Below are 288,358 nucleotides of genomic sequence, written 5' to 3'. Positions count from 1 at the left end.
CAGGGTAAGTATGGTTTCTTGGAGAACCAAAACATTGCAGCCCTAAGTTGTGCAGACCAGTAGTACCACAGTAGGTTTGGAAGTTGCGCGCTCATGACAACAGTAGGCCCCCGGTGAGAGCACAGGCACAGAGGCAGGGCAGACACTTTCACTACAGGAATCATCAGGATAATGCACTTCTCTGTTTGACCAAATCATGGTTTTAGCAGCCCCCCCCCAAAAAAAAAAAATATGTTTTGAGTGGGATGACAATGCAGAATGTGCTCGTTCTACGTTTAAAGGGACCCTTTCATTTTTTTTGGCCTGTCTAACTGATGACAGAGCCCCCTCCAGCCTTCTGCGGTATCCCCTTCATGGGCTCCTTAGGGAAGGAGGCCCGGAGAAAGTTGGGTTGGGGATAGGGGTATGGAGGGAGGGATTCAGGGAGGAAGGAGGGGAGTGGTGTCTGATCAAATGGCCCTGCTGCAGCCTGTTGCATGGATGTGGCCCAGACCAGACGCTCTGTTCTGTGCACGAAGGAGACCCACATACTCATAAGCGTGTGTGTGCGCGGGCACAAAAGGGGCTGTGTAGGAATGAGCCAAACAGTGGCAGAGAGAAGAGACGCAACACAAAGGGCGGGACAAAAGATGCAGCAGGCAGCAGGAGAGTACCGCGATGTGACGTGGGGGGGAGACGGGGGAGAGGGCCAGTGGGTCAGGGGGGAAGAGGGAGGGAGGTTTGATGCTCCATATGGGCGCTCCCCTCGCCTTCCTCGCCCTCTCTGTGCAAACAGGCAGATGTCACATGGGCCGGCCCCGCCCCTATGGGCCAGCGGGTCACGACACACACAGAGGCATGGTGGGGTAAATAACAGAGCAGGAGGAAACAGGAGAGAGAGGCTGGGGCCCAGCCCAGCTGCCTGCCTGCCAGAACAGCAACACCACAATACACACACACATGGTTATAGTCATACACACACAAATGCTCATTTAAATACACACACACATACTCATACACACAGGCTGGCACGCATACACACATAATCACACATATATGCTCATACGAACAGACATACTGATAGACACATACACACACACAACCGTATACATGCACACAAACAAATGCACATATCCATGCATGAAATACACACACACACACACAGAATAAGCACAACCACTATCATCCTCAAATGCATCCACTAACGTTCCCTGATGTCACTAGAGCATAACCCCGCTTCCAACTTTTTCTGTCAATCGCTGATCATTATTTGACTTCCTTCTCGCTATATCTCTCCCTCAACTTGTCAACTATGTACCTAAAATAATGCTCGGCACAACAACAGAATGTAAACTAAATGTAGAGCTCCCTCAGCCATATGGTGTGTTGAAGAAGGGGGTAGTGTGTGTGTGTGTGCACGCGCGCGCTTGCTTGCCGCGTGTGTGTACGTTTGTGTGCGCACGCACACACACAAAGGCTTGAGACAGGTGTCACTTAGTAGGCTTGAGTAGGGTTACTTTACACACTGCAGTGACAGCTCTCCCCTTAACACCAGAGTATAAAACGGATTTGAATGAGAAAGGGGAGGACAGGGGGAGAGGCACGGGGAGGGAAGTGGGGCGGAGGGGGGGGCATGGGGGAGGGGGACTCCCCTTGTGTAACAGGTCTGCTGCTCGGAGCCTCCAGCATGTTATGGAGATGGAGGAGAAGAAGGGTCACCCCTCTGTTCTGTTCACTCTCACTCTCTCCATCCCTTTGCTGCAGCTCTGCTCTCCTCCTTCTCTCCCATCCCTTCCCTTGCCCGGGCCGTCCCTCTGCTCATTTGCATAGCAGCTGCAGAGTGCAGGGTGGGGACAGGGCAGGTTTGGGAATGGGAGGGGGTCGCTGGGGGGGGCAGGGAGTTTAGACGGGGCTCCAGTCAATGGCACGGCGTCTGGGTCTTGAATAGAGCTGAACCAAGACCCAGCAGCCCAGACAAAAGAGGAGGGGAGAGAAGAATGAATGAGTGAATGGGGGCGGCTTGTCACTGCGCTATGGAAAAGCACAGAATGGAGTGATAGAATGAAAGTAAAAGTTCAAAAAAGGAGCAGAGGGCAAGGAATGAACCGGCCTGGCCACCTCTCTCTCTCTCTCTCTCTCTCTCTCTCTCTCTCTCTCTCTCTCTCTCTCTCTCTCTCTCTCTCTCTCTCTCTCTCTCTCTCTCTCTCTCTCTCTCTCTCTCTCTCTCTTAGGAAGTGAGCAGAGCAGTCTTTGTGGTAGTCGAGTGTTTAGCAACAGCCACGTTATTGTTTTATTCTGGGAGAAAGGTGCCGAGGTCAGCGCCTTTTTAAAACGCACTGATAAACCCCCCTGTCAATCCATGTGCAGACGTGGTGATTTTACTCAAAGACAGCTTCACAGTACGTATCCAATCACATGTTAAATGCAATAGGAAACCCTTTGCAACTAGTAGAGAGGAAGTAGTTGAACTCAATCCACAGGTTTGTATTCGGATGACTCTTTAGCTGTTTCTGCACAATCCTCAAGACATTGGTGGAATGTGCCTGCATAAACTGCACATATGATCCTATTGACAATAGCAAAGAATGATCAACAGTTGGTGGTTTGTTAACCATAATCATGTGTGACTTGTATGGCTATGGTAATTTGCTACAGTAGTTGTAATAGATGGATCATTTAATATGGTACTATATCCTAATATAGTTTCTCTCTATAGGTCACAAAGCCCTCATCAGCCTTTAATACTTGGAAACACCACATACTCGATGTGATAAAGGGTTTCTCATGTTGCCTACCAACCTACCTTCTTAAAATAATTTAACATCTCTGCCTGCCCACTTCCAATTGTGTCATAAAAACAGTCCTTCAATTGATGAGGAAGTGATTTGAATTTAAAATCCAGACATTTAATAGCCTTTGACAGAAATAGCTTCTCCTTTCCATCTTATAGAAGTTATTGAAAATAGTTTTTACAACTATTGAATTGGTATTTCAATCTTCTCCATAAAAGCCCAATCTGGCCCTCATACCATCATGGCCACCTAATCAGCCCCAGCTTCCAATTGGCTCATTCATCCCCCCTTCCCCCTCTCCCTTGTAACTATTCCCCAGGTTGTTGCTGTAAATGAGAATGTGTTCTCAGTCAACTTACCTGGTAAAAATACAGGTTAAATAAAGAATATAAAACTGACTTCCTTCAATTTTAATTGACCCCAACCCTGCATAAAAAAAACCATTTAGGCCTATTTGCTGTGTGTTCGGAAGTAGACGCCTGAGGAACAGTTCTCAGAGAGCGCAAGATCACAACAAAAGTGGACATTCGGGATTTGCATTCATGGGTTTGTCTGTAGATAATGCAATCCTCTGGAGGTGCTGGCTGTAGGAACAATTCAGTTCAGTTCCCCATGTTCGTTCACCTCTGCTGAAGTATGAGAGAGCCTGACAACGGTGCTGCTAACACATTCACCACCCACCCAAAGCAAACACAAAACATGGATTGAGCAAATTAAACCACCGGCTGCATGAGATCTCTGGCAGATAGGTTTGAGTGTGTGTAATTTCACACCCAGCTTCTTTCAGGCAAGACGAACACACTGAAACACACACATCGGCACAAAAAAAGTAATTTTCTCTCTCTTCCTAGCTTCAGTCTCAGCTCTCCTACTCGCTATCTCTCTTTTTTCTCACTCTCTCATTCTCTTTTTATTGGGTGGACTCGGCTAAAATCATTTCCAAATCCCTGCTCTGATGTGCGACGGGCAGGGCAGGCACATGAAGAATCTATTAGCGGGCCTCTGCTCTGCTGTGTAGCTGCTCTGCTCTGGGACAGTGGCCAACTCAGCCGGCGGACAATAGGAATTCAACTCAACAAAAACATCCTGCAGAAGTGAGGGCGAGCGAAAGAGACGAATAGAAGGACGGGGGGGGAGCAACGCAGATAGAGAGTGTAAGAGAGAGAGAGGGAGAAGGGGGGTGCAAGCAGGAGAGAAAGAGCGAGAGGAAGGGAGAGACAGAGGGGAAGGCAGAATAGAAGGACAAGCAGCCACTATGTGGTCTCGAGCCAACAGCAGGGGTGAGTTTGGTCCTTTAACGCAAAGCATGAGTAATCCGGGTTTATGTCACATGTATCAAGAGCTACACACCGTGCACGCAGACAGAGTACCAGATCATTTAAAAGCAATAGGCAGATATGAGTCTAGAGGCATCAGACCAAGTCTAAGAGCAACCGTTGCTTATCACACCTCTATAACTATGCACTGTACTAGTATAAAACTCAAGGAAACGTGTACGCATTCGTTTACAGAGGACATGCACGACTATGTTGTTGCCCTCTAATGTTGTATGAGCATAGCAGACAGCATTTTCTGAGACTTCAAAAATGGTACGCATTTCAACTTTGTATAAACGAGCACCCTTAGTAAGCCCGTAAACAGGTTTATGTATGTATATGCAAAGTATGGGTAGTGGAGTAAAGCTACAGCGGAAAGGAGACACACAGAAAGGGAGGGAGAACGACAGAAAAACAGACAGCGTGCACAGGGGTTTAACAGAAAGCAGAAGATGGATGGTGTTGCAGAGCTACTGAGCTGAGCTAGGGACCTGCCCCAGTCTACACACACACACACACAGAGAGAGTAACATAAAGCTTGCACAAACACACACACTGGGGAGGGAACCCTGCCTTCTCTTAAACCAGAACTACCCACAATCCTGTGCATAGCTCTTTTATCCAGAATGTGAAAAGAAGGAGGCCGACTGAATGACAAAAGGAGAGAATGGGGATCCGGGCGAGGCTGGGTCTGAGAGGGAGAGGGAGGGGGGTGGAGTAGGGAAAAATAAACATATGCATAGACACAACAGAGAGTTTAATGATTTCTTTACTGGCTTGTACACAAACGTACAAAAATATTACAGCACTCATTTCCTCACCACACATCATCATGATCACAGTGTTGCAAATGTTCAAAAAGAAAATACAAACAAATACAAAAAAAAATGTCATAACACTCAAAATCAAACACGATGGAGCAACTGCATCACTCAAGAAACTCACGACATTGGTTTTTGTGTCGCTCGGGAAAAAAAGCTAAACAAAAACAGAACCCCCCCCCGAAAAAATATGTCAGCACTTTATCTCATTCATTTACGCCTATCCAGGCATCCACTCTTGGGCCATAAATGTTATGGCACTGTTGAGTAGAGCATCTATACACCGTGCAATTTCTTTATGTAACAATGATCTTACCATCAAATGTATTTTACCACTTTCATAACAACAGGAGGAGGACAGCACTTCAAAAAAGAAAGTGCACCAAGATATTTTTTCAGTGTATATATACATACATACACATATATATATATATATATATATACCCGATCACAGAGATACAAACAACCTTTGCAAAAACAATATTTCACAAAGTTAACAAACAAAAGACATTACAACCTGGAGCCTTTTTTATACAATAGTATTTTGTTGTGTTCCTTTTTTTCTATTCAGAAAAAAAATGAAATGTTGACTTGATAAAAAGCCAAATCAACGACAGTCATCAGTGCAATATTAAACAAATATATATATATAAAAAAAAACAATCAAGTTTAAGACCAGCGATGCATATGTTTTTGTTCCGCTAATACCAATCTATCCCTTGATGTTTCTTTCTATTGCTCTAGTTTGTTTATCCAGGTATATGGAAGGACAGTCCTTATTCCCTGATGTCCCTCTACTCATGGTAGGCAGAGCAGACCAAGGTCGCAACACAATGCCACACACAGGAGGAGAGGAGCAGGCCTCACACACACAGGCCTGGGCAGGGGGACAGCTCAGCTCGCTCAGGACACAACCGTCAGATGTATGCAACACACACACACACAGACTCACACACATGAACACGTGCACATGCATACATACACGTGCACATGTACACTCTCACACAAGGCTTCTCATTAAATGACTGTGATGCTATTGGGCTTTATATATCTTTCACTCACTGTTGGCCATTGAGTAAAATAAAAAATAAACACAAATTAAAAAGTAACATACAAGCAGCATAGAAACAAATATTAGGGTGACTTGACTTTCAAAATGCAGCAGGCAGTTTTTTAAACCAATTGTTTTTGATATCCTGCAATAGTCATGTTGATTAATAATAGGTTTATACTCCTGCTCAGTAGTAACTCATTCTAAGCCTCAGCTCCTGCAGTTACCCGGACAAGCACCAGGGGGGGGGGGTTAAAAAGCTCCGCATTTTGTGCAATAAAACTCCCTGTATTTATAAGTTATGCAATAGAATTCAATTTTTGTGACTAAATAGAAACTTTAAAATGAATGACGATATAATCCGTTCACCGATTTAAAAAAAAAAAAAAAAAACATTTGCAATGTGTTTGCAACCATGCCTTTACAGAAAGGCAAACCCCTTTGCTTGTCACATTACCATTTGGTAGTAGTGTGGGAAATACATTGTCCCCGTTGAAGATGAGAAAGAAACTGTAAATAGTAACTATTGCTTTGCAGAACAAATACCATAGTTGTCCCCTGGCCTAAATCTGTGGTTTGAATAACATTGCCTTGGGGCCTACTGCCAAAGTATCCGTTACTTGAATGTCTGTGTGAGTATGCTCATTATGTTGGCCTAGACAAGGTTGGGGATAGGCTACAGGAATCTTTGAGTGACTTCCTATATTGGAGTGTTGTGGAGTGAGCAAGAGTCCGATGATTTTGAATACTTTACAGTCGAGGTAGCTGGTAAAGAAAACCAAACGTGAAGTCCATCAGAGAAAATAATAGTCTCTCCAGCGCAGACAAATTTAGGCTAATTGGGACATGATGGGATCTCAACACGGGACAGTTTATACTACGATACGAGAGTCCGAAGCAGCTTTATAGGTCACCCTAAATATTTTAAAACGTAATAGATTTGATTTGAGAGAGAGAGAGAGAGGAGAAGAAAAAAAAAGAACCACAACATATTCAAAATGCATCTTCTCAATGTACCTTCATAAATAGAACCCAGCCTGTATTCACAGTGATGACCAGGGTGTTGTTCGTTAAAATACTGAAAGGAGATAAAGTGAATTCCAAATGCGACTTTCCTGACGTTTTGATACAAAGCGAAAGCAGCGGTTTAATAGTACATTAACCATTGACACTGGTCGCACTGGCTTGAAAATACGTTGATGCCAGCCAAGCAGCCTGTTTGATGAAGGCAGAGCGCATTTAGCTACTTTATATATATATATATATATATATAGATATATAGATATATAAAGAAACAAAGTAAAGCTAGTAAAGCTAGTACTTAACAACATTAGGTACATTGCTGTTACAATGAATACACATCTGGAAAAGCAAATTGGATATATCATAATGCCGCACTTTGAAATAGATAAAATCCTTTAATTTAAAAAAGAAATATAAAAGCCAAATAGATGATGGCATTCATTCCCCGTGCTCACCTCTTCTTCCCTTTCTTATAGGCTATTCCAGCATGCAGCCACAGCATCAAGTGCCATCTTTTAGTATATCAAATCATTTAAAAGGGTCCTAACAAGTGAACAGCGTAGCTACAGGTCGACACCTCAAAAACAAAGCCCAATAAAGAAGCGTTTCAATGAAACAGCGGCAACAAAGATGGAACGTCCATCGCCGCGTAAAACTAGGCTGCTATCTTGCCTCGGGACCCAAACACCGGCTTAGTTATTTTTATGTGTCCCAATCTATAATACACATTCAAGAAAAAAAGCTTTAGTACCAACCCACCAAAATGGCGTTAATTTTTTTCAAGATTCATGCTGAAGCAGATACAAGAACCATGTGGTGTTTGACTCACGAGTCAGAGAGACCCGGATTTGGTTTTGATGAAAGGTAATTTACTGTGTGTTTTTAGGCTGTAATTTGGAACAACTATGTACAGATCGAAACGCAAGTTTACAAAAGCCTGGCTTTCCGTGTGTTTACCTGACAGCAGTGTAGCAGATCACCGTGCGCCAGAAGAGTACTTTGCCTTAGTGATGAGGTATAGGACTATGTCTTGGTGTCCTCCAAAAGCGGCAATGTGTAAGGCACTCCACCCTTCCCTGTTCGCCAATCGAATATCGGCTCCGAATTTCACCAGCAGTTTTACAAGTTCGAGATTCCCGTCGATGACTGACTGATGCAACGCTGTCTGTCCTTCGGGCCCGAAGGAGTTGACATTGAATTCGCAGTTTGTCATGTTCTGGAGCAACGAGTGAAGTTCCTTTGTGTTGCCTTGCTTCACCGCCTCTTGGAATACTCTCTGAGGCGCTGAGCAAGTTGATACATCCCCCTGACTCATTGTGAAACCGGGATAGGTATAGCTCCTGTGTGGTTCTATGTGATAATCACTGTATGGGTCTCTGGTGTGGGAATAGTGCCCAGATACTGGATTACCACCAGTTATGAGGCTCTTAAAAAATGTAAAAATCGTATGCTATAGATAAGATAATACGAACACAATATATCCCAAACAGGACATAGACAAAATAACACACTTGGTGTGCAAAAGGTTGTCAATGGTTGCGAAATCCAAAATCCCGTCGCAGTGTGTAGCCTAGTCTCCTCTTGCCTTCGTTTCCCTCCCTTGTAATAGCAGCACCAGGTAGTATAGGCTATATTGCAGAGATGGAACAGAGCGACAGTTGAAACCTTTCTTCTGTTGGTATACTGGAAGATATACGGTATCAGTATCTCCAAACGCGGTGAATTTACCCTGCAGGATCCTGGAGTCGCGGCAGTTCGTATGGCAAGGGTAGCTGTGTGAGACAGGTACGATCCACATAAGTACACTGAACAGGGCTATATACTCCCTAACGTTTACATTCCAACATCGACATCAAAAACACGTTTTATGCACACTTTACACATAAGGTTCAGATACAAAATCCAATAATTGATGTTGTAGATTAAATATAATATATTTCGGTACTTGCCTGTGAGAATTGGACGGATCCTGGCGGCCGACGTAGTATGAAATTCCCCCGCGTGCCCCGTGTTGCGTGTACTTCGTGCGGTCCCAGTGAGTCTCTGCTCCACAGTGCGCACGATGGGGATATTTTACGCGTCGTTTATTTGCATAACAATGGTACACAATAGAATCAACTCTTGTGAAATGTGCGGAAACCGAGGGAGGTAATAGGCTACTGGGTCCGTTTGGGGAGGGTCTAGAAGCGGTGAAACCGTAGAGCAAGGCGTGGTCTCTTGGAACCAAATGTTCCGTAGAAATAAAATCAAGCGGAATCTAGAAAATTGTCTCTCTTTTCTTTTTACTCACTCAAGAGAGAAACACTCACAAGAGAGACGTGACTCAAACGGGGAGTATGGTGTTGACATCGTGAAAAAATGCGGAGAAACAACATGCAGAGAAAAGCAATATAATGCTGTAGTTGTTTGAGCATCAGATCGAAAGTATAACCCGGCTCTTGCGCATAGAGTCATAATACACGTTCCAAAAACGTATTATTATCGATGAACGACTAGTTAAACCACAGACAATCCGATTAAAAAAAGCAGAAATACTACTGAACTGTGAAGGACCTGTTACGCGTCGCCTCTTTGATGTTTTGTCGTTGTGTTAATTCAGGCTCAGGTTTTAAAAGTTACGAACTAGCGACGCCGAGGTGTAGTTTGCTACTGTGTCAAAACGACGCCTTACTTTCTCTGAAACACTGACAACAACAAAAAACAGCAAAAGTCGTAAGGGATTACGATACAATCAAATGTTGTGCCAATAGATCTGTTCATGGAATATTGTACACATAAAATAGATATGATAGGCTTCCAGTAGTCACTACTATAAAGTACTAAAAACCCAAACTTTGTTAGTTTTATCTCAAACAATCAGATAATGTATACTGTAGGCATACCGTATCTGATATGAAAGAGGGTGACAAAAAAAACGCATTGGCCTACATTAGGACATACACGCATGGCCATATTAATTGTCAATAACAAACTTCAAATTGGACAGAGAAAAACAAATGTCCACTTAAACTTCTAAAAAAAAAAAATGAGACCGGATCACAAGTCTAGTCTCTAACCCCCATCCATAAAATCAAGCCAATGGATACATCTGTGGCTGTTACGAGCCGTCGAAAATAGCAACGCGGATTTTCCAATTGTTTTATAGTGACAAGAAGCAATGGAACTTAACAAATAACAAAAGCCTGTGCGACTTCCTTTTGCAAGTGAAGGTGACATTGCGCATAGAATGACATGTAGTTCCACAACAGCAGCATAGCTACCGTGGGAACCGGACGGCTGCAATTCTGTGCGTTGTTCTCGCGCCTTGCTCTTCTCACACGACTCTGGCGTGGAAACCACACCGTTATAGCTTCACGAGCCTGGGAGTCCTACACATATAGACCGATTCGTGATACTCTAACCACCCTGTCTTTTCAAAGTGAAGCAGTTTCAGTTTGTCCACAGGTCCCCACGAACTCAACTGTACATTTGGTGCATGTACCCACTGTGATGACTCATTATGTTGTGTTCAGTTAAAGGGGCCTATATCTGATACACAGGCATAATTTCTCACTACCAGACTCGCTCAAGGAACATGTATATAGTCTACAAACAATTTTAAAAAACTCATAACTTTATTGGCTATGTTAGTAATTCAGGGAAGGTGGGGCAGAGCGTTATATCTACCATTGCTTTGATTGGACTGATCATGTCAACATCATACTTTCAACATTTTAGCTAGCCAAGCAGTCATAATCACGAATCACGTTAACAATCTACTGGCAAATCCTTTTCAATACATGTCATATGAAGATAAATTATAGATAAAAGGTATCGGTGCTCATCGGCCACTGGACAAACATTACACAACAAATTGGAAATCGCTAATGCAACAATACGTGGTTTGGTGGGAATCAGTGACTAACTGCAAGTGTGCCTGTTATTCGGGTCTCTTTTACAAGCTTAAAAGCATAAACATTCACACGCAAAACCATGGGCCAGAAAAGGTTGAATACATTGGCCATGCTGTCAATCCAGCATGACTTCTGCTGCTTTCAAAACAACTGGAAACTCGGAACTGTTGAAATCTCAGACTTCAGTGAGTTCAAGTCAACTGGGAACTCAGAAAAAAAAACTATCTCCGACTGAGAAAATACGATTTGAACGGTCATCCAACTCAGAATTCCAAGTCGGGAACTCAGGCCTCTTTCTAGAGCTATGACCTGTAGACCACTGACGTCATGATTTACCCATGTTTTTTCCAGAGTTCCCAGTTGTCTTGAAAGCACCAAAAATCCAGAGAATACCAGACTCTGATGACAAAATTCATGACAAAAACGTTGTTTAAGTGAGCATAGCACAACAATGAGTCCAAAAATGTATTGTGTTCTGCTGCATAAATTATGTAATATGCCAGGAAGATATGTATATTGTAGCTAAGAAAGTAACACTAAGTGTATGTTGTGTAGTAAGCTGTTAGTAGCCCATGTGCCTCACCTAAATAATTTGGTCCCTTTCCCCCTCATAATTTAGCCTACTGTTCTGACTTGGTAGTGCACATGTAGCCTATAACCTGTTTTAGAGAAATGTAATCATTGAATATTGTAAGAGCATTCATTGTCTGCTTATATGCCCCCTTTATTTATGCTATGGTTCTGACTTGGTGTACAGGGAAAATACTGTAAGAATGGCCTATGTTCTGAATTTTGTCGCTGTACATTTCAAAAGTGCTGAACAAATAGTTATATTGACTACGTCCGTCTTAACTCGCTGATTAATATCTTAATCAAAATTACGGATTGCCTCTTATCCGCTCATCGTCCCCTTATGCCGTTGTTTGTACATATGAATTGTGAGTAGAAACCACATTTGTTTAAGCAAGGCAGCAATATCAGCTATGTTTTTTTAAAAGGCAGTAAATGAGGCTGAATGAACGGTGCCCCTAACAGTGGGCACCGTTTGTCACCATTATCGTGCAATTCATGTAATGTTTAGTGTTGTGTAGTGTAGTGTCTTTGATTGCATGCATCTAAAACATTTTTGGGGAGTTTGCCCTACCAAGATTTACATGCTAAAATCATCACTGGATGTTCTCATAATAACGATTAAGCTGACAATTCACATAACAGAAAAACCCTAGATGAATTGTTGAATCATTCAACATATGTGGTGTTTACAAGTGTGTGTTACTTGTCACACTGCACACATTTCCATTTACTTGTACCATAGCTGAGAGAAGCAGAGTGCATTTTGGTAGCACACATCACTAAGGTGCAGCCCTTAAAGGTTAAAGGCCTTCCCACACTGTATGTCAGATTCAGTCTTTTACGATTATTACATGTCACACTACGCAATGTTACCAAAATAAAATATTGATATAAACCTGGCCAGATTGTACAACTTTCTTCAGATCTGTCGTCACATTCTGCGATTGGCTTGCGAGGCTACGTCAGCCGACATTAGCTACGTAAACTGCAGCTGTGTATTTGATCTGCCGGATAGCAGTGCAATCCTGCCAGTTGAGTTCGGAAAGACTGAATGTATGCAACAATTTCTGAGATTTTACTGAGTTTACAGTTCATATAAGGAAATCTGGTGTGACCACCATTTGCCTCATGGAGCGTAATATCTCCTTCACGTAGAGTTGATCATGCTGTTGATTGTGGCCTGTGGAATGTTGTTCCTCTTCAATGGCTGTGTGAAGTTTCTGGATATTGGCGGGAACTGGAACAAGCTGTCGTACACGTCGATCCAGAGCATCCCAAACATGCTCAATGGATGACATGTCTGGTGAATATGCAGGCCATGGAAGAACTGGGACATTTGCAGCTTCCAGGAATTGTGTAAAGATCCTTGCGACATGGGCCGTGCATTATCATGCTGAAACACGAGATGATAGTGGCGTGTTCTAATGGACCTCAGGATCTCATCACAGTATCTCTGTGCATTCAAATTGCCATCAATAAATGTAATTGTGTTCATTGTCCGTAGCTTATGCCTACCCATACCATAACCCCACCGCCCCATGAGGAACTCTGTTCACAGGGTTGACATCAGCAAACCGCTCGTCCACCCAACGCCATACATGTGGTGTGCAGTAGTGAGGCCTGTTGGACATATTGCCAAATTCTATAAAACAATGTTGGAGGCAGCTTATGGTAGAGAAATTAACAATAAATTCTATGGCAACAGCTCTGGTGGACATTCCTGCTGTCACATGCCAAGTGCACTTTCTCTCAAAACTCCAGACATCTGTAGCATTGTGTTGTGTGACAAAATTGCACATTTTAGAGTGGCCTTTTATTATCCCCAGCACAAGGTGCACCTGTGTAATGATCATGCTGTTTGATCACCTTCTTGATACGCCAAACCTGTCAGATGGATGGATTTTCTTGGCAAAGGAGAAATACTCACAAACAGGGATGTAAACAAATTTGTGTACAACATTTGAGAGTATACGTTTTTTGTGTGTATGGAACATTTCTGGGATCTTTTATTTCAGCTCATGAAACATGGGACCAACATTTCACATGTTGCATTTATATTTTTGTTCAGTGTATATTGGAAATTGTTTTCATATGTAAGATTTATACCGTGGGGCAAAAAAGAATTTAGTCAGCCACCAATTGTGCATGTTCTCCCACTTAAAAAGATGAGAGAGGACTGTAATTTTCATCATAGGCACACTTCAACTATGACAGATAAAATGAGAATAAAAATCAAGGAAATTACATTGTAGGATTTTTTTATGAATTTATTTGCAAATTATGGTGGAAAATAAGTATTTGGTCAATAACAAAAGTTTATCTCAATACTTTGTTATATACCCTTTGTTGGCAATAACAGAGGTCAAACGTTTTCTGTATGTTTTCACAAGGTTTTCACACACTGTTGCTGGTATTTTGGCCGATTCCTCCATGCAGATCTCCTCTCGAGCAGTGATGTTTTGGGGCTGTTGCTGGGCAACACAGACTTTCAACTCCCTCCAAAGATTTTCTAATGGGTTGAGATCTGGAGACTGGCTAGGCCACTCCATGACCTTGAAATGCTTCTTACGAAGCCACTCCTTCGTTTCCCGGGCGGTGTGTTTGGGATCATTGTCATGCTGAAAGACCCAGCCACGTTTCATCTTCAATGCCCTTGCTGAAGGAAGGAGGTTTTCACTCAAAATCTCACGATACATGGCCCCATTCATTCTTTCCTTTACACAGATCAGTTGTCCTGGTCCCTTTGCAGAAAAACAGCCCCAAAGCATGATGTCTCCACCCCCATGCTTCACAGTGGGTATGGTGTTCTTTGGATGCAACTCAGCATTCTTTGTCCTCCAAATACGATGAGTTGAGTTTTTACCAAAAAGTTATATTTTGGTTTCATCTGACCATATGACATTCTCCCAATCTTCTTCTGGATCATCCAAATGCTCTCTAGCAAACTTCAGATGGGCCTGGACATGTACTGGCTTAAGCAGGGGGACACGTCTGGCACTGCAGGATTTGAGTCCCTGGCGGCGTAGTGTGTTACTTATGATAGGCTTTGTTACTTTGGCCCCAGCTTTCTGCAGGACATTCACTAGGTCCCCCCGTGTGGTTCTGGGATTTTTGCTCACCGTTCTTGTGATCATTTTGACTCCACGGGGTGAGATCTTGCGTGGAACCCCAGATCGAGGGAGATTATCAGTGGTCTTGTTGTCACGATCGTCGTAAGAAGCGGACCAAAGCGCAGCGTGGTGTGAATGCATCATTAAATAGATTTTTTTTAAACACGAAGTAAACTGTACAAAAACAATAAACAAATAACGACCGTGAAGCTATCATAACAACTGTGCTGACACAAGCAACTAATATAGACAATCACCCACAAATAAACAGTGAAACCCAGGCTACCTAAGTATGATTCTCAATCAGAGACAACTAATGACACCTGCCTCTGATTGAGAACCATACTAGGCCGAAACATAGAAATCCCCAAATCATAGAGAAACAAACAGACTGCCCACCCCAACTCACGCCCTGACCATACTAATTAACGACAAAACAAAGGAAATAAAAGGTGACAGTACCCCCCCCAATAGAACGTGACAGTACCCCCCCCAAAGGTGCGGACTCCGGCCGCAAAACCTGAACCTATAGGGGAGGGTCTGGGTGGGCGTCTGTCCGCGGTGGTGGCTCTGGCGCGGGACGTGGACCCCATTCAACACAGTCTTTCTCCGCCTCATTGTCCGCCTCCGTGGCATCCTAAACACGGCGACCCTCACCGCTGACCTCGGACTGGGGACCCTAGAAATGGGTCCCGAATGGATGGGAGATTCCGGCAGCGCCGGACAGGCGGGGGATTCCGGCAGCGCCAGGGTGAAGGATGACTCCGGCAGCGCCGGACAGGCGTGAGACTCCAGCAGCGCCGGACAGGCGGAGGCTCCGGCAGTTCCGGGAGAGGAGGGAGGCTCTGGCGCCTCTGGACTGAGGGGCTCTGGTGCCTCTGGACTGAGGGGCTCTGGCGCCTCTGGACTGAGGGGCGGAAGCTCTGGCATCGCTGGACGGAGGAGCTCTGTAGGGATGAGACGGAGAGACAGCCTGGTGCGTACCGGGGCTGCCACGGAGGTGCTGTTTGGTGGACAGGTGGATTTTGTCTGTCATAGTTGACAAAAAGTGGACCTATTTGATGAAAATTACAAGGATTTTTCCCCCTCATTTTGTCTGTCATCTTTTTAAGTGGTAGAACTTGCACAATTGGTGGCTGATGAAATACTTTTTTGCTCCGCTGTATGTCTGAACAGAATCATATAGGCTTCCCAAAAATAACCCGATCATTGTGATAGAATGTTTATTTAGATTGGAAATGTTGTGCATTTATCAAAATCCAGTCAGATGTGTCATGTTAATAAGATTATTAGGGAACTAGTTTTTCTTGCAAAGCATGTAAATGTTTAAATCAAACTATTATATTAATCTGACTATTCATGAAAATAATCTTATTGTGTGCGATCTAAGTGCTGGCTGTGTTCCTGTTGGTCTGTCACCGCGATCGACTCGTAACACCAGCAACACTACTCGATAAATGCTAATCATTTCGGACACTGCCAAAACTTAGTCGGAGCCTACGACCATATTTTTTATTTAATTTAATTTATTTAACTAAGCAAGTCAGTTAAGAACAAATTCTTATTTTCAATGAAGGCCTAGTGGGTTAACTGCCTTATTCAGGGGCAGAAGGACAGATTTTTACCTTGTCAGCTCAGGGATTTGATCTTGCAACCTTTCGGTTACAAGTCACTAGGCTACCTGCCGTACTTAGTGGTACTTAATCGACAGACCTCGACGCTGTCAAACATGAACGAGCCAAGACATCCGACAATTTTCCCACAAAGTAAACATTTTGTCTGGGACAGCACAATCGTGGCATAAGATGACTAATCTGGTACAGTCTGTGCAGGCCTTTAGTTCTTGTTGAGACAGAACCAGGGGCACAAGTTTGGTTTTAGAAGTGGGGGGGGACATATTTAAAAAAAAAATATTATCATATACATTTTTAGGGAGTAGATCAGCTTTAATATTGCAGAAAGATTGTGGCTTCCATGAATGTAATTGTCTGCCTTATTTACAACCCCCCCATATATTTTATGGTAATATATATACACCTAAGACAGCGCTACAGAGAGACAAGACGGACAGCTGATCGTCCTCGCAGTGGCAGACCAGTGTAACAACACCTGCATAAGATTGGTACAGCTGAACATCACACCTGTGGGACAGGTACAGAGTGGCAACAACAACTGCCCGTGTTACATCAGGAACGCACAATCTCTCCATCAGTGCTCACACTGTCAGCAATAGGCTGAGAGAGGCTGGACTGAGGGCTTGTAGGCCTGTTGTAAGGCAGTTCCTCACCAGACATCACCGGCACAAACCCACCTTCGCTGGACCAGACTGGCAAAAAGTGCTCTTCACTCAAGAGTCACGGTTTTGTCTCACCAGGGGTGATTGTCGGATTCGCGTTTATCGAGGCCTGTACTCTAGAGTGGGATCGATTTGGAAATGGAAGGTCCGTCACGGTCTGGGGCGGTGTGTCACAGCATCATCGGACTAAGCTTGTTGTCAATGCAGGCAATCTCAATGCTGTGCATTACAGGGAAGACTGTAATGTGGTACCCTTACTGCAGGCTCATCCTGACATGACCCTCCAGCATGACAATGCCACCAGCCATACTGCTCTTCTGTGCGTGATTTCCTGCAAGACAGGAATGTCAGTGTTCTCATGGCCAGCGAAGAGCCCGGATCTCAATCCCCTGTCTGGGACCTGTTGGATGGGAGGGTGAGGGCTAGGGCCATTCCCCCCAGAAATGTCCGGGAACTGGCAGGTGCCTTGGTGGAGGAGTGGGGTAACAGCTCAGAACTGGCAAATCTGGTGCAGTCCATGAGGAGGAGATGCACTGCAGTACTTAATGCAGCTGGTGGCCACACCAGATACTGACTGTTACTTTTGACCCTCCCTTTGTTATTTTGACCCTCCCAGGGACTTATTATTCCATTTCTGTTAGTCACATGTCTGTGGAACTTGTTCAGTTTACAGTCTCAGTTGTTGAATCTTGTTATGTTTATACAAATATTTACACATGTTAAGTTTGCTGAAAATAAACGCAGTTGACAGTGAGAGAACGTTTATTTTTTTGCTGAGTTTATATACATTTTACAATAATTATCTTTTGTTTGTTTTTAGTCCCACCCTTCAGCTCTACTCAACCCCTCCCATCTATCTCTGAACTGTCACGCCCTGGCCATAGAGAGGCTTTTTATTCTCTATTTTGGTTAGGCCAGGGTGTGACTAGGGTGGGCATTCTATGTCCTTTTTTCTATGTTTTGTATTTCTATGTCTTGGCCTGGTATGGTTCTCAATCAGGGACAGCTGTCTATCGTTGTCTCTGATTGAGAACCATACTTAGGTACCCTTTTCCCCCACCTGTTTTGTGGGAAGTTAACTTTGTCTTTGTTCAGTGCACATAGCCCAAAGCTTCACGGTTTGGTTTATGTTCTTCATTTGTCGGCATCATTTTGAATAAAGAAAAAATGTACACTTACCATGCTGCACCTTGGTCCAGTCCTTCAGCCAGCCATGACATGAACACCATCCAGGTTTCTTGCTGTGATGTTTCAAAAAACATCTGAACCTTTCTATTTTCAGAGATTCTAAATAGTGTAAATAAAAAATATTTTGTTTTGCTGAGAGTATTATTAATTATTGATCGATTAACTATAACATTTTAAATCACCCAGCAGTTATATTTACATAGGGGGACATAACTTGGAAGGGGGCTTGGGGGTCCTCACATTTTTGGGGGAATATTAAGCATGTTTCCTTCAATTCTACAAAATCGAATATAGGGCCCTTCTAGCCAACTCTATTTAGAACAGCAAAAAGTAAGCAAAAATGCCCATAGTCATCAAGTTCGGTAAGATATTATTTAATATGTTTCAGTGTTTTATAAGACTGAACTAGGTACATAATATGGTGCATTTGGAAAGTATTCAGACCCCTTGACTTTTTCCACACTTTCTTACATTACAGTCTTATTCTAAAATGTATTAAACTGTTTTTTTCCTCATCAATCTATACACAATACCCTATAATCAGAAAGCAAAAACTGTTTTTTAGACATTTTTGCTAATTTATGAAAAAACCCGGAAATATCACATTTACATAAATATTCAGACCCTTTACTCAGTACTTATTTGAAGTACCTTTGGCAGCGATTACAGACTTGAGATCCTGTTAAGATCTGTCAGGTTGGATGGGTGGTCAATGTAAATAGTCCACGTGGCCATTTGATTAATTGTTCAGCAGTCCTACGGCTTTGCGGTTGAAGCTGTTAAGAAGCCTTTTGGTCCTAGACTCCGTTACCATTTGCCGTGCGGTAGCAGAGAGAACAGTTTATGACCTGGGTGACTGGAGTCTGACAATTGTTTGGGCCTTCCTCTGACACAGCTGCACAGAAATTGTCAGGTTTCTCCAGAGATGTTCGATCAGGTTCAAGTCCGGGCTCTGGCTGGGCCACTCAAGGACATTCAGAGACTTGTCCTGAAGACACTCCAGCGTTGTCTTGGCTGTGTGTTTAGGGTCGTTGTCCTGTTGGAAGGTGAACTTTCGCCCCAGTCTGAGGTCCTGAGCACTCTGGGGCAGGTTTTCATCAAGGAACTCTATGTACTTTGCTCCATTCATCTTTCCCTCAATCTTGACTAGTTTCCCAGTCTCTGCCGCTGAAAAACATCCCCACAGCATGATGCTGCCACCACCGTGCTTCACCGTAAGGATGGTGCCAGGTTTCATCCGGACGTGACACTTGGCATTCAGGCCAAAGAGTTCAATCTTGGTTTCATCAGACCAGAGAATGTTGTTTCCCATGGTCTGAGAGTCTTTAAGGGCCTTTTGGCAAAGTCGAAGCAGGCTGTCGTGTGCCTTTTACTGAGGAGTGGCTTCCGTCTGGCCACTCTACCATAAAGGCCTGATTGGTGGAGTGCTGCAGAGATGGTTGTCCTTCTGGAAGGCTCTCCCATCTCCACAGAGGAACTCAAGACCTTTGTCAGAGTGACCATCAGGTTCTTGGTCACCTCCCTGACCAAGACCCTTCTCCCTCACTTGCTAATTTAGACTGGGCGGCCAGCTATAGGAAGAGTCTTGGTGGTTCCAAACTTCTACCATTTAAGAATGATGAAGGCCACTGTGTTCTTGGGGACCTTCAATGCTGCAGAAATATTTTGGTACCCTTCCCCAGATGTGTACCTCGACACAATCCTGTCTTGGAGCTCTATGGACAAGTTCTTCGAATGCATGGCTTGATTTTTGCTCTGACATGCATTGTCCACTGTGGGACAAGTCTCTGAATGCATTTATTAGCCACTATAAATGCTAAATGACACAGTTTCTTCTGATAACAGTCTCCAGTGTCAACATTTCCAAGCAAACAAAAACATCTGTAGACACGCCGAGATAAAATAACAAGGCCACAACTCATGCAAATATGTCCCTTTCTGTGTTTTACACCTCCAGCAGAATAATACCATTTCTAAGTGCATGATTTTTAGTTTCAATGGCATATAGTACGTTCTATGGATGGTCTTAAACTGCAGTCATTTATGTCTGAGATTATATGAACATGACTGGGATTTCTAACCTATCTGTTATATCCATTCATCATCATCAATCACGTCTCCCAGGACTTCCTCACATTTTTGTTTTACCAGTCATCGGGAAAAGCCTCTACCAACCCTTGATACAGTTTGGAAATCAAATGTGGAGGTTTGTCAGACTGCCTTTAAATAGCATCTGTCTTTGGTCCAGTGTTTGCTGGACAGAGAGAATAAAGTGTTGTATCTGCAAAAATTCACCTCACCTCTGTCACGGACTGGTCTTCCCTGGCCGCCTGACCCTGCTGAGACCCCTGTCACCATCTGTTCCTCCTAAAAATGCGGCATGACAAAGAATTACCTTGGTGTACATTTATACATTATATTATCCAAGAATAGAATCAATGGTTCAACAATTGAAATGACCATTATTCCCAGATCCCAGACTGTAGCTTTAAGCTTAAACTGATGTTCTATATCTACTGTCAATTCAAGATGGAAATTTGTATCATTCACTGAATATACTGCCAAATTCTCCTGTGCTCCGTAGACTGGTCTTCCCTGGCTGTCTGACCCTGATGGGAATTTTCCCACTCCTTAAAACTCTTTTCAAACTACATCTAGTATATTGGCTAATATAGCCCAGTAATACAATGTAAGGGCCATGTGAGAATCTCTGGTAATTTAACCTATTTCTTAAGGTATTTTTGAGCATTTTATATTGCCTATAGGGCACAAAATTGCTGAGACCATGGCTGGCAAATGAGCTAAAATGAGCTAAAATAACATTGCAGGACTGCGGTTGGGTTTGGGACCAGTTCTTGCGGTAGCAGGTGAGAGTCGAAGAGAAACACAGCGGATGCGGGCGGGAGCGGGCTGAAGAAATTGGTCTTGCGCAGACCTCTACTGTGCACCATGACCGTGAAGATTGTAACATTAGAGCTGTTTTTTACTGACTGCGTTAGTGTGAAAAGTAGGCAATTAGCTAGCAAAACTGACAGATCAATGCAGTTACATTGCCATACTGACTAATACAACTCACACTGCACTGAAAAAACGTCAGAATATCAATATCAGTGGCCGATGGCTCCATCATTTGATTCAACCGAAGGGATTTCCACCCTGTAGCACTCACGTCAGTAGCCACGAAGTGCTTTGAAAGGCTGGCCATGGCTCACATCAACCCCATCATGCCGGAAACCCTAGACCCACTCCAATTCGCATACCGGCCCAACAGATCCACAGATGACGCAATCTCAAACGCACTCCACACTGCCCTTTCCCACCTGGACAAAAGGAACACCTATGTGAGAATGCGGTTCATTAACTACAGCTCAACACCATAGTGCCCACAAAGCTAATTACTAAGTTAAGGACCCTGGGACTCAACACCTCCCTCTGCAACTGGATCCTGGATTTCCTGACAGTCCGCCCCAAGATGGTAATGGTAGGCAACAACACATCTGCCACGCTGATCCTCAACACTGGGGCCCCTCAGGAGTGCGTTCTTAGTCCCCTCCTGTACTCCCTGTTCACCCACGACAGCTTGGCCAAGCTTGACACCCAACACCATAATTAAGTGTGCTGAAGTCACAACAGTGTCCTGATCACCGACAATGATAAGATTGGGAGGAGGTCAGAGACCTGGCATTGTGGTGCCAGGACAACAACCTCTCCCTCAATGTGGGCAAGACAAAGGAGCTGATCATGGCCTATAGGAAAAGGAAGCCCGAGAAGGCCCTCATTAAGATTGACCGGGCTGAAGTTGAGAGTTTCAAGTTCCTTGGTGTCCACATCACCAATGAAATATCATGGTCCAAACACCTCAAAAACAGTTGTAAAGAAGGCAAGGGTCCCCAGATCCTCAAAAACTTCAACAGCTGCATCGAGAGCATCCTGAGAGGTTGCATCACCACCTGGTATGGCAACTGCTCAGCATCTGACTGTAAGGCGCTACAGAGGGTAGTGCGTACAGCCCAGTACACCACTGGGGCCAAGCTTCCTGACATCCAGGACCTATATAAACTCAGCAAAAAAAGAAATGTCCTCTCACTGTCAACTACTTTTATTTTCATCAAACTTAACATGCGTAAATATTTGTATGAACATAACAAGACATAAACTGAAGAACTGAGACATAAACTGAAGAAGTTCCAAAGACTTGTGACTAACAGAAATGGACTAATGTGTCCCTGAACAAAGGGGGGGTCAAAATCAAAAGTAACAGTCCGTATCTGGTGTGGCCACCAGCTGCATTAAGTACTGCAGTGCATCTCCTCCTTATGGACTGCACCCCACTCTTCCACCAAGGCACCTGCAAGTTCCCGGACATTTCTGGGGGCAATGGCCCTAGCCCTCACCCTTCGATCCAACAGGTCCCAGACGTGCTCAATGGGATTGAGATCCGGGCTCTTCGCTGGCTATGGCAGAACACTGACATTCCTGTCTTGCAGGAAAGCATGCACAGAACGAGCAGTTTGTCTGATGGCATTGTCATGTCAGGATGACCTCCAAATCGATCCTTCTCCAGAGTACAGGCCTCGGTGTAATGCTCATTCCTTCAACGATAAACACAAATCTGACCATGACCCCTGGTGAGACAAAACCGCGACTCGTCAGTGAAGAGCACTTTTTGCCAGTCCTGTCTGGTTCAGCAACGATGGGTTTGTGCCCATAGGCGACGTTATTGCCGGTGTTATCTGGTGAGGACCTGTCTTACAACAAGCCTACAAGCCCTCAGTTCAGCCTCTCTCAGCCTAATGCGGACAGTCTGAGCACTGATGGAGGGATGTGGCGTTCCTGGTGTAACTAGGGCAGTTGTTGTTGCCATCCTGTACCTGTCCCGAAGGTGTGATGTTCGGATGTACCAATCCTGTGCAGGTGTTGTTACACTGCGAGGACGATCAGCTGTCCATCCTGTCTCCTTTCTAGCACTGTCTTAGGTGTCTCACAGTACAGACATTGCAATTTATTGCCCTGGCCACATTTGCAGTCCTCATGCCTCCTTGCAGAATTACTAAGTCACATTCACGCAGATGAGCAGGGACCTGGGCATCTTTCTTTTGGTGTTTTTCAGAGTCAGTGGAAAGACCTCATTCTAAGTTTTCATAACTGTGACCTTAATTGCCTACCATTTGTAATCTGTTAGTGTCTAAATGACCGTTCCACAGGTGCATGTTCATTAATTGTTTATGGTTTACTGAACAAGCATGGGAAACAGTGTTTAAACCCTTTACACTGAAGATCTGTGGAGTTGTTTGGAGTTGTGTGGATTTTTCTGAATTATCTTTGAAAGACAGGGTCCTGAAAAAGGGCTGTTTCTTTTTTTGCTGAATTTAGTATGTATAAGATAGAAGTAGAAGCCTAAGATTTGTTGTCCATTCGTTTACTCCAATTAGGAGAAAGATGGTAGGGTTAGGGGAAAATAATAAAGGAAAATATATTTGAAAAAATATAGATATTTACCATAAAATATATGGGGGGGTTGGAAATAATGCAGACAATTACATTGATGGAAGCCACAATCTTTCTGTAATATTAAAGCTGATCTACTCCCTAAAAAAATATAATTATATATATAATAATATATATTTTTAAATATGTCCCCCCCACTTCTAAAACTAAACTTGTGCCCCTGGTTCTGTCTCAATACAAACTACAGGCCTGCACAGACTGTACCAGTTTAGTCATTTTGCTGTCCCAGACAAAATGTTTACTTTGTGGGAAAATTGTCGGACGTCTTGGCTCGTTCATGTTTGACAGCGTCGAGGTCTGTCGATTAAGTACCACTAAATACTGCAGGTAGCCTAGTGACTAGTAACCGAAAGGTTGCAAGATCAAATCCCCGAGCTGACAAGGTAAAAATCTGTCCTTCTGCACCTGAACAAGGCAGTTAACTCACTGTTCCTAGGCCGTCATTGAAAATAAGAATTTGTTCTTAACTGACTTGCCTAGTTAAATAAAGGTAAAAATAAATACAAAAAAAATAAAAAGTATGGTCGTAGGCTCCAACTAAGTTCTGTCAGTGTCTGAAATGATGAGCATTTATTGAGTAGTGTGGCTGGTGTTACGAGTCGATCGCGGTGACAGACCAATAGGAACACGGCCAGCACTGAGATTGTGCACAATAAGATGATATTCATGAATAGTCAGATTAATATAATAGTTTGATTTAAACATTTACATGCTTTGCAAGAAAAACTAGTTCGCTAATAATCTTGTTAACATGACACATCTGATGGGATTTTGATAAATGCACAACATTTCCAATTTATAGAAACATTCTATCACAGTGAATTCTCTTTGAAAGACAGTGTGCTGAAAAAGTGTTTTTTGTTGTTGCTGAATTTACTTGGCAGTGTCAGAGGAAGGCCCAAAAAATTGTCAAAGACTCCAGTCACCCAAGTCATAGACTGTTCTCTCTGCTACCACACGGCAAGTGGTACCAGAGCGGACTATTTACATTGCCTCCCCCTCTGTTTTTACACTGCTGTTACTCTTTGTTTATTATCTATGCATAGTCACTTTACAAATTACCTTGAGTGACCTGTACCCCTGCACATTGACTCGGTACAGGTACTCCCTGTATATAGCCTTGTTATTGTTATGTCATTTTACTTTAGTTTATTTAGTAAATATTTTCTTAACTCTATTTCTTGAACTGCATTGTTGGTTACGGGCTTGTAAGTAAGTATTTTACAGTAAGGTCTACACCTGTTGTATTCGGCGCAGGTGACAAAAATAAAAGCTAATGGAAGCCAACTTTTGGACAGCTCTCTCTCTCTCTAACGGTACATTAACTGGCAAAAGATTGCCAAGTTCATTTACTTCTGAAACGGGACAACACAAAGGCTACATGACATTTCCATACGAACAACTGATGTCAGACATTAATAATAGCCACCTCATTTCGCTATCTGACAGATAACTAGAGGCTAGAGCTGACCTGGCTGTGGTAGCTACTCGCTAGCGTAGCTTTTTCATTCACCTCAGGCGAGAGGGGATTAAACATTAGCTAACCTTGCATGTCAGTTACAATACTAGCTCAGCACTGCGAATAAACACTAGTTTCGTTTTTTTCTGTTAAGTTAAACAGCAGTTACCTTGCCAGCTACATCAGTCAACTAAAGAGTAGTCAGTTGCTGTTCTGCTACCCTTTACAACTCGGTGAAAGAGCACAACCCTACACACTGAACTATGCTCAACTCTCCCATGCTGGTCCAGCCAGCATTCCTGAAGCTTTGCCTTCACACAGCCTGTCAGCCCGCTCTGTGTTGTGTCAGCAAGGTCCTAAATCCAGTCAAAGAAACACTCCAAACAGCCTACCCAACCACTCGGAGGTGTCCACATAGTCCCAAAGCACACTGTGCTGCGTGTTGTATCACATTCCAATGCTAAAACTGGGGAGGAATTAAATGCAATTTTAGAATGAAAGTGGTGAAAGTTGAGCCCCTGGACAGAACGAATATCAAAATCAAATGCAGGCAATAATGATAACTTTGACCTTAGTACTCCTAGTTTTGGAAAATGTATTACATACATTACTTTGCAGTGTCTGTGGCATGTAGGCCTATTTTAGCTATATTTAATGGCATGATACCAAATAGGCAGGCACCTTTAGACAATACTAAACCATTGCCCATGGTCATAAAGCTCCCCAAACTAGCCAGGAGAGATCCTAAACACCGCGGGAACATCTGTCTGTTAATCAGAAAGTGGTGTCTGGCCAGGTGGAAAACGTTTGCAAAGAACCCTGCAGGAGCCTTTCCCTGGCCAAGCTCTCCCAAACTGTGGCATTTGCTCTCCTCTTACTTGGCATGTCTAGGGCGCAGTTGAAGTCTGGAAAATGTTAAAACGCTATTTTCTTTCGATGAAGCCAACTAAAGCACTCAAACAGTAATATTGGATTAAAAAAGTAAGGTATTGTTTTTATCACGCCTTAAAAACGAGTAGTCTCATTGTTTGCCCACCATACTCTCTAAAACACTTTGACAAATAACTATTTGTTTTATTCAGAGTCAAACGTTATCTACTGGAATGAAATCTATTCAATCGATTTTTTAACACACACCACCATTCCAAAGTTATTAGTAGCATTTCCCCCAACATAAACCCGTGAGCAATCCGTGCGTAAAGTAGAATCAGGGGTCTCCAGAGGATGATCAATAAACAACAAAGTGAGAAGAATGTGTCAATGTTGTCGGGGATTGTAGCGCACCTCTAATCTCCCATATTGGAGGCCCTCCGTCATTTCTAGAGGGTTTCGAGTCAGAGCAACCAAAACAACAAAAGCAGCCTAGTGACCATTCCTACTTCTCAGACTTCTAAAAGGGCAGCGTCTGAACGGTCTATAATAAGATGGGGGGATAAATAAAAATGTTTTTCTATTGCTGATAAACATTTTTTTTTCATTCTTTCTCTACGACAGATAAGAAAACACAAAAGCGTGAGCTGCTATGTGTACAAACTGAAGCCAGCCAGCCAGGCAGGCCGTTGTGTTGGGTTTTGGCGCCCTGGCCAGGGAGAATAGACAGGACGGGAGGAGCCCCTAGCCTCTACTGACTCACGTTCACAGGGATTCTGTGGAGCGGGCTGTGACGTTTCAACCGAGGGAGGGGCTTCGGGAATCCAATTCATTACAGCACCACGTGTTCAAGGAGCGTGGGAAAGAGGCGAGCTTTTCTTCCCAGCCAAGAAAGAGCCAGGATCAAATAACAGTGCAGCAAAAGCTCTGCGAGCAGGCAGCTACTATACGCAGCGCGGCCAGGGTTTGACAGAATCCTGCAACCCTACAGATAGCCTACTGCCAGGCGGGGCAGATGATTCCAAGAGGGCTGGAGAGCGCACGCCACCATAACAATATAATACTGTAGTGGGGCTAAATGCTTCAATTCTGTTTATATACTTTTCTATTGTGTTATTGACTGTACGTTTGTTTATCCCATGTGTAACTATGTGTTGTTTGCGTCGCACTGCTTTGCTTTATCTTGGCCAGGTCGCAGTTGTAAATGAGAACTTGTTCTCAACTGGTCTACCTGGTTAAATAAAGGTTAAATACATTTTCAAAAATACGAACCTACTATTCAGGGTTCATTGAAACATTCTTTAAAACATGTCAAAGTTTTTTTTAAATAGACAGACTAAATGGGACAGACCTCACAGTCAATTCGGTAAAACCATGAGAACGCGCCATGCATGCACTGTTTTAGATTATATTCCGATCCAAACACCAGCTTTCTCTACAAAAGAACAAACCCCGATTTGACCTAAATGCTCTCTTTCAATGAGTCTACTTTCTCTCCACTGAATGAGGCTCAGCCAGACATACTGATCACATTTTTTTTGGGGGGGGCAAGTTGCCAATGAACAATTATTGCTACTGTGAAGTAGAGGAAATCGCCTTCTAAAATGTAACGAATAAACTATTGGCCAAACTGTTGCCCGCTTGTAGTGCATTGCATTAACTCCTCTTTCTCCCGTGCAAATTTAGTCTAATTCATTATGAGGCAACATATTGGTTGCACTATTATTGCATTGCATCTTCAAATGAGGGATTTTAGCATCACCTGCAATGGTCATAGCCAGACAGATACAATAAAGTCAAAACGTTTAATTTGGCTCTATACTCCAGCATTTTGGATTTGAAAAAACATGGGTTATATGATGCAACAGTACAGAATGTCACCTTTTATTTTAGGGTATTTTCATACATATCTGTTTTACCGTAGAAATTAAAACACTTAATGTAGCCTATATAGTCCCCAAATTCGAAGGCGTCATAAGTACTATGCTTTTTGTAACCTTTTATTTAACTAGGCTAGTCAGTTAAGAACAACTACTTACAATGAACGACACATGTTTACCTTGTCAGGTCGGGGATTCGCGTCCTTTCTGTTACTTGCCCAACGCGCTAACCGCTCGACTACCCAAGGCCGTTCAGTTCTAGTAAAGTAGTCAAAAGTTTTGTATTTTGGTCTCATATTCCTATCACGGAATGACTACAACAAGCTTGTGACAAACTTGTTGGATGCATTTGCAGTTGGTTTTGGTTGTGTTGTGTCCAATGTGTCCAATATAAATAAAATGTAAATAATGAATTGTGTCATTTTGGAGTCACTTTTTGGAGACACACATGAATGTGGATGCTACCATGATTATGTAAAGCATGAATGATCTTGAATAATGATCCATAACTGAGTTACAAAATCATGCCCCCAAAATCATGCTTACCTCTCACCATTACCAATAACAGCTGAGGTATATAAAAAAAATGGGGGTGGGGGGCATTCTAACGGGAGTATTGTTGTGTTGCAGTGGGGACACTAATGTGTGCAACACTCGTTCCTACATGCAACTACAGTGCCCAGCATCTGCATTGATGATGAGATGTTGACCTTTAACAAACAATGGTTAAGCAACTGAAATGGTTTAACTGTTCAATCTGTGTCGTCTAAGATAAGAGACAGAACATGTATGAAACAGGCATGGTATTTTCGCCTCTAACTTTCTCACTCATCATTATTCATGATACATTCAGGATTGTCTGTAATCATGGCAGTATCCACATGAATGCATAATTGTTCAGACACATATTTGATTCTTACTTACAATAAAAGTGACTCCAAAATGACAATTCATTATTTACCATTCATTTATATTCAACACAACACCATTTGAAACACAAGCAAATCAAACTGCAAATGCCATCCAACAAGTTTGTCGAGTCACGAGCTTAATGGAGTCCATTGTGTGCTGGGGACATGGGACCAAAATACTAAACTTTTGACTACTTTAATACACTATAACACCGTCAAATGGTGGCATGCATAAAGCGCTTTCATTTATGAATGGTTCAACATTCTGTACCGTTGCCTCAAATAAAACATTTGATCTCAAATCCAAAATGCTGGAATATAGAGCCAAATTAAACATTTTTGCTTCACTGCCCACATAAATATGTAGGGGAGTGTAGATCTCTATAGTGGCACCGTCATCGATTAACAGCTGGTTTACAGAAAAGCACATTTTTACTTTGCAGAAGTCAAAACAAGACTATTATGTATCATAACATTAGTCAACGGAAGCAACAAAAGCCTATATTATCTTGACGCTTGGTTATATAAATTGTGTGAGTTGAGTTCTGTGTTCATTTGTTTAGCATGGAGGGATAAAGCAGCTCACACCGCTGTTCACCAGGGACTGTAAGAGAAAAAGGGGCCAGGGGAGGGTTTGGGTTACCAGGTGACCTTGCCCCGGGGCTTGTGGGAAGAAGGAAAGACCCCCGAGCAGTCAGTCACATTGCACCACCAGTCACAGAGGTGGCACCATCACTATCCAAGTATGAGAAATGCCTCCAGTCGTCTTGGTCGAGCGATTTTGCATCATAGATTAGCCATTAGTCAAACTCCTCCTGTTGAAATGAACAATAAGATAACAGAAATGGCGAAAAACGTTGCGCAAAAAGGAAGAAAAGTAAAGCTACCTAAAACGTTCTTGTGATTTTTTTTGCTGCACTTCATCTCGTTGGTTGTAGCGCTGTCCAATAAAACACAGGTGAAAGAAAGCATTACAATATCATCAACGGTGCAAAATGATAAAGGGTGGGAATTGCCAGGGGCCTCACGATACGATATTATCACGATACTTAGGTGCCAATACGATATGTATTGCCATTCTCACGATTCTATATGTATTGCGATTCAATACCGCGATTTATAGCGATTTCATGTTCCAAACGTGTTGCTCCCTATACATCTGCTGCAGAGAGACAAGAGAGAGCAGGAGAAAACAAGTTTTGATCAGACAGGGAAATGAAAGTGCTGAAAACATGTTGGCTTACTGTTTAAAAAGAAGATGGAGAACAAGCTATTGGATGAAAACTACCAGAGTTTTGGCACAAGTGCAGCCAACTGGTGCTTGCTAACACGACCTCCAGTAGCAAATTGATACTTGGAATCAGAGATCGGCCCCCTGAGTGTGCGCAGCAGTCTAAGGCACTGCATCTCAGTGCAAGAGGCATCACTAGAGTACCTGGTTCAAATCCAGGCTGAATCACATCCAGATGTGATTGCTAGTCGCTTAGGGTGGTGCACAATTGGCCTGGGGTAGGCCGTCATTGTAAATAAGAATTTGTTCTTAACTGACCTGCCTAGTTCAATAAAATGTATTTTTTTAAATGTACAAATAGATCAATATAATACCATCCAAAAATAATATTGTGATATGTAGCTGTAGGGACTTCTCCCATCCATCACTACAAAATCATATGGAGCACCATCATCAGTGATGATGAAAGTTCTCTTTTTTTATAAAACAACCTATTTGACATAGTCCACAATAAAATGCAACATTGTATGCATGAAGGCCACATAATGCAGAACAGTATGACCCCCCCCCCCCCTTGTCACTTAATGGAAAAGTAGTTCAAATCAAATGTGGTTTAAGATGACGTGAAGAACATAATGATATTTCTTTAAACATACACCAGGTAATAAAAAAAACTTCCTCAGACAGTAGACCACACTCTTAACCTGACCCATCCCTATGTAAGAAGTATTTCAACTCATAATAGCATATGGCTTAAAAACGTTCATTATTTCCAGTGTAATAACATAATAAATACTCTGTAGAGCATTGGGACATACGAAACAGTCCAACAGAATATTATTATTTTTGGGGGGGGAAATGGAAAAGCAACAAATTAGGTGTGAAGACAGTAATCAGCAGAGTCGGCCTATTTCAGTCAGTGGCCATTTTGACTCCTACAAGATGGACGGAGAGAGAGGTCAGGGGTCAGAGGTGACAGGTCAAGCCTTGTTCGATGATGGAGTAGTATCCTCGGTATCCTCAGTGATATACAGCACGTCTTGGAACTCTGACACGACCCTGCTGAACGTGGGACCATTCCCAGAAGACCTTGCCACAGCCAGTGCAGATAAAGAAGAAGGGCAACCTCGGTAGCAGGCCAGGGGCCACGGTGTAGAGCTGTAACGCTCCTGAGTGGCGCAGCGGTCTAAAGCACTGCATCTCAGTGCAAGAGGTGTCACTACAGTCCCTGGTTCGTATCCAGGCTGTATCACATCTGGTTGTGATTGGGAGGCCCATAGGGCAGTGCACAATTGACCCAGCATTGGCTGGGGTAGACCGTCATTGTAAATAAGAATTTGTTCTTAACTGACTTGCCTGGTTAAATAAAATTAATTTAAAAAACACAGCTCCCCAAGTGAAGGTGAGTGTGGAAGGTGGAGGGGTCCATGTCTGAATGTGTGGGCCCCTGTGGCCAGGAAGGGGACTGGGGTGGTAGACAGGTTGGGGGGGGAGGGTTGTCCCAGGTCTCACCTTCTGGTGGAACAGGAGCCTGCTGCTACTGTTGTAGAAACCCTGCAGAGAGGGATAGAAAACTCAGCAACTCCATTTACTTTCAAAATGAACATCTCTGACATTTGAAACCAGAAGGTGTCTGAGGAAGGGACAGGGAATGTACTTCTCTCCTTCAGCATGCGTGTCATGTCTCTCTAGGTAGCTTCAGGTCACTGTTACCTTGAAAACTGAAGAACACACCAAATGTAATATTTACCTGCTGTCTTAACATCTGCATGGTTTTCACAAGAGACATGAATGAATGGAGCATGGCACTGGCTACACACATGTACTGAATAGATGGGTCTGTGTCAACTGTAAGTTACCTTTGAATAAAAGTGACAGCTATCTGAAGAAGAGAGAGACAGTATAAACCTTCCCAAGCTAAGGCATTTCATGTGATGTTGTAAAGACCATCGGGCATTTCCGCAGCATCCACACAACAGACACACCCAGTCACCACCACCTCCTCTCACTCGCACACGCGCACACACACACACACACACACACACACACACACAAAAAACAGTGACTATTTACTCAGCTCAAAGTTTCCCATGGTCGAGCAAGTCAAAACCTGCACCGGTAACTCTCCCAGCTTATGCAAGTACTCACACACTCCTTTCTTTCTTTCCATCGACGTTTGTTACACAGACAGACACACACACACACACCGTCCTCTCACACACACAGACAGAGAGACGCACAGACACAACGTTCTCACCACACACACGGACAGAGATACGCACAGACACAAGGTTCTCACACAAATACAGTACAGACAGTACACACCCTCCTCACCACCAGGGTTGGGGAGTAACGGTTTACATGTAAGGGATTACAAAAAAAAGGTTTCAAAAAAAGGTAACTGTAATCAAAATATATTGTAATCAGATTACAGATACTTTAGATAAAACGAGATAAAACGAGATGATTACTTTAAGTTTAAGTTTGTTCCACCTGAGTGAGTCAGAGACCACTATGACCATAAATCAGAGACCACTATGATGACACACCAAATGTGTTTGATGGATCGCAGGAAAAGAGCAAGAATGGACTTTTGTAGACTACAGTCCAAGCTCTGTCTTCCAATGGTGCGACTGCTGTCGGCATCCAAAGATGATCCAACTTGAATAAATGTTTGGAGGTAAGGATGACAGCAGTGGTGTCGTCTACGGCGATACGGGATATCACTTATGATTGATATCTACATAGCGCATTGATGTGAATCACACTGCTGGTCTCTCATTTAGCTATTTGTGCCTTGTGGATTGTGGTTGATGTGGATGACTGTTCGCAAATATAAATGTATATTTCAACCCAATAATTGAATTCAAGAAGTTTAAGCTGTTTATCAATCATTGTTTTTGAAACCAGTGGACAGCCAGTGAAACATTTTGAATGCTTAGCAGCACAGGGAAATGGTCAAATTCACACACTTATCAAGAGAACATCCCTGGTCATCCCTACTGCCTCTGACTTAGCGGACTCGCTAAAGACAAATGTTTTATTTGTGAATGATGTCTGAGTGTTGTATTGTACCCTTGGCTAACCATCAATAAAAAATTAAATAAAAATTGTGCGGTCTGGTTTGCTTAATATAAGGAATTTGAAATGATTTATACTTGTACTTTGATATTTAAGTACATTTTAGCAATTCCATTTACTTTTGATACTTAAGTATATTTAAAACCAAATACTTTTAGACTTTTGCTCAAGTAGTATTTTACTGGGTGACACTTTTACATGAGTCATTTTCTATTAAGGTATCTTAACTTTTACTCAAGTATGATATTTTAGTACTTTTTCCACCACTGTAAATTATATATATTAATGTAAAGATACAATTTAATCATATTATTATATGTGTTCGTAAGTGATGGGTTAGAAGAAGCCTAAATAATCAACCCATAAAGTAAAATGTAACATCCATGTATGGCCAGCTATGTAAACTTGAACATTGATTTATCCTGCAATAGATGTAGTTCAATTGGTAACATACATTTTTGTCTTCTTCTAATGTCTCTTAAGGGGGAAATTAGCTAACAGTAACTGAATGTAATCAGATTTGGTTACTGAGTTTGGGTAATACAAAAATTACATTTTGGACAGGTAACTAGTAACTGTAACAGATTACATTTAGTAAGTAACCTACCCAACCCTGCTGACCACTCACACACTCTCTCTCTCTCTTTGCCACACACACACACACACACACACACACACACACACACACACACACACACACACACACACACACACACACACACACACACACACACACACACACACACACACACACACACACACACACACACACACACACACGACAAAATCCACTCCTCAAGCCCAAAAATGTATAACATGAAATGACACCTTGATTTTAAAATATGACTTTTTATTTTGTTATACTGCATCTTCTTTCTAAAAGTATATGAATAGCATATGAATCATTGTTCAAAACAGTAGAGGCATTGTCTTGTCTAGAGAGAGAAAATTATATAAACTATGTAAAAAAGGGGGTGACACTCTAGACCCAAACTGTTACAGACCTATATCCATCCTGCCCTGCCTTACTAAAGTCTTCGAAAGCCAAATTAATCAACAGATCACTGACCATTTCGAATCCCAACGTACCTCCTCCGCTGTGCAATCCGGTTTCCGAGCCGGTCATGGGTGTACCTCAGCCACGCTCAAGGTACGAAACGATATCATAATCAATATTGATAATAGACAGTACTGTGCAGCAGTCTTCATTGACCTGGCCAAGGCTTTCGACTCGGTCAATCACCATATTCTTATCGGCAGACTCAACAGCCTTGGTTTCTCAAATGACTGCCTCGCCTGGTTCACCAACTACTTTCTCAGACAAAGTTCAGTGTGTCAAATCGGAGGGCCTCTAGTCCTGACCTCTGGCAGTCTCTACCACGGGGTTCAATTCTCGGGCTGACTCTTTTCTCTGTATATATCAACAAAGTCACTCTTGGTGATTCCCTGATCCACCACTACGCAGACGACACCATTCTGTACACATCTGGCCCTTCTTTGGACACTGTGCTAACAAACCTCCAAACGAGCTTCAATGCCATACAATACTCCTTCCGTGGCCTCCAACTGCTCTTAAATGCTAGTAAAACTAAATGCATCCTTTTCAACCGTTCGCTGCCCGAACCCGCCCGCCCGACTAGCATCACTACTCTGGACGGATCTGAATTAGAATATGTGGACAACTACAAATACCTAGGTGTCTGGCTGCGACTGTAAACTCTCCTTCCAGACTCATATTAAATATCTCCAATCCAAAATTAAATCTAGAATCGGCTTCCTATTTCGCAACAAAGCCTCCTTCACTCACGCCGCCAAACAGACCCTCGTAAAACTGACTATCCTACTGATCCTCAACTTCGGCGATGTCATTTACAAAATAGCCTCCAACATTCTGCTCAGCAAATTGGATGCAGTCTATCACAGTGCCATCTGTTTTGTCACCAAAGCCCCATATACCACCCACCACTGTGACCTGTATGCTCTCGTCGGCTGGCCCTCGCTACATATTCGGCACCAGACCCACTGGCTCCAGGTCATCTATAAGTCTTTGCTAGGTAAAGTTCCACCTTATCTCAGCTCACTGGTCACAATAACAACACCCACACGTAGCACGCGCTCCAGCAGGTTTATCTCACTGGTCATCCCCAAAGCCAACACCTAATTTGGCCGCCTTTTCTTCCAGTTCTCTGCTGCCAATGACTGGAACGAATTGCAACAATCTCTGAAGTTGGAGACTTATATCTCCCTCACTAACTTTAAGCATCAGCTATCTGAGCAGATTACCGATCGCTGCAGCTGTACACAGCCCATTTGTAAATAGCCCATATAATCTACCTACCTCATCCCCATATTGTTTTTATGGTATTTCTTCTATAGTATTTCTACTTGCACATCGTCATCTGCACATCTATTACTCCAGTGTTAATTTACTAAACTGTTATTACTTCGCTACTATGGCCTATTTATTACCTTACATCCTCAGGCCATTTGCATACACTGTACAGTATATAGACTTTTCTATTGTGTTATTGACTGTACGTTTGTTTATTCCATGTGTAACTGTGTTGTTGTTTGTGTCGCACTGCTTTGCTTTATGTTGGCCAGGTTGCAGTTGTAAATGAGAACTTGTTCTCAACTGGCCTTCCTGGTTAAAAACAGATGAATTTAAAAATATATAAAAGTAAAAAATACTAACTACTTAAAAATAATGAAAGTAAGCAAAATTAAATGTAGATTGGTATAAGTTATCCATACATAGACACAACATTTACAATGTGCAAAGATTTTTACGAGTGTAAGAGATTTGTAAGCTATCTCTTTCCACTCTTTTTACAGTGTCCCGGTATCTCACACTTTGGGACAATGCCAAAGAGAATTCTCCTTGTCGTGACAACAAAGGCTATCAGAATGTGATACTGTTTTTCAAAGGAGAAGATGTGTCGGAAAAAAAAGAGAGAAAAGAGGGGGATAGTGAGTGAAGTGAGAGAGGTAAGGAGGGGGTGGGGGGAGAAACTTTCCCCCCGATTGAGGAACACACACACACACACACACACACACACACACACACACACACACACACACACACACACACACACACACACAGGCTCAGTCCCACTCTCCTCTCCTCTCCTGGTCGCTCCCATGGGAAAATCCTGGACTGCACACAGGAGGTGGGACTGGCTGGCTGTTGGGTCACATGACCTGAGCCACTAGCCAATAGAGCGCCAGTGACCCAGGCCGCTAGCCAATGGAGCGTTAGTGATTTGATTCAATCTGCAGCGAGCAGAATGGAGTGAGTCAGGTAAAGATCTGCTAGGGAGGGAGGGAGGTGTAACAGCGTGGGAACTGGGGGGGTTAGAGAAAGAGAGCGAGACACTCTCCAGGACAAGCTCTCTCTCTCTCTCTCTCTCTCTCTCTCTGCTACCTAACCTCTCTGCTATGTGGTAGTTGGTATGCTAGGATCTATGGCCAACACATAGATACAGATGAAAGGGGGGAAAAAAGCACATCATATGTTCGCTTCATTGAAACTAAAATAATAGAAATGGACAGTGGTAATACATGTAGGTGGGTTGTGGTGGACAAACCACACCACATTATCTGTGCCTGAAATGATGAAATGAACCACAGTAAACATTGTACCGTCCTCCAGGTAATTGATGTGTGTGTCGATTTGTATAGTGTAATTGTTGTTAATTGATTTGTTCGCGCAGGTGCTCATCTGCGAAAGAGACTGTGGTCTCAGCATGATTCTCTGCTTAAATAAAGGTTCAATGAAATAAAAAATATGGGTTTTGCTGCACATGACATGAAAATCAACCATGTTTATGCAAGCAATGTGTAAATTGAAATGGGAAACAAACAAAACCTTTGAAACCATAAAAGATTCAGCTCTAGTTCTCCCAGTTACAACTACGACAATCACTTCTTTAGGGGGGTAATGAGTACATTTAGCTGCTTTGCAGTAGAAAGCTCATTGGGTTTGAACTCTCCACTTTCACATCACAGGGACCTGCCTGCAGCTCTTTAATTAGTGCATCTGCCTGGGTTAATGTCTAGGCCTGACCTGCGAACTCCGTGAGCCTGAACTTGGAACAGCTAGGAGCCTGTCCTGACTAGATATCTAGGCATTTGATCAACCTCTGACTAACGTCACAGACAGTCAGACAGGCAGGCAGGTCGGCGTGTCCTCTGACTAACGTCACAGACAGTCAGACAGGCAGGCAGGTCGGCGTGTCCTCTGACTAACGTCACAGACAGTCAGACAGGCAGGCAGGTCGGCGTGTCCTCTGACTAACGTCACAGACAGTCAGACAGGCAGGCAGGTCGGCATGTCAGTCATATACGTTTTTTTCCCTTTCTGTTTTCCACCAACATACAGCAATGTGAAGAGAATCTATGTAATTAAAGGTTAAGTTGATAATGTTTGGTTATGTTGAGTATGTAGCCTAGATAATGTCAGGTTGCGGATGCCTGTTGATTGCTAGTAGGGTTTCTTCAAACGTGTTTTTCCTTTTCCGTTTTCCTCCAACTGCGTGAAGTCAGAAAATGTTGGGTTATGTGTTAGATCATGTTAAGTTGCGTACCTAGATAATGTTGGGTTATGCTGGGTTATGTAGAAGATAATGCTGGGTGATATAGCCTAGATAATGTCGGGTTGTGCTGTTGGGTTGTGCTGCGTTTCTTCTTGGCAGGGATGTGATCAGAACAAGACAGGAAATCAGGAAAATCTGGATTTTGGCTCGTGGAATGGTCAGTTTCAAATATATATCAACGGAGGATGTCAGAAAAACAGGAATTCCTTGTAAATCAAGAAGAATCACCTCTCTGTTCTTGTCAGGGCAGCACTGCGCTAAGGCCACTAGCTTATGTTAGTTAGGTGGTTGGAGATAGAATGTAGAAGGCCGGCCTCAGAGAGAGTTACATTTTGTCAGTAAAGAATAAATAAATAGAGCAGCTCGTCAATCTAACTAACATAAACGGTCCCCATCGAAATATGTCTCTTTGAGATGGAGGTTTTTCTCTATGGGCTGCGTCTTAATCTACTGCATCCGCCCTTATCAGCCTTCTGCATCTGTGGTTGAAAGTGGCAGAGCTACACCAGACCCAGGTGAGATCCCGAAAATCGAACTTCTCATGAAAACATCTGTAGCGTCCGAACGGTTTGGCCTACGAAAACATGATCAGGCACGATGGCGTTCCCTGTTTTTTTAGTTTTTTTTAAATCTTCGACCCCCCTCAAGCCCCACGGGAACTCATCTGAAGTTGATTCCGCCACTGTGCCTCTGTCTGTAGCCTCTGAACCAGGTTACAAACTAATGTGGAGAGGGGAGACTCTTACGAACACGATGGTGGGTTTTTTCTACGACGCCCCACAAGTGTCACGGGGGACTCACCCGAAGGTAACCCGGTACCGCTTTGTTTTTTAATGAATGGAAGTAGTGTTGTGCACCCCCAAAAAAGGGGGTTAAATATGTGTAAATATATATATATATATATATATTACCAAGATGTCTTATATGTCCTATAGGACAGACACTTCAAAATCTTATGCCTTATGACTTATTTTTTGACTGCCTGTTTTGACATGTATGAATGTGTTATTTAATGTGTTTCTATGTTGCTATAGCAGTAAAGGCCAAATTCAATGTTTTACCAAATTTGTATATTTTGTATATTGTATATTTTTCTGATAACTACAGGAGTCCTACAATTCCAAATCAAATAGCTAAATGATCTATAGTATGAGCATCTTAAAAGAATGATCAGGTTGGAGTTAATGTGCAAGGAAAAGGGCCAGTCAACTAGGCAACAGAACAATTGATTGAGAGGAATATTTTTTTGTCCGTGGCTTAGCCCTCGGCTCCCGGCCAATAGGGGCTTTATTTGTTTGTGGTTCGGGAACAGCCAGGGGACGGACGGACGGACGGGCGGACACACACACACACACACACCCATTGATTGTGTTGAGAACTCTCTTCAATTACTGGCCAATGAGAGAGGATAATAGTCTCCGCACTAGATAGTCACAAATGCATGTTCCCTTCGCACTATGAGTTCATTCCGTTTTCCCTTTCACCTCTCTTTCATTCTGTCCTCTCTTCCCTTCTTTCTTTCGTTCCGTGGCCAAGGCCAGACATGTGAGGCTAACTAACTCCAAATAGCTCCGGAAAAGATGTTGAAAAGGTCCTTGGACAAAGGTACATTGGAGTAAGGAGTTTTTAAGAGGATAAAAAAAACAGTGACTCCAACAATAAACATATCAAGAAATGGATTCAACAGCTAGTTTGTGAGTGTGCATGAACCAGAAGCAACTGTTTTTGGAATATAGACTGAGGGACAAATAGTAGCTATAGATGGAAACATGCTGCAACAGGAACCTAGCATACTAGATGAGGCTTATTACTGTGTTATTAATGTGCAATTAGTGTGTTATTACTGTGTTTATGACCAACACAGATACTGCTGTAATGACCAATAGAACCACATCTCATCAAACACACTCCCATCTCCACACAGTCCAGAGACCTGTATTCATAAAGCGTCAGAGCAGAAGTTCTGATCTAGGATCAGTTCCCATTCATTATGATCTAAGAGACCAAAACTCTCTTAGAGAGAGACACACACACACACACACACACACACACACACACACACACACACACACACACACACACACACACACACACACACACACACACACACACACACAGCCACAGGGGTTTATTCAGTGAGGTAAACGTTTTCACAATGTCGCAGATAGAAATGGAATGAATAGAGCCAACAGGACTCCTTGCTATTCTATACCACGACAGACAACCATATCCTAACCGTTCCACAAAGCTTCCGTTCCCAAAAGCTACTCTCCGTCATGGGAGCGCCACCGGATTCCGTTGTGCAACCCCGCTACCGCAGCCGCATATTTCACACCTTCCTTTTCACACAAGCACACACAAGCATGCACGGAATGTTATTGTAATGCTCCGTGATTCATCCCCAACTGTAAATATTGACAGTGGCTGCCTCTCTGCCTGTTCAGCCCCCCTGAGGAACCTCTCCCTGAGAAAGATGTGGGCCAGGACTGGGAAGGAGAAGGGAAGGGCACATGGGTTGTTCAAGGAGAAGGGCAGGCAGGGCAGGGCAAGCCAGTTGGGAGACTGAGGCAAGGTGATGTGGAACGGGGATGGGGAAGGAGAATGGTGCGTGGGTGGCACCAAGATGGTGTGCTGCCAGGGCTGGGAAACTGGGGTGATGTGCTGGGCATTGCTGGGTAGGGTTAGGGAGACTGGGACAGAGGTAAAAAGGCAGGGATGGGTGAAAGGACAGGACTATATGTGTGGAGACACAGGCTACAGGTAGGGTTCCAGTTACAGTCCACTGCACCTTTTCTCTGAACACATGATCGGTTCTGGAACTTTCTCTCCAAGCATTGCCACTGACAGCCAAGCATCCTTAATTACCTGTGATGTGGCTGCTCTCTCTGTGTTCTTGTCTAGCGCCAGCCTGTATGTGGAATGTAGCTGGAGCTGTGCCAAGCCTGTGGACGCAGGACAAAGCATGTATGTTGCTGTAGCGGTGCCAGCTAACATTCCCCCGTCAGTCTCACCAGTGATCTCCATAACCCCATAACAAATTCCAAGAGAGCGCGAGACACTTTTTTTCTGGTACACTATATAAACCAACTTCTGCGTCAACTTCTGAACTAAGCTGGTTCAGTCTTCTTGCCAGCACAATACATTCATTGGATGTCAATTCATGATTTTAGGAAAACGATAGTTTTCCAATTAGGATTGTCTAAGCGATTTATGAACAGAATTTCAACATACACAAATGGACTTATTTTGAAATGGTTTTGGTGCCAAACATTTAGCTTTTTAGTCCTCCAGATGTTACTTCCGTCATTTAGGCGTTGGTTGCCAACATCGATTTGTCACAGATTTTTACATTTCGATCTCACGCCTCCTCACGGACAACAGTGTACGTGTCTTTCACACAACGCTTGGCTGACACTAGGTGTTTACTGTGCATGAAACCACAGAAGTGCATGATTGAGTTGATGGATAATAAACACAAATAGGACTTTCTTACCCTAGGATAAAATGTATCCATGGAAAAAGTTGTTGGAACACGCAGGCTGAGATAATAACAATACCTCTATCAGTGTGTGAAATCAATGGATGATACATGACCACTGACAGAGGTAATCATGTGGTCCAGACTAGTCTATAGATAGGACATCTAGCTGGGTTAATAATGTGTGTTTAACCTGAGAACACGTACACACCCACGCTGGGGCAGAAAAATGGGAAATGAATAGTTCAAACACACACACACACACACACACACACAAACGTGCGCACATACAGGGTGGGGGAGATAAAGGGAAATTAAAGAGCTGGCAGGATGGCAGGGTTAAGTGGTAATGATGCAGGATAAGGCATCCGTGTGTGTGTGTGTGTGTGTGTGTGTGTGTGTGTGTGTGTGTGTGTGTGTGTGTGTGTGTGTGTGTGTGTGTGTGTGTGTGTGTGTGTGTGTGTGTGTGTGTGTGTGTGTGTGTGAGAGAGAGAGAGAGAGAGAGAGAGAGAGACGCAGAGGGACATCAAAGCTCTCTTTCAGAGTGTCAGTGTCAACAAGAGACGCGGCGGCCTGAGGAGGTAGAACACTGTGGAGGAAGACAAGAAAGAAAGAAAGAAAGAAAGAAAGAAAGAAAGAAAGAAAGAAAGAAAGAAAGAAAGAAAGAAAGAAAGAAAGAAAGAAAAAAAGAAAGAAAAAAAGAAAGAAAAAAAAAAAAAAGAAAGAGGGTTTCAAAAAGGAAGGCGGGAACAAAAGCACAAGGAAAGAGGAGAATGGGGGGGTTAAGAAAAGCAGAGAGGAGGGGGAGGGGTTAAGGAGTTGGGGTGGTATGGAAGGAGTAGGGGGAGGAGGGGGGTCACCTCTGCTGCTCTGCTGGTGTGAAAGCAATGAGGTTAAGCCCAAAGAAAGAGCAGAGAGAGTTCCTGTGTCATAGACCCCACTCCCTCCCTCCCCCGACCGGCCCCAGCTAAATTCCCCAGGGCCAGCGGCAGTCCCTTTCATTCTCCTGTGACACAGTAATTATAAGTGTGGGAACTGAATCTGTCCCTTTTTCAGTGCCCCCTCACCCCCTAACCAGCTTTCCCCCCTCCTCTTCCGCCTCGCTCCACCCCACCTCAGACCTCTATCGCAGAGACAGTGCACCCCCCCCCCACCTCCCCAGTGGTCTCCTCACAGTCCAACAACTCACTGATATTCATGGGAGCTGCACCCCCACTTGCCCCACACCCTCCCCTCTTCCATCCCTCCCCCCTCCCTCTCTCCAGCGACAGAGCAGAGGCCGCTACGCTATCTCTCTCACAGCAGCCAGCGCAACACTGCCGTCTCTCCCGCTCTCTGTCACCACCCCCCACCTTGCTTCCAGTCCTCGCTCCTCATCTCCATCCATCCCCCCAACCCTCCTCTTCCCCTCCTACTCCCTTCGCTTGCTATCTTCACGCTGATGACCATGGAAACAACACTGTGGGAACCGGCCACAAGTTCACAAAAATAGACTGGGGACGATGAAGGAAAATGAAGGGAAGAGAAAACAAAGAAAAAAAATCTATCCAGGGGGAGGGGCTTATCTATCAATGAATCAATCAAATGTATTTATAAAGCCCTTTTTACATCAGCAGATGTCAAAGTGCTATACAGACACCCGGCCTGAAACCCCAAACAGCAAGCAATGCAGATGTAGAAGCACGGTGGCTAGGAAAGGCAGGAACCTAGGAAGAAACTTAGAGAGGAACCAGGCTCTGAGGGGTGGCCAGACCTCTTCTGGCTGTGCCGGGTGGAGATTATAAGAATACATGGCCATTTAAGGCCAGATTGTTCTTCAAAATGTTCAAACGTTCATAGATGACCAGCAGGGTCAAATAAGAATCAGTGGTTGTAGAGGGTGCAACAGGTCAGTACCTCAGGTGTAAATGTCAGTGGGCTTTTCATAGCCGAGCATTCAGAGGTCAAGTCAGCAGGTGCGGTAGAGAGAGAGTGAAAAGCAGCAGGTCCGGGACAAGGTAGCACATCCGGTGAACAGGTCAGGGTTCCCTAGCCGCATGCAGAACAGTTGAAACTGGAGCAGCAGCACGACGATGTAGACTGGGGACAGCCAGGAGTCATCAGGCCAGGTAGTCCTGAGGCATGATCCTAGGGCTCAGGTCCTCCGGGAGGGGAGTGAGAGAGAGAAAGAATTAGAGGGAGCATACTTAAATTCACACAGGACACCAGATAAGACAGGAGCATTATACCAGATATAACAGACTGACCCGGCACATAGACTATTGATACTGGAGGCTGAGACAGGAGTGGGTCAGGGGACACTGTGGCCCCAACCGACAATAACCCCGGACAAGGCCAATCAGGCAGGATATAACCCTGCCCACTTTGCCAAAGCACAGCCCCCACACCACTAGAGGGATATCATCAGACCACCAAATTACTACCCTGAGACAAGGCTGAGTATAGCCCACGAAGATCTCCTCCACTGTACGAGCCCGAGGGGGGCGCAAAATAGGACAGGAAGATCACGTCTGTGTCTCAAACCACTCAAATGACGCACCCCTCCTAGGGACGGCATGGAAGCGCACTAGTAAGCCAGTGACTCAACCTCCATAATAGGCTCAGAGGCAGAGAATCCTAGTGGAGTGAGGGGAGACGGCCAGGCAGAGACAGCAAGTGACTTGCCGTTCACTACACTCAATCATAGGACCTACTGTGACCGAGTCTGCGTCTCTCACATGGATAGGCAGACCATTCCATGAAAATGGAGCTCTATAGGAGAAAGCCCTGCCTCCAGCTGTTTGCTTCGAAATTCTAGGGTCAATAGAGGGACAGGTACACAGGTGTCCAATCACCTCGACCCTCATCTCGCCCCAACAGACACTGTAAACTCTCACATCAATTGAGCTAGCGCTTCAATTCCAATCAGTCGAATCCTTATCACCCCGGTGATCGCGCAGACACACTGCCTCTGGGAAGCAGCGGAAGACCAAGAGGCCTGGTCCGGGGCTGTCCTACCTCATTAGAATTGGGATGGGAATCATGGGGTCCCCCAGTCCCACACCACAGTAGCAGCGCACTATAGAGTAGCTAGCTAGCCTCTGGTAGCCCCCACACTACATACATACCAGTGGACTATATAAATGAACTAGCTTGGGAAGCAGAGGTCAGGCCTGTCTATTCCCATTACAATGGAGATGAATGGGGTCCCTTAGTCCCACACCACAGTAGCTAGCTGTGGCCTATGCATAAGCTATAGCTTCTGATAAAGTTCATTCAGGTAGCAATAACAACAAGCACGACTTATATAGTCTCTGTGGGCGTTAGGCGGTATAGTGGCACAACACCAGATTTGTGGGTTGAATTCATGCATGGGCCATACTGAACGAGACAGCTCTGGATAACACTGTCTGTTAAATGACCATATTTACACATACCGTACTGCCACTGCCAGGCCCTCAATCCACCCCCATCGACCCCACACGTGTGCTGGAGGTGCGGGACTCCTCCTTTGTCTTTCTCCTACGCCACAAGAGTTAAGCCGCTGACGTAGCCTACAGTTTCTGTTCCTGTGAGAAAACCGCTTTTGTTGTGAGGAGAGGAGGGGGGGAAACGATGAAGACGCAAGCAGCGCATCATCTTTTCTTTTTTACACTGACCGACCCAACCGGGCCTGGCTGACTATTTTTTCCATTCCATTTTTATACAGTCCGTGTCTTTCAGTACTGGTCCGGGTCTCTCTCTCTCTCTCCCAGCCCCAGCAGCCCTTTCCCAGGCCAAACTCTTTTAACCTCCTGGGCCTTCTACCTCGGGCCATCCCCTGGGGGTGTCTCGTTTCGACCCTTCCCACCCCGGACTGCCCAGCACTCCCAAAGCAAACAGACTCCCAACCCTGATAACATCACGCAGGCAGCATTTGCAGGCTGGATGGAAGGTCTGAGTGGACGAAAGGAGGAAACGCTGCCAGGCTCAGGCTGAAGCTGACCTCCAGTCCAGCACACATACGAGCACGCGGACAAACACACGCTCGCACGTTAGCCTGCACAAGCAGAAGCACATTCATACACATGGACACACACATACACACACACCCACATAGAGGCCCGCACACACATGGACCAACAATATATCACAGTGATGACTTACAAAAAGTCACACACAAGGGAACACACAGCCAAACGTATTTACACAAACAGCAATATGTCAAAAACACAATATTTCTAGTCATTCTGACACACGCACACACACACACACACACACACACACACACACACACACACACACACACACACACACACACACACACACACACACACACACACACACACACACACACACACACGTGCTGGTTCACACACTCCAGAGTCGGTCTGTGCTGGGGGTCTCCTCAGGGATCAGCCTGGAGTCTAAACCCTGGTGCTGCTTGCGCAACTAACATTCCCCTGCACTGTGTGTGTGTGTGTGTGTGTGTGTGTGTGTGTGTGTGTGTGTGTGTGTGTGTGTGTGTGTGTGTGTGTGTGTGTGTGTGTGTGTGTGTGTGATGTGTGTGTGTGTGTGTGTGTGTGTGTGTGTGTGTGTGTGTGTGTGTGTGTGTGTGTGTGTGTGTGTGTGTGTACGTGTGTACGTGTGTATGAATGTGCTTCTGCTTGTGCAGGCTAACGTGCGAGCGTGTGTTTGTCCGCGTGCTCGTATGTCTGCGTGCTGGACTGGAGGTCAGCTTCAGCCTGAGCCTGGCAGCGTTTCCTCCTTTTGTCCACTCAGACCTTCCATCCATGTGACCTTCCATGTGTGTCCATGTGTGTCTGTGTGTCTGTGTGTCTGTGTGTGTGTGTCTGTGTGTGTGTCTGTGTGTGTGTCTGTGTGTGTGTGAGACATCCACATCTTCTCTTAATGCCCCTCTTACACTATGACCTAAGAGCAACTTCTTCAAATGCCTGTGTCATGTTTATACAAGATATATTACCATAGACCATGGAGCTCAAGATCAGAGCACAGGGGACAAGAGCGGGAGACCTAACACATTCACACAGTTCAGAAAAACATGCTATATAGGGGGGGGGGGGTATCTGCAAGAACACCAGAGTGGTAGCTAGCAATAATAAACCATCAAGAATGAAAAACAGAGCCTACATTGTCTGGGATGTAAGGTTGAAAGAGCAGTTCAGCCATTTCACTTCTCATGGTGTGAACTAGTAGAGCAAAATGACCAGACACACTAGTTTAGATGCATCTTTAACATTGAGTCAAGGAGACTAAACATGTCTACGCAAGGTCGCACACACACACACACTGACACACCTCTACGGAAAAGTCCCACTTCTACAACTCCGTAACGGGAAAGTGTCTTTCTAGGCACAATGCATCTGGTATCACTTCTGCTAAGAGGGAAAAGCAGTGCAGCATGATTCACTGACCAGAGACAGACGATCACGTTTCACCATCACCAGGGAAACCATGTGGCCATGACCACTGAGACCGAGCGGGACAAAATTCTTCCTAGTTTCTACAATTAAAAAGAACACACACACTATGGCTGGGCGATATGGCCAGGATATCATATCAGGATATTTTAAACAAATAAATACAGTATGGCAGTATTTGACGGGTATTTTCTGTTTCTGATTATTGCATGATCACATAAATTGTCAACAAATATATTCGGATTTGAATGTGATTTGAATGGGCTTTCTCCATTCTGATGGTTTGGTACTCAACCAAACTAGAACAAAACTGACAGTGAAGTAGTCCAATGTGTAGAACGTTTCATTTCATTCAGCCCTGCATCAAAATATGGTATTGTACACACACACACGCACGCACACACACACTGCTCTGCTCTACCTCAATTACCTTGTACCCCTGCTTATCGACTCTGTACTGTTACCCAGTGTTGGAAAAAGTACTCAATTGTCATACTTGAGTAAAAGTGAAAATAACTTAATAGAAAATGACTGGAGATAAAGTGAAAGTCACCCAGTAATGTACTTAAGTATCAAAAGTCAAAGTGAAAGTATGAATCACTTCTTATTCCTTATATCAAGCCAACCAGACGGCTCAATGCTCTTGTCTTTAAAATGTATGTATAGCCAAGGGCACACTCCAACACTCAGACAACAATCATTCACAAATAAAACATGTGTCTTTCGTGAGTCATCCAGATCAGAGGCAGTAGGGATGACCAGAGATGTTCTCTTGATAAGTGTGTGAATTGGACCATTTCCCTGTGCTGCTAAGCATTCAGAATGTAAGGATGTCAGGGAAAATGTATGGAGTAAAAAGTACATAGTGTAGTAGTGGTAGTAAAAGTCACAGTTGTCAAAGTTGTAAAGTAAAGTACAGATACTCAAAAAAACGAGTACCTTAAAGTATTCTTACTCTTAGTGTACAAAACATTATGAACACCTGCTTTTTCCAAGACATAGACTGACCAGGTGAATCCAGATGAAAGTTACAGCACGACACATTATTGATGTTACTTGTTCAATCCACTTCAAACGGTTTCCTGTGTGTAGCAAGAACGGTCCACCACGCAAAGGACATCAGGCCAACTTGACACAACTGTGGGAAGTATTGTAGTCAACATGGGCCAGCATCGCTGTGGAACGCTTTCGGCATCTTGTGGAGTCCATGCCCGCACAAATCGAGGCTGTCCTGAGGGCAAAAGGGGGTGCAACTCAATATCAGAAAGGTGTTCCTAATGTTTTGTACACTCAATGTATATAGCCAAGTTATCATTATCGTTATATAGCCATGTTATCATATAAATGGCAGCAGTCTTTATCGTCCTGTGTGATTCAGTCGGTAAGACCATGTTGCTGGCAACGCCATGGTTGTGGGTTAGATTCCGGCAGGGATCATATACTGTACATACACAGAAAAATGGATGGATACAGTGTAAGTGGCATATTATTATTATTACTATAACAATAGTAAAGAATGCCAGGCATCTCTAAAGGCTTGGTTGGTGGATTTTGCAGGATGTTAAACTGTGCGTTTGGTCATTGTGTGTCATACACACGCACACAGTCAGACACACTCAGTCGCACAACTAGCTAGCATAGACGACATTACTGTCTGAGTGGAAGTGATCATGGTGTTCCCTCTGCACACACACACACACTGCTCTGCTCTCCCTGTGTGGCGGGCGCAAAAAAGCGGACCCTCTCGCGCCCCTCATCAACCCCCATCCCTCTCTCCCCTCCCCTCCAGAGCGGTTTCTACACCGGAGAACATAAACAGCTCTGTCTGCCCAGGGCCAGTTCTCATGACATCACCACACATAAGGAATGCTCTCTCTCTCTCTCTCTCTGCTCTGCTCTGCTCTGTCAAAACCCTCAACCACCAGTTGAGGAGAAAAGCAAGAAGAGCCAGGTCTAGGAAGAAGAGCCAGGTCTAGGAAGAAGAGCCAGTTCTAGGAAGAAGAGCCAGTTCTAGGAAGAAGAGCCAGGTCTAGGAAGAAGAGCCAGGTCTAGGAAGAAGAGCCAGGACTAGGAAGAAGAGCCAGGTCTAGGAAGAAGAGCCAGGTCTAGCTCTCTCGCCCTCTCTCTCATATTTTCTCCCTCTCTGTCTCTCTCCATGTCACCCATTCTTGTGTGTGGTCTCTCTTTCTGTCCTTCTGACCAGTTTAAAGGTGGAAGAAGAGCCAGGTCTAGTTCTCTATCCCTCATATTCTCTCCTTCATGTTCTCTCTCTAACCCACTCTTGCACTCCTCCTTATTTTTCACCATCTGTCCATTTCCCATCTAATCCATGCATTCTTGTTTGCTATGTGTCTCCCTCTCTCTCAATCTCTACTGGCCTCGTACTGGCCCCTCAGTGAGACCTTTGCCATTTTGAAATTGTTAGACCATACAACATCCCGTCTAGTGAATACACTACAATGTGACTACAACACAGAACACTAGGAACACACACACACAGAACAGTAAATCAGAACACACAGTGTAGATTAGAGAGGAGGGACCAGTCTAAAAATGAATCCTCAACCGGTGGAACACTGAAAATAAGATAAAAGATGTGTGCGTGTGTGGGGGGGACTTTAGTATGGGGGAAATTACGTACAACCTCATTGTATTGGTGTTTGGAATAAAAGCCCCATTGAGTGTGTCCCCCTTCCTCATCTCTCTCTCTCTCTCTCTCTCTCTCTCTCTCTCTCTCTCAATTCAATTCGCTTTATTGGCATGACGTAACAATGTACATATTGCCAAAGCTTATTTTGGACGTTTACAATATGAAAATCTCTCTCTCGCTCTCTCTCTCATATATCGGAGAAAACAGGGGCAGGAAGCAGCTTGGCTCCCAGACAATGGAACACATCAAACCAGCCAGCCCAGGCCCTTTCGCAGGCAGGCTGGCAGTCACACACACACACACATAAATGCCAGCCAGCCAATCAAAACACATCGTACAAAAGCACGAACAGAGCAAGACAAACAGGACATTCCAGCAGCCGGGTGCTCGGGGATTCCTCGCCACGGCTAATCTGAATCGGAGGGACAGAGGGAGACAGAGAGAGAGAAGGAGCTGGAGGATCCAGTTTGGGGAGGATGGAGGGTAGGGGAGAGGGTGAGGAGGGGTGTGAACAGGAAGCGGCATCCAGATTATTAACTCTAAAATGATCCCCCGGAACTTTAATGAAGTGACCTTGAGCAAGCCACCCCTCGGGGTCCGTCCTCACAGAAAACAGACAAGATAGGGTTCCTTTCAGCCCAGAGGCTTGCCGACAGACAGCTCATCTTATGGCTCATCCAGGGATATCAACATCAGCCTACTGTCTTATAGGATAGACAGTCATGAGAATCTACTTGAATCGTGGGACAGCGGAGACCCTGATGATAAGCTGCACAGGTTCAATAACTTTAGCTTGTCGCTCTAAGGGGTTTTCCACACTCCTTTGCCACACACACTAGAAGCAGGGACACATAGATTATCGGTAGACACAAACTCTCTCTCTCTCACACACACCTCTTGATTTTCCCACTGACTCACACACGAGGTCTTTCACACACTCACACAAACACACCGTCCAGACACACTCTCTGTCCTTCTCTCTCTTGACTTTCACACACTCTCTCTGTCTCTCACTCTCTCTCGCTCGCTCTCTCTCTCGATCGACTTTCACACACACCAGCCAGAGACACATCAATCATCTGTGGTGCCCCAGGCTTTTCTCAGTTCCCAGACAGCCTGTCAGTCATTGTGTGTGTGTGTTTGTGCATGTGTGTTGTGGCTTCGCTCCAAGCCGGTCTGTAACAGGAGACATGGACCCTTCGCCACACACAGTGGGAAATATTTAGGATGGTTTCCCTCGGAATGTCTTGGCGTGTCTGAGGAATGTCTCTCCCCCTCTAACAACCCCCCCTCCCCCCACTGACCGCAGAGACAGAACACTGATCCTAGCCCTGTTTTTCCACACCAGACAGATTCTGAGAAAACAGAAGTGCAGATAGGACTACCGCCTCAGCATTAATAAAGACGGAACTCTGAGAAACACACACACAGAGGATAAATTCCTGGAAATTGTCACACTGTGAAAAAGTGTGTGTGTGTGTGTCCAGACTCTGACACACAGAAACAGACACCCACCTAGAGAAGGGTAACTTAAAACGTGTCTCCCTCTCTCACATTCTTCTTTTTTTACACTTTTTTTCTCAGCCTGTTGCCACCCCTTTGTAGATCAAAGCTCATAGCACAGAGTTCTCCAATCGCCATTCATTCCCTTTCTCCCTTTCTCTCTCTCTCTCTCTCTCTCTCTTCCTTCCTCTCCCCTCTCCCTATCTCTCTTCCCCCCCTCTCTCTCTCTCTCTTCTCACTCTCACGGTGTTCCAGTTCCTGCCGCTCTTGTTTTCACTTCCCCACTCTCACTCTATGGCTCGTGGGAACCTCAGTTCTGCAACGCTGTGCGTTCTGTCTAGGACTGGGGCTAGGCAGGCGAGCTGATGTTTATCTCACTGACCATCTTCACCGCGGCTTGCATCCCAAAGGGCACCCTTTCCCCTACATAGTGCACTACTTTTGACCACAGCACATAGGAATCTGATCAAAAGTAGTGCACTATGAGGGGAATCGGGTGGTACTTGTGCGGCAGCCCGTTTCACCGCGCCAACAAACAAAAAAGGGCCGGGGCAGACATCAGATGCATGCACTCAAATTAATTGTGCTTTGAAAATATAGATTGGGATGGGCATGGCAGGGCCAGAGTGCCGCATTCTAAATGGCACCCTATCCCCTGTAGGCCCTGGTCAAAAGTAGTGCACTATAAAAGGGAATAGGGTCCCATTTGGGACACACTCAGAGCAGTGGTGGAAAGGGAGTTAGGGAGTGGCGGACTGTGAACCTAACTCTACCACCTATCCCCTCCATGGAATTCAGGGAGCGGAAAGATATCAGAGATGAAATGATATGGGCACGTCAAGGTTAAATTCTATGCATATCTGAAATGATAAATAGGTCACTGTATAGCTCACCAGAGCAGAAGTGAAACCTGAACGCCATACAGTATGGATATTACTCATTTAGGGTAAGAACTGTACAGCTCAACCCATGCCTGAAAGAGAGTCCTCAGTCCTCTTTGATGTTACTGAAGGAATCACAGATGATTTCCATGACTAACCCACCTTGGGAAACTTAGTTATCGTTGTGGTCTGGCACAGATATATACAGAGACCAAAGGCAGGCAGACTGAAACAATTATCTGATCTAAGCTAACATTGCCTTCCCATCACTGCATTCATCTCACAGAAACTGTTACAGATAGCCATCCCTTTTCCCCCATGTAATAGCTGTCACATTGGTTGTTTCACAAACTGCTGCAGTCAGAGTTGAGAAGGCAATGATCTCTGGGTTTGTAAGACTGTGGTAAAGGTCAGCTTTAAAATGGAATCCAATCTAGAGTATACTGGTATCACTGGTATTTGAATCTCTCTCTCTCTCTCTCTCTCTCTCTCTCTCTCTCTCTCTCTCTCTCTCTCTCTCACACACACACACACACACACACACACACACACACACACACACACACACACACACACACACACACACACACACACACACACACACACACACACACACACACACTCCAACTCTTTCTCACACACAAAATAAAGTAGACCAGCGTTTCTTAAAGTATGGGTCGCAACCCAGAGTGGACCTGTTAATGGTGGGTTGCGACGTAAATGTGTAATTCATTCATTAATTACTGGAATTGATTTGGCCAAGTGCAACTGCACTCTCGGTTCACTGCACTCTCTGCTTATCAGCGGTCTCTGCTCAGTTTGGCAGCAGTGCGAGTGGGAGATGCCCGTGTGCTTCGCTGTTTGCCGGATATTTTTATCTGCAGTTTTCTTGAAGACCACTCCGCGACACACACGATGCAGCGCTGTCGTTCAAGCCATTGACTTGTTATTCCCACTCGCCATCAATCACCGCTGTCACGAAACGGACTCATGCTAGCCACAAGTTCTAACTGAGCTCAATCGTCATGAAACGCAAATACGGTGATTACTTTTTGTCTCTTTCATACAAACTTTGAGAAATAACGAGGAGCGTCCACAATGTGTTTTGTGCAGGGAAGTACGGGGAGGTAATGAGTCTCTCAAAACGAACAAATAAAAAAAACGACACATCCTGACCAAACATTCACAGCATGATGGTAAACCCAGGGAGTTCTTTGAGAACAGGGCAGAATGCTTCAGGAAACAGTGCTTCGACAGTGGAAAAGTCAGTCAGATAGCAAGGCATTGTTGTCGTTTATAACAGGTGATGATAAGCAGAAATAAGGGAGTACTGACTAACTCTCATCGTAGTAGATGTGAGTTTCTCTTTCAAACAATCCCCTGGCCTTGAAACGTTACACAGCTAATAGCTAACGTTAGCCAAAGCAAGTTAACTAACAACCCTAAGAAACAGTACAGATCAGACCTACTGTACATTTTAATGTAGAAATTATTGTTGAAAACAGGTCTAGGTTGGAACGGTTGCTGTTACAAGTAATATTTTTTATTCTGAACTGGAATAAACTGATTGAAGCAAGATGCTTTCTGAGACAAACACTCACACAGTTATGGGTTGCTCATCTGCAGCAGGAAGCGGTCTCCTGCCTGACTGAGAAAGCAGTAGATGTTCTGATCCAGTTTGGCGCCACATACCGTGGAGCAAAAAAGTATTTAGTCAGCCACCAATTGTGAAGGTTCTCCCACTTAAAAAGGTGAGAGAGGCCTGTACATTTTTATCACAGGTACACTTCAACTATGACAGACAATATGAGAATAGAAATTCCAGAAAATCACATTGTAGGATATTTAATGAATTTATTTGCAAATTATGGTGGAAAATAAGAATTTGGTCACCTACAAACAAGCACGATTTCCGGCTCTCACAGACCTGTAACTTCTTCTTTAAGAGGCTCCTCTGTCCTCCACTCGTTACCTGTATTAATGGCACCTGTTTGAACTTGTTATCAGTATAAATGACACCTGTGCACAACCTCAAACAGTCACACTCCAAACTCCACTATGGCCAAGACCAAAGAGCTGTCAAAGGACACCAGAAACAAAATTGTAGACCTGCACCAGGCTGGGAAGATTATTAGGAAATGGAAGACATACAAGACCACTCATAATCTCCCTCGATCTGGGGCTCCACGCAAGATGTCACCCAGTGGGGTCAAAAAGATCACAAGAACGGTGAGCAAAAATCCCAGAACCACACTGGGGGACCTAGTGAATTACCTGCAGAGTGCTGGGACCAAAGTAACAAAGCCTATCATCAGTAAGTAACACACTACGCTGCCAGGGACTCAAATCCTGCAGTGCCAGACGTGTCCCCCTGCTTAAGCCAGTAATTGTCCAGGCCTGTCTGAAGGTTGCTAGAGAGCATTTGGATGATCCAGAAGAAGATTGGGAGAATGTCATATGGTCAGATGAAACCAAAATAGAACTTTTTGGAAAAAATTCAACTCGTTGTGTTTGGAGGACAAAGAATGCTGAGTTGCATCCAAAGACCACCATACCTACTGTGAAGCATGGGAGTGGAAACATTATGCTTTGGGGCTGTTTTTCTGCAAAGGGACCAGTACGACTGATCCGTGTAAAGGAAAGAAGGAATGGGGCCATGTATTGTGAGATTTTGAGTGAAAACCTCCTTCCATTAGCATGGGCATTGAAGATGAAACGTGGCTGGGTCTTTCAGCATGACAATGATCCCAAACACACCGCCCGGGCAACGAAGGAGTGGCGTTGTAAGAAGCATTTCAAGGTCCTGGAGTGGCCTAGCCAGTCTCCAGATCTCAACCCCATAGAAAATCTTTGGAGGGGGTTGAAAGTCCGTGTTGCCCAGCAACAGCCCCAAAACATCACTGCTCTAGAGGAGATCTGCATGGAGGAATGGGCTAAAATACCAGCAACAGTGTGTGAAAACCTTGTGAAGACTTACAGAAAACGTTTGACCTCTGTCATTGCCAACAAAGGGTATGTAACAAAGTATTCAGATAAACTTTTGTTATTGACCAAATACTTATTTTCCACCATAATTTGCAAATAAATTCATTAAAAATCCTACAATGTGATTTTCTGTATTTTTTTCCCTCATTTTGTCTGTCATAGTTGAAGTGTACCTATGATGAAAATTACAGGCCTCTCTCATCTTTTTAAGTAGGAGAACTTGCACAATTGGTGGCTGACTAAATACTTTTTTGCCCACTGTACCTATGCAATTCAGGGTCCTCAAGTACAGAAACAGTGTCAATGCTGAGCATAAACTCAGTACTGTCAAGAACTGAGCTAAGAATAGACATGCTTGTTGAAAACTTCAACCAGCCACACACCTCTCATTAGGACTACCTGGTTAAATAAAGGTGAAATAAATAAATAAATCAAATAAAAGTACTGTGTGTATGTGGGTGTGCTAGGTGATCAACTAGTTTATTCCAGTTCAGAATAGAACATGTATTTTAAGAGTGTCACGACTTCTTCCGAAGTCGGTTCCTCTCCTTGTTTGGGCAGTGTTCGGTGGTCGGCGTCACCAGTCTTCTAGCCATCGCCTATCCATTTTTCATTTTCCATTTGTTTTGTCTTGTTTTCCCACACACCTGGTTTTCATTCCCTCAGTACATAACTGTCTGTTCCCCCCCATGTCTTTGTGCAGAATTGTTTGTTTGGTATGTGCTTGTGCACACTGCTGTCTGGTGTGTGACGGGTTTCGTACTCATACGTTGTTATTCTGGATGCCGGTGGTTTTGTTTATTAAACTGCTCCGGTTATTATTACCCAGTTCTTCTCTCCTGTGTATGACTTCTCTGCCAACAGTTACGCACCCCTGACAGAATTCCGCACCCAATCTATGGAGTCAGCAGGTGCCCCTGGTATGGCGGTCGAGGAGCGCGTCCAGGAACACACAGTGATGCTCCACCATCTCGGCGCCGCCATGGACCGCGTCGTCCAAGTTATGGACCGCTGGGAGAGACGGGGAGTTCCTCCGGCACCTTCACCAGCAAAACAGGGGCCTCCACTACTCGCTCCCCCTGCACCCGGTTCCAGTGGGATAAGCCTCGCCCTCAGGGGAGTACGATGGGACAGCTGCTCGCTACCAGGGTTCCTGCTTCAGTTGGAATTATACCTGGCCACCATCCACCCAGCTCCTTCGGGCCATGAAAGGGTGTCCGCCCTCGTCTCATGCATCTCGAGGAAAGCCCTGGAGTGGGCCAACGCCGTGTGGGTGGAAGGAGATGCGGTGCTGGACCACTTTGAGGAGTTCACCCGTCATTTCCGGGCAGTCTTCGGCCACTCGCCTGAGGGAAGAGCAGTGGGTGAACGTCTTTTCCACCTGCGGCAGGGGACGAGGAGAGCACGGGAGTTCGCTTTGGACTTTCGGACCCTGGCCGCCGGAGCGGGATGGAATGACATAGTTTAGGGATCCCCATCATTCCTGTGGCTATGCCCTTCCCAGTTCACACTTTAGACAGCCGACCATCAGGGTCAGGGTTAATTAGGGAGGCCACCGCTCCTCTGGGCATGGTGAAGCAGGGGGGTCACACGGAGAGAATCAGTCTCTTTCTCATTGACTCTCCTGCGTTTTCCGTGGTGCTCGGCCTACCCTGGTTAGCTTTTCATGACCCGTTTCATGGCAACGGAGGGCTCTCACGGGGCGGTCGCGAGAGTGTTCGGGGAGGTGTTTAGGGGTTTCCGTAGTTCCTACTACGGTGGAAAGTCCAGACCAGGTCTCCACCGTGCGCATTCCCCCTGAATATGCCGATGTGGCTCTCACCTTCTCCAAAAAGAAGACGACTCAATGACCACCCCATCGACGGGGCGATTGTGCAATAAATCTCCTGGTAGACGCCGCACTTCCCAGGAGTCACGTGTATCCTTTGTCACAGGCGGAGACGGCGGCTATGGAAACATATGTCTCAGAATCCCTGCGTCAGGGATACATTCGGTCCTCCACATCACCTGCCTCCTCAAGTTTATTTTTTGTGAAGAAGAAGGAGGGAGGTCTGCGCCCGTGTATTGACTATCGAGCCCTAAATCAGACTATCGAGCCCTAAATCTGTGAGCTACAGTTACCCACTACCTCTTATTGCCACGGTGATTGAATCAATACATGGAGCGCGCTTCTTCACCAAACTAGATCTCAGGAATGCTTACAACCTTGTTGGTATCCGGGAGGGAGAAGAGTGGAAGACGGCGTTCAGTACGACCTCGGGGCATTATGAGTACCTTGTCATGCCGTACGGGTTGATGAATGCTCCATCAGTCTTCCAGGCCTTTGTAGATGAGATTTTCAGGGACCTACAGGGTGTAGTGGTGTACATTGATGACATTCTGATATAAACCACTACACGCGCAGAGCATGTGTTCCTGGTGCGCAAGGTGCTTGACCTGTACGCCAAGGCTGAGAAATGCCTGTTCTTCCAACAGTCAGTCTCCTTCCTAGGGTACCGCATTTCCACCTCAGGGGTGGAGATGGAGAGTGACCACATCTCAGCCGTGCGTAATTGGCCGACTCCCACCACTGTAAAGGAGGTGCAGCGGTTTCTAGGGTTTGCCAATTACTACCGGAGGTTTATCCGGGGTTTTGGTCAGGTAGCGGCTCCCATTACCTCACTGCTGCAGGGGGGACCGATACATTTGCAGTGGTCGGCTGAGGCGGACAGGGCTTTTGGTCACCTGAGGGCTCTGTTTACCTCGGCTCCTGTGCTGGCCCATCCGGATCCCTCTTTGGCATTCATAATGAAGGTGGAAGAGTCCGAGGCTGGGATAGGAGCCGTGCTCTCACATCGCTCGGGTACGCCACCGAAGCTCTGCCCCTGTGCCTTCTTCTCGAGGAAGCTCAGCCCGGCGGAGTGTAACTATGACGTGGGGGACCGGGAGCTGTTGGCTGTCGTCAAGGCTTTGAAGGCCTGGAGACATTGGCTTGAGGGGGCTAAACACCCTTTTCTCATCTGCACTGACCACCGCAATCTGGAGTACATCCGGGCGGCGAGGAGACTGAACCCTCGCCAGGCAAGGTGGGCCATGTTTTTCACCCGTTTTGTTTTCACCCTTTATTACAGAGCAGGTTCCCAGAACGTGAAGGCAGACGCACTGTCCCGGCTGTATGACACAGAGGAGCGGCCTGTGGATCCCACCCCCATACTCCCGGCCTCCTGCCTGTTTGTTGTAAGTGCACATTGTTGTCTGGTGCACGACGGGTTTCGTACCCATTTGTTGTTATTCTGGATGCCGGTGATTTTGAATATTAAACTGCTCCGGTTATTACCCAGTTCTGCTCTCCTGCGTCTGACTTCTCTGCCAGCAGTTGCGCACCCCTTACAAAGAGCAACAGTTACAACCTAGACTTTCTATCAACAATCATTGCTACAGTAAGATGTACAGTAGGCCAGATATATTTTTATCTGTACTGTTACTGAGTGTTGCACGTGTGTGTTCTGTTATAGATCGGTGTGATGTGATCCATCCGTTCATTCCAGTTCAGAATTAAATTTTTCAGAATGAAATTATTTATTGTATTTTAACAGAAACAGTTCCAACCTAGACAGGTACAGTTGAAATCAGAAGTTTACATACACTTATGTTGGAGTCATTAAAACTAGTTTTTCAATCACTCCACAAATTTCTTGTTAACAAAATATAATTTTGGCAAGTCGGTTAGGACATCTACTTTGTGCATGACACAAGTAATTTGTCCAACAATTGTTTACAGACAGATTAATTCACTTAAAATTCACTGTATCACAATTCCAGTGGGTCAGAAGTTTACATACCCTAAGTTGACTGTGCCTTTAAACAGCTTGGAAAATTCCAGAAAATGATGTCATGGCTTTAGAAGCTTCTGATAGGCTAAATGACATCATTTGAGTCAATTGGAGGTGTACCTGTGGATGTATTTCAAGGCCGACCTTCAATCTCAGTGCCTGTTTGCTTGACATCATGGGAAAACCAAAAGAAATCAGCCAAGACCTCAGAAAAAAAATTGTAGACCTCCACAAGTCTGGTTCATACTTGGGAGCAATTTCCAAATGCCTGAAGGTACCATGTTCATCTTTACCAACATAGTATGCAAGTATAAACACCACGCAGCCATCGTACTGCTCAGGAAGGAGACACGTTCTGTCTCCTAGAGATGAACATACTTTGGTGAGAAAAGTGCAAATCAATCCCAGAACAACAGCAAAGGTCCTTGTGAAGATGCTGCAGGAAACTGGTACAAAAGTATCTATATCCACAGTAAACAAGTCCTATATCAACATAACCTGAAAGGCCGCTCAGCAAGGAAGAAGCCACTGCTACAAAACCGCCATAAAAAGCCAGACTACGGTTTGCAACTGCACATGGGGTCAAAGATCGTATTTTTTTGAGAAATGTCCTCTGGTCTGATGAAACAAAAATAGAACTGTTTGGTCATAATGACCATCATTATGTTTGGAGGAAAAAGGGGAAGGCTTGCAAGCCGAAGAACACCATCCCAACCGTGAAGCAGTTTTAATGTATTTGGCTAAGGTGTATGTAAACCTTCGACTTCAACTGTATGTAAGAGTGTTTTTAATGGGGAAAAATAAACATGAAAATATATTTATGGGTATTCCATTGTTATTTTTATGTTGTCTATATTGCATTTTTTTAGGCATAAGGGCAGTGAAATGTACCGATATTTACTTATAGTTGCATATTTTCCTAAGCTTGGGTCCCAGGCTGAAAAAGTTTAAGAACCCCTGAAGTGGATACTCACCTTTTCTCTCTCTTTCTCACACACACTCAGACACCCAACGTGAAACAGCCAAAAGAGAGTGGGACGGAGAAAGAGATATAGAAGGAGCAAGACAGACAAAGAAAAAGGAGATTACTGAGATAACAGTCTTTTCTCAGGCTGTGGGTCGGCAGTGGAGGGGTTAATCATTGGCCGTGTGTATCAATGGGCCACACAGGGGGTTTAGAGGGGGTTCAGCACCAGGAATGTCCTCAAGTGTCTCCCAGAGAGAGAGAGAGGCTTTCAGGGGGAAGGGGTCTGGAGGGGGTCTGAGTTGAAACGGCTGGTCAAGAAAGACACCCATCCACTGTGTGTGTGTGTGTGTGTGTGCGCGCGCGCACGCACGCACGCGTGTGTGTGTGGAACAGGGGAGCGGGAAGACAGGGCTCAGTAGGGTTTTGGTGGGGGGGGGTTGAGTTGAGCTGGGCCTGGTCAAGAGAAAGACACCCATCCACAGCTAATCAAAGGACTTTACAATCAGATAACAAAGGGGTTAACTTCGCCTGGGTGGGCTTCCAACACACCACCAGCCCCAGGGATGCAGCGAGAGCTCTCACAAATACCCACCCTTCCCAATATCAGCCCCTCTACCCCTTTGTATCACGCATTCCTTCACATGACTTGACCTCAATCATCTTAACTTCACTCATTGTTTCACCCCATGACAGTATATATGGCATTTCACCACTGTTTTATGTAGTTGAACTCTATCTATTTATCAAGACAATAAACTGAACTTAGTTTATGACAGTGGTTTTGCTATGCAGCTTCTTAGGGGTTAAATTGGGAAAATGGTATCAGATCTGTTTCCAAAATGTATTGCTTTTTTTCATGATAGCAGGAATCTGACCACAAAACAACTCTCAAACTAAACTAAGGTCCTCTCCCTTCCCAAACTCGCCAGATACCATATAAGGGGAACAAGCAGTGTGGTCAAAGACAGAACCATTTGTGACAAACAGTCTCTGCCTGGGACAAATGGTGGATGGAGGTATGGGGGGGGGGGTATTTGTGCAGTAGTCAGTAAGTGCCCACCACCAGCTCAGAAAGCACAGGTGGTTACAGACAAGTTGACACATTTGAGAGGGAAGGATGAAATCTGTTCTGTAGTCTGACTGACTGACTGAACCCCATTGGCGTAGTTTTCGGAGCCATCAGAGCTAAAGGCTCGGACACACCAACAGCGTTTGCCGGCCGAGAGTACTTAGCACCTCTGAACAGAGTGTGGGCCGTAGTTTAGGAAACCGAGTGCAAACCGATATTTTATGTAGAATCTTTATTTTGTAAAGTGGATTCCCCCACGCTTAATACACATAAAGTAGAAAACAACAACAATTGATCAACAACTACTACATTTCCAAAGTAAATGTAATCATTATGGATCTGGCCCCATAGAACAGTTAAGGACTCCCGAGTGGCGCAGCGGTCTAAGGCACTGCTATTCAGTGCAAGAGGCGTCACTACAGTCCCTGGTTCAAATCCAGCTCTTCCATTTCATCCTCTCTTTGCTCTATTGGCATATTTCACCTCCTTGCTCTGCTCTGCTCTACATCCATCTCCCCCATCCTCCTCTTGGCCTCTTCTCCTCTCTGTGGCTGGGCTGTCTGTCCTGTCGGTTCCCAGCAGTCTCCTCCTGTTTACAGCACACAGTAAATATCCCATTGTTCCAGTGATTACCACAGTAGGCACATCAAACATTATGATTCACAGGATACTGGTCTCCAGCGCAACTATATCTCTCTGCTACTTCCTGACACACTCAGCTTCATTCCACCATTCCAGGCCATTACATTTGTATTAAAGATACTGTACTGGACATCCCCTTTAAGGACAAATGACTGACAGATCATTCTGCTAACACCTCATCCCTAAGAACATGCCTGACTAACAGCCATGTGTTATTCATTGTATACCATGTTTAAAAAATATATAATTCATGACTAATACATTAAACATAACTACACTGAAATTACCATGAGCTTTCATGCGTTATTCCATACATATCCCCCGAGCAACCAATGTTCTTTTCTGAGAGAGATTCACACTCTTCATTTTCACAACCTTCATTTAACCCTTAAAACGCTTTGGAATCGGCCTATATGGCTAGGACTACTTGAAATGTTTCTTACAGAAGAAATATTAAAAGCACATGCATAACCATGGTAGAAAGCGAACAGTTTGGAGAGGATGGGAAAATGATTACACCAAAGGTGAAGACCAAACTACAGTTCACCTGACACGAGACTGAATCCAAACATTACACTGTTGGTTTTCTGTACATTTGACCCGTACCATACTTTGACACGTTTGTTGATAACGAAATCAAAATACTCTGGAGACCTTCAGTAACATGATCAGGATATTCCTGGAGAATGTGTGAAACATAAGACAAACAAAAAAAGATTACAAGGGTTTGAGTGAAAGGAATAACTAAGTGGCCACACACCTCTCCAAAGTGTGCAAAGTAATTGTTATGCACCTTTATGACTCAAAGAACAGTCTTCAACTATAATGTGCTTTTTTTTAAACTCTCCTAGCTGTGCCTTTGAGGAGCGAGAGCAAGCACACTTGTAGTGTTTTTGCTTGGAACGCAACCCTGCATCCACGTCCTCACACAACGACTGTTGTTGTTCACGCAATCCAAAACCGGCCCATTATACACCGCAATCTGGGTCAGGTGGGCATCACTTGAAAGCATGCTCTATTGCCAATAGGACTAGATAAGTCATAAAATACAATATTACAGAAGCAGGTGAGAATTTTGGTGAGCAAAGTGCGTGGGAATGCAGAGAAGTGTCTTCTCAATAGACAAACGACAAACCCTGTTCAGAACCCAGGGTATGACGCCATGTCATCTTGCAACGGTATACCAATCATACTGATCACAAACGTTGACACTGTGTATGGCATGAGTTTTAGGACATGGAAATAGGAAGTGCTCACTTGGACTCACGGGTGTTGGGCTTGCTTGTATTTATTGTCATCCTCAACGTCTCATTTCTCTAAAACTCCTAGCCTTCTTAATTTACAGCATGGAGGGGTGGGGGCAACTTTGTGTCGCGTGAGGTGCTCCAGTTCAGAGCGGCTGTCGGTGAAAACCCTTAAGGCGCTGTGAAGCGCAGAGACAGAGCTCTGACGTCATGTATGGCATGTTACTGTGTGTGTGTGTGTGTGTGTGTGTGTGTGTGTGTGTGTGTGTGTGTGTGTGTGTGTGTGTGTGTGTGTGTGTGTGTGTGTGTGTGTGTGTGTGTGTGTGTGTGTGTGTGTGTGTGTGTGTGTGTGTGTGTGTGTGTGTGTGTCTGTGTCTGTGTCTGTGTGCTTGCGTGCGTGCGTGCGTGCATAATTATTCCTGTGTGGACATTTTGTTGGTCCCCACAAGGTAAAATGCTATTTCTAGGGGGTTTAGGGTTAAGGTTATAATTAGTGCTAGAGTTAGGTTTAGGGTTAGGAGCTAGGGTTAGGGTTAGGGTTAGGTTTTTGGGTTAAGGTTAGGGTTAGGGTAAGAGTACAGGTTAGAGTTAGGGAAAATAGGATTTTGAAATGGACTGAATTGTGTGTCCCCACAAGGTTAACTGTACAAGACTGTGTGTGTGTATGTGTATGTGTGTTTGTGTGTGTGTGTTGGAGTGTCAGTGTAGTATGTGAGTGTGTGGGTAGAGTCTAGTGGGTGTGCATAGAGCGGTCTAAGACTGTGTGTGGTCTAAGACACTGCATTGCAGTGTTAGCTGAGCCACTAGAGATTCTGGGTTCGAGTCCAGGCTATGTCGCAGCCGGCCGCGACCGGGAAACCCATGGGGCGGCACACAATTGGCCCAGCGTCGTCCGGGTAATGGGAGGGTTTGGCCTGGAATGGATGTCCTTGTCACATCGCGCACTAGCGACTCCTGTGGCGGGCCGGGCGCATTGCATGCTGACACAGTCGCCAGGTGTATGGTGTTTCCTCCGATACATTGGTGCGGCTGGCTTCTGGGTTAAGTGGGCATTGTGTCAAGAAGCAGTACAGCTTGGTTGGGTCGTGTTTCGGAGGACACACAGCTCTCGACCTTCGCCTCTCCCAAGTCCGTACGGGAGTTGCAGTGATGGGACAAGACTGTAACTACCAATTGGATATCACGAAATTGGGGGTAAAAAGTACCAAAAATTATAAAAATAAAAGAAGGGGTGCAACTCAGTATTAGGAAGGTGTTCTTAATGTTTTGTACACACAGTGTATGTCTCTATGTGTGTGTCTGTGTGCCTCTATACTTCTATCCCTCTTGTGCAGCCACCCTGTGGTCGTCAGAATTCTGCAGTAGCAGCACGTTGACCCCAAGACAGTGCAGGTAGCGCCCGAGACCCTGCAGCATGTTGTCACACACCACACGCAGCTGCCATGGGGGGACATGGGATCCCTGGCTCTCCTCCCCAAGCTGGGGTCTCTTATTTCAGCCTAGGCTTGGCGTTGGACCTTGGGGTGAGGATGGGGCCACTGAGTCCTCCTGACACCCCTGATAACATGGAGAAAGAAAGAGACCATATTAAACCTGACAAGAAACTCCCAGGTTGCCGTCTAACAGGTACAAAAGACATTCGGTAACACTTCACATGAAAGGTACCTATATAAGGACTTCATAACACAGTCATAAGCCAAAGACTCATATTCCTTTGATCCATGTTGTAGAATAAGACTATTGAAGCCCTTGGTTGCAGGAACTTGTCATGAATTGTGTTGTAATTTAATTGTATTTGAAGCACCAAAGTGTACATTTCCCTAGGCCTTCCGATCAAGGGAGTATTCAATTTGTAGACAAAAAAACTGCAGCCATGACAATCCTGGCTCACCCTTAACAAAAACAAAACAGTGGTGTCAAGTAGTAGTTAACCTCTGACCCTCGGAGACTGGCCTGCTTCTTCTCTTCTTTCTCCTCTTCTTTACTCTTCTCCATCTGAAGCGATGAGATGGAGCGGAGGTCTTGTGGCAGCCCAAAGCATGCTGGATACTGGGAGAGGGCTGAGTAGACGTCCCATAAGCATCGACAGCTACAGAGAGACAGAGAAAAGAGAAAGAGATAGAGAGAAGAGGGTCAGAGAGAGGAGAGAGAGAGGGGGTGGGTGAAAGAGAAAGTGAAATAAACAATAGTAAACAGTAAAAAAAAATAGTAAATGAACAGTAAACAATAAGCTCACACAAGTTTCAGAGGAATAGAAACATTTTAAATGTCATATTATGGCTATGGCTTTTGTTTGACAATTATTATTTTTTTAAATCCACAGGGCCGTGGGAAGATGCAGGGATGCAGCTTGAGCCCCACCCTCTTCAACATCTATATCAACGGGCAAGTGCACGAGAACAGTCTGCAGCACTCTGCCTCACCCTACTAGAATCTGAAGTCTACTGTTTGCTGATGATCTGGTGCTTCTGTCCCCAAGCAAGGAGGGCCTAGTGCACAGATTCTGTCAGACGTGGGCCCTTACTGTAAATCTCAGTAAGGTAAAATAATGGTGTTCCAAAAACGGTCCAGTTGCCAGGACAACAAATACAAATTCCATCTAGACACTGTTGCCCTGGAGCACACAAAGAACTATACCTACCTCAGCCAAAATATCAGCACCACAGGTCATTTCTAAAAAGCTGTGAACAATCTCAGACAATTATTAGTATTTTAATGTATTGTTTTACCTTCATTTAACTAGACATAGCAAGATGGGCTTTCTACGCCATCAAAAGGAATATAAAATTTGACATCCCAATTAGGACTGGCTAAAAATACTTGAATCAATTCTATATCCCATTGCCCTTCATGGTTGTGAGGTCTGGGGTCCGCTTACCAACCAAGAATTCACAAAATGGGACAAACACCAAATCGAGAATGCATGCAGATTTCTGCAAAAATATCCTCCATGTACAACGTAAAACATCTAATAATGCATGCAGAGCAGAATTAGGCCGATTACCACTAATAATCCAAATCCAGAAAAAAGCTGTTAAACTCTGCAACCACCTAAATAGAAACGATTCCCAAACCTTCTGTAACATAGCCATCTGGGGCTGGTACTGGTACTGGGGCTCTGTTAACATACGCAAACAGACCCCACTTGGCCCCAGCACAGCAACAGCAACACAATTAGACTCAACCAAATCATGAGAAAACAAAAAGACAATTACTTGACACATTGGAGATAAATGACAAAAAACAGAGCAAACTGGAATGCTATTTGGCCCAAAATAGAGAGTAGAAAGGTGACAGAATACCTGATCACTGTAACTGCCCCAAAATGAAGAAAAACTTTGACTATGTACAGACTAATTGAGCATAGCCTTAGGCAGAGGTTGCCGTAGGCAGACCTAACTCTCAAGAGAAGACAGGCTATGTGCACACTTGCCATAAAATGAGGTGGAAACTGAGCTGTACTTCCTAACCTTCTGCCAAATGTATGACCATATCAGAGACACATATTTCCCTCAGATGACAGACCCACATAGAATTTGAAAACTCATATCTACTGGGTGAAATACCACAGCGTGCCATCACAGCAGCATGATTTGTGACCTGTTGCCACAAGAAAAAGGCAACCAGTGAAGAACAAATACCATTGTAAATGCAACCCATATTTCTGTTTATTTCCGAGTGTAATGTTTACTGTTTATTTTTTATTGTTTATTTTACTTTTGTTCATGATCTACTTCACTTGCTTAGGCAATGTAAACATGTGTTGCCATGCCAATAAAGGCATTTGAATTTAATTGAATTGAGAGAGAGAGAGAGAGAGAGAGAGAGAGAGAGAGAGAGAGAGAGAGAGAGAGAGAGAGAGAGAGAGAGAGAGAGAGAGAGAGAGACACTTACTGGCCAAGCCACACGACTAACAACATTGGACACTCTATCCCATCCTGGAATATCTGGGGCCTGAAGTCATCTGCATTTGGCCTAAAGAGCAGGAACCTGGACTTCAAAGAAATTATCACGTTTTAGGAGGATACTCAGATGCAGACATTGCCGAAGTAACAGAAGTTTGTTACTAGAACAGGCGGCATGCAAAACTACCGGTCAAGGGCAGGCAGAGGTCAGTAATCCAGATCAGAGTCCATAAGGTACAGAACGGCAAGCAATCTTGGGGTCAGGGCAGGCAGAAAAAACTGGGAAAACTAGAAAACAGGAAAGAGAAAAATAAAAAGACTGGAGCAAGGGGGAAAATGCTGGTAGGCTTGACAAACAAAATGAACTGGCAACAGACAAACTATAACGACACAAGGTGAGACCCAAATGCAGACACAGAAGGCAGATGGTTCGAGTCTCTGATATTTATTGAACAACGAGGGGCAGGCAAGAGGTAGGTCTGGGACAGGCAAGAGTTCATAACCAGGTCAGAGTCCAAACGATACAGGGCGGCAGGCAGTCTCGGGGTCAGGCAGGCGGGCTCAGTGTCAGGGAAGGCAAAAGGTCAGAAGCAGGAGGATAAAAAAAGAGAGACTAGGTCAAAACCGGAGCTTGGAAAACCGCTAGTTGACTTGGCAAGACAAGGCAAACTGGCAACAGACAAACAGAGAACACAGGTATAAATACCCTGAGGGTAATGGGGAAGATGGGCAACACCTGGAGGGAGGTGGAGACAATCACAAAGACAGGTGTATGTATTTCTGATTCTGTTTCGATCAGGGTGTTACATAAATCAGAAATACATACATCGTCATTCTACAACAAACATGGTACAGAGGAGATGGACCCACTGGTTGTCCTATAGCTTACAGAGAGCTGGTAGTCCCATCTACCAAACTACCTGGTGTGAAACAGTGAAGGGACTCAAGGGGTATGCTAATTTGGTATAGAGGCAGACCTAACTCACTCTATTAAATTGATCAAAACAGGAACATTTTACATTTGGCTAGAAATTCAAAAGGAAATGATGTCAACAGAGAAAAATGTCCTCCTGTTTGCTACCTATATCCCCCCACTAGAATCCCCATACTTTCATGAAGACAGCTTCTCCTGGAGGGGGACATCAATCATTTCCAGGTCCAGAGACATGTACTAGTCTGTGGCAACTTAAATGCCAGAATTGGACAAGAACCTGACACCTTCAGCACACAGGGGGACAAACACCTATCTGGAGGTGACAGCATTCCCTCCCCCATATCCCCCCTAGGCACAACTACCACTAAATAATCAACAAAAACGTGTCACAACTCCTGCAGCTCTTTTGCACGCTGGGTATGTACATAGTCAATGGTAGGCTTCGAGGGGACTCCTATGGTAGGTACACTTGTAGCTCATCTCTTGGTAGTAGTACTGTAGACTACTATATCACTGACCTCAACCCAGAGTCTCTCAGTGCATTCACAGTCAGCCCACTGACACCCCTATCAGATCACAGGAAAATCACAGTATACTTGAACAGAGCAATACTTAATCATACTTAATCAGGAACTGAATAATATTAAGAAATGCTATAGATGGAAGGAAAGTAGTGTGGAAACCTACTAAAAAACAATTGGGCAACAACATATACAATCCCTTTTAGACAACTTCCTGGACAAAACTTTCCACTGTAACAGTGAAGGTATAAACTTGGCAGTAGAAAACCTAAAAGTATATTTGACTTCTCAGCTACCCTATCAAATCAAAAAATGTCAAACAGAAAACCAAAGAAAATGAACAACAGTGACAAATGGTTTGATGAAGAATGCAAAAACCTAAGAAAGAAATTGAGAAACCTATCCAACCAAAAACATAGACACCCAGAAAACCTGAGCCTTCACTATGGTGAATCACTAAAACAGTACAGAAATACACTACGGAAAAAGAAGGAACAGCACATCAGAAATCAGCTCAATGTAACTGAAGAATCCATAGACTCTAACCACTTCTGGGAAAATCGGAAAACACTCATGAAGACAACAACACGAGGAGTTATCTATCCAAAACGGAGATGTATGGATAAACCACTTCTCCAATATTTTTGGCTCTATAACAAAGAACAAACAGCAAAAACATAAACATGATCAAATACAAATCTTAGAATCAACTATTAAAGACTACCAGAACCCACTGGATTCTCCAATTACATTAAATTAACTACCATGACAAAATACAAACCTCAATGAAATGATAAAATATATAGACCACAAATTCCAACTGGCTATACTCTTTAACATCATCCTTGGTGCTGGCATCTTCCCCAATTTTTGGAACCAAGGTGTGACAATTGTGCAAGTTCTCCTACTTAAAAAGATGAGAGAGGCCTGTAATTTTCATCATAGGTACACTTCAACTATGACAGACAAATGAGGGAAAAAAATCCAGAAAATTACATTGTAGGATTTTTAATGAATTTATTTGCAAATTATGGTGGAAAATAAGTATTTGGTCAATAACAAAGGTTTACCTCAATACTTTATTATATACCCTTTGTTGACAATGACAGAGGTCAAACGTTTTCTGTAAGTCTTCACAAGGTTTTCACACACTGTTGCCCCATTCCTTCTTTCCTTTACACATATCAGTCGTCCTGGTCCCTTTGCAGAAAAACAGCCCCATGCTTCACAGTAGGTATGATGTTCTTTGGATGCAACTCAGCATTCTTTGTCCTCCAAACACGACGAGTTGAGTTTTTACCAAAAAGTTCTATTTTGGTTTCATCCGACCATATGACATTCTCCCAATCTTCTTCTGGATCATCCAAATGCTCTCTAGCAAACTTCAGACGGGCCTGGACATGTACTGGCTTAAGCAGGGGGACACTTCTGGCACTGCAGGATTTGAGTCACTGGCGGCGTAGTGTGTTACTGATGATAGGCTTTGTTACTTTGGCCCCAGCTCTCTGCAGGACATTCACTAGGTCCCCCCGTGTGGTTCTGGGATTTTTGCTCACCGTTCTTGTGATCCTTTTGACCCCACGGCGTGAGATCTTGCGTGGAGCCCCAGATCGAGGGAGGTTATCAGTGGTCTTGTATGTCTTCCATTTCCTAATAATTGCTCCCACAGTTGATTTCTTCAAACCAATCTGCTTACCTATTGCAGATTCAGTCTTCCCAGCCTGGTGCAGGTCTAGAATTGTGTTTCTGGTGTCCTTTGACAGCTCTTTGGTCTTGGCCATAGTGGAGTTTGGAGTGTGACTGTTTGAGGTTGTGGACAGGTGTCTTTTATACTGATAACAAGTTCAAACAGGTGCCATTAATACAGGTAACGAGTGGAGGACAGAGGAGCCTCTTAAAGAAGAAGTTACAGGTCTGTGAGAGCCAGAAATCTTGCTTATTTGTAGTTGACCAAATACTTATGTTCCACCATAATTTGCAAATAAATTCATTAAAAATCCTACAATGTGATTTTCTGGATTTTTTTCTAATTTTGCCTGTCATAGTTGAAGTGTACCTATTATGAAAATTACAAGCCTCTCTCATCTTTTTATGTGGGAGAACTTGCACAATTGGTGGATGACTAAATACTTTTTTGCCCCACTGTACTTCGCCCACTGGCCGGTCCTGGCAATAGGACCGCAGAAATCTACCCACATCCTGGTTCACTCTCTCCACCTGCCCATTACTCTCAGGGTGAAAACCCGAGGTAAGGCTGACCGAGACCCCCAAACTTTCCATGAACGCCTTTCACACCCTGGACATGAACTGGGGACCCCGATCAGAGACTATGTCCTCAGGCACCCTGTAGTGCCGGAAGACGTGAGTAAACAGGGCCTCCTCAGTCTGTAGGGCCGTAGAGAGACCGGGCAAAGGGAGCAGACGTCAGGACTTAGAAAACCGATCCACAACGTCCAGGATCATGGTGTTGCCCTGTGACGGAGGCAGATCGGTCAGGAAGTCAACCGACAGGTGTGACGAAGGCCGCTGAAGGGGTTGTAACTTCCCTCTGGGCAGGTGCCCAGGAGCCTTGCACTGAGCGCACACCTAGCAGGAGGACACATAACCCCTCATCTCCTTGGCCAAAGTGGACCACCAGTACTTCCCATTAAGACATCGCACCGTCCTACCGATGCCCGGATGACCAGAGGAGGGGGACTTGTGAGCCCACCAGATCAGCATGTCCCGAACCTCCAGCGGAACGTACACCCATCCCACTGGACACTGTGGTGGAGTAGGCTCTACACGTGATGCCCACTCGATGTCTGAGTCCACCTCCCACCTCACTGGTGCCACCAGACAAGAGGCCAGAATGATGGAAGTTGATCGATGGACCGCTCCTCCATATCATACAGTCGGGACAGTGATTCTGCCTTAGTGTTCTGGGAACCTGGTCTATAGGAGATAGTAAACCTAAATCGGGTGAAAAACATAGCCCACCTTGCCTGGTTCAGTCTCCTCGCCCCCCATATGTACTCCAGATTACGGTGGTCAGTCCAGATGAGAAAAGGGTGTTGAGCCCCCTCAGCCAATGCCTCCACACCTTCAGAGCTCTGACGACAACCAACAACTCCAGATCCCCCACGTCATAGTTTCGCTCCGCTGGGCTGAGCTTCCTCGAAAAGAAAGTACATGGGCGGAGCTTCGGTGGCGTACCCAAGCGCTGTGAGAGCACGGCTCCAATCCCAGCCTCGGACGCATCCACCTCCACTATGAATGGAGTCGGCCAATTACGCATGACTGCAATGCAGTCACACTCCATCACCTACCCTGGTGTGGAAATGTGATACCCAAAGAAGGATACGGCCTGTTTAAAGAACAAGCATTTCTCAGCCTTGACGTACAGGTCATGCTCCAACAGTCACCCAACAAAAGAAACACATGCACGGCGTGTGTAGCGGAATAGACCAGAATGTCATTGATATAAACCACCACACCCTGCTCGTGCAGGTCCCTGAGAATCTCGTCTACAAAAGATTGGAAGACTGCTGGAGCATTCTTCAACCTGTACGGCATGACGAGGTACTCATAATGGCCGGATGTGGTACTAAACGCTGTCTTCCACTCATCTCCCTCCCAGATACGCACCAAGTTATGTGCTCCTGAGATCCAGTTTTGGGGGAAAGCATGCCCCGTGAAATGACTGAATCGCCGTGGCAATGAGAGGTAGCCGGTAACTGTACCCCACCGTGATGGAATAGACCTCTATAGTCAATGCACGGATGCAGACCTCCCTCCTTCTTCTTCACAAAAAGAAACTCGAGGAGGCAGGTGATATGGAGGGCCGAATGTACCCCTGCCCCAGAGATTCACAGACATATGTCTCCATAGCCACCGTCTCCTCCTGTGACAGGGGATACACGTGAGTCCTGGGAAGTGCAGCCTCTACCAGGAGATTTATCTCACAATCGCCTCGTTGATGAGGTGGTAATTGGGTCGCCTTCTTTTTACAGAAGGCGATAGCCAAATCGGCATATTCTAAGGGAATGCGCACGGTGGAAATTTGGTCTGGACTTTCCACCGTCGTTGCGCCATTGGAAATCCCTACACACTTGCCTGAGCACTCCTCTGACCCCCCCTTTAGAGCCCTGTTGCCACAAAATCTTGGGGTTGTGACGGGCCAACCAGGGGATCCCCAGCACCACCGGAAACGCAGGAGAATCAATGAGGAAGAGACTAATTCTCTCCTCATGACCCTCCTGCGTTAACCATGCCCATTGGAGCCGTGGCCTCCCTGACTAGACCTGACCCTAATGGTCGGCTATCTAAGGCATGCACTGGGAAGGGTTTATCAATCTGAACAAGGGGGATCCCTAAATTATGTGCAAAACCGAGGTCAATAAAATTCCCTGCTGCGCCTGAATCGAGGGTGAAGTCCTGTGCGCTCCTCTTCTCCTGCCTTAGATGGAACAGCCGTTCATCCGCCGCTCTGCCCTCAGATGGGTGGTCGAACACAGCCCGAAAGCGGCAGGTGAACTCTGGGTAGTGGTCCCTCGCCTAGTCTGGATCGTTCCATACCATGTTGGCCCACTCCAGGGCTTTGCATGAGAGGCAGGAGACGAGGGCGTTCACGCTCTCACTTCCCAAAGGAGCCGGGTGAAAGGTTGCCAGGTATAACTCCATCTGGAGTAAGAACCCCTGGCACCCGGCCGCCGTCCCATCGTACTCCCTTGGGAGTGCGAGTCGAATACCACTGGGACCAGGCAATGAAGGAGAGGGTTGTGGTACTGGTTGTGAGTGTGGCTGGTGGAGGTGTAGGAAGGCCACCTCTCTCTCATCTTTCCATCGTCGCCATCACCTGATCCATCGCGGTCCCCAGCCGGTGTAACACTGGTGTTGAACGCGCAAAGGATCGGTGATGGCTGGTAGGCCGGCAACGCCAACCGCCGCCCAAACAGGGAGAGGAACTACCTTCGGTGGAAGTCATGACACAAGGTCTGATCATCCCAATCCACAAAAGTGGAGACAAATTTGACCGCAATAACTACCGTGGGATATGGGTCAACCGCAACCTTGGGAAAATCCTCTGCATTATCATTAACAGCAGACTTGTACATTTCCTCAGTGACAACAATGTACTGAGCAAATGTCACATTGGCTTTTTACCAAATGACTGTATGACAGACCACATATTCACCCTCCACACCCTAATAGACAAACAAACAAACCAAAAAAAAGGTAAAGTCTTCTCATGCTTTATTGATTTCAAAAAAGCTTTCGGCTCAATTTGGCAAGAGTGTCTGCAATACAAATTGATGGAATGTGGTGTTAGGGGAAAAACATATGACATAATTCAAATCCATGTACACAAACAACAAGTCTGCAGTTAAAATGGGCAAAAAACACACATTTCTTTCCACAGGGCCATGGAGTGAGACAGGGATGCAGCTTAAGCCTCACTAGAACAGTCTGCAGCACCTGGCCACACCTTACTAGAATTTGAAGTCAAATGTCTACTGTTTGCTGATGATCTGGTGCTTCTGTCCCCAACCAAGGAAGGCCTACAGCAGCACCTAGATATTCTGCACAGATTCTGTCAGACGTGGGCCCTGACAGTAAATCTCAGTAAGACAAAAATAATGGTGTTCCAAATAAGGTCCAGTTGCCAGGACCACAAATACAATTCCATCTAGACACCATTGCCCTAGAGCACACAAAAAAACATACATACCTCGGCCTAAACATCAGCGCCACAGGTAACTTCCACAAAGCTGTGAATGAGCTGAGAGACAAGGCAAGATGGGCCTTTTATGCCATCAAAAGGAATATAAAATTCAACTTCCCAATGAGGATCTGTCTAAAAATACTTGAATCAGACATAGAGCCCATTGCCCTTTATGATTGTGAGGTCTGTGGTCCGCTCATCAACCAAGAATTCACAAAATGGAACAAAAACCAAATCGAGATTCTGCATGCAGAATTTTCCTAAAATATCCTCCATGTACAACGTAAAACACCAAATAATGCATGCAGAGTAGAATTAGGCCGATACCCGCTAATTATTAGAATCTAGAAAAGAGACGTTCAATTCTACAACCACCTAAAAGGAAGCGATTCCCAAAACTTCCACAACAAAGCCATCACCTACAGAGAGATGAACCTGGAGAGAGAGTCCCCTAAGCAAGCTGGTCCTTCACAAACACAAACAGACCCCACAGAGCCCCATTAACACAATTAGACCCAACCAAATCATGACAAAACAAAAAGATAATTACTTGACACATTGGAAAGAATTTACAAAAAAAATGAGCAAACTGGAATGCTATTTGGCCCCACACATAGAGTACACAGTGACAGAATACTTGACCACTGTGACTGATCCAATCTTAACGAAAGCTTTGACTATGTACAGACTCAGTGAGCATAGCCTTGCTACTGAGAAAGGCCGCCGTAGGCAGACCTGGCTCTCAAGAGAAGACAGGCTATGCGCACACTGCCCACAAAATGAGGTGGAAACTAAGCTGCACTTCCTAACCTCCTGCCAAATGTATGACCATATTAGAAACACATATTATCCTCAAATTACACAGATACACTAAGAATTCGAAAACAGACCCAATTTTGATAAACTCCCACATCTACTAGGTGAAATACCACCGTGTTGCCATCACAGAAACAAGATGTGTGACCTGTTGCCACAAGAAAAGGGCAACCACTGAAGAACAAACACCATTGTAAATACAACCCATATTTATGTTTATTTATTTTCCCTTTTGTACTTTAACTAATTGCACATAATATGAAATGTGTAATGTCTTTATTCTTTTGGAACTTTGTGAGTGTAATTTTTACTGTTCATTTTTACTGTTTAATTCAGTTTTGTTTATTATCTAGTTTACTCGCTATTGCAATGTTAACATATGTTTCCCATGCCAATAAAGCCCTTCAATTGAATGAAATTGAGAGAGGGGAGAAAAGAAAGAGGGCTAGAAGGAAGGCGTGAGAGAAAAACACTGTGAAAAAATACAAGATTCAGAGATAAGACAGACAAAGATAAGACAGAGAACATCAAAAGAGAGAGACAGAGAGATAAAGGGACAGACGATACTATCTCTTTAGAGACAGACAACGTTTCAGTGTCCACACTAGGATACGGCTGAAGAATGAGGTCATATACTGTATCGGGCATGTATTCTAAGAAGTATGATAGCAATAATGGTCATTAGAACAAGGCTTAAGTTCACTTTATTGGCCTTTGCAGGAATTATTCTCACATTCTCCAGCACTGAGAGAATGCTAAAGAAGATGACAAAAGGCTGCTCACCTGCGGGGCTGGCTGTACTGGAGCAGTCGTCTCTCCCAGTTGGTGTGTGTGTGTGTGTGTGTGTGTGTGCCTACGTGTGTACCTGCGTAGCAAAGCTGTGTGTGTGTGTGTGTGTGTGCCTGCATAGCAAAACTAGTGTGTGTGTATGTGCGTGTGCCATGTGTGTGTGCCTGCCTGCATGTGTGCGTGTGTGTGTGTGTCTATACAATGCATTCTGAAAGTATTCAGACCCCTTCCCTTTTTCCACATTTTGTTACATTACAACCATGTTCTAAAATGTATTAAATGCAATGTTTGCTCATCAAAAAACACATAATACTCCATAATGACAAAGTGAAAACAGGTTTTTAGAAATGTTTGCAACTTTATAAAAATAAAAATAGAAATACCTTATTTACATAAGTATTCAAACCCTTTGCTATGAGAAACGACATTAAAATCAAATCAAATCAAATGTATTTATAAAGCCCTTCTTACATCACCTGATATAAGACATTGAGCTCAGGTACAGCCTGTTTCTACTCATCATCTTCGAGATGTTTCGACAACTTGATTGGATTCCACCTGTGGTAAATTCAATTCATTGGACATGATTTGGAAAGGAACACACCTGTCTATATAAGGTCCCACAGTTGACAGTGCATGTCAAAGAAAAAAACAAGTCATGAGGTTGAAGGAATAGTCCGTAGAGCTCTAAGACATGATTGTGTCGAGGGAGAGATCTGTGGAAGGGCACGAAACAATGTCTGCAGCATTGTTCCCACAAACACAGTGGCCTCCATCATTCTTAAATGGTAGAAGTTTGGAACCACAGAGACTCTTCCTAGAGCTGGCAGCCCGAACAAACTGAGCAATCAGGGGAGAAGAGCCTTGGTCAGGGAGGTGACCAGGAACCAGATGGACACTCAGACAGAGCTGCAGAGTTCCTCTGAGGAGATGGGTGATCCTTCCAGAAGGACAATCATCTCTGCAGCACCCCACCAATCGGGCCTTTATGGTAGAGTTGCCAGATGGAAGCCACTCCTCAGTAAAAGGCACATGACAGCCCGCCAAAACGCACAGAAAGGACTCTCAGACCATGAGAAACTCGATTCTCTGGTCTGATGAAACCAAGATTGAACTCTTTGCCCTGAATAACAAGTGTCACGTCTGGAGGAAAACCTGGCACCATCCCTACGGTAAAGCATGGTGGTGGCAGCATCATGCTGTGGGGATGTTTTTCATTGGCAGGGACTGGGAGACATGTCAGGATCGAGTGAAAGATGAATGGAGCAAAGTACAGAGAGATCCTTGATGAAAACCTGCTCCAGAGCGGACCTCAAACTGGGGCGAAGGTTCACCTTCCAACAGGACAACGACTCTAAGCACACATCCAAGACAACAAAGGAGTGGCTTCGGGACAAGTCTCTGTATGTCCTTGAGTGGCCCAGCCAGAGCCCGGACTTGAACCTGATCAGACATCTCTGGATAGACCTGAAAATAGCTGTGCAGTGGCGATCCCCATCCAACCTGACAGAGCTTGAGAGGATCTTCAGAGAAGAATGGGAGAAACTCCCCAAGTACAGGTGTGCCAAGCTTGTAGTGTCACACCCAAGAAAAGTCAAGGTAGTAATCCCTGCCAAAATGTCAAAAAGACTGTTTTTGCTTTGTCATTATGGGGTATTGTATGTCGCTTGATGAGGATGAAAAAAATGGCTCACTGGAGAGACGCTATCCGAAGCGGTGCAGCCAACGGGTTTCTCCATGCATCGCGCCGACAGAAACAAACACCTTTCTGGTAAGAAGAGGGGTGGGGGTGTATGCCTTATGGCCAACGAGGTATGGTGCGATGAAAGAAACATACAGGAACTCAAATCCTTCTGTTCACCTGATTTAGAATTCCTCACAATCAAATGTAGACCGCATTATCTACCAAGAGAATTCTCTTCGATTATAATCACAGCCGTATATATCCACCCCCAAGCAGACACATCGATGGCTCTGAACAAACTTTATTTAACTCTTTGCAAACTGGAAACCATTTATCCGGAGGCTGCATTCATTGTTGCTGGGGATTTTAACAAGGCTAATCTGAAAACAAGACTCCCTAAATTTTATCAGCATATCGATTGCACAACCAGGGGTGGAAAAACCTTGGATCACTGTTACTCTAACTTCCGCGACGCATATAAGGCCCTGCCCCGCCCCCCTTTCGGAAAAGCTGACCACGACTCCATTTTGCTGATACCTGCCTACAGACAAAAACTTAAAAAAGAAGCTCCCACGCTGAGGTCTGTCCAACGCTGGTCCGACCAAGCTGACTCCACACTCCAAGACTGCTTCCATCACGTGGACTGGGACATGTTTCGTATTGCGTCAGATAACAACATTGACGAATACGCTGATTCGGTGTGCGAGTTCATTAGAACGTGCGTTGAAGATGTCGTTCCCATAGCAACGATTAAAACATTCCCTAACCAGAAACCGTGGATTGATGGCAGCATTCGCGTGAAACTGAAAGCGCGAACCACTGCTTTCAATCGGGGCAAGGTGTCTGGTAACATGACTGAATACAAACAGTGCAGCTATTCCCTCCGTAAGGCTATCAAACAAGCTAAGCGTCAGTACAGAGACAAAGTAGAATCTCAATTCAACGGCTCAGACACAAGAGGCATGTGGCAGGGTCTACAGTCAATCACGGACTACAGGAAGAAATCCAGCCCAGTCACGGACCAGGATGTCTTGCTCCCAGGCAGACTAAATAACTTTTTTGCCCGCTTTGAGGACAGTACAGTGCCACTGACATGGCCTGCAACGGAAACATGCGGTCTCTCCTTCACTGCAGCCGAGGTGAGTAAAACATTTAAACGTGTTAACCCTCGCAAGGCTGCAGGCCCAGACGGCATCCCCAGCCGCGCCCTCAGAGCATGCGCAGACCAGCTGGCTGGTATGTTTACGGACATATTCAATCAATCCCTATACCAGTCTGCTGTTCCCACATGCTTCAAGAGGGCCACCATTGTTCCTGTTCACAAGAAAGCTAAGGTAACTGAGCTAAACGACTACCGCCCCGTAGCACTCACTTCCGTCATCATGAAGTGCTTTGAGAGACTAGTCAAGGACCGTATCACCTCCACCCTACCTGACACCCTAGACCCACTCCAATTTGCTTACCGCCCAAATAGGTCCACAGACGATGCAATCTCAACCACACTGCCCTAACCCATCTGGACAAGAGGAATACCTATGTGAGAATGCTGTTCATCGACTAGAGCTCGGCATTCAACCCCATAGTACCTTCCAAGCTCGTCATCAAGCTCGAGACCCTGGGTCTCGACCCCGCCCTGTGCAACTGGGTACTGGACTTCCTGACGGGCCGCCCCAGGTGGTGAGGGTAGGTAACAACATCTCCTCCCCGCTGATCCTCAACACTGGGGCCCCACAAGGGTGCGTTCTGAGCCCTCTCCTGTACTCCCTGTTCACCCACGACTGCGTGGCCACGCACGCCTCCAACTCAATCATCAAGTTTCCGGACGACACAACAGTGGTAGGCTTGATTACCAACAACGACGAGACGGCCTACAGGGAGGAGGTGAGGGCCCTCGGAGTGTGGTGTCAGGAAAATAACCTCACACTCAACGTCAACAAAACTAAGGAGATAATTGTGGACTTCAGGAAACAGCAGACGGAACACCCCCCTATCCACATCGATGGAACAGTAGTGGAGAGAGTAGCAAGTTTTAAGTTCCTCGGCATACACATCACAGACAAACTGAATTGGTCCACTCACACAGACAGCATCGTGAAGAAGGCGCAGCAGCGCCTCTTCAACCTCAGGAGGCTGAATAAATTCGGCTTGTCACCAAAAGCACTCACAAACTTCTACAGATGCACAATCGAGAGCATCCTGGCGGGCTGTATCACCGCCTGGTACGGCAACTGCTCCGCCCTCACCTGTAAGGCTCTCCAGAGGGTAGTGAGGTCTGCACAACACATCACCGGGGGCAAACTACCTGCCCTCCAGGACACCTACACCACCCGATGTTACAGGAAGGCCATAAAGATCATCAAGGACATCAACCACCCTAGCCACTGCCTGTTCACCCCGCTATCATCCAGAAGGCGAGGTCAGTACAGGTGCATCAAAGCTGGGACCGAGAGACTGAAAAACAGCTTCTATCTCAAGGCCATCAGACTGTTAAACAGCCATCACTAACATTGAGTGGCTGCTGCCAAAACACTGACACTGACTCAACTCCAGCCACTTTAACAATGGGAATTGATGGGAAATGATGTAAATATATCACTAGCCACTTTAAACAATGCTACCTTATATAATGTTACTTACCCTACATTATTCATCTCATATGCATACGTATATACTGTACTCTATATCATCGACTGCATCCTTATGTAATACATGTATCACTAGCCACTTTAACTATGCCACTTTGTTTACATACTCATCTCATATGTATATACTGTACTCAATACCATCTACTGTATCTTGCCTATGCTGCTCTGTACCATCACTCATTCATATATCCTTATGTACAAATTCTTTATCCCCTTACACTGTGTATAAGACAGTAGTTTAGGAATTGTTAGTTAGATTACTTGTTGGTTATTACTGCATTGTCGGAACTAGAAGCACAAGCATTTCGCTACACTCGCATTAACATCTGCTAACCATGTGTATGTGACAAATAAAATTTGATTTGATTTGATTTGAAAACAATTAAATCCATTTTAGAATAAGGCTGTAACGTAACAAAAGGTGGAAAAAGTCAAGGGGTCTGAATACCTTCCGAATGCACTGTACCTAGATTTCCCTGCTGACCAGGTGGGCGTGTGCTACGGCCGTCTGGGAGAGAGGAGAGGAAGAGCTGGGATCCTATGGGAGGTTCATTGCTCTGTTCAGAGGAGTCTTCGATTTTCAACCGGGGGGGTTGAGCACCTACTCCAACCATGGCAGGAGGACCAGACTGCTGCAGAGTACGGCCTCACCTTTCGTACAGTGGCAGCATCCAGAGGATAGAATGAGCCGGCACTCCGCACCTTATTCAGAAGAGAATTGCGCGAAGAGGCCCAGACGAAGTTGACTTGCAAAGACGACACCCTCTCATTGGACGCACTCATCGCGGTACCCATCCATCTGGATAACCTCCTTCGGGAGCGTCAGCACTCCCATCAACTCTCTCCCTCATTCGTCGACCAATCTGAGTCCGAGTCTGAACCCATGGAGGTAGGGTCCACACGCCTCCCGTGCCTGAGCGTCGCCTTCCGAGACAGCTGGGGCTCTGTCCCTATTGTGGTCAAGAGTGGCACCAGCTTCAACTGTGTCAGCTACGTCCCAACATGGGAGCCACCAGAGCAGAGGAACGGCCCCGTGATCATCCGTTTCCTGGGGTAGGTGTGAGTATTCCATCATCACTCTCCATCAAACCCTTTTTAGTACCATTTTCACTAGCTGGCTGTCCCTCGTGTTGTTTCTACAGCTCTAGTGGACTCTGGTGCCGTGGGGAATTTTATTGACCAGGCCCTTGCCTCCTCCCTGAACATAAGATCATACCCGCTCTCCTCTCCGTTTCCGGTTCAAGCGCTGGATAACCAACCACGGGGATCTGGAACAATGACACACATCACAGCACCACTCCCCATCACCGTGGCACCCCAGCACCAAGAACCTTTTCTCATCATCCAGGCACCCGTACACAAAGTCGTCCTTGGCCTCACGTGGCTCCCACTCCACGACCCCACCATTTCCTGGTCAAGGATGGAAATCACGGCCTGGGCACCCGGATGTCAGAAGACCTGCTTTCCCTTACCCTGTGGTTCCACGTTGGTTGAGAGTCGTGTGGTTGGCCTCCATGTCTTTATTAAATGTTTTTTTTTTAAATAACATGTTTTTGACGATTTTTGAAACACGCATTGCCGTCTCCATGCTGTCTGCGCCTATACCGTGGGTCTCCCATCCTCCTCTATTTTTCAAGTCACCAGCCTCCACTGACACACACACAGGGCCTGACTGTGAAGTTGATATAATTGCATCTCGTTCTCACCGCCTCCAACTCTTTTCTGGTCCAGAGGACAGCGTTGTTCTTTCAGTGCCGTGGGGTCAGCACCTGTAGGTCACACAGGTGATATGGGGTTACACGGACCAGTACTGACCTCTCACCCCAACCTGTCAACGGCTATGCGGTTACCAGCCTAATCCTTCACCCAATGCTAGAAAAATCCACCCATCCTATTGTGTTTCTCACTTCCCCCCCCCCCATTTTCACACACACTAGATACACCTCAATCCTGATGCATGGCAAACTGAACAAATAACATACACACACATTAGCCTATTCCTCACTAACTACTCCTTCACAACGTGTGTCACTAAACCTTAAAGTTTGTATCACTGCTAAGAATAGCTGGGTTATCATTAACTCAAAAGAGTGAGATAGGATTAACAGCAGTTGTTGAGGGTTACTGACTGATGTTTGGACTAGTTCTGCTTAGCTTTTGGTTTGATTTAAAGCCCTAATACCCACTGAGAAGACAGGGCACATTTTTGGAAGGCTGGGGTGAGTTTAAAAAAAGGCCTGTTAACAAAAGGGAGACAAAGGGAGGTATAGGCCGGGTATGTTCCTAAACATTCCCAAATGCTCCTGCCTATCTCACTCTCTCTCTCTTTCATGCTGTGTGGGCTCTGACTCCCCCCTCCACCCCACCCCCCCATCTCCCTCCTTCCCAGGCTGAGTATTCCTATTCCCCTCTCCCCACTGCTATCTGTTTGTCTCGGATATCCCCAGGAAAGGGCAACGCGGTGGTCATGGTGTAAAACATCCAGCCTTCCTGACGGACAGCCTGGGGAAGCAGACCAAAGGGTTTCTCTCTTCCATCTCTCGCCACACTTTAACTCTCAGGTCCTCACAGATTGGAGCTGACTAATGCATGCCTAACAGCAGAGAGACAGAGCGGTGTGTATTGTAACAGCTCAGAACAGGTCTGTGAAGCACGGGTATGAATTGCACTAAGGAAAGACACTTTTCACTGACTCCCCAGAGAAAAGCACAGCACAATGCATGGCGGTAGAGAATTGCATACTTCACAGAAATCTTCTTTCTATGTTGCTATTCTACCAGTTATACCCCCCCCCCAACCATTCATCCCAATCCCACAGAAAAACAATAAGGGGGGGCTAAGGAATGTGGAACATGTAGCTTCTGAATTACGTGGGTGAGCTACTGAGTGACAGGTAAGCAGAAGACTCCACCTGGGAGTGAGTGAGTTTGTTTGTGTGTAGAGGTCGACCGATTAATTAGGGCCGATTTCAAGTTTTCATAATCTGCATTTTTGGACAACGATTGTGGCCGATTACATTGCACTCCACAAAGAGCCTGCGTGGCAGGCTGACTACCTGTTACGCGAGTGCAGCAAGAAGCCAAGGTAAGTTGCTAGCTAGCATTAAACTTATCTTGTGAAAAACAATCAATCTTAACATAATCACTAGTTAACTACACATGGTTGATGATATTACTAGTTTATCTAGCTTGTCCTGCTTTGCATATAATCGATGCAGTGCCTGTTAATTTCTCATCGAATCACAGCCTACTTCGCCAAACGGGTGATAACAAACGCATTCGTGAAAAAAGCACTGTCGTTGCACCAATGTGTACCTAACCATAAACATCAATGCCTTTCTTTAAAATCAATACACAAGTATATATTTTTAAACCTGCATATTTAGTTAATATTGCCTGCTAACATGAATTTCTTTTAACTCTGGAAATTGTGTCAAATCTCTTGCATTCCGTGCAAGCAATCAGGGTATATGCAGCAGTTTGGGCCGCGTGGCTCGTTGCAAACTGTGTGAAGACCATTTATTCCTAACAAAGACTGCCATTAATTTCCCAGAATTGTACATAATTATGACATAACATTGAAGGTTGTGCAATGTAAACAGCAATATTTACACTTAGGGATGCCACCCGCTAGATAAAATATGGAAAGGTTCCGTATTTCACTGAAAGAATAAACATTTGTTTTTGAAATGATAGTTTCCAGATTTAACCATATTAATGATCTACGGCTGATATTTCTGTGTGTTATTATGTTATAATTAAGTCTATGATTTGATATTTGATAGAGCAGTCTGACTGAGCTGTGGTAGGCAGCCGCAGGCTCGTAAGCATTCATTCCAACAGTACTTTCGTGGGTTTGCCAGCAGCTCTTCGCTGTGCTTCAAGCATTGAGCTGTTTATGACTGCAAGCCTATCAACTCCCGAGATTAGGCTGGTGTAACCGATGTGAAATGGCTAGCTTGTTAGCGGGGTGCGCGCTAATAGCGTTTCAATCGGTGACGTCACTCGCTCTGAGACCGTGAAGTAGTTGTTCCCCTTGCTCTGCAAAGCCTGCAGCTGTAACGATGCTTCGAGGGTGGCTGTTGTGTTCCTGGTTCGAGCCCAGATAGGTGCGAGGAGAGGGAGTTCAAAGAGTTCAATCTTGGTTTCATCAGACCAGAAAATCTTGTTTCTCATGGTCTGAGAGTCCTTTAGGTGCCTTTGAGCAAACTCCAAGCGGGCTGTCATCTGCATTTTACTAAGGAGTGGCTTCCGTCTGGCCATTCTACCATAAAGGCCCGATTGGTTGAGTGCTGCAGAGATGGGAGAACCTTCCAGAAGGACAACCATCTCCACATAGGAACTCTGGAGCTCTGTCAGAGTGACCATCGGGTTCTTGGTCACTTCGCTGACCAAGGCCCTTCTCCCCCATTTGCTCAGTTTGGCCGGGCGGCCAGCTCTAGGAAGAGTCTTTGTGGTTCCAAACTTCTTCCATTTAAGAATGATGGACGCAACTGGGTTCTTGGAGACCTTCAAAGCTGTAGAAATGTTTTTGGTACCCTTCCCCAGATCTGTGCCTCGACACAATCCTTTCTCTGAGCTCTACAGACAATTTCTTTGACCTTGTGGCTTGGTTTTTGCTCTGACATACACTGTCAACCATGGGACCTTATATAGACAGGTGTTTGCCTTTCCAAATCATGTCCAGTCCAATTGAATTGACCACAGGTGAATTCCAATCAAGTTGTAGAAACATCTCAAGGATGATCAATGGAAACAGGATGCACCTGAGCTCCATTTAGAGTTTCATAGCAAAGGGTCTGTATATCTATATAAACAAGGTATTTCTGTTTTTTATTTTTAATACATTGTTCGAAAATTTCTAACAACCTGTTTTTGCTTTGTCATTATGGGGTATTGTGTGTAGATTGATGAGGGGAAAAGGCTGTATAGTAACAAAATGTGGAAAAAGTGAAGGGATCTGAATACTTTTCGAAAGCACTGTACATGACTGTGTATAAAACTAAAATACTGACACTCATAAAACCCCAAACTTTTATTTATTAACTTAACTCTCATCTTACATATTTCATAATTTCACTCTTGAGCAAGTTATTAACCGGCGCTTAAGCCTGAAGGTCTAACTCTCTCTCACGCATACACACACTCACACACCCTCCCTGTGGGAACAGCAGCCCAAGAAAGGGCAGGCTGCCAGCTGGCTATGAGACATGCTTTTGAGGCTGAGGATGTTTTTTTTAGGTTTGGAGTCTGGACTGTTTCTCTCCCTTTCTCTCCCTGGTCCCTGTGGGAGGTTCTTGGCTCTCACTGCTCACTTCTACAGCAGTGGGAGATTCTGCAGGGCGCTCTGCTGTACTCTGCTACCACCTATTGGCAACCATTGAGCAGTACAGCATGGTGAGGTCCTCCTAGGTGAGGTAATAAAGTGTATAATAATGCAGTGCCTTCAGAAAGTATTCATACTCCTTGACTTATTTTTTATTTATTTTTTTATTTCACCTTTATTTAACCAGGTAGGCTAGTTGAGAACAGGTTCTCATTTGCAACTGCGACCTGGCCAAGATAAAGCATAGCAGTGTGAACAGACAACACAGAGTTACACATGGAGTAAACAATAAACAAGTCAATAACACAGTAGAAAAAAAAGAGTCTATTTACATTGTGTGCAAAAGACATGAGGAGGTAGGCGAATAATTACAATTTTGCAGATTAACACTGGAGTGATAAATGATCAGATGGTCATGTACAGGTAGAGATACTGGTGTGCAAAAGAGCAGAAAAGTAAATAAGTAAAACAGTATGGGGATGAGGTAGGTAAAAGTGGGAGGGCTATTTAACGATAGACTATGTACAGCTGCTGCAATCGGTTAGCTGCTCAGATAGCAGATGTTTGAAGTTGGTGAGGGAGATAAAAGTCTCCAACTTCAGCGATTTTTGCAATTTGTTCCAGTCACATGCAGCAGAGAATTGGAACGAAAGGTGGCCAAATGAGCTGTTGGCTTTAGGGATGATCAGTGAGATACACCTGCTGGAGCGCGTGCTACGGGTGGGTGTTGCCATCGTGACCAGTGAACTGAGAGGCGGAGCTTTACCTAGCGAATATGTAGCGAGGGCCAGCCGACTAGAGCATACAGGTCGCAGTGGTGGGTGGTATAAGGTGCTTTAGTGACAAAACGGATGGCACTGTGATAAACTGCATCCAGTTTGCTGAGTAGAGTGTTGGAAGCTATTTTGTAGATGACGTCGCCGAACTCGAGGATCGGTAGGATAGTCAGTTTTACTAGGGTAGGTTTGGCGGTGTGAGTGAAGGAGGCTTTGTTGCGGAATAGGAGGCTTTGTAGGAGGCTTTGTTGCGGACTTACTCCACATGTTCTTGTGTTACAGCCTGAATTCAAAATTGATTACATTTTTTTTTCTCACTCATCTACACACAATACCCCATAATGAAAAAGTGAAAACATTTACATTTTTGCCAATAAAAAATAAATACAAATGAAATACAGAACTATATCTAATTTACATAAGTTTTCACACCCTGAGGAAATACTTTATACCACCTTTGGCGGTGATTACAGCATTGAGTCATCTTGGGTATGTCTTTGCACTTTGCAGTTTTGCACATCTGGATTTGGGGATTTTCTCCCATTCTTCCTTGCAGATTTTTTCAAACTCTGTTAAATTAGATGGGGAGCGGTGGTGAACCGCAATCTTCAAGTCTTTCCAACAATTTTCAATGGAATTAAAGTCTGGGCCACTCAATGACTTTCACATTCTTGTTCTGAAGCCATTCCAGCGTTGCTTTTGGCTGTATGCTTGTGGTCATTGTCCTGTTGGAACTTAAATTTATGTCCAAGTCTACGGCCTTTTGAACTCAGAAGCAAGATCTCGTCGAGGATTTGCCTGTATTTGGCTCCATTCATTGTTCCCTCTGTCCCCGACCAACCCTATTCATTGACGCTAACTGCTATAGCGCCTTTGACGAAAGTATGTTCTTTGCGGTGAGCTTTTGGTTAAGAGCTCTGGCACTCGGTCTGAAAGTTAACATACATCGGATATCAGCGAGAAATAATAATACATTTTAAAAAAGGTTAAATTGACACACATCTCGTTAGGGTTTAGTGTCCCCACACGCCATGTCGCCATAGTTACAGCGCTTGTTTGCGAATTACAAGAGGCGACAAGAGGCGACCTGTGCTAATTAAATATCTAGCGTACTCCAAACACTTGTGTGTAAACCTAACCCCAGAGAGGAAGAGAGAGGTCCGACTCTGGGAAAATCTGTCTCCCTCCAGCAGGTGGCATTTTTTCGTTTTGCCCACCAAGCAGGTTTTATGGAGGTCGATGAGTGTCTCGAATTTGGTCAACAAAAACATGAATAGCTTATTTGCTACGTGAGGTTTATTTGATTTGAATAGAATTTTCGTAATGCTTAAGTTGTTACCACTGTATTGATATTAGTAGGACCTGTGACATCCCGGCAACATTGAGAAAAATCACTTTATTTATGAGTTGTCTCTAGCAGCATAGCATTTGTCAACAACCTTTATCAAATATTTAAAAAACGATTGTTAATAATGAGATGTATCCACCAATCAAAAGAAAGGATTTGCGGGTGCTAGATAACATGCCGTTCCGCTTTGTGGACACTTTGTACAAAATAATAAAATGCAATACTACAGGATATTTCTTAGCTCTTTATTAGCTAGCTATAACTGGCATGTTCACGTATCGCCAACCAGGATCAAACTGACCATGACCTAACCATTTGGGTGGTCTTAACCAATCATAGCACAGTATGATATAGCGGTAAAATGCATCCAATTTACAATTCAGTATGTTTACACATATGAATATTACATGGACAATGACTCCCATTGTTAGGTTGGAGAGACATGTATCTTGTCAGTATATTCATAATCTTTGGTAACTCAGGAAGTGTAGCGGAAGTGTAGTTTCGTCGGATGGAGGCCCCCTTAACTGTATGGATCTGTGCAAAACTGCTACAGTATCTTTTTTTATTTTAATGATTTTTTTCTCGCTGATGAATGTTTCGAAAGCAATGATTATTGACATTTCTCAATGTTAAAACACAGCGTTGGGATTGTGGTTCACATGAAGTAGTCATGGGCAAAGCTAATGGCTGAAACTGTACGAAGGTAGAATGCCACCTAGAGTTTGAGAGCTATCCCCGAACATGTCTAGATAGATAGCCCAGCCCGCTGCTAACTAGCTACTAGGTAGCGTTTATAGTCTTTATTTCATGTGTGAATGTTAGATCTGCCATGTTTTTACATGGGTTGAATGTTAACCGAAATCAACAGGTGTCATATGTTATCTTACAATGTTTTAAAGGTTTCATTAATGGAAAGCGAAACAATGGACTTGTTCTATATTTTTGAAAGCTTATTGTAACGAAACATTCCAGGTTAAGGGTCTGCACGGAGGGCATTGCGTCCTGCCTAAGAACAGTCCTTAGCGGTGGTACAGTATATTCGAAGGGTTTTAAGACTAGACCACAGCCTGTCGTTTCCAATGGGAACAAATGAGTGATGGTGGGCAGAGCCAAGCCCGAGCAAGCGAGACTCTATTTCCGCGTTGCATATTTCCGTTAGGGAACGGCATCTCCTTTGCGCTCCTTATAAACAAAAAACATTTTTGCAAAGGGAAAAGTCTACAAAACTTAGTCCACACTGTTCATAACATACTATAGATCGTGCATTGTTTCCCAATAACGCACATTATTTTTGCACTGTAGCACTCAATGGCTATAGTTCATTCTTACATATTCTATGTTGGAGCTGCTTTTACATTTACATTTAAGTCATTTAGCAGACGCTCTTATCCAGAGCGACTTACACATTTTTTGAACGCAAAAGTCAAATTGAAAACATTATTGGCATTGTTGAATTCGATTTTCATAACGGCAAGCGAGGACTGATTATGGTTTGGTTCGTTTAACTAGCAAGTCTGTTTGTTTGGTTACCACGGCAACTACTGTAGCTATCTAGTAAACTTGCCAGCTACTTCGGTGGATGTTTAACACATTTTTATAGCAGCAAATGTGTTAATGTATAGCCATGGTATAAAATGGATAATCAACTCGGCGCTCTATGCATTCACTGAAAAATAATGCAATTCCGTGGAAGGTCAGTTCCACTCCAGTAGCACATCATGGAACAAATCTCCCACGCTGTTCATTGTTTCCCATGGAACGCATAGCCCCCTCGTTGATTATCCCTTACACAATGTATAGTAATCGTGGTCATCAACTACACATTTTAACAACACCAAAAACAGATTTACCACGTGATCAAAGTTCCACAACACGTGGTACTTGAATAAAAAAACATGGAGGATGAAGTTGATTGAAGAGGCTGCTGTATTTTTGTGTTCTGATTTACCCAAATATCACAGCTGTTAGTTTGGCTAGATCATTGCCTGTCTTGGGAAGAATTTAGGCAGTATATTTTCTCTAGTGTGACAGGTTCTAGAACTCAGTGGCGGTGTTTTGGAGCAGCAGCAGCAGCAGCAGCGATGGAGGGGTTCGGGACTATAACCTTCCCCATGTTAGCAGACGAAGAAGAGAGCTGCAGTGCCTCTGCTGTACCAAGTAACGGTAGCTTTTACAGCACTCCACTGCAGGTATTGTGGGGCTACAGGCCAATACACTTTACCAATTGATTCGTACTAGACGGGTAGCATCGGAGCTAACGTTACGTCAGTCATCCAGGAAAAAAAGCCTCAGCACGCTAGTTTAGGCACCCCACTTCTCAATAGCTGCTAGCTATTCGACACCCTTGCCGAATGATCTCTGATAATACTAGCTGCAGTATGCTGTTGGCTAGTTAACAATTCCATTTCATTACATAAAGTCAAAAATGGAAACGAGTGTGAGTTGGTATTGAGTCCACCTGTAATGACTGATCTTACAGTACTGTGTTGGGTTAGCTAGCTCTGTCGTTTTGGACCAGTGCAACTAACGTTAGCTGCCTAGCTTGCCTAGTAAATCAGACCGTGTGTGATAGCTAACGTTATCTCTGTAGATTTCCATTCTGGGATTTGAAAGAGGCCACTAGCTAGCTCTAGCTGAGTCTGCTAGCTCAGCAAAACGACACAGCCAGTTTTCGCCACTGTAATGTAGATGCTTACCAATATTGCACAGCGAATTGGTGCATAGAACACTAGTTAACGTTACACCATATACTTCTCAAATCTAATTTTATTGGTCACATACACATGTTTAGCAGATGGTAGTAGTACTTGCTGTATTGTTGCTTTAGCCAGTCAAGCAGTAACTAGCTACTTAGCTATCTCAGGTACCATGAATGATATGTAACTAGTATGTGTGTCACCTCTTGCCGGAAGTATCCATACAGTATTGTCTTGACAGCTGTAGCTAGTGGGGTGGTACATGTTGTTGTTATTGTTATAGCGTGTTATGCAAAGCTACACAACCTGTGTTTTTACATGTCCGTTTGCACATCCATTGTACACACATTACCCTAACTGAGTTACTGCATTGCATCATCAAGGAGGATGAGATTTCAGCTGCAATGGAGGACAGGCAGTATTGGGAGCCCGGACCCACTTTTCATTCCGACCAGAGCCCGTTTACATAAAGCATCTCTGACTAGGACTGCTGCTCAAGGTTCAGTTTTGCCTTTAAAATCACAACGAATAAGATTACAGGGGGGGCCATATCTCATATACGCACTCTTACTCTGAGACACTTTTTGAATACAGGCCCTGATGATTGTAGCTTTAATATTCGCTGCAGAATGTAATGTAACATATTTTCTGATATCAGTCATAATAAGCTATTTTGTTTTTCTCCTCTGTGACCATGGTGGTGTAGAGTTCATGCCATCTCTGTCCCAGAGCCAGCAGCAGAATATAATATAAAGATAATTGATTGATATCAAATTTAGTTATAAATCCCTTCTTACATCAGCTGATGTCACAAAGTGCTATGCAGAAACCTAGCCAAAACCCCCAAACAGTGTAGATGTAGAAGCACGGTGGCTAGGAAAAACTCCATAGAAAGGCAGGAACCTAGGAAGAAACGTAGAGAGGAACCAGGCTCTGAGGGGTAGCCAGTCCTCTTCTGGCTGTCCCGGGTGGAGATTATAACAGTACATGGCCAAGATGTTCAAACGTTCATAAATTACCTGCAGGGTCAAATAATAATAATCACAGTGGTTGTAGAGGGTGCAACAGATCAGCACCTCGGGAGTAAATGTCAGTTTGCTTTTCATAGCCGAGCATTCAGAGTTAGACAGCGGGTGAGGTAGAGAGAGAGAGTCGAAAACAGCAGGTCCGGGACAAGGTAGCACGTCCTGTGAACAGGTCAAGGTTCCATAGCCGCAGGCAGAACAGTTGAAACTGGAGCAGCAGAACTACCACTTGGACTGGGGACCGCAAGGAGTCATCAGGCCACGTAGTCCTAAGACATGGTCCCAGGGCTCAGGTCCTCCAGTAGGGGAGAGGGAGAGAGAGAATTAGAGGGAGCATACTTAAATTCACACAGGACACCGGATAAGACAGGAGAAATACTCCAGATATAACAGACTGATCCTAGCCCCCCGACACAAACTATCGCAGCATAAATACTGGAGGCTGAGACAGGAAGTGTCGGGAGACACTGTGGCCCCGTCCGACGATACCCCCAAACACGGCCAACCAGGCAGGATATAACCCCACCCACTTTGCCAAGGCACAGCCCCCACACCACTAGAGGAATATCATCTGACCACCAAATTACTACCCTGAGCCAAGGTTGAGTATAGCCCATGAAGATTTCTTCCACTGTATGAATCCAAGGGGGGTGCCAACCCGGACAGGACGATCACATCAGTGACTCAACCCTCCTAGGGACGGCATGGAAGAGCACCAGTACGTACGCCAGTGACTCAGCCCCCGTAATAGGGTCAGAGGCAGAGAATCCCAGTGGAGAGAGGGGAACTGGCCAGGCAGAGACAGCAAGGGTGGTGGTTTGCCGTTCCAGTGCCTTTCCGTTCACCTTCACACCCCTGGGCCAGACTACAATCAATCATGTGACCTACTGAAGAGATGAGTCTTCAGTAAAGACTTAAAGGTCGAGACAGAGTCTGCGTCTCTCAAATGGATAGGCAGACCATTCCATGAAAATGGAGCTCAAGAGGAGAAAGCTCTCCCTCCAGCTGTTTGCTTAGAAATTCTAGAGACAATAAGGAGGCCTGCGTCTTGTGACCGTAGCGTACGTATATATGACAGGAACAAATCGGAGAGATGGGTAGGAGCAAGCCCATGTAATGCTTTGTAGATTAGCAGTAAAACCCTGAAATCAGCCCTAGCCTTAACAGGAAGCCAGTGTAGAGAGGCTAGCACCAGAGTAATATGATCATATTTTTTGGGTTCTAATCAAGATATCAGTTGTTAATGAACTCTTCTCCCCTCTGTGACCCCAGGGTGCAGCTGCATGTCCATGGCATCTCTGCCAGCATCAGTGGGTTAAGGCCTCCATCAGTTGTTCATAACAAACAAACTCTTTTTCCTCTCTGTGACCAGGGTGTTTTCGTTAAAGAGTGCATGGCCTCTGCATCAGAAGACCGTATGGCGTCCCTGTGCCAGAGTCAGCAGCAGTGTGTGAAGGCCTCCATCGTGTCCAGCTGGCAGCTGGTGGAGGCTCAGGACCAGCTGTGTGGGCTGGAGCTGCACGGCTCTGAGAGTGTTGAGCAGGAGCATGCCCGCGCCATTGCCAGCCAATCAGAGCTGTCCCAGACGGAACAAGAGTGGCGCCGGAAGGAGAACATGCTGGGAGGCAGCAGGAGCCCTGTGCTCAGTGCTGACAGCAGCCAGGATGTGTTTGACAAGGTAACTATGGAAACCTACACACACTCATTGAAACACAAATCAAATCCAATTTTATTTGTCACATACACATGGTTAGCAGATGTTAATGCGAGCGTAGCGAAATGCTTGTGCTTCTAGTTCCGACAATGCAGTAATAACCAACGAGTAATCTAACCTAACAATTTCACAACAACTACCTTATACACACAAGTGTGAAGGAATGAATAAGAATATGTACATACAAATATATGAATAAGTGATGGTACAGGACGGCATAGGCAAGATGCAGTAGATGGTATCGAGTACAGTATATACATATGAGATGAGTAATGTAGGGTATGTAAACATTATATTAATTGGCATTGTTTAAAGTGGCTAGTGATACATTTTTGACATCAATTTCTCCATTATTAAAATGGCTGGAGTTGAGTCAGTATGTTGGCAGCAGCCACTCAATGTTAGTGATGGCTGTTTAACAGTCTGATGGCCTTGAGATAGAAGCTGTTTTTCAGTCTCTCGGTCCCCGCTTTGATGCACCAGTACTGACCTCGCCTTCTGGATGATAGCATGTTGAACAGGCAGTGGCTCGGGTGGTTGTTGTCCTTGATAATCTTTTTGGCCTTCCTGTGACATCGGGTGGTATAGGTGTCCTGGAGGGCAGGTAGTTTGCCCCCGGTGATGCGTTGTGCAGACCTCACTACCCTCTGGAGAGCCTTATGGTTATGGGTGGAGCAGTTGCTGTACCAGGAGGTTATACAGCCCGACAGGATGCTCTCGATTGTGCATCTATAAAAGTTTGAGTGTTTTTGGTGACCAGCTGAATTTCTTCAGCCTCCTGAGGTTGAAGAGGAGCTGCTGCGCCTTCTTCACCACGCTGTCTGTGTGGTTGGACCATTTTAGTTTGTAGGTAATGTGTATTCCGAGGAACTTAACTTTCCACCCTCTCCACTACTGTCCCGTTGATGTGGATAGGTGGCTTCTCCCTCTGCTGTTTCCTGAAGTCCACGATCATCTCCTTTGTTTTGTTGACATTGAGTGTGAGGTTATTTTCCTGACACCACACTCCGAGGGCCCTCACCACCTCCCTGTAGGCCGTCTCGTCGTTGTTGGTAATCAAGCCTACCACTGTAGTGTCGTCTGCAAACTTGATGATTGAGTTGGAGGCGTGCATGACCACGCAGTCGTAGGTGAACAGGGAGTAGAGGAGAGGGCTCAGAACGCACCCTTGTGGGGCCCCATTGTTGAGGATCAGCGGGGTGGAGATGTTGTTACCTACCCTCACCACCTGGGGGCGGCCCGTCAGGAAGTCCAGTACCTAGTTGCACAGGGCGGGGTTGAGACCCAGGTCTCAAGCTTGATGACGAGTTTGGAGGGTACTATGGTGTTAAATGCTGAGCTGTAGTCAATGAACAGCATTCTCACATAGGTATTCCTCTTGTCCAGATGGGTTTGGGCAGTGTGGTTGCGATTGCGTTGTCTGTGGACCTATTGGGGCGGTAAAAGCAAATTGGAGTGGGTCTAGGATGTCCGGTAGGGTGGAGGTGATATGGTCCTTGACTAGTCTCTCAAAGCACTTCATGATGACGGAAGTGAGTCATTTAGCTCAGTTAACTTAGCTTTCTTGGGAACAGGAACATTGGTGGCCCTCTTGAAGCATGTGGGAACAGCAGACTGGGATAAGGATTGATTGAATATGTCCGTAAACACACTAGCCAGCTGGTCTGCGCATGCTCTGATTACGTGGCTGGGGATGCCGTCTGGGCCTACAGCCTTGCAAGGGTTAACACGTTTAAATGTTTTACTCACGTCGGCTGCAGCGAAGGAGAGTCCGCAAGTTTTGGTAGCGGGCCGTGTCAGTGGCACAGTATTGTCCTCAAAGCGAGCAAAGAAATTGTTTAGTCTGTCTGGGAGCAAGACATCCTGGTCCGCGACGGGGCTGGTTTTCTTTTTGTAGTCCGTGATTGACTGTAGACCCTGCCACATACCTCTTGTGTCTGAGCCGTTGAATTGCGACTACTTTGTCTCTATACTGACACTTAGCTTGTTTGATTGCCTTGTGGAGGGAATAGTTACACTGTTTGTATTCGGTCATGTTTCCGGTCACCTTGCCCTGATTAAAAGCGGTGGTTCGCGCTTTCACAAGATAAAAATACCAAGTTAGATGTCCCTGACAATAATAAAAGGGATGCGAACTTGCTACTTCTCGGCGACATTCTCTGTTTTGATCTCAAAATAGGTCATCCGTGTGAATCGTGTAGATCCGGCTTGAAGGTCTGAGTGTTGAGGGCACCACACTTTTCTGGCTACAATCATACACTACATGACCAAAAGCATGTGGAAATATGTTTGTTGACCATCTCATTCCAAAATCATGGGCATTAATATAGAGTTGGTTCCCTCTTTGCTGCTATAACAGTCTCCACTCTTCTGGGAAGGCTTTCTACTAGATGTTGGAACATTGATGTGGGGACTTGCTTCCATTCAGCCATGAGCATTAGTGAGGTCAGGCACGGATGTTGAGCGATTCGGCCTGGCTCGCAATCGGCGTTCCAATACATCCCAAAGATGTTCGATGGGATTGAGGTCAGGGCTCTGTGCAGACCAGTCAAGTTCTTCCACACCAATCTCGACAAATCATTTTTGTATGGACCTTGCTTTGTGCATGGGGGCATAGTCATGCTGAAACAGGAAAGGGCCTTCTCCAAACTATTGTCACAAAGTTGGAAGCACAGAATCATCTGGAATATTATTGTATGCTGTAGCATTAAGATTTCCCTTCACTGGAACTAAGGGGACTAGCCTTAACCATGAAAAACAGCCCCAGACCATTATTTCTCCTCCACATAGTAAACTATGTTTACTATGCATTCGGGCAGGTAGTGTTCTCCTGGCATCCGCCAAAGCTACATTCGTCCGTCGGACTGCCAGATGGTGAAATGTGATTCATCACTCCAAAGAACGTGTTTCCACCTCTCCAGACGATGCTTGGCATTGCACATGGTGATCTTAGGCATGTGTACAGCTGCTCGGCCATGGAAACCCATTTCATGAAGCTCCAGAGAAAAAGTTAATGTGCTGACGTTGCTTCCAGAGGCAGTTTGGAACTGTTGCAACCGAGGACAGATGATGTTTATGCGCTATGTGCTTCAGCATTCTGCAGTCCCGTTCTGTGAGCTTGTGTGGCCTACCACTAGGCGGCTGAGCCGTTGTCGCTCCTAGACGTTTCCACTTCACAATAACAGCACTTACAGTTGACCGGGGAAGATTTTGCAGGGCAGAAATTTGACAAACTGATTTTTTTTGTCCAGGTGGCATCCTATGATGGTGCCACGTTGAAAGTCACAGAGGTCTTCAGTAAGGTCATTCTACTGCCAATGTTTGTCTATGGAGATTGCATGGGGGTGTGCTTGATTTATACACCTGTCAGAAACGGGTGTGGCTGAAATAGCAGAATCCACTCATTTGAATGGGTGTCCACAAACTTTTGTGTATATAGTGTATCTCACAAACATTTTCCTCAATGGCCACAACTCAGACTCAGCTGCAATTATACATGGTGTCCCCCAGGGCCCTGTGCTGGGTCCCTTACTCTTCATCATCTACATCCTCCTCCTTAATCATATCAACTTCAACCTTGACTTCCACTGCTATGTCAAACCACCTCTGACCCACATTGAATCCTGCCTCCCTGCAATACAAACATGGATGCTACAAAACAAAACAGTGATAAAACGTAACTCCTCCTCATAGGCACCAAATCCACCCTCACCAAAGCTGGCAACCTCACCATTGACAACACCACTGTATGTCCCCCCTCCATGCACGCAACCTTGGCGTCATCCTGGACTCCTCCCTGTCCTTTGACCACCACATAAGACACTGTCAAATCCTCATTCTTCCACCGCCGCAATATTGACAAAGTCAGGTCTTCCCTATCCCGTCCGGCCGCGGAAACCCTCATACATGAATTAATCTCCTCCCATCTTGACTACTGCATCACGCTCCTCTTCGGCATCAACTCAAGCTCCCTCCATAAGCTCCAAATGGTTCAAAACTCTGAAGCCTCTCCTCACCCACATTAAGTTCTGGCAGCACATCACCCCTGTCCTCTGTTAACTCCACTGGCTCCCTGTCTCCCAGTGCATTGATTACAAGATCCTCTTTCTGACCTACAAAGCCCTTCACCACCCCACCCTTACCTCAGACCTTCTCCCCTACCAACCCACACGTGCACTCTGTTCCACCACAGCAGGCCACCTTGTCATCCCCAGTCGAATTTAGAGCTTAGGCGACAGGGCCTTCTCCAGGGTTGCTCTGGAACTCCCTCCCTCCAGCCATCTGTGATTGAGTCCATCACTATCTTTCAGTCCCTCCTAAAGCCTCACCTCTTTGTCAAGGCCTACCCTTAAGCCTTTGACAAGGCCTACCCTTAAGCCCAAAAATACTAAATAGCCGTTTGGCTTAGAATACTGACACAACTGCGAATGCAAACAAAACAGAACAGTGGTAGAAAGTAGGCCTAGTAAACAAAATATCAGATTGATGAAGGCATGACGCAATCTATATATAAGATGGTTACATTAACAGTAAACAAACAGGCAAATGGAGATCCAAATAACAAACCCAGCCTACTACAGTGAGATGCTGTCTCGCCAAACAAATAGGCCTATAGGCTCGCTTCAAACAAGGAGAACCATGCCGCTCATGAGTACAGCAACACGTTGTGATATGGCCCACTACACTTCTGTGGATCAAATTCGACCGACTTAATCAACTAACCAATGCCAGCCTACACCAAACACATTTCCAGACTATCGAGTTTGTCCAAATATGTATTTATGTACTTGTTATTCTCTGAAAATATGCAACAATTATTTTCTTTGGTTCTTTTGGACCCTCGCAGGTTTGCATCCATGATAAAGCGACCTACCTGATTAGTACACATGTAATCTTTCTCCACGTACTGCGAGGGGAATCTCAATTGTATCTCCTTGATTTCTTGTGTGCTCTCTTCTTGACACCGTAGGTTCTGAATAGGATGTGAGGAATAGAGTGTTACGGACTCAAGTGTTTCTCTTTTTTTAAATTCCCCCCTATAGAGTATTATTAATTCAAGAAGTAAAAACGTTGAATTGGAGGATCATGACCAGAGCAAAACCTTTGTTCAGAAGTATGAACAGGAATTTAGATATTTCGGTGAGTGAAATGTTTAATCTACAGCTTGTCATAGTTCAGAATTGAGTTATGCAGATCCCATGCATTGCTGGTGTTGTCCCTCTAGTGGGGCTGGGGGAGGAAGTGGTATTGGTCCAATGGTCTATTGTGATTGGTCAGGCATGTTGCGGAGGTGGGATGACAGCCAGCGGTTCCTGTCTGACCTGCCTCACCTCGTCTGTGGGGAGACTGCCAACTACCTGATCCTCTGGTGCTTCAGACTACAGGCTGAAGAGGTCAGAACAATCACACACGCACACTGTCCAGTTCTGTGTACAATAGTTGATACAATATATGTTATCTAACAGCCAATATCACCCTTGTGTTTCCTGTTCAGAGTTGATGCATAAACGTTTTTTTGTTTTTTTTACAATTAGCATTTATTTTCAGCGTAAGATTTGTATAAATGCCTTGAAATTGTATGAGGGTTTATCAATAAGGCCCACCAGAGGGCGCTATTCCGTATGTATTCGCAGTGAGTTAAGCAGGAAGTCCTGCCTCAAACGCCCCCATTAGTGGAGTGGATCAGGCCCGGAGTTCCGGCTGCCCTCTATTTGTTCTGCCATCTTAATTTCTGCTGTCTAAGTAGGAATGTCTAGCGCCATTATCGAGGTGTTTTCACCCCACCTCGACAGCTACTCACTGTAATAATGTCAGGAAACTTGGTTGAACTCACTGTCTGCATACGGTCAGTTGTTCCTAATGTCTAATAACCATTCCCTTCTTTTGTCCTCAAGCTCACACGCAGAGTATCTGGATAAGAACTCCATATTTTAATATCAACCACAGTGTTTCAGTTGGTCACTGGGGCATGTGCCTTTCACTCCACTCCCCATAGTGCTATGGGCCTCGGTCAAAAGTAGTGCACTGTTTAAGGGAATAGGGTGTCAAGAGTCTGGCGAAAGTCCTCATCTCCCCCTACCCCCATCCCTTGTGCTCAAGGGCATATCAACAGATTTTTCACCGAGTCAACTCGTGGATTTGAACCCGCAACCTTTCGGTTTCTGGCCTAACACTGTTAACAAGCTAGACTACCCTGCCGCCCAATGTTAGAGGTCGTTGTAACAGTGAAAGGTTCCATCCTGTCCACTTTCCCCTGCCAGAAAGAGGCCTTTAAAAAATATTTTTACAGTTCAGGTTTACAAACATTTACTTTATAGCATATCCTACACACACTGTATTTATGTTATACAGATGAATTCGCTTTTTTTCCTTCTTGTTTTTATTCAACCACAGAAAGAGGCGTTGATGGAGCAGGTAGCTCACCAGGCTGTTGTTATGCAGTTTATCCTGGAGATGGCCAGCACCTCCCAGCAGGACCCCAGAGGCTGCTTCCGTCACTTCTTCCACAAAGCCAAAGTAAGCCTCTATCTATCCCGGGCACTGTTTTTTGATAGTGATTGGAACGTGGGCACACGGGTGTTTTTTAACAATGTGCCGTAAAAAAATAACGGCCAAAGAAGTCGCAGCGTTTTCCCAAAAGACCACGCAGTACACTCGTTACGACGTGAAACCGAACTGTGTCGTTACAGGAGCTTTTCTGTGCTGAAAATTATTATAGAATATCGGCGTAAGAGTTTGCTGTAGCTATTAAATGGCTATTCAAAGTAATCTTTAAATGTAAAAATAATAATAATTACACTAGTTTTCCAAAACAAGAGAAGAAATGTTCTGTAGCTTATTATGTATTTGTTTGTATTATATGTTTGCCTTGTGTTTATGTACTTTTTTTGTTTTCTTGTGCTATTTTGTATGCAATGTTTATGTAAATTCAGCATTTCTTCAGTTTGTGTGAATTGTGAGCAAGTTAAGCTTTGTCAAATGCGTGAGCTTTTAGATAATAGTAGCCTATAGGCATAATAGATACGAATATTGATGTAGCCTAATGGCTTAATACTAGGTAGGTATATCGATTGCGCATACAGTACCAGTCATAAGTGTGGACAACTACTCATTCAAGGGTTTTACTTTATTACTATAATTTACATTGTAAAATAAAAGTGAAGACATCCAAACTATTAAATAACACATGGAATCATATAGTAACCCAAAAAATTGTTGAACAATTCAGAATATATTTTAGATTCTTCAAAGTAGCCAGCATTTGCATTAATGACAGCTTTGCACACGCTTGGCATTCTCTCAACCAGCTTCACCTGGAATGCTTTTCCAACAGTCTTGAAGGAGTTGCCACATATGCGGAGCACGTGTTGGCTGCGTTTCTTTCATTCTGCAGTTCAACTCATCCAAAACCATCTCAATTGGGTTGAGGTCAGGTGATTGTGGAGGCCAGGTCATCTGATGCAGCGCTCCATCACTCTCCTTGGTCAAGTAGCCCTTACACAGCCTGGAGGTGTGTAATTTGCCTCCACCCTATGGCAAAATGTGTAGAATTGCAGGAAATTAACTTTTAAAGCACAAGACTGTTCTCTTCGCTGTCACAACCCAGCTAAAATATTTAGCTTAGGAACACCTGCTCTTTCCATGACAGACCGACCAGGTGACAGCTATGATTCCTTATTGATGTCACCTGTTAAATCGACTGAAAATCAGTGTAGATGAAGAGGAGGAGATGGTTTTGGGGAAACGGCTTGTAAATCAGCCTTGGTCTGTCTGCTGAGTCACTGTCGAGTCATTATACCACAAAGTAATTTTAAGAAAAATGGTTAACCCACCGTGTAACCAGTTGTCATTGATAAGCTAGGTTAAGGAATTATTAAACTTTTTGTATTGTAATTTAATGACCAAACTTGTTTTTCATTGTTTTTTGTTATTTATGTAACTAACATGTATAAAAAAAAAAAATGCTGGAGGAAGGAAGGTGTACGGACAGTGATGTAATGTGGTCAGATGACCACTAGAGTGACAGGAGTCAAGACAAAGATTCCTACAACACAACAAGGCAATGATATACAGCTACATGATTTCATGCCAACACACTATTGCATTCATAGGAAAACATTGTAAGCATTTCTGTATGATTTCCAGTATAACATGTTGATGTGATTGTAGTTCCTTCTGTAAACAGTGGTTTCATGCCAAAATATGTCGCATTTCTCATCTGTAAACATTTATCTATAACTGACACTTTTAATATATGCCATTTTAGAAGACATTTGTTGCATCCGTTATGATTCCAAGTTCATCTTGTCAACAGAGGATGATCAAGTGAATATACTTTAATGCTGTTGCCATTTCTTTCTACGTAAGGCAGGACAAGAGGGGTACTTGGATGTATTCCATACTGAGCTAGAGGCCTTTAAGCAGAGAGTAAAAGAGCACACTGTCAAGTGCAAAGGAGAGACACTCCCTAACTTTACAGAGCACCAGAGCAGCACAGCACGCTGTCGCCCGGACCCCGGAGAAGTTCTAGAATCCTTACCCCCTGTAAGTATTCCAAATGACATCATTTACATGTGTGGAAAGTTTGAGATTTTTTTTAGTAGACCTTAATTCAAATGTTTTTTTGAAGCTATACATTCTGATATATGTATGGTACTATATGAATGATTCTATTCCTATCATTCTGTAACAGGAACTGAAGTCAGGGTTCCAACTGCAAGACATGCAGATTCTCCAGAATGTTCTCAGCTCCATGAATCCACAGGTATTGGCTACACTTCTCACTACAGTTTCAGATCTGTTTATTAAGCCACACTATTTGTTGATTTACAACAACAAAAAATATCCTATGTAAACATTGAGATAACCAATGGAAATATCCCAAGATACCGTAACTCAAATTCATGCTCAAGTTCAAGCTGTGTGAAACCAAAGGTAAATTAACAGCCAGTGTGTTGCTCTAGAACATAATTACCTTCTGGAGAGTGAGAGAGCGCGGGGGAGGGAGTGCAAGTTAAAGAATGAGATCACCCGCAACTGGCCACCTAAAGTCTGACTTCCTGCCAAATCCTAACAGACGGAGGGGAAATCAACAAATGTCCTCTCCTCCACAAATTATACTTGGTTAGCAGCAAGGGCTTAGTTGGAAGTCTAGATGTGGGCCAATTTCACTCCTGTTACATAAGCATTATAATCTGCTTGAGCATCAGTGTGTTAACCCCTGGATGCATCCTAAATGGCACCCTTTTCCCTATGTAGTGCACTATAGGGGAATAGGGTGTTATTTGTACATTCACTCAGAGCAGACGGGTCTACTCTCCAAACCCCCCCCTCCCCCACACACACATGCTCACTAAACACTGGGCCTGTATTCAGAGTCTCAGAGTAGGAGTGCTGCTGATATAGGATCAGTTTAGCCTCTTAGATCATAATGCATGAGATTATATGGGCAGAGGGTTGGACCTGGTACTAGAGCAGCACTTCTATTCTGAGATGCTTGTTAAATACGGGCCCTGGAGAGTTGTTCACTGGAGTTGGACATGGCAGACTCCTTTTTTAGATTGAGTGGTGCTGAAAGGTGTTACTACAGGGAACTTGGCGATAGGGAGTTATCAGTGTTCGCTATCAGATGCCCCACAGAGCAGGTGGGTTAGGGTCGCAAACTACACTTCCCAGGGAGCAACGCTTTTGGAACAGTCAACTTTTAGCACCAACCCATAGAAATGAACTCGTCATATTATATAAGTGTGTCTGCTTTCTTCTTTAGACGAGTTATGCCTACCTGTACTGCAATAATTTGCATGATTTGTTTTTGAATTCTCTCGGGAGTTGGAAGTTGCCCTTTACGTTCGGTCTCTGTTTGTACCTCCAGGTGGCAGAGTACCATGTGAAGCGCTGTCTGGAGGCTGGCTTGTGGACCAACCGAGAAGGGAGATGGTCCAAGGAGGACGCTACTTTAGAAACAGACGATCTGCGCATGATGGAGACATAACGAATGTGGCGCAAGCGCCCTCCACCTCCCCATCATTTCCCCATCAGTTCATGACACTCAATAGAAATATTACAAAATGGAGGGGAAAAGGCCTGTTCCTGGACTCGTGGTTCTGCAGTGGACGTCTCCGACATGCTATGACACCTAGCGTATGTGGTCCAAACTCTTCTAGAAACTTTCCTTGAAACTCCCGTGTGTCCAGTTTGTCATCATTAGGCCAAACATTGATACTACCACGGTGTAGCTATGGTGACATAACGATGCAAAGTGATCAGTTGACTGCTGTGCCGAATTCTTGTTTTTGTTACTGCTCGTCACTCCACATCAACCAACCCTCCAAAAAAATGTGTCCGTCTGTCTATGTCCATCACAGAAGAATAAGCTTGTCAAACATATGTGTTTGGCTGCTAAACCTGCTCACAGACTTGATTGTGGAATAGAAAGAAATGGTAACTTTCTGGCTGACGTTGCGTGATTAACATCCTGTGTTAGGTTCTGCTTCGATGCTCTGTTTGAAATAGAACAGTTTTAAAACAACTGTGTTCAGGGGGAAATGCTTTTCATACTTTAGGCCGACCAGACATATTAGGTACTTAGACTTTTGCAGAGCGTCCGAGGTCAACATTAAATGGAAAGCTGTTAAGCAACTATCACAATTTATTTTTATTATATTAGTTTATTTTACATTTTTAAACAGTTTGCCTGAATACTGTCTCTTCCAGCAAGTGAGACTTGATAATAAATAATACACTTGTTATGAAATAGAAGTTTAAGGTTCATAAAAGTATACACATTTACTAAAGTATTTATTCCTTTGACTGATCATCAAAGTACAGATAATGTGCTACAAAAATACTGCATGTAATATGCTGGTAAGACATTCAGCATACATTTGTCAGTATAGATTAATCAGATTACAAATATAAACTCCCAAGGCATGGCTAAAGTCAGAGAAAATATACAAATATCGTAATTAAAACTATGCATCGGTTAATTGCAGCTTTTTTTGAGAATATGTTATCACTCCCATGATAACTTATGAGCCTGGCATCCAAATAGATTGTAAGACGTTTCACTTCACAGGAGTGCAACGTTCACTCTGGTCTAACCAGGCTAACAACTTAAAATGACCGCTATTCTAAACTACTGCATTTCTGGTGACACGTGTTTCACTGAAATCATTGGCACTGTCTTTTTATCATTCATTAATTGCATAGTGATTCACTTTTTTTTGTTTTTATAATTTAAAAGACACTATATATTGTCATGTCAACAATGGGCACTTGGCCCTAAAGATGAATTCAAGGCAACTTCACCTAATATAATGGCACTTTTCCATTTACCCCATTATAGTTGTCCTGTACACCGACAGACCAAGGACTGGTATGAATTGGATACAAAACCACATCACCTGGGAACAAGCTACAATACAGGTCTGTTTGTGCTGTTCTGCCAACTGTTTGGCATGGCTATTGAAGTTGGCCAGAGCACAAACAGATCTGGGACCCGGCTACATATGGAATGAACATAGATAGAATGTGACATCCATATATGTTGTAGTAGTAAATAACATGGTCTTCTATAGGCACTGACATACTGTTACATTTTGGACCAAAGAGTTGAGTCCCATTAAAGTTGTGGTAAACTGATCCATAATTTTCCTGGGAGTGTATTCTATGCTTTCCCAACAACCTTTTTAATTTTGTAGGGAGAGTTTTTTGGACAGGAGGGCCTGAATGTGAGGCCAGATCTTGTTGGTTTCCGTTCCTGAGAATGTCTCCAACGCCCCTTTACTCCTGTTGTCAGAAACAGTCATTAGTACCTCATGACAGACATGAAAGTTATCACACAAACATAAGCAGTGAACCAGGTCATGTTCAGTAGGTAAAAAAAACGTTTTGAAATGGGGAGGTACTACTACATTTTTCTCCAATGAGAACAAATTTCCTCTAAATGTTTTGCTGCCGTATGCTCTACTGAATGTAACCCAGTTCTTAACTACATAATACTTTCAGATCATTCACTGTTTAACAAAAGGGACAGGCAGTACTGTACAGTGTAATGCATGCACGGTCTGGTCTCATTTCTGAACCTGAATCCTTTGTTACAGTCCCAAGATATTTCAGTTCTCAGACTGGACTCTGTAGTAGGGTTTATTCATCTTTATCAATTTACCAGTGACGTAGAGCCCCAACATCTATGTTATCAATAACTTGGACGCTATAACATCCTATGTACACAGGGAGCTCTGCCTACTGTTTTTGCTTTTTTAATTGGCCAGTGAAATATGTAGATGTGATTTTCATCTTGACCGCCACACAATGTACTTAAATTCTAATTTCTATCTAATTGAGATGAATGTCAGTTTGTTATGTCAGTTTGTTATGCCACCTTATGTCCCAGCTTTGAAAGGGCAGATATATACTATTATGACGAGAAGGGCCACTACAACGTTATTATACAGTTACAGCTTATATCATTTAACTAATATAACGGTATATCAAATGTGTTGTAGTAGACTGATATGTTTGGGACAGAAATCAAATGTGTGTATGTATGTATATATATATATATATATATCTCAGCAAAAAAAAGGAACTTCCCTTTTTCAGGACCCTGTCTTTCAAAGATATTTGGTAAAAATCCAAACTCCACAGATCTTCATTGTACAGGGTTTAAATACTGTTTCCTATGCTTGTTCAGTGAGCCATAAACAAATAATGAACATGCACCTCTGGAATTGTCACTAAGACACTAACAGCTTACAGACGGTTGGCAATTAAGGTCACAGTTATGACACCAAAGAGGCCTTTCTACTGACTCTGAAAAACACCAAAAGAAAGATGGCCAGGGTCCCTGCTCATCTGCGAGAACGTGCCTTAGGCATGCTGCAAGGAGGCATGAAGACTGCAGTTGTGGCCAGGGCAATACATTTCAATTTCCGTACTGAGACGCCTAAGCCAGTGCTACAGGGAGACAGGACGAACAGCTGATTGTCCTCTCAGTGGCAGACCACGTGAAACAACACCTGCACAAGATCGGTATATCACACCTGCGGGACTGGTACAGGATGGCAACAACTGCCCAAGTTACACCAGGAAAGCACAATCCCTCCATCAGTGCTCAAACTGTCCACAATAGGTTGAGAGAGGCTGGACTGAGGGCTTGTAGGACTGCTGTAAGGCAGGTCCTCACCAGACATCACCGGCAACGTCGCCTGTAGGCACAAACCCACCGTCACTGGACCAGACTGGACTGGCAAAAAGTGCTCTTCACCGAAGAGTCGCGGTTTTGTCTCACCAGGGGTGATGGTCGGATTCGTGTTTATTGTCGAAGGAATGGAGAGTTACACCGAGGCCTTTACTTTGGAGGTGGAGGTTCCTCCATGGTCTGGGGTGGTGTGTCACAGCATCATCGGACTGAGCTTGGTGTCATTGCAGGAAATCTCAACGCTGTGCGTTACAGGGAAGACATCCTCCTCCCTCATGGGGTACCCTTCCTGTAGGCTCATCTTGACATGACCCTCCAGCATGACAATGCCACAAGCCATACTGCTTGTTCTGTGCGTGATTTCCTGCAAGACAGGAATGTCAGTGTTCTGCCATGGCCAGCGATGAGCCCGGATCTCAATCCCATTGAGCACGTCTGGGACCTGTTGGATCGGAGGGTGAGGGCTCGGGCCATTCCCCCCCAGAAATGTCCGGGAACTTGCAGGTGCCTTGGTAGAAGAGTGGGGCAGAAAGAAAGTACTGACAAATCTGGTGCAGTCCATGAGGAGGAGATTCACTGCAGTACTTAATGCAGCTGATACACCAGATATTGACTGTTACTTCTGATTTTGCCCCCCCCTTTTTTTTTTTTCAGGGACACATTATTCAATTTCTGTTAGTCACGTCTGTGGAACTTGTTCAGTTTATGCCTCAGTTGCTGAATCTTGTTATGTTCAAACAAATATTTACACGTTAAGTTTGCTGAAAATAAACACAGTTGACAATGAGAGGACATTTCTTTTTTTGCTGAGTATATATGGCTCAGCTTTTCGACGCCACCTGTAGTACTCCAGCACAGGTCGTGTCTGGTTCTCGTATGCCTTTAGCCTCCTGGTGACGGTCTCTGGTGTGTCATCATCTCTCTGAATCAGAGGCTCTCCGGTGACGTCATCAAGGCCCTGTAGGCAAACCAAAACAGTCCATGAGTGTGTATAGAAGAGGTATATTGGACGATTTAATAGCACAACATAATGCAGTGAAGGTCTGTATTTTAAAAAAGTTTAAATTATTAACTTTAGAGGCGACAAGTGCAGGACAAACGATTCAGCTGTTAAGCCATTGTCAATGTGTCCAACATACTGCCATAGTATGTAAATTGTAAACACCACAGCGCAAGCCTGTATTGCCTATTATGAAACATGCAGGGAGGGGGAAAACCTGTATGCCTATAGTTAGTAGCAAAACATGACCTATGATGACCTTGCTTTACCTTGAGCTCTAAAAGAAATTACCACAAACTTTCAACTCCTCGTGTGACCATGACGACAGAAAAACACTCAAAACAAGTGATCACATTGAACAAGATTTTTCCCACTCCTCGAAGACGTGCATAGACCCTTGAGAGAGCACACTGTTAAAATAAAGTGCTTTGAAACACCAAAACTAGTGGCAACTGAGCTGCCACCAACGCAAAGGAGACAACCTTAACTTGGCTGGAGTATTGAAAGACATCATCCTGAGATGTTTTGAAACATGACGCAGTGTGTTGGTACATCACTTTAATCAAGTATTGTGCAACACCTTGCCAGGGACTGGGAGCACTACCGGAAAATGTTGAAAACACTATTTTGGTGTTTTAAGTTCTGTTTAATGCCGAATTAGATACCTTCTTCTGGGGGTATTTTCATTGATTTATGTATCTGATCATTTGCCAGTTTAACCAATTCTGTCAGGATCTGTTGAGCACAGTGCTCAATCCGCCAGCAGTAACTGTATGTTTAGCAGCAAGCATTGCAGGATACTGTATTTCCCTCTACCATTAAAAGTTGGAAATGTGGGAGTGGATCATCTTATTGAACTTCATTTTGCCGGACAGTTTTGACATCCATTCATCATGATCCATTACACATCATGGCACAAGCTGCTAATATAGAAGTATACTTTTCTTATTTCATACATGCATATGTACCCCTTCCTCCCGATTTGGCCCATACCTGGCGAGAACTCGGGACCTTTGCTAGCACCTGACCGCCCTAATGAATCTTCTTACCAGTCACACGCCACACAAAAAGCTAGCTATACGCTTCATGCTGAAGGGTACGTTTCACACATCCCCATGTGCTACACATATAACGTTGTGTAAAATATATATATATTTAAATGTACTACCCACAATCCTCTAAAAACATAAAGGAAGTGCAAGGAAATTAAAACCAGACCTAATTAATTCAATCACAAAATGTTCTCACTTTGGTTATCATATAAAATATACTTTCAGTACAATTTGAGAAACATATTAAGTTTGATTTATTTGTAACATTTTTGGTTAAATTAAATCATTAAAACAAATTGCATTATTTATATTAAGTACATGTTGGCCTTGCTCAAGGCCATAACGACAGATTCATCACCTTGTTGGCTCAGGGATTCGACCCAGCACCCTTTCAGTTGCTGGCCCAATGCTCTAACGGCTAGGCTAGCTGACACCCTTTATCTAGCTGTCAAATACATCTGTGGCTCATTGACCCAACTTACAGCGATCTTGGGTGGGTTGAAGTCTATGTTGTAGACACGTCCGCTGGGCAGATGGAGCCAGCGAGAAGTCAGTCTCTGTTTGATGGTCTGGTAAGGCACGTCCAGGTTGATGACTGTGTCCACACTGCACGCGTTGTCCAGAGACTCTGCCTGAGACACGGTACGGGGGAACCCTGCCAGACAGGAGAGACCCAGTCATAACCTTAGAGATATACACCTAGTGTACAAAACATTAAGGACACCTGCTTTTTCCATGATAGACTAACCAGGTGAAAGCTATAAGCCCTTATTGATGTCACTTGATAAATCCACTTCAATCAGTATAGATGAAGGGGAGGAGACAGGTTAAAGGAGGATTTTTAAGCCTTGAGACAATTGAGACACGGATTGTGTATGTGGGCCATTCAGAGGGTGAATGGGCAAGACAAGAGTCAAGTGCCTTTGAATGGGGTATGGTAGTAGGTTTGTGTCAAGAACTGTAACGCTGCTGGGTTTTTCACACAACAGTTCCCCCTGTGTCCATAATGGTCCACCACCCAAAGACATCCAGCCAACTTGACACAACTGTGGGAAGCATTGGAGTCAACATTGGCCAGCATCCCTGTGGAACGCTTTTAACACCTTTTAGAGTCCATTCTTCTGACAAATGGAGGCTGTTCTGAGGGCAAAAGGGGGGGATGCAACTCAATATTAGGAAGGTGTCCTTAATGTTTTGTACACTCAGTGTACTAGCGTGGCTGGTGTTATAGATCTTCATAGTTTGAAAACCCTGACAGGAAAGGAGGAGAGTCAGGCTCTTTTCCAATACATTTTTCCATGATTCTTAGCATCATCTCTCCTTGCCTCCTTCTTAACCATATTCGGTGAGAAGCTCCAAAGTTCCTTCCCTCTGACCTTTTCCTCCAATGCGTAAGAGAAGGAGATTTTTTTTTTTTTTTTTTACCTTTATTTAACCAGGCAAGTCAGTTAAGAACAAATTCTTATTTTCAATGACGGCCTGGGAACAGTGGGTTAACTGCCTGTTCAGGGGCAGAACGACAGATTTGTACCTTGTCAGCTCGGGGGTTTGAACTCGCAACCTTCCGGTTACTAGTCCAACGCTCTAACCACTAGGCTACCCTGCCGCCCCATGGACATGGACATGGAATCCGAGAAGAAAGGAGGCGAGGAATCATGGAAAGATTAATTGAGAGAAGATAGGCTCCTGGTAGGGTATTCTATTATAAGGTGACCTATCTCGCCAAGCCTAACTGCTAAGGATAATGCATTTACATGTACCACACAACCAGGCTTAGAGTTCCGTTGGTGAGATGCTTTGTAAAATGTCAAATCATTTTAACTCTTTATACTACCCTAAACATGATACATGTATGACTGTACAATTTGTCATTATCTTCCACTTGGACAGCCATTTTGAAATGGAAAACCGCCTTGGGCCAGGCTGAACATACATTGATCTGATAGTCCATTCCCCTTCATCACATACATTATCAGTTGTCATATTAGTGGCCTAAGGTTTTTAACCCATTGAGAGACATTTTTATTCATAGTGGCTTTTTCCCACAAAAAGCATACAGTACATCTATTCATCTATAAAAACAGCAAAGTTGTCATGAATAGCATGAAAGCAATCAAGATCTGTTCAATTGTCACGTTCATCATAAGGAGTGGACCAAGATGCAGCGTGGTATGTTTCCATCCTTTATTTCGGAATAGAAAACTTCAAAGAACAAAAACAACAAAACGCACAAACGAAACGTGAAGCTAGAATAATGCTCACAGGCAACTATACATAGACATGATCCCACAAAGAACTCTCTATGGTCAGGGCATGACAGTACCCCCCCCCAAAGGTGCGGACTCTGGGTGGGCATCAACCGTCGGGGGTGGCTTCGGTGCGTGGCGAAGTGCCCACTCCGCTCGTGGACACGTCATCGGAGGAACCGGACCGTGGGTCGTTGCCGGAAGAACCGGACCGTGGGTCGTCGCCGGGGGCTCCGGACAGTGGACCGTCTCAGGAGGTTCCGGATTGTGGACCCTCGTAGGAGGTTCCGGACCGTGGACCGTCATTGGAAGCTCTGGACTGGGAACTGTCGCCGGAAGCTCTGGACTGGGAACTGTCGGCGGAAGCTCTGGACTGGGAACTGTCGCCGGAGGCGCACTGGAGGCCTAATGCGTGGGACCGGTACAGGTGGCACCGGGCTGATGACACCCACCTCAGGGCGAGTGCGGGGAAGAGGCACAGGACGCACTGAGCTGTGAAGGCGCACTGGAGACACAGTACGTATGGCCGGCGCAGGATATCCTGGACCGAGGAGGCGTACTGGAGACCAGGAGCACTGAGCCGGCATAACCCGTCCTGGCTGGATGCTCACTTTCGCACGGCAAGTGCGAGGAGCTGTCAAAGAACGTACTGGGTTGTGGATGCGGACTGGAGACACATTGCGTATCTCCGGAAAACATGGTGCCTGACTGGTCCCACGCTCCTCACGGTGATTGTCTTGCTCCAGACACCAAAACATCCACTCTACCTCATCACTCCCCTCAACTATCTCACAACACTCCTCGCTCAGTCTATCCCAATATTCCTCTTCGCTCTCAAACTCACCCCTCGCCAACCAACCCGTGTGCCTCTCGGGCTTCCGTCATGGTCGTGAACTTTGATGTCGCCATTGATCCTCCTGCGTCTGCTTCCATGGAAGGCTTTCGTCTGCTGCCATTATCTCCTCCCAAGTCCAGGATGTCTTCTCCTGCTGGCCACGCTGCTTGGTCCGGTTGTGGTGGGATTTTCTGTCACGTTCATCATAAGGAGTAGACCAAGATGCATCTTGGTATGTTTTCATCCTTTGTTTCAGAATAGAAAACTTCAAAGAACAAAAACAACAAAACAAACGAAACGTGAAGCAAGATCCCACAAAGCACAATGGGAAAATGGCTACCTAAATATAATCCCCAATCAGAGACAACGATAAACAGCTGCCTCTAATTGGGAACCATACTAGGCCAATATAGACATATAATTCACCTAGATAACCCACCCTTAAATCACACCCTGACCTAACCAACATAGAGAATAAAAGCTCTCTATGGTTAGGGCGTGACATCAATGTAGATACATCTAAAGCTTATTCTTACTCATCTGAAGGTTTTTGGAGTGTATTCCTTTTTTTTACCTAAGCCTGTGTTGGTGTAACCTAGTTCCCAGGCTAATTTCTAGAGAGCTGGTGATACTGCTGTGCCGAAAGATGAGCATAATAAGCGTGGTGTGTGTGTGTGTGTGTGTGTGTGTGTGTGTGTGTGTGTGTGTCTAAAGACCAGTAGTCTGATGAATGCAGGTGCAACTTACTGTTCATCAGCTTGCTGTTCAAGTAAGTGCCTTCAGAAAATATTTACACCCCCTTTTCTACATTACAGCCCAAATTTTAAATTTACATTTTTGTCACTGGCTGACACACACAATAGCCCATAATGTCGAAGTGGAATTGTTGTTTTGAAATTTTTGAACATTAATTCCAAATGAAAAGCTGAAATGTCTTGAGTCAATAAGTATTCAACCCCTAAATAAGTCTAAGTAATCAAATACAATTATCTGTATGTGTGGGGACATTTGTAAGGTCCCTCAGTCGAGCAGTCCATTTCAAACATAGATTCAACCCCAAAGACCAGGGAGGTTTTCCAATGCCTAACAAAGGGCACTTATTGGTAGATGGGTAAAACAAAAGCAGACATTGAATATCCCTTTGAGAATGGTGAAGTTATTAATTACACTTTGGATGATGTATCAATTTTTAAATAAATTTTGCCAGTTTTAATGGGATGCAACTGAAGCAAAAGTGGCTTGATTGAAAGTGGTAGGCTAATATTTTCCTTATAATTTTTTCTCTCTCTCATTAGTCCTCTCTAGCCACTTTGAACATGATCCTCCATTGACACTACCTTCTCATAAGGGAGAAACGGTATCGTTTATTGTTGTTCTTAAAATTCTATATTGCGCCAATGCTTCCAACTACCAATCAGCAACTGTGCCGTTAACCCGGCTCATTTGCCAAAACCCGTCTCTTTGGAAAATGACAGGAGTGGCAAGGAGTGGAACATTAGCTAAAATAACTGTTACCCAGAATCTATGGGATTTAAACCACTGTAAATCCACTCCACAATGGCCTGTCAACTTGAAGCTTGTCATCGCTATCATGGATGTCCCTAAGATGAACCTCACTGAATTTGGTATTGATATCTCACAAAACAAGGAATCTATTAACAGCTAATTATTTGCATATGTAACACTAATGCTCAAAATCATCGGCAATAATCTTCTCCTCATGAGCCATAATTCAGATTCACTCTCGATTTTTCATTTAGACTCATTTCATAAGTCTTTAATGGTTTACATACTTGTTTGTTTGTTGCTGCATTCAAATATGGCTGCATTATATCTATAGATGCATGTTAGCACATATGCTACTGCTTAAAAATCTTCTTCTCGTAAACTATAAATCAGATTGACTCCAGATTTGGTATATAGACCCAATGAATTAGCCTCTTAAGGAACTGGATCATGATTAGTTTGTTGCATTCAAAGATAACCAACCTACTGTACTAGTCAACCTTGTGGTGTTGAGAGATAAACATGGTAATGCTTTCACACGATAGAGTGCTTGCTTTGTTATCCACCTGATCTCGTGTCCTTTCTGTCACCCCGTGAACCCTGTTCATTGGTGCTCAGAGCTATATTTGTTATTGTAACCTTTTTCTATATTTCCCCATTTTTATCCCCTCTATCGGTTGCAGTAATGAGTGTGGTGCAGGTGCTTATTACTTACCATCCAGCAGCCAGCTGCTCTGGTCTATGTTCCTCATCTCTGTCAGGATAAGACGGGAGATGATGTCATCAGGAACCAGCTGACCCTGGTCAATGCATGACTTCATCAGAAGACCCAGCTCTGCAAGGAGAGGAGACACAGTGGGGAAATAAAGCTCAGAGCTGTGATCTTTACTATTTACAAACATGTACACATTATGCACTTCATCAGAAGACTCAGCTCTGCCAGGAGAGGAGACACAGACACACAGAGCAACACAAAGCTAAGACCCACCTCTGCAGGGAGAGGAGACACGGAGGAAGTTAAAGTTCAGAGCTGTGATCTTCTCTATTTACACATACAGTGCCTTGCGAAAGTATTCGGCCCCCTTGAACTTTGCGACCTTTTGCCACATTTCAGGCTTCAAACATAGAGATATAAAACTGTATTTTTTGTGAAGAATCAACAACAAGTGGGACACAATCATGAAGTGGAATGACATTTATTGGATATTTCAAACTTTTTTAACAAATCAAAAACTGAAAAATTGGGCGTGCAAAATTATTCAGCCCCTTTACTTTCAGTGCAGCAAACTCTCTCCAGAAGTTCAGTGAGGATCTCTGAATGATCCAATGTTGACCTAAATGACTAATGATGATAAATACAATCCACCTGTGTGTAATCAAGTCTCCGTATAAATGCACCTGCACTGTGATAGTCTCAGAGGTCCGTTAAAAGCGCAGTTCATGAAGAACAAGGAACACACCAGGCAGGTCCGAGATACTGTTGTGAAGAAGTTTAAGCCGGATTTGGATACAAAAAGATTTCCCAAGCTTTAAACATCCCAAGGAGCACTGTGCAAGCGATAATATTGAAATGGAAGGAGTATCAGACCACTGCAAATCTACCAAGACCTGGCCGTCCCTCTAAACTTTCAGCTCATACAAGGAGAAGACTGATCAGAGATGCAGCCAAGAGGCCCATGATCACTCTGGATGAACTGCAGAGATCTACAGCTGAGGTGGGAGACTCTGTCGAATCTGTCGTATATTGCACAAATCTGGCCTTTATGGAAGAGTGGCAAGAAGAAAGCCATTTCTTAAAGATATCCATAAAAAGTGTTGTTTAAAGTTTGCCACAAGCCACCTGGGAGACACACCAAACATGTGGAAGAAGGTGCTCTGGTCAAATGAAACCAAAATTGAACTTTTTGGCAACAATGCAAAACGTTATGTTTGGCGTAAAAGCAACACTGCTCATCACCCTGAACACACCATTCCCTCTGTCAAACATGGTGGTGGCAGCATCATGGTTTGGGCCTGCTTTTCTTCAGCAGGGACAGGGAAGATGGTTAAAATTGATGGGAAGATGGATGGAGCCAAATACAGGACCATTCTGGAAGAAAACCTGATGGAGTCTGCAAAAGACCTGAGACTGGGACGGAGATTTGTCTTCCAACAAGACAATGATCCAAAACATAAAGCAAAATCTACAATGGAATGGTTCAAAAATAAACATATCCAGGTGTTAGAATGGCCAAGTCAAAGTCCAGACCTGAATCCAATCGAGAATCTGTGGAAAGAACTGAAAACTGCTGTTCACATATGCTCTCCATCCAACCTCACTGAGCTCGAGCTGTTTTGCAAGGAGGAATGGGAAAAAATGTCAGTCTCTCAATGTGCAAAACTGATAGAGACATACCCCAAGCGACTTATACAGGTGTGCCAAGCTTGTAACGTCATATCCAAGAAGACTCAAGGTTGTAATCGCTGCCAAAGGTGCTTCATCAATGAGTAAATAGTCCGAATACTTATGTAAATGTTATATCAGTTTTTTTATATACATTTGCAAAATATAGACGTTCATCTGATGGTCACAGATACCTTAAAAAAGATAGGGGCATGGATCAGAAAACCAGTCGGTATCTGGTGTGACCAACATTTTCCTCATGGAACGCGACTCACTTCCTTTACAAAGAGTTGATCAGGCTGTTGATTGTGTCCTGTGGAAGGTTGTCCCACTCCTCTTCAATAACTGTAGTTGCTGGATATGATTCTGTCATACACGTCGATCCAGAGCATCCTAAACATGCTCCATGGGTGACTTGTCTGGTGAGTATGCAGGCCATGGACATTTTTAGGTTCCAGAAATTGTGTACGGATCTTTGCAACAATGGCACGACAATGGGCCTCAGGATCTCGTTACGGTGCATTCAAATTGCCATAGATTAAATGCAATTGTGTTCATGGTCCGTAGTTTATGCCTGTCTATACCATAACCCCACCGCCACCATAGGGCACTTCATAACATTGACATCAGCAAAACCTCTCGCCCACACGATGCCTTACACACTGTCTGCCATCTGTCCTGTACAGTTGAAACCAGGATTAATCCGTGAATAGCACACTTTTCCAGCATACCAGTGGCCATCGAAGGGGACCATTTGCCCACTGAAGTCGGTTACGATGCCAAACTACAGTCAGGTCAAGACCCTGGTGAGGATGATAAGCATGCAGAACAGCTTCCCTGAGACGGTTTCTTACAGTTTGTACTCAAATTCTTCGGATGTGCAAATTCTTTCCTCAGCTGTAATGGTGGCTTGTCTCAGACGATCCCGCAGGTGAAGAAGCCTGATGTGGAGGTCCTGGGCTGCCGTAGTTACATGTGGTCTGCGGTTGTGAAGTACTGCATAATTCTCTAAAATGACATTGGAGGCGGCTTATGGTAGAGAAATGAACATTCAATAGTCTGGCAACAGCTCTGGTGGACAGTCCTGCAGTCAGCATGCCAATTGCCCGCTCTCTCAAAACTAGAGGCATCTGTGGCATTGAGCTGTGTGACAAAACTCCATCTTATATTTCAGCTCATGAAACATGGGACCAACTCTTTATATGTTCTGCCAAAAGAAGAGACACAGGAACACACACAGCTCAGAGCTGTCATCTTTACCGTGTATTCTCTACTAACAACATATTCTACCAAATCCTATCTTGTCCAGAACAGAGTTATATATCTTACATAACCTGTACACTAAGGACAAAAACATCCTGTATCTTTACCAAATCGAGAAAAGACTAAATCTCCCCAATTGATTACGGTATGTAATGTACTCAAAGAAACTACAGGTAACTATCCAAATAAAGGAAACACCACCATAAAGTGTCTTAATAGGGCGCGCCATAACAGCTTCAATGTGCCTTGGCATAGACTCTACAAGTGTCTGGAATCTATTGGAGGAATGCGACACTATTCTTCATGAGAAATTCCATAAGTGGGTGTTTTGTTGATGGCGGTGGTAAACCTTGTCTCAGGCCCCGCTCCAGAATCTCCCAATTAGTGTTCAATTGGGTTGGGTTCTGGTGACTGAGACACACACTTTAAACCCCTTATGCTCTTTTGAGACCCCTTTTTCAAAGTCACTGAAATCTTCTAACCATTGTAAGTCACTGAGATCTCTTATTCTAGCCATGGTAGCCAAAATAATGGGCAACTGGGCCTTTTAAAACCTGACCCTTAGCATGGGATGCTTAATTACCTCAGGAACCACACCTGTGTGGAGGCACCTGCTTTCAATATACGTTGTATCCCTCATTTACTCAAGTGTTTCCTTTATTTTGGCAGTTACCTATATATTTCTAATAGGTTTAGAAAAACTTCAGTAGATCATTTCCTATTTAAGCCGGAATACATTTCCCCCTCAGCCTTTCACTTAATTGGTCTTTGTCCAACAGCAGAAAAGTATTGCCTGACAGTCAGGGCAGGGGGTTGTGCCGGGCCATAGACGGTGCAGCATGACCCATATGCATGCTAATATAGCCTACGGTGGATCTAATCTCAGTCTAGAGCAGAGAGGCTGCACACTCCACACTGAAAATATGTGCTTTGGATATACAGGCTTGCATTATGTGAACTATTGGCCTTCTTTGAGGACTTGGCACATGGCTTGCTGTGCTTGTGTGTACTTACAAAATGTACAATTTAACTGCTAACTAGATCACAGATTTGTAGAAAATGGCACGGGCAATAAAACTGAGTATTTTTGTCCTGTTTTCACTTGGGTGTTCTGAAATAAAACTCTATTGCCTTTTATGTCCTTCTTATCATTCCAGTGTAATACAAAGGTGCTCGGGAGAGTGGGTGTGAAGTCCTTGAAGTCAGTTGTCCGCTATAGGCTACTCTTCAGTTTATGATGTCCTCATATCTGATCAGACTTCAGCCAAGGTAAGAGCTGGAGCAGTGTGATAACATGTTGCAGTTACATACAGAACTACCTTGAACTTCACTGTAAAAAGCTCAGGAAGCAGCTTGTTTATGTATCAGGTTACCTGTGGCACAGGTTACGTTAGCTGTAGGTCTATGTGAAATACAGGTGTGTGAATTGTTTCAAACTAAAGCGGTTCTTTGTCACAATGACCCTTCTTTCCACTTAATGATATGTGATGGGTGTCTCGTCACTCCTCTTCAGGCTCGACCTAACTGCAGTAAGATACCAGGATGATTGTGGAACTGGACTGAACGGTTTCTCTTATCATAGTCCGACCAGAAACGCACTATTGGCTACTGTAGGGGGAGTATTTTATTTCCAAGGTGTTGGTCTATTGTTATCTCTGTAATAGTTGAAGAACAACTTCAACAAAACAACAAGTAGACAGGAAATCCCAGGGGTTTAGGCCAGGGGTCATTAGAAAAAGTTTGAACTTTTTTGAACTGTTGATCTGCATCTTTCTCCCCAGCGGTCGGTTAATCAGCAACCACCACACCATAATAATAGGAGTGTGCGAACTCAGAGCTTTTTTTACAGGACGTTCATTGCACGCTTCATTGCATCATCTTTTGGGTGACACTTTCTTTCTTTTTTTCCTCTTTCTCTCTCTCTCTCTCTGTTTGTTGCATTTTGTGCTTACATACAAAACATTGCATCACTATTAAAGTGGCAGATGCCACATTCATTGTTGGACTTGTAAATGTATGATATATACCCAATATTCTTGAAGAATATAACGTAGAAATGCTTCAATAGCTTAGTTCGACTGCCGTACCAAGGGCTCTAAATAAATAAAATAAAAAAATTGGTAGCACTGGCGCTCCCAACCTAAAAAAGTTAGGAGCACAACATAAAATCTAGGAGCACCAGAATATATATTTTTTTTAATTGATTGAGATATAGCATATTGGGCCTATATAAATTCTAGGTACTATTGAAGCACATGTTGTGCTCATAGATATTAGAACCAGTAGATAGTGATAGAGTGGATGTCATCCACCTATTCCTATGTATTTGATTTTGAAGACGAATGGGGCTGAGTGGCACAAAAAAAATATGCTGAAGATCATGGTGAAAGTGGCCGTAACAAGCAAAGGATCATGGTCGATGTAGTCGTTTTCATCCTGCCTGAGAGAGTCAATCGGGAGCCTCCTCCTAGCCTGCTGGCCTGTGATTGGTCTGTGTCAGCACGTGGACAAATGTAGTAGTCAGAATAGAACACTATTTAATTCAATATCTAGATTTGTAGCAAACTTTTAAATAATTAGTCGTTGGAATCAAACCTGATCATAACAAACTAATTTGAGAGCCCAAAAATGTAGAATTGCGAGGGCAGACCAGGGCTTTTGGCACCACGAGGTTGCTACGCAGTAGCCAATCAGCAGAGCTCATGACTTGTGGGCCTGGTTGTGCTCTAGAAACTCATATTTAAACCTGTAAATACATTTGTTTATTATAAAAAGCTAAAATGTTGATACAAAAATCTGTAATTAAAGTTAGAAAGTAATTTGTGGAATATTAGGTGGTTTTTACAATGTGTAAAAGCACTACCCATTGAGATGCATTACATTGAACATTCTACACTGTCTCAAATGTGTGAGTGAAGACATGCAAGGGATAAGTCATGCATTTCTATGATCATTAATCTTCTGAAGAAGCTATCCCTTTTCCTTTCTTTCTGTGCCCATTGTTCCTTTCCCAAGAAAGCTAAGGTAACTGAGCTAAACGACTACCGCCCCGTAGCACTCACTTCCGTCATCATGAAGTGCTTTGAGAGACTAGTCAAGGACCATATCACCTCCACCCTACCTGACACCCTAGACCCACTCCAATTTGCTTACCGCCCAAATAGGTCCACAGACGATGCAATCTCAACCACACTGCCCTAACCCATCTGGACAAGAGGAATACCTATGTGAGAATGCTGTTCATCGACTACAGCTCGGCATTCAACACCATAGTACCCTTCAAGCTCATCATCAAGCTCGAGACCCTGGGTCTCGACCCCGCCCTGTGCAACTGGGTACTGGACTTCCTGACGAGCCGCCCCCAGGTGGTGAGGGTAGGTAACAACATCTCCTCCCCGCTGATCCTCAACACTGGGGCCCCACAAGGGTGCGTTCTGAGCCCTCTCCTGTACTCCCTGTTCACCCACGACTGCGTGGCCACGCACGCCTCCAACTCAATCATCAAGTTTGCGGACGACACAACAGTGGTAGGCTTGATTACCAACAACGACGAGACGGCCTATAGGGAGGAGGTGAGGGCCCTCGGAGTGTGGTGTAAGGAAAATAACCTCACACTCAACGTCAACAAAACTAAGGAGATGATTGTGGACTTCAGGAAACAGCAGAGGGAACACCCCCCTATCCACATCGATGGAACAGTAGTGGAGAGAGTAGCAAGTTAAGTTCCTCGGCATACACATCACAGACAAACTGAATTGGTCCACTCACACAGACAGCATCGTGAAGAAGGCGCAGCAGCGCCTCTTCAACCTCAGGAGGCTGAAGAAATTCGGCTTGTCACCAAAAGCACTCACAAACTTCTACAGATGCACAATCGAGAGCATCCTGGCGGGCTGTATCACCGCCTGGTACGGCAACTGCTCCGCCCTCAACCGTAAGGCTCTCCAGAGGGTAGTGAGGTCTGCACAACGCATCACCGGGGCAAACTACCTGCCCTCCAGGACACCTACACCACCCGATGTTACAGGAAGGCCATAAAGATCATCAAGGACATCAACCACCCGAGCCACTGCCTGTTCACCCCGCTATCATCCAGAAGGCGAGGTCAGTACAGGTGCATCAAAGCTGGGACCGAGAGACTGAAAAACAGCTTCTATCTCAAGGCCATCAGACTGTTAAACAGCCACCACTAACATTGAGTGGCTGCTGCCAACACACTGACACTGACTCAACTCCAGCCACTTTAATAATGGGAATTGATGGGAAATGATGTAAATATATTACTAGCCACTTTAAACAATGCTACCTTATATAATGTTACTTACCCTACATTATTCATCTCATATGCATACGTATATACTGTACTCTATATCATCGACTGCATCCTTATGTAATACATGTATCACTAGCCACTTTAACTATGCCACTTTGTTTACATACTCATCTCATATGTATATACTGTACTCAATACCATCTACTGTATCTTGCCTATGCTGCTCTGTACCATCACTCATTCATATATCCTTATGTACATATTCTTTATCCCCTTACACTGTGTATAAGACAGTAGTTTAGGAATTGTTAGTTAGATTACTTGTTGGTTATTACTGCATTGTCGGAACTAGAAGCACAAGCATTTCGCTACACTCGCATTAACATCTGCTAACCATGTGTATGTGACAAATAAAATTTGATTTGATGTTTAGATAGAGAACTAATGAAGTAAAATGACTGAACAAGGTGTAAACAAATGTCTGGTTTTGGAACGACCCGTGCAATGGTTTACATGGCCTAAAAACAAACGTGTTGGTCCAGCAGCCACTGTGGCAGGTAGATGAAACAATTTGCCAGCCACTCACAATTCTTACCAGCCAATACATTTATTTAGTTTTTCCAGGTTCCTGATTTTCCCTAGTGTTTTTCATGTTTTCACACTCAAAATCTCACTTTTTCTAATCGAAAAACAGCTACATTTGTTGTTCTAAGTACACAGCCATGCTTAAACCACATCGGGAGACCACATTTGAGGTCTGGGAGAAGAAAATATATATATTTTCACTTGCACACCTCAATAGACTGGTGTTTGGCTGCCGGTGTTTCTGTACTGAATGCGCAATAGCAGAGATTATAAAACAAAAGACCACCTGTTTAATAGAAATCATCATGATGGTTGATATTATTCTGTCAGGTAAGCCTACTTTGCAGTTAACTTTCCAAATGAAATGTTTTCTGGGAAAGCCTTTAGAAATGACTGTTTTGGCATCGCTAACTGGCGACACAAAGTGGTAGACACAGGCATTCCCATACCATTAAGTATTCTGAAAGTTGGAAGTAATACAAATCACTGATGCATTCTTTACAGGTAGTCTTTGGATTGAACGAATCTGCGCTCACTTTTTTTCTCTAGGCACAACTGCACAGGAGCACAACATAACATTATTTCACAACATTATTTCCATAATTATCATCTGGGTGATGTTTTTCTCTGGTCGCACTGCTGATCCCAAAATAAAATGTCAGGTCACACAGCAAAATATCTAGGAGCATATGGTCGAGTCCTGGTCGTACCCCATCAGAACCCAAAATATAGGATTGTTTTGCTGCAATGTTTGTGAACAAAGTAAATGTAAACATTATAGCCTCAAAACATGGTTTAAACTATAATTTTGATATAATGGATGGTCAGCCCTTGCATCCATACAGGGCTGGCCCCTAGCCATGTGACACAAGTGTCTCCTAACCCCTCCTGTCTCAACCTCCAGTATTTATGCTGCAATAGTTTGTGTCGGGGGGCTAGGGTCAGTCTGTTATATCTGGAGTACTTCTCCTGTCTTATCTGGTGTCCTGTGTGAATTTAAATATGCTCCCTCTAATTCTCTCTCCCCTCCCGGAGGACCTGACCCCCGGTACCATGCCTTAGGACTACCTGGCCTGATGACTCCTTGCAGTCCCCAGTCCACCTGGTCGTGCCGCTACTCCAGTTCCAACTGTTCTGCCTGCGGCTATGGAACCCTGACCTGTTCACCGAACGTGCTACCTTGTCCAGGACCTGCTGTTTTCAACTCTCTCTCTCTACCGCACCTGCTGTCTCTAACTCTGAATGCTCGGCTATGAAAAGCCAATTGACATTTACTCCTGAGGTGTTGACCTGTTGCACCCTCTACAACCACTGTGATTATTATTATTTGACCCTGCTGGTCATCTATGAACGTTTGAACATCTTGGCCATGTACTGTTATAATCTCCACCTGGCACAGCCAGAAAAGGACTGGCCACCCACCAGAGCCTGGTTCCTCTCTACGTTTCTTCCTAGGTTCCTGCCTTTCTAGGGAGCTTTTCCTAGCCACCGTGCTTCTACAGCTGCATTGCTTGCTGTTTATGGTTTTAGGCTGGGTTTCTGTATAGCACTTTGTGACATCTGCTGATGTAAAAAGGGATTTATAAATACATTTGATTGATTGATAAGCGGTTGCTTAGGGTCCCCGGCCACTAGGGTGCCCCTGATCATGTATCTATTTTTGGGTCTTTCTATAAAAAGAGGGTACCAGTGAGGATTTTCTACATTGGACAACTTGTTACAACTGTTGATAAGTCATTCATTATAGTCAGCCATTTTGTTTCATGTCATTACATTAAGATATAGTGGTGATAATAGCCAATGGGGTCAGTGCCGTTTAAAATTCCATGAGCATGGCCTTATTTCTATTACAGCATATTGCATGACTGTCATTCACATTCCATTCACCCAGTTCAATGGAACAGTGATAGGTTTAGGCTACTAAATTATACTTCCCTTATACCCATGAGCTTGCTACAACCTAGCCTTTTAAATGAAAGTTTACAACGTAGGTGACACCGTTCAAAATAAAAATTTGAGGCGACAGACACATAGACAGACAGTGGACAGACAATACCATCTTCCACACTCTTGCCTGCATCTAGCTGATATAGGGTGTAATCATTAGTCTGTTGCAAACAAGAGTTTCTATTGGACAACTTCACGTATGTTTATCATGTTTAGTTCTGTATGCTTCCATTAAAGAAAAGTTTTTCAACAGAATCGGCAGAATGAATACACAGCTGATCACGAATGAACAAAGTTCACTTTCATAGCAGCCAAGTTGCATTCCTTCTCGCAGCTATGCACTCTCCTCCTCTCACCTGTTCCCTTCACTTGTTGACTTCAATGCACAACACATCAGCTGTATGTGACCAGGCAAAACAAAACTTTCCAAGCCAAACCATATCATAACCGCTACACACAGCCTATACATTGTTGTCACCATATTAGCTAAAGTAACGTCATAGTTAACGTAACTAATAGAACTAACACGTTAGTAAACCTGCTACAATCATGCAGTAATGTTAAAGTGTACGGTCAGTAAGCAGTTTAGCACTTACACCGGCGGTTAAATTATACATTGAACTTGAACCCTGTAAGAACCCTGGATCAAGCTGTCAGACAGTTTTTTGTATAGAGATCTCAGAAATGCAGTGTAACTACTTAATATTTATTTTCTCCTTATGTTACGGGGTGAAAACAGTTTTCATGGGCACACAAATCCATAATAATTTATGCATTGCAAAATTGAATGCTTCTAATTGAGACACCTAACCTTGATACTTGAAAACCTAATTCGATACTGTCATGAACATGGTTCTTCCATAATAATGCATAATACTTGCGCATTTGGTGTCCAGCTGATTAGCTACGCCGTGATATTTTCACACATCTGATCCGGGAAGAAATTTGCCAAATGACAGTCAAGTGATGAACAGCGTTGGTGATCGCTAATGCAATGCAAAAACAGCCCAAGTGCTGGAAAAAAGGTGTTTGCGAGGATTGGTGAAGACAGTTGTGCCTGGATTTCCAAGCCAAACCATATCATAACCGCTACACGTTGGATCCAATATCCCTAGTGAATTTATGTTGAGCATCTGGTATTGGCTGCTTGATTTACAGCCGGGTCCTGTTATATTTAACAGAGAAAGCATCAAAGTAATGCGTTCATGTTTTCACACCTCATATTGGACACAGTCTACCATGCTCAATTGTGTAGGAAAGACTATTGTGCAACACCCAATGCTATTCCTATTTTTTTTTTTTTACATTTTACTTTTATTTAACGAGGCAAGTCAGTTAAGAATAAATTCTTATGCTCAATGACGGCCTGGGTTAACTGCCTGTTCAGAGGCAGAACGACAGATTTGTATCTTGTCAGCTCGGGGGTTTGAACTTGCAACCTTCCAGTTACCAGTCCAATACAATACAAGGGACTTCAAGTAACCTACATGAACTTGGAGCTCAGAAATACAAGTACTGGAATAGGCGTACATTGAAAATCAGACATTTCCTCAATCTGGTGCTTGAAAGGTTCTTGTAATTGTAGCCAATGTATAAATTCTCCTGCTCCCATAAAATGCGATTTCATTTTTGATCCGTTTTTGTAAGAGATTTGTACTTTCGTTTGAAGGGTGTTGCACTACTCTGTCGCGGTAAAACCGTGTGCGGTTATAATGACGACAACATTTAATGTTGGCTTCTTTTAATCATTCCATTTAAAAAAAAAAGGTTTTTGGTCACTTTCTCATCATAAAAACAGTAATAGGGAGATTCAAAAGGTGAGATTAATTCTATCACTATTCATGGTTTGTGTGCGCCTGAGTCGGCCAAAGGCTACAGAAAAATACACAATCGGCATGCATACAATCTATTTAAACAACGTCCACTTTATTCTCACATGTGAAACTGCATGAAAATCTTGTGTTTCAAACCATTTTCAAATGTTGATCCCAATGTCACACATTGGCCCAATTATTTATAGAAAGACCCATGTACAGTGCCTTCAGAAAGTATTCACGCCCCTTGACTTTTTCCACATTGTTATGTTACAAAGTGGGATTAAAATTGATTTAATTGTAATTTATCAACGATTTACACAAAATACTCAAATGTGAAAGAAAATGTTTAACATTTGTAAAAAAAATATATATATATTTAAAAAAATATATATATCTTGATTAGATAAGCATTCAAACCTCTAAGTCAATACATGTTAGAATTCCCTTTGGCAGCAATTACAGCTGTGAGTGTGACTTGGTCAAATCAAATTTTATTGATCACATACACATGGTTAGCAGATATTATTGCAAGTGTAGCGAAATGCTTATGCTTCTAGATCCGACAGTGCAGCAGTATCTAACAACTCCACAATACACACAGTCTAGTAAAAGAATGGGATAAGAATATATAAAATATATGAATATATGATATCAAGTCTGTAAGTAGGCAGCAGCCTCTGTGCTAATGATGGCTGTTGGAAAATTTCAGTTTGTCGGTGGTATGTATTCCGAGGAAATTAAAAAGGTTTTATTTTATTTCTACTTTCCACCTTCTCCACTGCTGTCCCGTCGATGTGGATGGGGGGGTGCTCCCTTTGCTGTCATGGGTGAAAAGGGAGTACAGGAGGGGACTGAGAACGCACCCTTGTGGGGTCCCAGTGTTGAGGATCAGCGGAGTGGAGATGTTGTTAACTATCTTCACCACCTGGAGGGCGGCACGCCAGGAAGTCCAGGACCCAGTTGCACAGGGCAGGGTCAAGACCCAGGGACTCAAGCTTAAATTTGTATTTTATTTAACTAGGCAAGTTAGCTAAGAACAAATTCTTACTTACAACACTGGGACAATTGTGTGCCGCCCTATTGGATGAGGAGTTGAGGGTACTATGGTGTTGAATGCTGAGCTGTAGTCAATGAACAAAATTCTTACATAGGTATTCCACTTGTCCAGATGTGATAGGGCAGTGCGATGGCATCGTCTGTGGACCTATTGTAGTAAGTAAGTTAAAGTGGGTCTAGGGTGACTGGTAGGGTGGAGGTGATGTGATCCTTGACTAGTCTCTCAAAGCACTTCATGATGACGGATGTGAGTGCCACGGGGCACTAGTCATTTAGTTCAGTTACCTTGGCTTTCTTGGGAATGGGAACAATGGTGGCCATCTTGAAGCATGGGGGGGACAGGAGACTGGGATAGGGATTGATTGAATATGTCCGTAAACACACCAGCCTGTCAGCGCATGCTCTGAGAACGCGGCTAGGGATGCTGTCTGGGCCGGCAGCCTTGCGAGGGTTAACACGTTTAAATGTTTTACTCACGTCAGCTCAGTCTTTGGTAATGGGCCGCGTCAGTAGCACTATGTTGTCTTCAAAGCCCTCAAAGAAGTTGTTTAATTTGTCTGGAAGTTGTGAGGGGGGACCCAGGTGCAGAGAAGAGACCAGACAAGGAATCAGTGGTTAAGGATAAGCATAATACTTTACTGAGAAACAGTCACCGCAGGATCACAGTACACTTGAAACACAAACACTAAGTCTCAAAAACTCACTCAGGAAACAACCACCGCACATGGTAAACAATTGACGCTTCTGCCAAGGACAACAGAAAACACACCTCTTTTAACAGGGAAATCATCATGCGTATATAGGACACAACTGAGTGTCGTTAATGTCTCTGGTGGAACCATGACAGTGAGTCTTTCTGGGTAAGTCTCTAAGAGCTTTCCACACCTGAATTGTGCAACATTTGCCCATTATTCATTCCAAAATGTTTCAATCTCTGTCAAATTGGTTGTTGATCATTTCTAGACAAATATTTTCAGGTTCTGCCATAGATTTTCAAGCTGATTTAAGTCACAAGTGTAACTAGGTCACTCAGGAACATTCAATGACGTCTTGGTAAGCAACTCCAGTGTATATTTGTGTCACACCCTCATCTGTTTCACATGTCTTTGTGATTGTCTCCACCCCCCTCCAAGTACGCCCATCTTCCCCATTATCCCATGTGTATTTATACTGGTGTTCTCTGTTTGTCTGTTGCCAGGTCGTCTTGTTTATCAAGTCAACCAGCGGTTTTTGTATCAGCTCCTGTTTTCCCCAAGTCTCTCTTTTCTCGTCCTCCTGGTTTTGACCCTGAGCCCGCCCCCCTGATCCCTCTGCCTGCCCCTGGCCCTGCCTGCAGTCCTGTACCTTTGCCCAGTCTCTGGATTACCGACCTCTGCCTGACCTGGCCCTGAGCCTGCCTGCCGTACTGTACCTTTGCTCTTGTTGCTGTAATAAACATTGTTACTTCGACACAATCTACTTCCTGGTCTTACCTTTATCCTGGTCATTTGGCCTTGTGTTTTAGGTTATTGTCTTGCTGAAAGGTTAATTTGTCTTCCAGTGTCTGTTGGAAAGCAGACTGAACCAGTTTTTCCTACAGGATTTTGCCTGTGATTAGCTCTATTCCGTTTCTTTTTATCATAAATACCACCCTAGTGACAAGCATACCCATAACATGATGCAACCATACCATGTCAGCTTTTTTTTCCTCCTACGCATCTACCAATAGGTGCCCTTCTTTGCAAGGCATTGGAAAACTTCCCTGGTCTTTGTAGTTTAATCTGTGTTCAATGCTCGACTGAGGGACCTTACAGATAATTGTATGTGTGGGGTACTGAGATGAGGCAGTCATTCAAAAAATCCTGTTAAACACTATTATTGCACAGAGAGCAACTTATGTGACTTGTTAATCAAATTTGTACTCCTGAACTTAATTAGGCTTGCCATAACAAAGGGTTTAATACTTATTGACTCAAGACATTTCAGGTTTTCATTTTTAATTCATTAAAATGTCAAAAGACATAAATCACTTTGACATTATTATTTACATTATATGGTATATATTGTGGGGTATATAGTGTATCTGTATATTATGGGGTATTGCCAGTGACAAAAAAAAGGGCACTTGCCCAGGGCCTGACCTCCAGGGGGGCCCCATTGATTTTCTCCACTCAGATATCATATTAACATGGCATAAATCATGGCAAAATGTGTAGAATTTCAAAAAAATAGCTTTAAACTGCTCAAATGTATCTCCACCCCATGCTAAAATGCAAAAACTCCAACATTTTCTCAACTCCCATGTCAAAATGTGTAGAACTGAAGGAAATCTACTTTAAATTAAAAAAAAATATATATATATATATATATATATATATTCGCCTTAGGGCCCCCAAAAGCCTAGTGCCGGCCCTGCATCGATAGCTCTTGATTAAATTTCTCCAGACCCAATCCCTCAGTGTTTTACTGAAACGGGCGATAAAACGCGTTGTTATTGTTTCTACTGTTGATTGCGGCTTTAAACCATACATTCATATTGATTTAGATTTATGATTTGGGTTATTGAAAGTAACCCTATTAATAGCCAATCACACAAACGTAAAAACATGATAGCAACATCTATCCTATCTAATGTGACAACTGCTTCGGTCATGCATGAGAACGACACAAGCAAATTAGAACATTCTGACTACGTCGAGGAAACTGACTAATGCATTATGCATTACTTCAAAATCAGCCACAGCAGCCATTTCCGTTATCTGCGTAGGTGGGTTGGTTTAGAACTTCACCCTGATCTAATCTTACCTGTTTTGGCTTTAATGTTGGCCCTCAAAAGGTCCCCACTTGAAAGGTGTATTAATCCGAAAGTTTTTACTATGCGCCCCGACACAGTGCCTTTCCCCGAGCCCGGAGGTCCCATGATAACCGCCCGGAATATCCTTTGTAGAAGCATTTTCCAATGTTGTGTTAATGTTGTAACCACCATATAAAGACCAGTATTGTCCTTCCAATGAAACTGTTATTTGTGCATTTACACAAGGAAACTTCCGCTCAAGCGGCCTTGGATGTCTAAGACTTTCCACTGTGCGCAATCGTGCAATCGCCTACTGTGGGCGTCTCCTACAGTAGTCTTAGCTTGTCCCTTCAAATGAGCCTTTTTTTCCTGAAAACCTTCACGCGGATAGAGGAGAAGGTAGTTCTTAATGAGAAAACAGCTTCGACTGGTTGCATGGCTGGCTGCGCTGCACCGAGGGCATGTGAGGACGCTTCAAATCCACACATCACATCCATCAAGACCAATGATGAACAATATAAACCAATGACAGTGAAATAAACCCTGGATTCATAGCCGCAGAAGTAAGGGTGCTGAGGGTACTGCAGCACCCACTGATAAATCAAGTTTATACTTATATATTATATATAAAGACATTTTAATTTTAAAAAATAAAGACAAAAATCCACCAAATTAGTGCACTAGGCCTTTATTACTCCTGTTTTAGCAGAGACAAATACTTATCAGACAAAAATGTTATGCAGCAGTGCAGTTAAAGATAAATAAACAATTATAATAGAAATGAGGAATAGGCCTAAATACACAATGAATGGCGATTAACAATAATGAGTCAAAATAACATGGCTATATACAGGGAGTACCAGTACAGAATCGATGTGCAGGGGTACGAGGTAATTGAGGTAGCTATGTACATTTAGGTAGGGGTAGACAACAGTGACTAGACAACATGATAGATAATAGACAGTGTGTGTGGGTGTATGTAGTATGTGGATGTGTGTTTTGGGGTGTCAGTGTAAGTATGTGGGAGTGTGTGGGTTGAGTTCAGTGTGTGGGTCGAGTTCAGTGTGTGTGTGCATAGTCAGTACAAGCGAGTTAGTGCAAAAAAAGGGTCAGTGCAGGTAGTCCGGGTAACATTTACATTTAAGTCATTTAGCAGACGCTCTTATCATTTACATTACATTTAAGTCATTTAGCAGACGCTCTTATCCAGAGCGACTTACAAATTGGTGAATTCACCTTCTGACATCCAGTGGAACATTAGCTATTTAGAAGTCTTACTTAGAAGTCTTATTTAGAAGTCTTATTTAAAATAATCTTATTTAGAATAATCTTATTTAGAAGTCTTATTTAGAATAATCTTATTTAGAAGTCTTATTTAGAAGCGTTATTTAGCAGTCTTATTTAGAAGTCTTATTTAGAAGTGTTATTTAGAACTCTTATTTAGAAGTGTTATTTAGCAGTCTTATTTAGAAGTCTTATTTAGAAGTGTTATTTAGAAGTGTTATTTAGAACTCTTATTTAGAAGTGTTATTTAGAAGTGTTATTTAGAACTCTTATTTAGAAGTGTTATTTAGAAGTCTTATTTAGAAGTCTTATGCCCTGGGGGGTAGAAGATGTTCAGGGTCCTGTTGGTTCCAGACTTAGTGCACTGGTACCGCTTGCTGTGCGGTAGCAGAGAGAACAGTCTATGGCTTGGGTGGATGGAGTCTTTGACATTTTTTGGGGGCCTCTCTCTGACACCAGGGAGCTCGACCCGCATAGATGGAAACAGAAAAGTCTGAGCCTTTTGGGTAAAACACTGGGGTAAATCTATCCCATTCATAGACGCTAACTACCTTTAGCATCTATTCCTGATGGTATCTTCTGTCCGGGGGAGTTTTGTTCTGAACGTTAACACGCATCGCTTGCGGTACGGTTTTGGAAACATCTTTTATATCAGCGAGAAATAATAACAAAAAAATGTACAAATTTAAATTACAACACACCTTTATAGGGTTAGTGTTCCCACACGGTGATATCTCCATGTTACAGCGTTTGTTTACGGAAGACAGAGGCTACTACCTGTGCTAATTACCTGTGCTAATTACCTATCTAAAGTGCTTGAAGTGTAGTTTGTCGGCTGGAGGCACACAACCTGATGGATCTGTGCAAACCTGCTACAGTAAGTGTATATGTTTAATTTTTACTGATTTTTTGTGGATATGAAAGATAAGTTCCATATGTTTCAAAAACCATATCGCAACCGATGATTATTGAAGTTTCTAAATGTCAAAACATTGCTTATTAAAGCTGAGAATCCTTGGGATAAGACAGAATGCTTTGTTTAATAATGTGTTGGGTTTTCAAGAACAATGGAATATCCTGTATGTAAATGTGCCATAAGGGTATGTGTTTTTTTTTACATAGGCTTTTAGTTTAACCAAAGACCCTTTGGACAGAGAATAAATGAATAATTGAATAATTACTGATATTTACCCACGGTCAAAATGTTTCTCATCACAGTGTGATGTATTTCTGTCACAGTGTGAGCCATTAACCCTCTCTGACTGAACTTTGTGTCCTGTGGTGTTCCATAAAGCTCGAGATAACGGGTTTAAAGCAATGCTAGGGCGCCATCTGGTGGTTAATACGAATACCACGTTTAAAATGCCATTTATGTCCCTCGTGGCGTCCCGTAGTTAACCCTTTACTCTCTTGACTCCCCATATTGAACACACGTGTGGAAATAACAACAGCATGGCAAGCCAGGGACTCATTTACGATGGTTGTAATTTTTTCAGACAACGACTAGTGTTGTCAACTCTAAGTGGCAAAAGAGTCAAAATCAGAAACATACGATCTAAAGACGATAACCCAGGACTTAGAGGTAAGTGGACTGCAAAACACCAATGTGGCGTCGCATTATTACATATGGCTAGCATTACCTAGCTAGCTGTTACTACGCAGTTAAAGTTCATCCATTCCAACACGCCCAAGTAGACTGAATTGTTGCTTTTTGGCACAAAAGCCATATAACTTAATCAACCAGCTAAGTTATTGGACAACATCTAATGCATGATACAGTAGGACCATAGCTACATAACAATGAATATTCATGTGATCCTTTTTGAGGGTTTTGTTAGTTAACATTAGCTAGGCAGCAGTCACTACCCAGCTAGCATTTATGTTCAACCAAAAATACGAACACTCCTTTGGTTCAGCTCTATAGAAAATAATGCTTCTATAAACACACACCCTTAATTCTGCAAAATATCCCATAGCTGTTTGTAGACAGTCAAGTAAATGCTGCATGTGCCTAATAAATAGATAAGGTTGTTATTGGGGTTGAGCACACTTATTGACAATTTTTTTTGTGTATGTTCTAGATTTTGAAGCCAGCTTCATCCGGCTTCTGGACAAGGTAACCAATGGGACCAGAATAGAAATCAACCAAACAGGTAAACCATGGGCAGATGGATACACAGACCCCAGCGTCTGTTGTGCTCACTACTGAATTCCAATGTCATTGGGTTTGTTTGTACTCTGCAGTCACCTAACTTTTGAATGCATGATGCATGCATATACACCAAACTGTCCTTGGCAGGACCTCAGTTTTACACACACTTCAGTTGTTGTCGTCGACACACACAGGTCAGCACATGTTTGAAGGGGCAAGTTATTGACAGTGGGAAAACAGGAAGGAACTCATCAGCCCTTCCAGGAGAATGAACATGGTATTACTGAAAACAGGTCATATTTTGTAATCCTGAGCCTGATTTTCTTTTCTGGTTGTAACATGAATGTTGCAGTTCAGCTCTTGAATGTTTTTTTATGTTGCGAAATGTTTCCATATGTTTTGGAGACCATGGCGCCGCGGCACCCCCGACAGTGTCATTGATGTTGGAACGCAGCATTTGCGAGGCGTGATATGCACATGCTAGCGTGGGTGTAGTTGCATATGTTTACATGCTCCGAATGTCTGCTTTTGATGTTGTTCCTAGGCGTTTCTGCGTCCATTTTTCAACTCCTTAGACCCAGAGACCAGGCAGGCCAGACTGATATTCCTGTCCTGGGCCATGTTCATAAGGGCATATCGTAGCAGGGCACACTGCAACAGAAAACAACAATCTGTGCTTCCATTGGACAACTGTATGTACTACCATCCAGTTTGAAAACATTCTTTCCGCACTGAAAACAACCCTCTTCTCTCTCTGCCCTGTAGGTACGGTGCTGTTCTACCAGCCGGGCCTGCTCTATGGTGGTGTGGTGGAACATGAGTGTAACACCCAGCGCTCTGTGGGTTACTACCTGGAAGCGCTACTCATGCTGGCTCCCTTCATGAAGAACCCTCTGAAGGCTGTGCTGAAGGGGGTCACCAATGACCCTACTGACCCCTCGGTAAGACCCATGTTCCCTTTCTTATATATACATGTGAAGCGGCTGGCTAAGGGGCAGTTAAAAAGTTTTGTGGGGAGGGGGAGTGGTCCAAAATAGCAGAGGATTGACAAACGTATTTATTTATTTTTGCTTTGTGTGGGTGTTTTTTAAATATATTCATTGGGCACAGGGGAAGGTAATGTGTGTTTTCCCTGATTTACATTCACCTTTTTGCAAGTTTTACCATATTATTTCTTCCACCCTAGCCACATTTCCTCATCTGCTTGCAGAATAAGGTGTTTTGGCACTTCCCTTATGCACTACGCTTTTCCCTCGCGCTAACAATACCACCGGTCAATATCGTCTGACTGTCTATCCTGCCCTCTATCCACCATTCATGGTGACAATAGTGGTAGGTGGATAATTTGTCCAGAACTGCAATAGGCTTATTAGCAGTCTTATCCCGCATGTGGCGGGTCATCATTCTCTCAAGTCGTCCTTTCCAGCAGCCTAACCCCCTTGCATCCCACTGCTGGATTGTTTCTGGTTCTAAGTAGGGTTGGTCCTGGTCGGTCCCTGGATGGAAGACCAGATGCTACTGGAAGTAGTGTTGGAGGGCCAGTAGGAGGCACCCTTCCTTCGGGTCAAAAAAAAAAACATCCCAAATGCCCCAGGGCAGTGATTGGGGACATTGCCCTGTGTAGGGTGCCGTCTTACGGATGGGGTGTTTACTAAATATGTGGTCACTAAATATCGCGTGGCACTTATCGTAAGATTAGGGGTGTTAACCTCAGTGTCCTGGCTAAATTCCCAATCTTTCCCTAATACCTTTTTTTGTTCATTTTCTTTTCACTACTACTACTCGCTGTTTATTATCTACGAATAGTCCCTTTGCCCCTGCCCACAGTACATGTACAAATGACCTTGACTAACCTGTACCCCCGCACATTGACTCAGTACCGGTACCCCCTGTATATAGCCTCGTTATTGTTACTTTTTATTACATTTTTTTTAACTTTAGTGTATTTAGTAAATATTTCCTTAACTGTATTTCTTTAACTGCGTTGTTGGTTAGGGGCTCATAAGTAAGCATTTCACGGTAAGGTCTACATCTGTTGTATTCGGCGCATGTGACAAATAACATTTTATTGGATTTGATACCATCATGCCCAGCTTCCAATTGGTTCATCCATCCCTCCTTCCTCTCCCCTGTAACTATTCCGCTGGTCATTGCTGTAAACGAGTGTTTTCTCAGTCAACTTATCTGGTAAAAATATATAATAATGTCTCTGCCTTTACCATCCAAGCATCTATTCCTCGTACTTCTAGAACATTTCAATATAGCCAAAATATTTAACATTTAAAGTGTATTACCTTTTTATGTTTGGCATAAACACAACCAGTGACAATGTTTTAATCTGATTAGGCTACTTCAAAAGTCTCCTGTTTGTTTCCAACATTAGGGTAGTTTTCCTAAAGAAGTTAAATCCGCTATGTGTTTTGTTTCCTTGCCACGATATTAATGAGTATCGCCATACTGCTATGTTTCCATTTACTTGTCCAGTGAGTTTTTTGTTGTTGTAGACATTTAGAAAGTTCGCATAGAAAATAGATGCAACAATTGCCTGCTAGGTTGCGTTTCCATTTAACTATCTTGAAAAACCGCTGGACATAATGACGTCGCACTTTAAACAAGTTTTCGCTAAAACTTAATGTCGAGTCAATGTAGGGGTTGAAGTGTTTCCATTACCTATTTAGGGCAACTGCGCATCAATAAATTGGCGGCAGCCTATATGCCCAAACGCCTATCTTGTTTCATGCCTCGAGTAGCCTGTGAAAGCCAGCATGGATAGAATGCAATAATTGACTAATATTAAAATAATTCTCATGTGCTGATGTATCGCCACAGTCCGTGCCATGGTGAAACTTGCACTCCTTTAGATCTGAAATGATTGGATGGTTTCAACTTGCTGGCGTTTTGGGCGTTCTTAAAAGTCAGGTCGGGACAATCAGTGTCCTGTAAAGAAGCCTGGTTTTTATAGTTGGGGGGGGGGGGGGGGTGATTTTGCAAACAGTAGGCATTTAGATTTAAAAGTGGAGCTAATGATGACATTGCGTGCCCTGCGTACCTTCAAACTTATTCTGCAATCATCATTTATTCGAAACACCTTGTCCCAATAATGTTAGCCAAAAGAAAGATCCACCCCTGTCGAACGAATACAAATGTTGTCGATCTTTAGAAAATGTCTCCTATCTGCTGTTTCCATTTTATAGTACCGTTCAAAAGTTTGGCGTCTCTTAGAAATGCCCTTGTTTTGAAAGAAAACACATTTTTGTCCATTATAACAATATCAAATGGATCAGGAATACAGTGTACTTAAATAACTATTGTAGCTGGAAACAGCTTTTGCATTTTTAAAAATGGAATATCTACATGGGTGTACAGAGGCCCATTTATCAGCAACCATCACCCCTGTGTTCCAATGGCACGTTGTGTTAGCTAATCCAAGTTTATCGTTTTAGAAGGCTAATTGATCATTAGAAAACCCTTTTGCAATTATGTTAGCACAGCTGAAAACTGTTGTGCTAGTTAAAGAAGCAATGAAACTGGCTCTTTAGACTAGTTGTGTATCAGGAGTATCAGCATTTGTGGGTTTGATTACAGGCTCAAAATGACCAGAAACAAAGAACTTAGCGAATTTCTGACATGCACTTTGAACATGTTAGAATAACTGTCCACGTTTACTTTTCCTCTGCCAACAAGACGAGTAACGAACAGCGAAATCACTAGCCTATGTCAATCTGCTATAGTCGAAAACTTTAAGCTACCTGTGATATTGGTCAGCTTGTCGATAAAGTAATAGCCTATTCCCAACAGACTCTGGGACAGTCGTGGGACAATGGATCCCAAATTCATATAACCAGTAGGTGTAGGTTACATCAAAATGTAAAAAGGGATGTCTGATACAACAAATCAGAACGTTTAGCTTAAAATGTTGATAAACTATAATTTCTTCACATAAGTGCAGCAATGCGCACAAGGCAGTAGGCTATGCGTGAATGTTCCATAATGCAATTAGCTGGGAAACACTGTTGTCAAAAGGGCACTACGTATGTGAGCGGTTTCATGTGACAGAGATTAAAATATCCGTTTGAAATTTAGAAAGAGAGGAGATCTAATGGGCTACTTTGATGCAAGTAAGACATGCGTCATAATATGTATTAAAACGTTCTGGTTTCAAACAACTAAGTATATGTTTTCCAGTTCATTGCAAAGTGGTGTGTGACGCGCTGATGAAGCCTTCCTTCCATGTCCATTTGATGCAGCGTTCAAAAGAATACACTGAAGTCGGAGAGTTCAGACTTCAAGACAACTGGGGGGGAAACAAGCTCCGACTGGGGACGAATCGCTTTGAACCGTCATCCAACTCGGAATTCCAATTCGGGCCTCTTTCTAGAGGTCTGGCTTTTTGACCTGAAGATTACTAACTTCATGATTTGACCTAGTATTTTTTTAGAGTTCCCAGTTGTAATGAAAAGCACCATAAGATGCTGTCACTTAGCATCAAAATATAAAAAAATTGGAAATCCGCTAGGGGAAATCCTCTCGGTCACACATGCTGAATGGAGACGTGCTCGTAAACGTTGTATAAGTGGAAAACCAAACCTCTTCTCTCGCCCTTTCTTTCAGGTTGACCAACTCAAGTATACGTCCATTCCTGTGATGAAGAGGTTTGGGATTGATGGAGAGGGGCTGGAACTGAAGGTGAGGCTTTTAGAGCACATTCTTAGCATTACTGTGTATGGGTTTACCTGTCTTCATATGACATACAGTATAACTGCTATCTTTGTCTGGGACTCTTCGTTGGTATGTGGTGGAATGTGTTATTGGTATAATGTTTTATAATATTTTTTTTGTTGAGACTTTTTTTGCAACTTGCCAGGCTTTTGGAAGAATTGATTCTGAATGATTTTACCTGGTTAAATAAATAAAGACGATTGTGTTTCCTGTGTCCAGGTAGTGAAAAGGGGGATGGCTCCAGGTGGGGGAGGCGAGGTACTGTTTACGTGTCCCGTTCGCAAGACTCTCCGTCCCGTCCAACTGTCAGAGCCTGGCAAGATCAAGCGGATCAGAGGAATAGCGTATCTTTTTCAGTCTCTTAATTAAATGTTTTGAATCTTTTGTCCTTTCTCTTATGGTGTTGTTGAGAGTCTTGACACCAGCAAAATGTATGGAAGTTAGGTCTTTTTGTCTTTGTTTAAGTTCTTGTATTTTTCTGTCATTGTCACCTTGCTTTACCTGGCTCATATAACACAACTTTATTGATCCGTTATACGGAGACAACCGAAATTGTTACACACCTTGACATTGGTCGTACAGATACTCTGTTAGAGTCTCTCCACAGATGGCCAACAGAATAGTGGACTCTGCCAGAAGCATACTGAATAAATTCATTCCTGATATCTACATCTACACAGACCACATGAAGGGGGACAAGTCTGGAAAGTAAGTCATCTCCCAGCCTGTGTCATATTCATTCGTCCATAGCGTAGGAAAACGAAGGTAAACCCTCTCCGTTTCAGCCAACCGTGGTCTTTCTCTGGGGCTGTGACTTTGGCCACTAGATGGGGCTATAGTTAAGAAACGCTGGAAGATTTACTTTTCAAGAAAAGAGGCTGCAAACTACTCAACTAGGGATGTTAATCGGCTAGCTGCCGAAAATACATTTGACCGGTCATGCTTATTGGTCTATAGGTTAATTTGCATAGTTTAGTGGAATGAAATTGGACCGTGTGTATTTTTGTTAGTTCGTCTAGTATCTTATTTATCGCATGCACACCAGACGGTGGAAATTCAGTGGAATAATATCACCTGTCGGAACAGCGAGAGCGGCAGCCGATTGCTGCTGGCGTGAAACGTGTTCTTATAAGCCCAGTCATTGCGCAACAATTCAAAATGCATGTTAAAAGTAGTTTTGATGGCCTTGACGAAAAGGAGGATCCCAGCTTTCTATTGATATCATTTTTTATTTTTCAACTCCTAATTGAAGCCCGTCCTGCATTCGAGTGCCTAGTCAATACGTTTGGCAGGCTATCGGCATGTTATCTGTCACCGTGCAATTAGAGGCAGTGCATTTTTTAAACATATACTTAACTGTTTGAAACCTGTAAGTTTTACTTCAAATTATGAGACGATGTCTTACCTGCTTCAAAGTAGCCTAGCCAAAATCCAACCATAGAAACATGGAGGCAATTATTTTATAAGGACTTCCTCATATGCCATTGAAAACAGGATTTCTCTCCCGTTCTATTGGTTTTCATATCAACTTTCTTTCGTTGTCCAGAAGCCAAAGGCACAATCCTAGTAATATTATCAACCTAGCCACCGCATCGTTCGATTCACCCTCTAAATTCCTAACGGAGCTTTTCATCTCTGTCACACGTGGAACCACTCGCATCAGGTGTGCTGTTTAGAACTTTGTTTTCCAGTGAATTGCATTTTGGTAAATGTTTTACATTGTCTGCATCAATAGTAGTTGTTAAATAATATACACTACATGGCCAAAAGTATGTGGACACCTGCTCACCTGCAGTCCCGTTCTGTAATCTTGTGTGGCCTACCACTTTGCGGCTGAGCCGTTGGCTTCCCTAGACGTTTCACTCCACACAAACAACACCTACAATTGACCAAAATGTGCATCACTAATCAAAATTGATTAACAATGTTCCCTTTTGATGATCTTAGTTTTCACTGCTTAATCAACAGCCAAAGCATACATTTCTGATGAGGCACAATCTGTTTATCATAGGAAACATCAGTCATGTTGATCACTCGTGCTGAGCGATTTATAATAGTTTTTTGATTTGGGTTATAAATTATTATTTTTTTACATTTAAATGCATTGTGGGTTGAATGCTGTAACAATACAGAATAAAATGATTATGAAGTCCCATGATGGTAGTGACTGCCCAGTACTGCTTATCACTTATTAACCATAATTTATTCACATTACTTTAGTAAAATGTTTTTGTTGTGTATATTACATTTGTTTTAGGCCTATTTGATGTCTTGGAACGAAATAGGAAAGTCCTCATCTCTATAGAGCTGCTGACTATGCTTTCTGACAAACACTATTTTAGTAGTTCTTAACGTAAATAAGGCATACGTTTATGACTGCTGAATACCAACTATCGATCTGAGATCATGTATTTTTGGGTAGAGGCACCTCACGAAACAACTGCTCTCTCCCTCGCGATTGTGCATTTTTTTTGGCCCTTCTCTCAGACCAGCAGGTGCGGATTATGGTCATAGATTATGGTCATTGTAGTTAATTACCACATTTTCTGCGTTAAACTAGGTAGAAAATTGTAGGATCTGATTAATCTAGAGAAACTGCGCGTTGCGCGCAGAAAAAGATGGTATGGAATGGAATTACGATAATGGAACAGATGTCGGGTCAGTTCGTTTTAAAAATGGGAAAATCACAGAAATGTTGGTTAATCACTCAGCGCTAATGGTCGCACTAACAAAAGTGGTTCTAGTCCACTTCAAGGTTCAAGGGTACTGTTTCGAGTAGCAAATAGTAGCTAGCGTTTCACTTAGTGACGCATACACGCATTGATAAGGTTGTTTTCCCCAGAAAACCGTTCAATCACGGCCGATTTCTCTCCCTCAGGTCTCCGGGCTTTGGCCTGACCTTGGTGGCTGAGACCCTGAACGGGACGTTCCTTAGTGCAGAGCAGGTGTCCACCCCCCAGGGGCAGGGAGACCCTGTGCTGCCTGAGGACCTGGGAAGAAACTGTGCCAAGCTACTGCTGGAGGAGATCTACAGGGTGGGTGACACACACACACACAATCAATCGAAACCCAAGCCAAACGGCGTGGTGCACTTTTAAAAAAAACACATTTTAAAGACATTTTAGTAATTTAGCCGACGCTCTTATCCTGAGTGGTCCCACCCGGGAATCGAACCCGCAACCCTGGTGTTGCAAGCGCCATGCTCTACTAGCTGAGCCACTCAGGACTCCTGTCAAACGTGTTTTAAATCGACTTGTAGCCCTCAAGTCAAGTTGAAGCTCTTGTTGACTTTAAATGTACTATTTAACCATTTATTTAACCATAAGGTCCCATGGAGATCAGAAGACCTTTTTCCCAAGGGACACCTGGGCTATCATGTCTAACTGTCATTACAGCGGTTGAGTACATACCGGACATTAAGTGTCTGGACTTGTTAATTCACACATTCAAATCACCATCTGTTTTAAGGCTAAATGTTTGCTATTCTCAGTGTGCGGTATTTACCCTCAGTGACACAAACAGACTATCATGTCTAACGGTCATTACAGCTGTTGAGTACATACCAGACATACCAGACACGTTTACTCTCACAGAGCGAGTGAGACATCCGTCTCTCAGAGTTCAGACTCGGCTCATCGTTACAGGGAATGTGGGTAAACAGGCAGGACACTGTTTGTTTACATGTTGTGATTGAGTCAAGCCCTCAACTGTGTTACAGAGACGTATGTGTCTGACAGACCCTAATGTGCTGTGGACATCTGGGCCCGTATTTGCGAAGCGTCTCAGAGTAGCAGTGCTCATCTTGGATCAGGTTCCCCCTCTAAATCATTATGATTTAAAAGACTAAACAGATCCTAGATCAACACTCCTTCATGATGCTTTGTGAAAATGAGCCTTGACTTGTATGAGATTACCCGTGCCTGGTCAGTTTTTACGCACGAGTCAGAGACACAAAAAATCTGTTGTCTGTTATGTCAGTCTGTCTATAAAGTGACTGTACCAATCTAGACAACATTACACTGCAGTGCTTTATGTAGCGAGAGTGATTTTATAGTTGATAGTTTCATGAATAAATATGTTCCACGTCTTTAACCAGCGCAATTCTAGAAGTGTTAATGTTGGGTAAGTGGTTAAGGCGATGGATTATAAATTGTGAATGTTATCTATAAGTGGTAATATGATAACGATGTCATGCAAAACTCGCCTCACGTCTTTGAGAACGCACTCCCCCAAAGAAAAAGGCACTTTATCAAAAAAAAGCAGCGGAGTCTGTGACTTCACTTTTCTCCTCCTGACTCACACTGGTCACCCCCTTTCATAAGAGCATGTGAATCCAGTTAGCCAGAAGAATTTGATGATTTGTTTTGAATGGTGAATATTGTTGCTCACTTCTCTACTAAGCTAGGCCCGTGGAGAGCGACTGCTTCAATCTCCTCATTGGCCAAGAGGAGGGAAGGGTAAGACTAGGAGATAGAAGAGTCACACTGGTGTCTCCTGGGAATGGTTGTTTGAAGCATATAAGGGTGGTTGAGTTTCTTTTGGAGGACATGCGATGCACACCTGTGTTTGTTCAGTGGCTAATCAGTAGTGCTGGCTGGCAGGCAGGCAGGCAAGCAGCAAGCGTAGTGGTCGTAGTAAACGGGAGATATGTTTTGGAGTGCCTGGTGAGATGAGGGACAAGGAGAGCGGCTGTAAGTAGTGGTCTTTTAATATTTGAATAGTTATTCATCTCTTTTAGAGTTGAAATCAATACAATGCATTTGGCAAATTGTTAAATATGAAATTAAGTAGGTACACTTGAACCTCTCGCTTTTAGATGATTTGATAGTATTTGTCCAGTAACTCACCCATATGTTACCTTAATGTCAGAATGTCTTGGTGCATGGTGACAAACAAGCATGATGTCAGCCTTTTTAAACTTCATATTCTGTGTGGTTCAGAGGCAGGCTACGCCTACGCATCCTAGATAGTGGATTGTAGCACTCCCTTTCCTTCTTCAAAATATTAGGAAAAATCATTCAAGGTATTTTTCTGGACCGAGGTTAATATAATTCAATTTGCCATTTCTTTTCCACCAGTTGATGAGATGCCAAATACACTGGGGTCTGAAATTATTGACACCGTTGATAAAGATGAGCAAAATTACTAAAATAAATAATACAAATGCTGAACTATATTGTATGCTTAAAAAAAGGGAAATGTATATTTTATACTAATACAATTCCTCTGAGAAATATATTTTGTTCAAGTAATTAAAACAATCTCAAAGGTATAGACTAAAATGGACATACCTGTTTTCAATCACCTCGCGAAGATAATGGCACTGAGGCTTTTTCTTCCCAATTACAATCTTGTCTCATCGCTGCGACTCCAACGGGCTCGGGAGATTCGAAGGTTGAGTCATGCGTCCTCCGAAACATGACTCGCCAAACCGCACTCTTTAACACCCACTCGCTTAACCCGGAAGCCAGCCACACCAATGTGTCGGAGGAAACACTGTTCAACTGACGACCAGAGTCAGCCTGCAGGCACCTGGGCCCGCCACAAGTAGTCGATAGAGCGCAAAAAAAAAAATAACGACATGGAATTCTAAGAAAATCGTGTCTTCTAAATTAACTAGTGTAGCCCACAGCCATATGGCATAGCCAGATCAGGGCCTAACATAAGAACAACTCAAGAGTATGCTTTTCTGTTCTTCTGAAATATAAATTTTCTTCACATCGTGTTTCTTTTAGACCTGTCTAAGATAAATGATGGATTTATTGTGATTGTGTAGGCTATATTAAATGGATTTATTAGACGTTTTAGAATGTGGAAGCCAGGAGATGCTAAACGTGTTTAGGTTAATTAACATTCAATTACCGCAAGACAGGCAGTTATTTGCTTGACAATCACCGGCTGACAAAATGTCATGACCACCACAGCCCTACCCATGATGCAATGTTACTGTTTTAAATGGTAGGTCCAGACCATGCCTTATATGATTTAAACATTTTATTCTATGTCCTTATTCTGTTACATTTTTCATCAGGGGTCAGGACATATCTTTCCTAGTCGGATCATCGGGTCAGACTGACTGTCTGGAGATTACAAACAGTGAATTGTTTGGAATCCCAGTAGTATCATGGAACACATAATGACTGGAGACAATGTTGCCTTAGGTATTTGAAAAACCAATTTCAGTGATTGAATCATATTCATGCTGATGTTGGACATAAAGAAGGCCACTGACACTGCATGCTCAACATAGCACGGGATTCACAGCCAGACTAGTCTCTCTGTCTAACCTCTGTGCTCTTCAGTAAATCGAAGATGTTGGGTTGGACAACTCTTTTCTTGTTTTCTAGGGTTGGGCAGCTCTGCTGTGTGCCCTGCAAGACTTTTACTGTGCGGCACCAGTCAAATTCAAACCATCTGTCACCTCATGTCGTCACCATCGACGATGGCTGTCAATTATCGTCGATAGACAATGCTATCGCCCAACCGTACTAAAATGTCATATGTCGAGAAGCTACAAGGGGATTGACAGGGATGATTGGACTGTAACCTTGTCTGTCTGAGTACTGAGTACACTTCAGTATTAGAGTTGGTGTATTTGTTGTCTCTACCATGTTAAGATTGTTCATGTTCCAAGTTGGGTTATGTCAATACTTATTTTTGAATAATAGAATGATCAGTGTAATCTGCTTTTTGTTATCTTCTAAGTAAGGCCGTGACGCCACATTCGGTCTTATCTTAGAGGGGATTGAGCTTTTTGGGACCTCTCCCCTTGTGACGTCGGTGTGTTATGTTGTTGTTTTTGATGCACTGACCCCCCCCCACTCTGCGCTCTCTCTTTCAGGGCGGCTGCATCGACTCAGCCAATCAAAGCCTGGCTCTCGTGTACATGACCTTGGGTCAACAAGATGTATCTAAAGTGCTGCTCGGCCACCTCTCTCCATACACGTAAGTTTATTTATATATATATATATATATATATTTTACAGTAAGCTGATAGGCAGGACCTGCGATCCAAAGTTCTCTCCTATAGCTGGAATATAAACCGACTGTGGTCAAACAAAAAGGTACTAACCTGATAGTGGAAAGCAAACAAGTTGTTATTTACAATAATTGTCATTTACGGTAAACCTTTGGCCATATTTTTGTTGAATCTTTTGTTTGATGATTTGTGCAAAACATTTAGGGTGAATGCTTCTGGTTCTTCTACAAACTTCAAAATAATGTTTTATTGGTACATCTGTTTTAATGTTGTATTTAATTATTTTATGAGAACATTTTGAGATGAAATCCAATCCATTAATATCCTACAAATGCGGTCGAGAATATTGGCCCCCTTGCACTTTCGAATGGAGCAACATTTTCTGATTTCTCTTTTCAAAACTGCTTGAATGGCTATTTTTTACCCTGTAGGCACCTGCAACTTACCACAGGTGAGAAATTACACAGTAAACAAGAATTTTCCTCCAACCAAATGAATTAATGTGTTGAATGATTTCGTCCAGGCCATTATTACTTTAAAGTGAAAATAATACATGTTTGTTTGGATCTAAAAAAAAAATGTATATAAAACAAATACACATGTGAACACAGTTTTACATTTCAATATATTTTAGAAGAAATAGTGAATTGTGCAAGTGTGACTTTATTTGACTGCATCTGTAGTAGAGAAAGTTAAGACTAAGCCATAAAGGTAAATAACTGGTATCCTTCTGTCTAACATTTGTACATGTGTGTTGACATTTGTACATGTTTGTCATTGTGTTTCGATCCCCTGATAGCATGGCAGTGATACTGTGGCTGTCGGGGACAACGGGTTCATCACTCCTTCTCACATAGGGTTTTTACCGGGCACATTCGCCCACGGTTGGCTCCATGTCAACTACAATTCCGAAAATATTGTTCCGTTTAGAAATGTCAATCATCGCTTTCAAACCGGTTTTCGAAACATATGCTGATATGCCCGTGATCAAAATCAAATCAAATGTTGTCACATGCGCCGAATACAACAGGTGTGGGCGTTACAGTGAAATGCTTACTTTACAAGCCCTTAACCAACAATGCAGTTTTAAGAAGATACTTTAAAAAAAGTAAGAGATAAGAATAACAAATGATTAAAGAGCCGCAGTAAATAACAATAGCGGGACTATATACAGGGGATGCTGGTACAGAGTCAATGTGCGAGGTCACTGGTGTTGAGGTAATATTTACATGTAGGTAGTTATTAAAGTGACTTTGCATAGATAATAACAGAGTAGCATCAGCATGGGGGGGGGGGGTGGCCATTTGATTAGATGTTCAAGAGTCTTATGGCTTGGGGGTAGAAGCTGTTTATAGAAGCCTCTTGGACCTAGATTTGTCGCTCCGGTACCGCTTGGTGTGCGGTAGCAGAGAGAACAATCTATGACTAGGGTGGCTGGAGTCTTTGACCATTTTTAGGGCTTTCCTCTGACACCGCCTGGTATGGAGGTCCTGGATGGCAGGAAGCTTGGCCCCAGTGATGCACTGGGCCGTACGCACTACCCTTCCCTATCAGCAAGAAAGAATCATTCAAACAAAAAATATACACTTTCTGTCACAGTTTTGCACCTTCATTTGACGAAATACACTTCCTCCCCAGTTACGCGTACACACACGTGTTCAGAGCAAAGCTCGATAGCAAATCAACAACAACAAAATCCATGGCAAAAATGAAAATGTGAAGCAGACCAAATTCTTTGGTCCTTTAAAAACCTGCTGTATGTAAAACAGTGTGCTATAGCTTGGAATATATTGACAGCATAATGATGTTTGCTTCCAACATTTTAGGGCTGTTTTCCTAAAGAAGCTAAATGCTTTGTGTTTTTTTCATTGCCGCAATACTGGTATCGTCCCGGCCCTAACCCTAAAAAGGTGTGTAGTAAAATGATTTCTCTCTGATATGAGTGCCGCAGCAGTCTTAGGCACTGCATCTCAGTACAAGAGGCGTCACTACAGTCCCTGGTTCGAATCCAGGCTGTATCACATCCGTCCGTGATTGGGAGTCCCATAGGGCGGGGTGCACAATTGGCCCAGCGTCGTCCGGGTTAGGCTGTCATTGTAAATAAGATTTGTTCTTAACTGACTTGCATAGTTAAATGAAAGATGCGTTAAGTTTTCAAAACCGTATCGCAAGGGATGCATTTTAACATTCAGAACAAGCATCAGGGATCTTTAAAAATTAAAAAAAAAAAAAAAAACTCCCCCGAACAGAAGATGCTATTGTCAATATGAAGGGTTCCAGTCCTCTCAGAGTATGAACTATGAACTGTCCATTTTCAGTTATCATGGTACCGGTGCTGTGTCCCTGTCAAGTACAGTACTATGATAACTGAAGATTGGCAGTGCCATCTCAATGGTTCTCTGATCTCCTTCTGAGGCAGCTAGGCAGGACTACAGCTCTCTGCTTTTTTTTTCTGTGAGTGTGGATCGTCCAATTTTGGAGTTCTCAGTATTGATGTTCTACAGTATGTTTGGACGGTCCATCCATTTCCTGTTTTGTGTGTATATGTTGTTGTGTATGGGTGATCATAAAGACCTTTGAGCTGTTGTTTGGTGTTTTTGAAGGCATTCCAAAGCACACACTGTCCTCGGTCAGTGCTTGTCCCCGGTCATCTACTCTGACATCACACACCGGGTCAGGGGCAGGGTTGCAAAATTTCGGGAATGTTTTGTTCCAGAATTCCAGATTTCCTGCTTATTCCCTCCTAATTTCAGGAATCCTCCAACCAGGATTTCGGGAAAAGAAGGGAATTTATTAAAAGTTCCTGGAATTCTGCTACCCTTGTCAGGGGTCACAGTGCTTCTCAGTATTCCAGTGTTTGATCTTCCCTCTGGCCTTTACAATCTTTTTCTAGGATGCTCTGGTGTTTTGTATTTGACTCTGTTGTAAAATAACAAATAATCTCCCTGAGGTTAGCCTGTCTTGTGTTGTACTGCTGTATTTGAGTAGCCCAACCCACCTAAACTCTCGCTCTCCTCTCAGGATTGAGTTCCTCAGACACATGAGAGACTTCTTCCAGATGATGTTCAAGATCGAGACTCAAAAACCATCGGAGGACGAGAGGAAAGGAGGAGACAAAGTACTGATGACCTGTGTTGGAGCCGGCTATACCAACATCAGCAAATCAATCAAATAAAGACTACAGTATGTTTCTACCTGTGTCGTCCTTGAATTGCGGTGGTGTTTGGATAAATCATTTTTTTTCTAGATTTTTATTTAAATGTATTTGGGCACGTTCTAAATCAACTGTCAGCTTAATGATTTTAAATAATTTTTGCCATTTGGATAACATTGTGCAGTAGGAGTAGTAACACCAATAAGACATTTTATGTTGAGGATATTTGTAAATGGAGGTCACATGCTCAAATCGAAGGTCACGATTAACCCTTAAATGATGTGATCAATAATGTTGCTCACAAGGTTATTTCCCATTTAAATTGACTAACACCAAGTGAGTTTTGGGATTTAAACTCACCAAATTATCAATGGTATCCTCAAATTGATGACGTACTAAAAAGGTTTCTTTAATAGGCTCCTTCCCTGAGAAATTTGCCACTGGTGGGAATACTCAAGGAACTTATCTTAGAATTTCAAGGCAGTAACCCCAATTACATATTACTGAGGGACAGACATTATACAATACGTATTTTAATAGTCTGTTATTGATCGAGACAATATATTAAATACATTTGTTCACTTTCTTTCAAAATAATAGATACCTCGAATTCCCCAAAACATGTCATTACAACATTACTCATCACTACTGGAACAAGCCAATTTGCATACTCAAAGTAGATTTAAACAATACATAAACTAGGTTTTGCATTATGTTGATCATTGAGAAACGGTTCAATATTAACAGAACCATTTATGATGTGTAACTATGTGTTTTTGTATGGTTGCAATGGATCTAATTAAAATACGGGAATCTGTAGGATTTCCTCTTGAGCATGAATTATGACCACATTTCCACTGTGTTCATAAATTCAGTGTTCATTCTATATAGCTGAGCAGCTCAAATAGAACTCTTATCGGTCTTTAAATCTACACCACAGATACCATGTTGAACAAACGTGCATCATTGACAAATCATTTTAATTCTTGTCTTCTTGCCAAATAATGACATCACAGGGTGCACAAAACATTAAGAACACCTTCATTTTGAGTTGCACCTCCCCCGTTTGCCCTCTAAACAGCCTCAATTCGTGGAGACACAGACTATAAGAAAGATTGATTCTTCCATTAATGTAATTGCATCATTTCCAATACCCCATATATATTTTGTGGTATATATATATATATATATATAGTAGCAGTCAAAGTTGGGACACACCTGCTCATTCAAGGGTTTTTCTTTTGTTTTTACTATTTTCTACATTGTAGAGTAAAAGCGAAGACATCAAAACCATGAAATAACACATAGCCACCCATTGCCTTGACAGCTTTGCACATTCTTTGTATTCTCTCAACCAGTTTCATGAGGTATTCACTTGGAATGCATTTCAAATAACAGGTGTGTCTTGTTAAGTTAATTTGTGGAATTAAAAACGCACAGGCCTACTTTAGGACATAGACACATGGCCTTATTTATTGACAATAACAAGCTTGATAAAATAATGCCGTCTAAATAGCATTGTGGATATTCCAGTTGTTTTAAAGTGACAAGAAGCAATGGAACTTAACAGATAACAAAAGCCTGTGCGACTTCCTTTTTGCTGCAGTTCCGCAGCAGCATAGGTACCGTGGGAACCGAACGATGCAATTCTGTGTGGTGTTCTTGCTCCTCTCACGCAACTCTGGCGTGGAAACCACACCAGTATTGCTTCACTAACTGATCTGTCAGTGATACTCGAACCACCATGTCTTTTCAAAGTAAAGCAGGTTCAGTTTGTCCACAGGTTCCCACAAACTCAACTGTACATTTGGTGCACATACCCACTGATGACTCATTGCGTTGTGTAAAAGAGGCCTATATCTGATACACAGGCCTGGTTTCTCACTACAAGACTCACTCAATGAACATGCACATAGCTTACAAACAATAAACAACTCATAACCTTTTTTACTATGTTAGTAAATATACGATGTTCTCAGTGGGGGCCCGTCATTCAGGGCAGGTGGAGCAGAGCGTTATATCTACCGTCGCTTTGATTGGACTGATGATGTCAACATCATACTTTCAAAATGTTTGCTAGCAAGCTAGACAAGCAGTCTTCCTTCTGAATCATGTCAACAATCTACTGGCAAATCCTTTTCAATCCTTGTCATATGAAGAGAAATTATGAAGAGATATAACGTATGGGTGCTAATCGGCCATTGGACATAAATATTACACAAAAAGTTGGAAATCGCAAATTCAACAATGAGTGGTTTGGAAGGAATCAGTAGCTAACTGCAAGTGCTGCAAAGCAATCCCTATTTTGCTTCCCCTGCCTGTTACTCAGTGCAGAGGGTGTGTGGTCCAAGTCTGGTTTTAAGGGTCTCTTCTTCAAGCTTAGAAGGATAAACATTCATACGCAAAACCATGGGCCAGAACAGGTTGAATACATTGCCCATGCTGTCAATCCAGCATGACTTCTGCGGCATTCAAAACAACTTGAATCTCGGGAAGTGGGAAATCTCAGACTTCCAGTGAGTTCAAGACAACTGGCAACTCTGGAAAAAGAAATTGCTCAGACTGGGAAAATACATTTTTGAACGGTCATCCAACTCGGAATTCCAAGTCGGGGACTCAAGCTTCTTTCTAGAGCTCTGACCTGAAGATCACTGACGTCATGATTCAACCAGTTGTGCTGTGACAAGGTAGGGGTGGTATACAGAAGATTGCCTTATTTGGTATAAGACCAAGTCCATACTATGGCAAGAACAAGTCAAATAAGCAAAGAGAAACGACAGTCCATCATTGCTGTAAGACATGGTCAGTCAATACGGAAGGTTTCTTTGAAAGTTTTTTTAAGTGCAGTCGCAAAAACTATCAAGCGCTATGATGAAACTGCCTCATGAAGACCCCAAAGGAAAGGAAGACCCAAAGTTACCTCTGCTGCAGGGGATAAGTTCATTACAGTTACCAGCCTGAGAAATTGCAGGCCAAATAATTGCTTCATAGAGTTCTAGTAAGAGACACATTTCAACATCAACTGTTCAGAGGAGTCTGTGTGAATCAGACCTTCATGGTCAAATTGCTGCAAAGAAACAACTACTAAAGGACACCAATAATAAGAAGAGACTTGCATGGGCCAAGAAACACAGGCAATGGACATGAGACTGGTGGAAATATGTCCTTTGGTCTGATGAGTCCAAATTTGAGATTTTTGGTTCCAACCGCTGTCTTTATGAGACGCCGAGTAGGTGCACGGATGATCTCTGCATGTGTGGTTCCCGCCATGAAGCACGGAGGAGGAAGTGACACTGTCTGTGATTTATTTAGAAGGCACATTTAACCAGCAGGGCTACCACAGCATTCTGCAGCAATACACAATCCCATCTGGATTGCACTTAAATAAAGGTTAAATAATAATACATTTTTTAAACTAGGCAAGAACATTCTTATTTACAGTGACGGTTTGGTTTGGGATGAGTTGGATCGCAGAGTGAAGGAAAAGCAGCCAACGAGTGCTCAGTATATGTGGGAACTCCTTCAAGACTGTTGGAAAAAGCATTCCAGGTGAAGCTGGTTGAGAGAATTCCAAGAGTGTGCAAATATGTCATCAAGGCAAAGGGTGGCTACTTTGAACAATCTAAAATATATTTAGATTTGTTTAGCACTTTTTTGGTTATTACATGATTCCATATGTGTTATTTCATAGTTTTAATGTCTTTACTATTATTCTACAATGTAGAAAATAGTGAAAATAAAGAAAAACCATTGAATGAGTAAGTGTGTCCAAACTTTGACTGTGTAGTTTTTTCTTCAGTTTAGTCACGTGATTTCTCAATTTGCCGTACATTTGCCAATCAGTTGTGCAGCCAGACTTATTTGCCATTCCTTTTGCCTCCTCCCCCTCAACCATACAATGTTTCAATTCTTCATCAATCCACAGGGATTTAAACGTTTTTATAGTTGTTTTTATAGTCTGTCTTTTCCTCGTTACATACCACAGACCAACAAATTATTCTTTACATCAACAACTTAGGAATCACTACAAAAAGTATTGTATGACACTATATTAGGCCCAGCTTTTGGAACTTTGGTTTTCCTAGATATGGCTACTATATTGTGATCACTACATCCAATGGATCTGGATACAGCTTTCAAGCAGTTTTCTACAGTATTAGTAAAGATGTGATCAATACATGTTGATTTCACTCCTGTGCTGTCTGTGACTACACTGGTAGGTTGTCTGATAACCTGAACCAGGTTGCAGGCACTAGTTACAGTTTGAAGCTTTTTCTTGAGTGGGCAGCCTGATGAAAGCCAGTCAAATATTTAAATTACCCAGAAAATATAACTATGTTGAAGTAAAGGGATGGAATAATAATATATACATATAAATATATGGATGAGTAATGACCATGCGGCATAGGCAAGATGGAATAAAATACAGTATTTACAGTTGAAGTCGGAAGTTTACATACACCTTAGTCAAATACATTTAAACTCATTTTTTCACAATTTCTGACATTTAATCCTAGTAAAAAATCCCTGTTTTTAGGTCAGTTAGGACCACCACTTTATTTTAAGAATGTGAAATGTCAGAATAATAGTAGAGAGAATTATTAATTTCAGCTGTTATTTCTTTCATCACATTCCCAGTGGGTCAGAAGTTTACATACTCTCAATTAGTAATTGGTAGCATTGCCTTTAAATTGTTTAACTTGGGTCAAATTTGATGCTGCCACCACTGTGCTTCACGGTTGGGATGGTGTACTTCAGCTTGCAAGCATACCCCTTTTTCCTCCAAACATAACGATGGTCATTATGGAAAACTTATTGGGGACATTGGTTGCTGTAGATGTCCTGGAGGGCAGGTAGTTTGCCCCCGGCTATTTTTGTTTCATCATTTCTCCAAAAAGTATGATCTTTGCAAACCGTAGTCTGGCTTTTTTTATGGCGGTTTTGGAGCAGTGGCTTCTTCCTTGACGAGCGGCCTTTCAGGTTATGTCGATATAGGACTCGTTTTACTGTCGATATACAGTGCCTTGCGAAAGTATTCGGCCCCCTTGAACTTTGCGACCTTTTGCCACATTTCAGGCTTCAGGCTTCAAACATAAAGATATAAAACTGTTTGCTGCACTGAAAGTAAAGGGGCAGAATAATTTTGCACGCCCAATTTTTCAGTTTTTGATTTGTTAAAAAAGTTTGAAATATCCAATAAATGTCGTTCCACTTCATGATTGTGTCCCACTTGTTGTTGATTCTTCACAAAAAAATACAGTTTTATATCTTTATGTTTGAAGCCTGAAATGTGGCAAAAGGTCGCAAAGTTCAAGGGGGCCGAATACTTTCGCAAGGCACTGTAGATACTTTTGTACCCGTTTCCTCCAGCATCTTCACAAGGTCCTTTGCTGTTTTTCTGGGATTGATTAGCACTTTTCGCACAAAAGTACGTTCATCTCTAGGAGACAGAACGCATCTCCTTCCTGAGCGGTATGACGGCTGCGTGGTCCCATGGTGTTTATATTTGTGTACAATTGTTGGAAATTGCTCCCAAGGATGAACCAGACTTGTGGAGGTCTACAATTTTCTTTCTGAGGTCTTGGCTGACTTCTTTTGATTTTCCCATGATGTCAAGCAAAGAGGCACTAAGTTTGAAGGCAAGGCCTTGAAATACATCCACAGGTACACCTCCAATTGACTCAAATTATTATTCAGAAGATTCTAAAGCCATGACATAATTTTCTAGAATTTTCCAAGCTGTTCAAGGCACAGTCAACTTAGTGTATGTAAACTTCTGACCCACTGGAATTGTGGGTCAGAATACAGTGAATTATAAGTGAAATAATTTGCCTCTAAACAATTGTTGGAAAAAATACTTGTCATGCACAAAGTAGATGTCCTAACAGACTTGGCAAAACTATAGTTTGTTAACAAGAAATGTGTGGAGTTGTTGAAAAATGAGTTTTAGTTTTAGTTTTAATGACTCCAACCTAAGTGTATGTGAACTTCCGACTTCAACTGTACATATGAGATGAGTAATGCAAGATATGTAAACATTATTAAAGTGACTCATGATCCATTTATTAAAGTTGTTGGTAATCAAGCCTACTACTGTTGTGTCGTCTGCAAACTTGATAATTGAGTTGGAGGTGTGCATGTCCACGCAGCCATGGGTGAACAGGGAGTACAGGAGGGGGCTGAGCACGCACCCTTGTGGGGCCCGAGTGTTGAGGATCAGCGACGTGGAGATGTTGTTTCCTACCTTCATCACCTGGGGGGCGGCCCGTCAGAAAGTCCAGGACCCATTTTTACAGGGCAGGGTTGAGACCAAGGGCCTCAAGCTTAATGATGAGCTTGGAGGGTACTATGGTGTTGAATGCTGAGCTGTAGTCAATGAACAGCATTCTTACATAGGTATTCCTCTTGTCCAGATGGGATAGGGCAGTGTGATGGCGATTGCATCGTCTGTGGACCTATTGGGGCGGTGTGCAATTTGAAGTGGGTCTAGGGTGACAGGTAAGGTGGAGGTGATATGATCCTTGAGTCGTCTCTCAAAGCACTTCATGATGACAGAAGTTGTCTGAAGACCTTACCACATACGTCTTGTGTCTGAGCGGTTGAATTGTGACTCCACTTTGTCTCTGTACTGACATCTTGCTTGTTTGTTTGCCTTGCGGAGGGAATATCTACACTGTTTGTATTTGGCCATATTCCCAGTCATCTTTCTATGGTTAAATGCGGTGGTTCGCGCTTTCAGTTTTGCGTGAATGCCGCCACCTATCCACGGTTTCTGGTTAGGCTAGATTTTAATAGTCACAGTGGTTACAACGTCTCCTATGCACTTCCTTATAAACTCAGTCACCGAATCAGCGTATACGTCGATATTATTCTCTGAGGCTACCCGGAACATGTCTCCGTCTGCGTGGATTCTGAATGGTCAGACCAGCATTGAATAGTCTTTATCACGGGTACATCCAGTTTGAGTTTCTGCCTATTGGAAGGGAGGAGCAAAAGTGGACAGCGAGCCCAGACGGGAGCTGCGGCAGAACGAAAAGAAGAGGAGAGAGGGGCTCCTCAGCCCAGCAGAGAAGTTGTCTCAGCTCCAGAAAGGCACACGCCACAGAGAGAGAGAGTGGAGTGAATATCTCCAGTTATAAAGACTTTAAAATCCATGGACAGATCAGAGATCAGAATCAGAAAGATAAGCTCAGCTTCAGCAGCCTAGAACATCAGATTGAAAATTGATATGGAGAAAAGGTTACTGCGGCACAGGTTCAGGACAGATCCCCACCGGAGCCTGGCCCTGACAACGGTCACATAGAGTGGTGGGACCCACCTGGAGAGGTTCAGCACTTGAGCCAAGAACGACAAGAATTAGTCAAACAGATGCTCAGAGAGGAATCAGCTGTTTTTGCCAAAGATGACATGGACATAGTGTGTACTGAAAATCTCAGAATGGAGATAACATTGACTGATAACATACCAGTGGCAAAGAGATACAATGGTGTGCCACGCCCCTTGTATGCTGAAGTGAAAAGCCACCTTCAGAGGCTCCTGAACAAAAACTTCATCAGGAAGTCAACGTCATCATACGCATCACCTCTGGTGTCAGGATTTGGCCAGGGTTGTTCCGGGTTTTGGTCACTAGATGCCCCCATTGTGCTTTTTGACCTCATGTTTTTTCCCTTGTTCCCCATTATTATTTGCACCTGTGCCTCGTTTCCCCTGATTGTATTTAAACCCTTAGTTTCCCTCAGTTCTGTGCTCTGTGTTTGTATGTTAGCACCCAGCCCTAGTGTTCTGTGTGCTCTTGTCGATTCCGGTGGACGCTCTTGTGGGATTCTTTTTTTTGTTTTTGAGTATCTTTTGAGGCTTTTTTGTGCTATACCTACCACCTTGTGGATTTGCCTTTTTGTATTGAAGGACTTCTCTTTTTACTTTATTAAATACACCGTCTTAAGTACTGCTGTGTCTGCCTCATCTTCTGGGTTCTGCTGACTATTCGTGGCTCAGTTGGTTAAGTGACTGTTTCTCACTCCGGAGACCCAGGTTCGTAACCGGGTCCTGACATCTGGTCTGTGTACGGAAAAAAAGATGGGTGTTTAAGACTGTGTTGATTACAGGGGATTGAACAAGAAGGCATCCCATACTCCGTATACAGGAAATACTTGATGGTTTGGGAGGAAACTCATGGTTTACAGTTTTAGATCAAGGAAAGGCAGACCACCAAGGCTTTGTGGGAGAGGAGTCCAGAAAACACACTGCCTTCAGCACCCCTTGGGCCTTATAGGAATGGAATAGAATTCCCTTTGGCTTATCAAACAGTCCCTCTGCCTTCCAACGAAGCATGGAGGAAAGTTTAGAGGGTATAAGAGATAGAATCTGTATACCATATTTGGATGTCGGTCATTTGAACAACATGTGGAAGATGTCCGTCAGGTACTCAGACAGCAAAATAAATGGGCTATTAATCTCGGGGCTGATAATTGTGACCTATTCAAGAATGAGGTCCGTTATTTAGGAAAAATCATGTCTGCTGAGGGATACAGAATGTATGTTAAAGAAATTATAGCAGTGCAAGAACTGGTAAACAGGCCACCAACAAACGTGAGAGAGCTGAGGAAACTACTGGGGTTTCTAGGGTTCTATAGGGGTTATGTACAGAACCTCTCACAACATGCAAAATGTCTCTATGACTTACTAGCAGTGAAGTCGGAGACCCCAGCATCCGGGAAACGAAGGACCAAGATAGCTATGCAGTCGGGACAGGCTCTGCCCCACCAGAAAGTTATATGGGAGGATGCTCACCAGAGAGCATTAGAACATTTGGTGAGTGTGTTGACTAATCCACCTGTGCTTGCTAACCCAGATTTCAAGGACCCTTTTATCTTGCATGTTGATGCCTCCGAAGAGGGATTGGGGGGTATGTTATACCAACGACAAAGTGGGGTCATTGGATATGGCTCCCTCACCCTGACACAAGCAGAGAGAAACTATGACCGTCACTCAGGGAAACTGGAAGTATTGGCCCTCAAATTGGCAGTGACTGAGCGGTGTCGTGTACCTATTTTATGCTCCCTCTGTGACAGTGTACAGTGATAATAACCCCTTGACAAATGTACTAACTACGGCAAGGCTGAATTGCAACCGGTCATCGCTGGGTGGCGGAGCTGTCTGACTTTAATCTCACACTGAAGTATCGCCCTGGAAAGGTAAACACTGACGCAGACTTTGTGTCACGCTCTCCTTTGCATGCTGAACATTACGTGGAAGAATGCACAGAGAAACACTCACCTGAGATGGTAAAAGCAACCCTCAATAATGTTCAGACTCAACAGAATGACTGTGTAACGGTCACACTAAGGCCATCAGTGCAAGATGAGCTGTCATGGTGGGGGGGGGGGGAACTGTTACAGACCGACTGTAACAGCAAAAAGGACACAAGTTGTCGTTCCAAGTCAGTATAGAACACTGATTTACAAGTACTGACACACTGAAATGGCCCATATAGGAACAGAAAGAGTGTTGAGCATGAGACCGCTTTAATTGGCCGCGCATGCAACATGACATTGGACACTTTATCACTAAAGCGTGTATGTGTATCAAACAAAAGAAACCCAGTGTAATAACTAGGGCCACAATGCAACATGTATGAGCTACAGCTCCAATCGAGATGATTTCAATTGAGTATGTGCATTTGGAGAAGAGCAGTGGGGGCTACGAGGACATTTGAGTTATTTTAGATAGGCTTAACCAAATTTGCACAAGCCTACCCCACCAGAAATAAGTCAGGGAAAACTGCAGCAAAAAAAGCTTTTAGATCATTTTTTCCCAAAGTTTGGTTTGTGTTAAAAATCCATCATGATCAGTGAAGAGAGTTTGAAAATCAGTTATTCAGAGCCTTGCAGAACTGTACGGGATTAGCCAATTCCAGAACCTCTCCATATCATCCACAGGGGAATCCGGTGGAGAGATTTAACCGTACACTGTTGTCAATGTTGCGCACACTAGATGAATTATCTGAACAAGGTCATTCATGCATATAAACTCAGAAAAAAAAGAAGAAATAATCATTTTTTCAGGACCCTGTCTTTCAGAGATAATTTATAAAAATCCAAATAACTTCACAGATCTTCATTGTAAAGGGTTTAAACTCGGTTTCCCATGCTTGTTCAATGAACAATTGATGAACATGCACCTGTGGAATGGTCGTTAAGACACTAACAGCTTACAGACGGTAGGCAATTAAGGTCACAGTTATGAAAACTTAGGACACTAAAGAGGCCTTTCTACTGACTCTACTGAAAAACACCAAAACAAAGATGAACAGGGTCACTTCTCATCTGCGTGAACGTGCCTTAGGCATGCTGCAAGGAGGCATGAGGACTGCAGATGTGACCAGGGCAATAAATTGCATGTCCGTACTGTGAGACGCCTAAGATGGCGCTATAGGGACAGGACGGACAGCTGATCGTCCTCGCAGTGGCAGACCACGTGTAACACCTGCACAGGATCGGTACATCTGAACATCACACCTACGGGACCGGTACAGGATGGCAACAACAACTGCCCGAGTTATGGTCGGATTTGCGTTTATCATCAAAGGAATGAGCATTACACCGAGGCCTGTACTCTGGAGCGGGATCGATTTGGAGGTGGAGGGTACATCATGGTCTGGGGCGGTGTGTCACAGCATCATCGGACTGAGCTTGTCATTGCAGGCCATCTCAACGCTGTGCATTACAGGGAAGACATCTTCCTCCCTCATGTGGTATGCCGCCAGCCATACTGTTCGTTCTGTGCATGATTTCCTGCAAGACAGGAATGTCAGTGTCCTGCCATGGCCAGCGAAGAGCCAGGATATGAATCCCATTGAGCACGTCTGGGACCTGTTGGATCTGAGGGTGAGGGCTAGGGCCACCCCCCCCCCAGAAATGTCCAGGAACTTGCAGGTGTCTTGGTGGAAGAGTGGGGTAACATCTCACAGCAAGAACTGGCAAATCTGGTGCAGTCCATGAGGAGGAGATGCACTGCAGTACTTAATGCAGCTGGTGGCCACACCAGATACTGACTGTTACTTTTGATTTTGATCCCCCCAAAATCAACATTATTCAATTTCTGTTAGTCACATGTCTGTGGAACTTGTTCAGTTTATGTTGTTCCTCTCAGTTGTTGAATCTTGTTATGTTCATACAAATATTTATACATGTTAAGTTTGCTGAAATTGTTGACAGTGTTGTTGACAGTGAGAGGACGTTTCTTTTTTTGCTGAGTTTAAATGTACTACCAGTGACGCTACTGGGTTTTCACTGTATTTCCTCCTATTTGGAAGGGCTCCACTGCTACCTGTTGACCTTGTCTTTGGGTTACAGATAAAGGAACAGGAGAAATCATATCAGGATTTTGCTTAGAAGTGGCAGCAAAAGATGGCGGAAGCCTATGACATCGCCATTAGAAACATGTAGAAATCAACGGCAAAGGGAAAAGTCTACTTCGATCGGAAGAAAATGAGTTTGGTTCTGGTCTCAGGGGATCGTATACTGGTGAGGAACATGTCAGAACGTGGGGGGCGGGAAAGCTAAGATCACACTGGGAAGACCAAATCCACGTGGTGGTACCAGGAAAGGTGATGACAGCCCTGTCTATGAGGTCAAACCCGAGAGGGGTACAGGCAGGGCACAGATTCTGCATCGCAATATGCCAATATGTCATGTAATTCCCTACCATTTGAGGAACATGTTGAAACACCCAGTAGAGGTCTGTGGAGAAGGGAACCACCCCAGCAAAAGCAGCAAAATGGGGAGAGGCTGAGTCTGAGAAATTAGGATTCTTATCCAGTATTCATTAATAGGCCACGTAGGGATGAAGAGAGCAAACAGAGTAGCACACAGCTAGTATCAGACAATAGTGAGGAACGGGGCCAGACTGATAGAAACTTCACTGTGAAGGAGCGCCAACCAGTCCTCAGGGAGAGCCCAGCGAGGACGGGGTTAAATATGGAAACAGCTGAGGGCTCAGAGACTCAATAATCTCATGATGAAGTGGACACTGATTCATTGGGGTCACACATGACCTTGCCCCGCCGTTCAGCCCGGCAGAGGAGGCCCAGAGACATTCTAACCTATAACACTTTAGGGCAGCCAAGCTCTTATCAGGATATGAACTAGAGATGCTCAGATGTGTATATATTTTCTTGTTTACCTTTACTAATCACAGTGTGAGAACGTTTAGTGGGGGTTGCGTCTTTGCCCATAAAGGTAGACTGGACATGTTTATATAGTTAAATGGCTGTTAGGCAAGTTTTCTCAGTTGTTCTCATGACCAGTACTTACATACTCTGTTTGTTTTGAGGCCAGTGAAATGTTTGGGACAACATTTAGTGTTTGCAGGGGGGGTGTTGTAAGGGGCTTAATACAGTTGTATTCCAGCCACTAGGGGGTACTCTGGTGAAGCCCATAGGAAATAAAGAAATATCATTTAAGTGAATAGTGGAGAGGAAGCAAAAGGAACAAAAAAAGTGCTGTAAACTGCTGTTACATGTGCTGACATGATTAAAAGTCAAGTAAACAGCACCTTTCACATTGTGGTTTATATTATAAGCTCATAAAAAGGGTAATGCATTCACAGCTTGTTGTTAATGCATTAAGCAGTTGCTGAATGCATGTTCTTATTTCTTCACAAGAACTGCATTTACAGTACTTGTCCCTTCTATGGAGACCATCTGAGAGAACACATGGAAATCCTTCAAGTGAGTAGGTTGTCTCCTCACTCTCGTTGATGTTCGACATACTGGAGTAGCTGGTGTCACCTCTCTCTCTTCACCAGCGTTTGGTTCATTTCTGTCAATTTCCGTCAATAAATCCTTCTGTGCTGCCTAAAGAGGCGAGTCAAATGCTTCTTCCGAATTTATTTATTTATTTGTTTAAAAAAAATGCTATATCTGTTCGCACAGACTATGTCCTGCCCAGTTTTAGAGTGAAAGTGTGAAGATGAGGACTCGGAGGTAAACTTGCTATTGCTATAATAAAAACAATATGTTTCGTTGCCCATAATTAAGCTATTTATCAGAGTTATTAACCTCACAATAAACCATATTCAAGTAATTGACATAACTTACATTACTTGGAAGCGGCAGCTGCAGAGATGGACTGTAGGCTAATTTGAAAAGGCCTAATTCATATACTACACTATACTTCGCCTGGCATACAACGTTTGCTCTCTACCCAGTCCACTGCTCAGAAGAGATGGCTAACCACACACCTAACACATTCACTTCAAACTGAAGCTGAAATGACAGCAAACTAGCTGCATTTCCTGTTTTTCTATCGACATTTCTTTGTATATTCTGTATCCATAAAAATGATGCTTTCATGATTTCTACTGGATGACAAAAGCTGCCAGCCTATCTGTCCTGTCCCGACTCTCGACATGTTCATTACCATAGGACACATGGAGATTGAAATTCAATATTGAAACTCAATATTGAAACCATGTTACAAATATCAGCGTTTTTTTGAAAATCAAATGCCAATCTAGAAGAAATGGGAGATAATGTCTAGATGCTTTTTACAGTGTAGATCTAGTATATAAATTGCTTGACTGAGCTGATGAGATCGTGGATTGAGCAGTCAGATAGAACAGAATAAATAGCAGTGGAGGCTGCTGAGGGGAGGACGGCTCATAATAGTGACTGGAACGGCGAGAATGGAATGGCATCAAACCATGTGTTTGATGTATTTGATACCATTCCATTTATTCCCTTCTAGCCATTACCACGAGTCCGTCTTCCCCAATTAAGGTGCCACCAATCTCCTGTGGTAAATAGGCATTTCAACGTCATAGATTTAGCCGGTGGTAACTTGTAGAATAGACACAGGCTGGAATACGGTTTTAACCAATCAGCATCCAGGATTAGACCCCCGTTGTATAAAACCTTCCATAGTCTGCGTTTTAATAATATATGCCCACGGAGAGCAATTATGGTGCCTGTAAGTATATTTAGACACAGCCTATTAAAACAAGTTGTTGTTTTGTTTAGAATTTGATTAGAATAATTGACTCTCTTTTTAGGCCTTATCAATAATGAATTGAATATTTCTTATTGACTATGTTTGGCATGTCCATGCTCTTTACAATAGGCCAATTTACAATAGGCCTAGCCTATTGTTTTTTGACTATTTTCTACATTGTAGAATAATAGTGAAGACATCAAAACTATGCAATAACACATATGGAATCATGTAGTAACCAAAAAAGTATATTTTAGTTTTGAGATTCTTCAAAGTAGCCACCCTTTGCCTTGATGACAGCTTTGCACACTCTTGGCATTATCTCAACCTGCTTCATGATGTAGTCACCGGGAATGCATTTCAATTAAAACGTGGAATTTATTTTCTTCTTAATGCGTTTCAGCCAATCAGTTGTGGCAAGGTAGGGTTGGTATACAGAAGCCCTATTTAGTAAAATATCAAGTCCATATTATGGCAAGAACAGCTCAAATAAGCAAAGAGAAACAACAGTCCATTATTACTTTAAGACATGAAGGTCAGTCAATTCTGAAAATGTCAAAAACTTTGAACGTTTGTTCAAGTGCAGTCGCAAAAACCATCAAGCGCTATGATGAAACTGGCTCTCACGAGGACTGCCACAGGAAAGGAAGACCCAGAGGTACCTCTGCTGCAGAGGACAAGTTTATTAGAGTTACCAGCCTCAGATTGTAGCCCAAATAAATGCTTCACAGAGTTCAAGTAACAGACACATCTCAACAAATTAAATCACATCAAATTTCATTGGTCACATACACATGGTTAGCAGATGTTGATGCGAGTGTAGCGAAATGCTTGTGCTTCGAGTTCCAACCATGCAGTAATATCTAACAAGTAATCTAACAATTTCACAACAACTATGAATGAGAATATGTACATATAAATATATGGATGAGCGATGGCCGAAAGGCATAGTCAAGATGCAGTAGATGCTCTTGAGTACAGTATATACATATGAGATGAGTAATATAGGGTATGTAAACATTATAGAAAGTGGCATTGTTTAAAGTGACTAGTGATACATTTATTACATCCAATTTTGAATTATTAAAGTGGCTAGAAATTTGAATCAGTATGCTGGCAGCAGCCTCTAATGTTAGTGATGGCTGTTTAACAGTCTGATGGCCTTGATATAGGAGCTGTTTTTCAGTCTCTCGGTCCCAGCTTTGATGTACCTGTATTGACCTCGCCTTCTGGATGATAGCGGGGTGAACAGGCAGTGGCTCGGGTGGTTGTTGTCCGTGATGATCTTTCTGGCCTTCCTGTGACATCGGGTGATGTAGCTGTCCTGGAGGGCAGGTAGTTTGCCCCCGGTGATGCGTTGTGCAGACCTCACTACCCTCTGGAGAGCCTTGCGGTTGTGGGTGGAGCAGTTGCCATACCAGGCGGTTATACAGCCCGACAGGATGCTTTTGATTGTGCATCTGTAAAAGTTTGTGAGTGTTTTTGGTGACAAGCCAAATTTATTCAGCCTCCTGAGATTGAAGAGGCGCTGTTGCTCCTTCTTCACCACGCTGTCTGTGTGGGTGGACCAATTCAGTTTGTCCGTGATGTGTATGCCGAGGAACTTAAAACTTTCCACCTTCTCCACTGCTGTTCCATCGATGTAGATAGGGGGTGCTCCCTCTGCTGTTTCCTGAAGTCCACGATCATCTCCTTTGTTTTGTTGACGTTGAATGTGGGGTTGTTTTCCTGACACCACACTCCGAGGGCCCTCACCTCCTCTCTGTAGGCCGTCTCGTCATTGTTGGTAATCAAGCCTACCACTGTAGTGTCGTCTGCAAACTTGATGATTGTCAAGGGAGTAAAGGAGAGGGCTGAGAACGCACCCTTGTGGGGTCCCAGTGTTGAGGATTTGTGGGGTGGAGATGTTGTTTCCTACCCTCACCACCAGGGGCGGCCCGTCAAAGTCCAGAACCCAGTTGCACCGGGCAGGGTCGAGACCCAGGGTCTCAAGCTTAATGACGAGTTTGGAGGGTACTATGGTGTTAAATGCTGAGCTGTAGTCGATGAACAGCATTCTTACATAGGTATTCCTCTTGTCCAGATGGGTTAGGACAGTGTGTGGACCTATTGGGGCGGTAATCAATTTGGAGTGGGTCTAGGGTGTCAGGTATGTTGGAGGTGATATGATCATTGACTAGTCTCTCAAAGCACTTCATGATAACGGAAGTGAGTGCTCGTCGCTTAGCTCAGTTACCTTAGCTTTCTTGGGAAATGGAACAATGGTGGCCCTCTTGAAGCATGTGGGAACAGCAGACTGGGATAGGGATTGATTGAATATGTCCATAAACACACCAGCCAGCTGGCCTGCGCATGCTCTGAGGACGCGGCTAGGGATGTCGCCTGGGCCGGCAGCCTTGCAAGGGTTAACACATTTAAATGTTTTACATTTAGGAGAGTCCGCAGGTTTTGGTTGTGGGCCGTGTCGGTGGCACTGAATTGTCCTCAAAGCGAGTGAAGAAGTTGTTTAGTTTGTCTGGGAGCAAGACATCGGTTCCGCGAGGGGGCTGGTTTTCTTTTTGTAGTCCGTGATTGACTGTAGACCCTGCCACATACCTCTTGTGTCTGAGCCATTGAATTGCAACTCTTCTTTGTCTCTATACTGATGCTTAGCTTGTTTGATTGCCTTGCGGATGAAATAGCTACACTGTTTGTATTCGGTCATGGTTCCGGTCGCATTGCCCTGATTAAAAATGCTCTTTCAGTTTTGCGCGAATGCTGCCATCAATCCACACTTTCAGGTTGGGGAAGGTTTTAATAGTCATCGATACACTTGCTAATAAACTCGCTCACCGAATCAGCGTATACATCAACATCAACAGTTCAGAGGAGACTGCATGAATCAGGCCTTTGTGGTCGAATTGCTGCAAAGAAACCACTACTAAAGGACACCAATAATAAGAAGAAACTTGCTTTGGCCAACAAACACGAGCAATGGACATTAGACTTGTTGTGAGATTAGTCCAAATGTGAGGTTTTTGGTTCCAACCATCGTGTCTTTGTGAGACGCAGAGTAGGTGAATGGATGATCAGACAAGATTCTCTGGTCTGATGAAACCAAGATTGAACTCTGATCTGAATGCCAAGCGTCACGTCCGGAGGAAACCTGGCACCATCCCTATGGTGAAGCATGGTGGTGGCAGCATCTTGCTGTGGGGATGTTTTTCAGCGGTAGGGACTGGGAGACTAGTCAGGGACGAGGGAAAGATGAACGGAGCAAAGTACAGAAACATCCTTGATGAAAACCTGCTCCAGAGACCTTAGGACCTCAGACTGGGGTCACTTTCACCCTCCAATAGTAGAACAACCCTAAGCACACAGCAAGACAACGCAGGAGTGGCATCGGGAGAAGTCTATGAATGTCCTTGAGTGGCCCAGCCAGATCGCAGGCTTGAACCCGATGTAACATCTCTTGAGAGACCTGAAAATTGCTGTGCAGCGATGCTCCCCATCCAATCTGAAAGAGTCTAGGAGTACTGTATCTGCAGAGAAGAATGGGAGAAACTCCCCAAATATAGAGGTGCCAAGCTTGTAGCGTACCCAAAAAGACTTGAGGCTCTAATTTCTGCCCAAGATACCTCAACAAAGTACTGAGTAAAGGGTCTGAATACTTATGTAAATGTGATATATATATATATTTTTTTTTTAAATGTTCATACATTTGGTAAAATTTCGAAAAACCTGTTTTTGCTTTGTCATTGTAGGGTAATGTGTGTAGATTGATGAGAAAGAAAAACTATTTATTACATTTTAGAATTAGGCTGTAATGTAACAAAAGGTGGAAAAAGTCAAGGTGTCTGAATACTTTCTGAATTATTATTTATAAAGTTACATATAACTAACTTTAGGTTATAGTTTCATATACCAAACCACTGTATCAGTGGCGATTTTGGCATGTAAATCTTAGTGGGGCGAACTCAACAATTGCACTATAACGGTGCCAAACGGTGCCCACAAACTGTTATGGCCTACATAAAGCTGTCCCGACAGATGAGCTTAGCTTTCAGCACCATGGAGTGAATCCTTACCACACCTGGCTATCAGTAGAGCCTTGTCTGGCAGCGGAACAGTTCATTCAGCCCCATTAACTGACTTTTTAAAACCTTAGCTGATACGGCTGACTTTCTTAAACACATGTGGTGCCTACTCACTCCTTGTGGATTTGTGTAAGTTGATAAGAACCCCACTGTCCTTCAATAATAAAGAACACCAACATGAGTTTTGACTTTTGAACCATACACAAACATTATTACATTTTATGTTCAGTAAATTCATAATGTTTGTTCTCACATCATTATCTATAAACAAGTGCAAGCAAACGAGCTGCAACCAGGTAGGCATATTTGTTCAGCACTTTCAAAATGGATACAGACAGAAATTCAGATCGACTTTATTTTACATTTTCTCTGAAGGGGCATTTAAAAATGTGGAGCTAATGTTGTAAACCGTGATTGACCACACACTCCAGTACAGTAGGTGGCGGCATGCACCTTTAACGTTTGTTTGAGGCCTGCCATTACATAATAATAGAAGAAGTTTTCTCTCTCTCTCTCTCTCTCTCTCTCTCTCTCTCTCTCTCTCTCTCTCTCTCTCTCTCTCTCTCTCTCTCTCTCTCTCTCTCTCTCTCTCTCTCTCTCTCTCTCTCTCTCTCTCTCTCTCTCTCTCTCTCTCTCTCTCTCTCTCTCTAGAAATCTATTTCTCTCTCTCTCTCTCTCTCTCTCTCTCTCTCTCTCTCTCTCTCTCTCTCTCTCTCTAGAAATCTATTTAGATTGCTCTCTCTCTAGAAATCTATTTAGATTGCTGTCTCTCTAGAAATCTATTTAGATTGCTGTCAAATGTCAAACTAGCGTTCCACACGGAGTTATCTCGCACCCAGAATGAATCGGAACAAGAACCAGACACAAAGGAGACGAAATTAATGGGGAAGCACGCGGACTGCAACGTTAATGGTTTTGACTTCTGCAACAGTCATAACTGTCATTCGGAAAAATTTACTTCCCGGTAGCTACAACATTCAGAACGGACAACGTCCAGGTAAATTACTTTATGCTGTTATAGGCAATACGCTATAAAGGCCCGGGGAAGTTCAAGAGACGAACTTCAAAATAGATCAAATTGTTAGATGCAGATAACCTACATATATGTGCACGCTCCTGCCTCTCTCCCTCGCTCTGTCTCTGCCTGCAAGTCTTCTGCCTGCAAGTCTTCTGCGTGTAGAATATGCTGGCACAGTTGTCTTCGGGACAGTCTTTTATTTGTTTTATTTGTATTCGTATTTCACCAAGATTGTTAAGAACAAGTTCTTATTTACAATGACGGTTTTCAGGGGAACAGTGGGTTAACTGCTTTGTTCAGGGACAGAACGACCCCTCGGTTACTAGTCCAACGCTCTAACCACTAGGCTACCTGCCGCACCGTTTTACTGGCAGGTTAAGTCTTTTTTGCCTCATGAAATTACAGTAGGCTACCGGTAGCCTGTATCCATTACGTTTTTCAGATGGAATTGAATTTCCCAAGACATTTAGTAGAAATTAAACACATCTAGCTACCATATCATAAACAACGACATAAAAAAACAACACAGCAGCACATTAATCAGCGACGTTTATTATATACTTTTTTTTTAAAGGCTGAGCATAATTCTACGGTATGAAATGGTACAGACCTAATGCACTTTTATTTCCTGAGAATTGATCAGCTGCATTCTCTCTGTAGAGGGTTGCGGTAGATATAACTTAACTGCCCGGTCCTAGCGGTTATACATATAAGGCCAATATTCGGCATTGTAAATTGACATGGAATTGTATGAATTTTCTTAGAATTTTAACTGAAAACCGTACAAAAAAAATGGTAGCTTAAACATTAAGCAAATTGTCAGTTTGTCTCATCCCTAGTACCGACTGTGCCACCACCAGGACACATTCTATACATTGGCCTAAGATAAGCTACCTCTGTACAGTTTAGAACGCTTGCCAAATATCAGAACTCAAAATCAATATAATATGCTTTTGATGTATTTTGGACCATTTGAAGTTGACTACTTTATAAACGTCTTCTCCAGAACCACTGGACCGATGTTGTGTATATATCATCTGGATGCACATCGTAAAACCCAACATTTTCCAAGACTCTAGCTGAAACAATATGGCAAATGAGCTTGCAATAATGTTTTTCCCTGTCCCAACAGCGCCACAATGTGTTTTTTTTTTATTCACCCTGACTGTGTAGCTTTTATTTGATTGTTATTTCTCAAAGATTGTATTATTTAAAAATGTATGCCGTTTTCTATCTGGTTTTGTTCATTTGAGGTTACACCAAAACTGTTTTTCCATCCCAAAAATTACCGCTTAGTCTAAGAATTTTCTATACAGGAAAAACCCAGTAATAGCTCCAATGACTGTAATTTCCTCCAGATTAAAAGGATAGTTTGAGTCATTGTGCTAACGCTAGTTAGCATTGGCTTGTGAAATTGCCTCTAACTGCCTACCTATGTTGAATAAAAATAAATTTAAACTTACTCTACCGGTTGTCTGTGCTCAAAATTTGAGACCTAAAATTTTACAGAGTTGATAGGTACCAAGGTAAAGTTAGTTTCATAATGGATGTGGATTGTTCTCCTCATCCTCCATTGATTCAGAATATAACATTTTCATTGTCATGGCATGCTTGGTTAAATAGATAATGATGTGAAAAAATATCCAATATAAAACTAACCAGCTCTCTTAAAAAGTTGGGTAAACAATCTTTAGTACAAATGTGTACCATTACATCCCTACTATTCAGTAGCCTATATTCCCTGTATAGCCCCCGTCTCCCCTAATCTGCATAGCATGTGCTCCTAAATTCGCCGCTATACTCACAGAACGGTCAAACAATAATACTAAGTGACCCTGGTTCTTTTGCTGTGTTTGTTCCGGACTGCGTTCTCCCCTGCAGCGAACCGCACCACGGTACGAAATTAATCTGGCGAAACTACCCTTGTTTGAGCTAACCAAGGTGCGTTGTTCAGTGCTCTCCCGAGTGTGGATTGTGTTCACACCATTCCAAATGAAACAAATTAAGGGGGTAAACACACCAGAGTTTGGAAAAGACGCTTCAAAATAATTTGGGGGAAAGCCCCCTAAGGGTGTTTTCACATATAGTCTTCTTTAAAATGAATTCTGTGGTAAAAAATAAGCAAAATAACTCTTCTCTTTGTATTCACAATGCCCTAAAAAAGGGAACTGGACCACAGACTTCAAGCGAATCAAACTCACGAGACGGTCTCAGTTCAGTTCGCTTTGGGGGGGGGCTCTTTTGAGGGGTCTGAGTTCCTTTGGAATTATCACACTACACAAAAATGTAAGCGAACTGCACTTGAGTTCACAAAAATTTAATGTTGGGTAAGCAGCATGCTCACAGTAGCTTTATGCAAGCTTTGCGACTTAGACATCCTGCTCATGAATACCACTGTCCATTGGTATAACTGTTGTAGAACTCTAGTGTGAATATGCCGCATGCTAGCTGCATGATGTCCCTTTTGACATTGTCAGTTCAGAGGTCAGGAGTGTTTTTAGGAGTTGCAGACCCAGTAGAGTAGATGGAGCAAGCCTTGTGACATTAAGGCAGAGTAGACAGTACAGGACAGCCTACAGGATACAGTCTGGCTGCAGTGATAGTGGTTCTCCCCAGCTTCCCCCAAAGCCCTGATAAGCCGGTAACACCATGGACAAACCAGGGTTATGTACGTAGTTCTGTGTGTGTGTGGTTGCGCCAGTGAGGGTGGTGTGTGTGTGTGTGTGTGTGTGTAATCTAGAGAGTTAGAGGGGTGGCTGAGCGGGGTTTAGGGGATTGTTCAGGAGTGCTCCAGCCCTGCGTGTTTTTAGAGTTTCACCAAAACAGAGACCGCTGAAAGAATACTGAGCTAGGCTAATTGATATCAGCATGGAATGAGTCTGGCTGTGTCCCAAATGGCACCCTATCAACAAGCTCTGTCTCATTGCAGAATTAAATATTTATCCACTTTTCTACAAACCACAGTATGTATGCGAGTGGATTTGAGCTGTCGGCAATCTTGCTCATGGAGGAGTGCTTATGCACCGCTCCAGCACTCCACGTCCTTTCCAACCACTCTGCGCTCACAGGGGGAAAAAAACTTGAGCTCCAAATTTGCTCCATTCATTAAAATCACAATTTAACCAACATCTATTTTTTTTTTGACAACCGGGACCTACCATTTTGGTTTTGAAGTATTGAAACCAAACCATATGATTGGAATGAAAAGTATTTTAATAAACATGAGAAGGTGAATGTAAGAGGTAGGCTACATGTCATATTAAACCGCATATACGGTGCATTCAGAAAGTATTCAGAGTCCTTGACATTTTCCACATTTTGTTATGTTACAGCCTTATTCTAAAATCTATTCAATTCTTTTCCCCCCACAATCTACACGCAATACCCCATCATGACAAAGCAAAATATAGCTAATTTATTACAAATAAAAAAACAAAAATAGTATTCAGACTAGAGGTCGACCGATTAATCGGAATGGCCGATTTCAAGTTTTCTGAACAATCGGTAATCGGCATTTTTGGACACCAATCATGGCCAATTACATTGCACTCCACGTGGAGACTGCGTGGCAGGCTGACTACCTGTTATGTGAGTGCAGCAAGGAGCCAAGGTATGGTGCTAGCTAGCATTAAACGTATCTTATAAAAAACAATCTTAACATAATCACTAGTTGACTACACATGACTAATTTATCTAGCTTGTCCTGCGTTGCATATCATCGTTGAGGTGCCTGTTAATTTATCAATGGATCATAGCCTACTTCGCCAAACGGGTGATTTAACAAGCGCATTCGCGAAAAAATCACTGTTGTTGCACCAATGTGTACTAACCATAAACATCAACGCCTTTTCTTAAAATCAATACACAAGTATATATTTTTAAACCTGCATATTTAGTTAATATTGCCTGCTAACATTAATTTATTTTAACTAGGGAAATTGTGTCACTTCTCTTGCGCTCTGTGCAACAGTCAGGGTATATGCAGCAGTATGGGCCACCTGGCTCTTTGCAAACTAATTTGCCAGAATTATACATTATTATGACATAACATTGAAGGTTGTGCAATGTAACAGGAATATTTAGACTTATGGATGCCACCCGTTAGATAAAATACGGAACGGTTCCGTATTTCACTGAAATAATAAACGTTTTGTTTTCTAAATGATAGTTTCCGGATTTGACCATATTAATGACCTAAGGCTCGTAATTTCTGTGTGTTAATATGTTATAATTAAGTCTATAATTTGATATTTGATAGAGCAGTCTGAATGAGCGGTGGTAGGCAGCAGCAGGCTCATAAGCATTCATTCAAACAGCACTTTCATGTGTTTGCCAGCAGCTCATCGCTGTGCTTCAAGCATTGAGCTGTTTATGACTTTAAGCCTATCAACTCCCGAGATTAGGCTGGTGTAACCTATGTGAAATGGTTAGCTAGTTAACGGGGTGCGCGCTAATAGTGTTTCAATTGGAGACGTCACTCGCTCTGAGACCTTGAAGTAGTTGTTCCCCTTGCTCTGCAAGGGCCGCGGCTTTTGTGGAGCGATGGGTAACGATGCTTCGAGAGGGGGGCTGTTGTTGATGTGTTCCTGGTTCAAGCCCAGGTAGGGGCGAGGAGATGGAAGGAAGCTATACTGTTACACTGGAAATACTAAAGTGCCTATAAGAACATCCAATCGTCAAAGGTATATGAAATACAAATGATATAGAGAGAAATAGTCCTATATTTCCTATAGTAACTACAACCTAAAACTTCCTAACTGGGAATATTGAAGAACTGGGAATATTGAACCACCAGTTTTCATATGTTCTGAGCAAGGAACTTAAACGTTAGCTTTTTTACGTGGCACATATTGCACTTTTACTTTCTTCTCCAACATTTTTTTTTGCATTATTTCAACCAAATTAAACATGTTTCATTGTTTATTTGAGGCTAAATTGATTTTATTGATGCATTATATGAAGTTAAAGTAAGTGTTCGTTCAGTATTGTTGTAATTGTCAATATTATAAATAAATAAATAAATTGGCCGATTAATCTTTTTTTTTTTGGTTCTCCAATAATCGGTATCGGCGTTGAAAAAATCATAATCGGTTGACCTCTAATTCAGACCCTTTACAATGGGACTTGAAATTGAGCTCAGGTGAATCCTTCCATTTATCATCCTTGAAATGTTTCTACAATTTCATTGGAGTCCACCTGTGGTAAATTCTATTGATTGGACATTATTTGGGAAGGTGCACACACCTGTCTATATAAGGTCCCACAGTGCATGTCAGAGAAAAAACCAAGCCATGTGGTCGAAGGAATTGTCCCTAGCGCTCCGAAACAGGATTGTGTCGAGGCACAGATTTGGGGAAGGGTGCCAAATTTTTTTGCAGCATTGAAGGTCCCAAGAACACGGTGTCCTCCATTATTCTTAAATGTAAGAAACTTGGAACCACCAAGTTTCTCTCTAACTTGAGCTGGACACCCGGCCAAACTGAGCAATTCGGGGGAGACGGGCCTTGGTCAGGGAGTTGACAAAGAACCTGATGGTCACTCTGAAAGAGCTCCAGAGTTCCTCTGTGGAGATGGAAGAACCTTCCAGAAGGACAACCATCTCTACAGCTCTCTACCAATCAGGCCTTTATGGTAGTGAGACCAGACGAAGTCACTCTTCAGTAAAATACAGCCCGCTTGGAGTTTGCCAAATGCCACCGAAAGGACTCTGACCATGAGAAACAAGATTCTCTGGTCTGATGAAACCAAGATTGAACTCTTTGGCCAGAATGCCAAGTGCCACATCTGGAGGAAACCAGGCACCATCCCTACGGTGATGCATGGTGGTGGTAGCATCATGCTGTGGGGATGTTTTTCAGTGGCAGGGATGGGAGACTAGTCACATGAATGGAGCCAAGTATAGAGATCCTTGATGAAAACCTGCTCAGGACCTCAGACTGGGGCCAAGGTTCCCCTTCCAACAGGATAATGACCCTAAGCACACAACCAAGACATCGCAGGAATGGCTTCGGGACAAGTCTCTGAATGTCCTTGAGTGGCCCAGCCAGAGGCAGAGCTCCCCATCCAACCTGACAGAGCTTTGGAGAATCTGCAGAGAAGAATGGGAGAAACTCCCCAAATACAGGTGTGCCAAGCCTGTAGCGTAATACCAAGAAGACTCAAGGCTGTAATTGCTGCCAAAGATTCTTCAACAAAGTACTGAGTAAAGGGCCTGAAAATTTGCAGTACCAGTAAAAAGTTTGGACACAATTCCTCATTCATTGTAGAATAATAGTGAAGACATCAAAACTATGAAATAACACGCATGGCATTTGTTAAACAAATAAAAATATATTTTAGTTTTCTTCAAAGTAGCCACCCGTTTCCTTGATGACAGCTTTGTACACTCTTGGCATTCTCTCAACCAGCTTCGTCTGCAATGCTTTTCCAACAGTCTTGAAGGATTTTCCACATGCTGAGCACTTGTTGGCTGCTTTTCCTTCACTCTGCGGTCCAACTCTTCCCAAACCATCTCAATTGGGTTGAGGTCGGGTGATTGTGGAGGCCAGGTCATCTGATGCAGCACTCCATCACTTCTTACACACTCTGGAGGTGCTTTGGGTCATTGTCCTGTTGAAAAACAATTGATAGTCTGTCGTGGAAATTCAGTACTGAGAGAGACTTGGTCAGTTCTTCAAACAATCATCTTTATTTAATATTGATGAATTATTGCAGTAATGAGACCGTCAGCCCAATATTCTTGTTCTGACTGTTAGGCTGAGAGCCTTTACAGACGATGCAGAATTTTTATATTGCTCATACCAAGATTGCTTAGTCAGTCATTTCTAACCTTCCCATAAGCCACCTTGGTTTTCTACGTAGGATGGTGTTTGACTTAGTTCCCCAGATGCCAGGAATATGAGACAATGAAGCATTGTTCTACTCCTCTGTAACCCAGTTACAATCACCCTACATTCTGTCACTGGAATGCCATCTGTAGGTTTTATCACCAGGTCAATCAATTGCCAGTTCCAGCTATCTCTAGTAAAACCCATGTCCACGACACCCAGACTAGCTGCAGGAAGCTAGAGTGGACACCATAAAACTCAGCATTAGCAGGACCGAAATATCTTACTCTTTGTTAAGTAAATAATTGTTCCATATCCAACAAAATAAGGTGAATACATAATTTTTCCCTCAAGTCCCATTATGCCTTGAATTCTAAATAAATCAGTGTCACCAGAAAAACACCACCACCTCCATGCTTCACGGTGGGAACCACACATGCGGAGTAAATCCGTTCACTTACTCTGCGTCTCACAAAGACACGGAGGTTGGAACCAAAAATCTCAAATTTGGACTCATCAGCCCAAAGGTCAGATTTCCACCGATCTAATGTCAATTGCTTGTGTTTCTTGGCCCAAGCAAGTCTCTAATTTATTATTAATGTCATTTAGTAGTGGTTTCATTGCAGCAAATCGACCATGAATGCCTGATTCACGCAGTCTCCTCTGAACAGTTGATTTTACAATGTCTGTTACTTGAACTCTGAAGAATTTATTTGGGCTGCAATTTCTAAGGCTGGTAATTCTAATGAACTTATCCTCTGCAGCAGAGGTAACTCTTCTTTTCCTGTAGCGGTCCTCATGAGAGCCAGTTTCATCATAATGCTTGATGATTTTTGCGATTGCACTTGAAGAAACTTTCAAAGTTCTTGAAATTTTCCATATTGATTGACCTTCATGTCTTACAGCAATGATGGACTGTCATTTCTCTTTGATTATTTGAGCTGTTCTTGCCATAATATGGACTTGGTCTTTTACCAAATAGGGCTATCTTCTGTATACCACCCCTACCTTGTCACAACACAACTGATTGATTGGTTAAAATGCATTAAGAAGGAAGGAAACTCCACAAATGAACTTTTAACAAGGGACGCCTGTTATTTGAAATGCATTCCAGATGACAACCTCATGAAGCTGGTTGAGAGTACCAAGAGGGTGCAAAGCTGTCAAGGCAAAGGGTGGCTGGCTACTTTGAAGAATCTAAAATATATTTGTACTTTTTTTGTTTGTTTACTACATGATTCCGTATGTGTTATTTCATTGTTTTGATCTTCATTATTATTCTATATCTATTATTTATATGTAGAAAATATTAAAAATAAAGAAAAACCCTTAAGTGTTGGTGTGTCCTAACCATTGACTGGTACTGTATGTAAATGTGATATTTCATTTAAAAACAATTGTAAACCTGTTTTTGCTTCATCATTGTGGGGTATTGAGTGTAGATTGAGGGGGGGGGGGACATTTGAATACATTTTAGATTAAGGCTGTAATGTCACAATTTTGAAAAAGTCAAAGGGGTCTGAATTTTCCGAATGCACTGTAAACATTCTAAATGTTTCCGTAGCTAGACAGGGAGCCTAAGAAGGAACCCAAATTAATTATTTAGGCAATATTATTTCAAGTCTATAGTGTATAAAGAAATACATTGTGAAGCGTTTGCGGGTGTGACGGACTAGGTTGGTAAGGAGTCGGGACATTAGGCGCTCAGCATTGTTTTGTGTTTTTTTGTTGAATTTTTTTCTCCCCAATTTCGTGGTATTCAATTGTGTAGTAGCTACTATCTTGTCTCATTGCTACAACTCCCGTACGGGCTCGGGATAGACGAAGGTTGAAAGTCATGCGTCCTCCGATACACATGCTCATGCTATTGTGTCTGGAGAGCAGGCCTGCAGTGGAGAATATCCTCTCTCCAGAGAGAGGAGAGCCACAGATTATTATTATTATTTTTCTATTAATATTATTGAATTGTGTTTAACTGTCTTGCCTAGTTAAATAAAGGTTAAGAACAAATTCTTATTGACATTGACGGCCTACCAAAAGGCCTCCTGCGGGGACGGGCTGGGATTAAGAATCTAATAAAAATATTGAACTAAACACGCAACACTACATAAAAGAGAGACCTAAGACGACAACATATTAAGTCGGCAACACATGACGACAACATAACATGGTGGCACCACAACATGGTAGAAACATTATTGGGCACAGACAACAGCACAAAGGGAAGGAAGGTAGAGACAACGATACGTCACGCAATACAGCCACAACTGCCAGTAAGAGTGTCCATTATTGAGACTTTGAATGAAGAGATTGAGAACTGTCCAGTTTGAGTGTTTCTTGCAGCTCGTTCCAGTCGCTAGCTGCAGCAAACTGGAAATGACCCAAAGATGTGTGTGCTTTGGGGACTTTAACAGCATGTGACTGGCAGAACGGGTGTTGTATGGCGAGGATGAGGGCTGTAGTAGATATCTCAGATGGGGGAAGTGAGTCCTAAGAGGGTTCTATAGGTAGGCTTAGGTTTTTAGGCAAAAATAACCCCATTTTAAAAGTGAAAGCTCCTTGAAAGTTGGAATATGCCAGGTCTATTTGGCCAAAGTCAATTATGGCCTATTGTATAGATAATTTAACAAATATTAAATTAATGCTACAATAACACTTAATTAGCTAACCACCTCGTTCCTTTCTTTTAGCCTGTAAGTATCCTACACCGTCATGATTTGGGGATATGTGTCTTTTCAGATTCCAAAGTGATTCTTTAGTTGTGGACACTACATCCACACATTCCCTCTATTGCTCTTGGTGGGCGAGAAGGCCAAAGCTCCAGCCTTTGCGAATCTCGCTCCCCACTCAAGTCAAATTGGGCACGCTCCGCTCACATACTCTGCTCCAAACATCAAATTTCAAAGTGTTTTTGATACGCTGGGTTGCTCCTGCTTCTCTGTATCGTTCCATTTCTCCAAATTTCGGCGTTTAGTCCAAGCCCTCATTCCGAATTGTTAAAGGTGCTAGACAGGGGATGCTTTTTTTTATTTTTGTGATTTCAATAAATATCCAAAATATACAGTGGGGCAAAAAAGTATTTAGTCAGCCACCAATTGTGCATGTTCTCCCACTTGAAAAGATGAGAGGCCTGTAATTTTCATTATAGGTACACTTCAACTATGACAGACAAAATTAGAAGCAAAAAAAACAGAAAATCACATTGTAGGATTTTTTATGAATTTATTTGCAAATTATGCTGGAAAATAAGTATTTGGTCAATAACAAAAGTTTTATCTCAATACTTTGTTATATACCCTTTGTTGGCAATAACAGAGGTCAAACGTTTTCTGTAAGTCTTCACAAGGTTTTCACACACTGTTGCTGGTATTTAGGCCCATTCCTCCATGCAGATCTCCTCTAGAGCAGTGATGTTTTAGGGCTGTTGCTGGGCAACAAGGACTTTCATCTCCCTCCAAAGATTTTCTATGGGGTTGAGATCTGGAGACTGGCTAGGCCACTCCAGGACCTTAATGCTTCTTCGTTGCCCGGGCGGTGTGTTTGGGATCATTGTCATGCTGAAAGACCCAGCCATGTTTCATCTTCAATGCCCTTGCTGATGGAAGGAGGTTTTCACTCAAAATCTCACGATACATGGCCCCATTCATTCTTTCCTTTACACGGATCAGTCGTCCTGGTCCCATTGCAGAAAAACAGCCCCAAAGCATGATGTTTCCACCCCCATGCTTCACAGTAGGTATGGTGTTCTTTGGATGCAACTCAGCATTCTTTGTCCTCCAAACACGAAGTTGAGTTTTTACCAAAAAGTTATATTTTGGTTTCATCTGACCATATGACATTCTCCCAATCTTCTTCTGGATCATCCAAATGCTCTCTAGCAAACTTCAGACGGGCCTGGACATGTACTGGCTTAAGCAGGGGGACACGTCTGGCACTGCAGGATTTGAGTCCCTGGCGGCGTAGTGTGTCACTGATGGTAGGCTTTGTTACTTTGGTCCCAGCTCTCTGCAGGTCATTCACTAGGTCCCCCCATGTGGTTCTGGGATTTTTGCTCACCGTTCTTGTGATCATTTTGACCCCACGGGGTGAGATCTTGCGTGGAGCCCCAGATCGAGGGAGATTATCAGTGGGCTTGTATGTCTTCCATTTCCTAATAATTGCTCCCACAGTTGATTTCTTCAAACCAAGCTGCTTACCTATTGCAGATTCAGTCTTCCCAGCCTGGTGCAGGTCTACAGTTTTGTTTCTGGTGTCCTTTGACAGCTCTTTGGTCTTGGCCATAGTGGAGTTTGGAGTGTGACTGTTTGAGGTTGTGGACAGGTGTCTTTTATACTGATAACAAGTTCAAACAGGTGCCATTAATACAGGTAACGAGTGGAGGACAGAGGAGCCTCTTAAAGAAGAAGTTACAGGTCTGTGAGAGCCAGAAATCTTGGTTGTTTGTAGGTGACCAAATACTTATTTTCCACCATAATTTGCAAATTAATTCATAAAAAATCCTACAATGTGATTTTCTGGATTTTATTTTCTCATTTTGTCTGTCATAGCTGAAGTGTACCTATGATGAAAATTACAGGCCTCATTTTTTTAAGTGGCAGAACTTGCACAATTGGTGGCTGACTAGATATTCTTTGCCCCACTGTATCTGCAGTAATAGTGAAATGATAGTGTTGCAGCCTTGTGCATTCAAAACTAATCTTCCCCGCATCCCATTTCCCTTTAACATGGCAGATTTGCACTCGAGTCTTTTACTTTCAGGTTTGGTCCACCAGCTTCAAACGGCTGTAAATAAAATTTAAAAAACATGATTTTTTTAAAATAGAAAATATTTTGCAGAGATTTAGATGGTATACACACTATTCATTGCTTGTTTTCTCACAAACTTAAATTGAGCGAACATTGTAGAATTTTAGCAACCAGGAAATAACAGAGCAATTTCCACAATATATCACAGTCAGAATACATAGCTTTGACTACAGATACCACTCCGGCGGGTGAAATTAATAGGCGAGTCACAGCCAGTCACAACACTGGTGGGCAAGTAATACTGTGAAACACTATCATTCCACTATTAATACAGATATATTATGGACACCATTCCTGTCCACAACACTCTAGCAAACCCAAGCGTTCTTGATGGTAATAACGCTCACTTTTGCACCTAGTGGCCGGTTTTGAAGGCATTTCCAGAGGTCCTCAGTACATGGATAAACTTCCAATTTCGAAGTCGATCTCCCTGACCCTATTCCCCTTAGTGCTCTGGTCAAAAAGTAGTGCACTATAAACGGAATGGGGTGTCATTTGGGATGCACCTGTGACTTAACTTTTCCCACCTGTTGGAGTTCAAACAGCTGTATAAATTAATTTAGCCCATGACAATTGTTCATGTGTGAGACCGAGCAACCACATGTGATGTAGAGTTAGTAGCCTACATCAGTTGACCACAGCTACTTTTGCTTCTCTTGTCATTTTCAGCTCTGCCTGGGCTACTACCTATGTGATAGGAGCTGTGTATACTGAAAATTCTAGAGAAATGCAAGAATTCTAATAGAGGAAGTGTTTCACATCTAGCAATCTGTGTAAATAGTCACAGTTAGGCCGAAGCTATACGTTACGTGTCGACCTACTTTTATGTTCACTTCCTTTTTCCTGGTATCGGTCTGCAGGGACTCCCCAAATGACACATTGAAGAACTGAAGCACAATAGCAATCCATTGTGTGATGCAATGATGGCTTGAAACATGTTTTGTTTTAACTGCTGGTTAATATGGACCTTGTTTAGCCAACGTTTTGGTTTGCACTTTACTTTCCATCATTATTACTGATGACATGTGATGTACTAGCATAATGGCAGTGCCCGAGTGCTTTTCAGAAGTCAGCTACAAGTGTAGACTATTCTCACGTCACCAATTCTAGTGCTTCCCATAGGATTTTTGTTCAGCAGCGGTGGCAAAGTTAGCTTGGGGTAGTGCGCGTGGCCAAAGGCGCCATATTTTCAGCCAACACTTTTAGAGGCCTTCCTTTTGGCCGCAGAGATAATGTTGCTGTATTCCCAGTCGTGAAATCCATAGATTACGGGGTAAGACTTCCTCAGGCGGAGATGTCAATAAGGAAAACATTACGAGAGAGATCTAAATATCTGACCAAGGTCAGGGAATGTTTTAGCTTACTAAAAGTGGAGCCTAATTATGATGTGCTTGTTTTTTTAGCCTCTTGTTTTATATTCTTTATTGATTTCATACATAATGGTATCTGATCAGATTTGCTCATTATCATCTTGATGCCAATACTGTAGAATGCAAACAATTATCTGCCGGTAAGTAGGTAGATGCTGCTTTGCAGAGTCCATGACATCTACAGCCACCGTCCTCAGGTTCAGCCCTGATTCATAGGGAAGCTGTAGGGCTGGCACAGTAATTGTATAATCGTGTAACCGCCTATTATGTGTGAAGTTCGTCATGAAAATAAAATGACCGTCGACAAACTTCACCCAAAAAGCAGCAAAGTAAAAGTAAGCCTAGTTTACATATTACAGGTGATGGTTTAGCTACTTTGACGGACATAAGTCACCCAGAAATCCATTACAGTCACAGCCCCAGGAAGCAGTTGTCGGCCCAAAGCTGAGGGTTGGAAAATTACTACGGGATTTCCATGTAGGATGAGTAACAGAATCAGTGGGACAGTCTAATCATGTCAAACGGTAGGCTTGTATCTTTTCTCTGATACAGTTGGTGGATCATTAACTCTCTGCCTCATCGCCACACTCACATGGATTGCTATTTTATCATTTTTTAATTAACAATAAATCTTACTTAAAACTGTTATTACGGTTATAGTAAATTATGGTTCTCATAATTGTTGATGTGATCAGTGTCTGAAATTATGTTTTTGTAACTTTGTTTCATCATGTGAAATATCTCAATGGTCACTGCAACCGTAAACAAATGGCAACATTTTACTCGTCTGTAACCTCCTTGTTCACAACAGATACTCTATTGTCACAGGTCTACTCGTTATGACATGGGAATAGAGCTGAGTATACAGTAGGTAATACATTGTAGTTATATACCGTAATAACACATGACCCTTTTCATACGTAAAACACCATTTATAGTAACGTTTTGCTACCAACAATTGATAACCTTAAGCGATGATAAGTCATACATACAGAGCATTCGGAAAGTATTCAGACCCCTTGACTTTTTCCAAATGTTTTACGTTACAGCCTTATTCTAAAATTGATTCAATTGCTTTTTTTTCCCTCATCAATTTACACACAATACCCCATAATGACAAAGCAAAAACAGGTTTTTGATATTTTAGTAAAGGTAGAAAAAAATGAAATCCCATTTCCATAAGTATTCAGATCCTTTACTCAGTACTTTTGAAGCACTTTTGGCAGCTATTACAGCCTCAAGTCTTCTTGGGTATGACGCTGCAAGCTTGTATTTTGGGGAGTGTCTCCCATTCTTTACTGCAGATCCTCTCAAGCTCTGTCAGGTTGGATGCGAAGCATTGCTGCACAGCTATTTTCAGGTCTCTCCAGAGTTGTTCAATCGTGTTCAAGTCCGGGCTTTGGCTGGGCCACTCAAGGACATTTAGAGACTTATCCCGAAGCCACTCCTGCATTGTCTTAGCTGTGTGCTTAGGGTCATTGTCCTGTTGGAAGGGGAACCTTCGACCCAGTCAGGTCCTGACCGCTCTGGTGCAGATTTTCATCAAGGATTTCTCTGTACTTTGCTCCGTTCATCTTTCCCTCGATCCGAACTAGTCTCACAGTCCCTGCCGCTGAAAAAATCCCCACAGCATGATGCTGCCACCACCGTGCTTCACCGTAGGGATGGTGCCAGGATTCCTCCAGATGTGACGCTTGGCATTCAGGCCAAAGATTTAAAACTTGGTTTCATCAGACCAGAGAATCTTGTTTCTCAGTCTTTAGGTAAATTTTGGCAAACACCAAACGGGCTGTCATGTGCCTTTTACTGAGGAGTGGCTTCCATCTGGTCCCTCTACCATAAAGGCCTGATTGGCGGAATGTTGCAGAGATGGTTGTCCTTCTGGAAGGTTCTCCCATCTCCACAGAGGTACTCTGGAACTCTGTCAGAGTGACCATTAGGTTCTCCCTGACTAAGATCCTTCTCCCGATTACTCAGTTTGGCTCCTGTCTCACTCTACGGACAATTCCTTCAACCTCATGGGTTGGTTTTTGCTCTGACATGCACTGTTAACTGTGAGACCTTTTATAGAGACAGGTGTGTGTCTTTCCAAATCAGTCCATATATTTTGATATTTTAGTAAAGGTAGGAAAATTGACAATAGGTGGACTTCAATCAAGTTGTAGAAACATCTCAAGGAGGATCCATGGAAACAGGATGCACCTGAGCTCAATTTCGAGTCTCATAGCAAAGGGTCTAAATACTTCTGTAGATAAGGTATTTCTTTAAAAAAAATCTATAATAAATTACTAAACCTGTTTTTGCATTGTCATTATAGGGTATTGTGTGTAGATTGAGGCAAAATGATTTTATCCATTTTAGAAAAAGGCTAACGTAACAAAATGTGAAAAAAGGTAAGGGTTCTGAATACTTTCCAAATGCACTGTATTCTATAGAATTCTCAAACGCTCCAGGAAACCAAAACAGGGTAATGAATTTCAAATGTGAAAACGGCCTTAATTAAATATGGTACATAAACACACTGTACGTGGTTAACCCATTTCCTTTCCCTCAAGGGAATGCATCTGCCAGCGTCTAGTCTCTTGTGGACACAACAGGATGCGGGAGGTAACGAGCAGCATTATTTCCTGAGCTCACGATTTCGCCTGTGTTTGCATCTCTCTAATTTTGCGAGGGGACATTTGGCACATTGAAATCACTTGGCATGTATGTGTTGCCACCCTAGGGTCACGCCTACTCAATAAGTCAATTTTGAACTTTTATTATTCAAAAACATAAGTGTCTTACTGTAATTAATCAATTAATTATTTTTTAAATAATGTGATATATTTTGGACATATGGCCCAGCCCTACCTGACAGGAATTCACACTTGGAAGTGTATGGTAAGCTTGGTTAGTTATTCTATTCTCAGAAACAGCTATTTATTTTAACTTTATTTAACTAGGCAAGTCAGTTAAGATCAAATTCTTATTGTCAATGACGGCCTAGGAACAGTGGGTTAACTGCCTTGTTCAGTGGCAGAACGACAGACTTTTACCTTGTCAGCTCGGGGATTCGATCTTGCAAGCTTTCGGGTTACTAGTCCAACGCTCTAACCACTAGGCTACCTGCCGCCCCCCTGCTATAGCATAACTGTTAACTAAGCAGAGCAGATAAAGTCAACTGGGCTAACAGACTCCCCTCTGCCCCCCCCTCCATCTTCCCCTTTCTTACTTTCTTTTGCTCTTTCCCCCCGATTTCTCTCTGCTCTTGCTGTCTTCTCCCCTCGTCTCTAACTCTCCTCACGCTCTTCTTTCTATCTCCTACACTCTGTCTCCTCTCTCCTTCTCTTTCTCCTCCAATCTCTCCCTTTAGGTGGATGTATCTGCTGAGCCACACATGGACATGGAGTGTCCAGTATGTCCCTCGTCCAATCAGAATGGCTGTGTCCTAGACCCACTTCATGTCTCCGAGCCCAAACAGGTAGTAGCCCCTCCCTGTCTGACGGTACACCTGTACCACCTGGGCAGGGGCGGGACCAATAGCCCAGACCTCACCTATCCTTCAGGGAACTATGTGGCTGAGGAGTTGTGCATCGATGCGGCCATGGCATGCGGTGAGTGAGACAGTGCATAGAAAAAAAGCAAATGTCTGCTCAATGTTTTTCTGTTACCAAAGATGATTATTTGATAAAGCTTACAGGGATACTTTGGGATTTCCTTTTGTCTACTTCCTCAGAGTCTGGTGAACTCGTGGATACCATTTGTATATCTCTGTGTCCAGTATGGAGGAAGTTGGGAGTTAGTGTTGCGAACTAGATATACCAATATCATAGACTGCCATCAGAACTCACACGGGCTCCAAACACGGGTCTAGTGTCTGACCCACAGACATTCAGTCGCCTGCCCTACAGGGCCTACAGTACCTGATGTCCGCTTTTATTGCCCCTTTAAGCATTAAAGAGATACTTTGGGATTTTTGACAATTATCTACTTCCCCAGAGGGAGATGTACTCATCTCTGTGTCCAGTATGAAGGAAGTTGGAGGTAGTTTTGTGAGCCAATGCTAACTTAGCGTCAGCGCAATGACTGGCAAGACTGTTAAGATTAAGGGCATCATTACGTGTTCCACAAACAAGGATAGCAGAACACCAGAGTAATATCAGGATATTTGAGAGAAATCCTGTGGCTGCACATTTCATGGCGGCTCGTCACAACATTAGCTCTCCTGGGACACATTGATATAGAACGTGTTACGACTCTTAGGAGGGGGAGATCTATTATTGACAAGGGAATCGTATAGAATTCACCGTTTGTGTACCGTGTCTCCATAAAGGTCTGAACCAGGAGTTTGACATCAGACCATTTCTTACACGAATGTGTCACGTTCATTTGTCCTCCCTTCCAGGTCTCCTACTTGGTCATTTTGTACATATATTAGATTCTGTAACTGGAATTATATCTACGACCACCATGCCTAGTGCGCGTAATGGTCCTGTAGGCAGGTATTCCAAAGGTTTCCAACAAACTTTTTTTTACCGTTGCCTAGGTTTTTAAAAAACTTGAACCCATTTGTATGTATATAATTCTTTCTGACCATATGTATTTCTGTGATTTTAATGGTGATTTTTATGCACAAAAGTGAATTGAATGTGTATATTTTGGGAAGCGAGCACTCAGTTTGTTTGTTTGACCTGACGACGATCCGTTTCGGATTGAATTGTAGTCAATGTAGGGATGAATTGGGAGCTTCGAGTGTGCGGGCCTTATTCTTGATTAGCCCAGCACCTATGTTTTTAAGGATGTACGTATGACCACAAACTTTTCTATGGAAGACTTCCAGTCATTATGCTAATGCTAGTTAGCAATTGCTCTTGCGCCAGTTAGCAACTTCCTTCAAACTGCACGCAGAAACATAAAAATGGTATCCACGAGTTCATCTGACTCTGGGGAAGTAGAAAACGGGCCTCATTTCCAAAATACTGAAGTGTCCCTTAATGCTTGTTTTAGGGGCAATAAGAGCAAACGAGATGTACTGTAGGCCCTGTAGGGCAAGCCCATACCCCTAACAGTTGATGATTTAATCTTTCAGCGCAGGCAGCAGCACAGACAGAACCAGACTTTCTCACTGTGAGGAGGAAGTGTAAAAAAAATAAGATATCTATCCACACACATCTCTCCTCTGCCTTATTTTTCACTAGCACAGAGTCTGACTCCGGTTTACTTTTTCTAAGGGCTTTGTCTAACTATAACTACAGTCATTGTTAACGGCAGTTTACCAAGTTCTCATTTGACGATACAGAGCCATTTTACCTCATCGGGCGGAACATTTATTCAATGTAGGAAGTAATTTTTTTGTATATTCCTGACATTTAATCAGAGTAAAAATTCCCTGTTTTAGGTCAGTTAGGATCACCACTTTATTTTAGGAATGTGAAATGTCATGTTTTCCTCCAAACATAACGATGGTCATTATGGCCAAACAGTTCTATTTTTGTTTCATCAGACCAGAGGACATTTCTCCAAAAAGTACGATCTTTGTCCCCATGTGCAGTTGCAAACCATAATCTGGCTTTTATGGTGGTTTTGGAGCAGGGCTTCTTCCTTGCTGAGCGGCCTTTCAGGTTATGTCGAAATAGGACTTGTTTTTACTGTGAATATAGAGCCTTTTGTACCTGTTTCCTCCAGCATCTTCACAAGATCCTTTGCTGTTATTCTGGGAGTGATTTGCACTTTTCGCACCAAAGTACGTTCATCTCTAGGAGACAGAACGAACGCGTCTCCTTCCTGAGCGGTATGACGGCTGCGTGGTCCCATGGTGTTTATACTTGAATACTATTGTTTGTACAAATGAACGTGGTACCTTCAGGTATTTGGAAATTGCTCCCAAGGATGAATCAGACTTGTGGAGGTCTACCATTTTTTTCTGAGGTCTTGGCTGATTTCTTTTGATTTTCCCCTGATGTCAAGCAAGAGGCACTGAGTTTGAAGGTAGGCCTTGAAATACATCCCATTGACTCAAATGATGTCAATTAGCCTATCAAAAGCTTCTAAAGCCATGACATAATTTTCTGGAATTTTCCAAGCTATTTAAAGGCACAGTCAACTTAGTGTATGTAAACTTCTGACCCACTGGAATTGTAATACAGTGAATTATAAGTGAAATAATCTGTCTTTAAACAATTGTTGGAAAAATGACTTGTGTCATGCACAAAGTAGATGTCCTAACTGACTTGCCAAAACTATAGTTTGTTAACAAGAAATTTGTGGAGTGGTTGAAAAATGAGTTTTAATGACTCCAACCTAAGTGTATGTAAACTCCCAATTTCAACTGTATATAGTGTACATAAAACACTGAGTATACAAAACAGAAAGAACCCCTGTTGTTTCCATGACACAAACTGACCAGGTGAATCCAGGTGAAAACTACAGTATGATCCCTTATTGATGTCACTTGTTAAATCCACTTCAATCACTGTAGAGGAAGGGGAGGAGATGGGTTCAAGAAGGTTATTTAAGACGATTGAGACATGGATTGTGTACCATTCAGAAGGTGAATGGGCAAGATATTTCAGTCCCTTTTGAATGGTGTGTGGTAGTGTTAGGTTCTGACCAAACAGTGTAAACTCAAACAGACGAGCATAAACCAAGCTTATTCACCCACTGGGTCATACAGCTGCAAAGACAAGGTATGATTTCACAAGCACATATATTTATACCCTCCTAATAAGCGGAGTCAAATCCTTGCACATCTAGACAGCCAATAAACTCTGTTACTAGTCAGGATCTTAATTGGCTCCTCTCACTGGTGTAGTCATGGCCCTTGCCTAATGCTAGAACCTTCGTGGGCGTGGAAGTATATGTGTGTGAAATAGGACTGTTTCTTCTCACTTTCATGTGACCTCGGGCAGAATCCCTCGCTCCTCTCAAATGAAACCAGACTGTTGTCCTTTGCCTCCCTCCTTCGGAGCCTTCATATTCAACAATAACATGTTTGGCAAAATGTTAACTTTCTGCACTCCCTTTTTCTCACTCAGTAACTTTCCATACACCATGTTCCTATCCATGCTTCATTTACCCCAACCTTCCTTATACCTGTAAAGTAATCAATAAGTTCTAGTATTGTGACATAAGTATATTTCAAGCTAGAACCCAACAGTAGTAAGTTCCAGGTGCAATGGTTTGTGTCAAGAACTGTAACACTGCTAGGTTTTTCATGCTCAACAGTTTCCCATGTGTATCAATAATGGTCCACCACCCAAAGGACATCCAGCCAACTTGACTCAACTGTGGGATGCATCCCTGTGGAACGCTTTCGACATCTTGTAGAGTCCATGCCCTGACAAATTGAGGCTTTTCTGAGGGTAAAAGGGGGGGGTTACAACTTAATATTAGGAAGGTGTTCCTAATGTTTGATCTACTCAGTGAATGTCAACCTGCTGTTTCACCCGGCTTAGAGTACCTAACGCCGCAAAATATTTTGTATTTAAAAAAAGTCCTGCCAAAAATAATTGTTGGTGGTATTATAAGCAAATTTACATTACATTTCACAATGCAAATTGTTTATAAAAATAGGCCTTTGTGACACTCACTGCTAAAATAGACTACATTTGTATGTAATTTTTTTTATCTGCGACTCCACAAATGGTAGCCCTCGAGTTTGACGATAATTTGTTGGTCCACAGAACGGACAAGGTTGGAAACCGCTCGTGTACAGTGCCTTCAGAAAGTATTCCTAACCCTTGATTTATTCCACATTTTGTTACAGCCTGAATTCAAAATTGATTAACTAGATTTCCTCACTCATCTACACACAATACCCCACAATGACATAGTGAAAACATGTTTGTAGAAAGCAAAATTCTTGAAAATTGGAAAGTATTCAGGCCCATTGACTGTTTCCACATTTTGTTAAGTTACAGCCTTATTTTAAAATTGATTAAATATTAATTGTTTCTTAACAATCTGCAGTCATTACCCCATAATGACAAATGTAAAAAAAAAATGAAATTTTTGCAAATGTATGAAAAAAATGATACATTTTACTTAAGTATTCAGACCCTTTGCTATGAGACTAGAAATTGGGCTCAAGTGTGCATCCTGTTTACATTGAGCATATTTGAGATGTTTCTACAACTTGATTGGATTCCACCTGTGGTAAATTCAATTGATTGGAAAGGCACACACCTGTCTATGTAAGGTCCCACAGTTGACAGTGCACGTCAGAGCAAAAACGAAGCCATGGTTGAAGGAATTGTCTGTAGGGCTCCAAGACAGGATTGTGTTGAGGCACAGAACTGGGGAAGGGTACCAAAACATTTCTGCAGCATTGAAGGTCCCCAAGAACACAGTGGCCTCCATCATTCTTAAATGGAAGAAGTTTGTAACCACCAAGACTCTCCCTTGCGCTGGCTCTCGGCCAAACTGAGCAATTGGGGGAGAAAGGCCTTGGTCAGGGAGGTTGAGCCAGGTACCTGATAGTCACTCTGACAGAGCTCTAGAGTTCCTCTGTGGAGATGGGAGAACCTTCCAGAAGGACAACCATCTCTGCAGGCCTTTATGGTAGAATGGCCAGACAGAAGCCACTCCTCGGCAAAAGGCACATGACAGCCCGCTTGTAGTTTGGCAAAAGGCACCTAAAGACTCTCAGACCATGAGAAATGACATTCTCTGGTCTGATGAAACCAAGATTGAATTATTTGGACTGAATGCCAAGCGTCACGTCTGGAGGAAACCTGACACCATCCCTACAGTGAAGCATGGTGGTGGCAGCATCATATGCTGTGGGGGTGATTTCAGCGGCAGGGACTGGGAGGCAAGTTAGGATTGAGGCAAAGATGAACGGAGCACAGTACCGAGAGATCCTTGATGAAAACCTGCCGCGGATTGTGTAGCATTTGCCCATTTATTATTTTCAAAATGATTCAAGCTCTGTCAAATTGGTTGTTGATTATTGCTAGACAACAATTTTGAGGTCCTGCCATAGATTTTCAAGTAGATTTAAGTCAAAACTGTAACTCAGTCACTGTCGTCTTGGTAAGGAACTCCAGTGTACATTTTGCCTTGTGTTTTAGGTTATTGTCCTGCTGAAAGGTGAATCCATCTCCTAGTGTCTGGTGGAAAGCAGACTGAACCAGTTTTTCCTCTAGGGTTTTCCCTGTGCTTAGCTCCATTCCGTGTATTTTTTTAATCCTGAAAAACTCCCCATTCCTTAACGATTACAAGCATTCCCATAACATGATGCGGCCACCACTATGCTTGAAAATAATACAACTATCTCACTAAAATGACAAAAAGAAGAAACCCATTTTCTACCATAATTCCCCTTGGATCATTAAATTTGGTTAGTATTGTGAAATAACTAGAACGTTGTTCATCCGTCTTCAGTTTTATCCTATCACAGCCATCAAACTCTAACTGTATCAATTGGCCTCATTGTGAAATCCCAGAGCGGTCTCCTTCCACTCCGGCAACTTAGTTAGGAAGGACACCTGTATCTGTGTAGTATCTGGGTGTAACGTCACCGTGCTCAAAGGGTTATTTTATTTTATTTATCTATATGTATATGTATATGTATATGTATATGTATATATGTATATGTATGTATGTATATATATATATATATATATATATATATATATATATATATATATATATATATATATATATATATATATATATATATATTAACCCTTGATATATGCAATAAAATGTCAGTGTCAAATCAGTGTCAAATACATATCTTATCGGCATCAAAATGCCGTGATAATATCGTATCATGAGGTCCCTTGCAATTCCTAGCCCTATGACACACGGGAGACTACTCACTGCTCCATATCTGTCTACACTGCAGTATGGAGTAGTTTAACGTCAGAAGGAAAAGGGGGCGTTACACCGTCTACCAATAGTTGCCCTTCTTTGCAAGGCATTGGAAAACCTCCCTGGTCTTTGTGGTTGAACGTGTGTTTGAAATTCACTGCTGAAGGACCTTACAGATTGTATGTGTGCGATACAGAGATAAGGTAGTCATTAAACAATCGTTAAACTCTATTGCACACAGTCCATGCAGCTTATTACGTGACTTATGCACATTTTACTCCTGAAATAAGGCCTGACATAACAAAGGGGTTGAGTACTTATTGACTCAATACATTTCAGCTTTTCATTTTTAATTAATTTGTGTGTAGGCCAGTGACCAAAAATCGCAATTTAAAATGTACGCTGAAGAAGTCAATGGGTGTGAATTCTTTCTGAAGGCACTGTAGATTATACCTCAGTCCCGGGTGTTCATACACTTTACACCGACCTCGGCAGGCTGTCGACTTGTTGCTTTTGTGTTCTCTATTGCTCTATCTCTCTCAAACACACTCAGAATGTCTCACACTGATAAGCACCCTGCAGCTCTCTTTCTTGCTCTATTGCTCTCACTCTATCTCTCACCCCCCCTTTTCCTTCAGACGTTTAACTCCTCCATGGGGCATTGAGTAGTCTCCCGTGCGTGCAAGGGACCTCATGATACGATATTATCACGGCACTTTGATGCCGATACAATATGTATTGCGATTCGACACTGACATTCTATTGTAATTCAATGTTCCAAACATATTGGTCACCATCTTCTCTGCTGCAGAGGGACAAGAGAGACTTAACTAATTTTGATCAGTCATGCAAATAAGTGCTGAGAGCAAATTGACACTATTTAGAAATATGGAGAACAAGCTATGAAGGATCATACTGGAATTTTGCTGCAGGTACAGCCAACTAGGCCAAACATAATAATGCGGTTTCGATGATAATATACACTACCGTTCAAAAGTTTGGGGTCACTTAGAAATGTCCTTGTTTTTGAAAGAAAAGCAAACATTTTTGTCCATTTTAAAATCACATCAAATGGGTCTCCCGGGTGGTGTAGAGGTTAAGCTGTGCCAGCTGTGTCACCAGAGACTCTGGGTTCGCGCCCAGGCTATCGCAACCGGCTGAAATCGGGGAGGTCCGTGGGGTGACGCACAATTGGCCTAGCGTCGTCCGGGTTAGGGAGGGTTTGGCCGGTAGGGATATCCTTGTCTCATCGCGCACCAGCGACTCCTGTCGCAGGCCGGGCGCCGTGCGTGCCAACCAAGGTTGCCAGGTGCACAGTGTTTCCTCCGACACATTGGTGTGGCTGGCTTCTGGGTTGGATGCGCGCTGTGTTAAGAAGCTGGCGGCTTGGTTGGGTTGTGTATCGGAGGACGCATGACTTTTGACCTTCGTCTCTCCCGAGCCCGTACGGGAGTTGGGCGATGAGACAAGATAGTAGCTACTAACAATTGGATACCACGAAATTGGGGAGAAAAAGGGGATACATTTTTTTTAAATAAAATAAAAATAGAATTTTAAAAAACACATCAAATTGATCAGAAATACAGTGTAGACATTATTAATGTTGTAAATGACTATTGTAGCTGGAAACGGCAGATTATTATTATTTTTAATTTAAAAAAACGTTTAAAAAATGGAATATCAACATAGGCGTACTGAGCCCCATTATCAGTAACCATCATTCCCGTGTTCCAATGTCACATTGTGTTAGCTAATCCAAGTTTATCATTTTAAAATGCTAATTGATCATTAGAAAACCGTTTATGTTCCACAATTATGTTCGCACAGCTAAAAACTGTTGTTCTGATTAAAGAAGCAATGAAACTGGCCTTCTTTAGACTAGTTGAGTATCTGGAGCATCAGCATTTGTGGGTTCGATTACAGGCTCAAAATGGCTAGAAACAAAGATCTTCTGAAACTCGGCAGTCTATTCTTGTTCTGAGAAATGAAGGCTATTCCATGTGAGAAATTGCCCAGAAACTGAAGATCTTGTACAACGTGGTGTACTACTCCCTTCACAGAACAGAGCCAACTGGCTCTAACCAGAATAGAAAGAGTGGGAGGCCCCGGTGCACAACTGAGCAAGAGGACAAGTACATTAGTGTATAGTTTGAGAAACAGATGCCTCACAGGTCCTCAACTGGCAGCTTCATTAAATAGTACCCGTCTCAAAGTCAACAGTGAAGAAGCGACTCCGGGATGCTGGCCTTCTAGGCAGAGTTGCAAAGAAAAAGCCATATATCAGACTGGCCAATAAGAAGAGAAGATTAAGATGGGCAAAAGAACAGACACTGGACAGAGGAACTCTGCCTCGAAGGCCAGAATCCCGGAATAGTACCAGCACAGCACACCCATTGACTATACATTAGAATTAGCTTATTACCATGACTGAAATTAAGATTCTCGTTAATAAAATAGCCAATAATTATATCTCAATATGCAAGTAATCTTAGACAGCCATTGTGAGTCGGCAAACAATTGAACACATCACTAAAGCCCATTCATGCCTCCATATTGGTAAGGTCAAGTTTTTCCCAATTTTTAACTTTTTAGTCATAATAAGGTTGGTGTAAAGGGGGTGTTTGAGAATAAGAACCTCATTCTGAAGGAATTAAATGTATTTGTTAATATAAGGACTACTACTCCTAGATGTGAATAAAACCAAAATTGTGAACTTCAACTAGTATACCATTTTTATGATTTATGGACAAACTACAGCAACATATTTAGTTTAATTAAAAAAATTAAATTTACCCAATTTTATCCAAACGTATTTCAGTAATGAGAATTTGGTTGAAGTTACATAATTCAAATCAGACACTGTACCTTACACTAGGCATTTTAGTCTTCCGAATGATAGTTGAATGTTGCAGATGCATCATGGTTTTATAATTTCAGTCTTACTATTTCAATGTGTTACTACCATGGTTAAAACTGTTTTCATGACAATCACCCAACTAACCTCCACCACACAATATGCTCTGCTAGGTTTCTCTTCCTGTTGTCACTCGGCACTGTACTCTCATTTCCTGTTTCTGTCATCTACTTTCTCTTCTTCCTTATGTGTGTCACACACTTGTCTTATGGAGTTTGTTGTTGTTGTTGTTGTTGTAGGTTGAGCTGCAGATAAATAGTGTTGCTGAGGCCTGGCCCAGGACATCTGAACTTCATCCATTCTCTGGCTTGTTGTATTCTGTCTTTACTAGAGGTCGACCGATTATGATTTTTCAATACCAATACCGATTATTGGAGGACCAAAAAAAGCCGCTACGGATTAATCAGCCGATTTATTATTATTTATGTATTTATTTGTAATAATGACAATTACAAAATTACTGAATGAACACTTTTATTTTAACTTAATATAATACATCAATCAAATCAATTTAGCCTCAAATAAATAATGAAACGTACAATTTGGTTTGTATAATGCAAAAACAAAGTGTTGGAGAAGAAAGTAAAAGTGCAATATTTGCCATGTAAAAAAAGCTAACGTTTCAGTTCCTTGTTCAGAACATAAGAACATATGAAAGCTGGTGGATCCTTTTAACATGAGTCTTCATTATTCCCAGGTAAGAAGTTTTAGGTTGAGGTTATTATAGGAATTATAGGACTATTTCTCTTTATGCCATTTGTATTTCATATACCATTGACTATTGGATGTTCTTATAGGCACTTTACTATTGCCAGTGTAACAGTATAGCTTCCATCCCTCTCCTCGCCCCTACCTGGGCTCGAAGTAGGAACACATCGACAACAGCCACCCTCGAAGCATCGTTCTCCATCGCTCCACAAAAGCCGCAATAGATGATATAGAGTACAGTATATACGTATACATATGAGATGAATAATGTAGGGTATGTAAACATTATATTAGGTAGCATTGTTTAAAGTGGCTAGTGATATATTTTACATCATTTCCCATCAATTCCCATTATTAAAGTGGCTGGAGTTGAGTCAGTGTGTTGGCAGCAGCCACTCAATGTTAGTGGTTGCTGTTTAACAGTCTGATGGCCTTGAGATAGAAGCTGTTTTTCAGTCTCTCGGTCCCAGCTTTGATGCACCTGTACTGACCTTGCCTTCTGGATGATAGCGGGGTGAACAGGCAGTGGCTCGGGTGGTTGTTGTCCTTGATGATCTTTATGGCCTTCATGTAAGATCGGGTGGTGTAGGTGTCCTGGAGGGCAGGTAGTTTGCCCCCGGTGATGCATTGTGCAGACCTCACTACCCTCTGGAGAGCCTTACGGTTGAGGGCGGAGCAGTTGCCGTACCAGGCGGTGATACAGCCCGCCAGGATGCTCTCGATTGTGCATCTGTAGAAGTTTGTGAGTGCCTTTGGTGACAAGCCGAATTTCTTCAGCCTCCTGAGGTTGAAGACGCGCTGCTGCGCCTTCTTCACGATGCAGTCTGTGTGAGTGGACCAATTTAGTTTGTCTGTGATGTGTATGCCGAGGAACTTAAAACTTACTACCCTCTCCACTCTCCACTACTGTTCCATCGATGTGGATAGGGGGGTGTTCCCTCTGCTGTTTCCTGAAGTCCACAATCATCTCCTTAGTTTTGTTGACGTTGACTTTGAGTGTGAGGTTATTTTCCTGACACCATACTCCGAGGGCCCTCACCTCCTCCCTGTAGGCCGTCTCGTCGTTGTTGGTAATCAAGCCTACCACTGTTGTGTCGTCCGCAAACTTGATGATTGAGTTGGAGGCGTGCATGGCCACGCAGTCGTGGGTGAACAGGGAGTACAGGAGAGGGCTCAAAACGCACCCTTGTGGGGCCCCAGTGTTGAGGATCAGCGGGGTGGAGATGTTGTTGCCTACCCTCACCACCTGGGGGTGGCCCGTCAGGAAGTTCAGTACCCAGTTGCACAGGGCAGGGTCGAGACCCAGGGTCTCGAGCTTGAAGGGTACTATGGTGTTAAATGCCGAGCTGTAGTCGATGAACAGCATTCTCACATAGGTATTCCTCTATAGGTATTCGTCCAGATGGGTTAGGGCAGTGGACCTATTTGGGTGGTAAGCAAATTGGAGTGGGTCTAGGGTGTCAGGTAGGGTGGAGGTGATATGGTCCTTGACTAGTCTCTCAAAGCACTTCATGATGACGGAAGTGAGTGCTACGGGGCGGTAATCGTTTAGCTCAGTTACCTTAGCTTTCTTGGGAACAGGAACAATGGTGGCCCTCTTGAAGCATGTGGGAACAGCAGACTGGTATAGGGATTGATTGAATATGTCCGTAAACACACCAGCCAGCTGGTCTGTGCATGCTCTAAGGGCGCGGCTGGGGATGCCGTCTGGGCCTGCAGCCTTGCGAGGGTTAACACGTTTAAATGTTTTACTCACCTCGGCTGCAGTGAAGGAGTGTCCGCATGTTTTTGTTGCAGGCCGTGTCAGTGGCACTGTAATGTCCTCAAAGCGGGCAAAAAAGTTATTTAGTCTGCCTGGGAGCAAGACATCCTGGTCCGTGACTGGGCTGGTTTTCTTTTTTTGTAGTCCGTGATTGACTGTAGACCCTGCCACATACCTCTTGTGTCTGAGACGTTGAATTGAGATTCTACTTTGTCTCTATACTGACGCAGATACTAGCTTGTTTGATAGCCTTGCGGAGGGAATAGCTGCACCGTTTGTATTCGGTCATGTTACCAGTCACCTTGCCCTGATTAAAAGCAGTGGTTGGCGCTTTCAGTTTCACGCGAATGCTGCCATCAATCCACGGTTTCTGGTTTGGGAATGATCGTTGCTATGGGAACGACATCTTCAATGCACGTTCTAATGAACTCGCACACCGAATCAGCGTATTCGTCAATGTTGTTGTCTGACTCAATACGATTATTTCACTTATAAACATATCCCAGTCCACGTGATGGAAGCAGTCTTGTGAAGTCTTGTGAAGATGCTGAAGGAAACCGATACAAAAGTATCTATATCCACAGTTAAACGATTCCTATATCGACATAACCTGAAAGTCTGCTCTGCAAGGAAACAGCCACTGCTCCAAAACTGCCATAAAAATTCTAGACTACAGTTTGCAACTGGACATGGGGACAAAGATCGTACTTTTTGGAGAAATGTCCTCTGGTCTAATGAAACAAAAATAGAACTGTTTGGCCATAATGACCATTGTTATGTTTGGAGGAAAAAGGGGGAGACTTGTTAACCGAAGAACACCATTCCAACCGTGAAGCACGGGAGTGTCAGCATCATGTTGTGGGGGTGCTTTGCTGCTGGAGGGACTTGTGCACTTCACAAAATAGATGACATCATGAGGTAGGAAAATTATGTTGATATATTGAAGCAACATCTCAAGACATCAGTCAGGAAGTTAAAGCATGGTCGCAAATGGGTCTTCCAAATGGACAATGACCCGAAGCATACATCTAGAGTTGTGGCAAAATGGCTTAAGGACAACAAAGTTAAGGTATTGGAGTGGCCATCAAAGCCCTGACCTCAAACCCATAGAAAATTTGTGGGCAGAACTGAAAAAGCTTGTGCGAGCAAGGAGGCCTACAAACCTGACTCAGTTACTCCAGCTGTCAGGAGGAATGGGCCTAAATTCACCCAATTTATTGTGGGAAGCTTGTGGAAGGCTACCCTAAACGTTTGACCCAAGACAAACAATTTAAAGGCAATGCTACCAAATACTAATTGAGTGTATGTAAACTTTTGACCCACTGGGAATCTGATGAAAGAAATTAAAGCTGAAATAAGTCATTCTCTCTACTATTATTCTGACATTTCACATTCTTAAAATAAAGTGGTGATCCTAACTGACCTAAGACAGGGAATATTTACTAGGATTAAATGCAGGAATTGTCAAAAACTGAGTTCAAATGTATTCAAATGTATATCTCTCTCTCTCTGTACTGGTCAAAAGTTTTAGAACACCTACTCATTCAAGTTTGTATTTTTACTATTTTCTACATTGTAGAATAATAGTGAAGACATCAAAACTATTAAATAACACATATGGTATCCTTTAGTAACCAAAAAAATATTCAACGTAGCCACCTTTTGCTTGACAGCTTTGCACACTCTTGGTGTTCTCTCAACCAGCTTCATGAGGAATGCTTTTCCAACATTCTTGAAGAAGTTCCCACATATGCTGAGCAATTGTTGGCTGCTTTTCCTTCAGTTTGCGGTCCAACTCAGACCAAACCATCGCAGCTGGGTTGAGGTTGGGTGATTGTGGAGGGCAAGCCATCTGATGCAGCAGCCCATCACTCTCCTTGGACAAAAAGCGCTTAGACAGCCTGGAGGTGTCTTTTGGATCATTGTCCTGTTGAAAAACAAATGATAGTCCAAACCAGATGGCATGGCATATCGCTGCAGAATGCTGTGGTAACCATGCTGGTTAAATATAATACTGACAGTGTCACCAGCAAATCACCCCCACACCATTACACCACCTCCTCCATGCTCCACTGAGGGAACCACACATGCGGAGATCATCTGTACACCCACACCGCTTCTCACAAAAACATGGCGGTTGGAACCAAAAATCTCCAATTTGGACTCATCAGACCAAATGACAGATTTCCATTGGTATAATGTCCATTGCTCGTGTTTTTTTGCCCAAGAAAGTCTCTTCTTATTATTGGTGTCCTTTAGTAGTGCAGCAATTCGACCATGAAGGCCTGGTTCACACAGTCTCTTCTGAACAGTTGATGTTGAGATGTGTCTGTTACTTGAACTCTGTGAAGCATTTATTTGGGTTGCACTCTGAGGAGCAGTTAGCTCTAATGAACTTATCCTCTGCAGCAGAGGTATCTCTGGGTCTTCCCTTCCCGTGACGGTCCTCATGAGAGCCGGTTTAATCATAGCGCTTGATGGCTTTTGCGACTGCACTTTCAAAGTTCTTGTAATTTTCAGGTTTGACTGACCTTCATGTCTTAAAGCAATGATGGGTTGTCTTTGCTTATTTGAGCTGTTCCTAAAATAATATGGACTTGGTCTTTTACCAAATAGGACTATCTTCTGTATACCACCCCTACCTCACAACACAACTGATAGGCTCAAATGCATTGAGAAGGAAAGAAATTCCACAATTTAACTAAACAAGGCACACCTGTTAATTGAAATGCATTCCAGGTGACTACCTCATGAAGCTGGTTGAGAGAATGCCAAGATTGTGCAAAGCTGTCATCAAGACAAAGGTTGGCTACTTTGAAGAATCTCAAAAATGTCAAATATATTTTGATTTAAGACTTTGTTGGTTACTACATGATTCCATATGTGTTATGTCCTAGTTTTGATGTTGTCACTATTATTCTACAATGTAGGAAATAGTAAAAATAAAGTAAAGCCCTTGAATGAGTAGGTGTGTCCAAACTCTTGACCCTGTGTGTGTGTGTGTGTGTGTGTGTGTGTGTGTGTGTGTGTGTGTGGTGTGTTGTGTGTGTGTACAAAAGTATATGGACATCCCTTCAAATTAGCCAAGCGTCGGCTGGAGTGGTGTAAAGCTTGCCAAAAGGACCTTCAAAATCTGCACACTGCCCCTTGTGGTGTAATTAAGAACTGCCACGAGATACATTTGCACGTTCTTTTTATTTGATATTTTAATAAACTACGCAAGTCAGTTAAGAACAAATTCTTATTTACAATGACTGCCAAACCCTAAACAGGACAATGCTGGGCCAATTGTGTGCCGGGTTATGGGACTCCCAATCAAGGTGATACAGCCCTTAATCGAACCAGGGTCTGTAGTGACGCCTCTGCTACCGAGATGCCGGGCCTTAGACCGCTGCGCCACTCGGGAGGCCCAAATACATTGCAAATACATGGTCATAGAAGATCTTAATTATTCTGATAAAGGAAAGTTACTGTTTGACAAAATAGGCATACAAAGACAAATGTAGCAAAGTGTGGAAATGATAACAATTGAGTTAAGGAAATGCAGAAATTGGTAAAAATGCTGACATTTTTGGGTGATTTGTTTTTTACGGTTCAATCAGAAGAAAGCCCCATTTAAAACCAAACCATAGGGTCATACACTACTCAAAGCATATTTAGAACTTGTATTATTAATCAACATATACCGCCATACCATCAAAAATGAGACATATATTGTGATATAATATTTTGGCCATATCGCCCAGCCCTACACTAGTCTATCGCAGGGCCTTAGCCCCAATCCATCTCCTTAATGCTGTATGTGCCAAGCAGAGGCATCCGGTCCCACTTTTTAGTGTTTTCGTGTGACTCGACCAGGGATCGACGCCTATGGATATCTTTAGTGTCAATTTTTTACATTTTTCTGTTCTCTCCTGTGTCCCAGGCCTGTCACCAATGTACTGCAGCCTATTTGGCCTGATGAGGGAGAGCGACCGCATGTGGTTCCCACCCAATCACATCCTCAAACTGGATGAATCAGCCAATGAGATGCTCCTCTTCAGAGTGAGGTAGGAACTAGGAAGTGGCATGGGATCAGGGGTCTAGCACAATTGATTTCTCTGTTGAAAAGGAAATATTTAGTTGGAATAGATTTATTAAAAAATGGAGGAATTAAAGTGTGAAATTACAGTGGTAATGAAGTTTAGCAAAGTATCATTGTACTGTGGTATACACAATTATATACAATGTTCTTTTATCTTCTATGACATCTTACTCTTTGGCTCAATTTCAATAACCCACCCCCTTAGCCCTTCCCCTCCGTTTTGCGCTATCCCACACGTGGTATGGCGTGGGAGTGGTGTCCCAATTCAACTTGTAGCTAGGTGTAGTGCCTTTTCAGTCCTCTAGTTGGCCCTCCAATCAATGTGAATCGTGTTGCTGACTTCCTACCGCAATAATGTCCATCTGCGGACTGATGTCACTACATGGCGCCTACTATGCCTCGCTAAATGCCGCGGCCACTGCCATTGTGGCTGCTAGCGCGGTTTCTGTCCCAGACTGCAGCACAATAAGTTGCGGTAATGCACCAAAAACCCACCGAACGAGGCTGATAGCTAGATAGGGGACACAAGTACACCGTGTCCTTCACCCCCGCCTACCGAGCACTGCTTTCCCGCAGTTATTTTAACGTTAAGGCAAGGGAAGTAGTTAGCTTGTGTAGCCAATCCAATACTCGCGTTGCACTACCCTCGCCATAACATTAAAATAACTGTGGGAAAGCAGTGCTCGTCAGGTGGGGGGCAAAGGACACTACTGGTGTCCTAGCTAGCAGCCTCTGGCATTGGGCGAGGCATGTAGTGACCGTAGTATGCAGATAAACCCTACTCTCCTACCGAGTGGTTCTCAAAACTCCCAAGGCTCGAATCTTGCTTCAGGAAAGGTGACTGATTTAAAAAAAAAAATACTAGGATGGAAGCAATTTTTATGAATCATTCAAAACATGTACTGTTAAGAGGAATATGTTCGGTAGCCCGTTACACTTGTACCCCTGTGCGGGTTGAAAATGGCAGATTTGGCCGCTGATAAGTGCCTAAATTGGAACGCAATGGCTGTACAGTAACACACTATAAATGATGTCAGAGCTCAGGTTCAGCGTTTTCACAGCGCTGTGTGGGTTTTGATTAACAGCCGTAATGAACTTGAGCACCGCACACTTCAAGAAGCTTTCGCAAACCCTCCTGCTAATTGGGCATTTTTTGTTTTCTGAGGGAAGGGAAGGCTTTAAAATTAGGAAGAGACTATGTATTTTAAAATATGAGACGATGAGGATTATAGTAAATACCACTTTGATGTGCCAAAAACTTGAGTCCAAATATGCACTTCACATTAAAACTTATGTCATTAACAGTCACCGTTTATGATCACTGTTTGACGTAGAGTTACAAGATGACATGGCGTCACACCTTGGGTTGTTCTGAACAGAATGAGCCTATGTCTATTGTCTATTGCCACGGAACTCGCACCGGAATGCACGCAAGACTCCATTCTATGTGCAGTGAAATTACCGTCTGGTTCTCTGAATCGCACTGTGAATGCCTAGCACTGTAAGATCCTATTTTATAACTCACCTAGTCATGTTGGCAACAGAACAAGATTTCAAATGATGCCCACCTGACCCAGATAGCTGTTTATAATGGGTCGTTTTTTTGGATTGCGTGAACAATAACCGTACTTGTTAGATGGCGGAGACGCGGGGTTGTGTTCCAAACAGAACAACTACAAGTGTGCTTGCTATAGTTTCTCAACGGCACAGCTAGGAGAGCTCAAAAAAAAGCACATAGTTGAATACTCTTCTTTGAGTCATTAAAGTGCATTGCGGATTTAAAATGTGTGTGGACCCTAAAACATTTGGTATAAATATTAGTTCAGTTCAGTAGCAGTGGTTTTATTGTTCGTACAGGCAGAAAATGCCTGTATGAAGGAAATGTGACTGTTACATGTCAAACTGCTATTATGTAATGAAAGTCCTAGTCCACATTGAACCACAGCCAGAGGATGTGTCCTGGCAGTTTTGTTGTTTTGATGTTGAAATTTGTTGCTGATACGGTAAGTACGTATTTGTTGCATAGGAAATATAAGGAAAGCTATTACTGCCACCTGTACAGGCTAGTCATCCTTTGCATGGTAGACTATCCATTGGCTGCTTTTATTTATTGCTCTAACCACTAGTTGCTCCGTTTTCTTGTGCCACTACCCTGTTTCTTTCCCCTCTCTCACTCTCTAGGTACTACTTCCCTGGCTGGTATAACAACCGAGTCTCATGTGCCCACCGCTATGGGGTCAACAAAGGACTGGAGAGCCCTGTCTTAGACGACACCGTCATGTCCTACCTCTTTGCTCAGGTTTGTCTCGACTTTGGCATTATTTTTGCCTGGTTTGTTTTCAGTCTGGTAGAGTGAAATTCAAGAGAGCAAGATGTAAATTCATTAAGGGTCTCAGGGTAGGAGTGCTAATCTAGGTTCAGCTTTAAATTAATCGGCTCTTCTACTCAGGGTTGCTGTGTAAATATGGGCTCTGACCAGACCACAGGCTATATTTGGGGTAATGGTCTCTATAAGCAAAGCACCTATCAGCAAGGCTTGTAGAGCTTGTGATGTGTAAATCATTGCTTAATCCACCCACTGGGTGCAAGGGTGGTAGGGTACTGAAGAAAGGGGAAGTGATATTGGGAGGCAGGGTGAGAGGCACAGTGGTGGGTTTTTTGTGTGTATGTGTGTGCGCTATCTCACATTTTAACAATGTTTATGTGAAGATTTGTGAACCAGGGGGCCCTTTTGATCTACGCTTATCCTTTTGACTTTATCTACGCTTATCCTTTTCACTTTACTATGAGAGAATATGCTGTCATTTAAAGGGGCAATGCGCAATTGCTGCATCCCAATTTTGGACTTATAAATAAATGATATACACTCATTGATTCTTGAAGAATATAACTTAGATATGCCTCATGGGCTTAGTTAAACTTCCATACATCAGAACCCAAAATATTAGCTTGTTTTACCCAATGTTTGTAAAAATTGTCAAATGTAAATAAACACGGTATAGCTTCAAAATATGCTTGAAACTATGATTCTGATTACCTTGGATAGGCAGTCCTTGCATCAATTACACTGTCTATGAATTTAAGTGGTTACATTTCTCCTGGCCTTTTTTTTACCAGAACAGAGGTGGGATGTGCTTTGTTATCTTTTGAACTGCGGATTTCCCCTTAAGTCTGTAGTGTGTCGTGTCTTTGGCTATGCCGGATTAAGTGATATGACATGCTATTCTATAAAATCCTTTCTCTGTAATTAATATTACCTGATTGAGCTAATCATGTAAATGTAATTAACTAGAAAATCAGGGCACCACGAAAGAGTGTTTATAGAGCTGTTATCTTCCGAATAAACTCTTAAAGACCTAGTAATATTTATCATCAATAGCAGTCAATATTAATCATCACCTTATTTCAGTCTCAACCAAGAATTTGCAACTTTCAGATATCTTCACGAACACTGGCTAACAAGTTGAATCAGCAAAGCAAAATTGGACAAGTTGAATCAGCAATGCAAAATTGGGTTTAATTATTTATTTACTAAATACCTAACTAATCACACAGAATTACATATACACAGAATGCAAATTATGTCATACAGAAAACGTCCCTGGTGGACGGAGCCGACATGACTGCTGGTTACACAAAGGAAAGGGGGTTGGGTTTGAGTGAAAGAGCGGGAAGACTGAGGAACAAAGGGAGAAGCCATGCTATCGTAAATACAGTATCTTATGCATTCTAAATTACCGCCCATTTGGAAAAGGAAAATGCAATAAATATTTACTCTGATCTGCGCTTCGGTAGGTTGGTCCTAGATGCTGGCCGTGTTAGCCAACAGAGATCTTCCTGTCCTCGGAAGAATGTCCGAGGCAGTAAATTGGATACGTTGTAGTATCGTTGTTGTGTGTTAGGCTGGATACGTCGTCCGTCCTTTCCTAGCCCACGTTTACAGCGGCCGCTGCTAACTCAACGGCTAGGAGGTATCACTTCTGTAGTGAATAAGAGTTCATACCATTCGCAACCAAAGCTCACGCTGATGTTGGCTTCCATCTGTAGTTATTATCTGAACCATTCTGACATTGGATCGTCATCCTAATGTACCCGGAACAAGAGGTTACATTTTCATCTAGGCTTTATATAGAGGAGGGAGAAGGGTGTGTTTTCATAGTTTTATAGCCCATGTCTCTTTACAGGGGTGGGTCACTGATTGAGCAGATCTCTAACTTTTTGAAAACACAATTCTCTCATTTGGAAGCTAAAATTACATTTAATCTTTTCACAAATAGTGTCATATTTAAACATTTAAATTGCACAACAATTACATATGAATCTGATAACTAGAATGTGTAGACTTTCCCAGATACAGTTTATGTCATCTTGTCATCAGTCATAATGTCTCAGATGACAACTGAACTGACATCATATTCATTAAGTACCAACGCATATTTTCAACTGGTTCTATTACCAAAATATGGTTCCTTTCCCCCCACTTGTATGATGTTCCCAGACTCTCTATGTTTAACAAAGGCTATTCAAGAGTACTCCAGTAGAGTGTGAGAGAGACGGTAGGTATTTATGGGAGGGTCATAAACCTTGGCCACAGGCCAACATCATGACAAGTGTTAGGTTCTATGTTTCTGGTACGAATTCCAGTTTTAGTCGATGTTATCCACAGAGAATATAGAAAGTGAAACTGGACTGTCCATAGTTCTAATCCGAGTATGTGAACGGAGCTGGAGCAGAGTGAGGAGCAGAGCGTGCCCAATTTGACTGGAGTGCAGAGCGAGATTCCCAAAGGCTGGAGCATTAGCCTTCTCGCCCTCTCCAATTTTGCTCAAATAGCGCTCCAGTAGCCCTCACTTCACACGTTCAGGGCATGCCCAGCATGCATTTGTAGTCGACTTGTGTGCTGCTATAGCCCTTTGCTTTAGCTACGGTCATGGAGTTCGCTAACAAATGTCATGAAGAAACTAGTAAAACACAGTTGCAAACTCAAGGTGAATTACAAAGATGAGGACCAAGAGAGGGAGGGAAGTGATGTAATGTCCACAACTAAAGAATTATTCTGGAATCTGAAAAGACACCCAAAAGCTTGATGGTGTACTTACTACCAATGTTCCCTCTAAGCTGCGCGTATGCGGCCATGCGCCTCCAGGACTGCTCTAGAAGAAGTGTCATGTCATGCAAAATTGAACTTAAGTTTGTCATTAGTTTGCACTATATAGATTAGGGCCGACCCCAATTAGTCGATTGTTTAGTGATTCGACTGTTGGTCAGAAGAAGTGTCATGTCATGCAGAGTATATGTGTGTGTGTGCATATATATTGAACTTCACTGAGTTTGCCTATATTAGTTTATATATAGATTAGGGCCGACCCCAATTAGTATATTGTTTAGTGATTCGACTGTTGGTATACCGATATTGTTTATATATCATAGCAGTAGTATGCTTTTGCGTCTGTAAATGGGATATATTATACATATATATATATATATATACATATATACATATATATACACATATATATACATATATACATACATACATATATATACATATATACACACACACACACACACACACACACACAGAGTTGTGGTCGGAAGTTTACATACACCTTAGCCAAATACATTTAAACTGACTTGTGTCATGCACAACGTTAGATGTCCTCACCGACTTGCCAAAACTATAGTTTGTTAACAAGAAATTTGTGGAGTGGTTGAAAAACGAGTTTTAATGACTCCAACCTAAGTGTATGTAATCTTCAACTGTAAGTAGTACTTTAAAGTACTAAGTCAAATCAAGACTAGCTGTTGAACACTACAGCTCTCTTCGGGTCAAAGGGTAATGTAAGTGTATGTAAACTTCCGACTTCAACTGTGTGTGTGTGTGTGTGTGTGTACAGTGGGGCAAAAAAGTATTTAGTCAGCCACCAATTGTGCAAGTTCTCCCTCTTAAAAAGATGAGAGAGGCCTGTAATTTTCATCATAGGTACACTTCAACTATGCAGATAAAATGAGAAAATAAAATCCAGAAAATCACATTGTAGGATTTTTTAATGAATTTATTTGCAAATTATGGTGGAAAATAAGTATTTGGTCAGCTACAAACAAGCAAGATTTCTGTCTCTCACAGACCTGTAACTTCTTATTTAAGAGGCTCCTCTGTCCTCCTCTCGTTACCTGTATTAATGGCACCTGTTTGAACTTGTTATCAGTATAAAAGACACCTGTCCTCAACCTCAAACAGTCACACTCCAAACTCCACTATGGCCAAGACCAAAGAGCTGTCAAAGGACACCAGAAACAAAATTGTAGACCTGCACCAGGCTGGGAAGACTGAATCTGCAATAGGTAAGCAGCTTGGTATGAAGAAATCAACTGTGGGAGCAATTATTAGGAAATGGAAGACATACAAGACCACTGATAATCTCCCTCGATCTGGGGCTCCACGCAAGATCTCACCCCGTGGGGTCAAAAGGATCACAAGAATGGTGAGCAAAAATCCCAGAACCACACGGGGGGATCTAGTGAATGACCTGCAGAAAGCTGGGACCAAAGTAACAAGGCCTACCATCAGTAACACACTACGCCGCCAGGGACTCAAATCCTGCAGTGCCAGACGTGTCCCCCTGCTTAAGCCAGTACATGTCCAGGCCCGTCTGAAGTTTGCTAGAGAGCATTTGAATGATCCAGAAGAAGATTGGGAGAATGTCATATGGTCAGATGAAACCAAAATATAACTTTTTGGTAAAAACTCAACTCGTCGTGTTTGGAGGACAAAGAATGCTGAGTTGCATCCCTAGAACACCATACCTTCTGTGAAGAATGGGGGTGGAAACATCATGCTTTGGGGCTGTTTTTCTGCAATGGGACCAGGACGACTGATCCGTGTAAAGGAAAGAATGAATGGGGCCATGTATCGTGAGATTTTGAGTGAAAACCTCCTTCCATCAGCAAGTGCATTGAAGATGAAACATGGCTGGGTCTTTCAGCATGACAAAGATCCCAAACACACCACCCGGGCAACGAAGGAGTGGCTTCGTAAGAAGCATTTCAAGGTCCTGGAGTGGCCTAGCCAGTCTCCAGATCTCAACCCCATAGAAAATCTTTGGAGAGAGTTGAAAGTCCGTGTTGCCCAGCAACAGCCCCAAAACATCACTGCTCTAGATGAGATCTGCATGGAGGAATGGGCCAAAATACCAGCAACCGTGTGTGAAAACCTTGTGAAGACTTACAGAAAACGTTTGACCTCTGTCATTGCCAACAAAGGGTGTATAACAAAGTATTGAGATAAACTTTTGTTATTGACCAAATACTTATTTTCCACCATAATTTGCAAATAAATTCATTAAAAATCCTACAATGTGATTTACTAGATTTTTTTTCTCATTTTGTCTGTCATAGTTGAAGTGTACCTATGATGAAAATTACAGGCCTCTCATCTTTTTAAGTGGGAGAACTTGCACAATTGGTGGCTGACTAAATAATTTTTTGCCCTACTGTATCACCAGTAGTACATTTACCGTTATTTCCTATAATGTGTTGGTGATCCTTTCTAACGCAGCTTTTCTGAAAGATATCATGTAGTAGAACTGCATAAGTGCTGCTCTCCACTTTCTGGAGGACCGAGTTTTGAAATCTGTGGAATTAGAGTATGATAGTTAAGGAGATGGAGAACATTCTGCTGTTTTGATTGCAAATATGCAGACAGAGTCGAAAAGAGATCACAAAGAAGGCTGTTGTATAAAACACCTGCCTCCGGATTACATCTTCAAACTAAGGGCAAACATGGCATCTGTGGCAGAGGGGGAGAAGCGTCCACCCATGTATAAGGGTAAGATAGTCTAGCTAGCTACATTTTTCAGATATTACATGTTTCTAATTTTGTCAGTCGTTTTCTTTTTAAGTTAGTGTACTGTTAGCTAGCTAGCTAACATTAGCTGGCTGGCTCCCTAGCTAACGTTACGTGTTTGATCTGTGTAGTAATATTTGTATCTGTTAGCTTGCTAACGTTGAACCTTGTTGGTTAGCTACCTGCAGATTCATACATTATGAGTTTAGATTATGGTTCATTGTTTAGCTAGCTACATGTCTAAACAAAAGACTCCACTATGCAAGTAACCATTTCAATAGAATGTTCATGATGTAACTACAACTGTTGATAGACGTAGCTGGTAAATTCGCTCTGGCTATCTACTCCGATTTCAGAGCACTCTTGTCTGAGTGTGCCAGAGAGCAGAATAACTGACAAATTTACTAACGCTCAACACCCTTTGAATTTGGCCTGTGTCATGCAGCGTGAGGTGTATGGCAGCGGATGCATGGCACCACAATGGGCCTCAGGATCTTGGCACGGTATCTCTACATTTAAATTGCCATCGATAAAATTCAGTTGTGTTTGTTGTCCATAGCTTATGCCTGCCCATACCATAACCCCACTACCACGGTGGGGCACTCTGTTCAAAACGTTGACATCAGCAAACCGCTCGACCACACGATGCCATGTACGTGGTCTGCAGTTGTGAGGCCAGTTGCCAAATTCTCTGAAATTACATTGGAGGTGGCTTATAGTAAAGAAATTAGCTTTACATACTCTGGCAACTGCTCTGGACATTCCTGCAGTCAGCATGCCAATTGCACACTCCCTCAAAAGTTGAGACATCAAGTGTGACAAAACTGCACATTTTAGAGTGACCTATTTTCCCCAGCACAAGGTACACCTGTGTAATGATCATTCTGTTTTATCAACTTCTTGACATGCCACACCTGTCTGGTGGATGGATTATCTTGGCAAATGAGAAATACTCACTAACAGGGATGTAAACAAATTTGTACACAAAATTTGAGAGAAATACGCTTTTTGTGCATATGGAACATTTCTGAGCTCTTTTATTTCAGCTCATGAAACATGGGATCAACACTTCATGTTCCGTTTATATTTTTGTTCAGTGTAATTGGAAGCTCCCTTAACGGCCAGTACATTTGATACTTTTCAGAACTGCAGAATTTAACTAACTGCTCTACCAAGTCAACGGCCTTCAAAGGGAGAGATAGGTACTATACTAAATCACTATACTTGATCTTAATCAGTAACAAAAAGGTTTTAAATACTGACTAAACAAAACACAACTTCTGTTCACAGGGAGGCCACTCTCCCCCTTTACTTTCACCTTACTGGAAGGTATTGTTTTAATCTACCCCAAAGTTTTACTGTATGTACTATCACCAATCTCTGTTGGATATTCACTATTTGCTTCACACTCCTTGTGTATTATTCTGAGATGAATAGGTTTTGTACCCAAATTATAAAATACATCAGCCAGATACCAATGTTCACCAAATTAAAACTTTGTTTTTTTGAGCCAGATACCGCACAAAAACAAAAATGTTGAAGGCTATTTTACCACATTCTGACAGAAGTTAAACTATTTCAGAATAAGAATGAATAAAGTCTCACAAGATTGAGCGTGTGAGGAGTGTTTGGTCATGCCAACAGATTATCCAAACACAAAATCGGTTCTACCCCAGCTACAATAAAGAATAAGCCCGGTATTGTTACTGGACCTATTGTAAACTGTATGGGTAGTAGTTACATTGCTCTTGACTCGACTGAACGTAATGATTTTTCTCGTCGTAAAGGTAGCCATTTTGAGCGACCGCACAGAGGCCAAATATCCCTATGTTTTCTTTGCCTCCAACTCTGGACATTTTCATGAGTTTGCTGCTGCTCACTAGTCAGTGAAGAAAGTGAGTTGGCACAGAGAGCCCAGGCACCACCGTACATTCTCACCCAATGGCCTAGTGCGTGGCATCAGTGTGCTTTTATTCTCCCTACTCTCAAATCCATTACCAGTGCTTGGGGTATGGGTAAAAGCGACAACACGCACTGCAGCACCCTGAGCTGAATTTGATTCCGCTCTCAATGCAGCTTGCACTATCTGTTCCCAGCTGGTGTGTTGATCCACCACGCTGGCCATAGCAGACTTAATAGTGGGTTTCAAACCTGTCACAAATTCCTTCACTAGCATCATAATTGCCAGCCAGAGCCACATTTTTGTGCCCTATGTTTTTTCCATCCTATCGCTCTTTTGGACCCTGAATAGATTTACTGGTTTTGTTCACATCTAGTCTGAACAGAACCTTCCCTGCAGTGGTTAAGAATCCTTCCCCCGCTACATGTGAGGTTGTTGGATCACATGCCTCGTGGCTGTAAGACCAAGCAGGGTTTTTGATGAGGTGCTCGGAGTTGTGCCAAAATTGCTCTAGGCAGGAGAGAGCAGACAACGGGATCATAAGCGCCCGCATGGAAACCAAAAATTCAACCCTCTTTTCTAATGAAGCTGACGAATTCCTGACCCTATTTAACTTCTTTCATTACGCAATGCATTTCCTCAATACTTGGCAGCTGGTACGAACCGGGCTCACCTCTCTATGGTTTCCAGTCCAATCCAGCCCAGGACTACTATGTTGGATTTGATTTGTATTATTTTCCAGAGCCTTCGAGGTCCTGGTTCTGTTGATTTCAAAATGTTTCTCTAGTCGCCTCATACTACTCACCTTCACAAGCTGACTCTCTATATCTTTAATATGAGATTTATCGGTTCTACCTTGCTGTTGATAAAACAACGCCATCAAAACGCGTGTATATTGAGCTTGCGATTTGTCCTTGACGTCATTGTGCCGTGCCATACCACCACATCTCTATTTGATTGGAATGTTCAGTCAGCAGGGAAATGCTGACCAATTGATTCCAATTTGCACAATTGTCCCCACACCGAATTGGTACATTCTTTGCGCACTTCTTTCAGCACACCCATGGCTTTACAAAATGTTCCCTCTTCTATTCCCCCTTTTACAGAAGTGTCAGAACCCACAGATGCCATTTTCAATGGTTATTATTTCTCTGCCTCTCCCGACGGGATCTACGGTGTTCAGATGTTCTCACCCACTATTTACGGGGTACGCGCTTAATAAATTTGTCACCGGACCTGATATCTTGTGTTGAGAACGACACTGAAGCGTCTGCAAATTTACTATTGGAGAATCCAGGAGACATAAGGTCTTTTATACCAGTGTCACTCCTCAAGTATCACTGTTGTTGACAACACAAGTAATTTTTTTTGCTACACAATCGGTCTCTATTATTAGCACCAATAGACCACAAACCAACCTCCTGACTTACAGCATCTCCACAGCCAATACACACAGATCCCTTACAAATAATGTCTTCATACTGCTATACACGGAGGTGGACTTCCTCCAGAACCTTCTAACACTATACACATTACTACTTACTGACAACGCCTCCTCCTAGATTGGATGCTATTAACAGGAACCGTCCATGTTCAATGAATTCATGGTACCCAAGAAGATTCTTTCAACATGAACTCCTTCTCTTACAATCAAACGTACTGGTATAAAAATTACAATTTATCCATACAACGAACAGACAATGACACACAAAAAGACAAACATTTAATATAGTCATCTGGGCAAGGAACAAAAAAATAATGTTCATCTAAGCCACAAACCTCAAAAATGCCAATCATCCAGTAGGGCAAAAAATGTAAATAGTCATCTCGGCCACAAACTGCAAAAATGCCAATCATCCACTAGGGAAAACATATAAATAGTCATCTAGGCCGGGGGGGTCGGCAGGGGGGACTCAGTCCGGTTTTAAACGTGCGTTCTACTATTACAGCTTTCAAGAGTACAAGGTGCAATTTTGAAATTGGGTAGTGCTTCATCAGTTCCTCTTGTCATGTTAGTCAATGGCATACCTTACAGAGCTATTTATAACTTGTCAGAAATGTCCAGATCAACTAGCCCAAGTCAGGTAACATTTTTTACTTAGGTTTTTTAGCCCTTAGATATTGTTGTAATGTATTCACATGAATATACATTAGACATGGCAAAATGTATAGAATTGCAATAAAATGTGCTTTAAAACTCTCTTTACCCCCCATGACAAAATGTGTAGAATTGCAGGAAATGAGCTTTAAACATGCAAAATTCTCTCCACCAACAAGAAAGGTGTGAACAGTTGTGTATCATGAACAGAGCTTGTCTCAATAGAAATAGATGTGGCTTGCGGGGAGGGGGGTGTTCCCCGATGCTGGAAGCGAGGCCCGAGTGAAAAGGTTTGGGAACCCCTGATCTAAGCCTCAGACTTCAAATGACATAGTGATCCAGTAGGGGACGCTAAAATGAAAATAGTCAGCTAGGCCACAAACCTAAAAAAAAATGACAATCATCCATGTCAAGACAGTGGGACTAATGAATAAATCCAGGCTTTCGAAGTCCATTTCCCAAAATTCATATTCTGCCTACGACCCCCGACCCCAAGATGTCAGAATGAGTGGAATGGTTCTAGGAACTTCACCTCTGTTTTCCCGGACAAGCCCTCCCCCTCCTGAGTTTAGGAGGTACAATGAATCTCTGGCTAGGCAGGTGGTGTTATCATCCCAGCCCGAGTCCAGAACCTTTGGTACTCTTCCACGCGTCTCCCGGTCGTCTTATCAGTAGGGAGTATACATTCTTGCACCTTGCCGCAGTCCATTCTTAATTATCCTCTCATACACAGAGGGCTATTTGAGAAAAAGCAATATATTCATGGATACCATGATGCAAATCATAATGAGTGAATATAATATAACACAGTTAAGCTATAAGACAGTGTCACAGGGCAGGTGTTCGCAATATATTATCTCTACCATTTGACTCCTGTCTCACAGGGGCATCTATCAAACCCATAACATGTTATACTAAAACATGCTCAAGTCAATTAGTCACTTTCCGACAGTAGTTTAGGACAAGTTAGGCACTGGGTTGCTGTAAGGAAAGCGGTGTTGACTCTTTAGTACACATTCTGAGAACTGAGGTACCTGGTTTCCACGTATCTTTGAATATTGGGTAATGTTCCTCAAGATGTTCTGTCTGGTTAGTGTATTAGTTATCTAGTCGAGGCCGGTGTCTGTGGTTTTAGTTGATTTTATCCACAGAGAATTTAGAAAGTGAAACTGTACTGGCCGGGGTTTAATAACCGTGAGGGCCCATGGGGACAGAGAGAGGCATGACACTGATAGGGCTGAATAACTACAGATTTGAGGCTTGAACAACTGCTTTGTGCCTAATCAGATGGTCTGTCTGCCGTTTCTCTTCTCTCATGTCATGTAAACGTTATCCCTCCCCCTTTTTTTTCTCTTCTCCCCTTTTTCCCTTTTCTGTTTTCACCTTATGCCACCTGTACCCTGTATCTCCCTGCCTATTTACTTCCTCTGCCACTTCTTCCTTTCTGGCTTGTACCTCCCTCCCTCCCTCAGTGGCGTAGTGACTTTGTGGATGGCTGGGTCAGTATCCCAGTAAACCATGAGGCCCAGGAGGAGTGTCTTGGCATGGCTGTGTTGGATATGATGAGGATGGCTAAGGAGAGCAGCCAGGCTCCTGTGGACATCTTCAACGACACCAGGCGAGTACACTGGAGGAAGATGGAGCATATTGAACCTCAAAGCAAAGAAAAATATATTAGGAATCGTTTGGTAAACAAAGCGGCGTTCACAACGGTCAAACCAGGTGGATTGCATAGCCTCCGCTGTGGTCACTAAAGATATAGGGATGTTAACCCTGTGTCCTGGCTAAAATGTTAACCTGACATTTGTATTTCCTTCCTGGCCACCTAATCATCCCTAAATCCCTAGCTTCCAATTGGCTTATTCAGTTGCACCCCTCTCCCCTGCAACTCTTCCCCTGAGGTGTTGCTCTAAGAGAGGAATGTACTGGGTGAACACTTCACTGTTAGGGTTAAATATAAAAACATTTTTTTTACCTTTTACTAGGCAAGTCAGTTAAGAACAAATTCTTATTTTCAATGACGGCCTAGGAACAGTGGGTTAACTGCCTGTTCAGGGGCAGAACGACAGATTTGTACCTTGTCAGCTCGGGGATTCGAACTTGCAACCTTCCGGTTACTAGTCCAACGCTCTAACCACTAGGCTACCCTGCCGCCCTACTTGCACGTTTTGGCATATGACATATGGTATAATGATGGCGCTCCCTCTTTTCTAGAGGTTTTCGGATCTACCCGATTTCCTGAGATCCGACCAACATTGTGTAGTTAACCCCTTGGATCCCAGGTTGGATCTCGCCCGGTGGCCACATACCTCAGATCTGTGTGAAAATAGGTGAAATACCAACCGGATCCGAAATGATATCTTTGAGTTTTGTTCCTAAACATATAAACACTCATTTCAAACATTTGCATTTTATTCTCTTAACACTAAACCCGCCATGTCCTGTTCCTCGCCTGACTTTTCCTAAATGTTTATATTTTACACTGCTCACTTGTCAGAATTTTGAAATCCCAAACAGAAAAGTATATAGAGCCTTTTTACCCATTAATTTACCCATAATTTTTTTCTCACACTTATTCCCAATTCATTCCACCAAGACAATGTGCTGTAGGACGTTGGTACCTAGCCAGGCGCTAATGCGTCTCTCTCTCAATGAATGAATGGGCAATAATTATGCAAGTTACTTCACAATCAAATTTAAATGAGGCCTTACTGAATGATGAGGATGAAGAGGTTGATTTAATTCAGAACAATAGTGGTGTAATGATGAGTTTGTTATGCCTATTTATCAGTGTTGGCTTATGTTAATAATTTGATCACGCACCTTGCAGGTTGATACATTCTCATTTACGTTTTACTTTGTAAAAATAAGCTGTTATGGTACTGTTTTATTTACTAGGACTCTGTCACTAATCAAATGTATTGTACAGGAAATGAAAACATGCTGTGTGTTGCAGTAGGCCTTTAGAATAATGCAAAACATATCCTTGACTATCCAAGTTGATGAGCGGGAATCAAACAATGCCAGTCAGCCTGCACAGCTGGCCCATCGAAACTACACCTAAACTATACCAAAATGAATTTCACACGTATTAAGAGTTAGCCTATAGACCAGATAAAATTGACAATAATCTGACGAGTGACAATACTAGGGCCTATCGGTACTCAAATTGTACATGAAGAGATGGTCGCATCTTGTAATTGACAGATGCAGGGAAAGGAGCATTGCTTTATCAAATCCTTCTTCGGTCACATGCAGGTAATACATTTTGATTTCTACGTAGTATCTGAAAGAGCATATTCCTCAGTTTCTGTGACACTTTTGTCAAAAACTCCAAATTCAAGAAGTGCAGCTATTTTTCCAAATGTCACTTTTTAGAAGACTAAGCGTGCTGTCCATGCAGTCAGCACATGATCAAGCGGAATTATGTTTTTAGATTTTTCTATTAATTTTCAAATGAATTACATATGAAAAGCTGAAATGGATAGATTTTTTTACCAAATTTATGTCCTAAATAAAAAGCATTATGTTTTGGGCAAATCCAACAACACATCACTGAGTACCACTCTTCATATTTTCAAGCATGATGGTGGCTGCATCATGTTATGGGTATGCTTTTCATCTGTAAGGATTGGGATTTTTTTGTTGATGAAAAATAAATGGAGTAGAGCTAGGCACAGGCAAAATCCTAGAGGAAAACATGGTTGTCTGCTTTCCAACAGAAATTAGGAGATAAATCAAATATACACTGGAGTTGCTTAGCAAGATTACCTCCTGAGTGGCCTAGTTACAGTTTTGACTTAAATCGTCTTGAAAATCTATGGCAAGACTGTCAAGCAATGATCAACAACCAACTTGACAAAGCTTGAAGAATTAAAAAAATAATAGTGGGCAAATATTGTACAATCCAGGTGTGCAAAGCTCTTAGAAACTTACCCAGAAAGACTCACAGCTGTAATCACTGCCAAAGGTGATTCTAACATTGACTCAGGGTTGTGAATATTTATGAAAATGTGAGTTCTGGATTTCATTTTCAATAAATATGCAAATACTTCTAAAAACATGTTTTCAGTTTGTCGTTATGGTGTATTGTGTGTAGATGGGTAAGATCAAAAAAAAATTAAATCAATTTCGAATTCAGGCTTTAACACAACAAAATGTGGAATAAGTAAAGTATGAATATTTTCTGAAGGCACCGATCATGCAAATCAATGAACATATTAACTCTTAGTGTGTGTGAGATTATCAGTATTGAAAACGTGTTCATGACATCCTTTACAGAACATAATAAACCCATGTCATTAAATATTTCATGATACACGGTGTCTGTACTCACCCGGGCCTCCTTTTCTCACTCCATCACACCACACCTCCCTCCAATCCAACCCAGCCCATGTATTTAAAATATATATTATTTTCTGTTAGTTGCTAATTTTCACATTTAAAAAAAAATGTCCTTTCTTAAAACATGATATTGTATCACATAATTCATCTCTTGGCTGCTATTGATACTAGTATTTAATGCACCCAAATGTAACTCAACCAATCCCATTCTGTCTCCCCCCTACAGCTATAAGTCATTCCTGCCCAAGGACATACGTGCCCGTATCCAGGAGTACCACTTTGTGACCCGGAAAAGGATCCGCCATCGCTTCAAGAAGTTCATCCAGCAGTTCTGCCAGTGTAATGCCACCGCTCGCGATCTCAAGCTCAAATACCTGGCAAATCTGGAGATGCTGCAGCCAGCCCTCTACTCCGAGTGCTTCCGGGTCACAGAGCCCTCGGCTGGAGAGGTTACCATCGTCGTCACGGGTAACAATGGAATTCAGTGGTCCCAGGGGAAGGATATGGAGATAGAAACGGTAGGGAGAAGTAGCATTCTCTTCTCTTTCTCTTCTTGTTTCTTGTCCTCTTATTGTCCTTTCTTTCTATTCTTCTCTTCTTGGAAACGGCATATGCCGTGCTGAAACGACCACAAAATGGCCATGATTAGTTATGTGTTTCAATTGTCTCATGCAATCATTTGATAGTTTCATAGAGAGTAAGCGGAAGGGCGTTTGAATGTTGTGCATTCAGGATTGCTGCTACTGTATGTGATTTCTCTTTCTCGCTCACTATCTTTCTCTCTCTACCGGTGTCTCTCAGGGTTTCCAGACGTACTGTGATTTCCCCGAGGTTATAGACATCAGCATTAAGCAGGCCAACAAGGGCGGTGCTATCGAGAGTCGTATCGTCACCATCAACAGACAGGACCATCAGACTCTGGTACGACCACCCTGCTAACCTAACTCATAGAGGGACAAGAACACCTGCTTTATCTGAAATGATAATGACCCTATTCCCGATATACACTGAGTGTACAAAACATTATGAACACCTTCCTAATATTAAGTTGAAAACCCCCCATTTGCCCTCAGAACAGCCACAATTCGTTGGGGCATGGACTCCACAAGCATTCCACAGGGATGATGGCCCATGTTGACTCAAATGATTCCCACAGTTGTCAAGTTGGCAGGATGTCCGTCGGACCATTCTTGATGCACACGGGAAACTGTTGTATGTGGAAAAACCCAGCAGTGTTGCAGTCCTTGACACAAACTAGTGTGCCTGACACCTACTACCCTACCCCATTCAAAGGCACTTTAATCTTTTGTCTTTTCCATTCACCCTCTAAATGGCACTAATACACAATCCATGTCTCAGTTAACTCGAGGCTTAAAAATCCTTCTCTAATCTGTCCCCTCCCTTTCACCTACACTGATTTGAAATGGATTTAACAAGTGACATCAATAATAGATCATAGCTTTCACCTGAATTTATCTGGTCGGTCTATGTCATGGAAAGATTTGTACACTCAGTTTATAAACTCAGCAAAAAAAGAAATGTCTCTTTTTCAGGACCCTGTCCTTAAAAGATAATTTGTAAAAATCCAAATAACTTCACAGATCTTTATTGTAAAGGGTTTAAACACTGTTTCCCATGCTTGTTATAAACAATTTATGAACATGCACCTGTGGAACGGTCGTTAAGACACTAACAGCTTATAGACAGTAGGCAATTAAGGTCACAGTTATGAAAACGTAGGACACTAAAGAGAAAGGTGCCCAGGGTCCTTGCTCATCTGTGTGAACGTGCCTTAGGCATGCTGCAAGGTGGCATGAGGACTGCAGATGTGGCCAGAGAAATAAATGGCAATGCCCGTACTGTGAGACGCCTTAGACAGTGCTACAGAGAGACAGGACAGCTGATCGTTCTCGCAGTGGCAGACCACGTGTAACAACACCTGCACAGGATCGGTACATCCGAACATCACACCTGCTGGTCAGGTACAGGATGACAACAACAACTGCCCGAGTTACACCAGGAACGCACAATCCCTCCATCAGTGTTCAGACTGTCCGCAATAGGCTGAGAGAAGCTGGACTGAGGGCTTGTAGGCCTGTTTGGTGAGGACCTGCCTTACATCACCGGCAACAACGTCGCCTACGGGCACAAATCCACCGTCGCTGGACCAGACAGGACTGGCAAAAAGTGCTCTTCACTGACGAGTCACTTTTGTCTCGGATTCGCATTTATCGTTGAAGGAATGAGCGTTACACCGAGGCCTGTACTCTGGAGCAGGATCGATTTGGAGGTGGAGGGTTCGTCATGGTCTGGGGCGGCGTGTCACAGCATCATCGGACTGAGCTTGTTGTCATTGCAGGAAATCTCAACGCTGTGCATTACAGGGAAGACATCCTCCTCCCTCATGTGGTACCCTTCCTGCAGGCTCCTCCTGACATGACCCTGCAGCATGACAGTGCCACCAGCCATACTGCTCGTTCTGTGTGTGATTTCCTGCAAGACAGGAATGTCAGTGTTCTGCCATGGCCAGGGAAGAGCCCAGATCTCAATCCCATTGAGCACCTCTGGGACCTGTTGGATCAGAGGGTGAGGGCGAGGGCCATTCCTTGGTGGAAGAGTGGCGTAACATCTCACAGCAAGAACTGGCAAATCAGGTGCAGTCCATGAGGAGGAGATGCACTGCAGTACTTCGTATCTGGTGTGGCCACCAGCTGCAATGACTGTTACTTTTGGTTTTGACCCCCCCTTTTTGTTCAGGGACACATTATTCTTTCTCTCTTAGTCACATGTCTATGGAACTTGATCAGTTTGTCTCAGTTGTTGAATCTTATGTTCACACACATATTTACACATGTTAAGTTTGCTTAAAATAAACGCAGTTGACAGTGAGAGGACGTTTTTTGCTGTTTATTACCCTACAGCCACTTGTACACCTTGTATGTGTGGAAGAGTTTCTTGGGTCAGCGTGGCGGAGGTGACGTTGCCTACCCTCACCACCTGGGATCTGCCCGTCAGGAAGTCCAGGATCCAGTTGCAGAGGGAGGTGTTCCGGTGTCCTAAGCTTGGTGACGAGCTTGGAAGGGACAATAATGTTCATCGCAGAGCTGTAGTCAATGAACAGCATTCTCACATAGGTGTTCCTCTTTTCTAGGTGGGTTTTGGGCCGTGTGAAGTGCAATTGAGATTGTGTCTTCTATTGATCCGTTGGGGGGGTTGCAAATTGGAGTGGCTCTAGGGTGTCTGGGATGAGGGTGTTGATGTGTGCCATAATCAGCCTCTTTAAGTACTTCATGATTACAGATGTGAGTTCTGCAGGGCGGTAGTCATTGTGGCATGAAGCCTTAAGTGTTCTTGGGACCAGGAATGATGGTGGTCATCTTGAAACATGGGGATTACAGACTGGCACAAGGAGAGGTTGAAAATTACCGTAGATATCCCTTCCAGCTGTTCTGCGCATTCTCTGAGAATGTGCCCTGGAATACCGTTGAGCCACACAGCCTTGTGGGTGTTGACTAGGACTGTGGTGGTAATTACATTTTGTCAGCCAGTTATCATCTTATGGTAATTTACCGTTAATTAACAAACACATTCAGCATCTCCAGGCCTCCATGCATACAAGCTGCTCATCTGCGCACTTGGAACATTTACATATTTAAAACGTTCTAATAAATCAATGTAATATATACCATCACAATAAATTCATTATTTTAGGCAGGTCTAAAGAAACATAATATAAAGAAAATGTGTTTCAGAAGAACCGGATATGAGTTGGCCTACTGTATGTTATCTTGCTATGCGCCATGCCATAGGCTGTAGGCTTGTTCATTTAGCAGACATGATATGCTTATGTCCCGTGCCAAATCTATGATTGTATAGTAAGAAAAATATAATTGAGGTTGGCGAGATAAAATGTGAAGGATATTTTTCCCATTCCGAAGCGGCTATGTTGAGCATAAATGTGATCATTTGAAACCGGTCCTATAGGCTATCGACTTTAGTCGTGAATGATGCAAGTCTTAGAATGTCTTACAAATCAGAACGTATAGGGGCTGCATAGTGCAACTATAGGCTATTGATGCGTTTGAGAAAGTAGCCCAAAAAAGTTGCGCTCTGTTCTTCAAGTGATCATATTTTCGCCCGTCGGACTTTTCCAGGGCCGGCACCAGAACGAATCATTTGGGCAGCATTTGATTTCTATCGGAGGGACCCCCCACCACGGGACCTCTTGTGTGCGCTAATTTTGTTATTGGGTGTCATAATGAAGACCATAAGCAGCGCGTGAGTTTCAAGTTTAGGGAAGCTTACAATTTCTCCTAACATTTCTACCTACTGTATCTGTGTGCCAGTTATGATTCGTGGAACAATTTGATTTCAATAATATCATTGTTTCTCAACATTATTGTCACGTGGTTAATCATAATCTAATTAAAATGTTATAAATCTAAAAAATCAAATTCAACTAATGCAGGAGCAATCAGTCTTTGCCATATGAACACATTGATACGCGGCTAAAGGAATTATTAGGGTGTGAAACTCAGAGAGCCTACAATGCAGCAGTAGGCCTTTAACTTCCATCGTCAACTAAGTAAAATACATCGGCCTAAAGCTGACAAATAAAAACAGGAAATCTCCAGATTAAAATCTAGGTTCTTTCAATCACATTAATCTTTCTACTCCTCCTGTTTGCCTCCCTTTCATTCTGACCTGTCTTGAGCTATCGCTAGTGAAGTGCAGCTATGTATCAACTGAGCAGGTTGGCGTGCTCACGCGCAGAGAAACCACACACATGCTCATTGCTCGCATGGAGCACTCCAAACAAAAGGCAATGAAAAAAATTGACAAAACACCTAAAATGATGGTTATGAAATTAACCAAAACTTGTTTCTCACAAGTGTAGCAGGTGGTGAACTCTGCATTCAAAGTTTCCTCTCTGGGAATGAGAACGGTAAATTACTGTAGTACATGCAATAACATAAATGAATGTAACCAAATGACGGGGATTAACAGGGAAATTTACTAGGCCTACGGGTGTCTTGGAAATTCAGTACTGAGAGAGATGTCATTGTTTCAAACAATCATCTCTTTATTTAATATCAATTAATTATTGCGATAATGAAACCGTCAACCCAACAGTCTTGAATAAACAATCAAAGGGAAAACAATTCACACAATGAAACAATGAATGTGCAAGAATAGGCGGGAGAGAGCGAAGCACATTCTGGAGAGCAGTGCTTGCATTCTGGAGAGCAGTGCTTGCATTCTGGAGAGGGAAGGCCATATATTTGCCACACACCCCTCCCCTTGTCTCAATTTTATTATACTCAAGACACATTATCTAAACACATGTTAGATGCTTTTCACTGACAGCCGCAAACAATAATCAGCTAGGCCTATTGCCACACGCACTGCCCAAATTGCGGGCTTCCCAAATAGGCATAGGCCTATGAGCTTGTGATTTTTAAAACAACCCACAGCTATTTTGTTTCAAAGAAGATTATGATCCTCTGTGTCTAAGTCAAGCTCTCTGATAAAGTATTTGGAATGATTTTATTTAGACAGAAGTAATTATATGCTTTAGGGGAAGTCCGCATCTGAACAGTGCACTATGCACCCACCAACTTTCCTTTCTAATTCGAAAGTGGCTGAAACCAGAGATCTGTATATAATGATGAAATACGCATGTCTCCATCCTAGCAATGTGAGTCGTCGTCCCAAAGGCAGGAGTGCAGGCGACAATCTTAGGTGTGCATATTACAGTATGCCCATAGAAACGCATTGGGCTTATTCGGGGAAGATTTTTGCAAGAGGGAACCCTCTCGCTTCGCCTCTTCCTCTCTGCTGAAACTAGCGAGCGAAACAGCGCCCCTCTCTTACTATATGTAGCCCATGTGTCGGAAGCTGTCTGGACATATAAAAGTATGACATGCTATACACCTTTTGTCCAGACAGCATCAGATACATGGTCTACACATACTGAGACAGAGTGAATGGAGGCTGCTTTTCCACAGTTTAAAAAAACAAAATTTTTTATTTGTATTTTTTTCGTCATGCTGGGTAGGCTACTCCAGTTATTTCAATCCACACATCAACCACTGTTCGAGGAGCATGAAGCCTCACGATGCGGGACGGTTGATATTTCGCCCAAACGCTGTATGCCTCGGGCTCTCCAAGCCTGTTTCTGCAGCTACCCAGTGTGGTGGTGAATACGGTTACCACAAACAGCCCAAGTGTTGACCGGATTAATTACGTCGGCCTTGTCAGGTTGCTGGTTCATATCTGGCTCAAAGGAACAACGAGGCCTTTTCCGTTAGAAAAGCATGTCAGAGTACTGACCCAAACCTCTCTTTTCCTCCATCTTCTTTAAACTGTCTCTCTCCTCTCTCTCTCTCTCTTGCTCTCTCCTCTCTCTCGCTCTCTGCTCTCTCGCTCTCTTGCTCTCTCTCTCTCTCTCCCCTACTACACAGGAGCTGGAGTTCCGTTCCCTGTCCGAGGCTCTGTCCTTTGTGTCCTTGGTGGATGGCTACTACCGGCTCATAGCAGACTCCCACCACTACCTGTGTAAAGAGACGGCGCCCCCTAAGCTGCTGGAGGCCATTCAGAGCTACTGTCACGGCCCGGTTTCGTAAGTCAAGTGTATATGGGTACGCTCACGCTCACACTCGACCATGACTGAACCCATCTGTCCTCCACATCTCTGTCCTCAGGATGGAGTTTGCGACCAGTAAGCTGCGACGGTCTGGGAATCATAAGGGTCTGTACATCCTCCGCAGCAGCCCTAAGGACTACAACAAATACTTCCTGACCTTTGTAGTGGGGGTGAGTACAATGCATGATACTGGTGCTGTGTGACCTGATGGATTGAGTGGCCCCAGAGTCCCCTAACCCACTGCTCTAACTTTAAAACTAGAACTATTCATGTTTAGTCCAGAACAGACTTATGGTAGCCTTTCTCCTCATGTGTACATTTTATAACCTTACTGTCAAAAGTGTATGTCTGTCTCTGTGTGTATCTGTCTTTAACCTGTTCCCCCTCTCTTCTCTGAAGCAGAGTGACAGCCTGGTGGAGTTTAAGCACTGCCAGATAGTGAAGACAGACCAGGGAGAGTACGTCCTCTCTGGGGCTAAGAAGAGCTTCAGCTCTCTAAGGGAGCTGCTCCACTGCTACCAGAAGGAGGCGCTGCGCTCTGACGGATACATCTTCAAGTTCACCAAGTGCTGCCCACCAAAGGCTAAAGGTGAGAGGTCAGGGGATAAGTAGCAGCAATGGGTCATAGCTGTGTTTTTGTGTTTATAACAATAACAAAAACTGTCCTACTTGATTTCATTGACCAATGTTAGCAATTTGGGGAAACGTTTGGGCTCGCTCTCCAGCCACACTTGACTCTCGATCTATATTCTCACAGGAGTTTAATAAACAAATAATGCACTATCCTTCAAAAGGAGACGTGACAGACGGATCGAGGAAAGGATGAACGCAGCAAAGTACAGAGAGATCCTTGATGAAAACCTGCTCCAGAGCACTCAGGACCTCGGACTGGGGAGAAGGTTCACCTTCCATCAGGGCAACGATCCTAATACTGAATACTTTCCAAAGTGCGATTTATATGAACTGATTCTAATAAGATTTCATGTTGCTAAAATGCTGTCGGTTCCACTTTGAATGCAACTATGGTTAACGCACAGAAGTTATTTTCAAAGAGATGGCTAACAGCAAGCGCTGCAACACAAAACACAGTTCCGCTCACCAGATGATGATAATTTGAAACTTCTTGTTCAAAGTTATTCTTGAAAGGAAGAAGCTAACAAATTAGCAACAACATCGTCTTTGATACCTGCTGCAACCGCTGCAAACTAGCCAACAACAAAAGCTAGCTAGACTGTGGGAAAACTACTGTTCGCTGTTGCGCAGTGACCTGTTTCCATACGTTTTTGTAAAAACGGTCCCACCCATTAAGTCGAAATGTGACTGGTGACATTTAGTCTTGAATTGGACTTGCATTTTTCTGGTCTTGGCTCGGTCTCGGACCTCTTGTCCCCCTCCCGGACTTGACTCACATACAATAACAAAATGTATGTACCCCACTAGCTGCGTTCTACCCTATATTCACAGGTTACTTAAGGAGTTACGGGGGAGACGAAGACAATCTCTTTATATACCCCTAACTCTACATCTTCATCTCTGTCCCATCTTTCTGCAGACAAGTCTAACCTGTTGGTCTGCAGGGGTAACCAGGGTGCTGAGGTGCCGCTCTCCCCCTCCCTCCACAGACACATTAGCCAGATGGTGTTCCACAAGATACGCAAGGAGGACCTTGTCATCGTAAGATACCTCTCTCAAACACTCTTTTTCTACCTATCCGTATTCCTCCTCACTCATTACTAAAAATTAATAGCTCTGGTCAATTATGTTCAGAGCAGAGGCCACTGGGTTCTGTACAAAACACACACACACACACACACGTACAAAAAATACTTCTGAAGAGGCAATTATTGGGTAGGTTGGGGGTAGTAACAGACCTGCCACTTAAGCACCAGGGAATTGATTGTGTTCCCTGTGTGTTACAGAAAGATAGTCTGGGTCAGGGAACGTTCACTAAGATCTTCTGTGGCGTGAGGAAGGAGCTTGGGGACTATGGAGAGATTCACCAGATGGACGTCATTGTCAAGATCCTGGACAAGGCCCATCGCAACTACTCCGAGGTTAGTTAAAAAAATGACTCTCACATCGGTAAGAGATTCATCTTAACTTATTCTTTGATTGAAATCAATGCATGAAAAAGTGAAAACTCCATTTAAATCCAAGTTAGGATATGACCCTAAGAGAGCTGTAGTGTTCAGGAGCTAGTCTTGATTTGACTTGAATACAAGTCTGCATCCGTTTTTGAAAGCAGTGGTGTAAAGTACTGAGATAAAAATGCTTTAAAGTACTACTTACAGTTGAAGTCGGAAGTTTACATACACTTAGGTTGGAGTCATTCAAACTCGTTTTTCAACAACTCCACACATTTCTTGTTAACAAACTAGTTTTGGAAAGTCGGTTAGGACATCTACTTTGTGCATGACACACGTAATTTTTCCAACAATTGTTTACAGGCAGATTATTTCACTTATAATTCCCTATCACAATTCCAGTGGGCCAGAAGTTTACATACACTAAGTTGACTGTGCCTTTAAACAGCTTGGAAAATTCCAGAAAATTATGTCATGGCTTTAGAAGCTTCTGATAGGCTAATTGACATAATTTGAGTCAATTGGAGGTGTACCTGTGGATGTATTTCAATGCCTTACCTTCAAACTCAGTGCCTCTTTGCTTGATATCATGGGAAAATCAAAAGAACTCAGCCAAGACCTCAGAAAAACAATTGTAGACCTCCACAAGTCTGGTTCATCCTTGGGAGCAATGTCCAAATGAAGGAAGGTTCCACGTTCATCTGTACAAACAATAGTACGCAAGTATTAACACCATGGGACCACACAGACGTCATACCGCTCAGGAAGGAGATGCGTTCTGTCTCCTGGAGATGAACGTCCTTTGGTGCGAAAAGTGCAAATCAATCCCAGAACAACAGCAAAGGACCTTGTGAAGATGCTGGAGGAAACTGCTATATCCACAGTAAAATGAGTCCTATATCGACATAACCTGAAAGGCTGCTCAGCAAGGAAGAAGCCACTGCTCCAAAACTGCCATAAAACAGCCAGACTGCGGTTTGCAACTGCACATGGGGACAAAGATCGTACTTTTTGGAGAAATGTCCTCTGGTCTGATGAAACAAAAATAGAACTGTTTGGCCATAATGACCATCGTTATGTTTGGAGGAAAAAGGGGGAGGATTGCAAGCCGAAGAACACCAATCCCAACCGTGAAGTACGGGGGTGGCAGCATCATGTTGTGGAGGTGCTTTGCTGCTGGAGGGACTGGTGCACTTCACAAAATAGATGGCATCATGAGGCAGGAAAATTATGTGGATATATTGAAGCAACATCTCAAGACATCAGTCAGGAAGTTAAAGCTTGGTCGCAAATGAGTCTTCCAAATGGACAATGACCCCAAGCATACTTCCAAAGTGGTGGCAAAATGGCTTAACGACAACAGTCAAGGTGTCACAAAGCCCTGACCTCAATCCCATAGAGAATTTGTGAGCAGAACTGTGATGAAAGACATAAAAGCTGAAATAAATCATTCTCTCTACTATTATTCTGACATTTCACATTCTTAAAATAAAGTGGTGATCATAACTGACCTAAAACAGGGAATTTTTACTAGGATTAAATGGCAGGAATTGTGAAAAACTGAGTTTAAATGTGTATGTAAACTTCTGACTTCAACTGTAAGTAGTTTTTTGGTATCTGTACTTTACTATTTATATTTTTGCCTATTTTTCTTCATTACATTCCTAAAGAAAATAAAGGACTTTTCACTCAGTTCATTTCCCCTGACACGTACTCGTTACACAGGAAAATTGTCCAATTTACACACTTATCAAGAGAACATCCCAGGTCATCCCTACTGCCTCTGATCTGGTGGACTCACTAACACACACATGCTTCATTTAGCTAATTATGTCTGAGTGTGGCCCTGGCTAAAGAAAAAAAGAAAATTGTGCACAATGGTTTGCTTAATTTAAGTAATTTGATATTATTTTTACATTTTCTTTTGGTACTTAAGTATTTTTTAGCAATTTAATTTACTTTTGATATATTTCAAACCAAATACTTTTAGACTTTTACTCAAGTAGTATTTTACTGGCCGACTTTTACTTGAGTCCTTTTCTATTAAGGTATCTTTACCTTTACTCAAGTATGACAATTGGGTACTTTTCCTACCACTGTTGAAAGGGACCGGAAAATGTCGTTTTGCAAATGGAATTTGTTCATTTACTATGTTTGCATTTTCAATTGTGTCTCTCACCAGTCGTTCTTTGAAGCCGCCAGTATGATGAGCCAGCTGTCCCATAAGCACATGCTCCTCAACTATGGCGTGTGTGTCTGCGGGGAGGAAAGTAAGTGACATCCCACAATTCAGTTATTCTGTTCCTCTCGCCTTTTCCTCTGATAGCCTACCTCTCCCTCCCAACCATAGCCCCTGAACTCTCCCTACTTCCCTGCCCTGTCTACAACACTGTTGACCTTTGTCTGTCTCTGCAGTCAGTGTCGTCTGTCTGAGGATCAGTGAAGGTGTCTATTATGATGGGATATGGGTGTTTTTCTAATGGAGTCCTGCTGAGGCAGGATTGAACACAACAGGGTCATGTTCATTAGGGCACGTAACAGAACACGAAAAGGTGTTTTTTTATTGGACAAGTCCAGGTAGTCCCTCCCTTTTTTTCCAGTTTTCTTCCATTTGGTGTCTAATGAACATGACCCTGGCCACATGGTCCGTGTTCTCTGTGGGTTAGCATCAGGGCCAGCATTGGTCACCACACTGTCTGCCTGGACTAAAAGGCTTACAGTAGCTGTGACCTGTGACTACTGAATAGACTGATGCCCTGGGTTAATCCTATGATGTAATGACTGGAGCAGGCAGCTAATACATCAAGTGCTGGCACAGCATATGAAGCAGGCCTTGCTCTATACACGGTGTGTACAAACCATTAACAACACCTACCTTATGTTATTTTTAGTATTACATTGTTATTGATTACTGCATTGTCGGGTTTAGTGCTTGAAAGAAAGGCATTTCACTGTACTTGGGCATGTGACATTAATACTTAAAACCTAAGGATAGAAATGATGGCCTTTTTCACATTCTGTGGCATAAGAAACCCTTCCACATATACAAGGTGTACAATAAGTGTCTGTAGGACACTATAAACTGAGTGTACAGTCGTGGCCAAAAGTTTTGAGAATGACACAAATATACATTTTCACAAAGTCTGCTGCCTCAGTTTGTATGATGGCAATTTGCATATACTCCAGAATGTTATGAAGAGTGATCAGATGAATTGCAATTATTTGCGAAGTCCCTCTTTGACATGCAAATGAACTGAATCCCCCCAAAACATTTCCACTGCATTTAAGCCCTGCCACAAAAGGACCAGCTGACATCATGTCAGTGACCCTCTCGTTAAAACACAGGTGTGAGTGTTGACGAGGACAAGGCTGGAGATCACTCTGTCATGCTGATTGAGTTTGAATAACAGACTGTAATCTTCAAAAGGAGGGTGGTGCTTGGAATCATTGTTCTTCCTCTGTCAACCATGGTTACCTGCAAGGAAACACGTGCTGTCATCATTGCTTTGCACAAAAAGGGCTTCACAGGCAAGGATATTCCTGCCAGTAAGATTGCACCTAAATCAACCATTTATCGGATCATCAAGAACTTCAAAGAGAGCGGTTCAATTGTTGTGAAGAAGAATGTCCAGCAAGCACCAGGACCATCTCCTAAAGTTGATTCAGCTGCGGGATCGGGGCACCACCAGTACAGAGCTTGCTCAGGAATGGCAGTAGGCAGGTGTGAGTGCATCTGCACGCACAGCGAGGCGAAGACTTTTGGAGGATGGCCTGGTGTCAAGAAGGGCAGCAAAGAAGCCACTTCTCTCCAGGAAAAACATCAGGGACAGACTGATATTCTGCAAAAGGTACAGGGATTGGACTGCTGAGGACTGGGGTAAAGTCATTTTCTCTGATGAATCCCCTTTCCGATTGTTTGGGACATCCGGAAAAAAGCTTGTCCGGAGAAGACAAGGTGAGCGCTACAATCAGTCCTGTGTCATGCCATCAGTAAAGCATCCTGAGACCATTCAGAATGGTACCAACACATCCTCCGAGAGCAACTTCTCCCAACCATCCAGGAACAGTTTGGTGACGAACAATGTCTTTTCCAGCATGATGGAGCACCTTGTCATAAGGCAAAAGTGATAACTAAGTGGTTCGGGGAACAAAACAGGAAACTCCCCAGACCTTAATCCCACTGAGAACTTGTGGTCATTCCTCAAGAGGCGGGTGGACAAACAAAAACCCACAAATTCTGACCATCTCCAAGCATTGATTATGCAAGAATGGGCTGCCCTAAGTCAGGATGTGGCCCAGAAGTTAATTGACTACATACCAGGGCGGATTGCAGAGGTCTTGAAAAAGAAGGGTCAACACTGCAAATATTGTCTCTTTGCATCAACTTCATGTAATTGTCAATAAAAGCCTTGACACTTATGAAATGCTTGTAATTATACTTCAGTATTCCATAGTAACATCTGACAAAAATATCTAAAGACATTGAGGCAGCAAACTTTGTGAAAATTAATATTTGTCATTCTCAAAACTTTTGGCCACGACTGTACAAAACATTAAGAACACGTGCTCTTTCCATGACATCGACCGACCAGGTGAAATCGATATCCTTATTGATGTCACTTGTTAACTCCACTTCAATCAGTATAGATGAAGGGGAGAAGACAGGTTAAAGAAGGCGTTTTAAGCCTTGAGACATTTGAGACGTGGATTGTGTATTTGTGCAATTCAGAGGGTGAGTGGGCCTTTGAATGGTGTATGGTAGTAGGTACCAGGCGCACCGGTTTGAGTCAAGAAGTTTAACGCTGCTAGGTTTTTCCACGATCAACAGTTTCCCGTGTGTGTTAATGGTCCACCATCCAACCAACTTGACACAACTGTGGGAAGCATTGGAGTCAACATGGGCCAGCATCCCTGTGGGTAGATAGAGATGGAGATTGGATGCTTTTACCCAACAGTCCTTATTAACCATTAGAAGCTTGGAAGTGGCTTGCCCTCATCGCGGCAATATGGAGTTCTACGGCAGTTTGAAGTCCCCTTTTTGTACAATTTGGCACGTATCACTGTATTGTGCTGCGGTAGTACAGCTGTGATTGTTGAATTATAATCCGTTGCTTTTCAGACATGATGGTGCAGGAGTATGTGAAGCTTGGCTCCCTGGATACATACCTGAAGAAGAATAAGAGCTCTGTGAACATCACCTGGAAGCTAGAGGTGGCCAAGCAGCTAGCCTGGGCTATGCATTACCTGGTACGACCAATCCAATCAGTTATAGAGTAACACATTTAAGAAGTGTCATTGCCACATACACCACATAGGTGACCTAGTAAGACCCTAATCATCATCTCCTAGAAGAACCTCCAGGGTTCACACACACACAAAATGTATGCAATCACTGTAAATCGCTTTGGCTCAAAGTGTCCACTATGTGACCTGAGTGGTCTAGTAGTCAGTGCCGCTGCCTACAACACCCACAGCAGAGTTGACATGGGTTCGAATCTGACCCACAGTCCACTGTGAAACTTTATGATTAGTTGACTATTTCAATCAGCTGTGTAGTGCGAGGGCAAAAATTGAAACATGCACCCCTCAAGATCCCGAGGACCGAGTTTAGGAAACCCTGGTCTACTGTATGTGATGCACGCTCCTATTTTTCCCACTTTCTCTCTCCTCTCGGTCCAATAAAACATATAAAATACAACTGTGTGTGTGTGTGTGTGTGTGTGTGTGTGTGTGTGTGTGTGTGTGTGTGTGTGTGTGTGTGTGTGTGTGTGTGTGTGTGTGTGTGGCACCGTAATGGTATTACTTTTATTTGCAGTCTGTCATATTCTGTGTGTAACAGGAGGATAAGAACCTGATCCATGGAAACGTGTGTGCCAAGAACGTCCTGTTGATCCGAGAGGAGGACAAGAAGACTGGGAACCCTCCCTTCATCAAACTGAGTGACCCTGGAATCAGCATCACTGTCCTGCCCAAAGATGGTGGGCACCAGCTCTTGTATCAGTTATTACTAAGAAATGATACTTTACTGAACTTATGCATGTTCTTTACAGTGTATTTACAGGGCATTTAGAACCAAACAAGTCTTCCTCAGGCGGTGTTGATGCAAGGTATTCACCACGTATAAAATATTTCAGAGGAAACAAATACTGCGTTGTTAGAGGACACTCCTCTCTTCGCCACCCCTCCTCTCTCCTCCACCAAGAGGAGATACTAGGAAATAAATAAAAAACGGGGTAACCATGCAGAAAGCATGCAAAGGTAGAAACTCCAGACATTTTTCAAAGCGCTTTTCTTTAAGTAATGTCGGCTATTTCTGTGGCTATTGCAGTGGCAATGGTAAAAACTAAAGATAAATAAATATCCCTGAACTTACAGTTCTTCTCTCTCCGATTTATTCTCAACCCACTCCTCGCTCCCTCTCAACCCTCACCTGAAGAAGGGTAGGGTAAAGCTGACTACTGTATAGTCCATTGTCACAGGGAAACTCATCCTCCTCCTTCTTCTTTATAACCTCTAGTCTTGGTGGAGCGTATCCCCTGGGTGCCTCCAGAGTGTATAGAGGTGCCTAGACACCTGACTCTGGCCACGGATAAGTGGGCCTTCGGCACAACCCTGTGGGAGATCTGTAGTGGAGGAGACAAACCACTCAGCACACTGGACTGCTCCAAGGTAAAGACTGGGGGAGGTGTTGTTGTTGGGCAATTCATATTAATCACAGCAATAATAAATAGTTAATTTAGTTTGAAAGCCATGTCCGAGCCAGAAAGGCTCCTGCCCTATGGGCCAATCTCTGTAGCGTTTCTGTAGCGTTGCTGTATAGCACACTGTAAATTACACCCAAATATCAAGGTAGTTCACAAGCAGGAAGTCAAATAAAAGGCAGGAAATGAAAAGCTTTTGAGCTGTGTAGGGTTTCCTTCCTCTGTTTTGTTATGTTTTGAGGGCCATAGTTTGTGGTCTTCTGAAAATGTGTATAATAAATCAAATCTATTATTGAAACCAACATGTTTTGGCACACATGTCTTCAATGTATTTTCCTTGCTAGAAATACCTGTTCTATGAGGACAAGGAGAAGGGACATCGTAGATACTATATAATGCCAACATTGTGTACTCGCTCTGATCTTTTATTATCTCCCTCTGTAGAAATGCCTGTTCTATGAGGACCGCCACCAGCTGCCTGCTCCGAAGTGGACAGAGCTGGCCAATCTCATCAACAGCTGTATGGACTATGAGCCCTCCAACAGACCTTCCTTTAGAGCTATCATCAGAGACCTCAACAGCCTCTTCACTCCTGGTCAGTAGTCCTCATCTTCCTACTGCTCTGCCGACAGACAAAGATGTAATTTTACTAAAACCTGATGATGTTCCAATGGCTCAGCGTGTTGAACCATGGTGCTAGCAACATTAGGGTTGTGGTTTTGATTCTCGAGTGGACTACTTATACTGAATATAGGCGATGGGTCATTTTGGGTAGCATATTATTATTGTTGTTTAGTTGATTTACAGAAGGTCTCGTGGATTGATTGTGTTCCGTCCTGTCTCCTGTCCCAGACTACGAGTTGCTGGTGGAGAGTGACATGGTGCCCAACAGGACCAGAGGGTTTGGGTTCCCAGGGACTTTTGAGAACCAGGAGCCCGCTCTGTTTGAAGAGAGACATCTCATCTTCCTCAAGCAGCTGGGGAAGGTTAGACACGCGCAGCTACACACACACACACACACACACTCTCTCTTCATTATGCTAGTTAATGCACCGTCTGTGGTTGTAGTTTCCTCCCCCCTCTTTTGTAGTTTCCTCCCCCCGCTTTTGTAGTTTTCCCCTCTTTTGTAGTTTTTCCCCTCTTTTGTAGTTTCCTCCCCCCTCTTTTGTCATTTTTCCCCCCTTTTGTAGTTTTTTCCCCCTCTTTTGCGCCGTTACATTTCATTTTTACCTCCGTTTTCGCTAGATGAATTGATCAATCACTCACTAATCTCTTCTAGACAGACCACGTCAATATAAATGATACCACAGGATGCGTGAGATAACTAACAGAATTATTTTGGGTTCTTTGGACAAATCACGATTTTGCAGGTGTTAGCAACTTTAGAATTTCGGAAGGGGAGGGGACATTTGAGCCCATAGACATGCCCGTAACTTGCAAAGAGAGAGGGTAGAGCTTCTTCCTTCTGGTTCCCGATCCTTCTCTTAACCAATATGGACCCAGAACATCTGACCAATTACACAAGACTTAACCCTTGTGTTGTCTACGAGTCAAAAGTGACCCACCACTATGTTTAATAGCAGAGAAAACCACCTAAATTATATTTTTTCAACTTGAAATTGGTTGACTTTTCCTAGACTGACCCCAACATTAGAAAAAAGTTAAACATCATCTTTGTTCATATTTCCATGAAAGCTGTACACCACCAGGGTACAAAGATTGTCTCAGGGTCATTTTTGACCCGGCAGTTATAAAATCATTTACATACCACAAAAACCAGACACACACACACACACACACAATGAGAAATTGAGATTGTGTGCTACTGATTGAACAAAACTGAAGCCATGAGTGCACGTTTCAGTGCCCAACAGGTCGTAGATCAGATTTTTTCAGATGTCCAGGAGGAACAAGAGAACAGTGACTTAGAAGAGGAGGAGGTATCTGAAGAAGAAGATGCGGAAGAATACAACCCAGAGCAGATACATAATCTTCAGATGAAGAAGAAATCCACACAAGCTGAAAGAGTTTTTTTGTCAAAGAACAGCTAAATAACATGGTCCTTGTCACCACATGACAACCAGGGCAGGATGGCAACACAACATGTCATAAGGATGACCCCAGGGCCCACAAGACATGCAGTTGACCATGCCCAGGACATCGCCTCAACATTCTACATGTGCATCACACCAGCCATTGAAAAAATCTTCCTGGAGATGACAAATTTGGAGGGTTTCTGTAAGTATCAAGACAACTGGAAAAGGATGAGTTTGACCTGCATGCCTACATAGGGCTGCTAATCTTAGCGGGTGTGTATAGGTCCCGAGGCGAGGCTACATGTAGTCTCTGGTATGCAGAGAGTGGAAGGGCGATTTTTCCGTGCCGGGATGTCACTGAAAGTCTTTCACACTTTCTCAAGAAGGCTACGATTTGATAACCGTGAGTCAAGACCTGCAAGACGTGTGAGAGACAGACTGACGGCCATACGAGAGGTCTGGGAGAAGTGGGTGGAGCGTCTGCCAAATCTCTACAACCCTGGGCCTGAAGTAACAGTGGATAAGCAACTGGTTCCATTCAGAGATACAGTTTTATTTCTCTAATGTAAGTGATTTTCACTGTTAACATAATTAACTATTTTGTATTGCTGTAATATCATTGATTTATATGACACAGGGAAGCCGACCAGAGGAGGCCCGGAGAAGAACCAGGGGATGCAGGTTGTGCTTGATGTGACAGATGGACTGAGGGGGCACAATGTCTTTACCTCTTATGAACTCAGCCAGCAGCTCCTGAAGAGGAAGATCGCCATGGTTGGCACAGTTAGAAAGAACAAGTCTGAGCTCCCCCCTGCACTCCTCGCAACAAGAAGGAGAGAGGCCTTCTCATCAAAGTTTGCCTTCACCTCCACCGCCACCCACCGCCAGTTTCTTACCTCCCAAAGAGGAACAAGAATGTGGTCCTCCTGAGCACACCGCACAAAACGGCTGCGATCAGTGATCGTGAGGACAGGAAGCCAGCCATCATCCGGAACTACAACCACAACAAAGGAGGCGTGGACAACCTGGACAAGGTGATTGGAACTTACAGCTGCAGGAGGATGACTGCCCGCTGGCCCCTGGTCATCTTCTATAACGTCATTGATGTGTCATCGTACAATGTCTTTGTGATATGGAACAAGATCAACCCTACCTGGATGCCTGATAAGCGGAACAAGAGGAGGGTGTTCCTGGAGCAGCTGGGAAAGGCACTTGTAACCACACACATTCAAAGAAGGGAGCGCCTCCTGGGAGCGAATCCTGTCCTGATCCACCTGAGGCTGCAGCTGGGGCAGGCAAGAGGAGGAGATGCCCATTCTGCCCCCCAGAGAAGGACTAAAACAAATACTATGTGCTGCATGTGAGAAATACAGCTGAAAAGTCCATGCAAACACACTAGCATACTGTCCTACATGTGCTAATTAGAGTTGATTGATTTTTGTTCTTCACATTTTTGTTTTGTATCTATTTTCTTATTGTTGTTGTTTATGCACCTTGTGGGTGTGGACAATGGTTCAAAAAATGGGAGAATAGTATTTTGTAGTTGAATTCCTCATTGTACAGTATATATCACTATGTTGCCAAAAAATAATTTTTCCCTTCAATAAAATGCATTCAAAACTACTTTCTGCACATTTCTGCTACTTTCTTTGGCTATGCACGTGCTATCGTTTGCTAAAAAATGTATGTTTACACCTATGCAGCACCTTTAGCAATAATAATAATCCTCTACTTAGGTAAAGAAAACAATTATGACAGGTGAGTTGTAATACATAAGAGTGGTGTCCTCTGATTAAATGCAGTCTTTCTGCATTGCGAAGAGGGAAAACCCAGATATTCACAAAGTTTGATGAATGACAGGTTTTTTTCTTCATGCTAAATAGATTTGGGGTTTAAAATTCAATTAAGCTGCTTTATTTTAGGGGTCTAGTTAAGGCAGGTAATTCTTTGACCTTTTGGACAAGTGGAGTGTACAGAATGTTTAAGACTACACAGGGGTTAAGTTCTGGGTTAACCGAGATGAGTAACTCACACGGTCTCTCCCTCTCTGTCTGTCTCTCTCTCTCTCTCTCTCTCTCTCAGGGTAACTTTGGCAGTGTGGAGATGTGTAGGTACGATCCTCTGCTCGACAACACAGGGGAGGTGGTGGCAGTCAAGAAGCTGCAGCACAGCACAGCCGAACACCTCCGAGACTTTGAACGGGAGATCGAGATCCTCAAGTCCCTCCAGCATGATAACATCGTCAAGTACAAGGGAGTGTGCTACAGCGCTGGTGAGATCAGTATGTTTTTCAAAGTGTGATGACCACAATCTTCTCTCGGGTCATTGTTCCTTGAATATTCAACTGTTGATATGAATCATGCTACTATGTCCCAGCTTTGTACGGTACATGACCATCATAACAAGAACTTTCAATCACTGGAAATGAGTGCAAGCTAAAGTGTTGTAGTGCTATGCATCTGACTGCTGTGCTGTTTATTCAATTCTAACCATATCCTAGGTCGGAGGAACCTGCATCTGATCATGGAGTACCTCCCCTACGGCAGTCTGAGAGACTACCTCGTCAAGAACAAGGATCGCTTCGACTACAAGAAACTCCTGCTCTACGCCTCACAGATCTGCAAGGTACAGGACTGTTACAGCGCAGTACATTGTAATACTGTGCAAATACTTGAGAAAGACGATTGACCTTTTTTCAAGTCCTGCCCTCCCCATTTACTGCTGCGATGTCCAACAAACTTTTGCAGCGGAGAGCAATTTTCCATTAAAACCAATGGAGAAGAACTGACAAAAATTTTGTTAAACTCTGTTTCTACTACTTGATTAAATTGAATGCAGGCGGCCCCTTGCTCATCAGGAGACTGGTGTTTGTTACTGTGGACTGTCATTTTTATGACTTCACAGGAACTCACTGAACTCTACTTGTGTGCTCCTGCAGGGCATGGACTACCTGGCGACCAAGCGCTACATCCACAGAGACCTGGCCACCCGTAACATCCTGGTAGAGAGTGAGCTGAGGGTGAAGATAGGAGACTTTGGGCTCACCAAGGTCCTGCCTCAGGACAAGGACTACTACACCGTCAGAGAGCCGGGAGAGAGCCCCATCTTCTGGTGAGAAGTAATACTGCAACTTCTTCAACAGGCAGTGGGAGAATTGTGGTTACGACAGTCGTCGATTGTTACTTTTATTAATGAAGTTAGTCACAAATGAGCTCACTAATTGGCAAGCACCAAAATACCAATCCTACAATTTAAAAAAAGGATTGACTGTTTATTAATGTTGTGGAAACTATTTTAACTAATGATTGACTGTATATTTGACTTAGATTTTTAAAGGGTCTCTCTTTTTAAAAGCTTTTTATATCACCGCTGTGTGTATGTTTTATATACATTTGTAAGTTCATTTGTGTGTATGCTTATTTGCATTTCTAAGTTCATGTTGCTTCGTTGTGTTGAAGGTATGCCCCCGAGTCGCTGACCGAGAGCAAGTTTTCAGTGGGCTCTGACGTGTGGAGCTTTGGAGTGGTCCTGTACGAGCTGTACACCCACAGCGACAAGGACTGCAGTCCTCCAGCCGTACGTCTCTGTACCTTTTTTAGCTTTCCTCTTCTACCTCACACGGTCATTCTTCGTCTCTCATCACTTTTCTCAACGGTCTCCCTCAACCATTCTCGCTTTTGATACTGCCAACTTGTACAAAAGTGCAAAGAGCTTGATTAAGACTTGTCGTAGTCGTCATTGTGACCATTAAAGACTATGTCTTGTACCATGTGGTGTCTCTGTATATGGTTAATAGAAATTAGCTAATTTGATTAGTTTTACCGACCATCCTTAAACTGCTGTAATTAACCTAGCTCTTACTCCCCCCCCCCCAACCCCCAGGTGTTCATGGATAAGATGGGCCGTGACAAGCAGGGTCAGATGATAGTGTATCACCTCATTGATCTCCTTAAGAGAGGATACAGACTCCCTGCTCCCCAGGGCTGTCCTGAGGAGGTGAGGCTGACCGTCTGTCTCTGTCTGTTTCTGTGTCTTGTGTATATCTGATTGCCATCTAAACAAAATCGTAAGGCAGCCTAAACGGAGAGCTCGTAGCGAGGAGGACTGCTGCTCTGGACTGATGTGTTGTGGGCTTTTTTCTGCGCTGTAGCAGCACCCAAGTGGGTGCTACACGTTAGTTGTGGTGGAATACGAAGTCCAGGCTACAGTGAGGCTGAGCTGTGGACGACATCAGGGCCAGCAAGCCAATTGCGTCATTTTATTTCTATGGCATCAACTGACATCACCATCATCTAACTCCGTTTTGGAGCCAGAGATCGCTGATCTGCTGAGGGAGTCCTGCTCTGTGGCTATGACAATGTCGTCCTGTCCTTTTTTGTTTTGTTATGTTATACTGTATGTGTAACCCATGTGTAGCTTGTACCTACAATGTTAATTTTTTTTAACCATTTATTAAAGAGGACTTTTGTGTGTCATCCTCAATGATTTTAAGTGCATTATCCACTTGTGTGCTTGTATTGCGTTTTAAATTGTCAAATGTATCTATTTACGCCTCAGATCCACAACATGATGACAGAGTGCTGGAATGGTGATCCAGGTCTGCGGCCCACCTTCAAGAAGTTAGCCCAGAGTGTGGACACGTTTCGGGACAGTGAAGAGGGCTGAGGAACCCTTCCTGGAGGGCTCTACTGGAGGTGACCTGGCCCAGCCCACATGATCACCTTGTCCAGTAAGAAACACTCATTTTCCATTGTAAAACGTTTTGCTACGGTGTGCCCTAATCAATACAACCCTGACGACGCCTTAACTCTCAAAGACTACGACAATGGAGTCACTTGAGCCAACAGTCTTCTGAAGCAGATAGGAGGAGCAAACGGGGAGGATTACCAATGGCATTCTGGGAGAAATCACAAAAAGACAATATTGAAGTCTGTCTTTGTGTGCGATCCTAGCCCCTTTTTTCCACTGATTTGGGGAAGAGAAATGACCACATGCTGTTCCTTTGCTGTTGTGTTTTCTCCATTCTGTGATGTTTTCACTGTGGCTATTATGACTTATTTTGGGCTCTGGCCTCAGACTCCAGCACAGGCAGAACACACTCAGCTGTTGTATATGCTGACGCTAATGGCAGCACAGAAACACGTCAAGGATAGCAATACGGAAGACGTGCATTTAGTAAAGACGTTAAGACTGTTCCATCTGCCTGCCTCCCTCAACTCAAGTGGATTATGTCAAACCACTTTTCTCTTTGTCACGGTAATCCACATTGTGTTAATGTGCCATCATCTCACCTGCTGACCTCCCATTGGAATATGAATATGCACTTCTGCCGGATCAGTAGTACGTATAAGAACGTGGACGAGACTGTTTTGTCTGTCAGTATATTTAGGTTGTCTGTCTTCCTTTTTTATTTTAGGTTGTTATGGTAGCCGTGCTGACTGTCATAGATGATGTCAATGTCAAAACGTCGAAGGTTAAAGTGTTTTGAGTGAACATATTTGTTATTTTTCATTTAAAAAAAAGTGATCATCTATGATCACGGCGAGGAAAGGGTTTTAACATGTATTTATTTAATTGTTTTATACAAGTGTTTACCTGTTTGCGAGTTGAACGTAAGTGTGCTGGTGTTGCATTTGAGTTATAATGCTTCGGCTAAATTGATTGTAAAATATCAGCTATTTTATATCAAAGCAGTTGTACAGTATTAAAGGGTATGTTATTGCAAAACTGGTCAGAAATTGATTTTATTGCTTTAGTGGCATGTTTTATTCATTTGTGAGAGACAAAGGTTTAACTGCCATTTTATTTGGTTGTATTCATCCTCTTGAGTGGAACGTTGGTAACAGTGGCTCTCCATCCACACCGTCAGCCCTCAAAAAAGGTCACATATACACATGACAATTTGCACATACACACACGTGCACATCCGACCTGGGTGTCTGTTATTTCAATTACTTTTTTCGTATGTATTTGAGTATTTTCAAAATACACAGAACAAAACGATTGCTTATTCAAAACTTTCCTGGAACGCTATTTGAACCCCTTTTCAAATACTTTGCTGCTCCGTGTCCAACGAGCTTTTAGAAATTGTTTTTAAAACATAACATGGCATCTTGTCCCTCTATCATGAGACACCAATGCAAAGTATGGGCTTCATATTGCGATTTAATAAGTCAAATGAGACCTGCATAGCTTCGATTTCAAACTAAACTTGACTACATTCACACCAAATAATTCAAATATTTATTTGAAAACACTGTCTTTCATATGCTTCCAATGATATGTATTTTAAGTCGTTGCAAATCTTTCCAAATAGTTTTTTTTTTAAATACATTCCAAAATTCAACTACTTGTTCTTTCAAATTAAGATGCTCTAAATACTTGTTTTGAAATGTATTCGCACACATGGACGCGCACACACCACAGAGAAACTTGTATCTATTTAAGGCTCTGACTGGTGACTTGTCAATTACTCAGGTGTAGTAGTTCTACAGTCAAGGAATGGTCTCCGACAGAGAAAACTGTGGTGATGTGTTGTGATTGCGTTGAGGCTAAATGGGGGTAGGATCCTCATAAACCAGTGAGTCCCTGTTAAAACTAGCTGTGTGAAATCCCTCGCGGGTACACCTTGGTAGTGGTGGTAAGTGTAATGTTCTGTGGAGGTATGGCAGTCATTGCGTCTGGTGGCTCCTCCTGTCCTCATGGCTGACTGAGGAGGTCTGGGCCACCAGCTAACTGTTACTGTTTCCATGGTAAACCAGGAGAGTAGTGGGGGGAGAGAAGCTATTAAGGGAAAATAAGAGCTTATTTTTCCTTATTGCCTGACTGTTACCATGGTGTCAGCTACAGTAAACATTGAGTAATGGCTCACAATAATGTGGTTTTACCCCAGGTCGATAGCAGACATGACATTATTTATTTTTGATGAACCTAATAAATACCAATGTGTTATTATATAGCTAGGACTTTCTGCTTTTCCATTTAGTGGATGAGACATTGACGTGGACAAGATGTGATTTCCAAAATAGACTTTATATTGATGTTCAATGAGTTGTACATTTACATACACTTAACATATGTTCACAGTATTTCAATGGGGTATTCTTGGTGGGGATGCATTTTTCAAGTCATTCAAACAATTGTATTTCTCAGGGAAGTGCATAAGTGCTCTTGCTTCAGTAATTAATTTAATGATGAAACAACATTTGAGCAATAACACATGCAAACTGCAATTGCAAACTATTTGCCTTGTACATTATACAGAAAAGCGTACAAAGCCATTTAAACAGCTAGCCCAGCATTTCCCAAACCTGGTCCTCGGGACCCCAAGGAGTGCACATTTTGTTTTTTGCCCTAACACTACACAGCTGATTTGAATGATTCAAATTTGATGATTATTTGAATTAGCGGTGTAGTGCTAGGGTAAAACCCAAATGGGCACTCCTTGGGGTCCCGAGGACCAAGTTTGGGAACCCCTGAGCCAGCCTGTGTTGAAATTTCTCCCATCAACAACCTAGTCAAACACTGAAAAGAAAACAGCTAACCTTTCACCCACACTCCAATAACACAGAGAGGTGTGTGGTCAGATAAACCCAGGCTAGGGCAGCTCTACCTCCACCATCCTGTTGCCCACTGCTCCAGTCTCAGCACAGACGCCCAATGTCATTCTTAGTGCAACCCTGGTTGCAGCACATGCCAGCTACGCCCAGGGAAAAGTTGCTCTTTCGCCTGTTGCGGCGTTGCCAATTGATGCTTGGGCTCCTGGCCAGCTCTCTGGCTCCCCCCACTCCTCCCAACACCGATGCATGATTCTGGAGCTCTTCACTGGGGTCGAGGTTGGCCGCGGACCCCCTATGGTCTCCCACTCCACCCAGGAGTGAGAGGAGTTCAGCCAGGGAGGTGGGGGATGAGGAGGAGAGCTGGAGAGGGTGGTCTGCTACTGCGGCCTGGTCCAGACCATGAGGCCAGTTGAGTCTGCTATCCTCGCCCTCTCTGACATCACTATGGGAGCTGGCATGGAAGAGATCTGGAAGAGGTCAGAGCATAGGGGGGGCAGTCAGTAGGGGTGAGTACACCTTTTGGTTGTCATCATCCAATCAAGATGAGCAGATAACTATCTGATCAAGTATTGTTGCTTCTATAGAAGGTTTTAAAATGTCTCTTATCTGCCGACTGCCCCTTCATTGTGACCAGATTCCCTCATCCCTCCCTGTATGCAAACTAATCCAACCTGCCTTGGACCTTCCCTTATGACACAAGCTGTGTAAATCAACAGGGGGAAAAAAACATACTTTTATCCTCAATAGTTATACTCACATCATTACGGCCTACTTTTGTTACCCAACAATTTAATACTGGGCTTAACACTGTCACGATAACCTCGTCAGCTCATGCACTTTGTTTTATTCCAAATTATTTGTAATTGCGGAAGTGGCCTCGCTCATGCTTACAGAAAGCTATGCGCCTTTATGAATCAGTTTGGACATCTTCTGCACTTTATTGCTAGCTATTAGTCTGGAAAATGCTCAAATTCACAGAATATAATAGAACAGAATTCAATAAAGATTTTGCCTAAGCCTATACTAGACCTAAACAGTTCTACCAAAGCAACAGAAAAGTATCATGGTGGGAGAATGACTGTGGTTCCTTCCAAATAATTGATCATTGATAATCCCGAAACAGTCACTTTCACTCAGAGGGTTGATAGACTGATATAGGCCTACTACAAATGTGTTGGGGATGATATGATGGAGTCGCAGTAGAAGAGCGCAGTGTCAGGCAAGGTACATTACATGACCAAATGTATGTGGACACCTGCTCGCCGGCATTAATATGGAGTTGCCCCCCCCCCCGCGATAACAGCCTCCACTATTCTGGGAAGGCTTTCCACTCAATGTTGGAACATTTGCTTAGAACATTAGTGAGGTCAGGCACTGATGTTGGGCGATTAGGCCTGGCTCACAGTCGGTGTTCCAATTCATCCCAAAAGTGTTCAATGGGGTTGAGGTCAGGGCTCTGTGCAGGCCAGTCAAGTTCATCCAAAGCGGTCTCGACAAAGCACTTCTGTATGGACGGGGGCATTGTCATGCTGAAACAGGAAAGGGCCTTCTCCAAACTGTTGCCACACAGTTGGAAGCACAGAATCGTCTAGATTGTCATCATATGCTGTAGCATTAAGATTTCGCTTCACTGGAACTAAGGGGCCTAGCCCGAACCATGAAAAACAGCCCCAGACCATTTGTCCAATAGTGGCGAGTTTCACACCAGCCGATGCTTGGCATTGCGCATGGTGATCTTATGCTTGTGTGCGGCTGCTCAGCCACGGCAAGCCATTTCATGATGCTCCCGATTAACAGTTATTGTACTGACATTGCTTGCAAAGGGGTAGTGAGTGTTGCAACTGAGGAAAGACCATTTTTACGCACTTTAGCTCTCGGCGGTCCTGTTCTGTGAGCTTGTGTGGCCTACCAATTCACGGCTGAACCGTTGTTGCTCCTAGACATTTCTACTTTACAATAACAGTACCTATTTGACCGGGGCAGCTTTAACACCTGTCAGCAACAGGTGTGGCTAAAATATCAGAATCCACTAATTTGAAGGGATGTCCACATATTTTTGTATAGTGTATATATTGTAGGCCTAATTTTCCACCTGTAGGCTACCTTTAGAGCCAGAGTGGATTTTTATACAATTTCCATAGACAAGCCACTATTATATACTGGACAAACACAACATGTAGTGTTAGTCCCATGTTTCATGAGCTGAAATAAAAGATCACAGAAATTTTCCATACGCACAAATGATTATTTCTCTCAAATTTGTTTACATCCCTGTTAGTGAGCGTTTCTCCTCTGCCAAGATAATCCATCCACTTGACAGGTGTGGCATATCAAGAAGCTGATTAAACCGCATGATCATTACACAGGTGCACCTTGTGCTGGGGTCAATAAAAGGCCACACAACACAATGCCAGATGTCTCAAGTTTTGAGGGAGTGCAATTGGCATGCTGACTGCAGGAATGTCCACTAGAGCTGTTGCGGGAGAATTTTATGTTCATTTCTCTACTATAAGCCGCCTCCAATGTCGTTTTAAAGAATTTGGCAGTACATTCAACTGGCCTCACAACCACCAGACCATGTGTAACCACGCCAGCCCAGGACATCCACATCTGGCTTCTTCACCCGAGACCAGCCACTCGGACAGCTGATGAAACTGAGGAGTATTTCTGTCTGTAATAAAGCCCTTTGTGGGCCTATGATCTCCCAGGCCCACCCAGTCATGTGAAATACATCGATTCGGGCCTAATGAATTTATTTCAGTTGACTGATACTTTATTTAAGGAAAACTCAATCAAATCGTTATTTGTTGCATGTTGAGTTTATATTTTCGTTCAGTATAAATACCACTTTTTTCCATATCTGACAATAGCAACATGAATTAGGGCTCTGTTCAATCTAACGATGAAGCGTTACAAGATTCCGCTATAGCCTATAAATGTAAAGGTAATTTCAGAATGAACCGATATAAGTAAAGTCTACTGCGAATGCAGTTTCCGCTAAAGGGGGAACATAAATTTTACATTTCAACCACGCTGCAAAGCTGCATTTCCGAGATACGGTTCGAATACAGCCCACAATACAAAATATGTTAATTAAACGATCAGCATTTCATTATCTCCATCATCCACAGCGCTGTCCAGAATGAACGGTGGGATCATGGGATGGCCACAATACTGCATCCTTCTCCAAATAAAAATGGGCTCTGGGTTATCCCATTCCTGCTATTACAGTCATTGACTTTTCTTTAAGATGTTTTCAAATATTTGATGTTGCGCTGGCATTGGACATGTGAACCCTTTTTCGTGTATTCGGAACGATATCTTCGTAAATGTCTATTTCTATACGTGTTATCTAATTCCGATTGGACTATGGCATCCGACCAATGCCAGAAGGCACTTGGTTTCTATTGAAGACCATGATCTTAATTCTGGAGGATTTGTAGAGGTAACCTGTCGTTGTCCATACTTCCTACCTCGACTGGCCGGTGTGATGTATTTTATGAGGGCGGGACAACCGTGAAATTGGCCAAATTTATAGGCTATGCTTTTGTTGTCAGGATTTGTTTACACTTCGAGAATATCCTTACTATATGCGTCTTGGCTACCTCCGGAGGTTGTCAGAAAGATCCTATCAAAATCAGTTCACAATGAATATTTTGATTGTCTATCGGCCTGCCTGTCGACAAATATGGGCACAATCAGAATGTGAACAAGAGACAAGAAAACAATAGTATTTTAGAGCCAGGTATAAACGAGACTAGTGAGAGACTCATTATTTTTTTTAAATCTACACTTTAATGCATAGACTCATGTGAATACATACAATGACAGTGAAAATCCCCCCAAATGCTGGGTTCTTTTTTTAAATTTCAGTAAAAATCAGAGGTTACTGCACGGACAGCTATCACGGTCAGAAACCGTGCAGGTCCACCGTACTAATAATTGAAAGCGCTCTTAACAACTTTTACATATGAAATTACAAAATAATGTTGATTGCGTTTCAATTAGTATACTTCTCAGTAATCAGTCCAACAGGGTACCATATTTCTAGAGGAAAAAGCAGCGCTCACTGTTTTCTAATTCTCCAACCAATAAACTGTCGGTGGTTCTGAAGTAGGCTACCACTATCACGCTGAAACGTCTCGCCATCGTTCTCTGGGACAGAATTCACCAAATGTACCAAAATATTGATTGAATAGATGCGCCTTTATTTCAAAAACCTAGACTGAAAATTTGGATTTTTAGACCATAGCTTGTTGTATCTTTTAAAATCGAAAATAAGACTTGAGTAGGCCTACCAAAACGATTTAATAAGGTGCCCAAGTCACATGAGATTTACACAATAGGCTATAACGACGTCTTACTGCAGCTGCGGAGAAAAGTACAAGTTCAATCAGTTCCAACATCATCGACAAGTGTTTGCATGAATAACCTTAAAGATGTAGCTACTTACCCAAGTCTTCTAAGGACCGTTTCCAACGGGACCCGCCGCACGTGAAGATAACGGCTCTTATGAACTCTCTGCCGCACAGTTTCATCCCATTGTCTCGCGATAGGCTTTGAGTGCTTGTACACATTAACAAAGTACCAACACACACAAGGATGACAAAGGAAAGCTTTGGTAGCATTTTCAGTTTAGAGCTGGTTTCCTTGTGAGAGAGATGAACTAAAGTTACCCTACAGTGTGTGTGGTCCTGGTGCAGGGGTGTTCTGAGATGCTATGCTGTTCAGTGAGTCCACGTTCTCTTGTCAATGTAGACTTCAATAGGATGTCATTAGGTACCTCTCACTATCCCGTGATGCTTCTTGTGGTCTGTTTGCTACTGGTCCATCTTTTATAGTCACTAACCCCACACCATTACCATCCTGGGTGTGAGTCATATTACTCTACACTCCATCCACCTCCGCCTGATAACAACTCCCAACAATTGCACACAGGCATGCAAGAGTGGCCCTGGAAGATGTTTAGGGGTGGGGGTGCTTACATTTTTTGGTACTCTCATACAGGATTAGTAAAGTCCTAGTGCACTACTTTTGTATGAAAAAATATATATATCCCCCCCACAATTTTTTTTTGTACAACTTGAAATTCTGATTTATCAGGGGGTGCTGCAACACGCTCAGAACCCCTACTTCCCTAGCCGCGTGTGCATGCTCTCTCTCACACACAAAGAATGTGTAGAAAAGGATTACAGACACACACTTTAGATACATAATAATTAATGAATTCATGTTTTTGTTTTTTTAAATACATATTCTGGGTATAAATCCTTTCATGTAGCAGAATTACAGTGAAATGTCACTGTTCAGATTTGGTGTTTGGAAACAGCTCCGAGCTATACACTCAAGACTGCTTCCAATCAAATCTTCATCTGCAGTAAATGATGACCGGTACTGTGATAGTGGAAATTGATGTTTTTTTTCTATTCCAGAAAGTAAACTTTGTCATGAGAAATATCCACATGGTCCTGCGTACAGACAATAATATTTTATTCGTAGTATCATCAGCAGTCGACTTCTTTTACAATGGCAATTCATTTTTTTATACGTTTACAAACTTTTGACAGTAGTGCAGGGCTGAGTAGTGACTGCTTACCATTAATCTTAGGCATTTGAAGTCCATTTTAATGTGGCCACAAATTCTAAGGCTTAAATGAAACTAACCCATTTTCCATTAACTATATATCTGAACACCACTGGTGTAGATAATTCAGATTTTGATCACAACAGTCATTCCTAGGTCAGCCCAATAAGTGTCCTTATGTGCATGGCTGGCTGTATAATTTCGCATTCATGTGCTATCGGAATGATCAGAAACGCTAAAATATCTAACTAGGTACTTGTATTTACTGAGTTTCCGATCATTTCGATAGCATGTGAAGACATGATGAACGTTGATCGTGGGGACCGTGGAGCATCACTCACTCACTTCCATGGGTGGAGATCAGAGGGGTGTGACACTGGACAACACACCCACCATGACAGTGTCATTTCTCAAAGAGGGAGCCGAGGGTGGTCTTGGCTCTTCTTGCCTTCTCAATGCTCTCGAAGTTGGGCACACCGTGTGGAAGGTCCAATCGGTCATGTTCTGAAACCATGATGCTCTCCGCCTCTCCTGGGGACCCACACAGGCAGGAAGTGACATCAAGCAAGCAAATAATACTTTATTGTTCATTTTCTTTTCAGATCACAGAAATTAGGTTATTGCTTTCATCCAAGATACTGATATCAAACTGTGGTGGTCTGCTGTGGGTATTGTTGAAATCACATCTACCCTATACAGCAAGAATTTGGTTTACCCACGTTTAATGCATCTTTCAATTTATCTGAGGGTGGATATGCTATGAAAGGTTTCTGGTTGGCTGAAAGATAATCAAACCCAAGTATTTTTGTTAAACAGTGAAGCTTTCGGAAGTGACTTTAGAAGCAGCCAAGGGTATCCTGGCTTTCTCCATACCTAATGAGCACGGAACCCAATAACCAATGTACCAGAATGTTTGAAGTTTGACAGAGAGAAGTCGTACAAATCAAAGCAAGATCTGTCCTTTTCTTCTTAAGGTGGTTTTTGATCCTGAAATTAGGTGATTGACAACCCTGTCTCGGTGAAATCACTAACAGATGTGATTGTGAGCTAAAATACCCCTTTCACATTACCGAGCTGAGCTCTACTGCATTGACCTGGTTACGCATCCACGGTGAAAGGACAATGAAAATAAAATATGAGTTTTCAAAATATGTTTTGGGTCAGCTGTCTGTGCACATGCTAGAGGGAGAAGTACTTACCCCTCATTCGGTAGATTAGCGTTCCATACGCCATGTCCATCTGATAGGCCAGGACAAAACTGAGAGGCACGACAGGGGCAAAGAGAACAGGCTTCTTCTTCTTAATGGTACTGCAAGAGTGGGAGATAGACTGTCACAGAGATAAATTAACAATTAAAAGGGAACTGCACCCGCTGGGCTACGTGTTTTGGCTTGCTCCTCAAGAAATGCTGGCAGGCCATGACAGAAGCCAAACGTGAGTTGGCTTAGGGGTGTGGTTTGATGTGGGTGTGTCCTTTCCACCACCAAGACACCCATCTGTCAGAACCTTGCCCGCAGCTGTTTCCCCCCCCACTCAATCAAAACAAATATACCTCCTGCGGGTTGAATTCAATAACTACAGGCTAGATGTATGGTGAGATGCCGGAGAAAACTTTGAATAGGTCAGTAGCCTACGGAGTAATACGAGAAGAATGCAATTGCCGAACTTATCTAGATATTCCAAACTGTGTTTTTCTGATAACTTTCAAATGTAACAGGTTCATGTAGAATAAGCAACCCTTTACATCATACCATAGAAGCAGCGTCATGCTAATATAACAATGTGCACCTTTGTCATTCCCAGCCGATACAGATACTGTGCTTATCGTCACTTTGTCTGTTGGTAATGGGGCCACCTTGGCCAACATGTCAGTGGTCATACCTTCCTGGGTGGTGTCCCATATACGACAGGAGTTCCATGATCCTGGTGCAGAATACACAGGGTTTCTCCCTCCCCATTTTGACTGATACCATTCAATTCAATAATAAAAGACGACGATACAAGTAAAAGTTGTGTCTAGTAAAATGTTTATGCCGAGTGCCAGGTCTCTCTCCATTCAGAGACATCAGTATCAAGTCAGTCTGGACTTCATCACATCTTGCAAGTCTCCATGTGCTGGCTCCATACATGTTTCTGTGAACAAACACACAGTCACTGTTCTTATTACCAATGGCAGTTAGGGAGTTGTCGAAATTTACCCAATTGTTACCCGGAGGAAAATGGGGGAGGGTTTAGGATAATTTGTTTAGTCCAGAGGAGGGTCATTTAATTTGTAATAGATTAAATGTCATATTGCTCAGTGTTTGAGAATTAGTTGCTTATTTTATCTCGATGTGTGCCCGATGCTGCCCCTCATCCCTAATTCTCTACTGGGCATGCAATATCAAGTGCGCCTAGTGTGATCTCAATCAAATGATCTATAGCCTGTACAATAGGCCTAGGCTATACGAAGAGCATGTTTGGAGAAGCACATGGCAAAGTTATATTTCTAAGATAATGTACTTCCTTCAAGTTTTTGTGCTGCTGGGATGGTGTATATAAAACTAGGCTTCATTGCATTACACACTGCAATGAATAGGCTAACCCAATTATAAGCCCTGCTCTTGCTGATGTAAACCCTTTTGTGCTGCCTACCCAATGGCTGTGCTGTGTACGGTGGCACTTCAGCAGGCGAGTCAAACGTGTCCCCCGAAAATAATTTTGTATGTGTCCCAGAAATGCAATACCTGTGCCTGCGGACTAGGCCTACTGATGTCCTGTTCAGTTTAAGAGGCCGAGAATGAGGAGGACCGGAGGTAAGCTTGCTACTGCTATAATTGATTTGAATAAAAACAAATGTTTCATTGCCCATAATGACGCTATTTATCAGTTACTGACCTCGCAATAAGCAATAGTTGAGTATCTTACATTACTATGGAGCGGTAGCCGCGAAGCTGGACAGCGCATGTGTGCTGAAAGTAGGCTAATTATAGGCAGGCCTTAGTTTAAACAGTTGTAATTTTAATTCGACTTTAGGCTACTAACAACAATAGGTCTTTGTGCTGGAGCCTATTTCTTTCTACTCATGAAATAAGAGGTTGGCCTACCTGTTTGACAGACAAAATTATAGTCCACTATCCATAGATTTTGTCAGCAAATTCCTTCAGCCACCATGCACTCCTTAAATATCTCAGTGTCAGTGAAGGGCTTGGTGTGTTTAAGTTAAAACCAGGGCTCGAATTGTGAGGGTATTGTGGCTTTTGTTCAAGAAAATGGCTAAAAGCATAGGCCTTACCCTTGTTAGCTTAAGATGTAGAAAAAACATTTATGGACCTGATTATATAAAGTGATCTCTAACACTTTAGTCCGCAATGCTTTATGCTAGAAGCAAGCTGCAAAATGCCAGACGTGACTCCGATGTATATGGGACATCTTTGGTTTGACATTCAGAGGCTGCACAGCAACCTTCTATAGCCGAGAAGACAAAAATTGCACTTTGCTTTGGAAGTAATGTGTGATTTTGTCACTCAATTGATGTCCAACATTTCAACAGGCTATTAAACAACATACTAAACTCTAAATCAGTCAGGAGCAAGCCAGGTAGCCTAATTATATAGGCTATATTATTATTTCGAGGCTATTGCCTGCCATTTAAGAAATTGTGAAGCATTTGTGACACTACAGCACAGCATGTGTCAAACTCATTCCACGGAGTGTCTGCGGGTTTTCGCTCCACTAGGTCACTAATTAGTAAGGAACTCCCCTCACCTGGTTGTATAAGTCTTAATTAAGTGGGGGAAAAAAAAAAAAAAAACGCAGACAACCAGCCCTCGGTGGAATGAGTTTGACACCCCTGCACTACAGGCTAGAAGGAACGCTCAGCATTTCGACAACACAACAGCATCACTATACATTTCACATTTAGACTGTATTAAAATACATTTTACAAAATTATTACTTAGAATTAAATAATAATGAAATGAAAAATGCTTACTAGGCTATACAGTGCCTTTTTGACTTCACTTTTAGAAACACAAGTTTGGACAGTCTTTGGTTTGAGGATCATGTGGTGAGCTATGCTTGCCTAGTTTATTAATGTAGCCTAGCAGATGCTCTTATATTCCCATGCCCTTATCACACGCAACACAACAATATCTTGGAATAAAATCGATTATTTAAAAAAGGATAGTTAACAGTTATAATCCAGTAGGCCTATATGCGCTTGTATGTGGCCGCTATGTTAAAAAAACAAATGGCTTTTTCGCAAATTCATTGATAAATCAGATACTTCAGTTGTAACTGGTTCTGTTGCACTACATCTTTACAGTTGATAGACAACTTTAGCACTGTTCCAATCTTAAAAGACTATCCTAATTTTTAACAATTGCCTGTATAGAAATCTCTGTTGTAGCATGCGCTCACTTGTGCTCTGTTGTGGTATTAAAAAGAGTCTGCTTGCTTCTAGTCATGTAAAATGACATAGAATTGCATGAAATGCGTTTAAAATTTATTTTTTTCTTTGGACTGCAAATGAGATCGATTCATGCAGTGCTTTTTATTATAATGGAGGTCTTTTCACCTTCTGGCTACTTGTAATGCTTACTAAACTGCATATCTTTTTTATTTCACCTTTATTTAACCAGGTAGGCTAGTTGAGAACAAGTTCTCATTTACAACTGCGACCTGGCCAAGAAAAAGCATAGCAGTGTGAACAGACAACAACACAGAGTTACACATGGAGTTACCAATAAACAAGTCAACGACACAGTAGAAAAAAAAGAGTATATACATTGTGTGCAAAAGGCATGAGGAGGTAGGCGAATAATTACAATTTTGCAGATTAACACTGGAGTGATAAATGATCAGATGGTCATGTGCAGGTAGAGATACTGGTGTGCAAAAGAGCAGAAAAGTAAATAAACAAAAACAGTATGGGGATGAGGTAGGTAAATGTGGTGGGCTATTTACCGATGGACTATGTACAGCTGCTCAGATAGTAGATGTTTTAAATTGGTGAGGGATATAAAAGTCTCCAACTTCAGCGATTTTTGCAATTCGTTCCAGTCACAGGCAGCAGAGAACTGGTAGGAAAGGCGGCCAAATGAGGTGTTGGCTTTAGGGATGATCAGTGGCTCTGATCTGTCCTAGGAGTGAGGGTAAACAGTAGGCATGCTTTTGCCATCCACGTTATGTTTTTATTATTATTTTGGGTACAGGGGAGGGTCACTTTTTTTTCAAGCATTTAGGGAGGGTAAGAATCTTCAAATAGCCACCCTTTGCCTTGATGAACTTCTTGCACACTCTTGGCACTCTCAACCAGCTTCACCTGGAATGCATTTCCAACAGTCTTGAACGAGTTCCCAAATATGCTGAGCACTTGTTAGCTACTTTTCCTTCACTCTGCGGTCTGACTTATCCCAAACCATCTCAATTTAATTGAGGTCAGGGGATTGTGGAGGCCAGGTCATCTGCTGCAGCACTCCATCACTCTCCTTCTTGGTCAAATAGCCCTTACACAGTCTGGAGGTGTGTTGGTTCATTGTCCTGTTGAAAAACAAATGATAGTCCCACCAAGCGCAAACCACTTGGGATGACGTATCGCTGCAGAATGCGGTGGTAGCCATGCTGGTTAAATTGGCCTTGAATTGTTTGATCTGTATATTGTAGGTTAAGGGCTTGTAGAGTTGAAGTCGGAAGTTTACATACACCTTAGCCAAGTACATTTGAACTCCACAATTCCTGACATTTAATCCTAGTAAAAATTCCCTGTCTTAGGTCAGTTAGGATCACCACTTTATTTTAAGAATGTGAAATGTCAGACTAATAGTAGAGTGATTTATTTCAGCTTTTATTTCTTAATTCACATTCCCAGTGGGTCAGAAGTTTACATACACTCAATTAGTATTTGGTAAAATTGCCTTTAAATTGTTTAACTTGGGTCAAATGTTTCTGGTAGCTTTCCACAAGCTTCCCACAATAAGTTGGGTGAATTTTGGCCCATTCCTCCTGACAGAGCTGGTGTAACTGAGTCACGTTTGTAGGCCTCCTTGCTCGCACACGCTTGTTCAGTTCTGCCCACAAATTGTCTATAGGATTGAGGTCAGGGCTTCGTGATGGCCACTCCAATACTTTGACTTTGTTGCCCGTAACCATTTTGCCACAACTTTTGAAGTATGCTTGTGGTCATTGTCTATTTGGAAGACCCATTTGCGACCAAACTTTAACTTCCTGACTGATGTCTTGAGATGTTGCTTCAATATATCCATGTAATTTTCTTCCTCATGATGCTATCTATTTTGTTTACTGCACCAGTCCCTCCTGCAGCAAAGCACCCCCACAACATGATGCTGCCACCCCCAAGCTTCACGGTTGGGATGGTGTTCTTCGGCTTGTAAGCCTCCCCTTTTCCCTCCAAAGATAACGATGGTCATTGTGGCCAAACAGTTCAATTTTTGTTTCATCAGACCAGAGGATATTTCTTCAAAAAGTACTATCTTTGTCCCCATGTGCAGTTGCAAACCGTAGTCTGGCTTTTTCATAGCGGTTTTGGAGCCGTGGCTTCTTCCTTGCCGATATAGGACTCATTTTACTGTGGATACACAGTGGGGCAAAAAACGTATTTCATCAGCCACCAATTGTGCAAGTTCTCCCACTTGCAGGTCTACAATTTTGTTTCTGGTGTCCTTTGACAGATCTTTGGTCTTGGCCACTGTGGAGTTTGGAGTGTGACTGAGGTTGTGGACAGGTGTCTTTTATACTGATAACAAATTCAAACAGGTGCCATTAATACAGGTAACGAGTGGAGGACAAAGGAGCCTCTTAAAGAAGAAGTTACAGGTCTGTGAGAGACAGAAATCTTGCTTGTTTGTAGGTGACCAAATACTTATTTTCCACCATAATTTGCAAATAAATTCAATTAAAAATCCTACAATGTGATTTTCTGGATTTTTCCCCCTGATTTTGTCTGTCATAGTTGAAGTGTACCTAAGATGAGAAATTACAGGCCTCCTCTTTTTAAGTGGGAGAACTTGCACAATTGGTGGCTGACAAAATACATTTTTGCCCCACTGTAGATACTTTTGTACCTGTTTCCTCCATTATCTTCACAAGGTACTTCGCTGTTGTTCTGGGATTGATTTGCACTTTTCGCACCAAAGTACGTTCATCTCTTGGAGAAAGAACATGTCTCCTTCCTGAGCGGTATGATGGCTGAGTGGTCCCATGGAGTTTATACTTGCGTACTATTGTTCGTACAAATGAACGTGGTACCTTCAGGCGCTTGGAAATTGCTCCCAAAGACGAACCAGACTTGTGGAGGTCTACAAGGTCTTGGCAGATGTCTTTTGATTTTCCCATGATGTCAAGCAAAGAGGCACTGAGTTTGAAGCCTTGAAATACATCTACAGGTACACCTCCAATTGACTCAAATGATGTCATTTAGCATATCAGAAGCTTCTAAAGCCATGACAACTTTCCAAGCTGTTTAAAAGGCACAGTCAACTTAGTGTATGTAAACTTCTGACCCACTGGAATTGTGATACAGTGAATTATAAGTGAAATAATCTGTCTGTAAACAATTGTTGGAAAAATTACTTGTGTAATGCATAAAGTAGATGTCCAAACAGACTTGCCAAAACTATAGTTTGTTACCAAGAAATTGTTATAGTTGTTATAAAACAATTTTTAATGACTCCAACTGTATATTTTGATCACTATCACTGTCATCAATAGCATAGCTGACGATAGATACCCTAAACAGCACTTCATGATGACAAAAGTGAGTGCTACGGGGCAGTAGTCATTTTAATCAGTTACCTGCTTTCTTGGATACAGGAACAATGGTGGCCATCTTGAAGCATTTGGGGACAGCAGACAAGGATAGGGAGAGATTATGTCCGTAAACACTCCAGCCAGCTGGTCTGCGCATGCTCTGAGGAAGCGGCTAGGGATGCCGTCTGGGCCGGCAGCCTTGCGAGGGTTAACAAACTTAAATGTCTCACTCACGTCGGCCACGGAGAAAGAGAGCCCACAGTCCTTGGCAGCGGGCCGTGTCGGTGGCATTCTGGTATCCTCAAAGCGGGCGAAGTTGTTTAGCTTGTCTGGAAGCAAAACGTCAGTGTCCGCGGTGTGGCTGGTTTTCCCTTCGTAGTCTATGATTGTCTGTAGACCCTGCCACATACATCTCGTGTCTGAGCTGTTGAATTGCGACTCCACTGACTTTACACTGATATTTTGCCTGTTTTGATTGCCTTACGGAGGGGAATAACTACTGTTTGTATTCGGCCATATTCCCAGTCACCTTGCCATGGTTAAATGCGGTGGTTCACGCTTTGTTTTGCTCGAATGCTGCCATCTTTCCACAATTTATTGATTCGGTTAGGTTTTAATAGTCACAGTGGGTACAACATCTCCTATACACTTCCTGATGATATCAGTCACCGTATCAGTGTGTTCGTCAATGTTATTCTCGGAGGCTACCCGGAACATTTCTCAGTCCGCGTGATCAAAACAATCATCAAGCATGGTTTCCGATTGGTCAGACCAGTGTTGAACAGTCCTTAGCACAGGTACTTCCGGTTTGAGTTTATGCCGATAAGGAAGGGAGGAGCAAAATGGAGTTGTTATCAGATTTGCTGGGGGGAGCGCCTTGTAGGCATCCCGGAAGATGGAGTAGCAGTGGTCCAATGTTTTAGCAGCGCGAGTACTACAGTCAATGTGTTGATAGAACTTCGGTAGCAAGGTCATCGTTGTATCAGCTTGAGGGGGAATATACACGGCTGTATAACCAAGCCTCTTGGGAGGTGATACGGTCAGCATTTGATTGAGGTATTCTACAGTAGGTTGGGTGAACAAAAGGACATGACTTACGGTATGTTATCACAATAACACTATGAGTAGTTAATCATGAAACATACACCCCCGCCCTTCTTCTTTCCAGAGAGATATTTATTCCGGTCTGCACGATTAACTGAGAACCCAACTGGCTGTACTGACTCAGACAGTACATCCAGAGAGCCATGTTTCTGTGAAACAGAGTATGTTACAATCCCTGATGTCTCTCTAGAAGGAAATCCTCGCCCTGAGCTCGTCAACTTTATTATCCAGAGACAATTAGAGCGTAATATACTCGTAAGAGGTGGATGATGTGTGCACCTCCTGAGTCGGACTGGAAGTCCACTCCTAATACCTCTTCTCCGCCACCTGTGTTTTGGGTCAGCCTCTGGAATCAGTTAAATTGCCCTGGGGGATACGAACAAAGGATCTGATTCGGGATGCTGGTGAGTTACCGCCACACTGATATCCAAAAGTTCTTCCAGGCTGTATGTAATAACACAAAAACAATTCTGGGCTAATAATGTAAGAAATAATACATTAAAAAAACAAATACTGCAAAGTTGCCTAGGGGCTAGAAGTATGGCTTCCCCATCTATTGCCACCATTTTCTCAAACCACTAGATGTTCATTTTTGCAGCGATGGGGCACAGTTTAGCTGACATTATCAACACTGGCCAAGGCTTAAAGCCTGCATACACACAAACTCACTTCCTTGACAACAGCTCTGCTCTGTGAAGCGATAAATGCTGTACGGCCACTGCAGAAGTCGGATTGACGATGCAATGCCTTTTATGTTGATGATGGCCAAAGACCGATCAACAAATACTTAGAACAATCATTGATATGCTCGAAAACATATTATATTGCTTTACACAACATGATGGGCGGCATTGTATATGACTCGCGTGTTTTGACAAAGAACATATCTGCAATCTACATCAACCTGCATGTGAATAACAGGTCATGAACTGCATACAACACAGCCTTGACACTGCTGTAAATAAAACAGTGTTGTTGCTTTAAAGGCCACTGCACTTCACTCTTCACTTCAGTTACCCCCTGACCCTTTAGATCAGTGAGCCTCTCACACCTAACATGTAGGAAATGCAGCAACTCGGGTCTGCAAGCTGTGGCAGCAGCAGTGCGCCGTTGTACGTTTCTGAGAATCAAACCATCTGTTAACACTTCATTTGAACTGCACATCATAACAGCGTCATAATGACATAAAAGTAATAAGTCAAGATATCATTCGTCATGTCATGCTTATGCCAATAGTGCGACACTGACGTACAGTACAGTTAAAATAAAGTGCCGGCTTAATACAAATATTTATGAATCGAAATGGCCTCATCCATGTCCTATCTATAACTATTGAAGATCAGACTTAATGTGAACAAACATGTTGTAGGCCTGCTGGCCTAGTTAACACTACGGAGAACCCACCCGATGGTGAGGCCTAGTGCGGCCAGGCTGAAGAAGGTGCCGTAGTATTTGAGGAACTCCCTGGACCAGGCTATCTGCATGGCCATCTGTCTCTCTCTCATCTGATTCTGCATCAGGATCTGTCTCTCCATCTGGGGTCGGGCAGGAAGGTCAGAAACACACTTTGTCAGAGCTAAGAGTGGGCAAAACTGGTTGCAATGACATCATTATGACATTACACTCAGTAAAAATAACTTTTGTTAAGCAGCAGAACTGAGCAGGCAAAACTGTCTGCATTATGACGTAAAAGGAAGTTTTCCAGCAGCAGAAAGCAAAAATTACAACCCAAAGTATGTCTGGTTGCTAAGAATAAAGATCCCTCCCAATGTGTTCTCTATGGGTTGTTCCATCTCATTTCAACAAGCCATGACACCAACCATCTCAGATAGTGTCTGTAGTTAGAAACAGATAAGATTAGCATTCCTGAAACATTATTTTATTGAAATTGTATTTGATTTCTAAATTAAGCTAATTGATTACACCGAAATTGGCCATTTTAATTCATATGATCTTTAATAAATAGAGTACTTAACATCCGATTTGGACCATCATTCTTACTAACAATGAGTATCCAATAAAATGGTCAAAAGCCATCCACAGACCCCCCACACCCCAACAACCAGTACACAGTCTCAGTTCTCTGTTTGACAAGGAGTATAAATCTGGTTTTGCTCCTTCATCCTTGGTAATGTATATCCTGTGAATCTGGTCATGTTTTATTTTATACCCCCCTTTTCATGATTACAATCTTGTCTCATTGCTGCAACTCCCCAATGGGCTTGGGAGAGGCGAAGGTCGAGTTATGCTTCCTCCAAGCCGTGCTTCTTAAAACCCTCTCGCTTAACCCAGAAGCCAGCCGCACCAATGTGTCGGAGGAAACACCGCTCAACTGACGACCGGAAGTCAGCCTGCAGGTGCACCGGCATGTCACAAGGAGTCGCTAGAGCACGATGAGCCAAGTAAAGCCCCCCCGGCCAAACCCTCCCCTAACCCCAGGCTGTAGTGATGCTGCAACACTGTGATGCAATGCATTAGACCGCTGCGCCACTTGGGAGGGAATCCATAGATTTTTTTAAAGGGAATAAACCACACACACACAGGGGGTCTGTTTCCTGGAGGCAAATTAAACTGAAAACTGAATTGCTATCATCGAGGACTAACTTGAATTGTGAGGTTGACAGCACAATTTATTTTCACCATTAACAAAAGCTATTGGTTAAATAAAATGCTGTGATCTATTTAAAACACAAGAGACCAGCAAAATGGAAAGAAATATCAGGAACAGCGGCATCTAGAGGGCAAAACTTGGTACTTTCACACAAATGTATGGTAAATAATGAACTCAAGTTCAATAGCTAATTTCTCTGAACAGTGGAAAAAGATTCACCAGATTCACTGGGAGTACATTACAAAAGGTTGAAGCAATACTCCAAGCAGCAGCTCCATACTACTTGTCAGACAGAGAACTGATACTGTATACTGGTTGTTGGGGTGGGGTGTGGGGGGATCAGTGGGTGGCTTTTTAAAATGTTATTGGATTCCTCATGTCTTACTCATTGTTAGGAAAAATTAAGGTCCAAATCGGATGTTAGGTACTATATTTATTGAAGATTATATGAATCCTATAAATTACAAATGGCCAATTTGGGTGGAGTCTATTAGCTTATTTTCTCAAAGATCAAATTATATTTCAACAAAATAATGTTTCAGGAATGCTAATCTTATCTGTTTCTAACTACAGAAACAATTTCAGAACAACCAGATGGTGGGTGTCAAAATCCTCTTGTGCTTTTTGAGGTGGAATGACTCCCATGTCATAAAACATTTTAGAAAAAGGCTGTGCCGTTATCCTCGCGTGGTGAGGCATTGAAATGCATTGAAAAAGGGGTTATACATTACATATTACTTTAACAAAATCTCTTTCTCTGACCAATTGTATGAGCATAAAATAGAATTGTAAAACATTTGAGCATACAATAAAGCTCTGTATTAGAATTTTTATGTTATACAGTTTTGCTCATTTCTATCAAGGGTGTCAATTTCGGACCCCACTGTAAAAAGGACATCAATTATAGTATGTCATGCGATGATGATTTATGACAATTTATATTTTTTGGGTCATTTGTGGCAACATCAAATATTGGAACGGTAAGTGGGTCAGAATTGACAGAGCACTAGACAACATGGTAAAGGACATATAATGACAACAAAAAATATCACTGACATTGTCTGAACATTTAGGAATGGTTAAAAAAACAAGCTCAACGGTGATCGCCATTGAAAGTTATTTTTAGTGTAGGACTAGGCTTAATCTAGTCCAGACAATTGTTAGATTCCAAGATTTCAAATGGAATTTCAAATAAAGCTTTACATTTCTGCAAACAGACGTTTCGTCCACTCTTTCTCATGTGGTGATCTGAATGACGAGAGGTAGAGTGAGACTGATTGGCTCAATTTGAGACTCATTAGTCATTACTCAATTGATTTTAGAGTCACACAACCCATTGTGAAGAAGTTACATGACCAATCAATCATGAAAGCCATTGTGTCCTCAAGAAGCTGGAAGTATCATGTCTGCCTGATTGCCCGAGTGTCATTAACGCCATTAACAGAGTGCTGCTGAATAGCGCATGGAGGGAGATGGAGGTGTTGTGACGTGAGAAGGGTGGAGCTCGTTGGTAGTTCCAGCCCGAATAGATCACCTCCTCCATCCAGTCAGGAGGCCTCTCACTGGGCCGGGTCACAGAGTAGAAAGTAATCCAGTGAAGGTGTCCCAAATGGCATCCTAATAATAAATAGTTGATTGGATTTATATAGCGCTTTTCTACCAACTGAGGTACTCCTAGCGCTTCACATAGGTTGAAACTCACCTAATTCACCACCAATGTGCTGCCCGGCAACCATTTTTGTGCCAGATCGCTCACTACACATCACCTATCTGGTGGAGAGGTGAGTGAAACGGCAATTAGAAATGAGGGGGATGACTAGGTGGCCATGATGGAATGGGGCCAGGTAGGACATTTTTCCAGGACACCAGGGTTAACCATCAGGCAGGTGGGGAATTGTCATCTGCAGTAATTTAAATGGGCTTGACACTTTAGATTGTATGGCCACCAGACATCGATTTCAGCATGTTTTTCCACCAACAACGTTGCGTCATCAAACTGGAGATGGCTAAGGAAGCAGAACCCACCCTCCCCACTAAAAAAATGGAAACACCACAGAGGAAAGATGTACAGTTAAGATAAAGTATAGTGTATTTTAAAGGCTTATTTCCGGCAGTGTGTAATGTATTTTTATTAGGTCCACGTAAGGTAGTGGGCCCATTTAACAGTTTATATACCTCAGAGCGCAAAAGGGGGTCACCAGTGCATTCGGGCAGATAGGAAAGATTTCTTCTCGTGTATACCACATTGATGTCTGAGTAAGGCATTAGGCCAATGTTTTGTAGGACTTTGATTGCATGGGGCTATACCAAATCCCTGCAGCCAAGACATAGGCCTATGAAGAACCTTTACCAACTCAAGCTTTAACGCAAAGTCATGCTCAAATATAATCTGTTCTGAATAGTCAGATAGGGGGTTAGGGATCGGGAAGCAGGGGGAGTCAGGAGGCGTGGGGAAGTCGAGGGAGGAGGAGTATGGAGGTGACAAAGTGGTTATTAATCTGTGGAGGAAGTTCACTGACATTTCCTAAAGGCCATGTGGAGGGATGTTCTTGACTGAGCATTAAACCAAACAATAGAGACCATCTCAAATAATCAAGACAAGTTTCTAAAGCAACTTTTATTTTTAGTGTGTTGAGCCTAGTTAGGAGAGAACTTTTTGATGGTGATAAGGTTTTATTATCTCACGTATCGTCATACGCAGGGAAACAATTTGAGCTTTGTGAAAGACCAGACAGTGGGGGGTGTGAATGACTGTCTTCAAATACTAAATTATGAGCAATAATCATCTAGATTCAATGCTGTTCCACCTTCCTCATAACATCAGGCCACACACACACCCCTATAATTTGAGGGCTATTTTTCCCATATTTTGATAATGATGAATAAAAATGTCATAGCCTTCAATCATGCACAACACCATAAAAACTGACCATTTAATAATTAAATCATGGACAATAACATAAAACGTTTTTGAGATTCCACTACAATGAGCAGTGACGTAGGTTTGACATCTTAATGCAGGAGAGAGGGAGAAGACATATGCTAGATACACCAGCTATCCTTTTAAAATTGCCAGGTTGATTCCATTCATTACCAAGTGTCAGTAATTTACATCGACAAGGAGATGGCTACAGTACAGTAATGTTCTATTTCTAGGTGATTGTGTCCTCACATTACCTTTAAGAATGTAAAAAAAAAAAAAAAAGTTGCATTAGGCACATGATAACACAATGGCGTGTTTTACAGTATGTATTTTTACAACGATGATATCTGGCGTTAATAAGTTTGTCACCACCTATGGGCACTTGTCTGAAAATGACATTGTTCTGCTACAAACAATGATCACAGGTGCTGATGGCCTCACAGGCAAAAATGCAAAATGTATTCTTCCACAAAATGGAGGGAAAAAGCTTTTTAACTTGTTGCAAAAAGCCACCTCTAACGATTGCAATAAAATCGTTGTTTTACAACCTGCTTAAACTAGCCCCGAGAGGATGGAAGCACCTCAATTCATCTTAGAGACTGCGGTTGCTGTGATATTCTAGAATCTAGGGGAAACTACTGAGCACAAATAAAATGTGTGCTACTCAGTGGGCAAAACTCATTTAAAATACATCTTTACAACCAGAAACCTGGCAAAACTGGTTGAGAAGATGCCATTACAACCGTTGTAATGACATAATTTCAACCAGTTTTGCCCAGTTTTACCCCCTGGGTAGGCAGGCACACCTGAAACGTATATACCTTCCCTCCAAGATACAGAAATATATAATGTCCACAAATTGTATAGGTTTATATATGAATCTTTGTAATGGCTTTTGCATTCATGAAGACATAACAGACCAGGGGTGTAAGCACTTTGAGCCATTTACACTTTTCTAACATCAATAAGGCAGTGGTTCTCAAACTTCTCCTGGGGACCCGCACCTGTTCCATACATTTGATCAATTTTAAAGCTAGCACAGCTGATTCAACTAAACATCAAGCCCTTGACTAACACCATGCCCAAACTGGACGCATATAGATTTTGTCCCCCCCACACCAAACGCGATCACGACACGCAAGTTGAAATATCAAAACAAACTCTGAACCAATTATATTAATTTGGGGACAGGTCAAAAAGCATTAAACATGTATGGCAATATAGCTAGCTAGCTTGCAGTTGCTAGCTAATTTGTCCTATTTAGCTAGCTTGCTGTTGCTAGCCAATTTGTCCTGAGAACTAAACATTGAGTTGTTATTTTACCTGAAATGCACAAGGTCCTCTACTCTGACAATTAATCCACACACAAAACTGTCATCCGAGTAATTTCAAGTTCTCTCTCCATCCTAGGCTTTTTCTTCTTTGGACTTTATGGCCATTGGCATCCAACTTTCCTAACAAGGTGTATTACCACAACCGACTGACCTCAGTTCATCTTTCAATCACCCACGTGGGTATAACCAATGAGGAGATGGCACGTGGGTATATGCTTCTAAAAGCCAATGAGGAGATGGGAAAGGCAGGACATGCATCGCGATGGACTTCTAGTTGCTTGGCAATGCAGACGCGAGCAGTGTGGGTGCAATTATTGAATAACATGTGTAAATGTATTTTGCAGCGCTCGCGACGCGTTTGGATAGTGTGTAAGTGAATCAGGTGAGCTAGTTCAGGGCTTCAACAAAATTGTGAATCTTCTGGGGGCCCCAAGGAGAGGTGTGAGAACCACTGCAATAGGGGGCAATCAGTGGTAAAAGTGGTTGAGTAGCCTATGACGTCAAATCAATTAACTTAATAACACATCAAATATTAAATTGATTATAAACTGTTATATCCCCATTTCAGGTAAGTCTAATGTTGAGGCCATGGGAATGTAAATCAGACATTTTATATAATTACCTTATTTTGAAAAGCCCTGGAACCACACTTCTTATTGGCCCCATGCATATCAAATGTTTCTCAATTCATCGGCCTACATAACGGTAACTAAAATCATCTCCTTGGCTTCCAACTGGTGAGATATGGTGAGGTAGTCTAATTCAGGGGTTCTCAAACTTCAGGACGGAGGGGTAGGGGGAGACACCCAAGCCCCCATTTTGGGAACCACTGGTCTAATTGACAAGTACATTTTTAAAATTACCTTTATTTACCTATGAAAGTCTGTTAAGAACAAATTCTTAATTACAACACGTGTAGGATCATAGGCTATTTTTTTGGCTGTATTTACTGCTATGTGCGGTGGCACTGCCTCCCAGAAGTAGAAAACATACATAGGATGACTTAACATCTTAGATCATGTAAATATTCTCTGAATAATGACCATAATTGTAATGTTACAATTTTTACTGGTACGTATGACCGGCATGTCAGTAGAGATGATTCAGACTCCTTTGTATAATCTGTACAAGTGTATTATCCCACCCTCTCACATGGGGAAATTCATTGGAATCTTTGGTAGGCTATGTATAAGCATCTCACCTGGAGCCGTGCGTTGTGCAGCATGAACTCCTGCTGCTTCTTGAAGTTCTGGTCCATAGATTTAGACAGCATAAAACCCATGGTGCTGGTTTAGATAAAATGAAGCCACATGCTATGAGATAAAGCAAGGGTCAGGGCTCTGGGTTTATCCTGGCCTGGAAAAACTCATGGCCCTATTAAAGCAAGATGTGCATACTACTGTAGGTGGCTGGGCCACCAACAAAACAATGAGGATTTCTATGGTAGCAACTGCTGCTAGCTAAACAATATATGTAGCTATAGGGCACTGCTCAATGAATGACATTCCATGGGTGCAAAAATACGTTTGTTAAATTTATAGCTAGCTAAAACTGTTAATAAACGTGTGACACTCGACGCCTGCTTACAGTAAGTGGCTAGCTAGTGGTGCATTGAATCATTATTAGCTAGCAAAGTCAGCTAGCTACTAGTAGTAGTTGGCGCGTTAAGGCAAACATTTCCACATTTTAAATTATTGTATGCGGTCTTGAAAAGCCACGTCGATTCGCTGTGGCAGTAAAAAACATACCTTGTATTTTATGTCGCTATTCTATAGATTTATTTAGCTAGTTAGTTATGATTCATGTGTGCTGCTCCGCTAAAGTTTCCTTTTCCCAAGTTCTATGGGCATGTTCACGGAAGCAAGCAAGCATGCGCTGCCCACAACACACAGGCGTCTCACTCATTGGTCAGAATTTTGACATTGAGGGATTTATTTTATGCTGTCCGGAATTGAACCGGGCAAAAGCACGAACGCGGGGAGGGAGGAGAAGGCAACATGATGCATCGCTTTTTGCATAATATATGATTGTTATTGATGAAGATCAGATCCAATTTTATGACCAATTTATGCAGAAATCCAGGTAATTCCAAAGGGGTTCACATACTTCTTCTTACCACTGTTTCTGTTTTCGAGTGCACTTGAAATATTCATCATGCAATATGAATTGCCTTGGATCGTATGAAGCGGTAACTTTATTTAGCCAATGTATTGAAAGCTAGACAATGGTAGTTTGACTAGCCAGCTATTGTACATGTCAATTTTGTATTGTATTTCATTAACTAGCTCTCTCTCTTGTCAGTGAATTCACATTTTTAATCATGTTTTGTCTTATTTCATGTAACTAGCTGCAGGCTTAAAGAAACATTGAATGATATATTTTGCATAGAAACCCAAATAAAAGCATGTAGATAGAACGATGTGTGTGTGTCATGTAGACTACAATGGAGGTTTAAAAACGACAGCTGCATATGCGCCAATACATATGGCATAGTTTACTGTACACATTTTTAACCAGAAAGAATTAAGAACAAATTCATATTTACAATGACAGCCGACTCCGGCCAAACCCTAACGACACTGGGCCAATTGTGCTCAACCCCATGGGATTCCCAATCATTCCCAATCCATCGTTTGGCATATTCTCCCGCTGCCGGTCACTGGGCTTTCTCTCATCACCATATATGATAGTGAGTGGAAACGCCAACCAAATGCTTCACATTTATATACCCGGTGAAATGTCTGGCTCATTGTTCTGTGGTTGCTATTCAAAATAACTGTTCGTCACTTGTTTATGTCACTTGCTAGCTAGTTAACCAACTTCGGCTAACTGTCACGTCAAACATTGAACCTGGAATGACAGTACACTAGCTACATTTTCGTTTGTTTGAACTTTTTTCTCTTGGCATTTACTTGGATATGTCCATGATAATGACTTGATGCGAAAAAAGTTGTCACGTCTGGGCACTGTTCTCCATATTTATGGTACTACAGAGATTGAAATTGAAACATTGTTTGAGGTTAGACAGGCAGACAGTGAGACCTATATTAACCCCTGCTGTACCGAACAAAATGCTAGGCTAGAAGCAAGGAGAAATAATGTGCGAGTTGAGATAAATACAAGAGAAGATTCGGACAGCAACATGAACATGATATTCTTATGGAGGTGCAGTGTTAATTTTTAGATGGAACTGTTAGCAGGCATAGGTTTATCTGTTACAGCAAGGCTTGGAACGATCCTCATCCAATCAGCATCCAGGATCTAAACAACCCATTCTATAATGTAATAGACATGCATATACATTTAAGTACAGAGACAAATAGCAAAAGGTGTCTCGGGCAGTATTTTAAGTATCTAAATATAATGTAACCTAGCAATCAAGGTACAGTGCATTTGGAATGTATTCAGACCCCTTTACTTTTTCCGCATTTTGTTACATTCCAGCCTTATCGTGTTCACGCTACAAGTTCCCCAAGGGCACCCCCCCACATCCCCTCAACTCAAAAAGTGGCGCACAGAATGCAAAAATATTCTTAGAAATATTTAACCTCCACACATTAACAAGTCCAATAGCTCAAATGAAAGATAAACACCTTGTTCATCTACCCAGCGAGTCAGATTTCTAAAACGTTTTACGGCGAAAACATAGCACATATGTATATCAAACCACCACAAAGACACACACGATATGTAGCCATTTTGTCAAACAAAAGATGCAATCACAAACGCAGGATTAAAAGAAAAATAATTCACTAACCTTTTGAAAATCTTCATCAGATGACAGTAATAGGACATGTTACACAGTACATTTGTTTTTCTCAATAATATGCAATTTATATCCATAAATCTCCGTTTACATTGAGCCATGTTCAAAAAATGCTACAAAAATGTCCGGAGAAATTATAGATAACTCCGCCAGATAACGCCAGATAACAGCAATACACATCATAAACTTTGACTAAATATACATGTTCTACATATAGTTAGAAAGATACACTGCTTCTTAATGCAATCGCTTTGTCACATTTCTTTTTCACGTTACAGAAATCGCTCACTATTCAATAATCTGAGACGACGCTCAGACGTAAAGCGATATTTCTCCGCTATGTTGGAGTCAACAGAAACACAAAATTACAACATAAATATTCCCTTACCTTTGATGGTCTTCGATCAGAATGTAGTGGAAGGAGTCATACTTACCCAAAATAGCGTTTGGTTTCAAGTCGTGTGTCTTTGTATTAGCAAACGCGACAAATTCCGGCTGAAATGCAGCCAAAATTTCCTCTGGTCTCGAGGGGTTGCGCATCAAAACTTCAAAATTACATATTATATGTCGACTAAACTGGTCAAACTAAGTGCAGAATCAAGCTTTAGGATGTTATTAACGTACAAAACAATTGGCAATTCGACCGGAGAAACGCAACTCCTCTCAGACGATCTGGAACAAAGGAATGACTGTGTACAATTGCGCCAGGACGCGCATCTATTTTCTCGAGACACTTCAGTATTTTGCCTGCCAAAGGGTCAAAGCTCGCGGGATTTGCTCAATTATACGCTCTATTGAAAGAAGACATCCCGCCAAAGACCTAGAAACTGTTCCCAGATCCATAGCTGGTTGGGAAGGGTGGGGGCGATGACGTCAAAGTTGGCCCAACTTTCCTGATGAGAGAAATAGTTTGGGAGATTGGCTGCCCTGTGAGTTCTGCTATACATACAGACATAATTCGAACGGTTTTAGAAGCTTTTTTTTCAACAATAATTATTATATGCATATATTAGCAATTTTGGACAGATTTTGTTTCTGTTTACTATGGGCACGCAATTCCTCCAAAGGGGGCAGTATTGTCCCGAGCCTTAAAAGGATTTATACTAAAATTGATTAAAACATTGTTTTTCCCCATCCATCTACACACAATACTCCACAATGACAAAGCAAAAATAGGTTAAGACAGTTTTGCAAAGGTATTACAAATAAAAAACTAATCACATTTTCATAAGTATTCAGGGTCTTTACTCAATACTTTGCTGAAGCACCTTTGGCAGCGATGAGAGCCAAAAATTGAGAATTTTTGTTTATTATCCACACTCAGAGAGAGAGAGAGAGAGAGAGAGAGAGAGAGAGAGATGTTTGATTGGGTTCAAGTCCGGGCTCTGGCTGGGCCACTCAGGACATTGAGACTTGTCCCGAAGCCACTCCTGCATTGTCTTGGCTGTGTTCTTTGTGTCATTGTCCTGTCGGAAGGTGAACCTTAACTCCTGCCTGAGTACTCTGGAGCAGGTTCTCATCAAGGATATCTCTGTACTTTGCTCCGTTCATCTTTCCCTCGATCCTGACTAGTCTCCCACTCCCAGCCACTGAAAAACATCCCACAGCATTATGCTGCCGCCACCATGCTTCGCTGTATGGATGGTGCCAGATTTCATACAGATGTGACGCTTGGTATTCAGCCCAAAGAGTCCCATCTTGGTTTCATCAGACCAGAAAATCTTGTTTCTCATGGTCTGAGAGTCTTTAGGTGCCTTTTGGCAAACTCCAAGTGGGCTGTCATGTGCCTTTTACTTAGGGGGCTTCCATCTCGCCACTCTACCAGAAAGACCTGATTGGTGGAGTGGTGCAGAGATGGTTGTCCTTCTGGAAGGTTCTCCCATTTCCCTTGGGGAACTCTGGAGTTCTCTCAGAGTGACCATTGGGTTCTTGGTCACCTCCTGACCAAGACCTTTCTCCCCAGATTGCTCTGTTTTGCCAGGCGGCCAGCTCTAGGAAGAGTCTTGGTTGTTCCAAACTTCTTCCATTTAAGAATGATGAAGGCCACTGTGTTCTTGGGGACCTTCAATGCTGCAGACATTTATTCGCACTCTTCCCCAGATCTGTGTCTCGACACAATCCTGTCTCGGCGCTCCATGGACAATTTCTTCGACCTCATGGCTTGGTTTTTGTTCTGACATGGACTGTCAACTGTGGGGCCTTATGTGTGCCTTTCCAAATCATGTCCAATCAATTGAATTTTCAACAGGTGGACTCTAATTGAGTTGTAGAAACATCTCAATGATGATCAATGGAAACAAGATGCACTTGAGCTCAATTTCTTTCGAGTCTCATAGCCAAGGATCTGAACACTTATGTAAATAAGGTATCTGTTTTTTTAATACATTTGCAAAAATGTCTAAACCTGTTTTTGCTTTGTAATTATGGGGTATTGTGTGTAGATTGAGAATAATTTTATTGATCCATTTTAGAATAAATAAACAAAATGTAGAAAAGTTTAAGGGGTCTCCAAATGCACAGTAAATGAAGTGCCATGGAGGGCACAATCTTACAATATATTTTATTTAAGCCTTATTTAACTAGGCAAGTCAGTTAAGAACAAAATCTTATTTCCAATGACAGCCTGGGTTAACTGCCTTGTTCAGGGGCAGAACAACAGATTTCTACCTTGTCAGCTCGGGATTCGATCTAGCAACCTTTCGGTTACTGGCCCCACACTCTAACCACTAGGCTACCTGCTACCCTACAAAATTGCAGTCGAGGAATAACATTTATGCAAAAACCTGGGCCTCTGATGGAGACGAGAACTGTCATCAACGCATGCTTCAGTATTCCCCTTCTCTCTTTGTATGCCCAGGTCCCATAGGCATATCGAAAGGATCCCACCCTGGTCACCAATGTAGCTGACTGATGTAGAGAGAGAGGTCTTAGCATAATGCAATCTAAAGCTTGTGTGGTCCAGAGATGAGAACTCAGAGCCAAGTGAGATTAGAATTCTCCCCACTGCATGTTACAATAGTAAAATAATCTGTTAAACTGATTCTACATAGAATTTAGTCTTTGAGATGCTCAAACAAGCACGTGTATCTGTAGTGGGTGTTTTTCAACTCTAAAAGGCACTAGACTGCGTGAGACAAAATCCACAAAGAAAAGACAACAGGCAAATGCATATATGGTCCTAATGCCTAAATAGTGACTGCAAGGCTAGTTCAAACTGCAGTAGGATGGTTCTCCTCACAGGTGAGTGAATCAGCCCATGCTTGGTGAATAGCACTTGGTTGATCTCTGGGAGCGGGACACAGGAGAGATGAATAGATAGTGAGAGACAAGAATTTATCAAATAAATCATCAATGTAGCTTGTGAGCTAGAAAATGAACATCCTGACAGTCTGAGGTAGGCTGCACTGCATTCATCCTACTATTGATAGGGATAATGTGTAATTTCATATTTGGCAGTATGAATGAAATCAGTGGGTTATGCCTTGATGACTGTATTAGATTTACACTACTTGGCTAATTTAGGAAAGGGACCATTTTAACTGGCTTGCTAGCCACCGGAGAACAACAACACAACGAGAGGCAACTTACATTTACATTTAAGTCATTTAGCAGACGCTCTTATCCAGAGCGACTTACAAATTGGTGAATTCACCTTCTGACATCAGTGGAACAGCCACTTTACAATAGTGCATCTAAATCATTTAAGGGGGGGTGAGAAGGATTACTTATCCTATCCTAGGTATTCCTTGAAGAGGTGGGGTTTCAGGTGTCTCCGGAAGGTGGTGATTGACTCCGCTGTCCTGGCGTCGTGAGGGAGTTTGTTCCACCATTGGGGGCCAGAGCAGCGAACAGTTTTGACTGGGCTGAGCGGGAACTGTACTTCCTCAGTGGTAGGGAGGCGAGCAGGCCAGAGGTGGATGAACGCAGTGCCCTTGTTTGGGTGTAGGGCCTGATCAGAGCCTGGAGGTACTGCGGTGCCGTTCCCCTCACAGCTCCGTAGGCAAGCACCATGGTCTTGTAGCGGATGCGAGCTTCAACTGGAAGCCAGTGGAGAGAGCGGAGGAGCGGGGTGACGTGAGAGAACTTGGGAAGGTTGAACACCAGACGGGCTGCGGCGTTCTGGATGAGTTGTAGGGGTTTAATGGCACAGGCAGGGAGCCCAGCCAACAGCGAGTTGCAGTAATCCAGACGGGAGATGACAAGTGCCTGGATTAGGACCTGCGCCGCTTCCTGTGTGAGGCAGGGGCGAACTCTGCGGATGTTGTAGAGCATGAACCTACAGGAACGGGCCACCGCCTTGATGTTAGTTGAGAACGACAGGGTGTTGTCCAGGATCACGCCAAGGTTCTTAGCGCTCTGGGAGGAGGAAACAATGGAGTTGTCAACCGTGATGGCGAGATCATGGAACGGGCAGTCCTTTCCCGGGAGGAAGAGCAGCTCCGTCTTGCCGAGGTTCAGCTTGAGGTGGTGATCCGTCATCCACACTGATATGTCTGCCAGACATGCAGAGATGCGATTCGCCACCTGGTCATCAGAAGGGGGAAAGGAGAAGATTAATTGTGTGTCGTCTGCATAGCAATGATAGGAGAGACCATGTGAGGTTATGACAGAGCCAAGTGACTTGGTGTATAGCGAGAATAGGAGAGGGCCTAGAACAGAGCCCTGGGGGACACCAGTGGTGAGAGCGCGTGGCGAGGAGACAGATTCTCGCCACGCCACCTGGTAGGAGCGACCTGTCAGGTAGGACGCAATCCAAGCGTGGGCCGCGCCGGAGATGCCCAACTCGGAGAGGGTGGAGAGGAGGATCTGATGGTTCACAGTGTCGAAGGCAGCCGATAGGTCTAGAAGGATGAGAGCAGAGGAGAGAGAGTTAGCTTTAGCAGTGCGGAGCGCCTCCGTGATACAGAGAAGAGCAGTCTCAGTTGAATGACTAGTCTTGAAACCTGACTGATTTGGATCAAGAAGGTCATTCTGAGAGAGATAGCGGGAGAGCTGGCCAAGGACGGCACGTTCAAGAGTTTTGGAGAGAAAAGAAAGAAGGGATACTGGTCTGTAGTTGTTGACATCGGAGGGATCGAGTGTAGGTTTTTTCAGAAGGGGTGCAACTCTCGCTCTCTTGAAGACGGAAGGGACGTAGCCAGCGGTCAGGGATGAGTTGATGAGCGAGGTGAGGTAAGGGAGAAGGTCTCCGGAAATGGTCTGGAGAAGAGAGGAGGGGATAGGGTCAAGCGGGCAGGTTGTTGGGCGGCCGTCCGTCACAAGAAGCGAGATTTCATCTGGAGAGAGAGGGGAGAAAGAGGTCAGAGCACAGGGTAGGGCAGTGTGAGCAGAACCAGCGGTGTCGTTTGACTTAGCAAACGAGGATCGGATGTCGTCGACCTTCTTTTCAAAATGGTTGACGAAGTCATCTGCAGAGAGGGATGAGGGGGGAGGAGGATTCAGGAGGGAGGAGAAGGTGGCAAAGAGCTTCCTAGGGTTAGAGGCAGATGCTTGGAATTTAGAGTGGAAGAAAGTGGCTTTAGCAGCAGAGACAGAGGAGGAAAATGTAGAGAGGAGGGAGTGAAAGGATGCCAGGTCCGCAGGGAGGCGAGTTTTCCTCCATTTCCGCTCGGCTGCCCGGAGCACTGTTCTGTGAGCTCGCAGTGAGTCGTCGAGCCACGGAGCGGGAGGGGAGGACCGAGCCGGCCTGGAGGATAGGGGACATAGAGAGTCAAAGGATGCAGAAAGGGAAGAGAGGAGGGTTGAGGAGGCAGAATCAGGAGATAGGTTGGAGAAGGTATGAGCAGAGGGAAGAGATGATAGGATGGAAGAGGAGAGAGTAGCGGGGGAGAGAGAGCGAAGGTTGGGACGGCGCGATACCATCCGAGTAGGGGCAGTGTGGGAAGTGTTGGATGAGAGCGAGAGGGAAAAGGATACAAGGTAGTGGTCGGAGACTTGGAGGGGAGTTGCAATGAGGTTAGTGGAAGAACAGCATCTAGTAAAGATGAGGTCGAGCGTATTGCCTGCCTTGTGAGTAGGGGGGGAAGGTTAGAGGGTGAGGTCAAAAGAGGAGAGGAGTGGAAAGAAGTAGGCAGAGAGGAATGAGTCAAAGGTAGACGTGGGGAGGTTAAAGTCGCCCAGGACTGTGAGAGGTGAGCCGTCCTCAGGAAAGGTGCTTATCAAGGCATCAAGCTCATTGATGAACTCTCCGAGGGAACCTGGAGGGCGATAAATGATAAGGATGTTAAGCTTGAAAGGGCTGGTAACTGTGACAGCATGGAATTCAAAGGAGGCGATAGACAGATGGGTAAGGGGAGAAAGAGAGAATGACCACTTGGGAGAGATGAGGATCCCGGTGCCACCACCCCGCTGACCAGAAGCTCTCGGGGTGTGCGAGAACACGTGGGCGGACGAAGAGAGAGCAGTAGGAGTAGCAGTGTTGTCTGTGGTGATCCATGTTTCCGTCAGTGCCAAGAAGTCGAGGGACTGGAGGGAGGCATAGGCTGAGATGAACTCTGCCTTGTTGGCCGCAGATCGGCAGTTCCAGAGGCTACCGGAGACCTGGAACTCCACGTGGGTCGTGCGCGCTGGGACCACCAGATTAGGGTGGCCGCGGCCACGCGGTGTGGAGCGTTTGTATGGTCTGTGCAGAGAGGAGAGAACAGGGATAGATAGACACATAGTTGACAGGCTACAGAAGAGGCTACGCTAATGCAAAGGAGATTGGAATGACAAGTGGACTACACTTATCGAATGTTCAGAACGTTAAGCTTACGTAGCAAGAATCTTATTGACTAAAATGATTGAAATGATACAGTACTGCTGGAGTAGGCTAGCTGGCAGTGGCTACGTTGTTGACACTACACTAATCAAGTCGTTCCGTCGAGTGTAATAGTTTCTACAGTGCTGCTATTCGGGGGCTAGCTGGCTAGCTAGCAGTGTTGATTACGTAACGTTACGTTAAAAGAACGACAATAGCTGGCTAGCTAACCTAGAAAATCGCTCCAGACTACACAATTGTCTTAGATACAAAGACGGCTATTTAGCTAGCTATCTACGATCAAACCAATCAAACCGTTGTACTGTAATGAAGTGAAATGAAAATGTGATACTACCTGTGGAGCGAGGCGGAATGTTGACCGGGTTGTTGAAGTTCAATTCGGAAGACATTGGCTAGCTGTATGCTAGCTAGCTAGCAGTGACTCCTACGTTAAGGACGACAAATAGCTGGCTAGCTAACCTCGGTAAATTAAGATAATCACTCTAAGTCTACACACTCTAAACTACACAATTACCTTGGATACGAAGACAGCAAAGACAACTATGTAGCTAGCTAACACTACACTAATCGAGTCGTTGAGTGTAATAGTTTCTACAGTGCTAGTGGACGTTAGCTAGCTGCTGTGCTAGTGGACGTTAGCTAGCTGCTGGGCAGAAAGCAGTGTAGACTACGTTAGGACGACGAAATACGATAATTACGCAATTATCTTTGATACAAAGACGGCTATGTAGCTAGCTAAGAAGAAATTGCTAAGATTAGACAAATCAAACCGTTGTACTATAATGAAATGTAATGAAAAGTTATACTACCTGCGGACCGAAGTGTAGATGCGACCGCCGCTCCAACCCGGAACCTTGCTATTAAAAGTTTTTCTGTCAATGACGTTTCTGTCTGTCTTTGATAGTACCGGGGATAGTAAACGAGTTTTGATTGGTTTACAGGTTAATACTCAGCGGCGTTTGCCTGTCCAGCCACATACAGTAATTTGAAAAAGTGTGCAAGAATTGACACTGCCAACAAACAAAAATGTTTTCAAATAAATATACACAATATATAAATAACAGCTCCTCCCTTGACAGAGATCTATCATCTAAAAACTAAAGCAGATAGCTTGATACGGCCCACCTGAGTGTAACGGGTTTCTTCCAACTCCTCCTCTGATGAAGAGGTGGAACAAGGATCGGACCAAAATGCAGCGTGGTTAGTTAGATACATCTTTAATGAAGATGAAACACGAACAATACAAAACAACAAACGTGGAAAACCGAAACAGCCCTATCTTTTTTATTTTTTATAAAAAATTATTTATTATCTTCAATACCATTCATTCTTTACAACTCATAATTTAAATACATACTCAAATAATGGTATTTTAATTAAACTAATTAAACTAAACATAAACCCCAAACAAAACCTCAGGGGAGCATCTTCCCTCCCCGTCACCCTACAAAATACCTTTCCCTATCTCCCCGTCCCTAATCTATCCTCTTACAAATCTAAATGACACCCAGCCCTAAACCCCCCTTCCACCTCTCCAGAGGGGCATGCTGCCCCCACTTCCTCTCCTCCCTCTTCATCCTCCCCCTCAAATCTCCTTCCACCCTCCTCACTATCCCTTCCACCCCCCAATCTCTCCCTGTCTTCACCATGTTCTGCCTTGCTTCCCACAGCCCCCGTTTAAAGAGACTCATGAGAAGCCAGAGCAGAAACCTGTCCCTATCCGTCCCTCTCGCTCTCCCTACACCCCTCTCTAACCTGGCCCACGTCAATACAAAATCCCCCTTTACCAAACCTAACAACACCCGTGCCCTAGCCCATACTACTCCGGCAAAGGCACAGTCCCAAAAGACATGGCGCACAGTCTCCTCCCTGCCACAAGAGGATCTTGGACAGGTGGGGGATTGCACCAAACTATACCGGTACAAGATGGAACGTACCGGCAAACACTTAAGAAGGCTCAACCAATTCAGGTCCTTGAGCCTGTTGTCCAGACCCCGCGCCTGCACTCCCTCCCAGACCACTTCCGAGATGCCCACTACAGGCGCCGGACTCCCTGCCTTTCTGACCTCCTCGTACAGGTGCCTATGATCTAAACCTACTCGGGCAACTTCAACCTCAGGGTGCGCACGCAGCCACTTGGCCGCATGACCAAAGTGCCACGGCAGCTGTTCCGCCCGAGGACCCGTGTTAGACCACACCATTATGCTTCTCGCCTGATACGAGAAAAATACCCGCAGGAGGTAACCGGACGGGTGTATCACTGGCTGAGCAAGCTCCGTTAACAAGAAAGAAACAAAAATTGTGTCCAGCTTGAGGGGGAAATGTGGTACCCCCCCTACCTCCCTCCCCGATGGGGCAGATCATGCGTGCCCTGGCGACCCACTCGCACCTGCCACTCCACATAAACTGAAACACAAGCCTCACTAGAGGCCTCCTCAGACAAGCCGGCAATGGGTAGATGTATGCCAAATACAAAAGAGACGGCAACACATCCACCTTTAGGACCAGGACTTTGCCCATAAAAGACAAATACCTAGCTTTCCACATTGCTAGCTTCCTCTGTACCACTGCGATACGCATGTTCCAGTTTAGTGTCGCTGAGCCGGAGGTCTCAAAATGGACCCCGAGAATCCTCAGGCCCCCTCACAGAGAGATAACCCCCAGGCACATCCGTTCTACCGCGCCATCTTCCGAAAAACTTGACGGAAGACTTTGCATGGTTCAGAACTGCTCCCGACGTTCGGGTGAAATCCCCAAAGATGGCAAGGACCTTGTCAGGCACGAGTCCTTGCACAACAGCAAGGAAGTGTCGTCGGCGTACTGCGTCATCTTAACACGCAGCCCACCACTTCCAGGGATCAGCAAACCTTCCACCCCTGTGTCTGCCCTAATGGCAGCCCCCAGAGGCTCCATGTACAGAACGAAGAGGAGAGCCGAGAGTGGGCACCCCTGCCTGACCCCAGACGAGAGGTCAAAAACGTCACCCAAGTGACTATTTACACTAACTCGGCACCCCGCTCCGACATATAATGTACGAATCCATCCTATAAACTTCTCCCCAAATCCTAATCGACCTAACACTCTGAATAAAAAGGATCTATTCACGCGATCAAAGGCTTTCGCCTGATCTAGCGCTGCTACCATAAAAGGCAGTCCTCTATCTTCAACCCAAGCGATGGAGTCCCTGATTAACTGTAGGTTCCATCTAATAGAGCGGCCCTCTACCCCGCACGTCTGATCCTCATGAACGACGTAGGGAAGGGCTGTGCGCAACCGGTCTGCTAAAACCTTTGCAAGTAGCTTGTAATCTACACACAGCATGGTCAACGGCCGCCAGTTGCCAAGGTCTGTTACTTCCCCCTTCTTATATAAAAGTGACAGCACACCAACAGCCATTGATCCCCCGGGACCCCCGTCTCAAGGATGGCCTTCAAGACTTCGAGGACCACTGGTCCAAGTATACCCCAAAACTTGAGATAAAACTCAGCCGGCAGCCCATCCATCCCAGGCACCTTCCCTTTTCCCATCCTCCTAAGAGCGCTCTCAGCCTCTTCTAGTGAGATCTGGGCCTCCATCACTTCTCTAATGTCCTCCGGCAACCGCCTGGACAAGTGTTCTAAAAACACATTTCCCTGCTCTACATCTATTTCCCTTTCCTTAAATAAACCTTGGAAATGATCAGTTGTCACCCTGACCATATCCTCTGGTTCTCTAACTATACTACCATTTTCTTCCCTAACACCATGCATTACCTTTCTACTCTGTCTTGCCCTAACCAACTTAAAGAACATAGCAGAACAAGTCTCATTATGTTCTAGAAAGCCACTATGCGCACGCTCCAGGAAAGCTCGAGCCTTCCGCTCCTGCAACTCCATGAGCTGCGCCTTCAGGGTTGCGGATCTCTCCCAGTCAAACAACCCGCCGAGGTTGCCTGCCTCGTATTCGAGTTCAATTAACCTTTGGATACGATCCACCTCCCTCCTCTCCTCCCTTTTTTTCCTCTTGCAATACCCTATTATAAAAGCCCTAATCCTCACCTTAACTAATTCCCACCACTCTAACACCCCCTCGCACATGGACCGGAGGCCCTCAAGCCTCCAAAAGAAACCATAAAACCCGTCAACAAAAGCCTGCTCCTCCAGCACATCCCGATCTAGCTTCCAGTACCCCCTACCAAAGAGGCAGACTGGCAACCCCACCTGCAGGAGCACCCCGTCGTGATCCGAAAAGAAAACAGGCAACAGCCGCCCAGACAACTTACCCAAAGACCTGGGTACAAAAATATAGTCGAGCCTCCGCTCAACCCCCTTGGAGTTGCGCCATGTAGGACCGTCCATTTTCGGGGGAGTGTGCAGACCACCATCTACCAGACCATGGGAAGCCATTAGCCTGGCAATGGCGCCTGCACTGCTATCCCCCCCTCTTCCTAAATCTGTATTAAAATCCCCCCCTATCACTAATTTCCTATTTGTGACACACAGGGGCGTCAGACAGTCCACCATCTCCCTCCTGTCTGCCACCACCTGTGGCCCATACACCACCACTAATCTAAATTTACAATCCCTTATCGTGACATCCACCCCTATAACCCTCCCCTGCATTACCACAAAGAATCCTCCACTTTTACCTGCCTGTGCCCACACAAAATCCCTACCCCCGATGAGTGCACCCCCCCAACACCCCAAACCGACTCCCCCTTGTCCCACTCCCTCTTAAACCTACTAACATCCCCTCCATCCCTCAGGTGAACCTCCTGTAAAAAACAAAAATCAAACCCCACACCCTCCAAATAACTAAAAACCGCCCTCCTCTTAACAAAATCCCTTAAACCCCTTACATTTAAACTAACAAAAGTAAAATTAGACTCCATGAAAAAATAAAAACATGTAATACACTCAAATTCTAAACCCAGACAGAAAAAAAAAAAACAGGAGACTCACCCGATGCTCCCCTGCTCCATATCTACCGGTGAGAACACCATCTGTAATCCCGACATCCCCCCTCTTCCTCCATCACACCATCCCAGGATGCAGGAATAGTGTTTGGCTCCGGGGTGCCCTGCACCCTGGGTCTACCCCCACAATCCTCCCCCTCCCCAGTGTTGCAGCTGGTTTGGAAAAAAATTGGGGAGGCTGAGTCCCCAAACAAAAAACTCCCCACCTCCTCCTGTACCCAGTCCTGAGTCTTGTTAGGTGTGTCCCCACCCAACAGAAGTTGAGGGCCTGGGGAAACCAGCAGCAACCCAGAGGTTTCTCCCACCCCCATCACTCTCTTGGCCATCCCCCCCTCACTGTCGGCCAATCGCACCCTCCTCTTCATTCTCTTCTTTGGTGATGGCGGCAGTGGAGAGATACCCCCCCCCCCGCCAGCTCCTCCACCATACCCCTCATCTCTTCCACCAGGGCACTTTCCCCCCAGTCCACTTGCTCTTCCACCGTCTCCTTCTCCACCACTCCTCCCTCGCTTTCTTCTCTCTCATGCTCCTCCACTCGGTTGCCTTCTTCCGCCGCATTTCCTGGTTCTCCTACTCCCGTGCCTTCCGTTTCCTTCTCTCTTCCATCCGCCGCTTCTTGCTCCTTCCTTGTGGCCTTCCCCTCTGGACCTGTACTCTGGTCATGAGGCGTGCTTCCTTCCCCTCCTCTTCTTCCCCCATCCCCCACTCCTGCTCCCCCCCCCCCCAGCCGCAGACGCATATGACCTCTGACGGGCCGGGCACCCCGGCCACAGGTGTGCTGACGAGCCACACCCATGGCACGTCTTAGGCTTGTCACAATCCCTCGCCTCGTGATCCTCAGATGCACAAAATCTGCATTTTCTCATGCTGCACGAGGCGAATATGTGACCGTAGGCCATACAGCGCCTGCAAAATGGGGGCTGACGTGTATAAAACAACGTCCCCCTGTCAGCCCCTAGGGAGAACATAGCAGGAGGATGGAGGTAGCCACCATGTCCCTTTGGGTCCTCTCTGAGGAGGGCCTGGAAGCCTCTCCTCCCATTCCAAAACCCAAGGGAGTCTTTGAGGTGCCTTGCTGAGGAGACTTTATCCATGTATCTCCCCAGAAAAGCCCTCACCTCTTCGTCCTTAACGTAAGGGTTGTAAATGTTGACAGTACAACCCTAAAGTTATTCTTCGCCAGGCTTGTTATTTCGTAGTGGCACATCGGCCTCTCACCTCCCACTGCTCTTGCCCTTCTCAGGATATCATCGTGTTTTTCCTCTGTATATAGTGCCACGTCGTATGCTCCCTCCAACGAGTTGCCTTGGAAACAAAACACGTCCTTCACCGTCAGCTTTAGAATCCCCATCAATATTATCCTTCCAAAAGATTCCCGTCCTAAAGGCTCCAACTCCTTTTCCTTCCAAGCAAACCGAATCGTGTTGGCCAGCCCAATCCCAGGGACCGACCGTGTTGATGTATTTAGCACCATCTCCGCAAGGAGAATGGCGCTCGTTCTCTTCTCTTCCAAAACAAGTAAAAAGAAAAACCAAAGTGACCGAGCCTATACTGGTGCAACAAACGCAGAGACAGGAACAATCACCCACAAACCCACAGTGAAACCCAGGCTACCTAAATATGGTTCCCAATCAGAGACAATGACTAACACCTGCCTCTGATTGAGAACCATATCAGGCCAGACATAGAAATAGACAAACAAGACATCCAACATAGAATGCCCACTCAGATCACACCCTGACCAACCAAAACATAGAAACATACAAATAATCTATGGTCAGGGTGTGACACTGAGGTATCATAAGAAAAGGGCCCTCCTATAGAGGACGGTTCATAGGGATAGTCAGATAGCTTTGGTTGAGGAAATGGCGCCCACTAGTAAAGATTCTATTATACACTGCTCAAAAAAATAAAGGGAACACTTAAACAACACAATGTAACTCCAAGTCAATCACACTTCTGTGAAATTAAACTGTCCACTTAGGAAGCAACACTGATTGACAATACATTTCACATGCTGTGGTGCAAATGGAATAGACAACAGGTTGAAATTATAGGCAATTATCAAGACACCCCCAATAAAGGAGTGGTTCTGCAGGTGGGGACCACAGACCACTTCTTAGTTCCTATGCTTCCTGGCTGATGTTTTGGTCACTTTTGAATGCTGCCGGTGCTTTCACTCTAGTGGTAGCATGAGACGGAGTCTACAACCCACACAAGTGGGTCAGGTAGTGCAGCTCATCCAGGATGGCACATCAATGCGAGCTGTGGCAAGAAGGTTTGCTGTATCTGTCAGCATAGTGTCCAGAGCATGGAGGCGCTACCAGGAGACAGGCCAGTACATCAGGAGACGTGGAGGAGGCCGTAGGAGGGCAACAACCCAGAAGCAGGACCGCTACCTCCGCCTTTGTGCAAGGAGGAGCACTGCCAGAGCCCTGCAAAATGACCTCCAGCAGGCCACAAATGTGCATGTGTCTGCTCAAACGGTCAGAAATAGACTCCATGAGGGTGGTGTGAGGGCACGACGTCCACAGGTGGAGGTTGTGCTTACAGCCCAACACAGTGCAGGATGTTTTTCATTTGCCAGAGGCCACCAAGATTGGCAAATTTGTCACTGGCGCCCTGTGCTCTTCACAGATGAAATCAGGTTCACACTGAGCACATGTGACAGATGTGAGAGTCTGGAGACGCCGTGGAGAACGTTCTGCTGCCTGCAACATCCTCCAGCATGACCGGTTTGGCGGTGGGTCAGTCATGGTGTGGGGTGGCATTTCTTTGGGGGGCCGCACAGCCCTCCATGTGCTTGCCAGAGGTAGCCTGACTGCCATTAGGTACCAAGATGAGATCCTCAGACCCCTTGTGAGACCATATGCTGGTGCGGTTGGCCCTGGGTTCCTCCTAATGCAAGACAATGCTAGACCTCATGTGGCTGGAGTGTGTCAGCAGTTCCTGCAAGAGGAAGGCATTGATGCTATGGACTGGCCTGCCCGTTCCCCAGACCTGAATCCAATTGAGCACATCTGGGACATCATGTTTCGCTCCATCCACCAACTGTCCATCCACAGACTGTCCAGGAGTTGGCGGATGCTTTAGTCCAGGTCTGGGAGGAGATCCCTCAGGAGACCATCCGCCACCTCATCAGGAGCATGCCCAGGCGTTGTAGGGAGGTCATACAGGCACGTGGAGGCCACACACACTACTGAGCCTCATTTTGACTTGTTTTAAGGACATTACATCAAAGTTGGATCAGCCTGTAGTGTGGTTTTCCACTTTAATTTTGAGTGTGACTTCAAATCCAGACCTCCATGGGTTGATAAATTTGATTGATAATTTTTGTGTGATTTTGTTGTCAGCACATTCAACTATGTAAAGAAAAAAGTATTTAATAAGAATATTTAATTCATTCAGATCTAGGATGTGTTATTTTAGTGTTCCCTTTTTTTTGAGCAGTGTATTTTATTCATGATGACATTTTATTTTTTTATTTCACCTTTATTTAACAAGGTAGGCTAGTTGAGAACAAGTTCTCATTTACAACTGTGACCTGGCCAAGATAAAGCACAGCAGTTTGACACATACAAAAACACAGTAACACATGGAATAAACAAACACAGTCAATAATACAGTAGAAAAAATATATATATATACAGTGAGTGCAATTGAGGTAAGATAAGGGAGGTAATGCAATAAATAGGCCATGGTGGCGAAGTAATTACAATGTAGCAATTAAACACTGGAATGGTAGATGTTCAGAAGATTAATGTGCAAGTAGAGATACTGGGGTGCAAAGGAGCAAGATAAGTAAATAAATACAGTATGGGGATGAGGTAGTTGGATGGGCTGTTTACAGATGGGCAGTCATCTGTGAGCTGCTCTGACAGCTGGTGCTTAAAGCTAGTGTGGGAGCTTCAGTGATTTTTGCAGTTCGTTCCTGTCATTGGCAGCAGAGAACTGGAAGGAAAGGCGGCCAAAGAGGAATTGGCTTTGGGGTTGACCAGTGAGATATACCTGCTGGAGCGCGTGCTATGGGTGGGTGTTGCTATGGTGACCAGAGAGCTGAGACGTTACTGTTTTATATCAAGGAAAATTTATCTCCAGTCTCATACAATTAGGATTTATTTGTAAAGGGAGGGTCGGTGTGGTTATTGTAGTTTAGGTTAATTAGTAACTTTGGCAATAAACAACGAAATTGTCTGGGCAGGGTGTTCCTTTGTAATAGGTTATTTTGGCTCACTTCCTGTTCAGGCTATTCATAGTAGACTGCTGGCCTTGCCCCATCACTGTAAATTCAGAATTTTTCCTTGTAAAGGAAATAAGGGATTTGATCATAGCTACTACTAGGCAACTCGCCAACTTTGTGTCCAGCCAAAGTGAAGGCATTTCACATGCACAGTCACTATCAGGAAACTGCATGGTTTGGGGGGAGGAGAATTACAGTACGGGAAGTAGTTAGGAATATAAATACAGCTCTACATAACAATATATGTTACAGCTGTGATATGATTATGAAAGAGCCTCTGAAGGAACAAGAAATACTTCTATTAAGGTAGAAGACTGCATGTACTGCATTTAGTGAGTGCTGAACTTCATTTAGTTTATATGCCAACATATTTGGCTTAATTGCTTTTATTTTAAAAGGTGGTGGTAGATTATGCAGTCTCATGAGATGCTTCTAAAGTTATCTTTAAGTGTATGCAAGTAGGGTAATAATGGTCTAGTATCTTTTTTTTAATCCATTATATTTTTTGATGACTTTTACTCAACGGCGTTCCCAAATCCACTATTCTCAGGTTAAATACAGAAATGCTATTTTTAAGTTTCAATATCCCCTCTGCTCTGCACAAATCTTTTTCATGTATTTCTACATATATATTTTCCATGGTATATTATTGTGCTGTGATATAGTCTTCAAATCGACTATATCTCTTATCCAGATTTTATATATATATAATATTTTTTTGATCAATTGTTTTATTATATGTTCAAGCAAAAGGCAGAATAAATCATTGGACAAATAACAATTAGAATGTCAGCACACCCCAACATATTTTTGAAGGTGGGTTTATTGTATTGATTTAAACGTTGAATTTATGCAGTTCACTAAGCCTGATGTGTTCCATTTGTTTTCATCCTCTATTCTTGACCAAGTGTGTGTGTGCGGGCATGTTGACTCATACCAGTATGGTCTAATCATGAGGTTGTCTGTCAAGTTCGAATGATGACTGTGCATTAAATGTTTGCAACATAACAAGAGATTCATAAATATAGTGTATTCAAAAAGTATTCAGACCCCTTGACTTTTTACAAATGTTGTTACTTTATAGCCTTATTCTAAAATGTATTAAATACCAATTTTCCTCATCAATCTACACACAATAGCCCATAATGACAAAGTGAACACAGGTTTTTAGAAATGTAAAAAAAATAAAAAACAGAAACCTTATTTACTTAAGTATTCAGATCCTTTGCAATGAGACTTGAAATTGAGCTCAGGTGTATCCTGTTTCCATTGATCATCCTTGAAATGTTTCGACAACTTGATTGGAGTCCACCTGTGGAAAATTCAATTGATTGGACATGATTTGGAAAGGCACACACCAGTCCACATAAGTTCCCAAAGTTGACAATGCATGTAAGAGCAAAAACCCAAGCCATGAGGTTGAAGGAATTGTCCGTAGAGCTCCAAGACAAGATCGTGTCGAGGCATAGATCCGGGGAAGGGTACCAAAAAATGTCTGCTGCATTGAACAAAGTGGCCTCCATCATCCTTAAATGGAAGAAGTTTGGAACCATCAAGACTCTTCGTAGAGTTGGTTGCCCTGACAAACTGAACAAATCGGGGGAGAAGAGCCTTGGTCAGGGAGGTGACCAAGAACCCGATGGTCACTCTGACAGAGCTCCAGAGCTCCTTTGTGGAGATGGGAGAACCTTCCAGAAGGACAGCCATCTCTGCAGCACTCCACCAATCAGGCCTTTATGGTAGATTGGCCAGACGGAAGGCACATGACAGCCCACTTGGAGTTTGCCAAAAGGCACCTAAAAGACTCTCAGATCATGAGAAACAAGATTCTCTGGTCTGATGAAACCAATGCCAAGCATCACGTCTGGAAGGAACCTGGCACCCTCCCTACAGTAAAGCATGGTGTTGGCAGCATCATGCTGTGGGGATGTTTGTCATTATGGGGTATTGTGTATAGATTGATGAGGGAAAAAAACGATTTAATCCATTTTAGAATAAAGCTGTAACGTAACAAAATGTGGAAAAGTCAAGGGGTCTGAATACTTTCCGAAGGCACTGTAGGCCCATATTCTTTTTCCTTTGGATCACCAGTTGCTGATTCGCTAGAGAACAAGCTCAGACCAGCCTTATAAAGATGTAGGATCTTCATTTGATCACTCTTGTTGCTGAGCATTTTCCTGCTCAGCAGGAAATGAAAACTTGTAGTGTATTTCAGTTTTTAAAAGGCTTCTAAAGTTTAATTTCCACCTTGAAATTTCAGGCTTTATTTGCCCTAACGAAAAATGTGTCAAACCCTACAAAAATGTCCATTCATTACAATCCACATAATACTTCACATTTCCTGTTGCTGCAGGATTATTTTCCTGCTGTAACAAACTGGCTCCAATTAAGGTCCGACATCTGTACAGTCGTTTTGGTGTGTTCTATTTAAATAGACTGACTCATAATTCCACTTACAAAAGGTTGTGGTTGCAACATTTCAAATGTTTTCTCTCTTCTCTAGTTAGAATGGAGCAGGCCTTTCTTTTGGTTTTACAAGTAGTCTTATGGCCCACTCTTGCAGGTATGTTATTGATGTTTTTAAATACAAAGTACAATACAATAGAGACTCATGGCCACATTTTTAAAGTTTTTTGTTTGTTTAGTTCATAGAACCCCACCCCCACCACCCCACACAACTCTCGTTCTCTCTTTCCACACAGCCTTGTTCACAGTGGAGGTGGACAGTCCATTCCACATGGCAGAGTTCCGCGGTGTAGTCACCATGGGTTGCAGGTTCCAACCTGGGGGCCAGGGCCCAGACTTGTCAGTGATATGGCATCGCATCTGGCCTCCTCCAGTTGTGGAGGTGTACAGGCTGGAGAACAGACAGGAAGACCTCACTTCCCAGAATCCCCAGTACCGTGGCAGGGTACGATTGGTGACAGAAGAGATGACCAATGGGTGGGCCAAGCTAGAGGTGTCCATGCTGAGGATCAATGACTCTGGGACCTATCAATGCCTCGTGGAAATGGCGGGAGCTGATTACAAACAGACAACTTTGACTGTTAAAGGTCAGTCATGAATCTGTCAGTGTAACAGAACATTACTCTCGGCTAATTCTAATTTCCAGTCTTTCAGTATTGAGTAAGAAACATTAAGGAACTTTTAAAATAATTGTGGTAACACTTTAAGTTGCTCGTAAAATTAAGTAGTAATACTGTAATTACACTCTATGTTCATGTTGTTGCATAGTAAAGTTTTTACGTTCATCTATCTTTTAGCCTCCTATAAAACTATTGTTAAAAGCATGAAGAGATGTCGGGGAGAGGAGGTAGAGCTGGTCTGTGAGTCTGAGGGCTATCCTCTGGCCACTATGACCTGGAAAGACAAGAGTCTCGGGAACATAAAGTCCAATGACACCACTGTTAGAACTCCAGACCAGCTGTTCCTAGTCACCAGCACGATAACAGTGAAATCCTCTGACAAAAACAACTACACCTGTGCCTTGGTGGAGGAAGGGGAAGTTCCAAACGGTCCGTCAGCCAGGTTTGACATCCCAGGTATGATGTGAATTTTGATCACGAATTTGATCACCTCAATAAGGACTTCATAACACATTCATAACTCATACATTACACATGAATGAGCTGCTTATGCACTGCTTATAAATGCGTTATCAAGTCCTTATGTAGGTACCTGTCAAAATGTGCTATCTCCTGTTTTTATTTTCACTTTGCAATGTCTGGCCTCACACCTCTTGCTTGACACCGATACCCTAGAAATGAGACTCCGTAACATTGTACTGACTGCACAAGGTAATGGAAACTAGGAGGTTTTGGTGAGGCCTACACTATTTATTTATTTTATCGTTGAGTGTAGATGTGTTGTTGATTTAAAAGGTGCTGTAAATGGGTGCATTCCTCAATGATCATGGTGTCAAAGCGTAATATTTACCCTTCCATTCAACAAAACACATTTGTAGGAGTTCTACGTCAACGCGGGAGGGAAAAGGCTTTAAAGATGGCAATGGAGATGGTGGAGATAAAGAGCATCCATCTTTCCATGAAATTTCACATTTCACTGTTGGTTAAGATTTGGGGAAGTTCTGTTCGCACCGGCCTGTCTGGTGTAATATCGGGTTATTTCCAAAATGCTTGTTTGTGTTTTGAACTTCTCACTGAGAACATTTGCAACTTCTTGTTATGTATTATGTGTTACATCAGCCAAATATATATGTTTGATAATGCAAAATAACATTGTTAGCCTCTCAATCTTTTTTCTTCACAGATGAAATAGACCTACCACCAGCAATGCATAGTAAAAGTAAATGTGACACCCTTTCTATTGCATTGGGCACATCACTGACAGTGGCCATGGTCATTGCTGCTGCCATCTTTGGCTATTGCAGAAGGAGAGGTAACTTTTCTGCTGTTCTTACTTGATTTGCACACATTTCTGTCTCAGGTTTACTACAAAGAGTTTCCACTGTTTGTTGGTTGCTGAGAGAGAGACTAGATGATGTACTGTAACCTCTAAAGGTGTAGAGATGCTGTTGAGACCAGAATAATCAATGAGATGGGGTTTTTCTGACTCATGAGATGGTGTTTTTCTGACTTTTTCTGACTCTTGTGACACTGACTTAGCATGTGAGAACGTGTGCGCACATTCTAAACCTATCCGAACTGCTACGTGTGAAAACACCCCCACAGACACGCTTTCTCTTTTTGTGTCGGGGATTTTACGTCTTGTAAAGTCATGTGGGTGGTTTCTCAATATAGGACTAGTCATTCCTTATATTTAGAATAGTTCCCTATCAATCTTTTGGTTAAATCTTTACGGTATTGCATAGTATTTTAAGACTGCGTGTTAAAATGAGTTAGAAACAGGAAAGTCCCAAATTGCCTTTGACAGTAAATACGAGACACTGACAAATCCAGTTACTACTTAGTAAGTGATAACTGTAGTAGGTACAGCAAAATATCTCTTGCAACATGGAATGGAACAGAATATAAACTATTGTAAACTATACCCTGCTTTATCTTTCTGCTCACAGGGAGGCCCGGGGATCCCAGCACCCCAAGCACTAACACCCTCCTGGCTCAGCAGAGATGGGATCTGGACCCCTTTTAATGTCTAGCAGCTTCAACTGGCCCTGGTGATAAACTGTCAGAGGGTCACACAGATGACCTACTCCAGGAGGTCGTAGAGAAGGAGCTTGTCAGGACTGTGCTGGCGCTCCTCATTGAGACTGAAAACTGTGTGCGAAGGACTGAGAGCACAAAAGGACTCATGCACGCACGTACACTCACATTGACTCTTGTCAGATAAAGTTGAATCATGTTACATTTACTGATACCTCAAGGGACATGTTTTACGTTTCTATGTTAACACATTTCACATGTGTTTTGATAACAACAAATCACTGATAATTGTGCTTATACCCAGCGGCGATTTTAGCATGCAAATCTTGGTGGGGCAAATGCCACAATTTTTTTCATGCATGCCAGCAAAGCCACAACGATACACAACACTAAACAATACATTAATTGCACTATAACGGTGACAAACGGTGCCCACAAACTGTTAGGGCCTACATAAAGCTGTCCTGACAGCAGAGCTTTGCTTCTGCACCATGGAGTGAATCCTTACCACACCTGGCTATCAGTGCAGCCTCTTCTGGCAGTGAAACAGTTCATTCAGCCCCATTTACTGACTTTTTAAAAACTTAGCTGATATGGCTGACTTTCTTAAACAAATGTGGTGTCTACTCACCCCTTGTGGATTTGCGTAAGTCGATAAGAACCTCATTGTCCTTTTAATAGTAACGAACTCCAACATGAGTGTTGAATTTTGAACCATACACAAACATTATGACATCGATGTTCAGTAAACTCAATGTTTGTTCTTATCAATAACACTTCATTCTAAGTGCAAGCAAACGAGCTGTGACGAGGTAAGCCTTTCAGTTCAGCACTTTCAAAATGGACACCAACAGAAATTCAGATTGTGCGAGACATGCAGTTAGCCTAGCATTTGAAGTATTTTATTTGGCCTATGTGGTCTAAAAAGGAAGGAAAATACAATCATAGACAATATACTGACACACTGACAGCGCAAACAAAATTACCCTTGCAATATATACTGGAAATATACATTAACTTTTTGTTGAAAACAAATACTTGAATGGGAAGAGCCAGTCACTGGCAAACAGTGTTTAAAGACCGAAAAACATTATATAGTATCCCCTCCTCATGAAGAAAAGCACGAGCTAATTTATGCAGAAGCATACATGATGTTTTTGGATTCACCATTGATTGTTGTGCTATGCTCACTTGAACAGGAAGGTGGCATGGTGTTCCTTCTTGTGAGAAAATTTTGTAATCAAAGGTGCTTTCAAGACAACTGGCAACACTGAAAAAAACTAGGTTGAATCATGACATCAGTGATCTTCAGGTCGGAACTCTAGTTCCCGGCTTGGAATTCTGAGTTGGATGACCGTTCAGAACGTATTTTCCCCAATCTGAGCATGTTTTTTTCTAAGTTTCCAGTTGTCTTGAACTCACTGAAGTCTGAGATTTCCCAGTTCCGAGTTGTTTTGAATGCTGCAGAAGTCATGCTGGATTGACAGCATGGCCAATGTTTTCAACCTTTTCTGGCCCATGGTGTTGCGAGTGAATGTTTATCCTTTTAAGCTTGGAAAAGACACAATTTCAGACAGGTGTTTTAAATCCTTAAACCCAGACTTGGACCATACACCCTGTCCACTGAATAGCAGGCAGGGGAAGCAAAATAGTGATTGCTTTGCAACGCTTGCAGTTAGCCACTGATTCCTTCCCAACCACTCGTTGAATTTGCGATTTCCGACTTGTTGTATAATGTTTATGTCCAATGGCCATTTAGCACTGATACCTTTTTATCTATAAATTATCTTCATATGAAAAGGATTTGACCGTACATTGTCAAAGTGATTCATGATGATAACTGCTTGTCTAGCAACTAGCTAAGATTTTGAACGTAACATCAGTTCAATCAAAGCTATCACGGCGCAACTAGAGAACATTGTCAATGCCTACGCTCTGTATATTCCTCTGGCTGCCCCTCCACCACAGAAAGCACTGAGCTAGGCTGAAACATTTGCATTTTGGAGCTGCCTTACTCAAGAAACAAACCATGTTTGTAGGCTGCTTTATTAACTCTATGTGAAATGAATGAATGACAAAACAATTGTTTAAATTGCTTAACAGGTGGGGCTCAAAACAAGTGGGGCTCTGCCCCCTCCTGCCCTGGATGACGAGTCGCCACTGCTTATACCACATTTACTTGCTGTATGTGCTGTACCTTTACTATGTATAATACAGAGATAATTACATGTTTATGTAGAGATGTCCCATGTTGGGGGATGATATTGAAAAACCAGTTCACCTCCATGCTCACCATGAAACTCCAGAAAGCAAATGAGTGATTTCAGCCACAGTTTTAGTATTGCTCATATTAATGCAGTTATTTACAGTACCTCAAGGATTTTATGCTGTTTGATACTCATTATGAGTCTAACCATTCGCTGACCACACAGTTTCATTTTCAGTCCAATGTACCATTTCCTGTAAAACAAACTGTCTAAAGACAGCTGTGCTAAAGCAAGGAAATGCTCTTAATTTTTTCCACAAAATAAAACATTCAGTCATCAACTATGCTTCTTTCTAATTCCCATAATATAACATTGTAAAACAACTGACACATGATGTGCCTTGATAACTGTTTGCTGTTTGTGACAGTATGCTTTGCTACACAAGGAAACAGACAATGATTTCCCAGTATCTCCACCCTGTGAGGATATTTTCCTTATTGATGTGTCTTACCTCAGATATCAATGTCTTTCTTCTGTTATCTCCAATTTATCTATTGTTCTACCATGGTGTTAAATAACATACGCCATTAGTTTGGAAGGGCATTTTTCAGAAGGGTCCCAATTAAAATGCTCTCTTTCCTCTGCATTTCAAACAAATTAAACAGTGTGCAGTGAATTACTGGTGTTGCATTAAACTAACAACCAAAGTATGATTATCCTACTGAAAGGTCTGGTGGTTTCCAGTGCCTCTGAACTCCACTGTGTAGAGCACCCATTAGTGGTCATTACTCATTATTACAATGCTCAGCTCAAAATGGGAGTCAAGCCTGGGCTTCTGAGGCTAGAATAAATCAAGAGTTATTTGTGTAATGTATGTGATGTTGATGAATATATGCCGAGCATCATCACATAAGAGCTTGGTAGTCAGGAAGCCCATACGCCAGCAATGTAACAAATCGATACATGAGTTATCAGATCTAATCTTAAATACATATATGATCTATTTTATGTTTTGTACACGCCTGTAGCGTCAACTGTTTGGGCTACAAACCCCACTATGGAAAGGGGAGACTCATGAACAACAATGGTTTTCTCCATTTTGCTCTACATCACGGGAC

At 43.2% G+C, this 288,358-nt stretch overlaps 8 protein-coding genes across 17 annotated transcripts; 4 read left to right on the top strand and 4 right to left on the bottom strand.

Annotated features, from left to right (window-relative positions):
* Nucleotides 1-4,838: 4,838 nt before the first annotated feature.
* On the bottom strand, nt 4,839-9,187 carry LOC135517610 (notch-regulated ankyrin repeat-containing protein A). Its single transcript, XM_064942077.1, has 2 exons — nt 8,932-9,187; nt 4,839-8,754 (listed from the first exon to the last, which is right to left on the bottom strand). Exon 2 carries the CDS (start codon nt 8,295-8,297, stop codon nt 7,959-7,961), a length of 339 nt encoding a protein of 112 aa, XP_064798149.1. The 5' UTR covers nt 8,298-8,754; nt 8,932-9,187; the 3' UTR covers nt 4,839-7,958.
* A 79,356-nt stretch (nt 9,188-88,543) lies between these two features.
* cdc37l1 (cell division cycle 37-like 1) lies at nt 88,544-102,696 on the top strand. The gene is made up of 8 exons (XM_064942073.1): nt 88,544-88,846; nt 91,751-92,056; nt 97,135-97,231; nt 97,370-97,485; nt 98,486-98,608; nt 100,460-100,636; nt 100,785-100,856; nt 101,964-102,696. Exons 1-8 carry the CDS (start codon nt 88,739-88,741, stop codon nt 102,081-102,083), a joined length of 1,119 nt encoding a protein of 372 aa, XP_064798145.1. The 5' UTR covers nt 88,544-88,738; the 3' UTR covers nt 102,084-102,696.
* Nucleotides 102,697-102,731: 35 nt separating this feature from the next.
* On the bottom strand, nt 102,732-128,443 carry LOC135517609 (GTP:AMP phosphotransferase AK3, mitochondrial-like). Of its 3 annotated transcripts, none has more exons than XM_064942074.1 (5): nt 128,041-128,443; nt 112,648-112,767; nt 107,828-108,000; nt 106,133-106,251; nt 102,732-103,879 (listed from the first exon to the last, which is right to left on the bottom strand). In XM_064942074.1, the coding sequence occupies exons 1-5, from the start codon at nt 128,219-128,221 to the stop codon at nt 103,780-103,782; spliced, it is 693 nt and encodes a 230-aa protein (XP_064798146.1). In that variant the 5' UTR covers nt 128,222-128,443; the 3' UTR covers nt 102,732-103,779. The 3 variants fall into 3 exon arrangements, with proteins under 3 accessions (XP_064798146.1, XP_064798147.1, XP_064798148.1); XM_064942075.1 differs by lacking the exon at nt 128,041-128,443 and adding an exon at nt 125,734-125,811; XM_064942076.1 differs by lacking the exon at nt 128,041-128,443 and adding an exon at nt 112,921-113,014.
* Nucleotides 128,444-130,712: 2,269 nt separating this feature from the next.
* Nucleotides 130,713-146,354, top strand: rcl1 (RNA terminal phosphate cyclase-like 1). The gene is made up of 9 exons (XM_064942072.1): nt 130,713-130,895; nt 131,395-131,466; nt 132,231-132,406; nt 136,077-136,151; nt 136,404-136,528; nt 136,767-136,892; nt 139,063-139,219; nt 143,026-143,129; nt 146,185-146,354. Exons 1-9 carry the CDS (start codon nt 130,766-130,768, stop codon nt 146,336-146,338), a joined length of 1,119 nt encoding a protein of 372 aa, XP_064798144.1. The 5' UTR covers nt 130,713-130,765; the 3' UTR covers nt 146,339-146,354.
* An 18,753-nt stretch (nt 146,355-165,107) lies between these two features.
* On the top strand, nt 165,108-237,053 carry LOC135517606 (tyrosine-protein kinase JAK2-like). Of its 4 annotated transcripts, none has more exons than XM_064942067.1 (24): nt 165,108-165,381; nt 181,761-182,001; nt 197,513-197,636; nt 199,853-199,970; nt 210,988-211,133; nt 214,086-214,377; nt 214,661-214,780; nt 220,324-220,481; nt 220,564-220,675; nt 220,905-221,094; nt 222,058-222,179; nt 222,425-222,559; nt 224,772-224,859; nt 227,709-227,836; nt 228,429-228,567; nt 229,107-229,258; nt 229,735-229,885; nt 230,143-230,276; nt 233,409-233,598; nt 233,827-233,951; nt 234,265-234,437; nt 234,785-234,902; nt 235,209-235,322; nt 235,884-237,053. In XM_064942067.1, the coding sequence occupies exons 2-24, from the start codon at nt 181,785-181,787 to the stop codon at nt 235,989-235,991; spliced, it is 3,354 nt and encodes a 1,117-aa protein (XP_064798139.1). In that variant the 5' UTR covers nt 165,108-165,381; nt 181,761-181,784; the 3' UTR covers nt 235,992-237,053. The 4 variants fall into 4 exon arrangements, with proteins under 4 accessions (XP_064798139.1, XP_064798142.1, XP_064798141.1 ...); XM_064942069.1 differs by having other exon boundaries at nt 165,109-165,381; nt 220,908-221,094; XM_064942070.1 differs by lacking the exon at nt 235,209-235,322.
* Nucleotides 237,054-238,368: 1,315 nt separating this feature from the next.
* On the bottom strand, nt 238,369-244,254 carry LOC135517604 (relaxin-3-like). Its single transcript, XM_064942064.1, has 2 exons — nt 243,339-244,254; nt 238,369-239,352 (listed from the first exon to the last, which is right to left on the bottom strand). Exons 1-2 carry the CDS (start codon nt 243,511-243,513, stop codon nt 238,970-238,972), a joined length of 558 nt encoding a protein of 185 aa, XP_064798136.1. The 5' UTR covers nt 243,514-244,254; the 3' UTR covers nt 238,369-238,969.
* Nucleotides 244,255-244,351: 97 nt separating this feature from the next.
* plgrkt (plasminogen receptor, C-terminal lysine transmembrane protein) lies at nt 244,352-262,059 on the bottom strand. 2 transcript variants are annotated; one of them, XM_064942066.1, is made up of 5 exons: nt 261,939-262,059; nt 261,392-261,503; nt 254,727-254,857; nt 245,669-245,778; nt 244,352-245,000 (listed from the first exon to the last, which is right to left on the bottom strand). In XM_064942066.1, the coding sequence occupies exons 2-5, from the start codon at nt 261,470-261,472 to the stop codon at nt 244,873-244,875; spliced, it is 450 nt and encodes a 149-aa protein (XP_064798138.1). In that variant the 5' UTR covers nt 261,473-261,503; nt 261,939-262,059; the 3' UTR covers nt 244,352-244,872. The 2 variants fall into 2 exon arrangements, with proteins under 2 accessions (XP_064798138.1, XP_064798137.1); XM_064942065.1 differs by having other exon boundaries at nt 261,392-261,476; nt 261,939-262,058.
* Nucleotides 262,060-280,132: 18,073 nt separating this feature from the next.
* On the top strand, nt 280,133-287,580 carry LOC135517603 (programmed cell death 1 ligand 2-like). Of its 4 annotated transcripts, none has more exons than XM_064942062.1 (6): nt 280,133-280,216; nt 282,414-282,473; nt 282,613-282,963; nt 283,174-283,452; nt 284,180-284,308; nt 284,946-287,580. In XM_064942062.1, the coding sequence occupies exons 2-6, from the start codon at nt 282,419-282,421 to the stop codon at nt 285,020-285,022; spliced, it is 891 nt and encodes a 296-aa protein (XP_064798134.1). In that variant the 5' UTR covers nt 280,133-280,216; nt 282,414-282,418; the 3' UTR covers nt 285,023-287,580. The 4 variants fall into 4 exon arrangements, with proteins under 4 accessions (XP_064798134.1, XP_064798133.1, XP_064798135.1 ...); XM_064942061.1 differs by having other exon boundaries at nt 280,146-280,242; XM_064942063.1 differs by having other exon boundaries at nt 280,152-280,242; nt 282,418-282,473.
* Nucleotides 287,581-288,358: the final 778 nt, after the last annotated feature.

Source organism: Oncorhynchus masou, chromosome 28 (genome assembly GCF_036934945.1).
Source record: "Oncorhynchus masou masou isolate Uvic2021 chromosome 28, UVic_Omas_1.1, whole genome shotgun sequence".
Taxonomy (NCBI): domain Eukaryota; kingdom Metazoa; phylum Chordata; class Actinopteri; order Salmoniformes; family Salmonidae; genus Oncorhynchus; species Oncorhynchus masou.
The sequence above is the reverse complement of the archived record's forward strand: the minus strand, read 5'-3'. Positions and strand labels throughout refer to the sequence as shown.

What these genes read in the sequence shown, in the direction of transcription:
- LOC135517609 (XM_064942074.1), bottom strand. Translation starts at nt 128,221, where the DNA reads ATGGTGGTTACAACATTAACACAACATTGGAAAATGCTTCTACAAAGG. An exon ending in GAGCAGCTGGCTGCTGGATG is followed by an intron (nt 108,001 to 112,647) that starts GTAAGTAATAAG and finishes CCTGTCTGGCAG; the next exon opens with GGTTCCCCCGTACCGTGTCT. An exon ending in CCTGTGCTGGAGTACTACAG is followed by an intron (nt 103,880 to 106,132) that starts GTGGCGTCGAAA and finishes TTCTGACAACAG; the next exon opens with GAGTAAAGGGGCGTTGGAGA.
- LOC135517604 (XM_064942064.1), bottom strand. Translation starts at nt 243,513, where the DNA reads ATGCTACCAAAGCTTTCCTTTGTCATCCTTGTGTGTGTTGGTACTTTG. An exon ending in ACGGTCCTTAGAAGACTTGG is followed by an intron (nt 239,353 to 243,338) that starts GTAAGTAGCTAC and finishes GACCTCTTCCAG; the next exon opens with ATCTCTTCCATGCCAGCTCC.
- cdc37l1 (XM_064942073.1), top strand. Translation starts at nt 88,739, where the DNA reads ATGGAGGGGTTCGGGACTATAACCTTCCCCATGTTAGCAGACGAAGAA. An exon ending in GCCAGGATGTGTTTGACAAG is followed by an intron (nt 92,057 to 97,134) that starts GTAACTATGGAA and finishes TCCCCCCTATAG; the next exon opens with AGTATTATTAATTCAAGAAG. An exon ending in ACTTCTTCCACAAAGCCAAA is followed by an intron (nt 98,609 to 100,459) that starts GTAAGCCTCTAT and finishes TTTCTACGTAAG; the next exon opens with GCAGGACAAGAGGGGTACTT.
- rcl1 (XM_064942072.1), top strand. Translation starts at nt 130,766, where the DNA reads ATGGCAAGCCAGGGACTCATTTACGATGGTTGTAATTTTTTCAGACAA. An exon ending in CGATAACCCAGGACTTAGAG is followed by an intron (nt 130,896 to 131,394) that starts GTAAGTGGACTG and finishes TGTATGTTCTAG; the next exon opens with ATTTTGAAGCCAGCTTCATC. An exon ending in AAGCGGATCAGAGGAATAGC is followed by an intron (nt 136,529 to 136,766) that starts GTATCTTTTTCA and finishes TTGGTCGTACAG; the next exon opens with ATACTCTGTTAGAGTCTCTC.
- LOC135517606 (XM_064942067.1), top strand. Translation starts at nt 181,785, where the DNA reads ATGGACATGGAGTGTCCAGTATGTCCCTCGTCCAATCAGAATGGCTGT. An exon ending in GACATCTTCAACGACACCAG is followed by an intron (nt 211,134 to 214,085) that starts GCGAGTACACTG and finishes TCCCCCCTACAG; the next exon opens with CTATAAGTCATTCCTGCCCA. An exon ending in CCTGGGCTATGCATTACCTG is followed by an intron (nt 227,837 to 228,428) that starts GTACGACCAATC and finishes TGTGTGTAACAG; the next exon opens with GAGGATAAGAACCTGATCCA.
- LOC135517603 (XM_064942060.1), top strand. Translation starts at nt 280,176, where the DNA reads ATGAAAGAGCCTCTGAAGGAACAAGAAATACTTCTATTAAG. An exon ending in CAAGAAATACTTCTATTAAG is followed by an intron (nt 280,217 to 282,417) that starts GTAGAAGACTGC and finishes TTCTCTAGTTAG; the next exon opens with AATGGAGCAGGCCTTTCTTT. An exon ending in TGGCTATTGCAGAAGGAGAG is followed by an intron (nt 284,309 to 284,945) that starts GTAACTTTTCTG and finishes TTCTGCTCACAG; the next exon opens with GGAGGCCCGGGGATCCCAGC.
- plgrkt (XM_064942066.1), bottom strand. Translation starts at nt 261,472, where the DNA reads ATGGGTTTTATGCTGTCTAAATCTATGGACCAGAACTTCAAGAAGCAG. An exon ending in TGCACAACGCACGGCTCCAG is followed by an intron (nt 254,858 to 261,391) that starts GTGAGATGCTTA and finishes GCCCGACCCCAG; the next exon opens with ATGGAGAGACAGATCCTGAT. An exon ending in GCTAATCTACCGAATGAGGG is followed by an intron (nt 245,001 to 245,668) that starts GTAAGTACTTCT and finishes GTGGGTCCCCAG; the next exon opens with GAGAGGCGGAGAGCATCATG.
- LOC135517610 (XM_064942077.1), bottom strand. Translation starts at nt 8,297, where the DNA reads ATGAGTCAGGGGGATGTATCAACTTGCTCAGCGCCTCAGAGAGTATTC.